The sequence below is a fragment of the Megalopta genalis genome, chromosome 3, assembly GCF_051020955.1.
Source record: "Megalopta genalis isolate 19385.01 chromosome 3, iyMegGena1_principal, whole genome shotgun sequence".
Classification (NCBI taxonomy): domain Eukaryota; kingdom Metazoa; phylum Arthropoda; class Insecta; order Hymenoptera; family Halictidae; genus Megalopta; species Megalopta genalis.
The window spans coordinates 3,032,970-3,280,224 of NC_135015.1; the positions used below are offsets into that span (position 1 = coordinate 3,032,970).

The following is a 247,255-nucleotide window of genomic DNA, read 5'->3' on the forward strand; positions in this document are numbered from 1 at the left end:
TCTTTTCAATCCTTCTACAAAGATTGCAACTCTCCTGGAAACAATCGTAAGTAGAATGCAGATTTTATGCAATCCTGACAAAATTGAATAAGTGGTGCACACTGAGCTGTGCAGAAGTTACATGAACTTAATAATATTTTTGCACTACGTTTGACTTATTACAATTATCAGAAGGAGAAACATATTTTTATTCGACTTCCGTTTCTCATTTCAATTAACCCAGAAAGTTACTAATCTGCATAAAGATCAGCAGACTAATACCAAGCGTTCTTAAGTAACTCTGAGAATCGATCCTAATCGCGTTAAACAATCAGAAGCGCGGCGATTATCTCCTCTCCAACGATGCAGGAAACGGTAATTCCGAAAGCGAAATGGAGCCCCATTAAATCGGTCACGGACAAAAGAATGATTCACTCGAACATCTCCTGCCAGCATCGATGTATTTTCTGTTAATTAATATCATGAAAAGTAAATTGTACATAAATGTGCGATCGCGAGTCGCATAATTCATTTCACGCGAACAAGAAGAAAAGTACGCAGCATGCGGAATCAATTCGAATCGGCGCGTTAATGTCCGCGATTCGTTTATTTTCGCGATTTCCATGAATAAACCGGTGCCGGAACCATCGCCGTTCTGTTCCAGGTCTCCCAGCACCTAAGGATCGTTACGTGGCCGACCGGTGTCCAGATAATACGGCAATCTGAAAATAAATAATCGAGCGCGTTTCCTCGCAGCTTACATAAATCTGCGACCGATTAAAAGCCGCGACTCTGGATGAAAAGATACGTAGTTCCATCCTTGGACGTGTTGGCTCATTGGGTCGGACAGGTTTTTGTCCGATGATAAGACGCTGTCGCTTTTTGTCTTCTTTATATTGGTTACAAGGAGGACTATTCTTTTTGCAACGCTGCCATGCATCTGGGATCGAGCCGTCGAAGAATCTCTTCTATCCGCCACCTTTGCTAGTCTAGTCTAACGAACTTTTTGGAGATGTATATTCTAATTTAGCGGATCAAATATTTTTTCCAAACAATAAACGGATTTTCACCCGGGCTACGAAATGTTCTTTTTTAAATCCCGAAATTTGTGTAGAGATAGCGAAATTTCAAGTTTTCTCGCAAATTGAAAAAATGTTTTTGGATGCGTTAGGATTTCTGTTATTGGTCTTAAAATATTTCTCTGATACCGTGATATATCTTTATAGAACTAAAGTCATTTTCAGGCTCCACAATATTTGTGTGAATCCCAAAATGTTTTCATAAATTTAAATATTTCTTGGCGTATCGATAAGTTGCTTTAAACGCTCTATAATTTTTTTGAGGCTCCAAAAATATTTCTCATAAATTTGGACACCTGACTGCAGGTCTAAGATAGGTTCCGTGACCTACGAAATTTTTTTATAGGATCCACAATTTTATTTAGGGATCCTAGTATTAATTTGCGCATCCTAAAATCGTTTTGTAAGTTTTGAAATGTTTTCCTGGCTTCTAGAATTTTTGTATTGATCTTCATATCTAGTTTTCTTGCACGTCTTAAAAATTGTTCTACAGATCTTGCAACTTTTTACTGCACCCTACATGTTTGTTCGAGGTGCTGATATTTTTCGACAAATCCTAAAATTATATCCTAAAATTCACGTTTCAAAATTACATTCATCAAGTGATAGTAGAACTAAAAAAATGAGTATGTTGAACACCGAAGCATGTTTTTAAGGTACTGAAGAAAGCTATTGGCAAGAAGACAGCCCCGTTCCAGATCGAAGGATAATCCTTGCCAAGGACCAACGGAAGCGGAACCAAATCGCGCATGAAAGTAGCGTTGCGCAACGTCGAAAGTTCCTGCGATTTTTTTTTCGACGAAACACTAATGAGTCGTTAACGCTGCGTCTGCAGGATTATTCCATAGGGGAGTGGTTCGACATTCCTTAGTGAATTAAGTAACCTTTATCGATCATGTTCCCGGCAAACTTTTCACGCGTGGACAACCCGGTTATCCCGTACCATCTTTTAAAATATGCTGTCAGAGCCCGACGATCGGAGGATCTTCGATTTCGTCATTGGCGGCGTAATGATCGTTGTTCCTTACATTTCTGCTAGAGTCGAGTAATAAGCGGAAACGTCGCAACTGGACAAACTTCAACGACGACGTCTCCGACTTTCTGAGAGGCCTGGCAGTGTTTACGATGACGCGGAATTATCTGCTTGTCAGTTGTGTCCTGCGGGGTTTTCGTAGACAAACGAAAAATTATCTGGGGGACGATGAATTCGTTAATTCGATTTTTATAGATGTCATTTGAAACGGAGATCGTGGAACATTTTTCAAAAATTTCCTCAAGATTTGTGTTTCGAAATTAAAATTCCTTGACTCTTAAAACATTAAAAGAGATTCTTACGCACTGTAGCAATTACTGAAAATTATTGAGTGATTAAGGCTAGATTATTACTTAATAATTATTAATAGACTACAAATGTTATGTAATCATGGTAGAAATGAATGGGTGAAATACAAAACTGTGAAGACAAAAGAACTTAAGGATACTGTTACAATATTTTCGACTCTAAAAATGATTAAAAGAAAATATTCGTTTTTCTTTCATTTATGTTGCTTCTAATTGACATAGAACATTTGTATTTTGCAGACAGATACACAGTGGAATTATTACATTTAAATTAATGTTCTAAATACGGCGATCCTGTGTAATATTTACTATGCTTGCTCATGTTTCTTTCATAGATCACTTCTTAAGAAACATTCCAAGATTTCTTGATTACATGAGCCATTTACTATACAGATTCTAGAAAACTTGTTCCATGATAACATTTTTTAAGAAAGATTCTAAAAAATCACATATGGTGAATCTTCCCGCACCTTCAAAACAAATCAACTTTTCTAATATCACTTCAAACGACTTAGCTCTTTACGTGATGTCAGAAGGATCAGTTCACCAATCGATGTACCCAGAGATCGTTTTAAAAATCGTCTTTGGCATCAAGGAAAAAATGGCTAAGTTGCCTGCCGCACAACTACGAACAGAATTTTTGTCCGGTTCTACCAGTCTTTCGGCAACAAAAATGTTCATGTCGTCATTAGATTGATCGCGACTGTTCCGTGATTAAGAAAATACAAGATACGATAATAAAAGCTGGTCATTCAACCCATGTCGAAGGACGCCAAGAAATTGAAATGTGTGTTTACAAAATAGTTCAAGGCGTTCGAACCGCGGTTCCGCTCGTCCATGTCTTGATGAGATTTCTGTCTCCGATTTCGATAAACTGTCGTCTCCCCGAACATAGTCATTTAGAAAACATTAGCGAGTTGCAAAACCCCTGGCAACAGCTCATGGAACTTCGAACGATACAAAACAATGCTCCTAATGTTACTAAATAGTTTGAAATAAACTGGACGTGAGGGACGGCGGCTATTGTAATATAAATTGAGTTTATCGTTGGGCAACGGTGAACGAGCACGGTCGTTGCCGTGGGAAAAACTTTCGACTGCGGTTACCAAATTTTCTATGGCGACAAGCTCGATCAGACGTGACGATTTCTTTGTCGCGGATTAGCGACGCGTGTCTCGCGCTCTGTTTTCTCTCAATTATTTCCGTCGCTTTGCAGTCGACTCTTTTGGAAGAAACTGGACAGAGAAACTTGACGAAGTTCGAATCACCGCGGAACACACGATTTTACATCGGGAGTGCAACACTTCCGCAGACACTATTTCTTTGATGCAAGGCATACATATTTGAAAGTAAATCTAATCAGTGTTGGGGTTATAGACTTCAATTAGTAACTTGTGTGTGTGTGTGTGTGTGTGTGTGTGTCGTTTATTGGGTTGGCAACTAATTGCCGATTTCAGTTATAGATGTCTCTCACTCCCATTTTTATGATATCCGTAAAAATGTAATTATAAAATTATTATTATTATTATTATGTTATTTTTTATTATCCGTGAATGTTAGCAACTGGACAAATTGAATGCAGCGGTCAAGGAAAAGCGACCAGAATTGGTCAATCGTAAAGGTGTCATTTTTCAGCAGGACAATGCTAGGCCGCACACGTCTTTGTCCACTCGGCAAAAATTGATGGATATTGCTTGGGAATTGATGTTACACCCACCATATAGCCCTGATCTCGCGCCATCGGATTACCACTTATTTCGATCCCTGGACAACTCCCTTCGTGGTAAAACTTTTAATGATGATGACGCTGTAAAATCTCACTTAACTCAGTTTTTGGCCGAAAAGGATCAGACTTTCTACGAGCGTGGAATTTTCAAGTTGTCAGAGAGGTGGCAAAAGGTCATCGAACAAAATGGAAAATACATTACAGATTAAACTTCATTCCAAGTAAAAAAAAAATTTTTATTTCATTGAACAAATCGGCAATTACTTAGTTGCCAACCCAATAGAATGCTTACGTTAATTTACAATGTGCTTCGTTCAGTGAACGTAATGCGGTACATTTAGAAACAGTTTGGAAAATTCTCTTCGATCATTACATGGCGGATTTTATGCATAGGACTTACTTTTTAAAAACTTGGTGTAAAACAGTATTTAGTCAGATTTTTACTATCTTTATGATGATACATCAGTTGACGAAGTAAAAGATTTGTTTCTAACTCCAGTATTCTAAAATGGCCACTAATGATTTGTTCTTCAAATTCGATAGAGAGAGATATTAGTAATAATTTAAACAATGTTTTTACCTTTTTTAGAATGTTATACAATTACTAATAAACTACAAAGTATCTTTATCAACTCTGTAAATTACTACAACTAGAGGAAGCACGCTAGAAACAGTCTCTGAAAGTGATCTTCGATGGCGAAGTTTCCGTTTATTTACTAAAAATCAGCGAACGAAAGCATCAACAAAAATTTAATAAGATGTTCGCTTTCTTCAGAATATCACGCAACCCCCACAAACAGGAGTTTGTAAATTACTATTTCCAAACGAAACACAGTAAAAGCAGTCTCCTAAAATAGTTCTCGCAGGTAAAGCTCGTATTTATTTTTTAAAACTTGGCACATTACGCTCTTCGAAAATTTTAACAACACATTCACCTTTATATCGCAGGACAACCCGTAACACACTAAAGAACATTTCCTAACCGCAATTTCTATAAATCATGTCACACGAGCCATGTAAAAATGTCTTCTAACGAGGATTATAAAACCGATACAATAAATCGAAATTCAATAAAAATTACGTAACTTTAGGAAGTCGCCATCCAGTTCCAGCATGTGAAATGGTTCGGCCTTGCATAACCGATCCTGGTCGAGTTAATCGTGGTTTGTCGTAAAGACAGTGGATTCTTTTTAATGGAAATTACCGCTGGAAAAGTACCGCGATCTCGATCGTTTATACAGCATTTAAGAAAACGGTAAACGATGAAGATAAGTTTTTACGAAGGCGCGTTAATTGTCGGTATCATTCGACGAGCAAGCTTTCACAGCTCGCGTCGAGTAAACAATTGGGCGATAATCTGGAACGAAAGTTCCGCGCTTCCAGGTGTGCACCGTGATGCAGATCGACGAGATCTGTTCGGGATCTTAATGGGATTTTCACTGAATGCGACAACACAGTGGCGAACGAAACTGGAAACGTTTCGCGGAGAAAGCACGTCCACTGTTATCGAGCTGAATCCGATTTACGGGTGCGATTCAAGGCGACCCGTTCGCAAATAATTGCACCCGAGTTTCGTTTTCGACTGCCTAATTAAGCGACGAGCTTCTATTGTAGTAAGTGCTGGTGGTTTTGCATGACGTTGATCTCGAGGTCTGACGAGGGACGATCCTAATCTACTGCATCTGAGGAACATAGTTTTCTGCCGTGGCTTTCTTCTGGTTAAATTAACGCGCCGTGTGAAAGCTTTTATCTTGTGTTTTGCTTCTCTTTGATCTGCACTTAACGTAGGCGATAATGCCTAAACGCTATACGAAAATTTTTAACAGTTTTTGTTGATAGTATGGTGAAGAGATTGTATTCATCTTACTTTACAGTTTTATTTTGTGCAGAATATAAAGTAATTTAGAGTGATCTAGTTTTCTTGACGATGGATATTAAAAAACACTGTAAAACATAGTTTGCATATCTTCAAGAATGCCTCTTGTTTGTTTATTCGTAGACCAGCTAAACTGGATTTATTTTGATCTGAATTGTTTACGTGACTCGAAGACTTATCAGTGACCTGTAAGTATTGCATACAGCGGTAAATTTTTACTGAATAATTAAGGATATTTTAGGAAACTTTGTACAAAGGTAAGAATTAGTTGCATATAAGAACACATTTTTTCTATTTACAAATAAAATTATATAATAAAATTATCGTATATGTTGCTTTATTTTTATCCATTTACTGTAATATAATATAATTTTTTTAGAAAAAATTTACTGACTTGTGAATTTTAATGATCTACCTTACAATGAAATTTAAGGACCTAATGAATTTAAATATAAATCTGACGAAATATTTGTAATAAGTAAAGAAATTTTCTTTGGGCGAAATATGACCCGGCATTGGCTTTCGTCCGACCACTGAATCTTTAGTCGTTCCACGGTTATTACCTATTTGAGAGTTTTAATGGCTGACATCATGTTAAAAATATTTAATAATATATAAAGGGTGATAAAGAGTGTAATTGTGATATCTTTTATCTTGATACCTGTCGAATTTTAGCAGTGATTTGAACATTAGCATAATATAAAATAATCTAAAGTAATTTGCAACCTTTTCTTGTCAGTAAAAGAATCTTATGTTAATACTTTAATATCTTAAGTAAAGAATTGATATTGTCCATAAGCATGAATTCTGTAAATGTCCCATAGAAATGTAACTTTCATTTTAAGTATCATTTCGAATGGAATCGATCATTCAAAAGTGTAAAGTACAAAGTTAACATAAAACGTCGTCGACGTGATATGCGGAAAGAATGATCAACTTTCATAGTGCGTGAACGCCTTTATATAGATTTTTTAAATCGTTCGTATTAGAGTGGGGCACGAGGCAACCAGTTCCACGATTAAATACATCGGTGAAAAGAAAAGAATTTGATACACTCGATACTTGTGTCCAACATGAAGTAACAGCAACGTTTCGCGTTTCTAGTGACATAATAATTGATGTACGTTTCTTGTAGGAATCAACTGTGCGTTCCTTAATAAAAGATACACAGATAGATTGCCATAACGAAAGATTTTATAAATTTCCTTTTCCTGACAATATATTAATAGCATCGTCTAATTGAATGAAAAAATTCTTAAGTCATTATGGTTTTGCGTTCTGTTAATGATGAAATCTGTAATAAAAGTAAATAATTGTGCTTTCTTATGTGAAACATTGAAACTGTACATTTACTTTAATCTTAATTACAATGACCACAAAATATGGTCATAGAACTATATCTTTTACAATTTCGAAAACTGCAATGTTTCATTTTAGACATCTACAAATACTCTCTTACTATTTATTCTATAGACCTTAAGTAATCATAATTTCTTACCCAACAATTTAGAAAATCTATGATTGAAATGAATAACTGTATTCCCTTAGAAGTTCTATAAGTTGCTGAACATGATAAAAAATTTGTTCAGACAGAATACGTGTACATAAATTCATTGTCTAGTCTCACTAATCTTCTATCGATCTTCTACCAAATATCACTTTTCAACAATTTAGAATACTTACAAATGAACGAAAATTGTACTTTCCTTAGGTTTTCAAAATACATTCAGACGTAACACGTTTTACTATTAGCAAGATTCACTACTCGCTTACGAAATCTATAACTAGTATGTGGATCATTTCACAAAATAAAAATGGTCTAACTTAATTACGATAAACAGAAGTAAAATAAAAACAGTCTAACTCAATTACAACGAACAGAAATAAAATGAAAATGGTCTAACTCAATTGGAACAAACAGAAAATGGAAATGGTCTGACACAATTACAATAAACAGAGGTAAAATGAAAATGGTCTAACTCAAATACAGTAAATAGAAGTAAAATAAAAATGGTCTAACTCGTGTACAACAAACAGAAGTGAAATAGAAATAGTCTGACTCAATTACAACAAAGAGAAGTAAAATTAAAGTGTTACACTTCCTTCAATCATCGCAACAAGTAACTAGTATAATAAAGTAGTCAATATTCGTAATAAATTACAAAGACCTCTTCACATAAATTTTCCAGGGCACGACGGAAAGTTGCTCATAGCGTTTTTCCGATTCCCACCACGTGCTCCCGATTATGTCACTCAAGAACATTCAACGGAATTCTGTCATTCTCATGAAAACGAATTCCGTGAGGAATCTTTAACTCACCTGTCTAGGATCCATCGCGTCCCGAGAATAAGGATCGACGGTAATTGTCGTGATCCTCCTAGACGCTTCCGCTCCGTTCATCTTCACGGCCGGAACGAGGATCTATGTATCGTCGACGATCCCTCTCTCGAGGATCGAGTAAGAGAAAGAGAAAGAGGAGACGAGAGGACGGAGGGCTTAAGTGTAGCGTGGAGGTGGCGCCAGGCCCCTCCTTCTAATAAAAGCCGCTCACTAAGCTCCGTTACACAGACAGTCACAGAAAACCCGACGAGAGCAGGAGCCGCCGAGAGCTCCTTTTAGGTCCTCTTTTTCCGAAGTGGTTTCGAAAAAGTTAATCGAGTGACGGATTTGATAAACGGTGTGTGGTGAGTTCTCGGACCAAGGAAAACAGACCCGCGAGTGTCCCAGTGACACGGGAAGATCGGGACGCACGTGGCTTCCGGTGACCAGTGGGGAAACTGTCGACCACCCTCTAGAAAAATCTCGAAATATTGCAACAGTTGTCCGAAACGATTTTTTCTTCTTTTTAGAACAGTTTTGAATATGAATTCAATCGATCGAACAGGGAAAATCGGTTGAGAGGTTTGGGATCGACATGCTAGTGACGTTTGCGAAATTGTAATACCCTAAATGAATTCTACCTAGATCGAACTGGAAAGTTCTTCTCTAAGAACTTTTAGATCATTGTAATGTGTTAAATCATTTATTTTAGTTGATTGATAGTTTTACTGGCTATAGAAATCATTCAATGAGTTGACGATCACCGATGACCATCGGGTAGGTTTCAGTTGATATGGATTTCTATCTATTTCAACGATTATAGTAAACACGTTACATGTCAAGTTCAATATTCTATCATCGTTTTCTCAAAATGGCGTGGATGATAGTCTGTCAAAATATATTTGTCTATGAATGTGTTGAAAACAGCACACCTTTTCAATATTATATCATTCAAAACAAGTAATTAACTGTTTACGAGTCAGAATTTCTCTTTGACATTTGTCATACACGTGCTATATTGCAACTGTTTTAATATCACGAAACATATTTCTTACTGAAAACTCAATTTCGACATTAATGGTTCTAGTCGTAAAAATGTCTTGCTTCTGTAAGGTTTTTCCTACAAAGAATTTCTTTCTAGTGTAATCATTAATAAATTTCCATTTCTAAAAAGCCCATAAAATTACAATCAACGTTTCAGAAGTGATTTAAAAATATGCTAATCGAAGCAGGCGATCCTAAACTCTCGAAGATCAGCATGCAGAATAATGTTGAGTAAAGTATGCTCTTTTTTTGAAAATGAAGTGAAACGTGTTCAAATGGCCCCCGGTGATGGAATTTTTACTGACCAGTTATCAAGGATCCTGGACACGAGTTTTTCGAAGGTTGGCCCGGCCGTTTCCCACGTGCAAGGTGTTTGCACATACATGCTCCTCGAGTTCCTGTTCGTCGCTAGTGTGGCTCGCGTGAGCCAAGATTCTCAGTGAAAATGATCGGTGTAGTGGTTCTCGGCCAAGAACGACGGGCTCGAGGAGAAAATCGAAACTCGCGTGGCGGTCTCGTGCCCGAGGAAAATCCGTTATTTTTTCCATCGCGCCCATTGACACCTGGACACCCGTCCGAGGACGCACGTGTCCATTTCTTTAGTCGACCATTGTTCGTTGTGTCGTCATCGGTACCGAAACGGAGTCCGATTCTTTTTCTGCTTCCCTCGGGGAGAAAGGTTTGACAGCTGCGACGGTCCTCTCCTTTCTCCGTTGGATATGAAAAGTGTAGCTAATTTTCTGCCGCTGTCGCTGCATGACCTCGAAAGTAACTTGTGATAGTTTTCGGTCGGTTGCCGCTGTTAGTATCTCTCTGGAAAGCTTGAGAAAATCCTCTCGCCACACGAGGGAGTCAAATCTAGTTAAATTGTATCTTGTTTTTTTCCGTCCTCTATGTATTTTATCCGACGGATGTGCGTTATTTGAAGTCCGATTTCCGCAGCCGGTGACGAGCAATTAATTGAAATTGCTAATGGCCGACCTCCAGCAGACGATCTTGCACCATCAACGGTTTGGGAACGCGCGTGGTGAATCTATATTGGCTATAGCTGTGTCGCCACCATTGTATTCCAGCTACTGCAATTATAGACCCGTTTCGGCGGTCGGTCGTTCTGTAATGCTACTTAAATTTCTAGATTGCTCTGTGCAGTGCGTCAGGAAAACTAATATGATGTTCACAGACGTTCGGGGGCTCATTGAATATTTAGCAGCTGAGAGAAAATCGCAATCGCTTCCTCAATTCACGAATTTTAGAAAAATCCTATCCTCTAGAATAAGCTTTGCCAGCCACATGGAATAATTAGAATATGATAATAAATTATCAGATATAATAACATTCTTGGTTGAACGTACGTTCAGCTAATTTCAACAAAATCTAACTTCCGGAACATAGATAAAACCGATTCAGAAGACATCCAATCTATTTTTCTCGAGGAATCAGTTAAATAAATTCTTAGCTAGATTAAATAAATCTAGAAATGATCCTTTTTGTTTGCAAGACAGCGAAATTCTTATTTCAAAAAAGTCTTCTGAAAAAATTTCTAGGCTAAACAATTTCTCTTTACTTTCAAGAAATTCGCTTTACTTAAAAATTCTTTGACCAAAGATCTCTGAGCTGGTCAGAGTTTAACTAAATCCTTTTAAAGAATTTCAAACAGGAAATCTCCAAGGAGAGTACAGATTAAACAAATCTAAAACCCGGCTTTTGAAAGATTGCTTTTGTAAGCAGAATTTTCGAATATTTCAAAGCGTAATCTTTCTCAAGTTTCGCATACGTAATAGATAATGTCAGGTCGATAGTAAAAAAGCGACAGTACATCGTTTGCGGAGAATCTTCGGCGTACAAGATGCCAGCGGCATTCTTGACTTTCATTCGGTCGAAAGTGATAGTTTCGAACGTATCCATGCTCGAGAAAGGAGAGCCATTGCTCGATCCCCTCCTGAAGATCGCCGCAGCTCCCTCGCACTCTTGTCTTTGTCTCCGGGATCCTTCTGACCGGTTTCCGGTCCATCCTGAAGCATAGTAACTCACAGGAACCGTACCTTTCTCTTCCTCGACCCTTTTCAAATTTCCTCACCGACGAACAGACACTGACTCTATTGTCTCTCTTGCAGATACGCTCTTCGAGGCAACATGAAGTCGACGTTCATCATCCTGGCAGCGCTCTGCGTGGCTCTGGTCAGCTCGCATCCGCTTGAACAAGATCGCCTTCGGTCCGAGGTAAGAGGACAGGAAAACATGTTGTCTTCGACTCCTGCCTGCTTCTATTCTTTAGAGTTTTTGAAATTAACGAAAATTGCACGCACAGTTCGGAACTGGGACATGTGCGAACCGACCAACAATTAAACGCGTGCGTGTTTGTTCTGGAGTTAGGCTTTTGTCGTTGGCAGAAGTGTATTGTGGCGATATTAGGTCCCCTCTGACCGCAGCACGCGTCGTTTATTACTCGACGGTCTTCAAGTTTTATACTCGTTTTGACCTAGAAACAGTGTTGTTTCTCGGCTGAGGGAGTTTGATCTTACATAGTTACGTTTTCCTGAGAGTTCATGTTTTTCTTATGATACAAGAGGTGTCAGATTGATCAGCATAGCTCACGTAGGAAATTAATATCTATATCGATTCATTCATTCGCTTGCATACTATGTAATTATCAACTGAAATCCTAGCAGTACTGCGATAATTCGTACAAGAACAAACAAGCTAATTTGAATTGCTTGGTACGTCCATTGATAAAGACTGCTTTAGAAAGTGAAAAGGAATGTTTGATCTGCGCTCGATGGTACTATAATCTTCGTTGGATTTCCTGGAAATCGTATGAGTTATTCAAGTACAAACTTCTCCGTTCGCATCGTCATATTAAAAATATCAAAAATACCCAGAAGAGATCAAATGCATGCTATAAATTACTGAGCCATAATCTTAAGTGGGATCTTCCTTCAAACTCAGAATCATAATTTTATTACAATACAAAACTATTCAGAGAATGTAAACCACAATCTTAAGCTAAATCTTCTTCAAACTTCGCAGAAGAGTCTCGTACAACTAAAATCGGTTCGTCTTGAAAAAGAGAAACATTAGTGCTAGCAATTAATTCCGAATAACAAATTAAAACCAATCTAGTAACATATCTCGAGGAAGATCGCTCTACGCGGCGTGCTAATAAATCACAATTTATAAATGAGGTTATTTATAAGCTTCACTTATTCATTTATCTATAACCGCAAATAATTTCTTCAATTTCTACGACCCATCCTTTCAATTCTCTATATTCAACTCTTGCGAGACTAAAACGCATGCATACAATATCCTTTATGAATCTCTTGTTCAACAAGGTTGATTCACTCGGAAGCAGAATATTGCATAACGATCCCGTTACGATCGCTTTCTCTGTGTCACTGGGCCGTCATTATCGAAAAATCTGATATCACCGTTCAGGGGAACCCCGAAATCGGAGAAAGTGCGGTTGGGCGATCACGAAATTCGCCGCCGAGGGACCACCCGTTAATTGCCAATGGAAGGAAGGAGAATCGGTTGCGGCAGTCCTCTTCTGTATTTCGACGGCTAAAACAGTCGTAGATCGTTTGACCAAGGCGATCGGATCGATTCGATGACTGGAGATGATATTTCCCTTCCGATCGATCTCGGGAAACCATCGCGGCCGAAGGAAGCTCGCAATTATTCTCACCAACATGGCTGCTTAATGTACGTTTTATGACGCTAACCGTGTTTCCTGCTTAATGACAAGCGTTTGCTCTCAGCGTGGCTTATCCAGTCGTCTTTCGAATTCGGCGAATCATTGAGTCATAGACGACCTTCCTGCGAGATCATCACTGGAAGTGCTTATAGAATACACATTATGTATTGTGTCTGCACTTAGGTGGCTTAAAGGAAAATTGCTCCTTCGCAAACGTCATTATACGGTAAAATACATGTATGATAAAGATATCGTTATTATGCAGTTCCTATGTCTTGCGCTAAATTCAGGCACTTTTTAATATGAACACATATCTCCAATCTAATTACAGAAGCGTTAGATTAAAATTGTTAGTTACGATAAATTAGAGTGTATCTATTCAAACAGGTATGTGAAACTCTCTTGATATTCCGCAAGATAACTGTGTATAATTTTTCAATAGACTCTGACAATGGTCGACTTATTGAAAATTTATTTATTCATAGGAATTTTCTGTTTAATGATATTCAATGCCTATATCGTAGTTACTTTTGTATAATTAACGACTTGTAAGACATGAAGACGTCGTTTCATATGTTTTGTTTTTCAATTTTCAAAAGTAAGCTATTGTAGGAAATAGATAAGACATATTTGCGTATCTTGCTAAATGTTCACACTGAACATTTGTACCTTTAAAAATGCATAAAACTCTGAGTAGTGTACAGAAAAAGACGTCTTCGTTATTAATTGCCTTCGAAGAAGGCATTTTTCTTGACGAATAAATCTATTTTCAATTGTTCTATGGGGAATCTTTGACTACATAACTTTCTTAATATCGAAGGCAGTTACGGGGAAAAAACTGTTTCAACAGAAGAAAGAGGAATGTCGTTCCAGAATCACAGTTTGGAAACTTTCTCGCGGTCGTAAATGATTCATGACGCCTGCTCACCCCGTGGCCCACGATTGCATCCATTGTCTCGCCGATTAGTCGGCTAACGAGCACTACCAATCGCGTGCGACCGGCTAATCGACCGACGAATTAACGTATAACGTTGCGTAAAGCGGAAGGTCATCCGCGGAACCGTAAGCGCGTCACGCACGAAAGTTTCGCGGTTACAGAGAACGGAAAGGTTTATTTTTCTCTTTTTCTTTCTTGTCATAGTGGGAAAAGGTTAGGCAAGAGTGGCCTGGCCAGGTAGAGCTCGTCGTTTCGCGACCGATGAAATACACGGTCCAACGAAAAGACGGTACGGTCGAGCCGGCTGGCTCTCTTCTTCGGCCCCGACACTTTCACTGGCCGCGAACACTCGCTTCAGCTACACCGGACACTTTCTTCGCTCGATCGATGCCCAATGGAAAGCGCGTGCGTGAGCGTGCACGCGTGTTCCAACCTCTCTCTGATCTGTGATTCTTGGGGCACGCCGTGGACGCCAGTGGTTCCCAAGCTTCCTATCCTCGAACTCTTTTCATCACCATTTTTCTTCATTGCTGAAGTCATATATCCTATCCTCTACTTTAAAAGCAGTTCTGTGCGATTTCGGGGTCAACTAAATCAGCAGTGGATGAGAAAGCTTGACTCATGTCAGAAATTAGTACAATCTTTCTCACTTCCTCGATCGAAACGGAATATTCTTTGTTTTAAGAGTAATTATATCTCTCTGCTATTGACTTGCTCTTCTTAGGCTCCTGACGAAAGGATAATCATAATTTTATCCCGATTACTGAAGCAACATACACTATTTTACGACGAAGCATCCTCTTCTATACTTCATTTTTGAAGCAGTTGTCTTTTTGTGTGATTTTAGGGAAATGCTAAATCTGGAATTCATCCAAAAGTTTCCTCTTTTCGAGAACACTTAATCAACAGTCTTTTTCTTATACTTCCAAGTTGGAAATGATTAAAGTTTCTCTTACTTGCTGGATCAAGGAGCAATATTCTTTATTTCAGGAGTAATTAGTTCTGTCTATTTTCGTTGGAACACTGTAGACGGCAGAAGCTTCCTCTTCTTACGCTCCCATACCGAACGTAATTATAATTCTATCTATTGGCCGGATCGACAAGCAACGGTTTAATTTGTCCACAAAATTTTCACATAATAATAATAATAATAATAAATAATAGTAATAATAATAGAATAATAATAAAAATGAAAATAAAAACAGTATGATTACAATACAGAAAACAAATTAAATTTCCTAGCTTCTGATAACATTGATTTTTTAATTTATTTTGCATTATTCCTTTCATATTTTCCAAGTTAGCAAATATAACAAACGCGCAAATATTTGGGATCATGTGGCGATCATCAAAAATTAGTTTCGCTTGCGCCCGCTGTGTCATAGTCATCGGAGAGTTCAACGCATGGGTACAGTGACACAGTATCCTAGGAGACTTCAATGCATGGTAAAGCGCGTCTTCACCCTCTGATCTCGATCGAATTCACTCTGTTCATTAATTACCGCCATAAATCATTCTGCCTGATCAACGATACATAGAGAAAGGTTTTCGCAAGTTAGTTGGCTCTCGAAAGCGCTTAGAAACGTTTCCGGTACCATCCGTAACAGACTGATTACCGTAGAATCGATTATTCGAAAGTCCCGATATACGATGGGATAATTTCACCGGCGATGAAAACACAACGAATCGAAAAGAGACTGCTAGCATAACTGTAACACACATGCCTGAAGGTATCGTAACAGCTGGTCGAACGTGATTTCAGGGAAAGTGAACCATGCTAACCGGGTTGAGCAAGACGCTAGAAGGTCCAAGACCGTCCCTGTTACAATTAATTCGCCGAAGGTTTTACGCGTTTTTCGTTCGGTTTTTAATTGCAGCGCGGGCTTAATCGACTCTCGCGTCGTCCGGGCAAATAACGTAACAATCCATAGTCTGTTATAGTAAACTGTAGCGGCACTAATGCGGCGCTCGTCTAATAATACGCAATCCTGACGTTTAACTCGGTAGCTCCGTTCGAGTTATTGTTGTGTGCGCAACGGTGGAGTTTCGCCGTTTCGCAGGACGGATTTCCCGTCGCCGTAAGCTTTCGTCTTCGAGCACGTGTTCTCCTGATAGTTACGCATAATTCGAAAATTGCCGCCCGTAAATCGGCGAACGGAGTCGCGGGAATTATGCAACACCGTTCAGTTAACACGTCTCGCGTACACTTTCAACGAGGTTTCCGGCTAACGAGGCTCGAACACTTCCTCGTTGCTGATTAGACGAAACTCGAATTCCTCTCGAGTCGATCACTATGAAATTTACATAGCTCGGGGAGGTACAGAATTCTATTAACTCGAGAAGGTACAGGATTCTATATTAACTCGAGAAGTCAAGATTTCGGAGAAACGGTTCGAAGTGGAAAAGCAGATTGCAGGGACAAAGGGAAACTGTTTTCAGGCACTCGATCGGCTGATGATCGTCGAAGCCGACAACGAGGCCGCACTAAGGAGCAAAAGGACGATCGGTATCCTGCGGGAACTCTTCCCCGAAATCTCTCAGGTGAGCCACTGCTGAACCATCACGCAGTGAAATCCTGCTGACGACCAGGATCATTAGAGCCCCGCTACCTTGTGGATCCCATAGATAAACACGGTGGTTGAACAGCTTAAACAGTGGTTTATGCGATTGTCAGTTGTACGCGTCTACGATACTCCATGCATTTTAAATGTTTGGGAAAAAGAAACGAGGAATTTTGCACAGTTTTAAAATACGTGTAGTTAATACTGCGAAGTACGGCTGTTCCTTACAATTTATTATCTACTACGAATTCGAGATAACGTCGGTGTCCTTGAATAAAAATGTAAATCGTAGAGAACTATTTTGACACAGTAGCCTTGCAGAAAATATTTTTCATATCTTCGCAATCGTGGGTAAAATAAAATTGACAATAACTTTAAGTCACTTTGAAATATAACAATGATTTAAAAGTACTTTACTTCGTACTTGCTTATATCTTTCCTATTTTGTCTGATGAATTACTCTCAATATTCTAGAAATATCCTGAAAATGTCCAGAATCTACTTCTCTGTCTCAAATATGTAAGAACCGCGAGTTGTAGACTTTTCCAATTGACAGCACGCATTTGCTGACACCGAAGATTGACAATTCCGTCTGGGATCCTCGATCCTTCGAAAATCCCGCATTGTCGGTCGATCCAATTACCCGCAAGAGGACTGTGGGCGTCCTCGAGATTGTATCGCGGAGGGAAACACGTAGAAAAAATGGTAGATTAATTAACGCTGGCATTTGCAGACAATCGAAACAAGTTCGTTGTTCCTTGGAAATTCGTGGTTTAAGCGGAAACGGTATATAGAGATTCCACCTGATACGGCTTCCAGCTAGAGATTCAATCGATTAATAAGTATGAATGAGCCTCCGAGTTAGCGTGCACAAAATACAGAAATGTAGCGATGGCCGAGGAGAAATTGTTCACACCGAATTGGCATTCTTCCCAAGAAAGCTGCGCGTTCGATACGAAATGCATTCGGGATTTACTTCGTTGCGTACCTGGCTTGGGCAAACGATAATAATAATAATTCGACGGTATATCGTACGCACAAGTAATCTGTACACTGACGTCCGTTCGGACGCTCATGGCTTCTCTGGAAAATCTGAAACGTATGGTTAGCTTTAATATCGCGTTGACTACAAAGTAGTATCAGGATTTCCGGCGGGAAATTGATGCAAATGGTTCTAATCGCTAGATTCCGTGATCTTAGTAATGCGACGACCACTTGTACACTGCAACATTTTTTTTAATAGATTGAAGGACTCGGAAGATAAAAATTTCCTGCAGAAATTCCTGCAGAATTCCAAATTGCAGGAGTTTTTATAGTGTCACATACAATTTTTATCATAAATGCATACAATTCGCAGTCTAATCCGGCTATAGCAAAATTGAACAATCTGGTTAATCCGACATCAACCAGCAATTCATTAATGATCACTGTACTCAAAAGAAAAACAGTAAAATTTGTGGGGCCAGATCAATATTAACAGGTAACAAAAAAACGTCGCGCCTCAGTTAAAGAATGAACCTCGAACTAGAGAATAATACAGGGCAACACTCATTTTGGAGACAGAAATTTTAGACCTGTTTTTAAGTATATTTGGCACGATGAATCTGAAATTGCTATTCATTATTATGAATCAGCTTCAATTAACGAGATTAGTAGATTGACTGCATTATTTTACATGGAGAACATGTCGTTTAAATGATTTTCACGAATAAGTTTTGCTTGACGCAAATATTCAGTGCATAATTTGCGCGCATTATGAGGCACACGCCATAACTTATCTTGATTTTGAATTTGGTTATTAAAGGGACGAAAATTCTCATTCTTAAATCTTCTTTCATAGTTTATTAATTACAAATGTAGCAAACTGTATCGAGAATACTTACAACAGTGTTTAAATTTATCAGAAGTCACACAAATTTGAACGAATCAAGACGGTAAATATTTTGTGTGTGTACTATACATATATTCGAATAATAGAAGAGCTAGAAAATAAAGATAGCGCAAAAACTATAGTTGATACGTGATACAAATAAATGCTAAAGATTGCTTACTTTACATCTTACAATTCATTCATGTAATGTTAATAATAATAAAGAGGTTATATCGAGCCCCAAAGACAGACGTCGGTGCACAGTTGCTGTGCAGGATTGAGGATACAATCTCGACCAAAACAACCCGAAAGAACAGTCATCCAACACACGATCCTCGCATCGATCGTTCGTCGTTCATTCCTCGGGTGCCCCAGCACTATCTGAGTCACTCAGATTCCATCGAACAACCTTCTGCCACGAAGGCTGACAACGAAATCACTTGCGTCGTTCTCTAAAAAAACACACTCATTGTCAGTCCCACGAAAATCCACTTGAGTGTCAGAAGCACCGACGATTCGTTGAACGAAACGGAGAACATGATGAACCGATAGAGAACCGACAGTCCTTCACACATCCTCAGCCTTGTGAAGAGACGAACCGAACTGAGTCGGCGCTGCAAGTTCCTAGCCAGCTAAAGGCTGTTGTTTTCTAGATGATCGAAAACAAGGTGAACGCGATAGTCGCCGAGGTGATTCGCGTGGTCGGGCCGACCTTGCTGCAGAATTTCCTCGGGAATAGCCAGTCGTCTGCTGGCGGTGGGACCGGGTCGGGCGTCGGAACGACGGTAACCGTTTCGTCGCCCTTCGGAGACGACGATGACGAGGACTCCGGGTTCAAGTCGACCAGCTCGAACGGCTCTAAGGTCTCGATCGCGTTGCCGACCTTCCCGCCGGACGAGGACGAGGACAACGAGACTTGGAATGACTCGTCGACCACCGAACCGAGCACCGTTACCACGACCGCCGCCAACGCTGATGTCAGCCCGCTGGCGTGACCTTGTCACGGCCAGCTCGGTAAAACGTTGGAGGTCAATGAACCCGATCGGGAGTTACGGACTGACGAGGATAGTCACCGCGCAATCGGGACTGCTGCGGCAGCTAGACTCTCCTGTGTTACCAACCACTTCTTCTTCTTCTTCTATTGTCTGCTAACTCAACTGCCTTTTCTCTGTTTGTTATGTTTTATCTCTCGTGCATCCGCGTTGTCTTTCTTTGTCTTCTTTCGCTGTGTGTACACGCTCATTGTCGTTACGACAGGAAACTTTTGTCGAGCTGACAGTTTCTTTCGTCGATCATCGAACTCCAAAGCACTTCTTGCTTTCGATTCATTTCAAGCTTCAGTGAAGACGATCTTTCACTGAGACCGCGGTCGGTCTCAGAACGATGGAGGACGTCGATGACCTTTGCTGCGAACCAGACGTCGACGATCCTCGTCTTCCAGCTTTCTCATTGATCATTGATTCTCTGTCCCTCATTCTTTGACACATCTTGTTGGCTTCTTCTTTTGTGCGTTCGGCGATCCATTAGTCATCTTTTATCGTTACGATCGATGGACGAACATTCGGAACATCGTTGAGTCGAAACTATTCGCACGGGGCTCGACAGGAGGTGGATACTTTTGAATTTGTGCTGATCGATGAGCGGAACTTGCCATCGATTCGAGTTTAGTGATTACTGAATACAATGCACCTATATATAAATTTGCTTTGGCAATCCTGAAGATACCCTGACGACTCGTTGCCGTGAGATTCCCAACGAACTTGAATTTCAGACCTGGATTCCTGACAAATTAAGCTAAACAAAAGAGAGAATAGCAAGAGTACCTGTGTTCGATACTTTGAACCGATGCTAAAGCGATCTTGCAAGGATTTCATTGCATAGACATTTATTTTAGAGAAATCAATGAAATAGTATCGAGATCGTTTTTATGTACGGATTTCGCATTCAACAAAGAACCATACATTTAAATTTTCTCGTTGTTGTTTCACGATCGATATGAAGCATCGAATGCATATACAACTCGTGCTATGCTATATTTACGCGCATTTGCTGCAATATTAGCACGATTTACACCAACGTCAAATGCGTGTAAATCGAGCACAGCGTAACACTGTTTAGCAGGGTTTGTCAGCGAATCCGGAATTGGGAATCGTGCGCTAATCCATTAAATTCAGTAGAGCTTTAATTTGTCAACTAATATAATCGCCGATGCGTTTCCCGATCATGAGACATCGCGAGAACACGCGTCGCCATGCACCATCTAATCCGCGTGTTCCGCTCGATCGCCATCAAATCGTAGAAACGCTCGAACACGTTTTGCGAGCGTTATCCCGACAAATTGCGAGTGGAAACCGCTTGCTATGAATGCGGAGCAAATTGTGAATTGATTACTCCCCGAGGTGCTTGCACGAAGACGTCGTAAATCGTGGTACAAATTTAGGGAGAAACTCCAACGTTCACAGTTAAAACAGATACCAATAGGAAAGTAACGAAGTCAGCAGACTTCGTTTTCTACAAAAGTGCCTTCCAAAGCCGATCGAGCACGTGTACCTTTGATAATATGATCCAATAAAGTTGAATTTCACTTACTGCCATAAATATTTCTGTGCGTAAACAGACGTTATTTTAGTCTTTCTTGATAGCCTGCAGAAATTATAGAAGATGACATTTGCTAAGAGACGATGAAAGCTATTTACTTTCAGTATTCATACACCTTGACCTTTCGATCTTAATCACACTAAATGAATTTCTCTGATTTCATGAAATGTTTAAGATGACCGATTCTAAAGCGTAAAGTTGCTTGACAGTCAAAATGTTAAAACGAGAAAGAGTAGATTTCGAAATTGCAGACAATTTCGTTCTTACTTGGGACCAGGAAGTTCTTGATTTGTACCATGATCTTCTTGTGACGTTCTTCGAAGTGGAACAGTTTTGCTGGCGATCGATCGGTAGTGATTTGGCAGCAAGTTCGAGGAGATCGATCGTGGAACTTCTGTTCGCAGGACGTAAACCCGGAGGCGGAGGACAGGGCGAACGAGGTGGCAGCAGAGTCGCAGAACAATGAGGTCAAAGTGCAATTCGCGGACGAACAGCCTAGCGACACGGCGCCGTTGACACCGTTGGACGAGGTGGAAACTGAAGACGACGAGAACAGGAACAAGAGATTCCTGAACTTCGGGTTCGGCGGGTCCGGCAGTTCCGGCAGCGGAGCCGGCTCCGGCAACTTCCTCTTCGACATAATCAGGGTGAGTTTTCCGTGACCGTGGAAAACCCTCGATTCTCGAATGTTGACGAAGATTGAGTGAAAAGTGGAGAAATTTTCTCTAAAATTTATAGACGAACAAGAAAAATTACATAAATAGGAATCAAACAAGCTGTGTTACCACTTCCGTAATTTCATACTTGAAGCAGAAGTAATTCATGCAGCAGGAAATGTTGCAATCAAGCAGAGTGTATTCCTAGTTTCACAATTTCACATTTTATATCTGAATCTTATAAAAGTATTTGGAATCTTCGTGCTTAAACCTAGGTCCATTTTACTCGGTTCTCCAGCTTCTGCTCATAAACTGACTTACAGTTTGCCATTTTCTGAGTTGATTGACGCAGTGAAATGCTTAGTCTGAGATTGTTCAGAAAAATTTTTTAAAAACTCATGAGTGGACCCGAGTTTTTAACACATATACGACAAAATTGTCGCCGGTCCAGTGCACAGTTCAACTCACGTTCGTCCCCTCGGCCTGAGAAAAAAGAAAATGAAACGAACGATAGTGAAACTGCAACAAAGATCGGTGCCGCGCGACTAAACCGGTAGATTGTTTAATATTCAAGTAAAAGGCTGGCACGGCGGCGACAAGGGCGCTTATTCTAGACACCGGTGAAAGTCTTGGACCGAATTTCCGAGCTGTGTCGATTGTTGTTTCAAGGTTCTTGACCTAACCACGACCCGACCTCGCAGACAATTATCGACCGCCGACGCGACTATATTAATTTCCTTATTAAGCAACAGGACAGGTCTACGGAATAATGCTACACCACCGAAGGCTTCGAATCTTCCACTGGTTGCTAGTAAGATTGCTTTTGCAATAAACATTTAATTTTCTAGTCTGAAAACTTCTGGGCTTGTGGAGTCGTCGAGTTGTCCGAGGATTTGTTCCACTTTCGACGACAGGCGACACTCTTAATTGCCATCGGATTAACGATGGTAACAACGGGAGAGTCACCCTAGAAAGTAATCGGGACAACGCGGAACGCGTTTGGAGTCCAGTTTCCACAATAATAACGCGAAGATTATTAAGAGATTTCTCTTGTTTTATTCAGTGAACGGGTTGACCGGATAAAGTGCACGGCATTCATTGTCCAGGAACGTTCACTGCAGCTGCACGCCCAGCCAAAGCAGTTGACTAGTCGATTCGACCCGAAACTGGTCCACGGATGCCTTCCTTTTATGGGGCCAGAAATCTACCGTGCGTTTTCTTAACGTCACTGGTCTCGATGATTCGATCTCCACTTTAAATCTTCCATACACTCGATTTCATTCAATGAATCTCTATAGAATTCCGGAAACACGTTTCTAAATTACTTCTGTCAACTTTTTCATGCAATTATCTGAATACGTAAGTCATCCCGAATTCATTCTCTAATTTCTTGGATATGCAACGATGCTCCAGTCGACGATGAATTGAAACGAGCGTAATATTAATTATCTTGGTCCAGGAACATCGTACAAAAATGAAACAAACTTTCAATTCCGTATACGTCTTTCTATATCCATCCTTACATGAATGATGTGATGTGGTAAGTGCAAATCTATCTTTCATTATTGACCAAGTTGTTGGCAGTTGTTTAGAATGGTTTTCCATAAAGAGGATGAACTTTCAGTCGAAATTATAGCTGTGACTTTTCAGTCAAAATTACAGCTATCGCTTTTCACAGAAGAAAGACCGTGCTCCCTTCTTGAAGAGAATTCGTAGCTAATATTAATTTCCTCGATCCTTTAAAGTTTATAATCTAAACAAAGTATAGCAAGGATATACTGGTATCATTTTATAATAGTTTTGAACGAAACAAAACTGTATCTATAGTAGTAATTTTCTTTCCAAACTTGATCGAATTTTAATCAAATCCTGGGTCCTCCATTTCCATTTAAGAAGGACAGCGATGCAACAAATCCACAAAGAGGATATTCATTCCCCTCTCGCTCTCGATCCTCTGAGCAAAACATAGCATGAAGAAACATCTGTTCACAATTGCGATTAAGGATAACTATATACGGGAAAGCTATTGCTTCCAAAACATTGAATATCCGCAAACCCTGAGTCCTCCACTTTTCACTCAAGAAAGACATCGATGCAAAAGATCCTTGAAAGAGGACGTACAAGCGCATTTCTCTAAACGGAAGGTAGTACGAAGGAGTAGGATGCGAAAGGGGACCAACGAAAGCGACATGGTAGTGTCCATCCACTAAAGACTTTCAGCCGCTTTTCAGGAGACCGTTTTCAGACTGGACGGGGGCGAGCAGCGACCTCTAACCCGAACCGAACAAAAGTCAATGAAAAAGCAAAACACACACTCAGTCAGGCCTACTACCCGAGGAGCGGATCAGTAAACGAAAGTTCTCGTCTCTGTTCTCGTTTAGCAAGCGGCCGACGGGGCGGCAAGAGCGGCGGGCACGGTGTACCGCGTGGTGGCAGGTACGCAGAGCCTAGGGCTCGGCTTAAGCGCCTCCCGGGACTTGGGCCCGGCTCCCCAAGATGCCGCCCCTGCTGCCGCTCCAGCTGGTTCCTCGGCCACCACGGGATCCTCGAGCAACAACGCGTCAGCAGCCGGCAACCTACCACCGGTACGCCAATCCTTCCGAGCAGAGCCGAACGGACACTGCCGACTGCACTTATCTCCTGGTGAACGGGACCGGAAGAGGCTCCTCTGATCCTGCGGTCCTCGGCGCAGATTCTCCTCTCCAGCCGATGATCGCTGGGATCGGGCCTCGATCCGAATCTTCGTTTATTCTGGCTTCTTTCACTCTCTCTCTCTCTCTTTCTCTCTTTTACTCTTCTTCTGTCTTTCTCTCATGGTTTCTGCTTCCTTTCACTGACACATGGTCTTCCGGTTGCGAACACTTCTTTCGAAGTCCTTTCCTGCAAGTGTTTGATCAAAATTAAGCATCCGCAGCGTCGCCTGTAATGTTGTCAGGGAAGGGTGGATAATAGTTTGCCTTTGCTTCCAAAGACCACTTGTACGTCTCTGAATAAAAGTATTTTCTTGTCGTGCGTCGAGCACAGCTTTCCATTGTAGCGTCGCGCAAGAGGGGCTGGTCGAAATGTTAAAAGATTATGCAAAATTAGTACATTTTTCTCTTTGAAGTCTGCGACAACTTTTGAAAGTTGATCCTCATTTTTGGCACAGGGTGTTCTCTGTAGCGTCCAACGAGAGACTGATACAAATGCCAGGAGATCGTGTACACTTAGCTAGTGTTTTGCTTTGAGGTCGATTACAGTTTTTCTGGGTAGTATTTGATCGAGATTATCCTTGGTCCTGGGATCGGCACAGTGTTTCCTTTGTAGCGTCGCATGAAGAGGGTCTTAATCGAGGGATTTAATCAAAATTGACGACTGCCTCGGGCTAGATACTGTGACTCCTCCGTAGCGTTGCGCAAACAGAAAGATATAAATGTGATGGTGTTGCGGAAATAAAGCTCCTCCTTTTTACTGAAGGTCTTTATTTAAATTTTTTCTCTTTTTCTCTCGAACTTTGCACAGTGTCCCTTCCTGTCGTCGCGTAAGGTAGTGAACGTTACGGAGTCGTAGAAGCTAATTTGCTCTTGCTATCAGTAATTATGTCAACATAAGTCGGAAAATCCAGTGAATAGTATGCGACGATGAAGGCGTAAGTAAATGCGACGCTACGTAGGAATGATCGCGGTTTGTTGCCTCGAAATGAAGTAATTCGCATTAAACAAACCATGGGCCTCGTTTCGAGTAGCTCGATACACCGGCATACGGAGTATAACAGCTGCACTCGGTTGTGTTTGATTTGCACGTCGTCTTCCTCGCACATGATTGACACCACGCACGTCCTTTCATTTACATTTCCTCCTTCTGTTTGTTTAACTACGACCACGCGAACACGTCTTCCTCTGTTTCTCTGTGTTTCTTGTTGCCTGATACCTTTATTTCTATTTTCTCTTTTTGCATTGTTCTTCATTTTTCTTCTTCATGTTCTCTTCGTTCTCCTTCGCTTTAATTGTGCATGAACTGCGCGCCAGGTTCTCTACGCTTTGGTTGTCTGCGAATGCGAGTTCACTGAAGGAACTCTTGAAAAACTCTTGAAACGAATGAAATGATTTCAGGAGAGCCTGGCGCGCGGTTACTGCGGCGTCTAAGTTCTTGATTCCGTGGTCCTAGTGTGCGCCAGGTTTCGTGATCCAGTGTTTTGTCACTAATCTGCCTTCGTGTGTTCTTGACGAGTCACTGAAAAGTCACTGTTAATGATACGTATTCATATGATACCTATTGTTAGAATAGAGTAATTTGAATAATTGCTGATAGAGTGTCAAGATTAATCACATGTCGAATGATGGCGATAAGTTTCAAGGCAACGTGTTAACACATCAAATATACAGAATTAACACTAAACCTACCGCGGTCAAAGTGATCGCTTTCTTATTTTGCAATTTTGCAAAGTTCCGAGACTCTTTTATGGAAAACGCTTGAATAACTTATATTATTGGAGCAAGTTTTATAATAAAAACTTTACAAATCCTAAATAAATTCGGTCTTCTCACTTTTGTGAAGCAGTACATGCCAGTTAGTACTACTGCTTGGTAGGTTTAGTATTAAAGCAACGTGTCACTGTCTCTATTGACGCTCAAAAATATTTGCACAGCAGTTCAATGTTTCGTAATTTCTGCTTCAGAATCTGTCCTCAGTCGTTGTCGATGTTAATTCTAAGTATACAGAATCTCGTCGATTCACATCCTTTTTGCTGGAAACAGCAAATTGTTTATGAAAAGAACGATCAAATAATTTACCATCATCGTTTCGTTGAAATGAATCGAATGAATTGAAACAATATATTGAAGCTATGTTGACTACTTTATATTCGGCGCATACATTTGTGCTATCAATGCATAAAATCTGCAGCGTATTCATGACTATTTCGAGTTCATGTTTCATTCAGTGTAAGGCCCTGATTGACATTATCGAACGAAAGTATTTCAGGACATCGACGTTTCGCAAAAGCATTCGATGGACGACGGTTTAAAAAATTCAAGTGACAAGAACAGTGTGTTATCTTCCAGTGACTCGTCACGAAGTCATGAAATACCGATCATCAATCCACTAACAGTCCAGCCGGTAAATACTAACCAGACTCCATGGCGCGACAAGTATGCAGCAGCCCCTTAAACCAGTGTCACTGAATCCGACTCACCCTTTTCCAATCGTTCCACCCGGCCAACGGTCCCGATGCGACACCGACAACCACCGGCTAAATGCAACCAACTTTCGGCTGACGAAGCAACTTGGACATCCCGGCCGATTCGACTCGGAAATCTCAGGGCAGCCATTGATCGATTGCCGATTCTCTCGTTGTTGTGATCTCGTACTCGTCCATTGCACCGTATTTCTTAGCGACGTAGCTGTGTAGTTTTGACTCGTTGCTGTTGGAACGCACCGAACGATGCCGTGCCGGCGCACGATTCGGCTCCTAACAATCTTCTAATCGTCACGGAAATTGCAATAATCTCGTTGGTATCCGAGACCTCAATTTTTCTAAGCATTTATTCTGGAGCCGAATCGTCAGCGATCGCGCAGGAAACTTTCGTAGCAAATTGACGTACGTTTGCGGCACCAGCTGTGCCCAAAACCAGTCCATGACGACCCGATTTAGGCGAGGTAGGTATGCTAAAGCGTGCGTCATGCTGCCGTAACTTTCACAGTAATGTATCGTATCTTTGGGTCCTGGTAAATGTATATCTAGTTTTGATGCACCTGTAGGCTGTCCATACTCCGACAGTGACCCTAGAAACTTCTGTACCCGAGTATGAACGATCGATACCAATTCCCACTGCTATGAAGTCTTCTGATATCAGTGGCAATTGTTCGAGCAAGTATGGGCAGCCTAGAATTACCACGAAACAATGTCACGAGCCGAAGGAGCGCACGTAAGGATCGTAGCAGCAAGATCGATGGATCGTAGCCGCAAGTAGGATTCAGGATGCAATAGCACCGTAGTGTCGGGAGCGCTGGAGCCTGGACGTGGAGCTGCTACACACTCTGCAACACTGTTCTCTGTTCCCCGTTTTCAAAACGACCGTTGCCGAGAACAAGCGATGTAGAGCACGCGTGTTCACGGAACGGATCGATGAGACGACTGTGTTTTCTCGATCACCTGCACCTGAACGGCGTCGGCACTAACCAGGGAACTCTGATTTTTTCCAGCTGGTGGCCGGAAGCGGAAGCGCAGCCAGCGGCGGCGGAACTGTGGCCGGAAAAGTTGAAGACGCGCCCGAAGCGGTCCCAGGACCAGTCACCAGGCTCTTCGTCATCGCCAACAGGGGGATATCGAACCTCATTCAGGATCTCATCCTCGTGAGTACTCTTTTAAAACTCAGCGATAATGTTTACATTGGAAAGTTGAGGTTTGAGGTACTGCTGGCCAAAGTGACAATCGCAAGATCATAGTTTGCTAAAATGTATGATATTAATTTTAGACTATGATTTCATTATTTTATTATTTATATGCTGAATGTTCTGTATTTTAGTTTGATCGATACTATATATTTGCTGCATTCTCAATGTTTCAGTTCGTTTGATAGTATATTTCCATTGTTTTCATATTTTTGTGTTGTGTCTCTAATATTTTATTATTTTATTTAGAGTATATTTTCCACATTCAACTATATTTTAAGTCTACTTCTTGATCTGAAATTGTTTCTATTCCATAGTTTTGGTACTTTACTACTTCTGTACCATATTTCTAATCTTTTACTCTATCACCGTATCATATTTTTTGCATTTTACTACATGTCTATCACATTTTTAACATTCGATTTTTCTCAATAGACGTACATATTACCTTTACTAAACTTGTTCCAAGTTCAATAAAGCAACTAAAATTTAATTAAGTTTCATTTAATAATTATGAAAACTGTTGGTCAAACAAGTGATAATACCACACGTGCTAATACTAAGTAACGAAGCTGTTAAAACACAATGAATCTTACGCATTTACTCTCGTATCGTTTCCACTATTACACTATGCACATTCATGCACTCGTAGCATTGTTTGTAACCCATTTTCTCTCGTATTTCTATTCTAATCAGTTAGAAAATTTCTATTGTATTTCCACTCTATTGATCTTTATAGCCAGTCAAGACAATTTTTCCTTTTCTGACCTGCTTCTTCTAAACGCCACAATGTGAAGGGAAATTTGCATAGCCAACAGCAACCTATTCATTATCTGAAATAACTCCAGTTTGCCAGCACAAATACCTTTGTGCTTTTTTCTTTAGTAATTTCAATGTTTATCGATGCAGCGAAAACGTATAATCATTACTTTTTTTTTCAAACTCGAACACGATAATACTGATCTACAAATCACTGACCTGTACGCGTTTGGAGATCTATCAGTGGTTATGTGGTTATATCAGTGGTTTCAAAAAGAATTTTGAAAAAAATTGATTTAAGTGAAAAAACTAACAAAATCGTGATTGCTTCCTTGAAATGATTTGACAAACCGATGATTTGAAATCAGCGTATCAAAATCTACGAGAAAAATAATATATAACGTATCATTAAAAAATCCAACTGTACATGGTATTGGATAAATCACAATTTTGTTGGAATATTTTAAGTTTAATATAGATTTTCCAGGTTAAAAGATATTCACACCGCGTTCTCTCTATTTTTCGCTTCTCCTGCAACATGTCAACTTCAACGCAAAAAGATCGTCGCTTTATCTCATTAGCATCAAAAGCTCTTTAATTTCGACACAATTTCGTCATTTTGCCACACTGTGCGGCAGCCAACGGTTACGCATTACAAAGAATTCAAGGCACTCAGAAATATATGTATAGATTTGCCATTTCGTAAACCGGTTTCTTACGAAATACAAACAGATTCAGCGGGAACCCATGCGAAACTGTGTTGCGAGTCAAATTTCGACCCGTTGGCACGGAGAACAAGTAGACCCAGAACAACGGAAGAGAAATTCGATTACTCTGATCGTCTAAAGAAACAGTTTAGATCAACAGCCTGCTGATTCGAGCACGCAGGTGAAACTCTCATCCAGAAGCGTAAAAAACCGCCGGAAGGGTCTACGCGAGGGTGGTCGCAGTGGTCGATCGTTGCGTCGACAATCCACTTTGCGTAACGATCCCGGGCGGATCGAGAACTCGATTATTTTCATCGCGGCAGGTCGCACGAATTCCGCAGCTAGAAATCGATTATGCGAGCGGGGGGCGACGCGGGTCACCGGAAAAACGATTCGTTTCGTTACGACACGCCGGAAAGCGGGACCGGCGATCACTTTCCACGCGGATTTTCCCCACAGCCGGCGTGACGAGCCCGAGAACAAAATGGCATTAAGTCAGCTCGCATCATCCGAGCAGCGTAATCGCGTGATTGAGAGGAACGCTCGGCTTCCGTCTCTTCTCCCTGCTTTTCCAGGATAAGCTCCGAAAACGTATCCGTTTTTTTTTTCGTTTGCATAATCGATCTGAAAGTAAAATCGTGTTGCGCTGTTCGGATCATAAATCTAGTATTCGTAATGGCGATTGGAGTGACTGCTGCGATCTAAGATGAGGGTTGCACCTGGTCCGGGTCAAGAAGGTGTGAGTAATAATCGTTACGTCGAGTTTATTGCACGGTTTAAGTCATCGGTTGCTGGAAAATGCAGTAACTTAATTATAGTGCTGAAGATTTTGCAATTTAGACTGGCTCTGATGATGTGCGAACACGTTTTTCACGTTCCTTCACAATCTAGTAGAACTTCACTAAAATATTTAATGATGCTTTCATTAATTGTGCCTAATTTTTATTCAATTCAATGGACTTTAAGTCTCAGAGACTGGGATTCATTTTTATTGAAATTTTGAGGAGTAAATTCGATAATTGATGTGACAACTATAGTTCGTAGGTTATTTGAAAAACTTGTATGAGTTACAGATGATGAAGTATTACCAAAATGTCGATAAAATTAAATGCAACGATATCCATGATTTAGAAAAAATAGCACATTGCATAAAGTTTAATAAAATGCGATGTGATTTTGTATCAGATTTAAGATGTTACGAAACGCTTAATCAACTGAACTAACTCCTATTTGGCTCAGCAGACTGTGAAACTTGCACAACAATAACATTTACTAATATTAATTTTTAATTATTTATTAATAGAATTCAATAAAAAAGTGATTTCTAATTTAGATCTTAGTGGAATCTGAATTCAACTAGTTACCTTTCATTTTCTGGTCCAGAAAATTATACCGTTTGAACGTTTACAGTCGTTCCGTTTTGAACGCGACTGTAACTACGCCCGATCCAATTTGTTGCAGTAAATTAGTTGTGGAGCCAGGCAACACAGTGGAACTTTCCTAAGTATCTTAGGCGGAGCAGTAACTTCGAAAGTCCTCGAGATAAAATCTACCCACTCGATATTCAATATTTCAAACATAACCATTAAATCTCCACGAATTCGCGATATTCCTCACCAAAGTTTCTTCTAGAACGAGGAGATCGGGAGAATTTACGACTATAGCCATGATCGGCAAATTTAGATAAGCCTAGAAAAGCCGAGAAGGTACGTCCATCGAGATTCGTGGTAAACCGAGAAGCCGAGAAAGTATTCGACCCGATGAATTATGCTTTTCGTCGACCTATGGTCCTCTGGAAATCGCGCTAGCGAAGGTAAAGGAATTTATAATCGCAACAGGTCGTTAAAAGTGGGGGAATTCGTCGCCGATCGGGTGCTTACTCGCATGGAACCGGTTAGGCGAGAGGGAACTTGACGATTTCGTCAGAGATCCGCGAAATCGGATTCAAATTCGTCGGTCAGATCGAGATTTTGCCGAAAGTCGCGTGGCCGAGTCGCGTTTGTCGTTCCAGATATATAAAACCGGCCAGATTACGCAAGCGGCCCCCGTCTGGATCGATGGAAAGCAAAAATGTAAGCGACTTTCTCTATGAAATAGCTCGTCCATTTGCCGGCTGACTTATGCAAGCATCAGCTACCTGCCACCTGGCACGCGATACTGCCAGGAGCACCACTTAGGTCAGCCTCCTCTGCCATGAAATCTATAAAAGTCTTCGATCGATCCTTGAAATTCAATGGTTTCGAGGCTGTTTAGATCGCACCTAAAAACTTTTAACAGCGAGTGTCTGCTCCCGCGGTTATAACTTCGATATACTCGCTGAACGCGTTTGCTGCATTCACTGAACGAGTACAGGGTGATTCAGATTAGCTGTTCAAGGTTCGTTTATATTAAACGGCAATAATATCATTCATCAGTTCTTTACAGAATTTTGTTAATATAGATAAAGACAGTTAAACTGGAATGTACGATTTAGGAATGTAGTTCTTTGCGTTGATTTATAAATATTTTCTTCTTTAGTTTATTCCTTTTTTGAGTCAACTTGTTACTGATTTCAAGACTACGTTCCTTTTTAATCAATGTCTATTAGTATCGTGGATTAAAGCTAAATTACAGGAAATTAGAAGGCGTTAAATATGTATGTGCGATTACTAGACTGCGGATATTTATGGAAAAGAAACATTTTCGAGGACGATTGTAGAAAACAGAAACGAAATAGAAATAAATTATTACTTCTAATGATCTCGATATGTTAAAAATAGTGTAAAAATATTATTGAACTTTTTCCACGTCTTCAAAATTTCATATTTCAACTCTTCATTTTTGCCACCAATGCATGAAATCAGTGTAGTGATTACAGTACGATTTTCTATTTTACATGGAGACAACCTTATCTAAAGTCGTAAGTAAATAATTACGTTGCATTCGATAGAACGCACTTACGTGTTAATTGAAAGTTCGTGGTACTGAAGGAAAAGGATCTTTACGTAAATGAATTCAAACAAAAATTCTTTACGCGACGTAGAACTCTGTCAAGCTTCGACTAAAATAGGAAAAGAAAAATATTTTATGTAACCATTCTGTATCGATCTCTTTGCGAGTTACGCTAAACATTCATAAACGATGCCGGATCCTAGGCATCGATATCAATTTATCAGATTATTCTCCATCACTGGCGGTACATATTTTCATAAAAAAATCACACAGCGATTTAAATACGTAATGTCCTAAAATTGACTTACTTACTTTACTTACTTTACTTTCTTAGAGATTCTATGGCGAGGATTCTGAATAAGATGCTTGTATCAGAGGCATTAATGAACCGATTGAAAAGTGCAAGGCCTCCGAACTTGAAGTCAGGTCTAGAGACAATGAAATAATTAGCATTGCCGCCGCATAAACAGTTCGGTAGCAGTTCACGCTTCGCTCTCGCGCGTACTGTGAGCTCTCAATGAAAGCGAGACCGATCGCTAAAAGCAGAACCCGCGGAATTGCGTTTCTGGTTCCGAGGGCGTTGATCGCAAAGCCGTCACAACACTCGCAATTATTCCACGACACAGAACACAACGTCAACGAACGTTGTCCCCGATGTAATTATTGCGTTGTTCGCGATTCAGCCGATCGTTTAAATATCTAACTGATCGATCTAAACGTCCGCGATCGCTGCTCGGCTGTGACCAGATTATTCCGCGACTTTCGTCCGGACTCCAAACTACAATTGCTTCGAGGAAACCTGGACAAAGGATAATGCGAAGCACTTGCGCAAAAATTCCGCCAATTGCCTCGATAACATTTGAGCCGTTTATTTTGAAAGTGGCATAAGTTACTTTACCGTAATGAAAAGTGGTGATTTTTTAATGTTTATACGAAATTATTTATACTGAGAAAAATATCAGTATCCTGAGATAACAAATACAAGTAAATCTTCTCGAAAGTTAGCATCCATATTTTTAAACGTGTTAAAACGCAAACCCTTAAATATATCGACTTAAAAACAAAGTGACTTATGCCACTTTCAAAATAAACGGCTCATTTGTTCTCGAGTTTGTTAACACGTTGATTGCCATATTACCGTCTCAAAAATCTCTGACAGTCGAAGTAATTTAGTTTTCGAAACAAAAATTATATGTTACTATTTAGCACAGTGCTCGTCTGTTTAACCATTTCAGAACTTGTATATTTTAGTGAAATTCGATTTACATAACTAGGTTGACATGAAAGTTAATTTTTACGAATTATGTTATACAAATATGATGGACGAAACCTCAGGCACTATAATTTCTTTTACAGATACGTTGAGTAGCTTTGTCGTTACTAAATTCCCACACGTAAAAAGGAAAATATTTATGTCTATATTAATTGCAATCGCCAAATGTGTCGGCGACAGAAATATTTAATTGCATTTATATCTAACCTCTTAGCTGTGAATTACGAGCACACTCGTCATGGTAAAATTACAATATTTGTCTTACGACTAATATATTCGTCTTACTATTTCAATTAAATTTTTCATGGAATATACTCATAAATGTCAGACTTTCAAAAGAACTTGCTGATGGAAACTGTAGATAATGTGACTGATAAAATATGAACAAAGATCTAAAAAATTGTTCAAAATACTAAAGAAGTGGATGATATTTATCTTCAATGGATTATATCCTAAATCTCCGCAACGAGAGTCTGGCACATTGTCACGGTGCAAAGTGGTTAAAAATGATGGAAGTGGAGGCAAATATATTCGCAGATCATCTTGTATAGTACTAGCAAACTAAGAACGCTAAGACGAGACTCATACGAGCGATCACGGAGGCTAATCCCGCTCATTATGCGTAACGTTCGCGCGGTAAGAAGCGGGCATCGGCTGGAAAGCGTTCACGCTTCGCGCATCGCGGGGAATTCCTCTCCGTTTCCTCCCGTGGCCACTAGCGATGCTAAAAATCGGCGAATTCCGTTACAGACTCCGGGTCCGAGGCGAAATGATTGCCGTCGATCGGGCCACGTCGATCGGCGATCGTTTTTTCAACCGAGGCGATGACGGTGAAACCTCGGTCGCGCGGATAAGAAGAGTCGAAAGTGGCCGGCGCTCGCGGTCTCTATCGAAAGCGTTGCAAAATTTCTTCGCGCGGGAAACAGCGGTCTTTTTTTCCTGGAAGAACAGAGAAAAACAGCCGAACATTTCTAAGGAATCCGAACGTGGAACACCTTTCGCTCGTTTGTGATCGCCAGACCTCTCTGCGGAATTGTGGCGTTCTGCAGTCCTGCTGCACATTGGCTCGCAAGCAAAATTTTCGTGGACACTTCCGGAAGATGCAAAATGAAACATAGCCGCGATAACTGCCTATATTATGTTATAAATTGCAGACAATGTAGAAATCGTGTAAGGCTATGTTTTAATTATATGTCGTATAGCGATAAATCTAACCGACCGATCAACACGACAAACAAGAAACGAGGGATGATCTATGATCGTCACGCAACATCCATTTGGATGCGACCATAAGATGTGTTTTGTTTGTTTCTTATGGCGTTGGTCGGTCAGTAGTACGACAACGATTTTGTCGTTATGTGACATCTAATTAGGACATAGTGTAATAACTGGTTGCAATTATGTTCTTACCTTCGAAAGATGCAAGGAGAGAGTCTTTTTAGGGATTAGTTATAGTTTGAAGGATTTATTGAGGAATACCAGGTTTAACTGAAACAAGAAAAATGTCTATTATAGTATCTATTTTAACTGAAGTAGATTGTATAGAATAATTGGAAGTTTATCAAAATTGTCTATATGCAATGGTTGCTTGGAATGCTACAAAGTTGCATCAAATCGCAATGCTAATTTCCTTGGACATTTTCGTCCACACACAAGTGGTGGTAGATTATCTTATAGTTTACAGAGAATGAGGAAGAGTGTAGTAGTTGTTATACTTCTTACCTTCTAAAGATATAAAGGTAAATTTTAGTCATTTATAAAAGAATCTGTGTGGTTTGGAGGATTTATTGAGAAACACCTGTTTTAATAAAATAAATAACCATAATAATGGTACTTATCTTATTATGGCTTTAATTTAAGTAGATTGTGTGGCAATCGTAGAGCAGAATTCTGTGTTGGAAACATACTTTTCTAGTTCATGATGCTGTTCACAGATCTGTTTTCAACGTTCAGAAATTCCATCCACTGAGGCATGTCTTTTACATAGAAGACTGATTAAATTATATGTTTGCACATTTATCATATTTCTCCCATGATATTCCAAAAATCGTGGCTGACAAAAACCGACGGGAACATCTCTTAGTATTTGCAAATTTATGAATGTTGTAATCACTTTCACAGTTTCAAGCAAACGTACGTCCATCATAGTACCAGTCACAGAAAAAGGAACATTTCACTTCAATCCTAAAAGTATCTATCAGTTTCTTAACAGTTTCTAAACAGCAGGGTCAGAAATAGTATCTCAATCTAAGATAATCTCTTGCGACAAATTCTGCAGCTATTCCAAACACGAAATTGCTCTGACTGGAACGGCCTGCCTATTCTAGACAGCCCTAGCTGAGTTAGTTAGGGCTTTAAGTTAACCTTTAATAGACTCAAGAACTGACGAACATTTTGTCCCTCCAGCGCCTGGCAGCAACGAGCGAGCGTATCGTCAACTTCAAGGCGAGACTGATCACCTCGATCATCTAGAACTCGGTGCGGAAGGACTAGGGTGAGGAAGTGCAAAACAAGATTCAAGATGGCCTGCTGTGGTGGGGCCACGTGGGAGCCATAAACCGAGCCGTGATCGTCGCAGGAACCACGGGTACGACGTTGGCAACGTGACTGACATAATCAGCGTGCTGCCCCCTTGTCCCCGAGGTCCTAAGTGTCTCGTCGATGGTCGACTCGTCATCGTGATGCGAAACCTCGCGACTTCAAGTTCGATATCACGCAAGACCGCGACCCTGTCCTCTCTCGTTCTCTCCCTTCCTCCTCAACCTCTCCTCCTTCTATGTCGTCCTTCACCTTTTAGTCGTCCTCCAACGTGAAACTTTCTTCATCTTTCTTCTTCCGCACTCCACCCTTTCTCTCACTCTATCCTCGTGGTCCCTAGTTCTTCACAATTATACATATAGCGTTTAAATAAGCTCTGAGATTCGACGACCGCCGCAAGAATTCTCGCGCGATTGCGTCCTGTAATGTGCGTTCAGACTGTCGACACACATTGTCAATGATTCAAGGATTTAACATTGTTCCTCGGACGATATACAGGATGCTTCACGTAACGACCCTCTTTAGTTTCTTTTGTAAATTATCGCTTCTTAATGTATGCAATTTGTAATTTGCAAATGGCATTTTTCAACGTTTCGCTCGGAATCGTCCTTGATTTTTTTTCTTTCTATTAGGTGACCTATTATAGGTGTGACACCCTGTATATTGTCAGTGTAAACGATATATTTTCAAGTCAAACAGAACTTTGAATTTAAGGAAAAAAAATGACAAATATTTTTTATTCAAACAAGTGGCTTCGAGCATGTGGCAACCGCGACTGTTCTTGACGAAACGCATTCTAGTAATCCAATTTTTTCGCGTCTTACCAGGAATCGATAAATTTGGATCTTCTTGCATACTTTTGTTTACAGCAGCAATATTCGCTTCAGTTCGCACATTCCGATGACGTGCTGGTGTTGTTGCATCATGCAGAGAGAATGTGATACGAAATCTAACCACAGTTCGACGGATGGCTTGCTCTACGACCGGTTTTCAAAGCAAATTCGGATAATACTTGACCCATCCTGAAGCGCGAGTCTATTCATGACTATTCTCCAGACTAAACTGAACATAAATATCGCCAAGAGCAATCAGAAGGACAACTCGAAGCTAAAAATTAACGATTATGGGCAAAATTGTCAGATAAGAACACAATTACTGTTGAAAGGATACATGTTACTGTAAGCAAGAGATTTTCCTCAAGGTCACAATTCTCATCATTTTTCAATTATTTCTCACTTATAATGTTGTCTGAATACGTCGAATCTATTCTGCAAATGTTTACCAATGTTGTATATGTACCGTGATGTATTGTAATATGTATCGATTGTTTTTGCACGCAATGGTGAGCGATGGAACATCGAAAATGTATGTTGTTGGTCTGAACGTTGCTGAACGGAAAGTTAGGATAAACGCAGGTCGCATCCTGTTTTGTCGGTGCTGAAATTCGTCGGATCGCGTCAAGCCAAGAAGAAACTCGAGCGGACTTGTACATAGCTACTCCCGGAACGCAACAGTGCCAAGCATTGATTGTTTCAACCCCCTTCCTTGTATTAGCAGCTCTGCCTCCTTGTCTGTTGCTTCTATAAGGGTTGCTAAGAGCGCCGACTGCGGTGCACTCGGAAATTTCGACGAATCCTGACATTCTGGAAGCGTGAATCGGAAATCTGCGACCAATTGTGAGTACCGGAAGCGTGAATCGGATATTTGCGACTACTCTTAACGCTGAAACTAGATTAGAGAATCCATTGTCCTGGAACTGTTGCAAATGCACGTCGACTCATATATTTGCTTGCTGAAATCTATTTAGTTATCTGAGTGAAATTGCAAATTTTATTTGAACAGATTGTGAAACTTCGTAAAAGAACATAAATTGCAGAGTTAAATTTTGTTAAAATAATTACTTGTTTCGTTTGTTTAAATCCTGCGGATATTAATGAAATTCGAATATTTTGTAATCCTTTGCAAAGGATATTTGCAAAATATATTGTGACAATAATTAATTTTCAAAGCTGAAGAAAGTTAATTACAGCTAGATATTGAGTCGAGTGAAGTTAATTGGCAAACAGTTGTCACACAGGAATTTTCATTTTCTATTGTGTAATACTTCAAAAGATGTGAACAAACATGTAAGTCAAAATTATCGAACAAATTGTTTGTCAAGTCTAGCGTTAAGGGTCGTACTAAAGACCCAGAAATTTTGGTGTGTCATTAATTGTTCATCGTATTCGACTCGAGTCGAGAACGAGCCCATTCTCTTTTCGATTTTTCCCTGTTCAGGAAAGCGCGATAAGAGAACATACTCGTTCGGCACAGGTGCGTTCGTTGATCCTCGAATTGAACGCATAATCTATCGAACATAAATCGTCCCTGTTATTTTGTAGTGTAAATAAATAAATCTTATTGTCATAAAACGGAACCCCTCTTTCTATCCCCTAACCGTAACGTTCGTCACCACATCTCCGCACAAAGGATATCTTCCTACAAATTGCTTATTACTCAAGTTGGTTGCATTCAATGCAAATGTAAATAGACAGGCGACACACGAGATTCATTAATTACGCTTCGAACTAGATTGGTATCGATTAGACTTTCGCAAGGAGATCTTCCTCTCTTAATTGTTTATTAATCGATACAAATATAAATAGTCGACAAAGGTTTCTGCATCAACAACGTCGATTTTAAGATCTATGACCGCTATTTAGCAAAAATACGCTCGAGCAATGATTCCCGCGGTAAATTACTCTTCGGATCAACATTTCTTCGAAACCCAAACGCGATTGGTAGTATTGTCGATGGGATTCATACGATTATCAAGCGTCTGTCAGGTTTCAAGTCGCCGTGGACAACTATAGTTTAGACAACTTAATTCTATCAATTGCTCTCTGATTGGAACAACGAATCGTTCCAACGCGGTTTGGCTGCTTAACTCTAATCACTTTAACGACTGTATTCAATTCGTGTAAGGGTCATCATATTTACCGTTAGGCCAACGAAATTGAGACACATTACTTCGATTAGGCTTTTCGTTACGTATTGTCCTTGGTGGCGGTGTTCGCGGATGAAGAGTCTTTGCTCGACAATCCTCGGACTTCCTTGAAGACGATATGTTCGTCTTCGCAGGAAGCCCATCGGTGTAGCTAGGGTGGCGAGATCAACGGTGGCTGTTCCTCAGGAACACCGACGTACACTGAATCGCCTAATCGCACGCTGCCGGGTCGACCTCTTATGCCTAAGTGAAATCCCATTATTGGACTCTCGCCGAAGAGACGACGAAGTTCGGGGTCCACTGCCTGCCTGTAACTGGAAGGTAAATAGTACTACGTCAGTCTCATTGTTCCACTAGTTCTCAAAGTTGTGCAGACGTCTGGGGATTTGTGCGATATATTACTGACAGAGTGGGATCTCGAAAATTGGATGATTGAGATAATTGGTGAATTTGGATCAACTTAGGTTGGACTGGTAATTAGGTTGAATCAGCAACTAGGTAAAACTTAACTTACAGGTTATAGTGAATTAGTACCACCAGTGAGTATTTTATATTAAACCATGCTCAATGCATACTGGTAAATGCGTGCAGGTATCTTTTTTCCTGGTGATGTATAATGGTTCAACCTAGATGTTAGTCTAAATTAGGCTCGTCTGTTATATATGCTTCTGACGATTTCGTGGCCAGCTTCAGATTTAGATCCTTATTTATAAATCTTTTTAGGATATCATAATCTATGTTATATTTAATGTCGACGATTAACTTACGGAGGTCATGAAAAAATATTTCAAACATTAGGTAAGAATGATTCTAATTGTAGATCTACTAATGTTTGGGAATACAAGTGATAGATGTATTGAATTTCAGTGCTATTGAAGTACTAATTGTGTCAATATATATATACTATATGTGTTAATATAAAAGTAGAGCTGGGGTATGTATAATGTTCTGCTTTGAAAATAATGACTGTCGCAAAAGTACAAAAAGGATCATGAAGGGAAAGGCAAAAGAAAGATGAAGAAAATTAAGGACAATTTGCAAAGCTTGTTAAGTTTGATGACATACGATTTTAGGGTTTTCAGTGGCTCCACGTTAGGACACTTCGTCCCGGTTTCTGGACTGACGGTGGTCAGTATACACCTGGTGCATGGCATCAGGTTCTTGAAGACCACGTTGCCTATCTTTATCCAGCGCCAGCCATCCTCTTCGTAAGGTAACGCTCCTTTCACGACGAAATTAGGACGAAACTGGTCTGGATTCACCGCTTCTTCCAATCGGGTGTTCAAGTCTGCCACTGATGCCTCGTTCATAAGACAGTAGCTCGATTCGTCTGGATAAGCTCCCTGATCGAAAAGAAAACATAATTAAATTCCCTAACTGTTAAAATATTGAAAGTTGTGTTGGTTATATATGGGTGTTGGTTATACTAGGTTTTGAAATTCATTTTTATTGTAATATATTGAAAAAATTGAAAATTATTAAGATTTTTAGAATGCAACAGAATTAAACTAATACTTCCTATAGTAAATTTTAACTTTCTAATTTTTGTTGAATTAACTAAATGATTTTGATATTGTAGGAATTTTTGGAGTTGATAATCAGCGTTTAACGTGTTAATTACGAATAGGCAGCGGATCATTATAAACTTATAGCATCTGTGCATCTTTAAGCTACGAGAAGACATGTGCATCGACAAAAGTAAAATAATCTAGTAGGCCTAGTGTCTCAATCTTTTGAGACTTGAGACTTGAGATATTTTAAATAAAATTATTGAGCTTCTACTATCTACAGTTCTTGCTGCTCTTGCTAGCTAAGGTGTTAAACACAATAGAAAACTCACAGGATCGTCAGAAGTAAAGCCAAACTTCTTGGACTTTTCCCGAAGACTCCGTTTCGGCTCAGACAAGGGATAGTAAACCAGTCTGAAACCTGTGTCTTCCAGAAGAAGGAATCTCGATAGCCACCTGGCTGCTTCTTCGCCGCAGTCGCAAGCTGCGACAGGTTGTCCCCAAACGGCCACCCGGAAGCTCTTGCCTTGAATCCGCGACAAGTCGATGGACATCGACATCATCCCAGGTGCTGAGAGCGTCAAGACTGACCCAGACACGCTTGGTGACACCTTTAGAAATGACAAATCATTGAAATTTTACACGAAAAAATAAAATGGAAGTAAGATACTATTTGCAAATCGCTTTAGAAATGGAATATTAAAATATTTATGAGTTATGAGTAGACTTCGAATCTTTCTGCATTTATGATAAAAGTGGATATGTCAAACATAAAATAGTCAAAACTTTGCGAAAAGTTTAACGATACCATTATATGTATTTTTTGTAATCTATTAAAATTAATAAAAGAAGAAATTTTCATGTTGTATAAAAATCTGCAGTCTAGTTATAAGAAACAGTTCAGTAATTGTTAGATTGCAAATCCCCATGTAAAATAAAAAAAATGTGTCTATAAATTGCAAGCCATTGGAATCAAATAAAAATTTATTTTTCTCTTTCATAGCATTAATAAGTTGTAAATAATGCGTCGGTATTCGTAAATTCCTTTGATCTTTCTACCGATAAATTTATCTCTTAACACAGGTTTTCCTTTCCAAAAAAGTAATTTACAACTAATTATTTATCTATCATCTTGTTTTACCATTAATTCCATGCCAGGATGTATACTAACAAAGAAGTTGGGAACCCGGAAATTCAAAAAAATATGAAACTCCGTGTACAAGTAGAGTAAATTATCCATAAAATTTAATTTTTAATCATCCATAACCTATTTACCGTTCGCATCATAATTCACTTTTAAGGGGTGATTTCAACCCTTAAGGATCGAAACACATAGGCTATACTCACGTCGTGCTTCAACGTAGCAGACCAACAATATTAGTCGGACGGCACACATGCGACGTGCTTCAACGTCAAGATATTCTTTCATTTGCTTTACATTAGAGCGTTCATGGTACGACACAAGCGCCGCTGATAGATGAGAGAATATCTTGACGTTGAAGCATGACCGAGCCTGGCAAATGTGTTTCGACCCTGAAGAGAATGAAAAATTATTGTAAAACGGTGTCAAAGATCAAAAGCGGTCGTTAGCGATCGATAGTTGCGGCAGTACGGCAACTAGTAAGAGGGGGATGTAAACACAAAGGTTATATCTTGTCACATGAGGACTACATATGTATATGTGTAATATCTTATTGGACTAATTTTCTCATAAAATGCGGTATATTAGAGTGTGTTTGAATATTTTGAAATAATTTACAAGAGATACATATTTTGCATGCACGCTATGTAATCATCTAATTACAGTCGCTTACTGACAACCTGCTGTCCTCGACTAGGTCCCCTTTTAGTGCCGAACGAAAAACAGGCGTCTATGGGAAGATCACCGGACGAATTTGACGAATTTACTATGGTTTAGGAAAAAGTCCATAAAAACCAAACTAAGCAGTGTATAGGGGAAGAGTGGGAGAGTATATATATATAATGTAATGGCGATTGTATTTCAATACTTATTGAAAATTATATGAATAACAGCAATATAGACAATAATAAAAAGCATAGAAACAAGGTTCTCTTTTACAAACTATATTTTCACTAATCAGCGTTTTATCAATTTTATGTAGGTCACGTGGTATAAAATATAAGTACTTCATTTTCAGTAATTTTTAATAAACAAAAATACAAACTGTATTTTTATCAAAACGTTGATGGTTTTCGAACACTGACTGCTCTTTATAAGGGTCAATAAAAACTGAAAGAAAAATCTTAGTCTCGCCGTTCGATACACGGCGTGTCACTTGAGCTGTCTGATAACTATTATAAACATCGTAAAGATTGCGATTACGGTCCCAAGAAACTATGTATTCCGTATCGAGGGATATTCCGTGTTCCGTTTCTACCTTATCGCTCCGACATATATGTATAGAGCCTCGGCACTGATCAGCATAAGATATAACAAAAAAATCTAATAAACATTTTTCTTTCAATTGTGTTGCATCGAATTTGAAGTATTTTAACGTTTTATAAAGTTATTTTGAGATACAGATCTCTTGTGATGCGTATAATAAGACGTCAACGCGTGCGCAACGATATATCGTCGTTGGCACTTTCCGCTAGTGTACCAAACGACGATATATCGTTGTTCGACACTAAAAGGGTTAAATATGCTTGGTTTAAAAGCGGATGATTAGAAATGTATCTTGGGGTCTTTGAAAATCCTGTGGACTTTTGTTATTTTAAAAATCAGAATGTGTTTGCGGAACCTTCGCTTTTGTAAGATGTTCGTAGTGCGGCGAGTATGTCTGTTTTGAACATTTTTATGATTAGTCTCAGTACTGTTCTACTTATAATGTGTCAAAGGTTTGACACAATCAGCAAATACATGTTTGTTTTAAACATTTCCTATAGAGGCGAATTCAAGAAATATCCGACGTATATTCAAAAATACTTGAAAAATTCTGCTAAACAGAAACAATACAACAAACAAAATTATTATAATAGTATGGAACAAAATGTTGAAATGGCAAAAAGATTAAGTGCGCCCTTACTACCCTCAACCCCTCGTATATGTATTATAAGTTATTTTCAATAATCACGCAAATTCTAATATATCGTGTGTTATCAATAAAACATGTCTGTTTATGCTATCATTACGAACTGTACACGTCATCAATTAATTTATCGAATTTCATATTGCAGTATGAAATTTATATAATTAATAATGTAAGTTATCCGTTGCGAAACCATTCTTATAATAAAAATGTGATACCGAAAGCATATTAACCTAGATTTATAAAAAATGAATTTTAAGGGGTGGTGGAGGAGATAACTCAAAAAGTATTGATTTTTTTTTAATTTTTACACATTCTTGTAGACATAGAAATAACATCCAACTTTTGTTTAAACTTTTTCTCAATATCTCGCACCGTTCTCGAGATATTCGACGAAACAGATATTTTTCCATTGTCTTTAGGGGGTGAAGACGCCCCTTAAAAGTGAATTATGGCACGAACGGAGAATAGGTATGTATTATGAATGACTTACTCTACTTGTACACGGAGTTTCATATTTTTTAAATTTCCAAGTATCCAAACTTCCGGTGAGGTAAGTTTATAATCAATCATGAATGATGCATTGTGTTGAAATTTCACTCGCATGAAAGCATCGTTTGGGATCAAACGATTTTTAATGATCGTAAAAATTTCGTTCGATGAATCGGGATGAAAAACGAATGCTCGTCTCGAGGCAAGAAGACGCTGCGGAATTAATGATTACCGTTCTATTCCGGTAGTTAATTCTGCGAGTTTTCACGACGATGGAACGGTTCGTTAATTCCGATTATAAAAGTCCGCCGTTTCCTGAATGGAACTACTTTGGCCCCATGAAGGAACCCTGTATGATCAAAATATGGCTTTCGGGATTGCTACTGCTGGAACTCAACAATCCATGAACACAATCAAACACGATTATCTTGGATCAGTCCCTTTCTGATTTGCTCGGCCGCTATCACGGTAATTATTTGTGTCTTTTAACGTGATTTTCGTCTAAAAAGGGAATCTTTTAATTAATTGTTCATTAACTTGAAGGCAATAATCATCTTCTGACGTTGTATTAATGTTCATTGTAAAATATTTTTTTTACATTGTAAAACCATTAGTCCCTTCGAATAAAGAGATCGTATGATGTAAAAGATTTTATCAGGCTATCAATAAGATTAGAGTTTAGCTATTAGAGTTTATCAATCCCTGGTAACCGTGCTTCGAAGAATCTCGCGCGAAAGGATTCTTAAATGATCCCTGGTTTCCATAGAAAATGACTCGTATCAATTACTTTACCACTTTGTAACACAATTAGCTCTTAATCAACGTCTCTTATGTGCATCCGTTAAACCTCATCGCACATTATGCGTCCGACACGGCGTATTAAAATAGAATTTCATTAGTACATCCAGACACATCAAATCTCAATTTACCAAACATTAGATAGGCTAACTTCCTCTCATTAACCTTCGTACACCGGGCAAAAAATTATTACGTACAAATATGGATTGCATCAGATTCGAAGTTAAAACTTGGGAAAAACAATCGTATAAGTCAGTGTGTTCTTTTCGTAAATGATATAATACAATAAATAACAGAACTTAGATCCCTATACAAATTCCCATAAATTACTTTCTACAGTTCGAAATTAAAAGGGAAAATTGTTTCAATTACTACCAAATTTTTGATTTGAAAAATACTATAGAAATGTTATTAATCATAATTAGTGTGCGGATTTTTACGCAAAAAATGAGAATTGTCTACATAAGTTGCAAGAAATACAAACTAAATAACAAGTTCTTTTTGTCTCTAATAATTTTAATAGATCAAGAATAGTACATTGACACTTTCTAATTATTTTAATCTGTCTACTATTTTCAATTGCAACTGTAACATCCGCATTATTTATGAAAACGTTTGCCTGTATGTCACAAATTTGAGAACGTAATGAATGTTCGGAGACTTGCAGTCTATCTACTACCAATAAATAAACTATGAATTTTATGTATTTATGTTAAAGACTGCGAGAATCTCTTAGAATAGGAGACAGCCTGAAAGAATTCAGGGACATCGATGTATTTTTAGCTTATATAATTCTTAAAAGAAGAAATCAGTTTTTAGTCAATTCGTATTTTTAGAAATTAATAAACGAATTATTTTGTACGAAGATCCACGGTCCAGCTATCAGCAACGAATAGACTGCAGAAATTATGCACTTACGTTAAAAGTTAAAGTTGTTAAGGACTTATTAAATTACTAAATGCGAGAAACTTTCATTTTGCAAAAAATCAGTTTCTCTGACTCAATTACAGTTGATTGTAACGACAATCTAAGAAAGATCATTAGGATAACAGGAAGCGCCTTACCAGGACCATTCTCGGCCACTGCCTGGCAGTGACGAAGTGTCCATTCAGGTCGATGACCATCAAGGTTCTATCCCTCATCCAACCAGACTTCAGACCCAGTTTCGTGCACTCCATAGTGTTCAATCGCACAGGTCCTAGCGATTTAATCGGAAACGCGATCAGATCGCTGAGTTCGCCGACTTTCCTCCATTGCGTAGGTGGCCTATCCTTTTGGCTCTTGGTCTTCCACCACCACCAAATGAAGACGACCACCGTCCCGGCACCAACAGCAACGGCCGACATATACGTCAGCCGCATTCTGTCTGCTCGTGAAACGTTCACCGATTAATTCTCAACGGTCAAGCGACCATGTGAAACGATCCGCCGCGAAACCATTCAGTTAGAATTACGACCGTGCGCCGAGATAAAACGCGCTCGCATTGATAACGGCCGTATCTGAATTTAGAATCCGTCGTAATAGAACCGTTCAACCGCTCGGAAGGTATAGCAGTAATGTAACCCAAAACGAGCAACATAATCTCAAGGCAAAACCTTTAATTTATCGGTATTGCACCGGTATTTTTCGACAGTACCTTGAAAACCGTTATAATTTAGAATAGTTGGCATACCTTATATGTAATACATACATGCAAGATGTGTGAGCGATCGGTACTTCTACGGTCGTTAGGCTTCGACAAGAACTAACGAAATATTCTATTTTTTCTTGCGACTGAAATTATGCAATATACTTTATTATACTAAAATATATATATTTTCCTACGAGAATATGTTATTATATCAATAGGTTTGTAGTTAAGATTCGTATTACTTAAAATCTATCACCTTATTAACATTTGTTATGTCACTAAAAAGATAACCGAAATAACACCTACATTTATTTCGAGTTTTGTCGTACAGTAGCTCACGAAAGTATTCGAACACCTTTTAAAGAGCAATAATTTCTTTAAAACTTAATGAAGTGACTCAATTTTGTTTTCTAGATGATAGTGGAACTAATCCACGAGACAATAACTGAAATGCTTTTTCTTAATCTTGCTCTTATTTGAAATGACAAAAAAGGTAAAGAAAACTCTCGTTTTTTAACTTTTTATCTGAGCCTGTAATAAAAATTCAAAAAATGCCTTTCGTATATCTCGGTAACTTATATGCATCCTGAAAATTGTATCGAAATTGCTTCACGTTGTTATGAGTTACAAATAATTAAAGATCGCTAAAAACGCAATTTTATCCCGATTTTTGATACTTTTGACCAAAAGCTATAAGAAATCTGCAGTTTTTTAAATCTTTTCAACGCCTGTAGCTTGACTCTGGATTAACCGACTTCGATAAAATTTTCAGCATGCACATGAGTTCCCGAGATCTTGGAAAGGTAGTTTCCAAATGTTTGTTATAAGCTCAGATAAAAAAAGTTAAAGAACGAGATTTTTTTACTATATTTGTCATTCCAAGTATAAGAGCAAAATTAAGAAAATGCATTTCAGTTATTGTCTCATGGATTATCTCTCTCATCTCTCTATCATCTAAAAAAAATTCAAGTCATTTAGTACAGTTTGAAAAAAGCTATTGCGTTTTAAAAGGTGTTCGAATACTTTCGTGAACTACTGTATGTTGATTTCGGTATTCACAATAGGGATGACCATAAAAGATCGATCTTTCAAAGATATTCATATATTTCGATACTGTAACGATTTCGTTATTATATCGGTTTCGATATAATCTTATTAGTGTAACACCGGTATCAAAATCACAGTATTAAGTGTCTGTTTCAAAACAGTACTGATACAATTTCTGATTACACAAGTTATGCTGAATCATTGGACTACTTGAGGCTTGAAATAGTTCTCTTAAGTGCGACGAGTTTACATGTGTCCTTCCCTTATCTTGACAGGTCACCGTGAAGCGAGGATTACTGCTCTGATTCTCATGTTTCTGTTGATTTAAGATTACAGCATCCCAACTTATCAAAATTATTGTATTTCAGATATCCTATTTTACAATCGTGGAGATATTCTAAAGAAGTTTTTGTGAGCAATGAATGGATGTATCTATATATTTCCACGTTTTTTGTAGTTTAAATTGTATCATATCACTCTAATTATGGTCTTGTTATCTTTGCCTTGACTCACTGATCTGTGGAAATACTTCTACACGACGCAACACGTTGTCACGTATTCTCTGAACATTGCAGCCAATATTATGAAACATCATTCTTCCTAACTTTTTAGTATCAGAATGATACAAGATCAATCAAATAAGAAGGTAAATTACAAATTTTATTTGCAGACTAAACGAAATAACAAATCGATATGCAGAAAAGGTTGAGTATGGTGGTTAAAGATCAAATGCTACAGCGACACTAATATAATATGTACATACATCTATCACGCGATCACTCCTGTTCCATATTATAATAGCCGACAAAAAGTCGTAACTGATCGACTAGATCATTAATCCCAGTAAATGACGTTGCGGTAGATTTATTCTCCTAAGATATCACTTGGGCCTATTTCGATCCATGATTACAAACGCCCCACTTAATACTCAATTTTCCAACAGCCAGTACAATACAAATATAAAAATTGATGAGCTAGTAGAATAAAGATAAAGAGACGATAAACTCAAGACGATTACTCAATTTTTCTATTCATATTTTCAACGCAAATGCCTACAAGGTCAAAACCGCTATAAATGCAAAACAAATTGCAGTTGAACTATTAGACTAAATGAAAAGACCGAACATGTTTGTAAATAGGTAGAACAAAGATTGATATAAAGAACTTAGATGAAAAAGTATGAAAAATGTCTTCCAACTGTTGAAAAATACAGAATTGTGCCAATAGTGTCACTTTATTCCACGACACTTGCTAATCGTTTCGGATAATTCCAAGAGGGCTAATATTGCGGTGAAAACGAAACAGTGGAAATGAGAGATGCTTGTTTAATTTCTTTCTTTCATCGTACAACAGCTCGCATAGGCAGCGAGAGACGTTAACAGACGAACGCGCGCAAACACGAGACCGACCAATCTGCAATGCAAATCGCCGGTGAAGCGGCTGGTCGAGGAACAAAGACAAAAAGAGACCCCCGGCTGGAATCCTTGTTCCTGAACGTTGCACATCAGGCTTTCGTCACTACCTAAACCTTCGCCGACCAGAGCGTGAACGGTTTTTACGTCTGCGTTTCACGAATCGGGATGAATAGACGCTAACGTTTCTGACTCAGGAAATCTGATAATAGTCAATCATCGTTCTAGATGATCGTCATCGTCGTTAGATACAGTTTCTAAACCGTTAAGGAGCATTTCTTTATCATTTGGCCCACGAAGCACCAGCAGCTATTTCATGTTGCTTCATAAAGATAAAAATTACATATTTATCCAGATTTTTAGTAATTTTTATTATTATATATAAATATTATTATTATTGTTGTTGTTATATAAATTAGTATCGCTAATTTTTGGCTGAAAAATTGTCAATATTTGATTTTTTTTCGCGGTTTTATCATGAACAAGATTTAATTGTTACATGTTTAATGACTTCGTTTGTGTGATTCAATGAGCGTAACACAAGATATACAGTGGGTATAGAAAATATTCGTACATTTTCTGAAACAGAATAAGCTTTTTATAATTGGACCACGCGGTCTAAAGTTTTTTTGGGATGATAGGATTAGTTTACTAGACAATGACTAAAAAATTATTTTCAAAAATTGTAACTTGTTGGCACAATAAAAGAATTTAAAAAATGACGTTTTTCTAACTATTTAACTGAGCCTATAACGAAAATTTAAAAAATGCATTTTATAATTCTCGGTAATCTATATGCATGCTGAAAATTTCATCGAAATCGGTTAACCTTGTCGTGAGTTGTAAGTAATTAAAGATCGCGAAAAACGCAGTTTTTCATGAATTTCAACCAAAAGCAAGTAATTTTTACATCTTTCAGTGGCTGTAGCTTGACTATGCGTCGACCGATTTTGATGAAATTTTCATCATGCATATAAGTTACCGAGATCTACAAAATACATTTTTTAAATTTTCGTTATAGGCTCAGGTAAAAAAGTTGAAGAAACATAATTTTTTAATTCTTTTATCATGACAATAAATTGAAATTTTTGAAAATAATGTTTTAGCCCTTGTTTAGTAAACTAATCACTCTAACATCCCCCCAAATATTTAGACCGTTTTGCCCAAATTAATTATAATAAATATATATTATATAATTATAATAAAGTTATTAGGTTTTAGGAGCTGTACGAATACTTTCTACGCTCACTGTAAGATATCTGATCGTAATCCATGTATATTTCGCTTCTTGATATGATGAGTGTCATATGGGTCATCGTCATTACACGGTGAGATAGAAATATCTAAAAATACAAGACGCGGTAGTGAAGAATATTGTATTTGTTACTACTAGAAAGTAGTGTTGGATTAGAATGTTCGAATTCGATGGGTCGTTTTTACGACAGGAAAATTGTTCGAATGATGTAGATTAGTCGCCGGTAATTGAACGATCGACAGCAGATGGTCGGTTTTATATAACCGAACCGGATCAAGCTGAAATAACGTTATTACCAATAATTGGAACTGGTAGCGACATCCTTTCGTCTCGCTAGAAATCGCAACGTGAATAGCGTAACGGAATACCGAGACACGTTAGGACAACTTGCACAATTTGTTCGTGCTAAAATGTCCCCTATCGACGACACCGCCGTGGGAAAGTAGGCTAGATAAGTGCGTGCGCTTTCGAAAATGCGCACAGGACGCTGCATTTCCGTCGATCGTGCCTCAAATTTTCTCGCTATAGAGCCGGACTTCTAGACAATATGTAATTAACACTTCTCCTGCAGGAAGTCTATTAAATTCTATTCTAAATGGATAGTCTCACAAATGATGGAAATATCTATAAAATCTAGGAATTTAAGAAATTATTATAGATATTGAAAAATTAGTAAAGTTGAGGAGTAATTTCTAATATATGAGATGTTAATGTTTCTTTACAATCGAAGTCTGCTTTTTAACATCATCGCACTTACAGCCCGCCAGCAACTGAAACGTGACTGAACACGTGATCACTCATGATCATTTTTATTCCTCCTGATAGTCGTGCACTTTTAAACTCTCCTAAAACATTCTGATAAGAATTGATAACTGTAAGATGTTTTCCAGACGCATACAAATATTGCTTACTATAAACTACACACATTTTATATGCAAAAGTATTTGATTGTGATTGTTCTTCTAACCTTGGACCAGGCGCGCGGTCTACCATTGTAGACCATACATATTTGCTGTGTCACAGTTTTTCTATGGATCTTTTTTAGCGCACACTTCCTAATAACTGTTAAACAGATTCCACTGTCGAGGGCGTCGTGTGTTTACGTAAATACTGATGGTCTATAACCACACGACAGAACATGCGCGGTAAAAGCGACGCGCCTGGTTAAGGATTAACCTCCTATTGATGTTCTTACTGTTTTAAAATTTTCTAAATCTATTTACTAGTAATCGAAAATTTGAAAATGTTTCTTATACAGGATGAGTCCAAAACTGTGGTGCAACCTACCAGAGGATGATTGTACATGCTTTTGCATGTAACCACCCTGGCCCATTAAAAGTATATCCAATACTTATGAATACCATATTTGAAACTTGTTTAGTACACACAGTTATCCACTCTTACTTTTGTTTAATTGGTGTACTTTTAAGTTCATTTACCGTTATTTATTAAGAACTGCTGATTGGAAAATGTATTTTCCATACAAAAACATGTCTTATACTTTTAAATATCGCACTTGAATTTCATCTACCAGAGAACATATTTTACACGAAGAAACTAAACAAATCAGAAGCATTACATATACTTATAAATAAACATAAATGAATAATGTACGGAAAGATTGGTCAAATGAATTCAAAGCTAAAAGTATTTGCAAAAGTTTTCTAATTTACCTTTTTTTCCACAGAAAACAATTCTCCAATCAATAATATACAATAAGTAATTATAGAAATCTAGGTACATATTTCCCGACACTACAGCCTCTGTCTCGTATCCTCAACATCCGCAAATGTACTTATCAACAAAAGTTAAGAAGCAGGTGTATATTCTTGGTTATTTTACTTTTTGTAATCTTTTCATTTTTATTTCATCTTTGTATTTTCATTTATTTGTATTATTTCTTCTATTTATCGCATGCACTGAATAAAACAATATCGCAATATAAACAATGTGTTATAAGCTTCATTATAAAACGTATATTTAATTTAACAAGACGTATATTTATTAAAATATCAAATTTTACTCAAATGTTATAGTCGTGTAAAGTTTCTTATGTTGGTACGTGTAAATAAAACCAAGTATTTACTGATATATAAGTTGACCACAGATTTACTGATATCCTGTTCGCCTTCTGTAATCAACACAGGCATATGATCTGCCAATGTTACATCCAAACCAAAGATGCTACAACACCTATTCAAGTCCAAGGACACGTGGCTACTACAATTCTGTTTTCTAAAGAAAGTTCTTCCTAGTTTCGTATGTATATACTTTCTAAAATTCGAATAGGGCTATAGAAGTCAGCTTACAGAATTCTAATACGCAACCAAGGGTGCATTGTTCTCTTCGCCGGTATCGATTCGCGTTTTTCCTCGGTGCGTGTCGCGGAAAGGGGAATCGTTCGGGGGGGGGGGGGAAGGGCTCGATGTGACAGAACAGACCTTCCCCGTGGAATCAATACCACGGGCGTCGCTCCCCGGGCCGCGAACAACAGCGCAAATCATTCTAACGAGGATGCTGGGACGCCAGCTCCAGCCAGCTCCTCGCGTCAATTAAACTCGCCGTAACGATTGTGTCAACTTCCACATGGAAAAAAATCCCTCCGTTTATTAACGATTCAATGCTACCTCCCATCTGCTGACGAACAACGCCATTTTCCACCATCGATGCCACAAACGAGATCTTTTCATTCAGTAACACGCACATTCTACAATCGATACCATAAATACAATCCTTCTATCTGTCAGGAACGAACACCAATTTTCTACAATCGATACTACAAGTAAAATCCTTTTACTTGGTAACAAACAATCTCATTTTGATGGCACAAACGAGATCTTTCATTTTGCTGACAAAAAACATCATTTTTTAAAATTGATAGCAAAACGGAATCTTACGTTTTCGCTGACGAAGCTATTTTCTACAACCGATGTTATAAACATGATTTTTCTATTTGTTAATTAATAGCATTATATCCTGCAATCGTCACGGACATGCAATGTTTTAAAAGGACTCTAGTAAATTGCAGACTTTAAGCGCCGAAACTGAATAAGTGGACTGAACACACTAGTTGGTAAACGAGACACTGAGTAGGTCAGAAGAATTTGACTCACTAAAATTATGAAGGGAAGAAATGAATCTCTACTAAATAAATGAAGAAAATGTTAATCTTACAGGAAGATTCACACAAGACCAGAATCTGGTTGTCACAAGAATTCCGTGAAAGACGAGTTCACAATAGTTAACCCGCGTGTGCGTCACATGTGGCTACACCGGTCCGCAAAGTAGGATGGAAGAAGCAGAATCGCAATTAATGATTTGCATCGGCTGAACACGCGATTTAAAAAATGAGGCGCGGTTGGTAGTCCAGATCATTTGACACACTTACCGAATACATGGATCAATTAAACAGTAAAGTTAAATGGTTTCGCAGCGGCTCCGGAGCTAGAATGCAGCCGGTTATCGATTCATGAGGCGATTATGATACTCACCCATGGCCAAGGCCGCAGACGAGTCGGACGCGAAGAGAATCGGAAAGGCGTGCAGTTGCCGGTCGACGACGAGCAGAGACTGATCTAGGTGATCCAGGCTTCGGCTGGATCACGCAACCGCTTCTGTTGCTCGCGAGGAAGGCACCGTTATCTATACATACGCGCTTACGTTCTGCTACCTGCTCCCTCCCTTCGTGTAGTAAGAACTGTCGGTGCACTCACGGCAGCGCGACCACGTGTGAGCACGTGTGGGGAGCCATCGAACTGCACACAACTCCCAAATCCCAAACATCGTTGCCGTGCATACCTTCAAATGTCACGTGACTCCATCCGTGATGTCATGGATGAGCAATTCATCAGAGTGGGGGTAGAGGGCAGCGTAGTCGACCGATGCGACGTAACCAATCACGAACGTGAGAGCATCCCTGGCAACCCTGCTGCCCTCTACCCCTACTCTGCTGATCTGCTCATCCATGACATCACGGATGGAGTTCAGTAACATTGAAGGGAAAACACGGCAACGGTGCCCCAAAACCTGAAAACTGCTATGGACTGGCCTCTCTTCGACGTGCGCACCCTATTCGAACTATAGCACAGCGCGCCATTCAAAGGATCCCCGTGGTATAGTATGTATACCGTAAATTTATGGTCGTTTTATGGCAGAGCTGTAAAGTACCGCAGGTCTCATTCATAAGAAAGAATTTGCTCGAACACATTCGAATTTGGATAATGGGATCTTACTCTACGGTCTCATCCATATGTGGATAACGGCATTATTTACTCAGATTTGAAAATTAGTATTTACGCTAATCTGTTATGACTTTCTAATATTGTTAAGATCCGCAAAACTTAAGGATGTTGAAAAAATAATTGATTTCATAGAATTTTACCTCGTGATTTTAATTTAACTCAATAAAATACATACAGTTAATTTCATATAGTGTTAAAATAGGCTTTCCAGCGACCGAACTGTGTCTAAAAGGAACTCGATAATTTTCTTTGAAATAATAATTTAAAAACAACTGGTTACACATTATATTAATCTAAATAAGTTGATGTATTATGGATGAGATTATTGTAGTTTCTGAACAATTTGTTAAGAAATTCGTAACTGTCGGTATTCGATTTTAATAAACTATTAAAAAACTGTCAGTAGATATAGTGTTAAGTTATTATTTAAGTTAACTTATTTATTATATATCTACAAGAAGTATCTTAAAAAATCCGTTTTAAAAGATTGTTCCAACTCAAGTCTGATTAACCCTAATTGAATCGGTTTCTTGTATTTGTTTGACAATTGCACCTAAATCGGGGGGTGTCTCGAAAGTTTATTGACTTCTTAAGTAATATACCATGCGTGTCAATGAACTATAAGGGGAACGACGATGTAACAATGAAGATGTAGCGATTGGCAATCTAGTTGACAATGACGTAATTATGTTGCATGATAATTATATACTTCATACGTGTTTTCCGTCAAGTTTGTGAATCTAGTTTTTCATTGTTTGAACGAGAAAAATGAGAGTAACTTGCTCAGAACTGTAGATGAATAATTGTGTTTCGAAAAAGGTGTAGGAAGTTTTTGCGTTTGTAGAATACGAAAACAAGGACGTAGATCGTGATTAGTCATTACGTAAACAAATTAGTCATTAAAAGTATGCCTGCCAAGAATAAATATAACCATCTTATTAGACAAAAATATTAACAAAATGTAGGAAAGACTTAAATTTATATCGTCGTATTATTTAGAAAAAGAATAATTAAGCAGTTGCTTTACTATTTTCAAATATGTAGGATTTCAAAGACGAATTTTCAAATAGTGCGCTGTTGGTTACTGCGCATGCCTGTGTTGGGAATGATCACCGTGGCAGGGAGTGTGAGTGATCAACTGTCAGCTTAGACTCAGCCTCAGTAGTCAGTGACAGTTACACGAAGTTATATATACTGATATACATAACAATCATCGTTCGTAGCAAGGAGTGTTTTGATTTTCGAAAACGGTCTTTTACTTATGTAGTGACAGTGCTTTTATTGATCACTGCTTTCACAGTTGATATTTTATAAGGAAAGACAACGCTAATTATTAAAAACATTGTCAACGTCGTCAAAAAGTGGTTGATCACACCTTCGTTTGCGTCATCTAATTTTGCGGGGGTAAATCCTATCAATTGTTTACCGTTTAATTTTATAATTCAAATCTTCATTTATCTATCACATTTTGTTATTTTATTTAATCGAATAACGATTTTAGAGCATGTCTAATAAGATTCCTATAAAGAGTCAGTCTTTTGAGGTTAGAAACTACTACGTTTATGAATCACCAGTGTAAGCAACACGTTCCTCTTTAATCATCGCCTTTGTTTAGAAGCTGCTACAGTCTCTAAGTAGTTTTATTAGTTAATAACAAATTTTTTATTCTTCTTCGGTAATGTTTAAATATTTCAAAGGAAGTGTCTTGTTTTGAATATTACTCAGCACAATAACAGATAACAAAATCGAATTACAATTGAATGTTATCATTCAATGGTTGTGGGTTCATGACTCCTAACCTGTTGATTGAAAATATGAAGCCGTGAAGTTAAAAATATTGTTTACCTCTGTTACAGCTTTCATCATGCCTATTTTATACAGTGTAGTAGCTCGAGGACCAGTCGTACTGGCAAAGTTTGCTGCTTGTGAAGGAAACTTTGAAGAGGTCACAGAGAAAATCCTTGCAAAAATACCGCCAGAAAATGATAAGTTAACGTATACTCAAGGGCCTTACCTATTCCATTATATCTCTGAAAACAATATTATCTACTTGTGCATTACAGATGGAGTAAGTAAACATAGAATCCATCATAATTATTTTGGAATACTCGCTGAAGATTCAACCACAATATCTCCATTTTTCCAGGATTTTCAAAAATCGAGAGCATTTCTGTTTCTTACCGAAGTTAAGAGAAGATTTTTGGCTGTTTATGGGGATGGAGCACAAACTGCAGTGGCATACTCAATGAACACAGACTTCAGCAGAATTTTAGCCAACGAAATGGTAAATAGAAACTCCTGTCCTTTTGCACTCATATATCTAACCTTTGCACATTCATACATCTAACCTTTGACATTAATTTTCTTTGTCCAGAAATATTATAGGGAGTCCAATCATGAGATCGACGTGATATCAAAAGTTCATGGAGAACTGGATGAATTAAAAGACATAATGGTACAGAATATTGATAGTGTCGCCATGCGCGGAGAGCGGCTAGAACTACTTGTAGACAAGACGGATCGTTTAACTGACAATGTAAGTAACATTCTAGTTTTATTCTTTGTAAAAGGGGCTCCAATGAGGATGTTATCAACATTCATTTTTCCAGTCGGTTACCTTCAGAAAAACCAGCAGGAACCTGGCACGCTCGTTGTTCTGGAAGAACGTTAAAATATACGTAATCATTGGCGCGATTGTTGTTGTAAGTAATCTTGTTAGCTCAATAGAAACCGGCTCTGATGAATATTAACGATTTTGTGATGATTGCAGGTCGCCATTTATGTTATTGTATCTATATCTTGTGGTGGGTTGGCTTGGCAGAAGTGTGTAGGAAAGTAATTGAAACAACCAACACACAGACAATTAATTATCACTGAAGATTCCTATCGACACAGCGTATTGATCTGTCGATACATCGATACAATGTTTTTGTGTGAATCGAGGGGGACGGGGGCACGGGAAAATATCCTCGTTTTACATTGTGTATATAATAAACTGAAGGAACAAGGTTCGAACCTGCAATACTAGATGAAACACGAATTAGGAGAATTATATATATATATAACGCTTATATTATTTTTATTATATTATCAAGAAGATATATCGGTATCGTTTCTATAACTCTATAAGCGATAAGTATAAGTTTCATGTCGCCTATGTATATTGTATCATATAAATGCGTTCCGCGAACGAATAAAATCAATGCTACACGACTGGACAGCTCCATTGTGCATCTTCGGAAAACTTTTCCGGTTGCAACAAGTGAAGGTCACGACTGTACGAAGATCGCACTGCTTTTTGGACTATGGAATGTCCGGACAGACTGGGAACCGTATTTCTGGGCGTGGCTCCTATAACCGGGACAGAACCACAGCAGAAATTTATCGAGTACACAGTCTCTTCCGGTCCATTAAGTGCATCAGATTTTTTCCACGCGGAAGCGTACGGTGCCCACGCTATGTTTTCAACGTAGTGGAGGCTGGCGCATACTCCGACACATTTTTCTTCACCAAATGGCCTGTGACTAGAGGAAAGACACCCCCGGGCAAGCTCGATTCAAATGCATCGCGGAGGTACAGTGTTTCATTATATTTTCTATGTAAGGATTTGTTCATAGATGTCATAAAAAGGGAGAAAGGTATGTTTGGTTCACAATATTTATATTCTTGGGAGATATTTATAGCCATTTATGCATAAATAGATGTGTAAAAATATTTTTTTCCAGTAACTATGAAATTAAAAATCTGAAGTAAGTTATTCTCATCCGATTCGCCGAATTTAAAAGAAGTTACTTTTTAATTCCAAGAAATAGTGAATTGAAATTTGTTTGAAAAGTTGTAAACGCAGCAGGGCTAATTCGAAATTACTTAAATGACTAACCAAGGCTATTTAGTATGAATTCGACTTGGCCTAGGGGTAGTGTTTCAGATCAAAGGGCAAAGGAAACCAGTGAAAGTCTCCCGAATTTCAACCCTTAACGTGAAACAAAGAGGTAAACCGAGATCTGCGTTGGTTATCGGATATCTTGAGCAACACATTGGGGAACACATTGAAGTGCTAATTAACTAAATTTTAATTTTCGTTAAAAATTAGAAACACCAGTATTTTTAAGCTGTTGGTATTTGTATAGGCGGGATGTAAACAATTCGTAAAGTTTAAATCATGATTTTTTTTCTCATGAGTTACATTTTATATTATTAGAGAATATTATCCCCTAACTTTGATTGTTACTGAAGAGTCTGTACAACTTCTTTAAGAATGCCAAATTTTCGATTTATCTATATTTTATATTCGATTATATTATATTATCTATATATATGTAGGTGTCCAATCCTATGTATTTAGGGGCTGATTTTACTTCTTCAGTATGAAAATTAACAGTTAGTATTTATGTGTGAAATATTTTTGCAAGAACTAAATTTTTTTCACAGTTTACTCCAAATTTCTATTATTTGATCATTCTGTTATATTTAATAATTTTCAAGACGTTTGTTAAGAATTCGGGCTCCAATTCCCGAAGTAGAAGACTGCTTTCATTCCTCCACTACAAATATGAGTAACTATAGGTCTACACGTTAAATAGTTTTATTAAAAGCTTTTTTATTTCCACATTCTTCTAATAATAATTTTCAAGATATTCGTCGAAGTAGAATACCACCCCCAACTTTAAATATTGTTTCGTGTTGACGTGTGAAATGTTCTCATAATAAGTACGTTTTAGCACCACATTCAATAAATTAGGGATATGATTTTATTTTCACCCTTCTACTTCCAACAATCTCCAAGATACTTTCTGAAATATGTTTCCACCCCATATCGCAGATCTGCTCTACAGTGTGGCATATTCTTCGAAGTAGAATTCCAACCCCTAATTTAACGACTATTTCTACCCGTTCAACAGGAATCGAGGCTTGAAATATTTTCGGTAAAAGCACATCTGAGCCCAACGTCACCTAAATTAGCGATATAGTATCATCTTTAGCATCCAATGTCCAACAATCTCCAAGTATTTTTTCGAAAAAGATTTCCATCCCATATCTCAGATCCATTTCCACGACTCCTACATAAACATTACCAGCAGAAATCCATATTTAAATCTCAAATAAATTTTGCAAACCGGTATCTGCACGAAGTTTCCCCATAATCCTGACTCGATGGGATCTCGTTCCCTTTAAAGGGCGTTCTGTACGTACGTTCCTGGGGGTGGCTTCGGTCGCAGGCGCTGTGGTCGCGCCGCCCGGGCCGGGCCGGGCTATCGCAGCAGCCCGGCGCGTCTGCTTCAGCCAGGATGTCGATGGCTCGCGTGGCGCGCCCTTCGGGGGGTGCCGAAGTGATTCCGGTGGCTCGTCTCGGTGGCTCGCCACGATTGATCGCGCGTCGTCGTCGTCCCTGAACCCGGCTCGAAAACACTTTCCATTGCAAGGTCGCTCAACAAGTTCCGGCCGTGTAGGCGGCCGGCCGACGATCGGGGCGGCCGCTATAAAGAGAAACAGAGATAAAGAGGGAGAGAGAGGGAGAGGCAGCTCGAGAGGGAAAGAGAGAGAGATTAATCGAAACACAACGCAGGAGGAACGAACGGCCGTACGAGCCCCTTCCGCGTTCGCGGGCGAGAGTTCGCACGCGCGCGACAGCCCGAGGAAAAAAAGGCCCGGAGCGGCCCGAAGCGTGGTGGATGCTCGCCGCCGCGTGCACTCGTGCGGTGTGCAGCCGAATGCACTGTGTGCTGGTGGATGCACTGGCTGCTGTCTGCCGGGCTCCCGCGTGAACCCTCTTCAAGGCACGCACACGGCGTGCGCTGCCAATCGCTATCGTCCTCGGTAGTCGCAGTCGGACACAGAGGTCGGAGGTTACTTGTGTTCGCGCGTTCCCAGAGAGTAGTGGGTGGCCGACGGTTTCGGTTTTGGTGGTAAAGTGGCCTGGTCAGCGGCCGGGCATGGGACCGCGGAGGTTCCGTATGCCGGACACGAGGTGACGCGGGTCCGCTGCCGGCCGCCGCGATCGGATGTCCGCCGAGCGGGAGGGTAGGAGGGACCTAGAGCCGGTGGATGAAAGTGAAAACGAATTGGGGGATGAGCCGAGGATACGCTGCGTGGAGAACGGACGCCGGTAAGAGACCCCATCGCTACCGATTACCATTGTGTCGTCCCTCCGTTTCCATCGTTCCACCTTCATCGGATAAAAATGGAAAATCGTGCAAGCTAGAAAATTGGGGTTGACTGCATTTCACGGTATGCGAAATTCGCGGGTTGCGAATGTTGTGGTCGGAGTTGCGCCGGTGAATGAAAGTGACAATAATTTCGAGGATGCTTCTTATTATTGCCATTCTGTCATCTCTCTGCTGTTAGATCTGCCATTCGCTTAGAATGCGGATCAGGAAAAAGTCGAGAATCGCGCGAGCCTAGAAATTAGGGTAGACTGCATTTCTCGTTGCGATACCGGGTACCGAATGCCGTGACGCGAATCGTGCCGCGGTTGTTGTGCATATCGTCGTGCCTTAATTCCCCGGGTTAATTGCTGTTTCCACGATCTCGCCCTTCTGGCCGGCGAACCGGCGAGTGGCTAGGTATGCCCCGGTCTCTCTCGTGTCCAGATAAAGTATTCAAAACTGGCTATCGACGTAGAAAGCCAATGAACTACCGGCGTGCATGAACCCCGATGGGAAACGCCGGACTTTCCCGGCACGCGATACCTGACGGGAAATCGTTGCTGCGGATCGCCGGGAAAAGCGTGAGGCTATATCACCTAGCCGGGCTAGATTGCACCGCCGAGAGTCCTGGAATAGAATCATCCTATCGATTTAACCACCAGGTTGGCCATTTAGATTGTTGACGATATGATGGATCGCTGACAGTGGTTACGTTGTGGGGTTGTGAGACTTCCGGGTGTGCATTATGAAAATCCCGCGCACCCGATGGTGGGAATTGTCTTGGGATCGTTTTGCGATCAGTTCTCGTGGCGTAGCAAGTGAACTTTTTTTTTATCGAAAGTTTTAGGGGATGGCGAAGCAAGGTTTGGGCGCAATTTTCATTTTTGAGAACTGTTCTTGGCGCAGTCACGCATTTTCAAATGTTAGGAGAACTGAATCGTTTTGTTAAAGTCTTCGGGGGCGGTAGAGTAATTTGGCTCGGATGTTTGGCTGGAGACACGATTCCTAATTTATGGTTCATTAGTATATACAGGCAATCCTTGAATTGTGTCGTGAAAAGTTCGTCTAGCACATGCAAAAAGTGTGACATGAAAATTATCATTCTGAACATTTTTATAAGATTTTGTACAATTCACGGTAATGAATTCTAAGTTGTTCGTGGAATCAGTTAACTACATATTTGAGTCAAGGGTTGTTTCTCTTTCAGATAAGTGGCTAGATTGACCCTATGTTTATAATTAATTCTCACGATTGATAAAACTGAGAATGCTTCTCTTTTTCGAGTTGCATGAATAGATTGCAATGTATTATTATTCGTAATTCATTCACATGATAACAGTGCTAGTATTTCTGTTTTACGTTTTAAATGACTAGATTGGATCTAATCTATAATTCATGGTCGATTAGTGGATTGTGGATCTTTGTGCAGAATGAAAATGTTTCTGCACCAAGTGCCGGAAATATACGAAATATACAAAAATATGTTACTTCTGTTAATAATCCGTTTGCTGATTCCGTCGTGAATGCAATAAAATCCGCAGTATAATGATTAGTACGGTCAATATTGTTAATATAATACTAATATTTCTCTTTTCCAAGATACGTGGTTTTGTTGAATCTAAATTAGATATCATGGTAGATTGCACCAATTTACAATTCAGATTCAGTGCGATCAATAATGCTGTTAATATTTCTCTTTTCCAAGATGTCCGGTTAGATCAACTTTATGTAATAATTAATAACTAGTTGAATGAATGATACTCGATGGTGCAGTCGAAAACCTGATCTACAATTTTCAACCCTTTTTTAGTTACCAAAACATAAGCATCTTTCTGCGCATGCAAATCCATCACTCTCAATTGTCCATAACATCCTTACAACCAAAAAATAGATAGAAAATATGTGACTGCTACAAAAGCTCTCCAGTTAACGTGCAACCATCCAGACGCGATATCGCCGGAATAATTGATGCAGAATTCCGTCGGAATAATTGAAAAGTTGCACAAAAAACATCGGTATCGGATCTCCCGTTGCATTTTTCACGCGATGAGAAGGGACAAAGTGTTCGCAGGAACGAGAACGAGAGAAAGAGAAGGGGAACGATAGCCATGGGGACGAACCCACGAAATATTTCCGACTTGGTTCAGGCCCTGCAAAGGATACAGACCGTCTTACCCCACGTTATCTCTCCCACGCCCCGTAGAATTGCCGTAATGTGCACGGGGTGCTATTTGATGGAGAAATATTCGATGCCACGTACGAGAGCCATAAAACGTCCCTGCCACGGAAGGGTCCTAGGCGAAATGGCGTTCTGAAGCTAGTCCGTACAGGAAGAATGTTCATTGACGCTCGGTTCTCAAGATGTTGTAGCTGGAAACAGCATTTTGGTTCCGTGACTTCGAAGACGAACATTCTGCGAAGGACACGCCACCCCTTAGCTTTGTTAGGCCCCTCGAATTTTATGCAAAATATTCGCTAACTTTCTATAGAATGCACTAATCCTCGCGTAAATTGCCTTTGGGGACAAGCCTGTTCTCATCTCTCTCTTTTATTTATTCGACCTGCTATGTCTGGAGAATCTGTTAGCTCATCTCATTTCGTATCGGCGGTGTTCTGTATTTAATTTTGACTTTGATAATCGTATTCACGAGAAATTTATTTGTAAAGCATTACATCAGTTCTAAATGTGAATTAAACTTCTGAGGATGAACGTAAATAGAAGGGATCAAATAAGCGGTAGACGTCTACCAGGAATTGTAATACCGCGTGGATACATTCACAAACAACCGATAGCTCGTGGAATCGTTCGACGGACTAAATCGTGGGCAAATTGCGAAAGAATTTGGTCCGGGAGACAAAAGAGATTTCGCGGTGGAATCGGCGGCGTTCCAGAGAACATAACGAAACGGTCGAAGGGATATCCAATAATGGTTCCGGGGGTTCGTCTGCGGCTCAAGTTTAGCCGATGGGTAGGACAGAATTCCGGGCGCATCGAAGTTCGTATTGTATCCAGGGAAAGGTTGTTTCAGCGGGGAGGCTCGCTCGTTGTAATAGATCCGGTGCAAGCTCGCTTTTAGACGACATATCTTGTTACGGGGCGAACGAGACGCTTCTTCAAGTCCTCCGAAGACTTCGAGACAACGGGGATATAAGCCGTTAAGTGCATAAGTCTTGTCTCACTCGGAGAGTCGCGACGTCTCCTTTCGCGGTTGTTCTCTCTCCCCCCTCCCTCTTTCTCTCTTTCTCTCTCGAACATCGTCGGTGGCTGCGAGGTTTAATTAAGTCGCGTGAAAGAAGATCGTTCACGCGAACGAGATTTTTCCGCGTGTTCGATCCCGTGGGGAGCCGCGAGAACCGGCTGAGAGACGTCTCCTAGTTTTAATTAAAGTCACCCCGACACCGGGAGTCGCGTCTACGGCAATTAACTCGAAGACAAACGGGTCGGCCGATTGAATTTCCTAGCTTTAGTAATTAATTTCGACGTAACGGAATCGCGCCTCCGCCCGATAATCTTGCCGACTGGCGTTCTACCTGCGGAGGAACGCTGCCAGAAAGTTTCTGCCCTTTGCCAGTGACCTGGGCAAAGTCGTAAATCTGCTGAAGGGAAACGGAATGGTCGGCCCGGGGTTTCCCTAAACATTAATTATTAATTAATCTATCGACCGAGCCCTTTCTTCTGCTGTGAATTTCAATGCTGCTTTTGCCTTAATGATCTTTAAATCAGTTCTTTAGTGGCATTTTTACTTTGAATATTGTTTGCCCATATTGTTGGCATTCAATAAATATCGAAACATGTAAGTATGAGTAAGTGCCCCTCTAATTTCATTCTGCCTTATTATTTTATAGTTTATATTCTTATAGTTGTAAGGACAATGGTACCTTACAGTACATTTAAAGCATGAAGAATTAAAACAAAAATAATTTGCAAAGACTTCATCTTTGCTTCGTGATTATTTCTGTACATAGTCCTTGAAGTTACTGCATCGTTAATAAATTGTTAAAACAAAGGGGGATTTTATATTCATTGCAATTTTACAGGAAAGGTTAACAGTGCCTCCTACTATTGCATACTGATTCAAAACAAATTAGTAGAATTCCTTTTTAACAGTGTCAACGGAAATATTGGCAAAAATTGACGTCAAAAATTTTCTAGTGAAAATGCAGACAAAGACATTTTTATTTTTACACAATGTGGCTAGGTACGATTGATTAATTAATTCAATGGCCATTATTTTTAACGCTGTATCCATATGTTGTTATTTAATTTTGTTTCAGAAATCAATGATTAGCAGCCAAACATTTCGTAATTTTTCTTCATGCATGCATTCTTCAGTCTACGCGGTGTAAATGAACAAGTCGTTGTGAGTTATCTACGAATCTCCTTGAAGATAATGTTTATTATTAGAAGCTTATCACACACACACAATAGACCAATATATGTAGAGAATTTCAATTTACGAATTAACACTAAACGCACCATCATGGTTCAAATGACTGTTTTCCAATTTGCTATCTTAGGATTATTGAGGAAACAAAGATGCTTTTATGGAAAATGATTGACTAAATTTCTTTATTCAAGTATGTGTTATAAAAAAATTTCACAAAGGTTAAATGTATCCAACTTTGTGTTAAGAAGCAGTTATTATTTTGCAGCTTAAAAGACTAAGTTTCTCTAAAATGATTATTTACAGAAAAGTACATGTTAAGAATCTCTTGATACAGTTTAATTAAATAGAAAGCAACCGATTTTTCTGTTCCCAGAAACAAATCACACCAATTACGATCACAAAAACTCAGTAGTCGAAGCAAAAGCTAGAAACAACCCGAACTTAAAACCAACCGAGGTTTTCCAAATTCAGTGTTCGCGAAGGAGCGCAAGCAATATTTTATGCATGTTTGCAACCCGAGATCCGTTCTTTCAGCGAACTTACGACTCCGCAGCTTCTCGGTGCTCGCCGCCGTTTCCCGAAGTCATTAACAATGCACCGTCGGCGGTGAATCGAGCCCTAAAGAAGCGTCGAACCCGCGGGGGTGGTTGACACCCCCGTTGGAATCGGCACGCGGCTCGTTGACTCCGTACGCGGCAGGACTGACATCCTTGTTTGCGAGCGAAACTAGCACGGCTAGCAGCAGAGGGTGCAGGGGGGTAAAATTTTAATTCGAGCGGAAGTTTGATATTCAGAGATTCCGGAGTCGGCATTCACTGTCTCACGTACGACCACTCGGCGACTCGCCTTTCAACCGGGGCATTTTTGTTTCGCGCCGACGACCAAGGAACTCTTGTTCTTCTCTAGCCTGCAGTTCTTCTATCTCTTGTTTCTCTCTCGCCTGGCCGTTCTCTCGCGGGAGGAACAGAGACGAGAAAGAGAGAGAACGATAGAACGAGACGACGATCTGTCATTCAAGGACGATTCTTTCAGCCTGCAAACTCGGTGGATTGTGTGTGCAGGGCCACCCTCTTTAGAATTCCCCGACCGTGGAGCAAGAAGCTCGTAAAAGACAAAAGGGGGTTGGTAGCATCGCAGGGGAAGCGTTGGGGAAGGCGAAGCGCGAGCCAGAGAGAGCAGAGGAACCGAGGGAGACAGCCAGGGAACAGAGAAGAGGAACAGACAGATAAGAAAGATGGGAGAGAGCTCGCCGGATCTCAGCCTCCGGCTTCGCCGTGGCAGTTCCGACTCCAGGGACTCCTACTACATGGACTTCGCACAGGTACAAAACCGCCTAGCTACCTCCAGCTGTTCCTTCGTCCTCGATAATCCTCGATAGATGGCTACCGTCATAGTTGCCCGCACGAAATATAATATTAACTGGCGACTACGACCCCACGCCGATGCCTCTCGTCGGAACGAACTTTCCGTTAGGATCATCCCGAGGATGATCCCGAGATAACCCGATGGAAGAACCACCAGACAAATGAGTCGACCTTCTTTCTTCTTGCTGGGTAGTTTAAAGGGCGCCAAGAAATGCTTGCTAGATATTTTATGTGCAAGGTAGAACCCCTGTCGGGCCGCAGAAGTTTGTTAATGGACCGCCTTCTTCGCATAACCTTGCCAATTATCTGGCGAATTTATTGCTGCGCGGCTTTCACGGATTTAATCTTGTTTGTCTTTAGCTAACTTCTTATTCTACATAAATTATAAAAGATGAGGAGGTATGATTTTAAATTGATACTTAGACTGATGACTACATGAGATTCACTGAATTTTTTATTGATTGGAAGTTATCGAGCCTTATTCTGCACCTTTAATGAATTTCTTCCTGTACATATAGAGAAACGAATCATTCAAGAATAGATAAATATGATTTTAAATTGACACATTAGACTGAAGAATAGTTAGTTTAATGTTTAACGAATCTATGAGGTATACTGAATTTTTCGTTGGCCAAAGTTATCAATAAATATTGTGCGTCTTTAATTAAGTACTTTAGTTAATATAAGATTTTAAATTGATATCTCAGTCTGGTGAATGATAATCAATTTATTACTTGGAAAATGTATAAATTCTGCCCTATTTCATCTTAGAATATCCCATTGGGGCAATTCTAAAAAATTCGACAAGATGTTGCTAGCGTACCTTCAGGTATATAGTTCAAGGCCACAGTACCACGTATTAAAAACAAATTCAGGAAACTTCAAATTTGCAATTATTACGCATCGTTATAGAATATGAAAGGTAAAACTCCAGAATATCATTGGAGAATTAACCCTAGAACGACCCTTTCTATTTTTCGGTATGAGTAACATTGTGTGGTTGCGGTCGACCTAAAATATAAAATCTTAATAATTAAAATATTATTTATTATTTTCAAAATATAATATATGTATAATATATATATATTATATTATACTCATATATATATTGTAGGTTATATAATATATAATCTGAATATTATATATATTTATTATATATATATATATATATATATATATATATATAAATAATATAATATAATATATATATATATATACATATATTATATTTTGAAAATAATAAATAATATTTTAATTATTAAGATTTTATTGTAGGTTATATAATATATAATCTGAATATTTTAGTATTTATTTAGACGTTTGCAGAGAAGTTTTGCGAGGTCGCCGGCAATCTCAGGGGGTCGTTCTAAAGTTAAGAATACTCTTGTTTCAGAATTTATGATTTTGCGGAAGAATTGATTTTTATTTAGCACGTCTTTTTTGGCATCGGAGCAGATATTGATCTTGCATGGAGACGAACCAGGTGGTAAACGTAAAACGTTACGGTAATTTTGACTGACAAGTTCGTTCGATTTCTAGGGTATCGACTCGGACATCGAGGAGGTGACGCGTCCAGGAGACAACAACTCGGATCCGATGATGGACAACCTCGAGGAGAACGGGAACGATCTTCCGCCTCCGATCGAGGACATCACGACGATCCCGGAAGAGGCGTCCGAGGAGCTGCGAGAGGAGGAGGAGGCCGCGGCCATGGAGGCGGCCCTTCGAACACCCGAGGGTCCCATAATTAACACTGAAGCGGAGAAACCGGCGCTGCAGCACCCCACGTCCCAGCTCTCCACGCTCGCGCCGCAAGAGTGAGTACGCAGAAATCCTCTGGAACGAAATTGCTAGTGCGCCACCGTACGAGACCGTCGTTACGGGGGTAATTTAATCCAAACCGACGCAAGAGGCTTCGGTTTTAATTGCAATCCCAGTTTCTTTTCCCTTTGCCGTTATCTCGAACTCCCAGAGGCCTCGTTTCGGCTATCTGGAAACGCGAATTAGTTTAGCCTCGCGGCCCGGGGGGAGATCTCAGACAAGTAATGATTCTCCAATTTGGAAACACCATCAGACTTTCCGGCGTTGGTCGTCAGGTTATAGAAGCAGAAGGCTCGCGTTTTAACCCTCTAACTGTGAGCATAGTACTGGTCCCTTATCGCTATCACCGGCAATCTCATTAATTAGGACCGTGAATTCCTCTTTGTCCTTCGTCTAATTGTGGGAGGCAAACGGTGCGAAGGTCAGAAAAGCAGCTTTAAAAGTGCAATGTAAGATCCTCTCGGTGTCAGACTTTGGATAGACAAATTCATAAAATATTTTTGGTCCTACTAAACATTCTAATTTCTTTTGAGAATGGTGACTAATATTACAGCGCAACCTTGATTATCCGACTTAAATAGAATGATATAAATGCTCCGATAAGAAAACAGTTATTTATTTACACTGCCAAATTTAATCTTCCTTGAGTCATAGAGTAAATCGTTTTCTATACGAGTTGCCAACTACATGTGAAACGTATTTAGACAATAGAGAATTTTGGCATTGCAGGTTTGCATAATTTAGGTTCTATCGTACAATTATAATTCGATTTATGCTCTTGAATTGTCTACCAAAGAATTTTCCTCTTAGAATTTGCATTCGTTATTGATTTGCTTCGGGGCACAATAAATCTTCGTGAATTGTTCTACTGGTTGGAGGAATGTATTTTATTGGTAGCAGAAGTTCGGAAGAAGTTCTGCAATAACTCGAGTATTAATTTTTGCGGAAACCGTCGAAAACTTAATTAAAACGGAGCCTCAATCTGGTAAAGAAAATTGCTCCTTGAGAATATAAGAGCTAATGTACAGCTTCAACACGGAGGCTTCTCCTTCTTTACTTTCTTTAAGGGCGGTTTCGTGTGCTTCGAAACTTCAGGTTGCGCTGAATGAAAATCAACCGAGCCTTGTGTTCTGAGTTACGTGACCGGAGTGCTGTGGCTCATGCAAATTTTTAATTGCGTCGACTGCTTTTCGCAGAATCGAGTTATTGGAAACATAATTCGTCTGTTACAGAACGACACTTGCAATTTGCATATTTCACTATTTACTAATTTACGTGATCGATCCAATATTCTTCAAAATGTGGATTTCAAAAAGGATTTCATACTTCCTGTATATATTTAATGTTATGACGATTAGAAATCTAACAAATTAGGCATGAACACACGAAGAAGCAGCTCATAAATATTAGGTCTACCGGAAAGTTCTGTCCGTTTTTGAATTGAAATATAACACAATTTTCATACATTTAATAATATTTATTGTAGAATATACTTTCCATCGTTACTTATGACTTCTTGCCAGCGTGATGGCAACTTGTAAAGGCCATTTTTAAAAAATGATTTATTTTTAGAGGCGAAGGACTCAACTAGTGCTTGGTTGACATCAGCTTCAGTTTTGAATTTTTTTTTTCTGTAAAAAGTTTTGCAAAGAGAGAAACAAGTGATAATCGGAGAGTGCTAGGTCTGGGGAGTATGGTGGATGCGACAGAATTTCCCAGCCTAGTTCTGCGATTTTCTGACGAGTCGCCAAAGCAGCATGTGGTCTGGCATTATCATCGGTAGCCATGTTTTCACGATCGCGTCTCACTTAATAATGACATGAGACATCTTTGTTTCAGTTTATTTAGGAGAGTACACGTGTGTAAATGCAAATCAACATGTGCATATGGATTGAAACTTGAAGTAACACTATCGGACAGAACTTTCCGGTAGAAATCCGGTAAAAATCTATCGAATTAAACATGAACGCATAAAAAAGTTGTTGAGAAATCTCCTTCTAAGTAATCATTGTGAAAGAAAAGATAAAAATGTGGTGTTACTGGAGTATACCTGTTGGTTCACAATTGAAACCTTTATGCTCATTGAAAAATACATTGAAAAACCTCTAACTGTGAAATAATTTTTGCTAGAATCGATTTTAACTCAACATTTCGGCAACATCATTTAGCTACTAATCTGCCACTGATTAACTTCAATTAGGAGTTGAATAAAAATAGAGAGATCAATCGATTCAGATGATACATTTGAATCTCTTAGCTATGAATGATGAGTATACTAGTCATAGTTATTTCCATTAGTCATGGAAAAGTTACAATTTTTGTGGACTTATTGATAGAAACTGCACATAGTGTAACTGATAAAATATGTACAAGTTTGGTCTAAAAAATATTGCTTAATACTGCTATCAGTGGAATCAGTTTTCCTGAGTGTTAATACATCTTTGGGGAAAATCATCTCCAGAGACGAAAGGCCATGTCTAAGAGAAGCCTTAAAGAGGGCTTCACACCTGAGCCGTGTGGTTTTCGATTATTCAGCGTTCCATGGCCAGAGGGAGCGTCTTAAGTTCTCAATTGACTGAAAAAAGTCGCGGATAGAAAGCGTTTAAGGTTCAGAGGTCGTAATGAAGGAGTTGGGGACTGACGCGGCGGTGTTTAACATCGGTCTCGCCGAGTCGGGCGTTCCTTCCGCCTCGCGTTTCTTGGCAGCGACATTCTCGGCAGCGTTAACGAATCCTCGTCTCGTTCAAACGCGGCTGGGAAAAAATGGCAGCGGTCTGGGTTAAGTAGGTGAACGAAATAAAGCCGTGAAATTACAACGCCGTCGTAGTCGTCGGGGGCGGGTTGGATTACGAAGCGAAAAGGGGAGAAAATTCTTCCAGCGCGCGATACGTCGGGAATCGCGCGTAATTGCGCCGCGAGAACTCGCGAGAGGATTGCACGAGCGTGTCGCAACAGTCGATCGCGTTATTAACATGATCAGGCGGCAGGAAGTCCGAATTACACCTTCGGCAGCCGGATCGGACGTAAGGGAAACGGGCGATTTTTGAAATCGTTCTCGATCTAGACCACCACCCTAATTGCGATCGCATTCCCTGTGGATTCAATCGGCTTCAATCTAGAGATCAAGTGCGGGAATTACGAAGAATCGCGAGAAACGATGCATTGATGTTCTTAACTTCCTTGCGTTACGATTTTTTTCACAGCTACGTTGATTAGCACTTCTTTGTTGTTAACATTAGTTTTACCGATCTTTTGTATGTACCGGTGTTTACCATACTAATACTGGAATCATTAACATCATTGGCACTATTTTTACCGGTCTTTCGTATAACTCTTATCAAATTGATTTTAAGACATTATAGGTAAAGTTGAAAAGTTGGTTGTAGAAAAATGGTTCAAACAAAATAATTTTAAATTAAGATTTTGAGAAGTATCTTTTGAACCCTTTGGAAATAGTGTTAATAAATTTTTAAACGAGAAAGGAAATTTATATTTCTTGTATGTTTGTACCTACATGCAGTTAGTAGCTGATGTTCGAAGTTTGAATAATGGCTCTGATATGTTATAGTGTAAGAGCTTGATGGATTTTGTGTAACAGCTGTAGAATGAAATGATTTTTATGAGTCTCTTTGCTGAAAAACTATAGATAATACAAATGTATAAACGTATTCATAGCAACACTAATAATGTGTACTAGTTAGTGGATCTTTATGTGAAATATAAATCTTGAAAATCAAGTGGAAGAAAGAAAAATTAAGTAAGAATGTGTTTCTCTTTTTAAATGATTTTAGTGAAATGAATCCGATCGCATAATATTTTTAAATTCTTCATATATCTTGACAGTTTTGTGTTCTATCATACTAACTATTGAGGGTTAAGGACTTTTCTCTTAACAAAACATTATTTTTCAATAGTTTTACTGTCAGTTCATGAAAAAGTACAAATTGCACAGTTATTAGACTTTATACTTCTTACGACTACTTCAGGTAATTTTTATTTCGCATAGACATTCACACATTAATTATTAATTATTACCACGTCCTTACTCTCTTGACCTTACGATTGCGTTTCGAGATTGAATATTCATATTAGAAAACTAACTGGCATTGTCGATAAATCATTGAACAGGCACAGTGCCAAAGGAAGACTTCGGAGGTCTCATCATGCAAAAATCATCTGACCAAAGATCAAACGTGCCCTTCAACATCAAATAGGCCAAGATGCAAAATCATGACCGTCGATTTCAAACCTGTTCCACACATTTGTCTCGCACTTGTTAAGCGGCTATTAGCGTACAATCATAACGCAAGTAAGTGTCGTTTATGCATTCCTTTGACTCCATAGTGAATGAAATAAGCTGGGCGCGTTCGGCCTTCAGAGTCCGCGTATTTAGTCATCGTAATGACAAAACCACGATTGTCGCATAATTGTGCTGTCGTTGGAATAGGTTTCTCACGAGTCAGACATATGATTGTAAACAGCAAAATACAATGCAGTGGAACCTCGATTATCCGGATTTAGAAGAGTAACATGAATGCTTGGGTAATTAAATGATTACTTAGTTACAACGCCATACTTTATCTTCATTTATTTGTACAGTAAATCGTTTTGGATATGGGTTATACTACCTGGATACTCGATGGTTTATTGTACTAACAATAAAATATTGATAAGTGTGACAACGAGAGGTCGATTCCAGCGAAAGTACAATCATACCATAACTGTTGTAAGATTTAACCCTTAGCACTCCGAACCATTCTGGACGTTGGCTATCAGCAACTCAGCACCACTTTTCGGCAAAAACGGGCATTTACAGACCCTCGTATTATTTAGTATGGTTTTGGAACTAACTAACATATTATAATGATATTGGACTTATATGAATTGGCTGAAATCGAGAAATTTGCAAAAAAATCAATATTTTATTTTTTATAATTTTGTTTTGTTGTTGTAATCGCTATCTATGCGAACTCTTTCTCTCGTCGCCTTGTTGCTTGGACGATATCACTATCACTGCTATCAAAACGATAGACTAACTGTAGAAGAAAACCTTCTACAGTTAGAGTCTTTCTAACATATCTGTATAAACGTCTATCTGGAGCTCATCTTCACTACTGTTTGTGTCATGAGACTCATTCGTGTTTGAACGTTTTGCCATTGTTCTAATAAAAAATATGAATAAATACATAGATTGAAAATGTCTAATTGTTATTACTAACTCACAAGATGATATTTGCCAAAAAAACTTTTACCAAACAATTTATTTACCAAGAGAAGAATCATTTTTCCGATTTTCTCACTCGTTAGATCTATCTATACTGCTCGACGCTTCAAACCAGACAGTTCAGCTTTGAAAATCTTTTCCTCCAGATTTTTTGATTATAAATCTCACTATACAGTGCGTGCTATGTTCGGATACCGATCTTTCTTCTACAAACTTGCCTTATCGCTCTTTTCAAGTGGCGCCTTTGAAGTGCTCGGACCGTCGTGAGCACGCCTCTCGCGTTCTCGTCAAAACCCGCTGACATTTCTTGTACATATCTTAGTGATTTTACTATATTTTGATTTGATTTCTTGTGCGCTGAAATAACTGCTAGAATTACGATGTCCCACGAGAGGGGACAGCGGAGTGCAAAGGGTTAAAAGTGGTCAGCTAAAAAATAACTAAGGTAAAAAAGAACCTAAAACTAGGTTCATGTTGAAAGCGTTGGAACACCATTGTTTTATGTAAAACTAGTATACTCTTCGAAGCCAAAAAAATACACTGAAACAAAGAAGGAAATTCCCGAGCCTAAAATGAGCCGTTTATTTTGAAACTGGCATAAGTCACTTTACCGTAATGAAAAGTGGTGATTCTTTATTTATACTGAGAAAAATATCAGTATCCTGAGATAACAAATACAAGTAAATCTTCTCGAAAGTTAGTATCCATATTTTTAAACGTGTTAAAACGTAAACTCGTAAATATATCGACTTAAAAACAAAGTGACTTATGCCACTTTCCAAATTATACGGCTCAAATATTCAACCAAAATCGCTTCGAATCCAAATAATTGGTACACACATCTATACGAAAAGTAATTTAAGTCATCAACAACCCTCTATACCAGAATTAACAAACTATCAAGTCGAAATGATATCGAAACCGCACCAATTGTCGCAAAAAAGCACGTTTCTCAACTCTCTGAATGTTTGTATCCTTTTGAGATTGATGTATACTCATTCTTATTATAAATGCATAAAATCCGTAGTTTAGTACTGACTGATCGGTGTGGTCGGGAAGCGGCGCGCTCGCGTCGGCGCCTAGACCTTGAAAAAATCGTCGAAACGGAGTATAATGGCACGAAGTTCTCGTCACCGGTTGTTTTTGTTTTGTCGTATCCGAGGCGAGTCAGCGAAGGCTCCCGCCGTGTTCGCGTCCGCGTCAATTATTCCTCGCTTTGTACTCCGTGCGTAACGTCAGGATGTAAATTACGGCTTCCCCTAAACGGCCACGTTTCTCCTCGTCTCTTCATTCGAATGACCACCGCCACTATTCACAGCTACGGGACATTAGTCACTGTCCACGATTAACGCGCATCCCTCGGCTCGGCTCTCCCGTATCCAGCAGGGCGACCGACGATGGTGGTTTGTACACCGGCGACGATTGAACTTGATCGTGAAAAATCGTTTCGCAACCGTCTCCACTTTGCTCCATCAATTTCCACTCTGGTTCTCGAGCGTCCCGAATCACTGCTGCCATATATACACGCAAACACAGACACATGCGATCGAGTATGCAGCTAGGCGAAATCTCGTTTCGTTGGTGACGGATGGCCGTCTAACGGAACGCTTTTATTTGCACAAACCGCAGTCGTCTCTGTCGGTACCTGAACCTTGACTGGTATAGCTGTTATTCCTTCAGCTGTCGATTATATTGTACAAGGCACCACGAAGTTAATCAATTAGGCTGGAGATTAATTGGAGGCGTGACCGCGCTGTCCTGGGCTATTCGCTGGTGACGCGGATATGTTTGCGGGCTGCAATTATGGAGAAATTGAGTTTGATTACGTGCGGTTGGTCACCCGATGACAGCGGCACAATTTAACTTTAGAAACCAATGATACCGAAGTCGTGTCGATATAATCCTGCGATGACAATCGAAATTTTGTACGATTTTTTACTTGGTTTTTTAAAGTGGTCATACTTTCTTCTGACGCGTTTTCTGTCTTCTTTTTACATTAATAAGCACGATATTCAATTATAGCTTTTCTTATGCTCTTGCTCGGCTCAATTACATTTTCATTTGTGTAATAAAATCGATATTGCGATTGCGTAACATTGTTCATTGTTCCTTGTTCAATCAGTTATTCATACATTCATCTTTCTAAAACAAGGTTCTACATTCGAAGAAGTCGCTAGTATTCGATTCCTCGTTTCCTGAACTTATTTCGTATTTATAGTCGAATTGGAAACTATAACAGGATTAAAGTGTCGAAGCCAGTTAGAACATCCTGTACAATTTGCATTTATAATGCATCTACATAGCTGCACTACAATAAATACAATGTAATTATGACTAGTTTATGGTTGTTCATACAGAATAAGGATTGCATCAGTTCGGAGAAATGAGCGTTAAAATTTCTTTCTCCTCTCAACAATCTTAACGTTCGTTAATTCCTCTGATTTCATATCACATTTTAATCAGTTTATTTGCTTCTCTTCTTCTTTTCTTCTTTTTATCAGTTTTATTGCTTCCTAGCATAAGTGGATCTAGAAGTTATTATTTCAAATACCATCCTCTCTCTCCGTATCGCTTCCCAACGTATGCAATACATTTTACATTTAATTTTTATAAATAAATATCGCATTCATTTTATAAACAGTATATTTTAGTGAGTAGTTGTCACAAAATCGGATGCCTGCAGTTAAGGGTTAAAATCTGCAATCTACGATCTACAGAAAAATTATCCTGTCTCGCATCTATACTCGTCATCGTCGTTACTACGTATCGTACGTAATGAACCAATTAGCAAAAGACACTAGCGCAGACATTGATCTTCAACGATCTTCCTGTCTCGGTCCACCAACGAATGTTGCACCACGAGCAGACGGTCCGCCCAGTAACGATCACTATAGACCCTAGGGGGATGAATTTGGCACGGATCTCGAATATCGCATCTATATTATCGACGAGAGCACGACTGCAGCCCTTTCATCCCTATCCTTATCTTCGATATCGGTTCAGCGGCCCTCGAAGCCAAGATAAGGATCTCCTCACGCGAGATCTTTTGTAAACGAATTCACACCTCGCCGGATAGCGAAAGAAGGGGGAGGCTACCTTGCGCCCTCCTCGCTTTCCAAGGATCGGTTTGCTTTAAAGGACACGGGCTGGAGGTTGCCTCTCTGATCGAATCTGCATGTAAATCGACGGAACAGGCCCCCCGGTCCCCGTGTTGTCCGGACGGAGAGCACGGTGCATCGGGGGTTCCGGTGAAACGGGGAAGTCGGAGAGATGGGTAGAGAGAGAGTGAGTGTGTGCGAGAGAAAGAGGGGAGAGGGAGAGGATGAGAGAGGGTCTCTCTGGATAAGGCACGGAAGCGGGAGAGACGCGCACGAAGGTCGTCCGTTCGTCGTAACGAAGTGACAGGTCAATATTAACTTCGGCGCCGTTGGCCGCTCGTGCGTTCACGAATTCACGTTCGATATCCGCCGGAAGTAATCGAGTTCGCCAGGGTGGGCCCCACGAATCCAGAGATCGATGGAGATTGATGTTCGCGGGACGATTAATCGCGTTGATTCCGAGTCTCGCCGAGGAGCGAGGAAATAACCGGTTGAAGCGGGTACAAGGCGGAACCGCCGCTATGTCCGCGGCCAATCAATCGACGATCGCGTATTGGCGGGGCCCTGCCAGATCGACAAACCAATTCGCGCGGGGATCCGAGCAATTTCCGAGAAATCGCTCGATATTTTACACGCTGTTTCGTTGCCTTCGTATTCGCAATTAGTATCAACGTTGCGTGTCAATTTGGAAGGACAAGCTGCATCGTTGCATGTCAATCTGGAAGGACAAGCTACATCGTTGCATATACGCTGCGGAGCATAACTACTAGAACTTTCAAGACTTTCTGATACTTATCAACCACATAAAATAGTTCCAAATGAAATATGAATGAATTTTGTACTGTATGAATTGAATTCACCTGGACCGTCAAGATTGCATTCCTTAACACGTTCCGTGCCACGTGTACCATCGATGGTACACGCTTGCATGTTTACTTAGTGAACTGAACAAATTGTTTACAAGAAATTTAGAACCGAAGAATCAATTTCCACCGCAAGAATGGGCGTTGATAAGTTTTTGTTACGTTGTTATGTGTACGAGAATTAATAATTGCACGTAATACATCAAGTTTTAGTAAAATATCAAAGTGTGAAGATTCGAGTAAAAAAAGCTCGGCACGGAACGTGTTAATATCAGAAATGGTTATGAACACAATTATGACACTCAAGAATGATACACATAGCATCGAGAATAATTTCTATCACGTACAAATGTTCATCGAATCATTGATATTGATTAGCAGAACGGTTCGCCGAACCAATCGTAGTACCCGCCGCTGGTCTGGAGCGAACAGATTTGAAACAATTGTTGTAGTTCGGGAAGAAATAGAGTCAAATCTTGATAAAAATATTCACGCGAGAATTTGGACACCGTTTTCAGGGGTAAACCGACCGAGAATTTCCAAAGTACTAAACATATTTTCTCCAAAGAACTAGACTACGTTTAAAAGATTTTAACGCTCAGCAGACGAGGATTTTTCGAAGTACTAAAAATATTATCTTAAGAAAATTACATCATCTGTCAAAGACTTGCATAATGCTAAAAGTGAGAAATAGATCCTGATTTCTTATTATGTACACATTTAAATTTTATTAACAATGGAAAAAGTGAACAATATCTTCTGATCATTTGTAATTAGTTTATGTCAAGGTTATGTTTATTATTATTATAAATTAATTTTCGGCTTTTTTCCCTGAAATGTGTGTTTATTTAGGGATAATCAAATTACTTTGTAAGCACCAATATATCTCTACCATTTTTGAGACAGTTGATGAAAAGAGATCAAAAGGGTCGTGATTTCGTAACAATGTTAAAATTAAAATATCTCCTTAACTAATAGTTTCTCGATATTAATAGGTTAATACTTTTTTACGAAGAATATTAAACTTCATTGATTGGTGCAGAAAGAAATATAATTTTCATTTAGAAAAAATATTTACGACCTTCATATCTCTTTTACGCATCCACCTACAAAAAAACTCATAACATCAAAATGTGCCTTTCTCGAAACCATTCAACTTTATACGTAAACATTCTTTATTACGTATAATTATAATGATCAAAATCAAGGTATTAATATCTGGTGAACCACCCTATATGTTTGTAACTTCTGTGATAATATACAGTGTCTCCCATTAATATTCGGATACTTTTCAAAACGCAGTAACTGTTTTAGAACTAGGCTAAAAGACTTGCATTTTTTTTAAATGATACAGCGACCGTACCTAGAATGCTTTTTTAAAATCTTGCTATTACTTAGAATGGCAAAAGAAAAGAAAAAACTTACGTTTTTTAAACTTTTTTATCCGAGCCTGTAACGAAAATTTAAGAGAAACAACGAGTTTTTCGGTAAGTTATATGCATGTTAAAAATTTCACCGAAATCGGTCGACCTTAGTATGAGCTGTAAACAATTAAAGATCGCAAAAATTGTAGTTTTTTCCTGATTTTTGACGCGCTTTCGACCAACAAGTGTGAGAAATTTGCAATTTTTACAATCTTTTAACGCTTGTAATTTGACTTTTCGTTAACCGATTTCGATGAAATTTTCAGCATGCATATTATTTACCGATATCTACAACACGCATTTTTTAAATTTTCGTTACAAGCTCAGGTGACAAAGTTAAAAAATGAGAGTCTTTTATTTCGTTTTGTCAACTCAAGTAATAGCAAAATTGTAACAAAGTAGTTTAGCTATGGTCCAGTATACTAGTCCCTCTATCATCTAAAAAAAATTCAAATCGTCAATTCCAGTTGAGAAAACATTACTGCGTTTTAAAAAGTGTCCGAATATTAATTGGAGTCACTGTATATAGTACCAATGCCACATTCATCCGCAAATGGTTAAGTGTGACAATGAATAAATGTTTAATCCGACGTTGAATCAATTCGACGTATGATCAGCTGGAAGGAACCGTGATGCGAGGACATGGGGCCTTGGAGGGTTAAAATCTCCGGTCCTTCCGCGAGTGTTACGCCACTGGCAGTCTGATTCGGGTAACGAGCTCGCTATCAAACCGCCGCGTATCCGCAGACGATACGGTGGCGCGGAGGGGTGTCGGATCGAGGAGGTGAGGAGAGGAAAGAACGAACGAGCAAAATGGACGGTCGGAGAGTGTTGCTGGAGAGATAGACAGAGCCGGGGCCCTCAGTTTCTAATGCGGGGTCCGTGAGTGTGTCGTGACACGAGCCTCAGGGCCGTGACTCCTGTGCTGAACCTTTTTGTGCGCGGCCGCGTATACACCTGTTAATCGTTCCATCGAATTCGGCTGCCGGTTCCGCCAAGGTCACGGATATGCTCATCAAGGAGACCTCCCTCAGGTACCACGATCCACCCACGGCCGCGGATCGATCAGGCTTCTGTCCTTGTCCTCGGCTCCATCCTCGTCTTCGTCTTCGCCCTCGTCTCTGCTCGTCGGGAATCCCGGAATCGTGCACGCACACCATCTGCGATTCCATGGTGCCCCAAGGACCGGCCGACGTCGCGACGCCACGCTGGGCGTCTCCGTATGCCTCGCGTGCTTTTCCTCAGGGAATTTCTGATCGGCTCGCGCCGGATGTATGAACGCGTTCTTGAAATTTCCCGGCTCTCGCATCCGCTTCCACGCGAATAGAATTCTTTCGACGTTCTGCCGACAGAATTTCCAACGAGAGTTTCCTCCTTCTCTCTCTCTCTCTCTCTCTCTCTCTCTCTCTCTCTCTATCGGTCTCTCTTGGTTAGGTTATTTATTGATGATCCAGCCGGTGCGGTATTCGTGTACGAAGATAGATTTTCGCAAATATTTGGCCGCTAGTTTTGATTTAATATCTGGTAACTTGGTTTGGGGAACCTAGTCTTTTGGAATGCACCAAAATGTTTTATAGGTGTTGAGCAGGGATTGAAAAGGCTCTGAAAAGAGTTGTGTCAAACTGTTATCTATTCGTTTCGAGCGGAACAGTTAAGAAGAAGTAACAAAAAATCAGAAATGCTACAAGGTATGTATATCGGTTTTGACTTAAATTGGTTTCGCTTCCGGTTCTATAAGCGTTATTTTTCGGTTCTGGGTTCCAACCCAGTTTGGAATTCCATTTCGGTTATAAAAATAAATACACTGTGTTTCCTTTAGTTATTAAACGTGTGGATTCCTATATTCAAGTCGAAAATTCGTACGATATGCAACACTTTGTATTACAAGCTGCTACGGCCACCGGGTGTTTTTATCTACTACACAAAACTGAAATCCAGAATAGAAAACTAACAATTATATACAATATACCAAATAACTGATATAATTTCAGTTCAGCAGAACCGTAACCGAAAGCAATATAAACTAAAATTGATATACCTTGTGATAATTATGAAACTTCATCGGTTCTCCATAATTGTTTCAAAAACCGAAACCGATATCATAACTGCTTTCGACCCCTGGTGTTCAGCATTTCCTTTTGGAAGTAATTGTTCTGATTTAATTAGTAATAGCGATTTTGTATGGTGAACTACTCTTTATGAACACTATTTTTACTGGAAGGGTCTGCAGACATCTTACTAAATTTTAATTTCACACTATCTGTACCAAAATAAAAAAGATACCGTTTAATTCTAGTTTGAAATTATTACAATTACTTTTGCTCAATTGACTGCAACGTTTCCTACAATTATTATAAAATTAAGATAAAGTAATAGAATAAAAATTTTAATGTTCGTTTGAAGAATAATTTCAGTGTTAACTGTTTCACTCCCCCACTGCGCGATTGCGCTTCCCCCGATCAGTTTGTAAAAGCCCATAAATCCGTAAAATCAAAAACTTTGTTCGCCGGTGTAAATAATATCGCAGTTGACCGCAGGAATCAACAAACATTTCCGTTGCCAACAAACCCCCAATTCAAATACACATATATCAGGGATCGGCATCGATTGGCGCCGGCCGACAATTAACGCTCGCATCGGCGTTAACAAAATTCGCGGTCACGAAGCGGACCCTCGAGGCTCGGCAAGAGCAGGAGCGAGCGGGCACTCGACCCGCGGCGAAACGTCGAAAGCATAATCCCCGGCAGGGATCGCGGCTGCTGTAATAATCGGGGAAAACTCTCCCTTTCCCGTGGAAGGGCTGGGAAAAAGGGAAAAAAACGTTTACAGAGTATTTAGATGGTTCGGCGGAAGAACGATTAAAAGAGAGCCGTTGCGAGTTCGAGTGCCGGGTAAGAAGCGACCGAAGATCTACCTAGAGTAGATTCCTGAGGGGTATCGCCCCTCCTGAGGACGCCTCTGCGGGGGTGGTGAACAGGCGCAGCCACCGAAACAGGGGTGAGCTGGTCCGGGAGTCCTTGAGCCACGGATACACTCGTCCCACAATGAGGGAACGGCACTCAGCCACTGAATCAACCCCTCAGTGCCCACTCGCGCCCTTCCACGCGAGCATCCCTCTCGTCCGGCAACACCCTCTCGCGCTCCTCTGCTTCTCCAACACTACGTGATTATTTCAAAAAGCTCGAAGCCAAGAGATGAGCTCCTCACCCCTCTCGTCCTCCTCCTCTAGCCAGCCGGCTCACCCCTTCGACCGTTTTCCATCCCTCTCACTCTATACAGGGTGTTCGGCTACCGATGACAAATATTTTTACCTTTAGCCAGCGAGGTCCGTTTGCAGAGGCTTTTAATTCGATTATCAAAATCACTTTCATACATCCCTCTGTATCTGGTTTTATTCGTTAGGCATTCGTGTGATTAATTTATTGTACTATTCGTTTATCTTTGCTTATGGTCGTTTTGTATGTACAATGACTGTGTATGCAGCTCAGAGTGCTGTCGATTTGATGATAATCTTTTTTATGCAGTATTTCTTAGTATGATACAGTACGTAGAATACTAATGATAGAGAAGAAGTATGCGATTGTTGTTATATTAACACCTTACTCTATAAGATGTAGTCACGCATAAGTGATGAAGATTTCAGAAAGAATCTACTAAGTGCGTGTGTATATATATTATATAAATCGATATGAAATTAATTCTATTTTTATGTTATCGATGTTTAACCACTACAGAAAATATAAACAAAATCTACATGGTGTTTCACTTAAAAGCGGCCATAGAATTATTTTGTCCAGCTGCAAATTATAGTCGTACATATATCTCATAATTCGATTCTGGAACAAGCATTGCATCATTTTGAATTCTAACAGGCATTCTCAAGTAACAAATTGCGCAACTAGAAAATTAGGTGACCTATCTTAGAACACTCTGTATGCAAATGTATCATTTAATGAATGATAAAGGACTGAAAGTGTTAGTTATTCTAACTGTAGAAAGAATCGTGAGATTATAACAATTCTCGCCTCAATCTTCCAATTCACTTGCAAAGCGTTTTCTCAAAGGACACCCAGTAGATCCTCTCGTTCCTCTTTCACAGTGCGTGCGCTGTGAACCCTCGCAGCCCTTCTATCTCGTCGAAAGGACGAAACTTATCCACGTCCCTCTCACCGCCTACTATCAGCCGCGTAGGGGTAGGTCGCTTTACGCAGCAGCTCGTTTACCTTCTTAAACGCGCGGAACAACCACCGCCCGATTTCTGATATATATTTAGACGCCAGCCGGATCAGTCCTCCCTCTGGATGGCTGCCTTTCAACGGGGATGATCGCGGGATAGTTACTTTCACGCATATTTCGTCGACGGTACTTGAGCCGAGGCTTTTAGAATATTAGACAGGGAAAGATCTTTGTCTCTCTCTCTCTCTTTCTCCCCTTTTTTCTTTTTGCATCTCTCTCTCTCTCTCTCTCTCTCTCTCTCTTTTTATCTTTTTCTCGTGGTGAATCTCAACCCCTACCTTATGTATGCAAAGAATGAGGTGCTTGACCTTGTTCGTGACAATTGGTTTGGTTACTGTCGTTTGCAAGCTGCGATGAGTACTTGTCTTGTAACTCCGAGCAAACCGAACTGTTGCATTGTTAGGAGCTTTGAAGATCCTTCTGGATTACTTATCAGTGTTGTCGGAAAAATGGAGCGTTAGCGATGATATAGGAAAGACCATTTTTTGTTAATGAGGTGGTTTTGCTCGAAATTGTATTGGTAGTTGATCTGATTTTATGATAGTTTGTGTCTAGTGAAGAATTGAGACAGTAGTTGGAAAGTGTGAATTTAATTTCGGGAGTGCAAGTGTACATGATTCATTGACAGATTCATGTTAATGACTTGAAAATGGAATTCGATTTTTGTAGCCTTCTTTACAAAATTTTACTTATTTTGCAAGTTCTGTCAAAAGTGAAAAACTCGCGATAAGAAGGAACAAGGTACTCAAGCATAAATTAAAATTTCGATAACGAAACATTAAATAAATAGAAAGTCAAACACGTTTCACTTTCTGAGATATGTACCTATGATGTAATATTTATTGAAACTAAGGGCGTTCGTGTCCCACAGGGTGCCTGATTCCCCATAAAACGCAAACGAGCATTGATTTCCCCTAAGAAAATGGCCTCGTAAAAACTTTTACACGTCGCACTAAAATAGAAAGACCTATCTGCTCGGTACATGTATTTTATTCCTTTCATTGCAATCCCGACGCTGCAGGCAGTAAATTTTCCGCGGAAAACCCTTTTCCATCGAACGTCGAAGGTAACATTCTCACCCTCGCAGAGCTCGAAGCTAGCTAGAGGCAGCCGCTTCGTGGTAAATTGGAAATTTCGCGCCGATAGGTCGACGCAATATCGCGGCGAAATAATTTACGTTGCTCATGATATTCGACGACGATGGTTTTGGAATAAGTTGTCGCCGTAAATTCCGCGGGGTTTCCATGGGGATTTTCAGGCGCATAAGCAGCGAATCTCTCCTGGCCACGTGTGAGAAACTGGCCGGCCGTATTTCGCCGACTGTCAGATTAGAGGGACGGGCTCTGGATTATCATTAGATAAACGGCCGCCGTTGGAAAGTCGCTTTAATGACGCTCCACGAAACCGTTCGCGCGATAGTGGGCCTCTTCCTGCAGCCAGTGTCAATGTGACAAGTGTATCAAACACGTTACGGCAACGCGTTGACCTTAAATTAGAAGCTCCCCTCCGGGTCTACACCGAAACTTCGACAACGACAGGAGGGCGTTGCGAAATTGAACGTTGATCTTGCTGAAGTCTCGTTTGCAAATGAAGAATCGCCAAGATCCCCGTTTTGCTAGTACCGGAAATTGTAGTATGAGAAAAACTCACTAGTCAACGCGAACTGTGTTAGACGTTCTTCTCTGTGTGGAAATTTTAAAATACGCTTTCTGGTGGATGTAGTGAACGCTGTCGCGACATTTTATTATTGTTTATTGACACAATGGGAGACCAGAATAGTGTTTATGGAAGCATGGAAAATAGTGAAACAATAATAGGTATTTAATCCTGTGGGTAACTCCACGAAAATTATAATTTGCTGCAAACGTGTAAATAAATACTAAAACATTAAAGTTTTACTTCCCCTGCTAACTTATGCTGTACTTTATGAAGGGACAAAGGAAAATGTTCTTTTACAAAGAGTTGAGTTTTTAGACTCTTTTATATTTTGTGTGTGTGTGTGTGTGTGTGTGTGTGTGTGTGTGTGTGTGTGTGTGTGTGTGTGTGTGTGTGTGTGTGAAAATAATAAATAATACTTTCATTCTTAGGATTTTATTTTGAGTCGCCCACAACTTTACAATGTTACTTATGTCGAAAAATAGGAGGGGTTGTTGTAGGATTAAAAGCAGTAGATGAGGGAATCTTTGTCATAAAGGATTACAACAATCAAAGAATTACACAATTAATCGATGTAAGATTTAGGACGCAGCAGGTTTAATAGATCATCGCATCCATTTTCACTTTTAGAGATTGTCCTGCAGAGAAAGTAAAGCTCCTAAACTAAATAATTTTCTATAGCAAAAATAAAATATCTCATTATAATACAGACAATTTTCGCAAAACAAACACGAGTGTTTACTGCAATGTAACTTGATTAGTAGAAACCGTAATTATTAAATAGTTTCCTATCAAGTTTGATTTATTTCATGAATTATTATAGCATGAATTATTAAATTTTCACTCGAATGTTCACAAATTATTAAGTGAAGCAGAACATAGTTTGCGTCCTGAACTCGCATGCATCGATAGCAATCATTAACACTTCGGTTCCTTCCTCTGATTAACGAGAGCCCAAAAAGAGCACGCGAAACACTATCAACATACCCCCATTAAAAGTTTCTTAATTGCTCTCCAAGCGGGTCTACCGCGCTGCAAGCTCTTCGCGTTCAATTAACGCGCGATGTTGAAGTTGGTAAAATGGCCCGCATTGGTGACACACTTTGCATTCACCATTTCCCAGGTAAAACTGCGCGAGAAGTCGAGCTGTCCATTCTACCTGAAAAGTAACGGAAACCCTCCAGAAATTAACTCTTCCGCTCTCTTCCGACGAATGGTCAGAGAAAGATGGCGTCCGAGCTGCTTAATCGAGGAAATTAAAAAAGTTACGCCCTCTAATTACTCGCAACTCGTGGTTTCACCGAGTAATTAATAGAAACCTTACGAAAGAAATATTTCTCGCGGTTAATTGCGACCCGTAACGATGCTGGACGGTTTTCTGATAAAATCGCACAACTTTTAATGGAGTTTAGATACGGTGGCGAAACTTGTTTTAAATGGAAGCCAAAATGTTGCAGAGTAAGGGAAAAATATACAGTGAAAAGTCGGAGAATATGTTTTCATATTGAAAAGTTTTTATTTTATTCTTCAATATTTTGTATGTTATGCTCTATACAGATTCACATCATTCAAATCTGACAATTAGACTGCATATTCTTGTATCAATTGCAAGAAATGAAAGCTAAATGCACTTATTTTTTATTTAATACACTAGAAAAATCTTCTTAGTTTTTTCTTAGATTCTCCTTAGAATCTTCTTAGATTTTTCTAGTGTCCCTACAGTTTTTTATTTCATTTACTGATTTTTGTCATAAATGCATAAAATCCATTATCTATTCACAAAGAAAGTGTGCCTTCTTTCTCCAAGAAGAAAGGAATGAATGTAGCGTCATTATGGATATGTTAAAGAAAATAGCTGAACAACTGCCTAAATGACGCCGAACATTGCAATCTGTACTATTATTTAGTGTCAACACTAGATCTACCACTGTCGAATCACCGATTTCTTGTTTCACAATTAAAACTACAAATATAGTACAAACACTAGAAATAGAAATGATTAAATCAATTTCCTTATTCAAGAACTCATTATTACAAATTCTGTATAAACTCGGTTTTCCCATTTTCATGAAGCTGCGTGTAGTCACTCACGTTAAGTGTTTGATGGATTCGGGCTTAATCCTATCAAAAGTTCCGCTGCTTTTTCGCAAAAATGGGCAACGATCGCAGAGCGCCGTAGAACGGTAAACTTTTCCGGACCATTTGTCGCCGCGATTTAACGAGGCAACGACAGGCAGTTTCACGGCTGCGAAACTTGCTACAGCTCACCGGTTGAAGCGTATCTCCGATGGGCGAGCCGCCAGCGGAAACTCTGTTAAACGAATTACGAGGACCGCGGACTCGGTCCGACGCGAGCCGGCTCCGCGCGTTCTGCTTCTTCTTCTTTTTTACTTTGGACGCGTGTGGGAACTCGAAGAATCCGATTGACGGAAACAGGGGGAGCGATTAAATCTGAGTCGCCCGGGGCGGTCCTGGGGTCCTCATTTAATTAGCGCTGCTCGAACACCGGGAACGTTCTACCGGCTCCCGATTGAATCGCGTCGAGTCCAATCGTGTAATGGACTCGTTGAGATACCGAGAAGGTAACCGTGGCGATTGAAATTTAAGGAACTGTTGTGATTCAAAGGAATAGACTTTTAATTCTTAATGCTAAGTGTAGAGAATTAATGAGGTGGAGGAGTTTAGAGAACGTAGGCGGTTGCTTCGTCTTTCCTTCTTTTATAATTGATTTCTTCTCCTGAGATAAGACACGAAGATGCAGGAGGTTTTGTAAAAAATATTTGATGTCAGGAGCACTCGATTTATTAGTAGAATGAAATTAAATCTATTGTATTAAAGGTTTCCTTAGGTTGAAAGTACTCTCAGCAGAAATTACGTTCTAGTGCATTTATTTTTCGAAAAAAGGAACACAGTTCGCCATTGATTGTCTTACAACGTAGAGCTTAAATAGACGTCCATTATAATGATAAATATATCTCCTTTGAAAGTTTATGTCATCTATGAGCGTATAAAATTCCATAAGATAGTAATTATTAGTAATAATGTATTTTTTCGACGGATGCACTCTGCATTTGGGAACGTGCCGACGATAGTAATTATGCGAATGTGAATTGTCACGAGACTGCAACGTAATCAAATTTCATTTCGATGCCACTGGTTTCGGTGAGATAAAACTGACATGAAATTGTATGAAATTCAACCGAAGTTGGTTTTATTTGTTGAATGGATTGGGGGAAAGGGGGATTGCAGGTTATGAATGCGTAAAAGTAGATCCGCAGTCTACCAACGACTGTATAATTATCAACTCATCCGTACTAAGCAGTTGAACGCGCGTGCAAATGGTTCTGAATGCAAATGGTTCAATCAAGAGCGCATAAATCTAGCTAACTATCTCAGGAAGCATTCCTCCAACCCATGGTACTCGTTAACTCCAAACTTTCCAGCTCCCTATGTTCCAACGACAAAGAACTTGGAAGATACGGTCGTCTCTGGGAGTAAATTAACGCCGCCATTAAGTTTCTGAATGCACAGGAACAATTGCTGCTTCTAAGTAGACGAGCAATCCAAACTCGATCGTTGAATTACCAAAACTAGACCTAGACGAAAACTTCTAGGAAAATTGTTGTCGATTGGGTTGCTACGTTCTATAGCATAACGTACAATAGAATATATATTACTTCATACTTACAGTGTATTTTATGTTTATGTATTTATCAGAATCCTCAACACAGTCAAAACTAAAGGAAAGTTTAATATTTAAGTAAATTTAATAGAAAATTAAAATACATAATGCTGAATATTTCAATTTTCTATTAAATTTATTTATTTAAATTTATTTATATATACAGGGTGCCCCAGGTTTTAATGTTCAAACTTTGTTAGTGTATTCTATGGCACAAAGTAAGAAAAAAATGTTATGTAAACATAGGTCATATAGAGCTTTATTAAGAAGTTATAACAAAAATTCAGAATAGGAATAGTAATCATCTTGCTGTTACTGCGAGCATTGGCCTGAATAGATCAGCACATACCGTGTGTTTATGTAAGCTGTGTTTATTAATACATTTCAAAATGTCTACCGTTGTTGACAATACATGATTGACATCGATCGAAGATTCTTTTTATTTTTTATTTTTTTTTTTTTTAGTTAATTACTATATATAATATATATATATAATATAGGTTGTCAATATTTTTAGTGTCTCATGTCCCCTCCGACCATCTGTATTTTCCTTACTGGATATTGGTCCAAAAGTCTGGAAATGAGCGTAATTGATTAATGCAATTTCCAGCGCAGTTTTACATTTCGAGGATAAGTGACCATTACTACGTAACCAAAAATAATGAAACGATTATACACAAGTGCGCCACCAGCTTAGCAAGTAGACACATTTGAAGGAGTAAAGTGAATCTGAACGAGTCAAAGGTTAAAGCGACGAAGCGATTGCTAAGAGATAAACACTTCCGATCTGTTCAACTGTATTTTTTCTGGAAACATAGTGACCCTATAAATAATGTTATGCAACCGCGAGGATCAACGGAAGCGAAGGAGCTGGTGGTGGTTGTCGCGTGGTTGACAGGGGGAACGACAGAGAAAGTGTATCGCTTTATTGACGTAGTTCAGGTACCCCTGGCATCGCGGCCCGTAATTATCTCGGTAATTGAGCCGCCGATACCGACGACGAATCGATCGGCCAAGGACAGGATAGGAATAATGAGGAAACGCGGTTCTCTCTGGTTGCAGCTGGCCAGGACTGCCGGCCGCGCTGCCGTCGCCGGCTTCGCCGTCCGCGGTGATCGTCTCGCCGGAAACGCTGTCTAGACACAGCAGCAGCTCACCCTCCCACACCCATCATCGGCAACCCCAGTTCGCCCTGGCCTTGCCATGCTCCTCACAGCCGATTTCCGCGGTCTGCTACCCGGTCCCGACCTTCCTCGATGCCGCCGACGACCGGAAGTGGAAGAAGCTCGGATGGTAAGTGAGCCAAACATTTTTCTATTGCTTTTTTCCTCCTCTCTCTACCTCTCTCTTTTTTCTCATTCTTTTTCCATCTCTTTCTTTTTCTATCGTTTGTTCTCGTTGCAATCGGATCCTCCAGGCATCTAGAAATTCCATTTATTTGCTTGATCAGCCTCGAATCTGCTGATCGTCGTCTGATAACAATTTAGGGGTTCGGAGTACCCGCGCTTCTTCTGTCTCTCTGTTTCTATGTCCCTGTCTATCCTCTGTTCTGGATAAAATCGGGTTCTCCAGACACCTAGGAATCTCGTTTCTTTCCCTGATCAGCCCCGAATTCACCGACCCTTATCTAATGATAATTTAGGGGATTGGAATACCTGCGCCTGTTCTGTCTGTGTCTCTTCGTGTCTTTATAGTTCTGTGTTTCTTTGGCTCTGTTTAGCCTCTGTTCTGTGTTCGATCGGGTTCCCCGGACATCTGGGAATCCCGTATCTTTCATACACCAGCCTCGAATCTTCTCATCATCGTCTGATAGCAATTTAGGGCGTTGGAGTACCTGCGCCGTTTCCGATTGGGGCACAGGCGTTAAAATGGGTTACGTAGACGTAAATTAACGACGTCCGTGACCTGTAGCGAGGGGTACCCAATGAATTTCAAACTACTACTAGTATTCGAACGATTACCGGTGCGAGGCGGTGCGGACAAGATTCGTCGTTGCCGGATTTCGGTATCGACCATGACGCGATTCATTTGCTTCCATTTTACGGGCTCGATTTTATTCGATCTCTTAACCCTCGAAAGACGAATGGTTTTTTTTGCCTCATAATAAAGTTTGTGCCGGAAACTAGTGTCCTGTTGCTCGCGGATCAAAATGACCCTGCATTCGGCGTACATGGGTTGATTTTAAAATTGTGACAAACTATTTTGGTTCTTGAACTTGGCCATTTTAGATGTTGTACCGATGTTGTGTGATGATAGTTACGCTGAGTGATCGATAATCCTTGGTGTAAACAAGATACAGAGATTCTTTCAGAAGCTTCAGTTGATACCGTATAATTTTGTACGTACTTTGAGTACACGTGTACCAAATGTCCTGTCTGTATCGTGATTTAATTTCTGCTTGGACTGTCATTATTCTTTGATTCGTTTATTAACTACAGTAATAAAGTAAAAATTCATTTTATATGATTTATATTTGTGTATAGACGTACGAAATCAAAAAATGCGATATTGCAAGCAAATAGTGAGTGGAATTTACATGAAAGGCAAACTTTGGTGTTGCTCCTATTCAGAAGAGCAAACACGACTGTAAATGATCCAAACAAGAGGTCTTTTGGGTCAAAACTTACGCTTGGTGCACGTGCACCTGATGTGCACCCAACGATGCACGTTCACTTGTACTTAACAATCACTTGTATGATGAAACACGTGCGTGTGTACCTGACAATCCTTCGATTGCACCATGAGTTCACGTAATACTCGATAAATGCCCTAATCTCTTTCGATTTTTTAATACAACCTAATAAACTTATATTACCTTTTGTTTAAGTAATCATCATAAATCGTATCTTTTAATCAGTAATGGGACCGGTAAGATTAATTAACTTAGACATTTCTTGTGACTGTGGTAAATTTGCAGATTTAGTATGCAAATTTTATGCTGCTCGTTTCTGAAAAAAACCAGAACATTTAATTTTTATTTGATCGCGTTGTAATTTTAAAAAGATATGTAATTTGTTTAATCGAATTCAAATTGAAGATCAGTGAAGTTTCATCCGTGAATCATTCATGTAACGATTTCTGAAACGAACAAATGCCATTCGGTTGGTCGTAGATCAGCGTTCAAGAACCAATCATCCATCAAAGAAACAACATTACTGCATCAATCAAAATTCAGCAACTCATAAAGGTACTACATACGGCCGCCAAGGGATAATCCTCTCGCAACTTACGTTGCCGTGCATTATCTTGTGCAGTGGATCATTGGCCACAGATTCACCGAGCCGTCAATTGAGTTTAAAAGCCGCGGTTGTCGTTTGATAATGATCAGCTTAATAATGATCGTCCGAGATTCCATCTTGACTCGTTTCCATTCCACGCGAATTAACAAGAAGGGGGGAATATGTGCCGGTGTCACCACGGAAATTTCACGTGATCCTCCGGGTTATCCTGAGCGACGTCTGCGCCGCAATTACCGGTACTTTATGAATCAAACACACGCGCGCGCACGGCCGACCGTATGCGATTACCCGTAATTGAGCCAATTCTTACGGGGGTGGGTGTATTTGCGGCCAATGGTATCTGCACCGAGGCTTCGTTCGGGGAACCGTGTCGTTTAACTTTTTCATTTGAGAACAAACCGTTTCCATCCACCATACCTGCCTCGACGAATTAACATTCCGGCCTGTCCATTAACGCTTCGTACATCGGAGATCTGCCCGTGAGCTTCAATCTTATTTCCACACTGAACATGATTTCATTGATCTCACAATTCAACGGAACACACACAACGGAACTTATAACTTATATAATATATAATCTTTCAAACACTTTCGTTTTTACTCCTTGCATCCTGAAATGGTTCATATTGGTTGAAATTCTCTATATTGCAAATTGAAAGACAATTTGATCCGACATTTAGTTTGCTCGATCTCTGACGGAATTGATTTTCTTGCTGTAGATTCAATAGCTACAAGAATCCTAGACAATTGTAAGGTTATTGGAAAATTAGTTGAAATTTTCTACACCGTAAGTTTTATTATATCTTCATTTTCGTTTCATCCTGGCACGTTTAACTCAATGGTTGTGTCTTCTTCAACGTCCACGGGAATCCTAGAAAATTCAAACAATTTTTTAAACGGAACAGAAGCAGATAAGCTAAAGCTTCCCATAGTTCATTTACCTTTCTTGCTGCAAAATACATCGCTGCAAAACTTGCCTCATTTAATGTACGATTGAAAAAATGAATACTTCGATCAGCAATGTAACATATCGAGAGTCTGGAATACTCCGAACCTTCCTGCATATTTTCAATTCCACATTTTCGTTATGAATGCATGAAATCCGGATTCTATCGATTCACGTTTCCAACCCCTAAATTCCAAAGAAACCTAAGCTCATATCTGAATTCTGAAGCTTGTTCATGAAAAAAGACTTTCGAAAGACAGTTGAGCTGTAACCAGTGGCTAAATCAGCATGTCGCTCGATGCTCGTTCATTGAACGTTGACACCGGAAACCGCGGTGAGACGCTCGAGGACGTAACTCACAACAGGTAGGCGCCGGAAATAGTCCCATTTCCTTATCGAAGGAGTCGAACCCTATCCCCTTCTGTTCCGAGTAAAAGACAGAAACACCTCGTTCAGGCATAATTTCCGCTTGTTTCGGCAGCGACGCCCTGGCGACGACGTTCAGCGCCCTGTACGGAAAGCTGCTGGTCGTCATGGGAATCGCCTTTCCCATGGCGGAAGTAATATCCACCTACATCCCGCCGTCGTTCTACGAGGGGTTCTACCTGTACCTGTACTTCGGCAGCATGATCTTCCTCGTCTACACGTACGCCACGCTGCTACGAGACACGAAACCGAAGTCAAGTAAGTTGATCATGATTCTTTACATACACTGCTCCCTTTCTTTTCGTTTTCGCCGGGTGCTACTCGCCAAGCCGATCCGTGTGAAATTTCTCCTTGAATTAACGGGTTGGATAGCTCTGCCGCGTGTTGTTTTACTAGCCTTTGTGTACAGACCAGCAATGCTTTCACTTATGGCATTCTACGCGGGCTTTTCCGATCTCTGAGAACGACTACGTTCTCCCGTGATCGTTCCCCTCTTTTCTTACGCTCTCACTGCGCTGTCGACATTGATTATAGGCTGACAATGCTGTTAACAGAACCGCTGGTCATTAACTGCTGTGGCTAATGGAAAATAAGAATTTTGTACGTTGATTGCAATAAACAGGGATTAAATGAAAATTTATTTTCGTTCTTAACATGTTTAATAATTGGGAAATAGTTCGACAGCATTGTTGAATTTTTGTTTCTGCATTTACCGTTTTGTATTCAACCTACTCACTTTTGTTTCCTCGAGTACAATGTTCGTTAAACATTAATTGGAATGATTTCATAGTAGTGAAAGTCCATGCAAGTTTATTTTTAAGAGGACTTTCAAAATGGTGGTGAATTTTGAAGATTTTTACGTTTAATTTAACTTATCTCTTGTATCTTACACAGAGTTTGCTAAGTACTAAAGATTTTCCCACCTGAGATTATTGTCTTTCAGTAAAATGAAAATTGCATACTTTAAATTTGTGCAAAGCTGCACGTTGTTCCGAAGTTTCAAGCTGTCGATATCCCCTTGTGAGCTACATCTTAATCAATTTTTCAATAGGCGCCACGATTTAAATCGACTCGCGTAATATTATTCATTAATTTTTTAACGAATTATTACTTAAAAGAAGACTTCAAGGATCCATTGTAGCACTCTAAAAAAAGTACCACTACAATTTCATTTTGTATTGCAAATATCTGTACCGATGCACATTATACAATTAACAGTGTAAATTTGAATAAAGTCGTTTCAACAGCCTACTTGAAGACTGTATAACCACAAGTAACATTCACAATATTCACAACAATTCTGTCTGTCATCAAACCAAAATTAAAAACGTGTGTCAGCATCCTCGAGAAAGTTTCGAAAAATGTGTCTAGCACCCACGCTTCGTCCATCAATAGCCTCACTGAATTTCACATCGCGATCACCAAGCCGAACGTCCCAAAATGAAAACTTCACGCCAACATTGTGAAACTTCTCACGACTACCCATTAACGCCGTCTTAGAGTTATAATCCTCCACGGAACACTGACTTCAACAACAGATTAGCACCGCGTAGATTTGAAATTCTACATCTAATCCGAATCCTTGCCTGGCACATCGAGCTGAAAGAATCGCTCAGCGGAAATCAGCTTTGCACAGATTCCCGAAAGCTCGCTAGCTCCTCGATCCACTTTCGGCGACGACGAGCGGGGCCCTGATAAAGTCGCATTAATCTTAACCGGCCGATTACCATAAATTTGCATGAGAAGAGAAGCAAAAGGACGTGTGCGATCTGGACTCGTCGAGATCGTCGAGCGGCGCCGGCGGCGATAGCGACGCGGCCGACGTCGCCTGTCCTCACATCACCGCCGTTAGGCCAGCGCAACATTATGGCAGCTTCTACCTGAGAATGGGAGCCGTTGCCTTCGGGATCGGCTCGATGATCTACTCTGGGCTCGAGTTCGGACAGTACTTTGAGCTCGAGCAGAACACCAAGTGCCACAACATTATGCTGGCCCTGACGCCCGCGACCAGGATGGCGTTCATCTTCATTCAGATGTACTTTATATTTCTGAACAACGAGGTGAGATGATAGATTACTACGAGTAGAACTTCGATTGGGTCGTTTCTGGTGATTATTTGGTTACTGGGATCTGTCTAAAGAGTTGTGTGGATGAAAGCTTCTGGAAAGTGGGGATAGCAACCCTCGAGGGTTGCCAAGGACTGTCTTCATAAAAAATTAAACAAGAGTTAAGACGCAAAGGTTGAATTAAATTTTTCCCTTACGAGAATGTGTATAATTACGAAATGTTAGACTAGGGAACTTTTATTTTAATATGCATGACGTGACCTTTTGGTGGAGAAGGACATTTGAAAAGAGGGGTAGCAACTTTTTCAAATTTTAAGAAGTTAATATGGCAGCCGATATATTAAAAATTTACACAAAATTAGAAAAACAGGGTGACAGATTTTATACGCAATAAAAATGAAAAATGTCAGATGAGCAACTGTTAGCAATATTAGCAATATTAGAGTTATTATTTGAATTCAGTACGATTCCTGGACAAATTTTAAAGAATGGATATAGCAACTATTATGAAACGATTTGAGAAAGTAATGGTTTTTAATGAAACATGTATGTATAGTATACCCATCATAAATAGCAGATAGACTTTGATGTGCAATTTTGATACTGCACTTGAGATGAGCATTTGGCAACGAAGAGGCTCTTACATTATCAAATCAGTATTATTGAACATGAAAAACCAATTTTGTAATTAGGGACCCCTTTGATCTGTCATAATTTCCCAAATAGCTGCAAGAGCGCCGATGTCGAAAGGGTGCTTCCAACCCCTAATTTGGCTGTCCAAAGCCATAATAAATACTTATGCAATATTTTAATGTTCGTGATACAGGTTTACGAATCCATAATGCTTTAACATAGTAGAAGGGTACTTGAATACTGAAGCTTGTAATTGAAATAGAATTAAACGATAGTATTCTATAAGACTCGGCAAAATTTTTGATCAATACTAAAAGGATGATTGAATAACAGCTCTCGTAATTTGAATACAAGCAACTCGGAGACTCCTAAAGAGACTGTTCTAAATAATACTAATTACTAATAAATAATAATACTCTCGTAACTTAAATAGAAACCAACGACACTGCTTTATAAATCCTTAAACCCTTGAATCCTTAAAAAATTCTTCCCTGAAATAGTAAAAGGCTGATTGACTAGCAAATTTTCTAATTTAAATAAAATCGATTGATACTGCTTCAAATAATAATTCTTGAACTTTAAATAAAATCGGAACGCTTTATAAATTTCTCAAAAATTCTCTTTCAATAATAATCGAATGAATTAATAACAACTTCCGCAATTTAAACAGCACCCGAAAACATATTTATAACCGCTGCAGAGCATACCGAATTAAACTGAGATTCGTGCTGGTTTCGATTCTGAAATCGATAAAAGGGTTTCGTTCTACTTTTACGATGACGAGCATAATTAACTTCATACTTATCAAATAAAACATTTTTTGTATTCCTTTTTTTTTACTTCGTTTATCTTTTAATAACAAAATTTAATAACCGGCACCACTGTCCAATGAGATTTTTCGATTCGTCAGAACTGTTTTAGCCAGATCCGTTACATAACAATTTGAAACAGTTATTGTCAGAACCTTTTCAATCCCCGGTTTCGTCGACTGGGTCAATCCAGGGAGGGGGATCGTCAGAGCCGCGAAGATGATCGATAATCGCGAGAGGTCTGTTTCATTTTCGCAGAAAACAGCGAGTTCTCTCGGTTCACAGTGCAATTTTTCGCCGAGCGACTGCGCGAGGACTCCCTCGAAATCGCGAAGGGGAGCCACTCGTCTTCCAGTAGGTGAAGGGTCTAAAAATAACGAGAAAAAGATAGAGAGAGAAAACGAGAGTTCGCCGATGTTGTAGAAATCGGTTCGCGTAACGCGTTGCCTAACGAAAGAGCGAAAGCGTTGATGCAAACCGAGAGAAAAGAGCCTTTCCGCCGAGAGGTTAATGAAGCGGAAGGGTGAACAACCCTGAAACTAATGCTGGAACGCGAGCAGAGTCCGGTGCTTTACTTCCTAGCCGCTTTGCTCTTTTCCTTTGCCCCGGACAGATGAATATCTCGCGCCGTCCTCGACCGCTTTTGATTAAAACTTCTCGAGAGAGCCTCTTCGATCGAGGACGCCGATCGTTCAACGTTTAACGACCCGACCTGACCCGACGTTTCGCGGCCAACAGACTCACGGGAGAATCAAATTATTCCTCGGCTGCGCTAGCTGTCGGTCCCAGAGTGCACTGGGAATTTTGTCCCTTGATCCGTGGCAAACGCTGCCTGTCGTTTGGAAGAACTAGTCCAGACAGCGAAGACTATCGATAGTTTCAATCGCAAAGGTTTCCATTCCTTCTTATACGGAATCCTTGATTCGTTTGAGACTTCTTTTGGACTTCGGAGATTGAATTGTAGGTTCATTGACCTTTTTCTAAATCTTTTCATCATTCGAAAGATATAAAATATTGTAGAACATTTTTAAATTTATAATTATCCGAGAGAAGTTCGAAGATCAGAACCTTTCAATTTTAAACGATTCTTTAGGATTATCAATTTGTAGGATTGTTTATATTTTATCGACTGTCTTAAAAATTTCATTGAAAGTAGACTGAATATTTCCTTCTACAGTTGTTCTAAATGGAATCATAAATGTATAAAATCTGCAGTCCAGTGATAGTCTGTCCCTGCGCTATTTAAATGTAATAATCGCGAAAATTTCTTTAAGGCACAAAGCTTTACAGAAATTGATGCACTTATCTATTTTCTGAAACCTATTCTCGTCTGCTTTTAAAGAAGCAGAAAAAAGATCTAAAGACTTCCTGCTTCGCGACTTCAAAAGGGAACTTCAGTAATCCGAGACTCCCTCTTTGAAGTTCCCTGCGTTCATAGAGGATGACGGTGACAATAATGGATCTTAAAAGACAGTTTCCTTCGACAGCAAATGAAAGTTTATCGTCATCGGGTGATCGCGCGTTTCGGACTGATGCACATGATCGGCACGAATCTGTCCGTCTGGCTGAATGTCCTGGTCCAGGAAACAAAACACGAGATACTGACGTTTTACAACCCGGAGAACGGCTCGTTGAGAATCTCCCACAGATTAGGTACGGTTCGTAACGCCCACGCAGACTGCGACTAAAGTTCGGCATGACTGGTTGATTCTTAGAGCTATTGCATCCGGCCCTTAGACAGAACTCCTAACAAACGTTTTCCTGATTAAAAGTCGTCATTTTTTTCAATTCAGTCGCCAGTAAATTGTTCGTTTATATATTTGTCGGAATTTATAATTTTGCATATTTATTGAAATAAATTGTCAGCTTCGATCAAATTTACTGAATCAAAAGTCAAATGACATTGTGCATGAAACTTGAATTTGCCGAAGCTGTTGCATGCGATCCCAAGGCGTCGTGTGTAACAAACTTTTACCTGAGTAAACATCATTGTAAACATCATTTTATAAATTCAATTGACAATAAATTGTCGGCGCGCTGCTAGCGGACATTTTAGCTTTGCATGTTGACTGAGAGCTGAATGAAGCTGTGAATGAAACTTTAAATTTCAAAAGCTAATGCATGTAATTTTCTGGATTCCACTAACAATAAATTGTTTGCGTATCATTAGCAGCAATTGTAGCTCCGCGTTTTTACTAAAAATCAAATCTAATTAGGTGGGAAGGGTAATCTCCATTTCGGCGGTCATGTGTACTACCATCATGGCGGTCAGGTGAGGATCCCAAGGGGACTGAAGGGACCCCATCACATGTTCGAGTGCAGGAGAACCAACATAATGGGGTCGTTGGTCCAAGATGCCAGCCCGTTCCTCTTCCCCTGCACGATCGAATATAGCCTAATCTGCGCTGCCATTCTGTATGTGATGTGGAAGAACATTTCCAAGGCAGGGTTTACGCAGCCGATGGTGCCGCCAGGGTCTAGGCATCATGCGCACGCTTACAGGTAGTTTAAACTGCCCTAATTTACTCCAGCAAACGTTACGGTTGTTCTAAACACTACTCCAAAATTCGTTGTCTTTACTTTTAATTTCAAGTTCTCGATTTTCTTTCCTACATCGTCAACGCCACTTCTCTTGTCACAAAATGATTATTATTTTCACTACTTGAATTAGATTGGCGTCTTATTCTTGAAGCTACCTTTCTTCATTCTTCTGCATGATTTTATTTGCATTAACTGGAGAAGTACATTTCAATTAAGAATAGGGAGTGCAAATGTTTCGTTCCTATCTTTGGAAGTTTATATTATAATTTGAATCGCGTTGGTCCGTCGTGTCTCCATTTCCATTACTTCGATTGGTAATCTTCAAGCTATTTTTCTCCTTTAACTTGTATTGTTGCATGTGTCCTATTGGTATCTGGGTCCAAAACATTCTCTCCAAACTCATCAAACACCAAAAACCGCTTCCAAAAGCTGCCAACAATTTCTCGAGGCTAACGCTGTCTATCTCCTCAGGAGATCGCCACACCACTACAGCGTGGACTGCGCCAGAGCGCACAAGGGTCTCTTCGTGGGCATCCTGATCCTGGTGCTAACAATCATCTCCCTGATTCTGTTCTTCGTGCTAATCTCTCGACCGGAATTAGTGGGATTCGCTGTAACCGAAGTGAACATCTGCGAGCTGACGTTGTACGGGATGTCGACGATGGCGACGCTGATAGGGATGTTCCAGATGCGAAAGCTACGGTACGACGGCAGCAGAAACCTGGAACTGGACAACATCCTCCTGGTTGCGGCCCAAACAGGGATGTTCATCTATTCCACGTTCACGATCATCGGCGCGCAGTTCACGTTGGCCAAGCACACGGTGTTAGTATTAGTGACTGCTTTGGCTAGTGTTCTGCAGACTACATTCCAGACGATCTTCATTTTGGACGCTTCAAGAAGATCGGTAGCAACCGCGAAGCAGATCCGGAAGAAGCCTGGCAGAGAGATCGTGACGTTCTTGTTGGTGACCAATCTGGCAATGTGGGCGATCAACACACTGGAGAAGTCGCGTGCAGAATCGCATCCGGTGCAGTTGCACTTCTACGGTCTGTGGGCCTGGACGATCATCACGCACGTATCCATGCCACTGGCGATCTTCTACAGGTTCCACAGTACCGTCTGCCTCTGCGAGGTCTGGAAACGGGCGTATAAGGTCAAACCGACCTACATGTGACGCAAGGGGTCGCGCGACATCGTGTGCAACGCCGAGGCTCCTCAGAGACCGACCACCTTGCCGGCCAGGCTGGACGCTATTGTCGAGAACGACCCCGTTTACTTCATGTAAGCGGAGGTGTCATCCGATCGGCGAATCCTCGGCTCGTCCAGGATTCCAGGAGACACCGCAATCCAGTTAAATACGTTGCGCGTGGTTTGGGCGCTCTAGGAGAGCAGCTTCAGCTACCGTTAAGGGATGGGCACTAACCTGAGATGCTCCAGCTGCATTGGAACTCGATCGTCATCGCATAGGGGTGATTCTTAGATCGTCCAATGTTCCAAAAGACAACTCAGAGTGTTTGGATGTGTCGTACGCGTTTCAAACGCTTCCGGAGAGGAGCTCTATCAACCGTTAAGGGGTGAGAGCCACCCTGAGGTGCTCTAGGTAGATTATCGTGATCGATGGACGATTCTTAGGTGGGCCAGGGTTCCAGGAGACATTTTAGAATGTTTAAATGTGTCATGCGTGTTTTAGACGCTTTTATAAGAGGAGATCTAGCTATTGTTAGGGGATGCTAGACATCCCGAGTTGCACTAGCTCGTTTGGAACTCGATTCTTGTCATCGACGAAAGATGTTCAGGCGGTCCACGGTCCCAGAAGATATCTAAGATCGTTTGAATGTGACATACATGTTTTAGACGTTCTAGGAGAGGAACTCCAGCTACCCTTAGTGGGTAAAAGCCAGCCTGACTGCTCTAGTTACTTTGGAACTTGCTCACCATCATCTGAGGATGATTTCTAGGTTGTCCAAGATTCCAAATGACACCTGAGATCGTTCGAAAGCGTCACGTACGCTTCAGACTTTCCTAGAAAAGAGCTCTAGCTCCTGTTAGGATGACGACAGCCTATCCCACGTTATTCTAGGCAGTTCGGATCAGGTTTTTCGTCAGCAATGGACGACTCTAAATTCGTCCAGGATTCCAGGAATAATCACGAAGCGCTCAAAAGTGTCTCACACATTTAGATACTTTTGGAGAGGAATTCGAACATCCTTTTAGAGGATGGCGGCCTCTCCTACGTTACTCTAGGTAGTTCGGAACTTGTTTTAAGGTGTTTTATCGTTGGAAAAACGGAAGTTTCGAGAGATCGGTTTCCGGTTCTGATGATGAAGGTAGAGATTGTCCAGCGAATCGATCCTGCGGTGTATATAGATCGTCGAGATTCGGGACTCGTCTGGGCGGTCGATATTGGACGCGCGCAAGGAGGCACAATCGACGACGCACAATTTTTGTAACCGCGGTTAGGCGTAGCCGGCTAGACGCTTAGTATCGTCGAAGCAACAAGTCGTGTTCCTTCGATTTCCTCGGGAACAATTGAATGACGGTCTCCCGGCGATCGAGACAAGCAGACTCGACGTCAGCCTCGATCGCAGCGTAAGACTCAGAGCCTGTTCTCGGTCCAGGCAGCCAGAAAACAAAACGATTCCGTTTTCACGATCTGTCCTTCGATGTAACTCGAATACTCTCAACGGACATCCGTCTTCCACGTAGTACAAACTACAACTTAAATAGCGTCTCTCTCGCGTCCAGGTTAGATAGGTTTCGATGGAGGATCGATGGATAATCGACCGAGGGAGGCGGACCGTCTTCGACAGTGCCTGGCTGGCCACCAATAGAACTATATTGTTGCGCGTTCTCGTTAAAATCTTCCTTAGCTGTGCACCGATCATCGAGAAAATGTTAGAGGCGATAGATCCTAGTGCGATCTATCATAGTTTGATAGTAAAAATCGAAATTCCAAGGCTGGGGAAAATAGCGTCCAGCGAACGTCCATGCATCCGTCGAGGCAGCCGCAGCTTAGAGGTCCGTCTCTCTCGATTCTGCGTCGTAACGTCCAGCAATCTAATCGCCCTTCTGTCATCGGGAAAACTCTCTGAATTAAATCATATCTAAGTCACATGATTTAAGTAGCTGGACGTTAACTGCGAGTACGCATCGCGAAATTTGTTTTAAAAGAAACCGCGAATCGATGCGCCTAGTAATATCGCCACTTCTGCAGTCCAGTGATTTTTATCCGAGAAGAATTCAGTCCCAAAATCAAACTAGATCGTCCTAGGATTGTGAGAAAGATAATGGTGCATCGTTTCGTACACCCACAGACCCGTGATCATAGAAATCAAATAGAAAGGGCTGCGATGGAATTATTAAAGGGTTCGTGGAATTGGGATTTGTTTGGTATTGATCGATAGATTGTTATACAATTTCTGTTTTCTGACTGAACATTGATTATGCTAATACAAAGATTTTTAATGTGATCATAATTTATTCATATTTTTAGTAAATGAAACATAAAACAGTGATCACTTTAGATGTGTTCATAGACATCGTTATTCTATTTTCAAGCTAGTAAATTTTATAGAAGAAGATTTTATACTTCTTGGCTTTCTTTCAATTCTAAAATTTCTTGAAATAATTACTCGTATTCAAATGTACAATAATGATTGCACTAATATTTTTTAAAGCAAACTTATCAGAATGATTGTACCATCTTCGAATTACATCCTCACAATTATTTGTGATCGAGAAATCGTTCGATCAACAAGCTATTGGATTTGGTCAAAATTGCTTTCACTCTTATACTTTGTCTCGTTAAATCCTTGTCTTATAAGGAACGATTGACAATTCCAATGCAGTCTGGGTAGGAGAAAAATAGAAACGAGCGAGAACGTGCGAGAGATGAGGGGCTAACGTTCGAAGGAGGAACAGAGTACAACGGCGAATCATATCATTAAGCCTTAATCCGTCGAATGCGCTGTCCAAGCTCTGATGATTTCAAGCTGGCGAAACAGAATGATGAGAAACGAGAAAACGAAGACAGATGGAGGGATCAAAGTCAATCGAGACGACCAGCTCGAGCGCGTTTCTTTTCTTTTCTACTCAAAAAAAAGAGAAAAACAGACAGTCCCTAGGGAAGTTTTCGGGGGTGTGAAAGGGCGGAGCCGATCCGTATTGTGCGAGTCGAAAGCTCGCGAGAATGATTCAAAATGAGCGTGTGCCTGTGTGTCCTTTGTTCCGCGGTTGTTTTTTCGAGACGATTGCATGATTGTATGCGTGAGTGTCCCGCGGGAGAAACGAGCCAGACCAGAGAACGTTCCCTCTGTTCTCGTCTCGGTAGAGAGACACTTTTGTTCTAGTTAATCGCGTGTTTCGTGCTAGACGCTTATTCACGGTGCGTGATCGATAATCGGATCGATCGTTCGCTACTTTTTTTTGTAATATATAATATAGAGACTTCGAGGCGGCTGTAAATACGTGAAAGAATTTTAGATCGATAAGGCGGAGAAGCAGAAAAACAGATGGATCCTCTCGGTGTTTAGAGCTAGTTGTGTCGACATGTTTCTTCCTATATTATATATAATATATACACATATATATACAAATATAAATATATTTATTATTGCGTTGTTCTATTCTAATATTTATTGTATTTATCAGATATAGGATTTACAAGCGACACGTTACGTTTATTGATCGGGGCTCGTGTCGAGATCCTTAGCCCTCACTATCACTTTCTGTCGTCTGCCACCTCTGCCACCTTCTCTCTCTGTTCTCCTTCGACCTTGAGAAAATGAAGGGCATCTCTGGAAAATCCCACGAACCAACTCGAACACTTGTAACCAAATTAGAGTTGATCTAATAATTGTAAGATCTTCGATTTTATTGTTCATTAAAAGCCATCTCGACCCTCTGATGGTACCATGCGATCTCTCGCGACTCCAGTAACATTTTCTGCATACTGATATATTGGACTATAGTCTTAACTTGTTTACTCAAAAATGTTAGTTTCTTAGTGAAGATCCAAGTGTGAATCCGAGGATTCGTGGTACCATTTCAGGGTTAAATAAAATTGCAGAGCACACACGTATTTTAAAGAAAGATAACGTGCTAGTGTATCGAAACTAAAGTTTCCTACATACACTTCGTAAAGACTGAATCTTAATAAAATTGTATTTTTACTATTCTTCCAGCAAGCAGTGATAAATATCGTATTTTATTGGATCTCTGATATTAATATTAGATGTAGAAATAGAAAGATCCGCAGATCGATGAGGATATTGCCATTTTTAAATTCTGAATGTCTATATAATGTTCTGACAGAGTGTCCAAAGTAGAATAGTAATTGTCTCGATGAAGATGTTTCGCGTGATTTACGCTACGGCGAAGTTTGTGGGGGTTTCTCTGAAGGTTTCTGTTGGTTCGTCGGACGCTCTGATTTTCGCATTTCAATTTTCCCGACGTAATGACGCATTTAATGATCTCGCCACGAGTCTTAGCCGAAATTGAAAGCGAACACGAGATAGAAAACACACGAGGTAAGTCACGATGTGCGCGGCTCGGGTTCGCGAGCCGAACGGACGTGCACACGACGCATTACCACCTTTCTACGTCACGTCTCTGAACTGTACTTTTTCTATGTCCGCATACGCTAGTTCCTACGCAATGTTTGTACTCTTATACCCTTTGTACTATTTGTACCTTACAAATCGCAATACACTCGTCCGCAATAACTGCACGCCTTCGTTATTCCGACCAGACGTTCATTAACTGTCCATCGTATTGGATACCTAATCTACGAGAATCAATTTATTAGAGTGTTATTGTTATTCTGAATCAGTCATCTCCACTACTTTCTCCAATACTATTGTTTCAATTCAATGTTTGCTCTACGCCGACAAATGGGGCTCGCTCGTTAACGTGGTGTTTCATATCCCAGCCTGATTTTTTATTGTTCTGAGCACTAAGGAGATCTGGACAAATTCTGAGACACTCATTGTAATCTTTAATTTAATCTGAGATTTATATTTTAGATTAGATTAAATGTTTAATCGTTTCTGCAATAAAAATATAAATTCGAGAGAAAGTTATGAGGTTGGTTAAAAAGTATTCAGATGCTAATAAATATGTAGGTGTGTTATTAACTGTACCATAGACATTTTGGCAATTGATTGTAGATGGATGCTTCTTCCAGAATTCAAAATTAATTCTTGTGATAAATCAGAGAACCAAATAACAATACTTTAACAAAAGGAGATGCATGGGAAAATAAATCGAGGAAGTAGACAAATTTCATTTCTGAATTTTCTATACATATTTGCTAACTTTTTTAAATCCATTTATGGCTGCTATTCGTTGATTCGTTGGAGTATAAATAGCAATATTAGCAGACTGCAGACGTCGAAAAAAGAATGAGAAGAGAGATCGCGAATTGAGGGAAACAAATTTCCCAACTCCGCCTCGTTGGAGGAACTAACAGCGCCGATGCGAACCGCTTGCAGCTCTAATATCCCGATATCGATGTATGCACACACTGCAATCCGCGCCATAAAACCCAGAAGTCGGTGCGTGAATCGCATCATGTTTTAGTGTATGTAGGCCAGGCGAACATCAAAAGAGAGGCAGATGGACGTTCGATTCCACCGCTGGAACTCCAATTCAAACTCTGAGTAATGAATGCGAGACCCAGAAATATAATTTCCCGTCGTTCTCGGCAATTAGAAAATGATTATACTGCGGAACATTCTGCATCTACACCGCAGGAAAGAGTCAACAAAAATTCCATTCAATTCCCTGCAATTTCTGTAGATCTTACGTGGACATTTCGTACTCTAGCATTAATAACTTTCTACATGAATTTTTATTTCAAGGGCGCCAATTATTTCGCGATGTTTCCATGTAAAATTAATACTTGAAATGCTGAAGTAAACTCAAATAGGAATAGTTGGATTTCTGATGGCCCAGAGAGAATATTAATTTGTATAATCTGGATACTTTAGATGCATACACAGTAAATTCCCTCAAATTGTCCCTCAGCTTGTGAAAAAAATGGACAATTTGGGAAGTGGAGATACGATTATGCGAGTCCCGCGGCTCGATTTTATAATTGATGACAATCGGCAACAAGAGTGCCGATGAACTTCTACGTTCACGTCAATTAAATTGAAATATTATTTTCTGCGTATAAATATCATATTATATTATAAATATAATTAGTCCAAAATAAATAACACATTTCTACAACAATAAGTGAATAATCACAGTAAACATATAATATTTTGTAGGGAAATGGATGGCAATGAAGTGCATGAATGAATTACGAACTTTTATAATTAGTATGTGAACACTTGTTGTAGACATAAAATTTCTTACCCTGGTGAGGAATAAATGAATAGAAAAAGCTTTGAATAAATCTTTACATTTCAGTGATTACTATGACCAAAGCATTCGCTCTTTCACGATTTCGCAGTATAGTAATTGATGCACCAGCATTTCCAAGTTCTCGCAATGAATGAAACCGACTTGACACAAACTCGTACGACAAAACACGGTCACAGCGATCGCTCGCTGCGACCTAAATACCTACGATTCCGGTCTGAGTCGTGTCCGTGATCTCTTGATGTTGAGGTAGGCCTGTCGCGAAGTCCACGGTCACTCGACCAGCGAAACCCAAATCGAATCAAACAGAAGGGAGATGAATTCACGACTTTCTCCTAGATGATTGAACCCGTACCAACGTCTCTCTCTCTCTTTTTCTCTCTCCCTCTCTCTCTCTCTCCCCTCTCTCTTGTTCTCATTCCTCTTAGAGCAGCACAGTTTCTGAGGGAAGCGGTTTTCGCTTTTATTTGAGAGATTCATTAATCTCGAGAAGATGAGTGCGGTCTCACGGAAAAGAGAACACTGACACAGTCTCAATGACTTTTATAAGTTTTCGATTTTTCTTATTCTAGACTGGTTGGCTTTTACGTAACTGATTGAAGCTCGTGGGCATCGATAACTTTGGTGGGCTTATGTAATATCTGTAGATCTCTTGAAAGTACTTGAGGGATCTTAGATGGAAGATTCAGGAGGTTGTTTGAATTGTTTGGACATTTTCATCAACTTTTAATTGATGTACTATTTTTTTCAGCATTTGATACTTGTAATTGATCTATTATTCTTTTCAGCATTTGATACTTACAATTGATTTATTATTCTTTTAAGGAGATTGTTCTCGGTAATTGACCTATCATTTTTTCGATATATGAAAATAAGATAAAATTGAGTTGTAGAATAATACGAGGTTAAGAATTATTTGGAAGGTTAAAAATAGTAGTCAGTGACCGCTCGAAAGGTTAACCGGAAGTTCAAGCCGCAGCTAGCCTCTGTGCATACACTTCCGCTCATAAGAATTATGGTACTTGTCGCATGCGAAGTAGTTTTGCAAAATTAAGAGCTTAAGAATGTTCCTTGACATAATTCTTACACTAGGTGTACGGAAAGTCACTCTGCTATGGTGGTAACAGTGTGTGAGTACTAAGGGAATGCGACGATATTTCTACATGATATTTCAGATTAAACAATGGATAACATGTCGTGGGATGGCAATGGATTATCGTCGACTTTTCATCAACAATTAATTTAAACTGTACTTCATCATTTAAAATGGTCCATGAATTCTCTTAAACTCGTTTAGGATCTATTCATGTTTTATAACTTTTTTTTTAATATAACTTTTTTCAAGGATGCCGCGTCATGGCAATTGAGGATGTATTTTCAGAATGCAACGTGTAATTCGAAGGGTTATAGGATTTCTAGAATTCTGTGATTTTAAAGGTCAATGAATTGAAAAGTACAGTTTTCAAGGTCATACACAATTCTAAAAGGATCTTAAACGATTCCTTGTTGGTGGTATTCCACTATTCAAGATCATGGAAATAAAAGGACCACAATTCCAAAGCGGTTCCAAAACGGTTTTGTTGAATGAGCACAATATTCAATAAATAATGCAAAATTGAAATGTCAAGTAGTTACTATTGTTCACAAGGGCAACAATTAAGGGTCTTGACAATACAAAGGTTCACCACACCAAGGTAGACGAAAATACACCATTTCAAAGATTTCACAAATTCAGAGATATACATTGCGATACAATATTTTATTCATTCCTTGGGAATGCAAAGATCAAAAGTTTTTAAGGATTCTGAACAAACACAGAACTACCATTCTGTAGTCATGAGGCATACATCACTTTAAAGACGTTCAGAATCTAGAAAAATACAAGTAGACATAATAACAAAATTCTTTAGGAATGCAGAGGACAACATTTCTTAAGGGCTGTTGAGAATGCAAAATAATGCAATAACAAGGTCCCGAGAGATGCATGGTCAATAATTCTCGAGGACTTTGACGAAGCACAGCGATTTAGAAGCATTAACATACCAAGAAGCTTCCAAGGAACTGTGTGATGCAAAAAGTCTTCGGTTGGTTACGGTTTCGTGGTCTTCGACGCACGAAATATGCCGACAAAAGCAGATCAAGACAAAGTATCCAAGGACAGTGGCCCTAGCTGGGACACTAGCGTCTCATTCACATGCGAATAGTTCGAACACGGATTTCCACAACAACAGTCGCTCGCGACGCAACGAATACGTCCGGAAATAATCGTGACATCTACTCGGTTCGCCGTCACAGGTGCCCGACGACGTCTCCAATTAATTCCTCGCTAATCACGTTCGTTTGTCGCGTGCAAGTACTAAAATCACCAAGGTCGTCCACCGAGGAGAGACGCTCGTTAACATGCACGCATTGGTGCATCCTCCGCGCACTTCGAACGCGACTCGTATCTGTGTTACGTGCCCGGCTTAGCTGTCTTAATCCTAGAGCACACTTAATCGTCGGCGAGGTAAGTAATCACATTTTACGCTAATCCGGTGCGTTTTATCGCCGCATAATAAAGATGCTTCATAATTTCGAGATATCTGTTATTAGTTTTTCTTCGATGATGGATAAGTCGATTTCTGTCAACTCCCGGCTCTAATTCGCTCTAATTATGCGATCGATGAAGATGTTAGGCGGAACGCGTGCACGTCTGACATACGAGACCGCTTGCATGCCTGCATCAAAGTCTCGTGATGCAACTGTGCCGCGTAACGCAGTGGAGAATGGTGCCGCGTTGTTCCCATCGAATTGCGAATTCCGCGATGCAATTAATTAGTAAGACTGTAACGTATTATAGTGAAACTGCTAGGTGATTTCTGTTACACTGGACAGTTTGTGAGATTATTGATGAAGTGAGCTAATGCAGCCTGCAACAGCATCGAAATTACATCAATTACACTTTTATTGTTGCTATCTTCGATGTTATTTTTCTTCTGCTGTCAATGTTCATCTTTCAATTGAGTCGTTTATTTTGAAAGTGGCTTAAGTCACTTTACCGTAATGAAAAGTGGTGATTTTTGAATGTTTATACGAAATTATTTATACTGAGAAAAATATCAGTATCCTGAGATAACAAATACAAGTAAATCTTCTCGAAAGTTAGCATCCATATTTTTAAACGTGTTTAAACGCAAACCCTTAAATATATCGACTTAAAAACAAAGTGACTTATGCCACTTTCAAAATAAACGGCTCAATTATTTCAAAGAATAAGACAGTAGTGTCACGAAAACATCTATCTTCCTACTTAAAATTTTTGCTTGAAATAATTTCTGTCAAGGTCCTGATTACTTTCACACTGTTATATCGTTACATGGATTATACAACTTTTCGTTCATATTGAAGAATGAATATCTGTGCCGATCCAATTTTATCAACGAAATACAAAAGATTCAAGCGAACAATCGCTTTCCTTTTAAATCATTCCTTCATCGGACGAATTACGATTTAGTAACAATGAACGCGTCGAGCTCTTGAAGCAGAATAGGAGGATTTATTTGAAAGAAGTAAAAAATATTTCGCGATAACACGCAACGTTTTCCGTTTAACCCTAGAAAGATAACCATATGACAACGTCCGTAAAAGATAACCATACGCTTCAGAGGCGCATGCTTTTCTAAGGCGTCAATTTTATACTAACAATGGATATTTATTTAAGTTAATCTAGTCATTTTAAAGGTTTGGCATTATTGTAAAAATAAAATGCATTTATATTATATTTTTTTATATTTTAAGTAATTTTAAACTTAAATCACTAGACCTCTATGAAAAATTAACAAAAATCAACAGTCTTCGCAGGCGCCTCTGCGACGTAGGTTATCTTTCTCGGGTTAAGGAATGATATAACGAGGCTGGCCGGGGTTGAAATTCGAACTCGCAGAATCCTGGCTCGAATGCAACGCGCTTTTATCGAGCGAGAAGAGTTGCACAAGAGAGCGTGCGAACAGAACGATCCTTTATATGTCCGTAATAATGTTCGCTCGCAGGTGGATCGGCGTGGGTGTGTATCCGTTCTCCTTGTTCATTCGTCGCTCCTCGTTCGCCGCTTCAGCTTTGTTTCCCTGCCTTTTACTCGCGACGCGGTAAATTTGTTTGGATGGGATTACTTTCCTTGAGCAATTCCGTTGGTATTTTGTTTCAATTGCTTTCGGGCCAACTGGGAACGCCGAACGAGTAGCACAATAGAGAATAGCGCTCGCATAATCGGAAACTTAATTTAATTATGCCTCGCGGCTGGGATTTGGATTTTCGGGATCACTGTCTCGCGTGAGATCGTGTCCGGGAGAATAGAAGAATAGAGAACGTCATTTTAATAGAATCTCTTCGTGAATAAATTCTTCGGAACTAGTTAGAGATAAATTGATAAGATAAATTGAGCTATTAATTGGTTGCACTTTGTGCAGCTGAGATGAAGTGAAATTAAAAAAGAAGATCGATGAAGAAGGATGCAAAAGTTAAGAAAAATAGTATTCTCGTGCGACAGAATTCTACACTTTTTTTATTATCGATCTGAAGGTAAACAATTTTGAACTTCTTTACTAAACGCATATGAAAAATGTGTTTCTCGATCTGAAATCAATAAATTGAAACACATGCTAGTATAGGAGATATAAATTGTGTGATTGAAAAGTATTCGAGTGACTCTAACAAAATATTACCTGTACAGTGGCCCATAAAAGTGTCCGTACCCCTTTTTAAATGCAGTAACTTTCTCAAAACTGAAGTAAATGACTTGAATTTTTTTTAGATAATAGAGGGACTAGTCTACTAGACGATTACTCAAAAGCTTTTTTTAAAATTTTGCTATTACTTGGAATGAAAAGAAAAAATTAAAAACCCCCGTTTTTTAACTTTTTTATCTGAGCCTATAACGAAAATTTAAAAAATGCCTTTTGTAGATCTCGGTGAACCCAAAATCGAGCTGCAGGCGTCGAAGGATTTCAAAAACTACAGATTTGCTATAGTTTTTGGTGAAAATCGTAATGAAATTGCGATTTTTGCGATCTTTAATTTGTTGTAACTCACAACAACGTGAACCGATTTCGATAAAATTCTCAACATGCATCTACGAAAGATATTTTTTTAATTTTCGTTATAGGCTCAGATAAAAAAAATGAAAAAACGAGAGATCTTTATTCTTTCGTCATTTCAAGTAATAGCAAAGTTTAAAAAAAAATCATTTCAGTCATCGTCTAATAGATTAATCCCTCTATCGTCTAAAAAAAATTTCGAGTCATTTAGTTCAGTTTTAAAATAGTTATTGTGTTTTAAAAAGTGTACGAATACTTTCATGGGTCACTGTAAGTGCCCAAATTTTAACACGAGCTGGCGACTAAACACACAGGGAACAGTAATTAAGGGAACCTTGAAAGGTGATTTTGTACTTACCATGCTATTAGAGATGCATTATTAAGAAGCTCACGGAAATATTGCACGTTTCTCCACTTTAATTTATGGATTCATAGGTAGTGAACGCTAAGTAATGCACGTGCAGGTCTCATAAAGGTTATACTCTTAATTATGTCCATTTTATCCGGAGTTTCGTTTGCCTAGCAAATTTTTATGCGCAGCAAAATGAATTCTATAATTATACAGGTCATCTGGCATGCTCTTGCCAGTAGCTTAACTGTTTTGGAATAATAAACAAGTATGAAATAGTGTAATTGAAACAGCATAGTATTTCTTGAAATTTTTACATCATACTTAAAGCGAAAATAAGCATAAAAACATTTATCTTTCTTTATAAGTCATTCCTGTCTTCTGACACGTTACATACCATTAGACAGAGGATTCATTAGACATTTTTTACCTAAATTGTACAAAATAGTAATTAAATAAAAATATATTTCATCTCTTAATAATTTTAATAAATCGAAAATAATATAGTAACATTCTTAAATGTTCTGTATTCACCTGTGAACATATAGTGAAATAACTGTAGGAAGAGCAAACTTAGCTCATGGATCTCATCATTTTCTTCATCTTTTCTGTCGTTATGCAATTCGAAGATGACGAACGGACGCCTTGGGAAATAAGTTATCGGTACCATATACCACTCCTCAAGAATTAATATGAAAAATCCCATAACAGCTCCGATACGAACACATGTGCAGGTCGACGGAAGCTTATGAATTAAACGAACGAGAAAATTTTCAATAATAACGACACTCCCGACGAGACACCTAAATTGCCCACGAGACCACTGTAAATTATCGTGGAAAGGTTCCGAAGATATCGGAGGAGGATCCGGGGAATAGATTAAAAATAAATTCAGAGTTAAGATGCCGGGGGATAATTGTTTCTTGCAGTATACGCGGAGTGTCTAGTTAAGCGTGAGAGAGGATACCCTCGCATAAGCGAGCCAAACAGCCTCGACGGTGGTGGCTGATCGTTCGTGAGCCGGTCCCCGTAATTAAGGGCTAAATTCAACCCTCGTGGGCGTTGTCAGGCACCCGACGCTCCACCGAGGGTGTACTTTAGTCGTGAAACTTGCCGTAATACGCTCTCGTATCCATCGTTACCGGGCCACGTTTAAATCGTAATTGGAAAAAATCAATATGGGGGAAAGAATATCTCGCCCCACGTCACCGAAAATCTGGCTACCGTGTTCGCGATGAAAAGAATCGATTCTATGCGATGGGGAACCCCTGTTCTCGGGCCACAGGGTGTATCAAAATTCTGTTTCACTTCATAGTGTAACATAACCTGGATTATTCAAGTCTTTGGTATTTGAATTTACCGTTATCCAAGCACATTGTATGCAACACTGTTTATTATAAAAATTTATTGTAATAAAATGCTGTATTTTCCGGACGTTTATGTTTTGCTTCATCAGTTTGGGTAACCGAGGTTCTACTGTATTTTTAAGCTTTTGCTTTCAGATAAAAATTGTGTCATTTGTATTCTGCTACAATTTTAGAGTATTCTTTAACTCGTTTTAAGTATTTAAATAATTAATTCGATCTGGAAAAGTCCTTTAACTCTAGTACGCTCAAAGTGTTGGAAGGTTTATGGTCTGTTTAAGGGAGAGTCATTTTGTAACCATGTAAAAAATAGTGCTATAAATATTATTTTTTCTGTATATATATTTATTTATAGGTATATTTATTTAGACAACACTGTTAAATAATACTTTTATAACGTATGTAACTTTAATACGTACCATTTAGGTACGTGCAAAAATAAAATATAACAAAATTATAAAAGAACATTGTTAGAACAAAAATACATATTTAAAATTCTGTGAATACGTTTTGATTCTCTCTTAAGTATGCAAGGGTAATAAAGTTCTAATCTGAATTTATTTTAATTGGAGGGACATACTATCGACGTTAATAGAGACATATTTACCATGACTATATAATTTTCTTTCTGCTGGAAGTGGATAAATTATTTTATCCTGTCAATCCTCAAAGGAGACAGCTTCTATCAGATTTTTAAGGTTGCACGATAAAATGCATGAAACATGGAGATTACGAAAGGATCAGTAAACATCCGAGCAATGAATAAAGTTTGTGACATGTAGATGGTGTTTGCCCAAGATAATTACGATTCAGGAGATTTTTCAGCTGACTTTGCACTCGTGACTTATCTGCTCTGTGTTTTAAACTATACTGCTTTTTCGTATTCGGAGAACCTAAATGACAAATCGTCACTGCAAACGATGCTTGCCTATATCAACACTATCATTACTATTGTTCAGTATACTGAATGATGTACAGCAATTTCTCTTAGACGTATGGACACATTTTCTTGAGATTCTATAAATTACAAGTACACGTTGCTCATAAATAGCATCTCCACCTTATGAAAACAATAAACAATTCTTGAGATACGAATTCTACAAGAGCTTGAACATTAATAAAATAAACATTAGGCAGCCAAAAATCGTCAGAACAATACTGCAGAAGAAATTTGCTGTTTTTGTCCAACTCTCACATCAGCCTTCTATTAACGTTAAACTTACTGAGCCCTAAAAGCTTGTATTTATTTAGACCAATCGTCATTTTCATTCTAATTTATGCGTCGCTTAAGAAATTTATTCGACCATTTTCTATGGATGGATTTTTATAATTTCAGCAACTTTCAAACAAACAATGTGAAATCAAACAATTCGATCAACTCGATAGGTTTAATGCTGAATCTAATACACATGTTTTTTCGGCACCTTAACATCGGTACCCTCATCGAACCCAACATATTAGCTAACACGTCAAGCGTCGATTATCGATTACAAAATCTCCGAAAATATCAGTGATCGAAATAATACAACCAAAGCTAATTAAAATTTACCATAGGATTACTTTATCTGTTTGATATTTTAAAAATCCTAATAACACTGAGTTCGTTCAATAGACCACGATAAAAATGAATTTCAGAACCTAGTTAAAAATTAGTGTCACCGATATGTGACGGACGCTGCACTCAACCACATTAAAACCCAGAAAATCAAACTCCGAATGCACCATCAAAAACAAAGCTCACAGCGACCGAAACTCTCGAAAATCCATCCAGAGGAAGACTCGCATCCCCAAATCGTCGTCCCGGCAACTTCATCTTTAAAACCCTACGTATTCTCTGCCCCGAGGGATCGGAACCATTCCCTCGAATTCTGGAGCGTAGAAGTGGAATGATCCTTCGTCGCAGGAATTAAAAGGGAGCCAGCCGGTGCTCGTCCTCAAGGTTCCCCGTAGCACCGATTAAGCTTGTGCTCGGTGCACTCGAGCCGACCCTCGGCTTGCATCGAGGAAGATAAAGCGATGAACATCGCGGGCGGACATCGGCAAAGACAAAGGCTGTCGACTCTGCATCGAGGAGCGGACGGATTCGACTCGCCACAAAGTCACGGCGTGGGTGGAGGAAGAGGAGGAAGAGGATAGCAAGCCGGCTCGTGCATCGTCAGGGACAGGCGAGCGTCACACGCTGGAAAAGCGGGCATCGCGAGGGCCAAGGTATTGATCGAGCTTCCCCATCGTGCATGGGGGTGGCTTCGCGCGCGCGGCACCAGCAACCCCCATAGCCGGCGCGTCGCCATTATGGGGCTGCGCTGCACGGGGACGGAGCGGCGACGGCAAACGCGGCCGAACTTCTCGAGCCACGGACCGTAACAGGCCGCGTCGGGGGAGTCTTTTTCCTCTCGAGGGTGACGAGGACGGTGTCGGACGCCTGGGGGTGACAGAGACCGAGACTATCGACGACAGTGTCACCGACGGAAAGCGAAAATACTCGGCGGAGAACAAACCGAAGGAGAGACGAAGCAAGAAAGAGCCTAGAGGGACGAATCCGGAGAGAGTGGGAGAGGGAGAGAGAGAGAGAGAAAGAGAGAAAGAGAGAGAGGTGACGAGCAGAGTCGCGTGGCGTACCGGGCAGAAAGGTCTGCGTGGTTCGCGGCGGAGCTTCCGGGCAGAGCGCAAGCTCCGAACGCCTTGTTTACATTCGTCGAACGCCGCAGAGGAAGCACGTTGCTCTCGAGGAAAATAATCGAGTAGATACGGTGACGGTGGCACAACCATATTCGATTCACGGATAACGAATAGCTGACTTCTCTTTCTCTGTGTCTGTGTCTCGCCGTCCGGTAGAGAGGAACAAGAACTGGCCCCGGGAAACCCGATAGGACCCCGTCTCGCAATCCATGGCGTTCCTCGGGCGCATCGCTTAATGGACGGGTGAGTACGCTTCGCGCGTAAGTGCGCGTCGAGTGCCGTTTTTCGGTTGTCGTCCCCCTTGGCCGGGACCGTCGCTTCCACCCGCGAGAGCTTCGTCGAGGAAAGGACACCTCTTTGTGGTGTTGATGTTGATGTTGTCATCGTTGTGCATGCCGACCGGACGAGAATGAATTTTAAACGGTTCGCGAGCATGGTGGGAAGTGGGGGCCGTTTTCGGTGGAAGTTCGCTTTGTGAGGTTTGGGAGGGTTTGCTGGTTTTTATGCATGTTGATGCGTAATGGACAATGCTGGTGAGATCATTTTAAACGATTCTTGATGAGCAGAAGACTAGGGTCGTCGAGAATTAAAAACGCTAGGTGGGGGATGAACAGGTTTTCAGTAAAAGTGGTCTTTGCGCCCGCAGGGTTGCGCGAGGAGGCTTTGCAAATAATTTTGAATTGTTCCTAGGGAGGGAGCTAAGAATTCAAGAATTGAGATCCTTACATTGGGAATAGATAACTTGTTTCTTCAAGGAAGGGTGGTCTTTGGGTCCTTGAAGATGTGGATGAACTGCGACTCTGCATGCAAAGTAAAGGCGTTGAAATCATTTTAAATTGTTCTTTGAGAGGAAGAATGCTAGGACCTGGAGAATTGAGCTTTTCAAGCGATGAAGAAGGCGTTTCTTGAGAAAAGGATGTCCTTTGGGGATTGTGGGGGATTTACGACTCTTACGGATCTGCATTTGAAGCGAAGGCTTTGAAATAATTTTAATTACTTCTTTCATGGAGGGAGGAAACTAAGCATGTCAAGGATTTGCATTTATCGGTTGAAGAATAAACAATTCATTTATTCAGGGAAGATTCTTTGTATGCGTGGAAATTGTGGATGGATAATCACAATTACATGCGAAGTGAACTTAGAAAAATAATTTTAAACGGTTCGTAGTGAACAGAGAAAGTTAGAACTTGAGGAAAAAATACTTTTTGTGTCAATGAGGGTTGTGGTTTGTGGCTTACTAAACTAAGTTTATTAAGGCTTGAGTTTCTCAGGTATAGAATAAATAATTCATAGCTTAAAGGAATAATACCACCGTAGATACTGTCGATGGTCATGAAGTGTGCAAATGAATTAACGCTGTTGCATGCGAACTAAACTTGTTGAAATAATTTTTAATGACGTTGTGCGTCGAAAGGGAGCTTCGAATGAAAGAACTGACTTCCTCTAGGGAGACCTAAACAATTTTTTCTCCGAGAAAGAGATTAAATAACCTTGAAAAATAACTTCGAAGCCATGGGATTATAAGAAGTTCAAACGCGCGCGATTCTCGACGGAACAAACTGAAGATCTTTATAAAATTCTTGTGACACATTTTATCAATTGTAAGAAAAAATGTGCATTGACAGAAATGAATTCCGTTTCCATTTTATTCTTGACAATTTTTTAAACGGTGAAGGAAATGCTCTTTAGGCGAAACTCGTTGAATTAATATGAAAAGAGACTTTACACAAAAATTTGTAGTCTGTCAATGAAGAGGGAGAGCATGGTGCGTGGTGCCCCCCTAGCATGAGGAATAAGATATTTATTCTCCGAGGAAAGAACTGACCTTTGTGTCCTTGACGTGCGGTTTTCCACAAAATAGTGAAAGACCTTTCTTGCTCAAAGAACTAAAAATTCGTGTTCGAATATTTTCCCGCGCTGCGATCGAACGGCGCGCGGATGTGATGTTCGAAAAAACAAAACTTATCGACAGAAACACGCGAATCATTACAATTTTTAATGAAATAGTCTAGTACGGAAGAATCGGAGAAATTAAACCTTCGCTTTATGAGAACGTTTCGAATAGACTTCACTTGGGTTTTCTGTTAACTATCGAAATTTCACTATTTGCAAGCTTTTACACGTATTCAATAGCAACTCGACGATTTAACATTAATCTTAAATCAACGAAAACTATTTTATTTTCCGTTTCAAGTCTCTGAATCAATCCTTAGTCAGTCACGTGGTATTTGTAAAAGTCTATTATACTTTCGTTTATGGCAGTATGTCACCAACAGAAAAATTAATCCACGGATTCTAATAAAGTTAACTTAGTCTGCTTACTTTCAACTAGAAAGTCTAAAAAACCGCTTGACCGATTCAGGGTAAAATCACGAGGCGAGGAGAGAGGAGCTCGAGCGTTTTATGGCGGACGCGATCATGGCCAATTACAGAGTTCATAGTCTGGCCATGGTTCGATCTGGCCGTGGTTCGGTCTCGCGGTATATCGGCATTGGCTCGCGCGATAAACAACGGAGCCGATGCTCGGCTCGCTGTTCGATCGAACATGCCGGCAAGGCTCTCTAACTCGCGACGCTTTCGCGGTCAACGACTTTTCAGCAAAACAATTTCCACGCGAGCTTTATCGATCAGACGCGAGCGGGTTCGCTCGAGCCGGTCGCGTGTAACGAACGCATCAGGTACAACGGCATACGTAACAGCCGGGATAATAACGTCGGAGGTCGAGCTATTTACCCGCGCAACATCGTCCGATTACAGGATAACCGTTCCGCTAATCGATACACGAATGTGACAGACGGATCGTCGTTAATTAGCGTCTGCTATCCCGGCGATTCGATTGCTCTGCATCCCGACGCGCACTTTCACCCGGCCAACTCCAGCGCGCTCGATTTTTATCTTATTCGACTGTCAATAATGCCATTGAAAGGATTTTTTCGTTTTTTGAAGGATTGAAGGTAGAATGTGTTTATGGAAATTACTGTTGCAAAATAGTTGTTGCAAATCTACTGAGGAAGGGTAAATGTACCAATTACTGTGGTATCATGCTTCGATCCTACTTTAATTATTTTAATATTTCTCTTAATTCATTTGAATCATTTATTTATTTCTCCTAATCTAGTTTGAAGCTGTTTCAAACTTCTTTTTCTTCTTCAATTCTTCTTTTTCTTTTTATTTCTTAAAACCTCTATTCTTTCAAGTTTTTCTTCTTGTTTTTGAAGCTTTTCGTCCTCTTTTGTAGGTATATATAACAATAATGTTAATAGCAATTATTAACTTAGATTTGATGTATATATAATTCTTCACAGTTGTATCGAATCGAATTGAATGGAATCGTATCCTATTCTATGCTTTTCTTTTACTCAAATTATTCCCCCAAAAATTATGTAAATGTTTACAAAATTCGATGGAGGATAAATATATTTTATACAACTAGTATAATCTCTATTTAGCTATTTCCGTCATATGGCGCTTTGCATTATTGTTATATAGGTTTCCTCATTTTATCAGATTTATGTAAATAGACTAATAAAATTATTAGAAAGACTAATTAAATCATTGGAACAATTGTAGAGAGTCAAACATATGAAAACTGTTTTCATTAAATACAGTTTCAATTTAGAAAAAACACCGTGCAATGAACTCACTCCTTCTGTCAGGCATTTTGTCGTATTTATAGCACAGTACAAATTCCATTCCAACTACGGGGAAGTTCTTATTTAACCATGTTTTGCTGATTAACAGACGCTATAAATACTTGAACATTCACTCCACAGTTTAATTGTGACTGTGTTTTTCCTAAATGGGAAGAAACTTACGAGTATTGTTTTATCTCGTCGTTTCACCGTGAACCTCTTCTCCTTTTACATTTCCCCTTTGCCATTGTATTACACGTGGCGTTACTAAACGTCTCCCTTTTATTCGTTCTCCTCGATTCTTTACTTTCTCCGCTTTTATCACTTTGTCTTCATAAAATCCTATTTATCCTTTGTCATCCACATACTCCCATCATATAAACAGGTTTTAATTATAAATATATTTTATTTCTCGTGTTCCACATATTTCCCCTATTATGTTTATAAACTTCTCCTGAACAATGCTTATAAACAGTGACATATTTTAACATTCGGGAGAATACTGCTACAGTGGCCCACAAAAGTGTTCACACACCTTTATAAAACGCAATAACTTTTTTAAAGAATTTTTTTCAGATGATAGCGGGACTAGTCTACCAGACGATGACCGAAATGCTTTTTGTAAATTTTGCTATTACTTGGAATGACAAAAAGAATAAAAAAACTTTCGTTTTTAATTTTTTTATCTGAGCTTATAACGGGAATATAAAAAATGCCTCTCGTAGATCTCGCTAACTTATCGAAATCAGTTGACGTTGTTATGAGTTATAATAAATTAAAGATGGCAAAAATCGCAGTTTTATCACGATTTTGACCAAGAACTGGAAGAAATCTGCAGTTTCTTAAATATTTCAACGTTTGCAGCTCGACTCTGAGTCAACCGATTTCGATAAAATTTTCTGGACGCATATAAGTTACCGAGATCTACGAGAGACATTTTCTAAATTTTTGTTATAGGCTCGGATAAAAAAGTTAGAAAACGTGAGATCTTTATTTTTTTTGTCATTTCAAGTAATAGTAAAATCTAAAAAAAAATCATTTCAGTCATCGTCTAGTACACTAGTCCGTCTAACACCGAAAAAAATTCAAGTCACTTAGTTCAGTTTCAAAAAAGTTATTGCGTTTTAGAAGGTGCATGAACACTTTTGTAACCTACTGTATGTCAATTCAACATGTAACCTACTGAGCATTGTGTGGAAGTAATAGACGTGTGTTGCTTTATAAGAATGAAAAAACTGAATTTATTGAAACTCTTTTGGTCAACCTTTTGCTATGATGTATGCTTGAACTATACAATTCATTGAATCTTCTCACATAATAGAGCATTCATAATTTCAATAATTTTGAACTAAGAAGTGGAAAACCGGTGATTTTTACTGTTTCGATAGATATAGTGTTATAAACTGTGCGCGTTATGGTTTTCTGGCAAAACTAATATATGAATTTATAATTTTATTTAATTGTATTAAATTTTGAATTTATACATGTCGCAAGAGTAATCCGTAGCTTGTTTTTTTTTGCCCAAGCGTATTTAATTATAGTCCGTACCGTAATTTTGTTTTTTGCTCAGTTTCTTATTTTATATTGTTGTTGTTCCCGACCTCGGCGGACACCAAAATTATGAAAAACCGATGAAAAGCAATTTTAGCGTTCGCTTTTCGTGTTCCAATCGGCTCGGTGGCGTTCAAATATTTTCCGCGGAAGGCCCAGCCTCCGAAAGTAAACATTTGCTCGGGTTCGCCGGCTCGATCGGCGCTCGCGGGGACGCATCGTCGAGGCGACCGTAATCGATACCCTCCAATTAACATGTTGCTCAAATTAAAAGCACTTCGGGTCGCGTGCGAGCCAAACGGGGGCACCGCGAATCCCAAACTTATTGACCGACCGCTATTTACTTCGCCGCGAGCCAAAAATCGAGTCAAGGTCTGGGCAAATAAAAATCACTGACTCGATCGAGTGCACCGGAGTACATGCACCCACATAAAACACTTCCACGGGGTATCCTAAATGCAACCGTTTCAAATATCTGCAATTTAAGTGTTGTCAAGCCACGAATAACCCGCCTAGTTAGCTCCGCGATTACCTCAAAATTCGTCGGTTCAACTGTAAAAAATTTAGTCAAATGCAAAGATTATTTCTGTTAGGATTGTCAAGAAGGAACCTTTAAGGTTCATTCAATGGAAAATACGAAAATTAACTTCTCTACACGCGAAACTGTTTTCGTGTTTACTGCAAAACAATTTCTCTGACGCACGCGCGCGTATAACATTGTATACATATAAATTGCATATTATACATATACAGTTCGGTCCTGTGTCACATACAACAGTTAGGCTTTTAATAGTGTTTCAAATATGAACAAATTTGATAATGTGAACATTATTTTGGAACGTTTTGTAACAACTCTTTTAATGGTGTCTCAGCGGCATTTCACACTCGTAGTGTGAAGGGTTACTCATTTTTTATTGTGTTCTGCATGCCCGTAATTACTTTTCAACTGTATTTAAACTGTATTATACATTTTTAATATCAATTTTTTCGATGTCAAATTTTTAGACAATGTCATACGAATGTGATTCAATTGTCATTAAAGTGATAAAATCTTTGAAACACAAGCGTCATGGATTCGCTAGCAGTACAATCTCTTGAAATATTTGCTACACAAAATGTAACACCCTATATACCGGGTGGCTGGGTTCATCGGGCCGTGGCATTGAACCGTCAGGGGAGACCGTGCCAGAGAGGGATGAAAATGAGAAATGGTAAGGGATGCTCGACCTCCGCGAGCTCACGCACCCTTCCTCCTTTGTTTCATTCTTCTTCGGTGAAGCGATCGCAAAATGTCGCTGTACAAAAGCTGGAATCAATCTTTTTCTTGAAATTATATGGTCTGCTGTTTTCGACTTGTGATTGGCTTGCTCTTTCAAAAATTATTCAAGAGTGAATTGAAGGAAGAAAATCATCAGCTTTTGTCTCATGAGAAGGATGACCTCGTGGGATTTGCTGTGAAAAGTATTATCGGATGCACGAAGATATTTCCATAAAATTATATACATTGTATAACAATGTACGATTCTTTCTCAAACTCATCTTGATCGATTTATCTTTACACACTCGCAGTGGTAAATTTGTTTAACCCTTAAATGCATGACTTTTTGTTTTGAATTTTAAAAAATCGTTTTTTATAGAAATGTAGTCATAGGTTACGCAAAAAATAAATAGAAAAGTTTAGGTAATAATATTGAGTATTTATTTTGAAAAAAAGTTGTATGTAGACTTTCGGTAACAATATGCGTTTATTACGAAAATTATTGTAGACGTAAACAAATGGTCATGTATTTATATTATCTATTAGTATAGGAATTTTCGCATTATTTATAAATGAAATGCAGCAAAGCAATTGCGATTTTTGTTGTGACACAAAGCAACCTTGCATTTGATGCACTCAGTCCGTGAAACTCGAAAAAAGAAAATATCTCTCCAAGTAGCGCAGCACGTTGAAGGTTATCACCCACCACATTCAAATGTCAAAAAACATACAACTTACTCGCCAAAAGTAATGTCAAGTCTTTTATTTCACACATGGTCTATTGTCTACTGTTATCAACGTGTGTTCGTAAACGCACATACTCAGGTTTTTGAATAAAATTAAGTGGAACTGGAATGTAGACAATTGGCAACAATATGCATTTAAGGGTTAAAATCCTTATTTACCCGAGTTCTTTATATTAGAGCACGACGTAGTTACATTTTGTACTGTTTAATTACAAATTATAAATACAAAGTTTCGAAGTCTCCAACTTTTAGAAAAGTCTATACAATTCTGCTCGTATTCATTTCTCTTGGAATATGAATGAGTTATTCAAAATGAGTTTGTTCAATATTTCTAAAGTGTAGCATCAAACACAAAGTGTGTCAAATTTGCTTATCAAATAATAACTTTACAATTTAACGTTCCGCCAATCTAGAGAACAAAATTGCAACTAGAAGACCAATAACAAAATTTAATAGGAACACTAAAAGACGAACTGTTCCTGTCGCTAATGACTCGATGCGACGTAAAACCCGAAATTAAAAAAATATTTCAACCGTCAGAATGCATTTCTGCTCAATGTTTACCAAAAACAAAACAATAAAAGTAGAAACCAAAGATGCATAAAATTTTTTGATTGATATTCCAATGTACAGAAGCAATTACCTTTTACAATAAAATTACTACGGTATCAGAGAAAAATCTCTGGAGTTCACAGAAAGATCTTTCGAAAAAGTATGATCCGAATCAATCGCACATATTTCCAGTAATCCTTTTTCAAACTTACAGATCATTACACAAATATTTTCTTAAGTATATCGGATCCCATAATTTCACAACCAATGTTCTATACTGTTGCAAAGGGTATAGCTCGGTGGTTCAGTGTCAGTGAACGTGTTCGATAAGTCCCATCGATCCCCGTGGACAGTGTTTTGCCCTGTTCTTGGTGTTTCTTTGGTAGGTTGCGTGGCAAAAAGTGCTCCGCGTCGTCGTTGTCGTCCAAACATCAAAGAACTTCTTCGCGCAGGAGAATTCTTTGCAGCGTTCGAGATAAAAGCGAGGCGCGACGAATTTCTAGGGCGAGAACTCTGGGGAAGGGAGAAAGAGCGAGTTTTGTCCTCGACGTGAAACGCGAACGTAAATTCTCGGGGCGAAATCGTCGCAACGTAACGAGCAGAGACACCGGCCTCGTTGACGAGACTAATAAAGCACCATAAAACATCGCGAACGGATACTTTGTCAGACTACAATGGGCCCGACAATTAGTGGCTTGGCTGAACAGGGTCGCGTCGCATCCACGTGCTATCTTGGAAGAACATACTTCGCCTAAAGAATTGTTACGGACTCAACACTGAATATAACATGCATTAAAAGCGACTGCAACGATTAAAATAGTAATACTGAATTTTCTTCTATTCTGTGCGATCTTTATTATAAATTGAGCAAAGGAAATTGGACTTGTACAATTTTTATAACTTTAATAACTGTAGAAGAAAAAGTATGAAACCGGCTATTTGACTGGCGCACAGTGAAGTATTAGATCGAATTAGTATTATTTTTCTTTATTTATGTACTTGTGTAGCGTTATTCTGCAATGAAAGTAAGTTAAAATACCATAAATAAGTTAGTACAATAAACTCTCCCTAATTGACGCTCAGATTGGGCACAAAAATGAACAATTTGAGAAGAGGAAATATGATTATTCGAGCCTTGCAGCTCGTTTTTATAATTATTGACAATCGGTAACTACAACAACGAGCCGCAATGCTCGATTAATCGTATCTCCTCTTCCAAAATTGTCCATTTTCGTGTACAATCCGAGCGGCAATTAGGGAGATTTTTGCCAGCGAAATCATGCAAATACACCACTGTGTGGCGCAGGTACGTTTAGTATTGAAGTTTTACAAATAGATCGAGCTTCTATTGAATTTGCCTCGATAAGAAACCTATCCTGGAAAAAACGGAGATCCATTTCCGATCATCTACCCATCCATTGTTCTGGACGCCGAATCTTCCGGTTGTTTTGGACACAGTCTATTCAAGCGATCGGCAACCTGAATTTCGATCGTCGTGAGACAACAGAAATCGTTCTGTTTTCCGAAATCCGTGGACGTCGGGTGGATGCACGGTTCTCGAGGAGCAGGCAAACCGGAAACGAGTTGAAAATACGGGGCGATTAGGCTGGTGGAAAATTGCATTGGCCGCGGGGGAAACGACACGAAGCGACGACGCGAGCCGAGGGGAGGCAAACGACGTCGAAGAGAAAGGAGAGACCCAGGTATCGGGCTTGGCAGTCATAAAACCACGATTATTCGCGTGCGAGAGGCCAATCGTGGCGCGAGTGTCTGCCTCGTGATCGCGAACTCCGGCGAACCACGGTTCACGGTGACGAACCGACGGGAAGTTCACTGAAAATCGCCGATCCGGAAAGAAATGCAGATCGCAGACGATCGATCACGATACCCCCAATGGAACGCCATTTGAATCCGCGACTGCGGTCGGCTGCGGTAACTGGGACGCGTGTCTTCTGCCTGAGGAATTTTTAATCTACTTTGCTAGTGTCTGGAAACTTGACTGTTCATTATGGAGGTAAGAGGCTAATTTTAGCTACTATCGGCGAGTCAAGAATTTACGGCGGGAGTTCTGTAGTTAGACTGATCCTCGTTTGAGGAGATTATGGCGGTTGGAGTCAGACATATGTAGTCAGAAATGTTGGAGGAAGCTGCGTGGTTATGGCTGTGGCTGTGGGTGCTTCCTTCGGTGATCTTTTTTATCTTTGTGACTGGCAGTGTTGTAAATTAATGGTGTATTTTAAAGTTTCGCGTTATTTAGAGATTGGGTATGCCTCGTGTTGTTCTTCTCTTAAGTGTGATATTATTTATGTTTCACATATAAATGAACACGAATCTCTACACAAGAACGCTTATTGTTCACATTTTTGTTTATTTTTCTGGATAGACCGCCTTCTAACAATTCGATTTTTTAAATTGATTATTCAAATGACACATAAACGAACGTGTGATTAATCTCTCAACTCCTCACTTTATATTTTATTCTGTACCCAAGCTAAAAATAACCATTATTAGCACATTGGCTATCACGCCAGTCATTTACGACAATATTTTTAAACTAATTATAAGGTAGAAAAAACTGAATTCTATGAGAACGTGAACGAGATACGGAAATACTTTAACCGAATAATTTTTCATTTGCTTGTTCTTTCACAATGCTGCAATCAACGTATCAATAATTTCTCAGCAGCAAAATAAATAAACCATTCATCCCCGGTGTACGCACACATTCAAGCTCGCTGTCTACAATATTCAGCATCGACCAAAAGTCTGCGCAACCGTCGAACTCGACGATACAAAGCAAGGGGTTAAATCCACCCTACACAGCTCGAAATCCCGCGAAACCACCCCCTGTTTCTGGATCCCTTCTCCGCAAGATCGATCCGACTTTCCCTACCAGCGCACCGAATCGCAGCCTCCCGAATCAGTCGGATATAATCGCGGTGCAGGTTCGTGAAGTTCGATTTCCTCGCGATTGTTTGGCTTCGCCCGCGGTCTGGTGAAAGTTCGCGCGTGTACACGCGGCTCGGCCTCGAACGGACCGTGTCTAACGAGGTATAAAATGACGGTAATGGATCCGCGATGGTGTTTTTTCTGCGTCGCGAGACGACGACGACGATCGCCGCCGATCAGATAACGTCTCCCGTTTCATTCGGTTCTCCAGGATCGAGCTCGATCGCGCTCGATCGACGGACCGTCGCACGCCCGGACGTAATGGCCGACGAAATCTCGTCGACGGTTTGTTCGCAATCGCACGTCATCCCGACGACCCAGTTTTCTCCCTGGGAACATGCTTTCCTCTCTTTCTCTTTCTCTCTCTCTCTCTTTTGTCTCTATGTATCTCTCTTCTTCTCTTTTCCTCTCGTTCGCTCTGTTTGCTACTTTTTTCCTCTTCCCTGAAACCGCACCGCTGGCTGGAATGCCTGAAAATACCGGGGAACGCGGAAAGCGGATAATATCGGACGGGAAGAACAATGCCCGCTGTAATCATCGTAATTGCTGCGATTATTATCATCCAAGCGTGATACCGACGCGGCATCGTGCTCACCGGAGCCTCGGCCACGCTTCGACCGTCGACGTTCGACTGCGAATTTACGAGCGATGCAACAGCCGTTACAACGATCGTAAAGAACGTCGAAAGTGGACCCAAGAAAATAGAAAACGCTGATGCACCATAGAACGGAATGCTCGATGGACTTTCATGCGAGCGATCGGTCAATAGAGAGGGAAACTTCCCGAGCACTTTATGGACAGAAGGGATTTTGCCGCTTGTAACCTTCGAGGGGATTACATTTTTTATTTTTCGGATTACGGGAATTCTTCGGGATGGTTTGAGGAAAGGATTTGCTATGTTGCAATCTTGCTTGATCGCGGTTCATGGAGGACGTAGGCAGTGGTTTAAATATAATATTTTGTGTTTGGGGAATGTGCCTAAAAACGAAATTTTTGTTTCTTTTAATTGTTATAATCAAAGCTGTTTCTGAATTTTAGTAATTATATTTTGGTAACAGCAAGTGCTTCACCGATTTTTTCAAACGTTGGTCAGCTCTCGTTAGCAATTATGAGTGAGTTATGATAATTGGACACAACTCGTGAAACAATAATAAATCTGCCGTAATGGCGGTACACTTGAACAAAAGCAACGACTATTAAAATCGGTAACAAGAGCTGGTCGAAAAAGTAATAAAGGTCGCTCAGCATTAATTATAAACTATACAAATTAACAATTTTAATATTGATCGCTGTTACTTTGCCAACAATAGTGACTGCTATCGACCTTTATTTTGTACTACTGAACAAGAAAGATGCATGTTTGAATTTGTTAACAAAAATTACAAAAAATTCAACGTTAAATCGTTGAATGGTTTGTCAAATCATCGTCAAACGGGAACAATTAACGAGAAAATCGATTTTGAAGATACACGTGCCACTAAAAGGAAATTGGCTGGCGTGTCTGATCATAACCTACCGCATCTTCTTCTTGTAAAAATAGAGTACGCGTACGTGAGCCTAAGAGTACGTCGATATCCACCACTAAAACTCGTTGTAGACACCCACAATTCATGTAACAAGTAGCGCTGTGCGCAATAAATTTTTCTTTCGATTCATTATTGTTTAGGTGACTGTAAGTTATTCGTTACCTGAATTACGAAAAATAGATGATAACGAGGTTCGATAATAAATGAGGGCGCACCTTAAACGCCGACATACGTCACTTCCCAGTCACTTTCGAGCCTCAGAAATCAATATTTTCGTAACATTCGTCATTTCACTGTCATTGCAATCGGCCACTCGTGGGTTTCAATAATAAATACATTGATCAAAATAGCTAAAAAATGGAAACCTTTTACGTTGCGAGCATTGCAACGTTATATTCTGAAAATGTAACATTTAGACTTAGATCATGACAAATGTATGAGGGCTGGCGGAAGGTTTCAAATAAAAATTCTTCCGCATGCAATTTATTATCAACTTGTTATCACCGTTAACACTTATTTTCACAGTCAAAATACCCGCAATATGTAATCCTTAGTTATCTATTATACAGGGTGCCCAGGTTTTAATGTTCAAACTTTGTCAGTGTATTCTATGGCACAAAGTAAGAACAAAATATTATGTGAACATAGGTCATATAGAGCTTTATTAAGAAGTTATAACAAAAATTCAGAATAGGAATAGTAATCAACTTGCTGTTACTGCGAGCATTGGCTTGAATAGATCAGCACATGCCGTGTGTTTATGTAAGCTTTGTTTATTAATACATTTCAAAATGTCTACCGTTGTTGACAATACATGATTGATATCGATCGAAGATCGAATTTATGACCGTGCGAACTTCGTTTCTATTCTCTTTCATTTCATTGAACGCATTATTAATCCTATTCTGAATTTTTGTTATAACTTCTTAATAAAGCTCTATATGACCTATGTTTACATAACATTTGTTTCTTACTTTGTGCCATAGAATATACTGACAAAGTTTGAACATTAAAACCTGGGACACCCTGTATATTTTTTTCGCATAACGTTAATCGACTAGCAAGTGTACAAAAAATGGGGATCTGAACGGTTTCGCGATATTTTGTCAAGAATGATTAAAAATTGGTAAATGACAAATATAGATTGGTATTCGATTATACGCGACAAGAGTGAAAATAATCCTATTAAAAATGGCCGTGAATAAAATTGCAGAACAAACGGGTGTACAAAAGCCAATGACGGGGAATGATCGATGATCGGTATCCCTATAAACGCGATTGAGAAAATTCTGCATTAAACTGCGAAGTATACAGGGTGTCCCAAAAATGTAAGCCCTCGGAAGATTCCTGAGATCGTTTACCAGTCCGTATTTTTTGTTAATAACTCATTAACAAAGCCGCGGAGAAGATTTCCGTTGAGGAAAAAATCACTTCAAATTCAGGAATCACACCTCATTCAAAGGTTTACAAGCTTTTTGGGACACCCTGAAGAAAGGCGATGATTGAGAATGATCGTCGATCGGTTTCGGTGCGATCGTCGCAGGAGGTCGCGGTCTCTCGTGGCAGCTCTCGGCAGGAGGGTTGTTCTCGGGTTCGGGTCGATGGACGGTACGTGGGCGTCGCGACGCCGGCGCCGGTAGGAAGCTCACAGGTGGTCGCCATGCAGTCTGGCCGTGTTTCGTGTCGAGTGCCGCGGCAGCACCTCGTCGTGCCGCTTTTTCGAGGTCCACGACCGACCGACCGTGCGGGCCGGCCGGCCCGAATCGATCCGTCTCCGCCTCCGCCGCCCACGCCGCCTCCACAGCCTCGGCTGCTTCCGGCTTCCGATTGTTGTGACGCCGCGTGCCGCCCCGGTGAAGCCGGTGAAGCCGGGAACCTTGGCTCCAGGCAGCCCCATCGTTGTCCTCCACGACGACGCCAGGATTTCTCTAGCACCGTAAGCCTCTCCCTCGTTCGACCTTAGACAAGCTTCTCGGCGTTGACCCCTCGCCCTGCTCTCCCGGCTCTCTCACCCTAGACGCTTTATTATCGCGAGGATACCTTGGGACAACGTGCTCTTGATCCTGTCGTATAGGGGCTTGCTGTCCCCTATCTTCTGCGATCTTACGATCCGATAAGCAGACGCTTTCAGAGGACCTTCGAGGTCCTCGGCTGGATTTTTGAGGATATGGAGATTAATTCGATTCGGTTCAAGAAAGGATACGCTCCTGTGCGGGATGCTGCGACCTAACCTAACCTGGCATGAATCTCTGTACCTTCTGTATATTCTGTGTGATTGAGGATGAGAATTTTCTGTCGGTATTTTTCAATCGTCGGGAGTTTTGTGTAGGATAATTGGAGGATTAGTTGTGGAAGGAATACGTCAGTGATGTATCTTTCTTGTGAAGACTGTAGTTGAATCGTAGACGAGATTCGTTGAATGATTGATTGGTGTTTCTTATGGGTGACTTAACATTTTTAATTTTCCCACTTGCTTCAGTGTCTGAGTCGTAGCAAAAATATTGCAGATCGATGAAGGTGCTGAAAAAGTTTGTATAATGTGCTGGGAGGGTTACTTGTATATACTATATACAGTATGCATTTGATTATCCCACTGATACCTATATGTAAGCCTCAAAAGTCCATGAGAATGGTGCGAAAAATTTCTGTGTAATGTGACGGAAACGTTGCTCAATCAAAAGATTGAAAAACCAGCTTCGTTGTCCTGAATTAATTAAATATTCATTGATACCTATATCTGAATCTCGGTCAGAAAAATCTCAGAAGATGAAAATAAGGATGCTGAGAATTTTTGTATAATGCAACAGGAAGGTTAATTCCACAGATCACGGCTTAATCCAGTAATGGAATCACCAATTTCCTTGCTCAGAGCTATAAATATTCAATCATCCCATTGATGTATCTGTTTAAATAGAAGAATACGAATCAATCGGGTTGCCAAGAACGCTTTTCGTGCAATATCTCCTCAGTTAATCGTTAAACTGAATTTAAAACGATGAATTTTTACGCTTGGAGAGTCATGTAGCTGAAACAAGGATTAATAATGTGGGGCAGGGGACATTGTTGAGCATAGTTTTCGGCAGTGCCGACCGAGCAATAGTATCGACCAGATTTGGTAGCACGGGCGGAGCCGGCGCGATGACCCGGGTGTGTTTTCGGCTACGAAACTCTCGTACTATCTATACAACTCGTCCTCGTGAGTCCTGCCCATTGAGACCTTTTCCTACGATACGTGTTGCTCCGATGACATCATCGGCCGGCTCCTGTGCATGTGCTCGTACTCGAGAGTGAACGAACTCCGTGCTCCTTAACATTGTATGAGACCTACCTTGAATTATCAACGAAAAAGTGGGGCCGTGAACAATCCTTGGACTAGACCTACTATTCTATTTTCTGTTGCATTCGTTTGGTAGCTCGTATTGCATTTAGCTAATTTGCTGGGTTGGCCCGCTCTGGGAACTCGATGACCGCCATTTTGAAATTTGGAGGCTGGTGCAATTGAGCGCGGATGCTGCTTGAGATCGTGACGAATCTAAGAAATAGAATCATTGTGATTGGAAATGAATTCTAACGCTTCTGAAATTAGGATGCATCTAGATAACAGAGAGAGAGAGAGAGAGAGAGAGAGAGAGAGAGAGAGAGAGCTGAAGCAACCATCGATGTGAATATCATTTATAATGTTTCTGAAATTAGGGTGAATCTAAACAGTTGATCCAGATGGAATTGAAGTGGTTGTGATTTAGGTAGATTTGGAAAGTAGGATTTTTGTTAAAAATAAAAATTGTCTACATTGATCATAAGGTACAGAAGCCCTATAAATATTTCTTCCTTTCTTTTTTTATTTTATTCAATTGAAAATAATGCAACAGTATTTTTATATGTTTTTAGGATTTTGCATTTGATCTATTCACTTTTGTCATGAATGCATAAAATCCACAGAGTCTAGTTTATAATGTGCAATTCTGAGGATTACTACATATAAACCTGTGAACAATTGAAAAATTCTTTAATTGACTCTATCAAGATCAACCCAGCCAAAACATTTAAAACGAATCAAGTCTGGCAACCAGTATCTCCAAATTCAGAAATTTCTCAAACAAACACGATAATCGATCAGGATAAAAAAGCCTTTCACTTTCCTAATATCTCAATGAACTTCCCTAGAGTCAAGAAACCCTCGGACAAATATAATCAATCTTCTTAAAAATCTCTCTGCATCTTCCTCAAATCTGGACCAATCGCTTCGAACGCATCCGCAGTTAAAAAATTCGTGAACGTAGACAAGATGACGAAACGTACTTCGCAGAGGGTAAATCGAGCATCGGTCCTCGGCAGATTTCGAGCAGGTTTTTAATTCGTTTTTAGATAAACTGTTACCCGTTTATTGGCCAGCTTCGGGAACAAGGCTGGCAGCTGGGGTGGGATTTCAATAAACGTCGATACTCGACGAGCGGAGTTAAAAGCTCATCGGCGAACCGCAGGACTGCCGGCCACTGTTTCATAGCAGGGCGTGCTTCATTTTTAATTACATGCCCACTTTGTTCCACTCGAGGACTCGGGCGGTCGCAAGTTCTCGCGCCAAGCGTTGAGAGCCCAAAGAGCGCAGAAAGAGAGAAAGAGAGAGAGAGAGAGAAAGAGAAAGAGAAAAAGAGAGAGCGCAGCGCAGCGCGCTTGTTCGCCAGTTGTTCGCGGCGTCGGCCGAGATTGAACAACGAACTCGCGATTCGTTACCACCCGCGCAATATACCCGGGGATTAAAACGAGAAGCGGTGACAAGAGAGAAACAAACCTGCCGCGAATGGATTCGCGACTGACACATTTTGCACGGCCCTGTCCGAGTACAAATTTAATGAGTGTTCCGAACTGGGTTGCCGCCTGTCCGCGCGAAACGATGAAACTCTTGCACGATTTTATCCGACGAGTTTTCTCGTTATCGTGGAAAAAACTGCGATAATGGAGTTGCACATTGAATAATATCATCTTGCGGCGGGGATGTTACGGTAACTTGTGGTCTTCGATGGTTGTATTGCTACGGTAGTTCACGCATTTGCTCGTGGTCTTTTTTGGGATGTCATTACGTGCAAACATAGATTTATGTGTATTTTTGCGGAAAATATTTTTAGACGATACCTACGTTGCTCATTTTTATTAGATTTTGTTCCATTATTCCTGGAATATCTTTTAATGATAAGATTTTTATGCGATCTCTAATAGTTTCACTATGTTTTGAATATTTCTTTGGGTTTTTGAAATGTGATCATTTCTGTGTGATAGTAATTAATTCTTTATGTGTTATTCATTTCTTGGAGACGGTTAATCTGATGTTTGAACTTTCGCAGATTTCTGTTATGAAGAATTATAGGAGTTAATTTTTTAATGCTTTTCTGCTAACAATTGCTCTTTTTATAAAAGCTAGATACATTTTTTACTCATTTCCTAGATTTATAAATTTCAAGTTGACTTGATTAGGTTGCTTAGAAGAAAAATGAGATTTGAAGAAATAATACAAATGGGGTATCTGAATATAAGAAATGTGTTTCAAAAAAAAAATAAATGAAAGGAAAGAATAGATTGCCCGAAAATTGAGAAAATATTTGGAGAATGAATAGACATCGTTTACAAATTGAAAAACTATTTGAAGAAACAGTAAACATCCCTCAAAATTAAGAAAATAATTTCGTAAATCATAGATGTCACTAAAAGTTGAAGAAGTGTCTCAAGAAGCATGAGTCCTCCCCCTAAAAATTAGAAAAATGATTGGGAACGAAGAAGCTAGAACCTATCTAAAAATTAGAGTGATATTAAAAAGAATAAATATTGCCAAAAATTGAAATAATAAATACTAGAAACCCTCAGAATTATGAAAAATATTCAAATAAATAGTAGACGTCCGTAAAAATTTTGAAGGATATCATAAAAGAGTAGGCAGCGCTGGAAATAAAAAATAACATTTAAATAAAGTGTAAACTATTCTAAATCTTGAGGAAAATATTTTAAGAAAGTGTAGAGGTGTCGCTAAAAATTGCGACCTCTTTTAAAAAAAAAGTAAAAATTTGAATAGAAAGTAGACAGGGTCGGAAACGTTCAAGAAAGAGCAGGCACCGCTAAAACCGGAGAAACCGTAGGAAAAGGGGATTTCAATGAAATCATCGATTCCAAATAAAGATAGTGTTTACCGTGGTTTGCGTTCGTGTTCTTCAAGCGAGATCTCGGTTTCCTCGTCGCCAGCTTCCGCGATCCGTATGAAAAAGTGAGGGCGACAAGCCGGCTAGGTAACCACAGGCGCAGTCAGCTCCGAACTGTGTCACGACGAAGTAAATGGCGGCGGGTATTCGCGGTATAAAGCAACACTCGGCAGCATTAAAATCGCCCGCTTGGTGGTCTATCCGTGTTGGGGTAACGACCTACGCGAGCTCTCGTCGATTCATTATAAATCGACGGATGGTTCTGTGAATCCAATAGCCTGTGGAAGAGCCGGTTCAAGCGGGGAAAGAGCTTATTCCGGGGCAACGATCTTCGACGGAATCCTCGCGAGTCGCTGAATCTCCATCGGAGCGAGAGACCTGGCTTCGTGTCGATTTGCAAAATTGAATCGAGTTGTCCCTGTTTCCTGGCATCGCTAAACGAAGAGGAAAGAGGGAGAGAGCGATCGAGCGCGCGCGCGCGACCGAGAGAAAGACAAAAAGTGAAAGAAGAAAAGCAGAAAGTGCTCGAGCCACGAGACAAAACATTGAAAGAAATCGCGGCGAACCGGAACGCGGAAGAATATTAATAAAAACGAGGGAAAAGAGCGAGCCTCGACTCGGGCTGGAGAGGCTTCGGGGGTCGCAAACATTTCAAATGCTAATTCCGGGATGGCTGCCGCCGGATAGGGACAGGAAAAGAAGAAGAAGAAATTAATTAGGCAAGGGGGAAACGACCGGCAGCGATTCCACGAGAATTCTTTGGCCGAACGGGGATACGGTAATTGGCGACGTTTCCAGAATTTCAACGGCGGTACAATAATCGGCGGATCGAGGCTTCGACAATGCTGTCTCGATGCCTGCCTCACAATCGGGAATCTATTAGCCTGCGTTCGTCGATCGATCGATAGCTTCTTGTCGGATAGAGGGCTCTGCCAGCTAGCTGAGGTCCAGCACAGCTGCTGCCGCTGCCGAACCGCTTCCGGTTTCCATGCTGGTCCGAGAAAAGACGGTGACCGAAATAACATGAAAGCCGCGATGAAAGGAACCCCCGTAATCGGACGCAACCGGAATCTTTCAGCGAACCACGCGCTGACAATTAAACGCGTTCATGCTGCGCCCTGGTATGCTCCTCATTAGGCTGCGATCTAGAGGGGCCAGATTATTGGGACGCTTCGGGGACACCGAAGGTGACATTAGAAACACCGTGAGGTTTTGTGGCTGGGCGAAGAGGTGATAGAATCTAGGGATTTAGGGTATGATCTAGGATCTGCGTTGAAGGCATTCGAATTTGGATAGGGGATTTTCTTTCATTTTAGATGGAGATGTTTTGGGATCTAGTTGGCGAGAAGGAAAAACTGGTTTTAGCTAATTTGAAAATGGAAAATTCGTGTAGAAACCAGCGATTTATATGGGTGCACAAAATGGTTATTGCACTAATTATACAGAAGTAGTTTGAGAAATTTCGCAATGCGTGTAAAACTAACGTGAAAATCTGTTGGATACCTTTGCAGATAATTCACTTGTAGATCAGCTTTAAATTGATGCGTCCTTGAACAACAAGATGACTATACCGTTTCATTATGAAACAGCGTGATTACAGTGCAAGGTTCAGTAAACGAACCTAAACGTCAGTCGCACAGTGGTTTATGCATTTGAAGAGTAGAGTGTCTATGATGTGAAGCTTCATTATTGCAGTGAAAATTGACTAGCCAACTCGCGAATCAGCCTCGCAGTCATCTATAAACTGGAATAAAACGGTGTCCGGATTGTTTCAATCTAAAACAGTCTATCACAGTGAAAATTTGCTAGAACCAACTTCAGGACAAGCGACGCAGTGATCTATAAGCTTGAACGAAAAGGTGTCGGGAAAATTTAATCGTAAAACAGTGACATCTACGATCTCCATGTAATTCAGTGATTCTAAGAAACAGTGCGACCCGTTCACCGAACTTCTAAACGAAGAAACGAGACCCTGAAACAAACACGCGTGTGAACCGTGCCGTGCCCACCTTACCCAATCTCTGAAAGACCGCAGAGGTGGGAGCACTGATCCAGAGCGAGGGATCGAGAGCGGCGCCTAGCGGTCTCTATCGCTGGATGCATATCCGCGTGAAAGAAGGAAAACGAAAGTAGCGGGAAGAGAGAGAGAGAGAGAGAGAGAGAGAGAGGAGAAAAGTCGCGGCAGCGAAACTGATAACCATCTCGCACGCGAATTGTTCGTAGGTCTGAAAGGCGACACGGGAGCAAATTAAGTTCGCTATCCAGGTTCCATTAGCGGTGGTGGCTCGTGGATCGATATAAACGTAGGAGTAGGAGCGAAGGAAGAGGAGAGGTAGAGGAGAGAAAGAGGAAGAGGAAGAGAAGGGAAACGAAGGGACAGGTGGGGGGGGGGCGGCAGAATATGCTGACAAGGCGAGATCTGCAATAGCGATCGGTGAATCGCGCGGAATGGCCGGCACAGCAGCGGGCCGGACGGGCTCGGAGCGGGCTGTAAGCGGGCTTGAAGCGGGCTCGAAGCGGCGCCGGTGCTCGGTATTATCGGCGTCGACGCCGTCGTGGGGCTCACGAGCGAGCAAGCGTCGTTCGGCGGCAGGTACGAGGGTAGGGGGAAGCAAGGTAGCGTGGGAAGAGGCAGGTAGGGGGTACGATGGCAAAAGGCAGAAATAATTCCACATTTGCCGAGCTGGCTCGCACGTGTCACACGCCTCAGGCCCGCACACGTGCGCGCACGCGTCCCTTCTTCTTCTTCTCGGCCTGTTCGCGCGACACGTGAATAGACGAACGACGAACCGGGACGGCCCAAAACCGGAACAAGGGGAGCAGTGGGAGGCGTTGAGAGAAAGAGAAAGGGAGAGAGAGAGAGAGAGAGAGAGAGAGAGAGAGAAAAGGGAGCTGTAGGGAGAAAGAGAGAGAATCGCGAAGAAGGTAGTAGCCGACAAGGAGAAGTGGTGGCAGCCACCGGCACCGCGGCGTGGCAGAGGGTGGCGGAGAGTGTGCATCGCCGCGAACTGTTGAAAAGGGGGAGAGAAAAAAATAGGAGGGAGAGCGAACCGGGAAGGATGCAGTGTGATAGTCGGCTCCAGGATCGTGATTAAAGCCTGTGACGCCGACCAGCCACGCGGATTTTCCTCCGAAATATATAGCCGGGCGATGTGCAAGAATAGGAGGCAAGCAGCCAGGCTCGCGAGCAACGCGTCTCTCCAGAGACCGAATGGAACGTGAGCTCGCAGTGAGCACCGCGACGCCGCGGCGTCACCCGGACCCGCGTTCGGATAGGTCAGTTATCGCGGAACAAACTAGCTGCCGGCGGGTTCGCGTTAGAATCCTGTATCAGCCTTTCTCGCACACAGGTAACCAAGGATTTCTCAGGTTCTTACTTTCTGTGTTTTCGTCCTCCTCGCAATCCTATCCCACCTTCCTTCTCTATTTCCCTCTCTCTCTCTCTCTCTTTCTTTCTTTCACTGTCTCTCACTATCTTTCTCTTTGTTTATCTATTTTCTTGATATACTGTCTCTTTGTTGGTCGTATTTGCAGCTCTACTGATCCGTAGTTGACACCCACTCACACTCCCCGTTAATGTTTGTCCTTTCTTTAGAGTATTCGCTTACCTGTTGTACCCAGCTCCGACCGAGATTCTCTCGCGCTGTTGTTGTGAATATCGAGTTACAAAGTGCTTCTGCTAGTTAATCACGGAGGGAGTCGATAACTGGATTAGGCCTTGCGCTGTTTTAATTGTGGGAGTTGATGGCAGCCTGGTGATCCGACGTGATTTCCACTCCCGAATAAATTATTTGAAAAACTAGTTTGAAACGTCGAAATATTTTTAAATCTGTTTGCGAAGTTCTTGAAACAAGACACAAATAGTCCAGGGGGTGTTAGAACTATTAATTGTGAAGTAATCAGTACTTTGTTGGCTGCTCATGTTTCTAATTATTAGCAACACGTTTATGAAACGTCTGTGGGGACATAGTGTCCATAAATTGCAGAGTGATAAAGCCTCGGTTGCAGGAGAAATCAACACTGTTGAGCATTCGTGTTTCCTATCCATGACAAAATAATTCCAAAATAGTTGTACAAGGAAACAGTGTTCGAAAAACATCATAGAAATTGATATATAATTGTGAGATATAATGCTCATCGATAGAAAGCTTTATTTAATACACAGTACTTAAAAGTCATTTTAAATGTAGATCTCAGAAATTCATCATTTTCATCTTTTGGTAGAGTATTTAAAAAATTATAACAACAAGTACATAATTCTAAAATCGCCCAATGAATAGTAATTGCGAAATAATAATAATATTGCGAAATAAATTTATACTTTGATAAATCATATAAAAAGTTCGTACGAAAATACCTACTGCTTAAAATATATTTGAATGGTGTCACATAAAGTGTGACCATTTCAGAAAGTCTTCCAAACAGTCTCAGTCTTCAAAGAACGTTTCAGATGCTGTCAAACCATTAATAACAAAATAAACCAACATCCTATTTATCGTCTATAAATCATTTTAAAACATCTTTCACGCGGAGTCTTCCTTAATCCATTACCCTAAAATATCGTGTCGGTCTCGTTACGAAGATTTGGAACACGATCTACTAAATATGGATGTTATTCGCGACTTTTAAATAGAAATGAAACTCTACCCTCCTACGGCTAATATTTAAACATTCAAGTAATAATTGAGAAACATGAGATATAAATGATCTGTCTCGCGTATGAAATTATTAGTTGCAAACAAGTGTTGATTAAGGTAACTATGAAAGAAATCCTAGTGCAAGGGGTTAAAAGACGTCTTAGACGTGGTCAAATTGTAGTGAAATGAATGAACACCAGTAGATTGTTTTAGCATCTTACAACCATACACAGTCCTTACAGAACATCACAGAGATCATCAATCTATTTATAGTGAAATAAACGATCACCCTGTAGAACATTCTGGTTCGCAATCTGCAGCGATTCGTTCCCAAAGTCTCGCATGGAAATTCAGTCCTCAAAGAACCCGGAGTGTAAACCTAGCAAAGCCATTTCGAAAATTCTCCCAAAGAGCCCCATGGATCCCCGTAAGCCTCTTAATTGTAAGATAAACGTTCATCCTGTTGACATTTCGCGTTTTCAACGGGCCCCGGAGCTCCGGCAGAGAGATTAATCCAGTAATCGCTTCCGCCGGCTAACAAAGTGCTTCCGAAACCGTAGGCTAGGGGTGACTCGGTATACCGTGGAAGAACCACCTTAACTCCCCTAATTGCGAGACAAATCGCGGCGTCCTGTTGATCGCGCGCCCGTATCGCCCCCTCCCCGCGATTCCGTGGTACCGGTCCTGCACTTGTTGAATCCACCCTCGCGCGACTCGCCGCGTTTCGGCGCGGTTCGTGCTTTCCACCCCCGGTCTCCTCGAACAGTTTCCGATTGATCGTGTTTTTCCTGCGTCAGATCATCGTCTTTTTGCGAACCCCTCTCGCTCGATGCGTGTTTTCGCGTTAAAAATAGTGGCCGAGTTCTCCCTTTGTCGACGCTCCCTTGATGCTCCCTTGTCACTCCCTTTGTCCCATTCGCAAGACGTTACTTCGTCGTCGCTTGCCACCCCATCGTCTCCGGTTGTCCCTGTTCTTCTCCGAGAGAAACTCAGAATCGCGAGATAGGTCAGTAACTACACGACGCTCGCCTTCGAGCCCTTTGGCTTCGTCTTCGTTCTCTCTTCCCTTTCGACTGCAATTTCCTGCGCCGCAAGGGGAGATTTCATGACCGTTGCCGTGGCAACCAGAAATAGAGAACGCGAGCGACCCTTGCCACAGGGAAACAGAGGATTGTCTACTCTCCCAGCTACGAAATGCGCAGGTGTGCGCATTATTCCAGCCGAAACTCTGTTCTCTCACGCCATCGCGAGTCGTCCGCGGGAACGACGGATAACGGCACTTAGCGGCACCTTTCGCGTTCGAAATCCCTGCGTGCATCGGTAGACCATAGACACCACTTCGTGTAGGCAAATCCTTGAAGGATTTGTAAATTGCGAGCTTCGATCGTACTCAATGCGGTTTCATATTTCATTCATGGCTCTCGTTGCAAAGAACATTGAATTTTTATTAAAGGGCCTACCCATTGTTGTTTATTAAAGGACCTACAATTCGAACGAACTTGCTAAATGTATTTAATTCATCTCCATTTTATTTGTCATTCATTGGCCACCGGTCGCAGAGAATACCGAATTTTTATTTCATTGCTGTTTTTTGGAAGACGTTCAGTTCATACAAGCTTGTAAAATGTTCTTTGTATTTAATGCACCTCCATTTTCTTTGTCGTTCATTGGCATCGGTTGTTGGAAATAATGAACTTCACTTTCGATTTTGTCTCCTCGGAGATGTACTTTTGCATGCATTTCTAAATGTACTTCATCCTTAGAAAGATGTAGTCGGTTTCAATAGATTGCCGATATTTGTGCACTTGTGGCATAAACGAATTTTTAAAATACTGGCGGAAGCATCCATTCAGAACAGATAGTACAAAATTAATTTTATATTCATCACAGGGAATTTTTCAAAGATTTTCTACATTTTGATGTTTACAAATTGGAATTTACATAAGGATTTGTTTCTCTAGCGTAGTCACTAAAACACTTGGTCTTGTTTGCAAAAACAAGAAAAAACTTATGCGCAACTATAGGTAAAAAGTATTGAACGAATAAATCATAAGATTAAAATTTCTATACATGGAGACCGTGGTTGTACGAATTGTATGAAAGTAATTAAACCCATACAGAGAATTTTAATAATTAAAAGCAAAGTATTACGTACGCACTAAGCCCGGCGTAGACAATTACGAATGAAAATGCAAAAACTAGTATTAAGAAAGATTAAAATCTCCATTAACTATTTTGTTTGAACATTTTATAGTTCTAAGGATTTTTAAATTACCACTGAATCCTGGATTTCTAAGCAAAACGTTCGCAATTGCCAATTAAATCACAAACATTAAACGAAATCTCTTACACATTTTGTCTTGCTAGGCTTTTCAAAAATATGAACATCGCATGAATCTTTATGTACCATTTTTCTGTGTATACGAAGTTTTACGAGACGACTACGTTCCCCGTCTTTGTGCAACCCGCATTTAATGAAACGTTGTTCGCGAGTAATTGCGTGTAAAAAACGAGAAAGCGTCCGTCGCAAATTAGCGTTGCGTTTGATATTCAGGACCGCCGCGAATCCGGAGCACGGCGACGAAATCGGCGCGTTCTTGCACGGAGCCGACACGTTTCGGCGAAACGGCGTTAAATCCGCTCCGCGGAGGTTTCAGAAGCAGAAACGGTCGCAAATCGCTCGGAAAATAAGGCGCGCACGTGAAGCGGTTTTAAAGCCGTGGCTCGTAACCGTAATTTATTCCGAGGCAGCCCGCAAACATTTACACGTGGCCAACGTTGATGAACCGTCAGCCTTCTCGCCGATTGTTCCTTCCGAAGAGAGAGAAATAGAGACATGGAGAGACAGAGAAAAAGAAAGAGAGAGAGAGAGAGAGAGCTCAGCCCGATTTTTCCGTCGACGTTGCGTCCTCCGTGAAACGTAATACGTTATTAACAAAGACTTCGCCGTTTCCGTCTAAAAATAAAACCCGCCTCGCGTTTCCAGCTGCCATGAGCGAGAACCGCGGCTTTCAGAGACGCGGCGAAACTTCCGTCGACGAAGGAAACGCGAATTTATTAAACGACAGCTATTGTGTCATTTCGCACGGCTATCTTGCAGCTTCTTGCGATTGTCTGCGCCCAGGTTGCAGGGATTTTGCGCGTGTTGCATGATTTATGGTTGCATGGCCGTCAGAAGGTCACAGTTTATTACAGAAAATTCGGTCAGATTCTGTTGGTAACTGTTAGTGAAGGGTGGCTGTGTGTCCAATGCTTATTCAGTCTTACAGAAAGTAATGAGACTCGAAGTAGTTTCGAAAAATGTTTAATAGTTTAGTATTAGACAATGTTTAATAGAAGTCGGTACGATCTTAGATCTTGTTTTGTCTGTGAAAACGATTATAGAAATTGATTCAGTACGCTGTTGATTTTTGTGCATTTATAGATAGGTTCGGTATGGCATTTACTTCAACATTAACAAATTATTGTCGATGATGGTAGTATTTGAAAATTAGAACAGTACTACAATCTCTATCGGTTGTATTTTCTTTTCAATGTAATCACTGATCAAGGAAAGGCTAATTGCCTAATTAAAATTTCTCGAAATCGGTAGACAAGAATGCAGATTTCTATCAACATCCTTGGCCTGCTAATCATGAATCGTAAACAGATTTAGGAACTGTCGGGAAACCTTGTTACCGTCTTTCATCGTCCAATTCTCGAAGCTCCCAGATTGCTCCATTAATAAAGTATGAGTCCGTGAACTGCAGCATCTTTTCGCTGCCCTCGGTATCAGATTTACAAATCAGGCCGCTAAAACAGTCGATAATATTCATACACTCGTATAAAAATAAACTGCACCTATTTTCATCGACCGATTCCAAATTCTGCGATCGACGAACCAGTCTCGAAAAAGAAAGAAACTTTAGAGAATGACGGTACTTGTGGAAACTCGTCGGCTGCTCCAATTTAAACAGCAATGATTCCGCGCCAGAAAACACTATTTACCAAGGAAGCAGTCCCACGCTGGATTATTTATTATTTGCGTTGGTGTCATCGGTTCCCCCGCAACGTTATAAATAACCGTAGCCGTTTACTTCACGCGCAACGGCGCTCGATGATCGATAATTCTTCCCTTGTGGCTACGTTGCCGCAACAAACGTACGGTAAATATAGAACAATGGGAATTTGAGGTGCGTTGGCTCCGTTACGCTGCTATTTAAAACACATCCGTTGTTTTCTTCGGATTCTGATCCGACCCCCTTGCGTTTTTAGCTCGTTGAATCATTTTGAGACTCTACGTCCTAAACGGTATTTTCTCAAAGATGATGCGAGGCATTCGAACGAATCCCAAGGCAAATAATCGGTACAAGTTAACGGCATACGTTATATTTTTTCCAAAATATTCGACGCGGCCAAATATTTTTTAAATTTATAAATGCTGATGACAGCCATTTTCTGGAAAACTGCATAACATGTTCGAATGAATCCAACCAGAAATAGTAAAGGTGCATCAGCTCTACTTATACTTTTTTTTCTAAACGTCAAGATTGTCCGAATTCTGTCGTTAATACGATTTTCGGTACACTACTTAAAAATGAAGATAACATCCCTTTGATACACCCTGTGTTCGAATCGAAAGATAGTAGACACTCTGCGCCGCGTATTTTTTTGGTTCTACAAAAACACCGCAAACATTGTCGACTTTTGGAATCGAGTATTCATTGACGAACGACCCAATTAACCACGCGATGCCCAATGACAAACGACACCCCTCCACGGAAACGAGATAACCGGGAAATCTGATTCGTCGAACGGCTCGTTACCGGCAAAAACGTACAACAAGTCGTTCTTACGTAAACCCTCCTCTACTCCCGCTAATTACTCGCGCGCTGCGTCGGGGAGTGACCCATTTAGCCATTTAGCCTCGCGTTCGAGAATCGATCCTCGCATCTCTTGCATCCATCTCGCTAGTGTGCTCGGTATGCCCATGAAACGGCGATCCCGAGCAATGGGCCAGTGATGAAAAATTTATTCCGGAATCGATCCCACTTCCCTCTATTTGCCGCGCGCGGCTTTCATTCGGCTTCCCCAGCGACCCAATTCTATAATACGTTTCATTGGACGTTTATTACCGGCGGAATTAAATATTAAACGATTCCGGAACTGCCTTATTTTAACACATCCCGTTCCTTTAATTATTTTGTAGTTTCTCCGATTTTTTTCTACCTACCTTTGACGCCTTTTACAGTGCTTCTTCTTGTCGGAAATGATCTTTTAATCAAGGTTTTTAATGTAGGCTGATAAAATGCTTTGTATTCTTGTCGTTGGCCCGATATTCTGTAATTAGCGCCATCGATTCATACAGTTTTTATGATTGTTAAAGTTCGGTTTTAAAAATGCATCAGTCTTCTGACGATCTTGTGCCAGATTTATCCTTCGACCTCTTCAAATTTACGACAGTAGTATACGTATGTGTTTAATAATAAGACGTTCTTCCAATTCAATTTTCGAGTTAATTATCCAGGGTACTGGGATACGTGAAATTATTTAGTATGCAAGATTATTTCTATTTGTCAGCCGAAAATTTTCCAAAGAAATTTCGATTATTTTGCTAAAGATTCCAATACTATCACGCTGTGAAAAATGTTTATTTGTCGGTCTGAGACTTTCCAAATCTGGACAGCCTTGTCAAATGTTCCATTCTCGTGTAACACTGTAAAAAATTTGTATTGCTGAATCTAAATAATTTCACACAGATTTGAACAGCTTCGAATTGATCTCAAAAATCGTAGTATACAAATACAAATCAAATATTTTAATTCTAATAGATCTTGATATAATTGAGTTAAAAAAAAATAAAACAAAGCGTTTATGACGTTGACAAATAGATGGGAGAGACGTTTGTTTTATGTCTAGAGCGGGAGGTTTTCTGTTGTGACACCTTTGTTTATTTTCCTGTCGCTCAACTTAATTCTCCAAGGAGATACAGTCGCGCGCGTAGTCAGATAAACCTTGTCGAAGATTCATCAACGGTCCCCAGGGATGTCTGCCTTGCAGTTCAATGTCAATCAATCGATCGGTAACGGCGCGAGGAGTCGATCTGGACAGTAGTTTTTGCCTCCCGCTGTCGTAGAAGACAGACACCTGACGCATTTAGCTCGTAGGCCGCATTCAGACGTCAGGGTAAACGTGTTTAGTCTGCGAACGGAACACGTGTATCGGTCAATCGAGGCACATCACGGACCCATTATGGATCGTCGCGTGATGCAATAGCAGCACCTCGACGATAGTCTCGGTATTTCGCGGAAAAGTCGTAGACAGTCGATCAACCCTCGCATGAATATGCGATCAATCTCTGTCGTTAACTTGGTCAATGGCTATGTACGGCGCTCTCGTTAAGCCGTCATAACATTCAACAGTGCCGTTATTTCTGGACGAAAAAGAATTCTCCAAATATGGAGAAATATGTCTGAAAAATTTCAGACTTTCGGAAACTTTAATTTTCGTTATAAAAATTCCGAAAGCCACGTAAACACCAAGAGATATGCAGACAATTGATAGAAAAATTATCTCTTGTAAGAACAAAAGTAAATATTTCGTGTATAAAAAATTTGTTTAGATTACTTATAGATTGATAAATGAGTCCACGAAATTTGAAAAATCGTGTAAATCTTGGTTCCGCTTAAAAATAATTCTGAATATACATAGTATTCTCTGCAAACACCAAAAGAAGAGGCTGGTTCCAGAAAAATCATTCCCCGTAAGGTTAAACACAAGGTTTTGCGTTCACGAAAAATCATTTATATTTTTTGAAGATTGCTAAACGTATCCACAAAGTTTACAATTAATTCTCTTGTCGTAAACGCGTTCAAATTTTAAACACTGAACAGATCCAAGAAAAAACGTTTCCCGCTAAAATAAATTCAAATGTCGTCACACCAAGCTTCTCCAATCATAAAGTACAATGTTAAAACTGCTAGTAAGACACTAAAAATAAAAACCAGAAGAATACGCAAGAAACTAACGCTAAAAATATAAATTCAAGTTCAAGCATCGCTGTACTAGCTTACACATTGTATCGTAAGCAACAAGACCGCACGATAGCCGGCAATTTAAAAATCCCGAGCTCGAGCCACGTCTGTAACAACTATATCTATTAGATCGTATCAGCCCTTCCTTAGGCGTATCTGAAATTAGCTGCCACCCGGTATATCCAGCGAATCAAAACGATTAAGTCGCTATCGCAGACACGTCAGCCGGCCGTTCTTGGAAAAGAAAAAACCACGCTAGGATCCCGATAGACTGGCAACTATCCCAACCTGGATTCTCGATCCGCGTCATTACAAATATTTCCTGTTGCGATCGCAGTGATCGCGATCGCGCCCGAAGTCCCGGTTCGATCGAGTTTCTGTCCCGGTCGCGTCGATCGAGAGCGCCGGCTCGATAAAAACGGCTTCTCGAACAGGCTTCGTCCTCTTCGTCTTCGGCTTCTCGTTCGCTTTCCCGTCTTGTCAGATTCCGCGAAGCGTGTCGCGAGCCGCGCAAAGATGAATACACGTGACTAGCGGCCCGGTACCGCCATGTTTGGCGATCTCTGCTATGGGGAGAGAGCGAGTCCGAGATGTTCGGACTTCCCCTTGATCCAGTGTCGATCGGATCGCGTTTACGTCGCCGCTCCTCGGCAAGATCGGTTACCGCGAGATCCAGAAAATCGGGCCTCGCTCGATCATCCGCTCCGATGGACGAAGACATGTCCAGTAAGTTAACACCGCGAACTCTGAACCCTTTCGCGCCCTTGTTGGGGCTGATATCGATTCCTCGAATCACGAGTGCTCGCAGACGCCGGAAGTGAAGTGAAGTCAACCCTTTACTCGATAACACCCCTGCCGATCGCAATGATTAGCAGCGTTTCCGAAGTGTCGGGAAGTGACTTGGGAAAGTTTTATCTGAAGTGAAGGATGTTATGACTTTTAGATGATGATGTCTAGACTTGATGTCTAGTCATCTTCCCGCAATTGCTTTTATTATTTTAATCTTCTATGAACCGAGTTTTTTTTTAAATTGATATAGAAAATTCATGTATTTCGAAATTAGCAAATAGTATCCATCTTTATGTAAATTAATAACGAATTCACGATTTTAAAAACTATGAATTTGACGTGTGAAACATGAGTTAAAAATCATGAGGTATAACGTCCTTGATTACGAAGGAGAAATAACAGAATAAGAAGCAAGATTTAGTGTGTAACTTCAACGTTACATTAAGGGTTGACGCGTTGACTGCCACGTCGTCATATATGAGTGACACCATTGTTTAATTCAGATTCAGAAACTTTTCAAGTCTTCAAATATTCCAGAACATTAGACTTTATTCGATTTTATACAGGAAGATGCAAGAAGTATTCACTTCAATTAATTGTAACTTTCCGATTACAGTTTCCTTGAACAAGATATTTTGAAGTTGTGTAATTTTTGGGGGCTCTAATTTGGCTGTCAACGCCAAACGTTAATCTTCATATGTTCTTATTGTTAAATTCGCACAACTTTCGCTGATTCTGACTAAATAAGGATATCCTACGCATAGTCTAATTAGTTATGAGCGATGAAAATAAACTTATTTCATATTTATCTCACTTTATTTTAGTTTTCCATTATGAAAAAAGAAAATCTCAGAGCTAATTGTTCATCCTTCTATGAGAATCATATTTTTAATGAAGATTAAAATGATGAAAGTGTAGTTTTATCACTGATACATTTCAAATTTCACTTGCGTTCGCAAGAAAAATTATATGCGACTTATTACGATCATCACACTTTATTAAAAGTATTACGTTCTTTAGCAATATTTATGAAATTAAAACAATTCTCTTAAGAAATAGGGGGTTCCAGTACGTAGAATAATAGTGACTGGATTGCAGTTTTAACGAACGTCCAGCTTCAGAACGCTTTTACGAAAAGAGTGTAGCATACAGTTCGCTTGTAGTCAACCCCTTATGGGACTTACGTTTTAAAACATGAGAGAAAGTTCTGTTCCTCTGGGCATTATTAATTAGAGTCCCGGAAAGATCAATTATCCAGTTTCTGTATTTGGAAAAATTTGTAGTAACAAGTGACAGTTTCTATACCACTGTCACCATTATTTGTTAAACACTATTTTTACAACGCTACGATACTGTGACCTTTATGCACCATGTGCACTTTATGAAATTAAAACAGTTTAAGATTAGTGTTCAATAAACAATAAACAGACTGCGATGCCCTCTGTCGTCATGGGGCTTCGCGTGAACGCCCAACCGCCTGTCAAAATAAGTAGGAGAGATTTAATTTTACACATTTTTAATTACTTCTTGAACCTTGCAGTTGATACACAAATTTACTATTTCGCACAAAGATCTGCGGTCTACTAACAAAAATATATTTTTGCAACATTCATATATTAAATCTCTGGAATAAAATATGTCTGTCGTACAAAAATCTTGATAAAATTTAACATTTGCTGCATATGCCTTTCACCACTGATTCACTGAAACCAGTATCGAAGAGCATATAATTTCATTCCACTACAGTTCCTCTGAAGAAAATGCTACACTGCTTCAAGCCCTGAAATGATTAAATCATGCCCATAGTTCAATCAGAGACCATTGCCCCAGTTTTCCAGAAAATCCGAAGAAAAACTGGTCGATGAGTACGAAGACGAAATGAGCTGGAAGGGGTGTGGCTGTACAGTGTTCACAGCGGAAAAACTAGTGTTCGCGAAGATAGGGGAGGGATCAAGAGAGGGAAAGAGAGTGAAAGAGGATCGTGTTGAAGAAGAACCATGGCGTTCAGCGCAGGGACGGGTTCGATGAAACTTAACGACGCGAAAAGATTGTAATCCCGTGGGGGGTGGGCGCACGGGAGGCTTCCTCCGTTGTTCGATTCGATTTTCCAGAACGCGGTGACCAAGAGCATCGGAGCTGGCTACTCGATTTCGAGAGAATCGATCTCGTTGAATCTCGGCGGAAGGGGACGAATCGACCGTCGTTCGATGCATTATTCACGTACTCTGATTAGTCTTATCATTCGCGAAAGATTGCCGCGCGGTGTGCTCCTCCCTTTCTTTTTTCGCCGATCAACTTTCGGACGATCTCGTTCCCGGTGAATAATCCTTTAAAACTAGAATCAAAACTGTGTTCATCAAGCTGGAACCGTGATTATCATGCTCCATCATTTTTCAATATCATTAATTAAAAACTATATTTCTGTTTTGCTTCGTTTTTAGAATTTCGTGCTATTTGTATAATAGATCAACTCTTTCATCTGCGACTTTAAACTCAACACCTTTTTTCGTTTCTTTAATATTGATTTGTATATCAAACACTACTGTGCATCATACTCTGCACTCATACATTCCTTAAAATGTAAGTACACCCACTTGTGATATATACACATTTCGTAAAATAATTGATCTCTTTCGGTTTGCATTGTGAGATGCGTTTCTTTAGAATGTGAAACTATATAGATGAAGCACAATTTAGTGATTTAACACTTGAAGCAAAAATAAGTGATAGGCTTATGTGTGAAGTAGAGCATGAGAAATAATTAAAACAACATTGTTTATCCACTCCTTTTCACTAGCGTATTGCATTATAACTGTAAAATAATTAATTTTTTAGCTTCCTATGAACAATTTGACACTGTCCCTTAAATTATGAATTTAAAAGAATGTTAATAAATTTCGCAGAATTTTTTTAATATTACAATATACACGATTGACGAATTATTGATAAAGTATTATTATAGAATGTGTGTCTGTGTGTTCGAAGCTATAATGTATTGTAAAATGTGGGCTAAAAATCATCTTGTTGATTTTGAGTAAGCGTGATTTCGCAGGCCCACATTAGGAAGCTAGAATAGGACCCTACGGGGTAAATTATGCCCGTTTCTGGATCGATTCGAGCTGATCGATTTCCTGCTTCGCAGATCGACCGAGAATCCACGAGTCTGAAGAGATGCAGCGGTGTCCGTATCTCCACGAGATGAAGGAGCGCTTGCTCTCGCAGCCGACACCGACTGACGGCCTGGACATGGAACGACTCGATGGCACTCCTGTGAAGGAGGCCAATCTGCACAACGATTATCCGGCACACACGAATCCAGGAGTGATTCCTGACCCCCCGGAAATGCCTCCGGACTCGCTGATCGGCACAGTCGTCAAGGTATGATCTCAAGGACCTCTGAAAGATTCAGGACTCCCAGATGCGGTGGCGAAACTGTGCTCGATGTTCGCGAATGTTAATCGAAACTCCACGCGAAAAGGCGCCAACCTTTCCGGAAGATACAATAGTCGTAAATGGTAGATTCTTATTAATTATTCACTTATTCACTTCTATTTATTGTGAAGTGGTAATGATACCGGTGATGATGAAAGTATTGACCGGAGATAAGTGGTGAAATTGGGTCATCAACTCTAGAGAGACTGTGGTTTCAAATGAACATTGACGGAGTCAGTTAATTTTAGTAATAATATTGTAGATGCATAATTGAACCATATAATATATAATAATAATAATATATATATATATATAATATTATTATATTTACATAATATATAATAATAATAATAATATATATATATATTATTATTATATATAATATATATATATATATATATAATATTCAATTTTGGCACAAAATTTTCATCACGAGTCAGACTCGTGAAAGTAGTGCAAGGGGTTAATGATTTTGTAGATATTTTTCTTCATCGAGGTACAGAATTAAATCAGACCCAAACCATTGTTCATGGGCAATTGAGGCCATTAATAAAGTTGTAAATATTTCTGTTGCTTAGTACGGTGAGAAATTTAGAGTTTAGATACTTTTGAATCCACTGTACATTTTCTAACACAGTATTTATTAAAGTAAAAGATATTTTTCAGAATATCGTTCATAAAAAGATTTAAACGAAAAGAAATAATTATCCGAAAGTATTTTAGACAAGGCAAACGTATTTTTAATTATCGGTAACCAGACATTGATTCATAGAGTCGTAAATAAATTGTGAATCCTTATCCATTCATGATGAGTTAACATAAAATTATTAATTAACATAAAATAATCTTGGACATATTCATATCCACACACCAAGATCGTTTATTCAAACAGTAAGCAACTATTGTCCTCCACGAACCAGTTTTGGAAATCTAGAATAAGTATTTCAAATATTTCAAATATTTCAAATATTTTAATCACAAAGATTGTGATTACATATGTCTTTGCATGTAAACAATACAAAATAGCTCTAAAAGTTAAAAAGGGTACCATGGTCCGTCTAGCTCCCAGACTTTCAACAGCCGCAGGGTTCGATTCAGCAGTCAGCTTCATAAAGAACCCATAGAAACTTCGCAACACCCCATAAAGTCCGCGCGACGACCTTCGGGTACAGTTTCACCACCCTCCGAGCTTATTCGTCTACTAGCAAGAACTATGCGGCACCCTTGACACCGCGAGCATGCCGAATTTATGAAAATTGGTGTTGGACACTTGGCCAGTGACCCTCGTAAACTTCGTCTACAAAGAAGCCCAGCAACTTTTCCCTGTTAAGCTAACCCCCGTCCCTAAAACTTTCGGTGTCTCGCGACAACCTCTTAGTAACAACGACGGGACGATAGAGGAGGTGGAGGTAGAATCGATTAGCTTACCGAGCCAACCGAATATTTTTCCTGCTGAATGACTTCCTCCCTCGTGGAACGGATAGAGCTATCCGCGGATGTCAGGATAAATGGTGGGACTTTTTGCCTGCGGCCGCAGCCAATATTCCAAGTGGCCGACGCCAACAATTTTTCTCTCCGTACGGCCGCCATAGTGAGACGAATGGGCGTTCTAGCTGGGAAAAAATTCATAGATCATTCCGTGTTGTTTGGCATAAATTTTAATGTTGGGGGACAGCTGGCGAAGTTTAGGCTGTGCTTAAATTAGACCTAACTTCAAGTCCTAGTCCATTGATGTTACTATCAAAATTGCAGACAATTTCTCCAAGACGCATGGCTAAATCAGATTCAAGACTTCAAATTCTAATTCATTGATACTGTTACGGTTTCTTCATTTATTTATAAATACTAGAACTACGAAGCTCTTAACGGGACTAATGTTATATTGATTTATAATAACGGCAAGATCGGATTTATTTAAACTTTGCGCGATTCCTGACATAAAGATGTTTATGTAAACATTTCTCCTAGATATATTTTTGTAATATCAGGTACTGTAAAAGAAAAAATTAAAAACCAGTCATTTTGACCGATTTGTTAATTCTAGTGTTAAATAATATAAGAATTTCAACTAAATCATTTATTATTAAAATTGCAAATATTTATTTTCTCCGAAATACATGGCTGAATCAGATTGAAGGCAAAACTCATGGTGAATTGATAGTATTCATTACTCGAAGCAAGGTTCATAATCAGTTCCTACCAATAGTAAGGATACAAGAATTTTGTTTAGACTAGTTTCCTTTATCTTAGAAGTAGAAGCAAGTCTTTTGGAAAGATAGTGGCGTTAAAAGTTATTTTATATGTTAACTCTTTACACTGTTTAAAAATAACTCTGTCGTTTACAACAATACGATAATATGCCTAATTAAGATAAGACATTTTTATTGGGTTGGCAACTAAGTAATTGCCGATTTTAGTTATAGATGTCTCTCACCCCCATTTTTATGATATCCGTAAATGTTATATTATAAAATTATTATTATTATTATTATTATTATTATTATGTTATTTTTTATTATCCGTGAATGTTAGCAACTGGACAAATTGAATGCAGCGGTCAAGGAAAAGCGACCAGAATTGGTCAATCGTAAATGTGTCATTTTCCACCAGGATAATGCTAGGCGTCTTTGTCCACTCAGCAAAAATTGATGAATATTGGTTGGGAATTGATGTTACACCCACCATATACTCCTGATCTCGCGCCATCGGATTACCACTTATTTCGATCCCTGGACAACTCCCTTCGTGGTAAAACTTTTAATGATGATGACGCTGTAAAATCTCACTTAATTCAGTTTTTGGCCAAAAAGGATCAGACTTTCCACGAGCGTGGAATTTTCAAGTTATCAGAGAGATGGCGAAAGGTCATCGAACAAAATGGAAAATACATTACAGATTAAACTTCATTCCAAGTAAAAAAAAATTTTTTATTTCATTGAACAAATCGGCAATTACTTAGTTGCCAACCCAATACTTCATAGAGGTCAGATTTGAGATAGAACGTGGTTCTCAAGATTAAGTTATTTTAAATTTCATGACCGTCAACGTTTTCGTTTGATCTATGAAGTATCTTTATTACTGCCAAAGATAATAAAAAGAGAGATTCAGCTTTATATAATCGACAGACCTCCAAATAACCTTGAAAAGATTTTTGCAGCAAATGCGGTGTTTAGTCCTTTCATATGCGTATAAAAAAAGAATATTACGGAATGAATACAGAACAATGCCAGTCAATTATTTAAACATTTAAGTACTTAACACTAAACCTACCGCGGTTAAAGTGACCGCTTTCTTATTTTGCAATTCTGAAAAGTTCCGAGACTCTTTCGTGGAAAACGCTTGAATAAGTTATATTACTGGAGCAAGTTTTATAATAAAAACTTGACAAATTTTAAATAAATTCGGTCTTCTCACTTTTGTGAAGCAGTATATGCCAGTTAGTATTACTACTTGGTAGGTTTAGTGTTAAATATTTTTATAACTTCACCACCAAATTAGCTCCCGAATTACGGATGCTGGGTACATTTTGACCTAGACCTACAGACGTCATCAAAATTACAAGTTTTCAGATGAAAAACTTGTTACGAGTGTAATACTTGTTACATTCGTATGAAATCTAATAAAAAGATCAAGGATTGATCTTAAAGGACAATCCTTAAAAAAATGTAAAGAACAATTAATTGATGAGTATGCTAATACGTTGGCACATCATTTTGAAAACAAAGTCCAATAAAGAAAGTCAACATTTTTCAAAACCGGGCCTAAAATTATGTAAGATGAAGTTGATGCGTAAAAATTTAAGCGATGTTAACCACGGCATGCGAGAATTAATGCGTTGATAGATTTATTGGAAAACAACTCCCATAATGTTCACGCGTTTTCCTCTATGGTAATGTGCGTGAAGTCTGAAAGCCCTAATTTATCGGTTCCAGCTGAATTCTGACGGATACGGGTCGCACACGTCGCCGGCCCACGCGAGGCAGCCCTTGGTGCCTCAAAATTCGAGCAACCCGCCCCTCTGCCTCACCCCCACGCACACCAGCCCCGGCTCTGGCACGCTGCCAAAGAACGCCAAGTGAGTACATTCTTACGAGCGGATTCTTAAGATCCTCGGACAATTCCGCGCCGCGATAATTGCGTTTACGACTGCGTTCCTCGTGGCCGCAATCGCGGCGCGTAACGACCTAACGTGGCACGCATAAACGACACGTGGCTCCTTTGTCTCGCGCGATCACGTTCCCGCCGGGTAAAAATAGAGATTGCGGATGTTTTTGAAATACAGAGGTGACTCGGGATGATGTAAGTATCCGCAGAACGATGTTGGAGAATTAATGGGGCTCCGAAGATGGGTGCAACTGGTGAAATTGGACTGTTTTGTGTTTTATGCAAACTGTCGTCCTTGTAGATCGAGATTGGGACAAGAGAAGTTTGGGTTGAATATTGTTGCATGTGAAAATCATTTGTGCAAAGTAATGAAAACGTGGTTTATGTTACATGGATATTATTTAATTTTAATTTTGTTCACGCGTGGAAAACAATTGTGCGAAATAAATAATATCATGTGGTAGGATGAAATGAAGCTAGAAGAAAAAAAGAACAAAGACAATTTTTGTACGCATTTTGAGAACAATGAGAAAGAATTAATAGTATTCCGAAGAGTGACTAATCGGTGGAATTAGTCTCTATTGACATCTATGCTAATTAACATCCGTGTAAATTGCATTTGCGAAATGTGGAGCTGATTGAATTTCATTTCCCATGGAGAATCGAATCAAATTTTGATTTAATTCACATCACACTTCTGTAAAATTTAATTCAACTTACCCTTCTATCTTTACAAATGGAAATAAAACATTTTATTAAAAAATGTTTTTAATAAATTGTGCCAATAAAAAAATTTGATTAATTTATGAGCATACTAAAATGATATTAATTTGAGAGAATAAAACATTCTACTGATAAAGTTGAATAGATAATACAAGACAGCAGGCTAAAATATCGCTTAAAAGTAAGGTTGAAACAAATGGAAAGAAATAGCTGGTTCTGACAATGAGATACGACAGCATAAAGATCTACGGTTTCAATGCGAGAACGTAATGCTACATGGCATAATTAATTGAAACAGCAAAATAGAACTTTTTGTATCATACTTTATTTTCAAGGAGATTGAATTTGTACTCCAACAGGGAGCACGTACCATTGAATCGGACTTGGCTCGCGTGTCTGTTCATTGCTTGCCGTTTCTGCTTACACTATTCTCGGATACACCGGTGTATCCGATTAATGTATCAGATCACTTTTCCAAGTCAATTTCCTCGAAAGCTGAATTGTGTACACCAGAAGTTGCTGTAATAATATTCCTCTGTCCTCAGAACTGGTCTCATAACTTGTGCTCTCACTTTGCGAATTATATCTCGCTATAACCAAACAATCCTCAACTACCAGCGAAACTAGAATTCTCGAACAGCGACAACAGTCTCAAACGCCGGGTTAAATAAACAAATAAATTGTCGTCTACAGGAAAAGTCTGAATGTTCGCAAGCCATCTTTAGCGGCAGCGGTGCAATCACCCGTACGTAAATACCAACTTCGAAGCTTACAACTTTCTTTTGAAGTTCGAACGGCGTGTGCAAGAGAAACTTGGGGCCATAACAGACACGCAACTCTCGCATGTTCGCCGACTGTGGCCCCGGTTAAATATACTTCGCATTCGGAGCGTGTATTAGGCGGTCGTTTCGCCGGCACGTGGTCACCGCGTTATCGTTACGCGAACCTCGAAGAGCTTCCGCTATCGCAGAACGGTTCCTGGTAGGCTTTCAAGCGAAAATAGCCGACGTGATCGCTGGACCGCGCCGGGTTTCGAGGATTTTACGATTTGCCGGCTGACAGGGCTACATCTCATTATACACTGGCAACCATGAGTATCTAGACACCTCGCAACTCCACGTGAGTTAGGGGCTTTTTGCTTAAGACATTGCAACTGCCAGAAATCAAAGCTTCTGTAACCTTACATTATTTATAAGTAAGACTGGCAGGATAGATAGTTTTGAGAATTTCACGATCGTTGTAGCTAGATTCATTGAGATCATTAAGCCGAATTTTTTACGTATTTACAAATCTACTTCTTTGACATCAATGTTGATCTGGTCAATATACACTTTTCATTCCCAAGTACATTGTGTTACGGATGAATACGTTATAATTAGACTGCGATAATTCATGCAAAATAATTATAAGAAACAGAAAATAAGTAACAATAAATTGTTTCTTTCAATAATTTTTCAAAGGTGAAAGAACACAATGTAACAATATTGTTAAATTCTTCTGATGTCTTCACAACTTTATATTTCGGTTACGCATTTATGCCATAAATTTAGAAAAATCGCTATCTAATTATGATGCACCTAGTGTAAATTACATATATAATTTTAGTGCTCATGTACAGTGGCACCTCGATTACCCGAGCCTCGAATACCTAAACCCTTTAATATTATAAATGTATCACAGGTAAACAGTTCAATCTGTGTCGATCTCTATGCAACACGATTCATTGTACAGATCAATAAGACTTGATATCCCCCAATTAGTTTGGATCATCGAGACTATACATATACCTACTGTAGTCCAGCTTCTACATTGTCCTCTACAAAGACCATCTTCAATCAATTAACTATATGTATACCAACGGAAGTTGCACTGCTGTCTGTGGTATCACAATTCCTACATAGAACATTTATCTACGTTTGCAGTGTTTTCAACAGGCAGTCATTAACACTAAACCTACCGCGGTCAAAGTGACCGCTTTCTTATTTTGCAATTCTGCAAAGTTCCGAGACTCTTCCGTGGAAAACGCTTGAATAAGTTATATTATTGGGGCAAGTTTTATAATGAAAACTTTACAAACACCAAATAAATTCGGCCTTCTCACTTTTGTGAAGCAGTACATGCCAGTGGTAGGTTTAGTGTTAACGAAAAATCCGCAAAACTACCTAAATGTTTCGAGATTCGTGATAGGCTGCGTAGGTGGCGATGCGTCTGCGTGCCGTTTATTTCGGGAGCCGAAGACTTTATCGACGTTCGCGAACGGAAACGGCTGTCGAACTTGACGATTGCCGGCAGCATGTGGATTTATTGCCAACCGACACACGATAGATAATTAATGGGATTTCGTTCGAGGGGAATCGCTCGGATTCGAACGACGGTCGAATAATTGAGACGCCTAGAGACCCGGCGGCCGAACCGTATTATTAATTAGTATCGTCGCGAGACGCGTCCTGGGCGAACCTGTCGTCGGGATCGCTCGATGCACACTTGTTCCGCGCAGCCTGTTGACTGCTTGATGAGTAGGATGACGCGATTAAACGCCTCCCACGCGATCACACTGGTTTCTTCGGGTTAATCAGTGTCCCCTGGACGCTTCTCCTGGGACCGATTGGTGCTCCACATAAATTATGAACTGTTGTTATCAGCTCTGTGCAACATTTAAAAGATCTAATTTCTTAGACTTGTTTCCACTTGATTTTTTAAAGGAAAAATTGGCTGATGAAGACGATTTTAACATCAAGTAATACGGAAACTTGATGATTAACACTAAACGTACCGAGATTTGAAAGCGACTAGTATGTGTTGCCTTTTAAAAATTTTAAGATTGAATTTATTTAAGTATTTCATAATTTTAATATTACTATATGACCTGAATAAAGGAAATATATTCCAAACTTCCACTGGAAGCTGATTTATAATTTCAGTAATTGTATAATATGAAATCGGTCTCTCGACCGACAGTGGTACGTTTAACGATAAAGATTATTTATAGAAAATTCAAAGAAAAATTTGTTTTCTTTATATGAATACAGCGGTAAAAATTGTTGAACATTTAAATGAATACATCTTATTTTATTTTTCTTAAAGTGGTGTGAAATAATCGTGTTTAGCAATCCATGGATCTAGTGTCGAGGGGTTAAAAATAGTCGTGCATCATGTTATTGGAATATTAGACATTCTTGTTAAAATAAAAGATAAAAAACAATAAAATTATAAATCTCGTCGTTTACTAGGGTGTAATAAGTTAAGGACGTAAAAATTATTTTAGAGAAGAACTAATACTTAAAAAATGTCTAAATAAACATACGCATTGCTAAATACTTGATGAACCAGTCTAATAGTTCTAACACTATAACAAGTGGTCTTTACTGCGCCCTAACGATCATTTGTAATAATTTGCTCGCAATCCCGTTCAGGATGATCTCTCGTTCTAGTTCTCGTTCCGGGTCAAAAGGCTTTCGAAAGAGCCCCTTAATTTTTCTTTGAAGCTCTGGCGAAGGACGTTTGAGACGACGAGGTCAACTCGGTTAGTGCAGCATCTGTATTCCGAGCGGCTGTTTCTATTTTCCCCGGTGGAGACGAGAGTGTTGCTCAGCAATATTTGAAGACAGCCGTCGGATCCATGACACCGTCCCGATTTCAGCGATCCTTTTAAAGAAATCCGAGGTTCTTCAGTGCCTTTCTTGCTCGCGGGAACATGGCGCGGTGCTTGCCTTTTTCGGGCCGAGACGTTGCGATCGCCGCGGGCTACTCGTTTCAAGATGTCGTGAATATTAACACCTTATCGTCGACGTGATAACATTGATTTCTTACTACTAACATTGAAAGAAGAAACACCACTGAAACTGAACAGAATACGGTGTCACTCATAATAGAAAACGATGTTCAATTTGACACTGTGCCGTCATCTGTAAATAAGGTGTCAACACGAATAAATCTTGATTCAATGAACAAAATTTTACGAGTAATGGTCCATGTATTCGTCGAGCTGCCATGCGTCATTCAAAATCAATCCAAGTTTTCGCATTAATCACTGGACACAATGAATGGAAATCGTGGCCGTAGTTTCATAATTGCGAAAAGCTGTTCTACATCCTGCAATACGAATCAAGATAAAATTTCAAACAGCTCGGGCAGTTTCAGGCGCATCGAATTTCAAAATTTTAGAAAATAACTGTACGTGGACATGCAATAATTTCAGTCGTAGTTTGAAATAATTATTCTTCCTTATTATTATTTCCAAGCTGAGAGATTATATTCATACGTATAATCAAAAGTTCATCTATATTTTAAGATAACCGTTGAAACCTCTCGATCCTCGAAACTAATTTCACGAGGGATGATCCAATTTCGCTTGATCCCGTAATTCGACCAATTCTGTCGTATTTATAATGTTAAGTATATTTTAAATTTAGCTATATTTGTAAGAACAAAGAATATTATGGCAACGGACACAGAATATGACTGAATTTTGATTCAAAGATCATATGACGGTTAACTGTATGCTTGAAGCTGTTTCCATTCACTGATCAGAGTGAAATAAAATATCAATCGATTCTTCAAAGCTACCTGGTCAAAATAACTATTAACCCTTTGCACTCGAGTGGTGACTCTGAGGCACCACTAAAATTGTTAGTTCGCGTTCCAAAATAATTTTTATATTAACAAAACATAAATTTAAAAAATTGTTGAAAGTGTAATTGTCATCACAAGTCATCGCAAGACTCAATTTCATATGCATAAAATGCACTTTGTCATATAAAATGGAAATACCATAAGTCAGAAAAATTGTTTTAGATTCACGGTTAAAATGGCTTCGAGTGCAAAGGGTTAATTATAATTAATTATAATAACTATAATTCAACTATTTGCCTTTAGAGTTCCAGTTGGAACACAGTATATTCGTTGCAATTGTCAGTTGCAATTCTGCACATGCAGAAACATATGAAAGGAAAAATATCGAATTGAATATTTAGAGGGACATTAAATTTGAATAATATAACTAGATCCGAGTATCGCCTCGGTGTTTCAGTTGAGATTGAAAAGTAGGGTGTACAATTTCGAGCGCGTCCGTCCGGCCAGAGGGAAGGAAGGGCTGAAGTTTGGGAACCGATCCCTTCCCTCGTCCCGGGTTTTAGTTCTGGAGACGCGGAATCGCGGCAGCACTGCCAGCGGGACTCGAAATCAATACTCGGTGTGCGTGAGTCTGGCCTGTCGCAATCCTTGCAACGCGATATTACAGCACGCAGAAAAATGCTTGGAGCACCTAGACGAGTATTGCGCCGTATCGGTGACCCGATCCAGATCATCGTCAGGGAACGCGATCGCAACTCGTTCTGCGTTTGTCCACCTGGCGATGTCCTCCGCAACACCTGACCACCCTCTACGCAACACGCCTCCTAACAGAAGACCAGGAATGTGAAAACCAGCAAACTTCTCGAGAAATCGCGTGACGCGTTTCATCGCGATAATCCTCACGCGATCGTTAGAAGACCGATCGCCGGAATTGATCGAGGGGATGCTTTTTGAGGATGATCGAGGCTGCTCTTTTCTACGATGCGGGAAAGAGACAGTAGTAAAAAATAAAGTATGAGAGGTCAGGGAACTATGATCGAGAGCAACGCGGCAGATTCGGTGGACGATTGCCAAGCATCTCGATCATCGTGCTGCCAAACGGTCACCGACCTGCCCACGGAAAAACAACCCTGGGGATCCATTACCATACGTGCGTCCACATCGATTTGTACACGGGGACAAGGGGGCGAACCCTGCCTGCCTCCCAGAAGACCCTTTTGTACGTCTAAACTGTGGATGTGGGTTCATCCGCTTGATGTTTCGATGTTGAGCTAATAGACGCCAGCAAAAGATTGTCAGGAGATGCAGTAGGCAATTTTTTTGTCCATCTCGGTAAAGATTTTAGCAAACATGCATGATCAAGATCTCAATCTCAAAGACAATAAAAAATTGTACAAGATTAAAGATCTTAGCAAAACGAATGAAGAACGTAAACAATAAAAGACTGAACAAGATCAAGGGATTTTAGCAAAACGAATGAAGAACAGAGAGAATCTTTTCGTGTAACTTTTTCTCCATTTGCTATTTCGATGTTCGAGATCTTGGTCTGATAGACACCAAGAGATGCTACAAGATTTAGAAATCATAGCAATACGAGTGCAGAGCGGTTGAAGAACGTGTACAATCTTTTCGTGCATCTGAATAGCGTGCATCATCTGCTCCATTTGCTGTTTCAATGCTTAAGATCTAAACTTGCACAGGGATTGCACAGGGAGTTGAGACAGAAGATTGCATAACTTCAAGAGGTCTCAACAATTCAAATGACAGATTATTGAGGTTCTCAGACAATCTTCTTCTGCATTGTGCATTTTAATGAAGTAGAAATAAAAGAACAGTTGAGTTTCTTGCTATTCACTGTGGCGATTTTAAGACACTAGAGTTGTTAGCCGCGAATAGCCGAGTATCATGAAAAGCATATAACAAAGAGTCTCTTTTATCAAGTATGTAGCTAATTAGTAAAGAACAATTTAAATCGCTGCTGCTTACTTTTAAAATACTAAAGACATAGGACTCGATAGGCACCAACAGATAATAGAGAACACAGTTTTGAGGATAACTTCGGTGGTTTTTTATGTACCATTGTGGTGCAAACAATTTAGAGCTGGCAAACACCAGAAACTACCATGAAAACGACGGACAACTAAGGCCTCTGCTCTGCACAATGTCTCTACAAAAGATCCTTTAAACATCGACAGACAACGAAGGAGTCTTAAAAGAAGCATAAAGGACCAGGTGCCTACTTACTATTGCAACACGGAGTACGTAGCAGATAACAGGAGGATCCTGAAAGAAGAATGAAGAACAAGGTGTCTCACTCTTGCTCACTATTACAACACATGGTATGATACGAGAAGGATCTTGAAAGAAGAATGAGGGAAAGGTGTCTCTACCTACTATTACAGAGTGTGTAGCAGATAATGGAAGGTCCTGAAGATGAACTGCTGAGACACCTATTCCATTCACCATCGATGTAGCCAACTAGAATAGCAAGAAAATACCCTAAAAGGAACCGAAGAACAATCGAGCTGCTCCTATGGCAACGCAAAGGCTGTCCAAAGATGTTGAACATGTGGTACGCACTTTCTACAAGGTTCTGCGGTATCATTGGCGAACACATAGTATTCGGCGGAAGGAAATACAACAACCCCAGACCGATCGCAATCGTAATCAAGGGTCGTTTCTAGTCAGCCGACTCGAAAAGGGTTGTGCACGCTTTGCTCGAGAATTTTGTGGTAGGGTAAGGTTACTGACCTCGAGTTGCCAGCGTTATCGAGCGGGTCAGTGGGTCGCAGAACCACAGAGCATATCAGCCCCTCCCCCACCTCCGTTCGACGCCCACCACCGGCCAGGTCTCCCACCCCTCGGTGTTCCGGATCCTCCCGTGGGAACGCGGCCGAATGTGCGCGCGAGACGCTTCCCGTTGCCCGAACTTCCAGGGAACACTCCCGCGAGGAGCCTTCTCCACTTGATAGAATTAAAAAGTTCTGGGAATCGAGCCATGGGCCGACGATTCCGAGCTTCGAACCGCTCCGGATGACTTTGGTACCGGTCCGGAGGCGATTAGATCATCTTCCGTATCTCTCCGAGGCTGACTGTCAATCAAAGTACACATGATATCCTATCTTTCATGATCCGATTTGTCAATTTAATTGATTTTTTTGCGCTGAATCTGAGCCTGCAATATGGTTCCTCTTTATGCGCGTCTCTTTAGGAGGAAATTTCTGATTTTTATTGACTTTTGGGAATCAAATTAGAGTTATGGGTACTTAATTTTCAAGAATTTGGTCATTTCTATAGATTTTTGTGCACCAAAGTTCCTGGGAAAGGTTCTTTTCAATTTTAGAAAAACAGTTGTAAAAACATTGCAGAGGTGACCTATTTAATAAAAAGCACAGGAAGAAATTATTATTTTGTGTAATCAATTGTTTGAGAGAAATTTAATATTGGAGAAAGTTGTAAAATTTCTAGATATTGTGAAAACATCCAATTAACACTTTGACTGATAATCTAATTCATAATCCAACAACCTTCTTTCTATCTGATAGAATAAAAATTGAAGATTTCAAGCAAATCTATTAAATGTTAAAATTTAAAGAAAAATGTGAATATACTGAAATGTTCTATGGATAGTTAGAAAAGAGAAAAAGAATGCGAAGGTTGCTCCACAGTGACTCTGGAAGGTCTTAATGAACTTGCCTTGTTAGTTCAGAAAGAATAGTTGAAAATAAATACTTGTACGCGTTTCCTCTCTATAGCCCATTTCTATAGCCGATTTAAAAACTATGATCGTAGTCAGTACATATAAGCAAGGAACGTGGATATCGGTGAGAAAGGTTTGAGTATTTAAATACGAGTACGTATCTATTAAGTGAAGTTCCAATTTACTAATGTATTTGCTCGAGAAACGTTGAACGAAACGGTTCCACGGTTTTGGTCTACCCTGTATATTTTACTCCAGTTTCCCAGCCTCGGTTTTTTGGGTCAGGTTTTAAAACAGCCTCCAGGCTCCAGCTCGCTTTTATGCCATATTGTATGCGCTCTGTACTCGTAATGTTTACGGGCTATTATTGTCTATAATAGACGGCGTAACAATAGTACTTATGCTGCAGATTTTCATGCATTTGCAAGTCAACAAGACAGAAATCTTACTACAATCGAGCAGAAATTAAATATTCTTGGTATATTTTGTCGAGGCAATGATTAACTTTTAAGTCGAATAAAAAGTTGTTTGTCATCATGAATAGTTGAGCCGTTTATTTTGAAAGTGACATAAGTCACTTTGTTTGCGTTTTAACACGTTTAAAAATATGGATGCTAACTTTTGAGAAGATTTACTTGTATTTGTTATCTCAGGATACTGATATTTTTCTCAGTGTAAATAATTTCGTATAAACATTAAAAAATCACCACTTTTCATTACGGTAAAGTGACTTATGCCACTTTCAAAATAAACGGCTCAGTTGTTTTTTATCATTTCTAGTTACTGAATAATTTCGTCGAAAATTGTTCTGTATACTTGCGACACTGTTAAGGGTACGCCACGGTTTGTAATTATAAAGCTCACGACTTCTTACCCCAATCTTCTCGTTCGCCAGAAGCGAAGCTAAACCTACGTCAACAAAGGGCTGACCCTAGTACAGAGCAGAGGCAGAGTGTGCTCGAAGAAAGTCAAGAAACATTGGCGTAGGAGATCGTAGTTAACTCGACTGTTTATCAACACGTTCAAGGAGACGTTTTTCTCTACTTTCTCCTTATCACAAAATAAAATCCGCATCGAAATAATGCCAATTTATTCGTTTCGCAGAAGTTCAGTGGCTACAGTTTCAATGATCTTAGTAACTTGTTAAAAATAATTCAATAATAGACCGCATATTTTATGCGCTTGTAGAAAAGAATTATTAAAAATTCAAAGGGAATTTTCTAGAATTATCTAAGAAAGAAACAAAAGTCTTCTCGACATTCCGCGCAGAAAATGTTTATCCCCATAAAAATCCGCAGTATACTTACCGAGAATGACTGATATATACATTAACTGCAGCTGCGAGCGAGAAGTCCAAAACTTTTCAATCAATTTGAAGGGCTCATTCGAATGGACCCTTCCGATTAATTTGAAGCATTGCCACCGGCTGGCGCACATTGGCGAAACCATGCGCGATATGGGACCAGTTAAAAGTGATTTCACGGTCCTAGGAGTGTGCCAAATCCGGCTCAGCGAATTCGACGAGTCCATTGACCAAGTAGGAGAGCGGGGTTCCTCGGGGAAATTGATTGCGTAACGCTGGCGGCGTGGAATTCGTGATAGCACACGCGTTCGTCGTGAAGAATCCACGGTGAGACGAAAGGCTAGAAGCTAGAGACGTAGCAGGACGTGTGGTTAGGCGAAAGGGTGCTTCACCGATTCCCGGTAACTGCACCCCAGCTCGGTGACAGACCCGGTACAAAGGCAGGTGAACGCATCGATGTCTTCAGCATCCGCCACGTCTGGATCGACGGGAATAGATACCGAACGATGTTTAAATAACCCGGCACACGGTGGTTTATAAATGGAAAGAGGACGTTACCTGAATATTTATTCACCGTTTATTATCGAGGTAGTCTGAATGAGCGGCGGAGGACGGCCAAGAACGAGTCTAGCGAGCAATTCATCGGCTTCCGCCGCCGTGGTTCCCTCTGATCAGAAAAATATAGGACAAAGACACTCCTGGGAGAGGAACGCGACGGAAACCGAAACGTTCGAGGAGTTGGAACGGACTCGAGGACTTGGCAAGCAGGCTACGCCGTTCAGCTAGACTACGGGGAAAGAAATTGTACACTTGAAACGCGGACTCCAGCCTGAACGTTACAGTGCCTACTTACTAGGAGGATTGAACACTGGTTGAATGGCCTCGAAACTTTTGCCAGAAACTTGTTACGAACTGTATGCTCTCTTTGGGATCCTTGCTCCTTCCTTGTGTTTTACCGTCTGACGCCGTCTATTCTGGTAGGCTGTAAAGATAGGCACTCTACAAATTATCGTGCAATATTAAAGAGGAGGTTCATCTTGAGAGAAAATCATTGATGAGATCTGATCTATTATATGTAGAGTACGATCTTTCATCTTCAGTTCGAGCCCTCAAAAATTTACGAAATTCCTATGTAACACATTTTGAAATTAATTTGAAGTGACCCTTCAAAATCTAATGGTTTTCGTTGGAATTATTCCTCGATTTTTCGACATGAATTCGTTTTTTCTCTTTCTAAACGAAGTTGAACCTTTTATGAAGCGTAGTTTTGCAGCTTTAATTCGAGACCTCGGAAATTCAGAAATTCTCGCGGGAACACATTTCATAATTCGTCTGAAATAACTCCGCAATTTGCAATCATTTTTGACGAAGTTATCGATCGGAATTTCTTCATTTTTCGATATGAATTGCAACTTTTTTCAATCGAAATTAACATTATCATAAAGTACGATTTATCCAGCTTCGAAATTTTAGCCCTCGAAATTTTAAAAGTTCCCTCAAGAACACATTTAACAATTCAATTGAAGCAACATCTCAGAACGTAACACTTTTTGTCTGAGATACTCATCGGAGATTCTTAATTTTTCGGCATAAATTCAAATTGTCTTTTGAACATACGTGTTTTGATAGTCGACACAATTGAACCATTATAATAAACCTTTATTTACTATTTTCTTAATACGTAATTTTAGTGCGTTGATACTAATACGATAGAATTTTTCTAATTCTTTAAACTTGTTAACTGACTTCCTTTCGATCTACAAAATTTCTTCATCGATACATAAAATCCGCAGACTACAGTGAATAAAGAACATTGTTTTCTCTAAAAGCATTATCGAACGACTCAACCTGTGAGAATTAATTGATGTCCACCCAATTAGATGCTATACGATCAATGCCTTCCAGCATGCTGAAGATCAACAACTACAGCCAGCTCACGCAGCTAAACTTGCGAGTCGAAACCACCTAAGAATCGAGAACGCGCATCGAAGAAGATTCGCGGGTTCGGAAGCGTGAAAACTCGGTAGCCGCAGATCCATCTCCTGAAATCAGCGGAAGACGTTGTAGAGTCAAGACTCGGATTAAATCGAGTCCTCTCGTAGATCGTGAGACCGTCGAACGACAATCGGGAGCGCGGGGTGCGACAAGAGGTGAGGCGGGGACATCGGAGGGTTGTCGAGCCTCCCCGCGGTTACGACGGAAATTAAAAGGTAGGGAAACGGGGACACGTAGGGTACGACTAGAAAAAATTCATGACGCGACGCGAGAGAGATTCCGATAGGACAAAGGGGGTCCCGGTCGAGGTAGACCAGCGGAGAGGAATCATAGTGGAGGATTCTCGTTGGACCTCGACGTTGTGCTAGAGACCACAGCCGGTGGATGCTGAAGAGGGGTCGCGGGAGAGCGAGAAAGAGGCGGAGGGAGAAAGAGGAAAAGAGAGAGGGGGCTAGGAAGAGGGTGGAAGAAGGACCGCGCGCGAAAGGGGTGAAAAAGACAGGCAACGACGCGCGACGCCGGGAGAAGGATTCAGAGGAGAGAGGCAAGACAGCCAGAAAGAGAGTGGGAGAGAGAGAGAGAGAGAGAGAGAGAGAAAGGGGGCCGGAAGTGGGAAAAGGACGGTCGGAGAGAGCACGACGATGAGACGATATAGAGTGAAAGCCCCGTGCGGCCGTAGTGCGCTTGTGCAAGAAGCTGCCGCTGCCCGGGAAGAGACCTCCCGGCCAGCCTCAGTCTCCGGGATGCTGGGGGCGGCGATCGTGATTCTACCCCCATTTCACCGTGCTCCGATAACATAGTCCATCTCGCTCGGCTGCTGTCGGTATATCCGTCGGTCGGCTCGTGTTCAGGTTCCTCGCGGATTAACCCTAGTCGCCTGTGCGCCTACGGCCTCCATAAGGTAGACACCCTTTCGGTGTCCTTTCTCCCTCTCTCTCTTCTTTCTCTGTCCCCAACGGTGGTTCTACCGTTCCGTCTGCCCCCCGTTCCCCTTCCCTGTCAGGCTCCTATTGCTCTCTCTCGCCGACCTTCCATCCTCTATCCCTTCTCCGTCTCTACGCTTCACACCCTTTTCCGCCGAACCCTGGGTGCAGTCACCGCGAGAACCTTCAGCCAACCACCTCTCCAGCAGGTGAGCTTCCTTGGTCGTGCACCGGTCTGTGGCTCTATCGTTCAGTCGGTCGGTTCGGTCGTCGCCTCGACGGTCGTCGGGCTGTGCATCGCACTCCGTTAGTGATCGTGGCAGTCGCCACCGCCGCCGCCGCCGCCGCCGCCGCCGTCACCGACGTCGACCGCGACGTCGGTCAACGGAGCGAGAGTGCTCTCGATCCTCCCAGGGCTCAGGTTCGGTCGTGTGCACGGGATTTTCCATTTGCTCGCTCGACCAAGTGCGCGGGATCACAGAGAGAGAGGAGCTTTGGGGCTGGCCCGGCCTCGGTCCTCCCGTCCTTCTTTCCTGATCGCGGCTCTCTTCTCTTGCTCTTGCTCTTGCTCTTGCGCTCGCTCTTCTCTTGGTCTTCTCTTGCTCCCTGCTCGACGACATGCCAGCCCTTCGTCTTGCCGCGATAGCGGGCCCGACGCTCGACTCCCGCGATGTTCAACGCTGAATCTTCCCTCTTCTGCTTCAGCTCAATGAGTCAATGATTCATCAGGTACTTTCCGTCTCGTGGCAGGTATCGTGTGTAAATAATCGTCAGTCGTATCACTCCCGCGGGAGACGTTCGTGATCGGAGTAGTAAGATCGAATTGCAGCCTCCCTCCTCTGATCCTGCTCATTGAATCACTCCTGTCTCGCGCCGGAATTTCTCTCTCTCTCTCTCTCTCTCTCTCTCTCTCGCTGTATATAGTGAAATGCTGGATGTTATTGCCTAGTGCGCGACTCTGTTCAAAGGCATTCCCGTCCGAAATAGTTCAATGATCCTCACGAGTTAGATTTCACCTCCCCCTTTCCAGCCCAGTTCGATAAACCAGTGGCGCGATGCTACTTTCCTGTTCTCGTGCTAGGTAACGATGCGCAGATTGTCGCAAAAATTCAGTTCAAGTAGCTCAACGGTCCTTGTCGCTAAACTGCAGCCTCCATCTTTTGATCCAGTTCTGCAAGCCATGGTGGCTCGATGCTAGTTTACTGTCCCGTTCTAAAGATTCGCAGATGCTCATGAATATTCCATTGAGATAGCCTGGTGATCTTTGTCACCGCAGCCTCCATCTTCTGGTCCAGTTCCCGAAGTCAAAGTGGCTCCATGCTACTTCACAGTCCCGTTCTAGATAAAGCTTCGTGGAGCATAAATATTCAATTGAGCCAGTTCGATGGTCTTTGTCCCTAAACTGCGACTTTCATTTAATGGTCCAGTTCCGTGAACTACTGTGGTTTTATGATACTTTAGCATCCCGATATATTTAGCTAAGTTTGCACAGAGATGGTTCTAAACATTCGATCAGAATAGTTCAACAATCTTTGTCATTGAACGTCAGCCTCTTTCTGGTGTATATCGTGGAGGTGGTCTGCTAAAAGTCCTCCGTTCTGAATTAGATACGGATTCTTACAGTTCGTACCCTATCAGGTTATCCCTGTGGATGATAGTTCACATTTTTAGCTGCGACATATCCCTATTGGAAGGTATCTCGTACAGTCGGAAGAGTCTAAGATCGTAGAAATCTTTCTATCTAGGGACTCACCGAGCAAGTCCCATTACCATCCCAATAATCTTCGACATCGTGAAAGCGTCGTCGCGCAGAAGGAGTTGCGCTCGGCGCGTACTCCTCTCCGTGGGAAAAATCCGAGGGGACTTTCGCGCAGGCGTGATCCGCGGAATCGAATAAACAGAGAGCAACAATTCGGGAGAGAGTTTTGACTCGCGCCTCCTGCCCTCCTTTTCGGAAATGGTGTCTCGGAGTCCGCTGGCCGAGCAAGATCATCCGCGCGTCGCTCTTCCATCGACTATCCTCTTACCTCTGATAATCTCGGTATCGGCAAGTAGCGGGTAACAGTGTAGCAGTGTAACGGGTGTAGCAGCAGGGAGGGAGGATCGAGCTCGGGTTCGCTGGGTAGTTTACGTGGGATCGTCTGGGTCCGCTCTAGGCGTTCGCCAAAATGGCGGCGATGGCGTAATCGAAGCTCGGTCGTCGTGCGTTCGCAGTTGTCGTGTCCATCTCGGGAGGACTCTCCTTCGTATCGAAGCGGACTCCGGGTGACGTTCGCCGATTCTATCTCGGGGCCAGGGCCGGTCGTAAGCGGCTATGGATCCAACGATGGTGGGTGGCGGTGATTGTAAAGTCGCCACCGTGGAGGTCGAGGCGGCCGCGGCGGACAACACGGCAACGCTCCCGGTGACCAGGCCGCTGAATCCGCAGAGCTCGTCACCGAACGCGCAGGACAACGCCGAGAAGAACAACGCCGCGAACAAAGAGATGGAGCTGAAGAACGTGCGGTCCACCCCAGCGAAAAAGTAAGATCCCGGCCGTAGTAGTCGATCCCGCACCAGGACCCCCATCATCCTCTTGATCCCACATCGGAATTCTGTCAGCATCTTAGCCGAAGTTGGGGTAACCAAATGCTAAGCAAGCAGCTGAAAGCTAACTGATTTAGTTCGCCGATTTTCGTTTGCTCTCGTCAGGCGTCCTCGAGGCCACTCGCGACACTCCGACACGCTATTAGGCAAACGTTACGCTTTCCTCGCGGCAATTATACCGGAGCCTGAACCGGAGTAGGTCAAGAACCCACTTGACCGGCAGCTACTGCTACGTAATGCGCGCGCTAACGAACGGCGGCTAGTATTAAAGCAAGCGTAGCGTCGGACTTTTCGCCTTTTGTCTACGCTGAAGCACAATCGCGCGGGCGCGCGCGCGCACGCGGCTCATTTCGCCTGTAATTAACGCGGATTGCCGCGATGTCGCGGGGTAATTAGGCCGTCGAATGAACCGATTCCCCACCTCTAGCCCTCTCTACTAGCTGCTACGTTGCATCGCTGGGAGAACCGTTCCAAAAGTATCCAGTTGTTCCGCGGAACGGCGACGGGAACGGATATCGATTCCGGAATTCCGATAGCGCCGCGGCGAATACTGGGCCGAGCGTCGCGCGGCGTCCCGACGTCTCTTGCGGCGGAAAAGCCAGCCGGATGCTAGCGTCCGACGCATCCACCCGATCCCCGAATCGCCGGACGGTTTAATGATTTTCAGTCCACAGCACGATTCGAACTCACTCTACCCACAAAATCGACTCTGTCGGTCGCCGCGAACGTTTTGTGCGAGTCTGAAGCTATTGTCTCAGCATTGACGGGATGAAATAAACGTCTCGGGGAACGGAATGGATGCGTGTCATTATCTTAGGACGTAAAAGGAGAGGAGAACGATTTGCAATAAGGCTAGAAGGAAAAACGCCGCAAGTCTCAATTTCAAAAAGATCCGGTTATGCATTAACTGAACTGTTACATATAGGATATGAAATAGATTTACGTATTTATCAGAATGAAATCACGAAAAGAGATTCGATAAGCTCACAAAAATTATGCTATTTGAAGCACTGCTAATACCAAGCATCAGTGATCAGAACTTTAAGCGACAATATCTCAACAGTGAAAACATGTGACATGCGGCTTTCTTCCTTGCAACTATAAAATTCTCGGACGGGGTTATGATGACGGGCAACGCTGCTTTGAAGAGCGTTGCGAGTTGATGCTAAAATCAAGATTCTTTCTTGCAACGGTAGAATAAAATGTACGTGGTTTCTTGGATATACACAGGTTTCAGGAGATGTTTTTAAAATCAATGTTTGTTTAAACGTATACAGATTGTTAGATGTATGAACGTTTTAAGATGGAAAGTCGAGTATCGATTTTTAAGAATAAATTCGTTACAGTTGAAATCAACGAGAACTTTTATTATTCTGCTAAGGGTTATTTACAAAATCGAATTCAGTCAATCCTTTTTTACTATTGAATATTACAATATATGTAATATCACTTTTACTTTACACTTTAATTTACACGGAAATTGTTTTCTCATCCCGATCCCTAAACAATACAAAACTTCTACAACAACTATAAAAAATCGTTTTTACAGACCGAGTGTCTCTACATAGTAGTTTATGCGGCGAACGAATGGACGAACGCATGGAATGATTGAATGATTGAATGATTCCTGATTTTTTCTGTTGCCTAAAAGTGTTCTTAGAAATACAAGTCCGTTGCAAGCAAGTCCGTGTTTGTGCAACAGCACAAACAACGTAACATGTACCCTCACTGTATCAATTCTTCTTTTGCAACTACACTTCCGAGAAAATTCGCCATTCACACCCCATCAGACAAACCCCTAAAGAATCCACTCACCCAAACAAACAACAATCCACATAAACCAGCCCGTACAATCCCATAAAACCAGGCTCTACAGCAAACATAGAATTTCCGCGTGAGGCTCCCGACTTCCTAGAGAACCACCATAGCTCGCAATAAGCGTCCCCGCAGGGTGTGCGCGGGCGTAGCACCGTGGATAAAAAAAAATAATAGAAACGGGGCTGGAGGGTGGCTCTTTTCTCGTAAAATCTCTATCCGACGGGCCATCCATAGAATATATCGTCTTCGCTAGACGGCCCTTTCCACTCGGCGGGCTTTTATGTCCGTTGCGGAGGGGCGGCGTAAGGGTGGTGCGCGGGGATGGCACGCCGAGGGGGATGGTTTCGTCTGCGTTTCTATTCGCGACGCACTTCGTTAGCTGTCGCGGTGGCTGTGAAGCGTCTTGCGTCTAGTGTGCATTATACGCAGCCCCGAGTTTATGCACTCGCGCACGTACGCATCACCCACCACCACCAGCAGCCGTAACCGTAACCGTAACCAGCACTGCCGGCAACCCCGGAGCCGAGAGAGCTGAAAGGAATAACTAACCGACCGAGGTTGCGGCCACGAACCTATGGGACTCGTTCCCGAGAAAGAGTCGAGGAAATGGAGCGCGAACGCGTTGTTTCGTGTCGAGAAGGGACACAGGTCTATCTTCGATATATCGAGCGGCCGCACCGAGCATTAACCCTGGCGACACACCACCTTTTTCCACGGGGGGGCTGATGAACAAGCGAGCTGAGCTGAGCCGAGCCGTGCCGAGCCGAGCGTGAAACGCGGCGGGGGGCACACCGTCTACCGATCTCTTGTCATTCGGCTCCCTCGTCTTGGCTTACGGCCGCAACTTTTTTTCGAGAAATTTCATCGAGGCCTTCTCGAGAAACTGGATTTAAAACTATACCGCTGAGATATGGCGTTTAGAATATCCGTTCGCTCGCGAGTTACTTCGTTCGGTATCGCTCTTCGGTGTCGGCCTTTGTGCATTCGTTGCGCGCGTGAAACAAAGAGCGCGTAAGTTATTATTACGGTAGACGATGTTTTAGACAATTAGAGAAATTTTCCTCGTGTCTGATTTTTTTGAAGTACCTTTTTTTTAAAGTGCAGTCTACAATAAGATTGTAATTTAACAAACATATTTTGTGAAATACAAAAGAGAGCATGCATTGTTGAAATTATCTTCATTATGGGTAATATGTAAACTGATTAAAGTAACTTTTCTTTTGTTCAGATTTTAGCGGAATGACTTGTAATATACTACATCATTGGTGACATAGTATAATAATAGTTCCAGCCTATATTAAAGATTGTATACTCTAGGAGTGTGTACATTCAGCAAAATACACTAAACGAAGCACACGAAAAATAATGTTTAGCACAAACAATGTTTTGATTTATGGAAACAATTTTCCTCTTGCTCTGATTTTTGCGAATTATCTTGCAAAAACGACGACAGTCTTTTCGTACAGAGAGTACACAGAAAGTTCTACACCAAAATATTTTTAGGATATTTTGTTATATATTTCGTTATGTTTAATATTTATATATATTATATATTTTGATTAAAACATGTTTTATTTTTTTCTTATTTACGTTTTATAGTCTCGTTAATTTGTATGGTCATGTGAGCGACTTGATACATTTATATTTACATTCTTTAAAAGATTCTATATCGTGTTACATGCAATCAATACGCATAATGTTTTCTAATTTTAAATATGGTATAAATTTTGATTTCTTTGAAAAATGAAATCGTGTTATTTACGTATATTTTCTTGCGAGATCATTACCTCATTCATATTTCTTTTAACCTCAAATTTACCCAATTTCGTTTGGATGGTAGCAGTCAGATAAGATACGTTTTAACCCTTAAATGCATGATTTTTTGTTTTGAATTTTAAAAGATCGTTTTTTATAGGAATGTAGTCATAGGTTACGTAAAAAATAAATAAAAAAATCTAGGCAATAATATTGAGTATTTATTTTGAGAAAAAGTTGTACGTAGACTTTTGGCAACGATATGCGTTTATTACTAAAATTATTGTAGACGTAAACAAACGGTCATGTATTTATATTATCTATTAGAATAGGAATTTTCACATTATTTATAAATGAAATGCAGCAAAGCAATTGCGATTTTTGTTGCGACACAAAGCAACCTTGCATTCGATGCACTCGGTCCGTGAAAATCCTTTGCAACCTGGAAGTTATCACCCACCACATTCAAATGTCAAAAAACATATAACTTACTCGCCAAAAGTAATGTCAAGTCTTTTATTTCACACATGGTCTATTGTCTATTGTTATCAACGTGTGTTCGTAAACGCGCGTACTCAGGTTTTTGAATAAAATTCAGTGGAACTGGACTGTAGACAATTGGCAACAATATGCATTTAAGGGTTAAGCTAAGATTTCGGTTACATACAAAACACATAGGAACAGTTTCCTTTAAAGCAAAAGTGTGTTAATTTTGTGTAACCAATGTTCTGCTCATTTTCCGTTATTTCGTAGGACAACATTTTCGTCGACAGAGAATTTTACTTTCGTAAATAATTGCGAAATCCCTGAAACAAAATATTTTCATAATTGCGTGGGAGAATCTGCAAGCGAAATAAAATAAATAAAAAATTATACAGAGATATAATGGAGCAAAGAAGCCGAGTGATCCCGTCTTCCCCAGTTAACAAGTTAAGGGGCTTCTTTATTTGGCGAGTTAAAGATATGAAACTGTTGAATGACCGTGTATACAGGGTGTCCCATTGATCACGGTGCGAGTGAAAGCCGCGGACGATTCTGGCAGAAATCTATTGAAAACGTTGATAGAAATGTGTTTTTCGTAGAGGCCCGGTTTTCCGGATAACCCAATTTGAATGTGTGTCGAGAAGTCGTGTCATTTAACTCGGTTGACGCGGCTGTTCATTAATTACCGTTTCTACTTTAATTTACAAGTGCGGTCGTTCTCGAGAACGAAGCTTTGCGATGAAATTTTGCGAACATCTACAGTTTTAAACCAGCTATTTTTCAACGTTCCATCGACCGTATGATCTTCCAGATGCGTCTTGTATTCGAATGAGTTTGTTTTTGCTCTCTTCTAGTTTAAGTACAGATTCACAAATTCTTTATTGTAATAAGAATTAAAATCAGATTTATAGACATTTTAGAAGCTCACCGTAACTACATGGAGATGGACATTATACAGGATGTCCCAGGTTTTAATGTTCAAACTTTATCAGTGTATTCTATGGCACAAAGTGGTTATATAGAGCTTTATTAAGAAGTTATAACAAAAATTCAGAATAGGTATAGTAATCAACTTGCTGTTACTGCGAGCATTGGCTTGAATAGATCAGCACATGCCGTGTGTTTATGCAAGCTGTGTTTATTACTACATTTCGAAATGTCTACCGTTGTTGACAATACATGATTGACATCGATCGAAGATCGAATTTATGACCGTGCGAATTTTGTTTCTATTCTCTTTTATTTCATTGAACGCATTATTAATCCTATTCTGAATAGGACTGTTGTTATAACTTCTCAGTAAAGCTCTATATGACCTATGTTTACATAACATTTTTTTCTTGCTATGTGCCATAGAAAGAAATAAAGAAATATTGACTTGAATAAGAGATATTGACAGATGAGGATTTAAATAGATCCAAGCACCTAGGGTAGATTCATCAGAAAAAGCAATTTTCTATTTTCTCTGGCCATTTAGTCCTGACAACAGAGAACTATAGACCGAAACAATAAATAGAACCGACTGAAGTGAAACGATCTCGACGCGGTTCTAATTTTCCTGCGGATCGATCTCTCGGTAGGGCGAGGAGAAATAGACCTCGTTACGGACGCGAGAAGATCGAACGCGGGATAATGGCGCGAACCAGTTTTCCCGGGGATTTGTAAATTATTAATATCGACCGAGTGCGCGAGACATTACAGTTGTACACGCCTGGTGTATGCGGACGGCCGAGCGATACCTTCTCGAATTACACAGTCGCAGTCGCAATTGCATTAACACGGGCTGAAAGCGAAGCGGGACAAGACAGTATCGCGGGCCTCGCGAGCCTGGCCGCACATACCTCGCCGCATATTCGCGAACACAAGCTCCTGCGAAAACAATCCGCGAACCCGCGCGAACCACGTTCGCGCCGAAAATAACGCGAAAACGTGCTCGGTGAAACGCTCCGTTCAGCTACCGAAATCGCCGGACTGAAACAACATTTCGCATAAATATTAACGCGTGCTTCGAGGAGACGCAAATACGCATGATCGCATATGCAAACCGAAAGTCTATCGATCCTTCGCATCTTTTGACGAATATTTAAAGATTATGGATAAGAGCTCGTTGTAAGGGAGGAGAATTCTGCGTTCGCCGTTAGGTGAAATTATTGCGGCGCTTATGTTATGGCGACAGAAAATATTCATACTTTCGAAAATGTCAATTTGTTTTTATTTAAAAATTGATGAAAATATAAAGATTCTTTCAGAATTTATTGAATGAAGTTTTTCATTTAAATATAATATTGTAATGAAAGTGGTATAATATCTAAATGGATTCAGTGCTTGTAAAGTGGTACGTGCCATTCACTCATTAGAAAATTGTTCGGTGTTTTGACAAATTCTGTTCAATGCTTCATGTACGAGTCGAATATGATAACTTTAAAAGAAAAAACAGTTAAGTGATTTCATATAAGGGCATTAGAAAGAGTTGAATTATTTTATTTATTTCCCGAAGTGATTAAATTTCAGTACCTCGTTACAAGAATGGTCAAATTGATTTATTTCCCTTGTCATTTAACTTGGTTCATTATTAGAAGCCTGACACAAGGGTGATCAAATTACAGGGACGCATGTATGATACCTAAAGTGATATATTTTTAGTGTCTAGATACGAGGGTGGTATTGTTTCATTACTGCTTAGAGTGATTCAGTTTTAGTGTCTAATTACACAGGTAGTAAAATTGTTTGAATTCTACCTCTTCTTGCTTAAGGAAACAATCTTTCTTACCCGAATGCAAGTACGATGAAATTGCAAGAATATATCCATTTATATCTTGTTCCAAAGATAATAAACTCACTCGGAGTATTCCACTTGTCACCTAAAGTGTCTCTAGTGTCTTATTATAAAGACAGTAAAATTGCTTGGACTATTTCACCTGTATATTACATAATGACCCATTTCTAGTGACTCTAAACAAAGATAAGAAAATTACAAACTTACGGTTCTTGACCCTTCGCGCTCGAAGCCATTTTAACTGTAAATCTAAATTAACTTTTCTGACTTATAGTATTTCCATTTTATACGACAAAGTCCATTTTATGCATATGAAATTGAGTCTTGTGACTCATACAACAGTTAGACTTTTAACAATTTTTTATATCTAAACTTTGATCATGTAAAACTTATCTTGAAACGTGGTGTAACAATTTTAGTGGTGCGTCGGATTCACCACTCGAGTGCAAAGGGTTAAGTTTCACCGAATTGTCTTTCACCACAGAAACAACCGAATAATTTTGCCCCAAAAAACCCTAACAACTAAAAATTCTTCGTTAAAATAAAAACCAAGGCACACAATGCAGCTACCAAACATTCCTGTAGCAGAGTTATTGACATTTGGGAGCCTGCTAAGCAGTAAATAAAGCGTGAAAACGAGTTTCCGCGCGGCAGGATCGCGAATCGCGTGTCGCATCGCGGTTAAAACCGCCGGAGGGGAAGAATGCGCGGTGATTGGACGGGCAGGGGTGAAATTCGACGAGAGAACACACGGATGAGGCGAGGGTGAGTCGAGAGGGCCAGGTACAGAGCGAAAGACCAGCGACGGAAAGTAGGTACTTCAAAAATATCGACCGGCAGAGCCGGAGAGAGGTTTCTGCCTCGGAGTCTGTGCCATCACCCGGCCCGGTGTGTTTCCACTTCTCGCCGCTTTACTTCTCCAGAAGTGCAGGAAAAAAAGGCCATATCGGCTCTCTCGCTGGCTGCTGCACCTTTTTTCTCTTCGTATCGTCGCCGTGGTAACATCCCCGAAACCTCTTTTTCCCCACCCACGATCCCAGACCCCGCGGAATTTCGTTTGGCGTTCCTTAACGTCGTTTCGCCCGGTGTCTCCGTAGGAAATTCCACTCCGGCGAAAGAAGTCTCGAACTTTTCCCGTTAATCCTGGAAAATCGCCCTGGACAGACGAAACTAGTAAAAGCAGATAACTGCGGATCTGGCTGTTAGCCTGCTGCTGGATGGATAAGCGATAAAGACGAGGGGTGAATCGGAATTCGAACGATTAATCAGAAGTTCTTAGTCTTTTGTACTAAGCAAAAAATGTGTATCCGTCAGTTTTTTCATCGAGGTTTATTTAGCTGCGTCGAATTTGCCAAAAATCAAATTATATACTATTTACATATAACATAAAACGAAACAACGAAAGAACAAGAAACGCGCCGCATCACCTATTTTTCCATTCATCTGCTTCTTAAAGCTAAAACAAACAAAAGAAAACATGGTCAACAAATATGTAAAACTGGGCAAAATCTGGATTTAGTGCTGTTGCTGTATCGTTTTGAAATGTACATTCTTTAGAGACATGTAATAGAAGAATAGTAAATATACACTAGAGAAAAGACGAATTTAGTATCGATTTATTTTTGTATTGATCGTGATGCTTCTATTTTGTATATTTCTATTATTCAATGTAAAAGATCAAACTGGCTGAGACGTATAATAGAAATGTATCTAAGGAACCCAAAAGGAAATACAAACATATTATACGTTCATGTGATGCTTTTACACCGTATGTTTTTCATGGGTTCGTTCTCTGTAATGAATCGATAATAATTGCACTGACAGTTGCATTTTAGTTGTAACATGTACAACGAATTTTCATATTGAATGAAGGGTAACAGGTAAAGTAAAGAATACTTTCAAGAACACGTTCTAGTGCATGCACATGTTGATATTAACTTTAACTAAAACGTAAAACTAGTAGGTTAACACGTTCCGTGCCACGTGTACCATCCATGGTACACGCTTGCATGTTTACTTAGTGAACTGAACAAATTGTTTACAAGAAATTTAGAACCGAAGAATCAATTTCCACCGCAAGAATGGGCGTTGATAAGTTTTTGTTATGTTGTTATGTGTACGAGAATTAATAATTGCACGTAATACATCAAGTTTTGGTAAAATATCAAAGTGTGAAGATTCGAGTAAAAAAAGCTCGGCACGGAACGTGTTAAAGATCACATTGTTCCGAATAATTGCTTCCTGTTCAAACTCGCGCATGTCTAACGCCCGCATTAATCGCGAGTAAACAAAAGAAGTACCCATATACATAGTTTCGCCCGGTAAAATGAACAGGCAACACAGCAACAACAATCGCACTCCATCCTCATTCACAATTTCCCGCCAGTCTCGTGAACTGCGATGCAAAGGATATTTATAAGAACGCACAGCAAAAATACATGATCCAGTGAATGAACAATAATAACACAGTCCCTGCCCACGTCCTCCACGAACGACGTAAAAAGAACAAAATCGCGCAAAGTCGCGCAGCTCGTCTGTAAACAATGGCCGATCGAGTCGACCGACACAGTGACCGCGAAATTGCTGGAAAGGACGCATGCAAAGCAGGAAGTCGAAATGCCAGCGGTGACTGGCAGCTAAATATTGTAAAATTGATTTCAGCGAGCCGCTGCACACGATCATGATCGCGATAATCGAAGGGCAGAAGGTAGCACTCGGGGAAAAAACTGCCCGACAAGAGTGTACCGGCTCGTGCGGAACACAATGAAGTCTGCGCGCCAGCCCCTGAAATGCCAGCAGCGTGACAAAGGATGGTTAAGCCCTTCTTGACGAAGATGCGCCGTGCGTGCGTCGCCCTTTCCCCCGGCAGGCGTCGCGACGCCGCCGAGTCGATTTCCGGACGGGAAAACAGATTTTTCGCTCGGCTTTCGTTTGTTCGCGAAACGGAGAACGCGTATCGGATCGACTTGGCGCGCGCGCGATTAATTGCCGGTGTGGCTAGGCGCGTCGCGACGCGTTCCCCTACGTCGGGGATTATCGATTTCGCGACCTAACCTTTAACGAGGAAACCGACGCGGCGCCAAGCGTCGGTGCCATCCGAGACACCGGAGCGTTAACGATCCTCGCGCGGCGTCGCGCGCGAGGATACGTCCGCGCGATTGCGACCCGCGATCCAGCTTGATCGAGGGCTTCGGAAAATCAAGGAGTGCGTCTCGAACAACGGGAGTGAAAATAGCGCGCGATCCGGCGCTGCGCCGCGACAGTCGCCAGTCGACGCTCGTGAATAATCGAAGCGCGGTCTCCTCTAGCCGGCAAGTTGAACGAACCATTCAAACCGGCGCGATAGAAACTGCCGTGACAGTTTTGGTGTCACGCGATGCAATAGGAACCTGTTTCTGTGGTCAGTGAGAATCCGATTTGGCTGGATCATGGAGGTGGAGATCGTGCCGTTCATGGAGAACAACGCGAACGGGGGTGGGAACGTGATGAGGCACGGGAGCAGGGTGCAAATCGTGCGGAAGTCACGGTGAGGAGTCCGATGATCCTGATAACGATAGTTCTAGTTTGCGGAGCTGTTCGATGCTATGGAATATTGTGACTAAATATTAGGAAGAATTATTGTTCCTTCGATTTTTTTAATACGAATTGTTTCGAGGTATTTTTTCTCGATGCTTTTGTTGTGTCAGTTGTACCGATCGAAATTATTAAACAGCAGCTTCAGTTGTTTGTCAAAGATTGAGTATGACGTTTTTGAAATACTGAGACCAAAATGTGGAATATAGACGTGGGATAGTGCGGCGGATAGACACGGTGCAGTTGTGTAAGGAAGAAGAAACCAGAAAGTGGACGAATAATCTGATCACGGATATAGTGGTTAATAGACTGTGGATCTTTATGAAAAATAAAAATCGGCTGTATCAAATACAAGAAACATTAGCGACATAGAAGTTTCTCTTTTTATGAATGCACGAAATCCATAATCTAACAATGAACAAGCTATGAAAATTACTTTACCGAATGAAACACAAGCGCGTGCCTTGCGATTTGATCATCAATTGTAGGATAGAGAAGTAAAAATGCATTTTTTTCTTTCAATAATTTCACTAAATTGTAACATACCAATACTCGTAAGTTTTCTTGACGTTTCTCACTTCGCTTACGCAATTTTGCGCGTCAAAAATAAAACTCATACTAATCAGAAATAATCAAGAGAGATCGTACAAGGGTTAAAAGGAAAATACACAAACGGGAGTTCAAAGGAATAGTTACGTGCCAAAAGAAAACACGGGAACAAAAGTTCGAAAGTATAGATAGATGGTAAAGAAAATACAGAAACAGAAGTTGAAAAGTGTCGTTAGATGCTAAAGAAAATACAGAAAGAGAACTTCAAAAGAATAGTTTGTTTCTCCCTACTGTCGCGTGCTGCAAGCTCGCAGTGAATATAGATAGTATAAAAATTTAAAGTGATAAAACAAAGATGGCTTGAAGGAGGATATTACGGCGGTGCGTGACCCGTTGAACCGAGGTCGAGGTTCACGCGCGAGTTACCGTTCTTTTACCGCTTCCAGGACGTCGCTGTTCATTATCATGAGCTTCATCTATGCGAAGCTGCTGGTAGTGGTGTGCATCGCTTACGTGATCAGCGAGGTGGTCACTCACAAGCTGCCTCTCTACTACTACGAAGGATTCTTCACGTACCTATACGGAGTTAGCATCCTGTTCCTGCTCTACGTGTTCTGCTTCCTGCTGCAAGAGAGCGCTTGGTGTGCTAGGGGTAGCGACACCCCACCTCCGCCACCGAGACCGCCGAAACCTATCAAAGAACCAAAAGAGAAGAACAAGAAGAAGGATAAGAAAGACAAGGAGCAGAAGACTCCAAAGACCAAGAAGGAATACCAGGTTTGTTTCGTATTTTTGTATTTTTCTTGGACGAGGTACTTTGCATTGCTATCGTCTGTACCCTAGTCTAAGACATCGAATAGGCGACAATCCAGGTCTCATTTTTAGATCCCGAGAAGGTTTAGGTCTCGACAGCTTGATCTATTTTAAAGATCTATTTCAAAGTGGTCGAACCACTTTGTTATCTCAAAAAGAAAAGCATTTGCTGCCTTACTAGCCGTGTAGGCTAACTTATATTAGGTCTACCGGAAAGTTCTGCCGGTTTTTGAATTGAAATATAACACAATTTTCATACATTTAATAAAATAATACTTTCCATCGTTACTTATGACTTCTTGCCAGCGTGATGGCAACTTGTAAATGCCATTTTTAAAGAATGATTTATTTTTAGAGGCGAAGAACTCAACCAGTGCTTAGTTGACATCAGCTTCAGTTTTGAATTTTTTTTCCTGTAAAAAGTTTTGCAAAGAGATGGTGGATGTGACAGAATTTCCCAGCCTAGCCGTGCGATTTTCTGACGAGTCGCCAAAGCAGCATGTGGTCTGGCATTATCATCGGTAGCCATGTTTTCACGATCGCGTCTCACTTAATAATGACATGAGACATCTCTGTTTCAGTTTAATTAGGAGAGTACATGTGTGTAAATGCAATGATAAAGAGAGATAGTCATATATGCCTCAAATCAACATGTGCATATGGATTGAAACTTGAAGTGACACTATCGGACAGAACTTTCCGGTAGACCTAATAAATTATAAATTAGGTGCGATCTAGTTATGTGATTTAAAAAAACACAGGTATTTGCTAGCATAAAAAAACTACTATAGAAATCATATCTTGGATTCAGTCCACAAGTCGGTTCAAACTGGAAGTTGCGTGTCCGAGCAAATTCCATTAGAAAAGATTCCGAAGACCGATGTTATTGGTTCAAGGATCAGTCAAGCAGAGCCCTATCTGAGGGCCACTGATCGCGACGAGTGTGGCCTCGATGGAAAAAGATTTTTAATCGTGGAAACCGGGTACCGAATCGCAGTATCTCGTCCACGGGTCATGAATTTCGAGAGGCGGGCTGTCCGTGAAGTGTATTTCGGTCGTTCGCTACGAATATCGAGCCGATGATGCGATTTTAAGAGAGTCACTTTCGGTGCTGACATAAGTGGGTTAGCCTGTCGGAGATCGAGCGTCGAGCAGGAGGCACGTGCTGCCGTTCCCCCCATTCATTATCACGTGGGTCCACTTGAGAACTGAACATTCGGCAGTTTCGCGCTCATTAAAGGCCCGCGCAGCCTTTTCGGGTATCGTCAGTCATTTCGGGATTAGTTCGACACGCGAATTTCCATGAGCCTCGAATGGAAGCTTAACGAGACAAGTCTGAGATAGGGAATAATGATTCAGGATGCGGCGGATGTTGAAGCTGGAGTTGCTACGCGCGCGCTGAGGAAGCGGAAGACGTCGCAGAACGATCAGAGCCATGGAAGTTTCTTCCTTCGAATCGGAGCAATCGGTGAGACATCGTATAATTTTTGTTTCCCGGTTTCGTGTACTGGAACAGAGTTTCGTATTTTCGTGCCTGTTCCCCGCAGCTTTCGGATTGGGGACCATGGTGTACAACGGTCTGGAGTTCGGCACTTTCTTTGAGGTGCCACCCACGTCCCCGTGCTATCAGATCCTCCAGGGCGTGAACCCGCTACTCCAGATGATCTTCACTTTCATGCAAATGTATTTCATCTTCATGAACTCGAGGGTAGGTACTTGACCCCTGAAGAGAGCAACCACTAGCTAGACGGGAAGACTCCTAAGCATCTGACCGTTCGTTTTCCCAGCTGAACATCCACCGCTTCAAAGTGATCGCGCGTTTCGGCTTGATGCATGTCGTCGCCACCAACCTGTGCGTCTGGATTCGTACACTCGTGCTCGAGAGCATCAAAGAGATCACCAAGCATCATCAGAAAATGGGACAGTTCGAGGCCGGAATTCTTGGTTTGTACCGCTCCCGCTATTTTCAAAACATATCTCTTGAAACAACGTCTTTGAAAAGTCTTTATATAACTGCACAATAGTCTTGAGAACGCTTGAGTCAGCGATATAAGTAGAATTGGTGTGCAGTGGTCAGACGCTGCAACTAACATTACATTTTCTGAATAGCCTGTGATATTGTACATTGACATTTCATATTCTTCTGGTGACTGAGACCTGCATTCGCACACATATTTGTTTACAGGTTGTTCAAAAAATCGTGGCATATCCGGCAAGGGGATGATCCTACATGCAAAAATTAATCGAAAAATAAGAATAGCACTTTTTCATTTAAGACTCCATTCTCGAGAAAACTGAGTTGAAAGATGCGTTAAGTTCGCATGGCTTGTAAAATGACGAGAAGTAGAATTGGTATGTCATAACCAGACGTGCCAGTTGATTCCTATTCAGTAGTATTACTTTAAATGAAAAAATGTTATTCCTCTTTCTCGACTTATTTTTGCATATAGAATCGTCAACTTACAGGTTATATCACAATTTTCCGAACACCTTGTATGTTTAAAACTTCAAGCGTAGTATTTCAATTGACTTATATAATATACTCGATCATATCTCCAATCTGCATGAAAAATTTCGTTCATAGTATTAACCCTTTGTTAAGTCTTGTTTATTGAATTTGTTTCTTGGTATCAAAAAGGCACAAGACAAAAATATTAACATGCTAGACAAACACAGCTTTTTAGAAACCCAAAAATGTATAAGTGTCAAATGAAGATTACAAGAATGAAAATTGCCACAACAACAGAAATAGAGCAGCAGAAACAATCGAGTGTCTCTCATGTCACAATTTCCCCATTCAATTACTATCACACGTATTAGAAAATGAAGCGAACAGGTCACTGTATCTTTTTGTGTAGCAAGTAGCAGACAACAATTCTTTCTATAGTTCCTAAATCAATGTGACAGTCATACCCCTCAGGACTTTTTAGAATACTTCGCAGAGTCTGGAACATCCTATTTAATACCTTTTCACTACTTGTTCGATACCTTACTTAAATATTGAAAATTTCCAGAGAGCATCAAGCAGCACTCGATGCGAAATGCAGGCGCCATCTTAGGCACTGCACCTCGAGACGTTGCGTTCTTGCGCGAGGCATCATTGACCGCGACCAGAGCGTCGACCTCAGCTGCATCGACGGTCGCCAGCACGACCGTTGCTCCATTAGGTCGTGTGATGAGAACGACGGCGAGGGCGGTCGCCAGGGCCGTCACCACACCGACGACCACCACCACAACCGGTTGGAACCCTCCGCCTTCAACGATGGCTTCCACCTCGGCCCCTCTGCCTAATTTGACGACCACCGCCGCGACCACCTTGTCCACTCTCTTGACGACGCTCACGCCGAAAACTACCACCGAAGAAAGGACCACTACCACCACTACTACCACCACCACTGCCAGTACTACGACCACCTCGACGTCCACTACAACCCCATCGACTACTTTCTCCTTCCTTTCGGATTTGCTTGATGCACCAGCAGACAGCAAAGAACAGGTAAAGGATACATATGTGTACTTGGTTCTCAACGAGTCAGTTATTTTCACTTGAAAACCCGCTGGTGGAGACGGCTTGCTACATGCTCCTTGCCTTTGTTCTTTAGACAGCGAAGCTCGGTGATTTACCGTAGACAAAGAATCCAAGTTAATCGCTAGAGAAATCATTAGAACGAGTAAAGTCGTTTGAGATATAGTTCGTCATGATTCCAGCTATGAGTGTAGCCATATTTAATATTCATATAAGGATATTCTTAAAGCTGTTCTAAAGTTTTAGTAACTCGCAAAAGGCCTTGCTATTTCGTTATAATGGTTACAAGCGAACGTGCTGAACAATTCACACAAAGTAGCAATATTTTCCTGAAACAACGGTGGACATAATTTATGAAAAATTAAAGGCGGCGCCTTCGAACATCTTACAAAATCAATAAATATTTTAGGAATACGACACATAGATCTATCATCGTTCTTCCGCAGGTTCACCAGATCTTCAACGCGAACAATCACACGAACAGCAGCGAGTACTGGAGCTCGAACTTTGGAATGATCGCGGAAGCGTTGACGGACGAGGAAATGGCATCCAACTCGTGCGGTCGCGTAAACATCATGGGAACCATCGTTCAGGACGCTGAGCCTTACCTGTTTCCCTTCATAATCGAGTACAGTCTGGTCGGAGCTGCAGTGATTTATGTGATGTGGAAGCATATTGGCCGGCATCCTCGTTGGCCTCATCAGGTGGAGGCTGATCTCGAACGCCGCCTCGAGGCTATGTTGTCCCGAAGAGCCGTCGCTTTGGCCCACGCAGGTAATTGCCGGTTTCTATCTGTAGTTTATCATCGTTTAGAGCAGATCCTATAATACCCCGAGTCTCTTAGTCAACGCGGGCTTCGTCGGAAATTGCTGCAGATGCAAAAAAGAAAGACATCTGTTCGAAAGTATCCGGATGCGTTAATCGTTTATTTGGTTCTGGATTTTAAACTTTTGGATTTGTGAGAATGACAATGTAATTGTTTTCAATTGACAATTATTATGGTCTTAGTTAATGTCAACTTTAATATGTCAGATTTAATTGATACCTCAGATATTAACCCTTAGCGGATCAAAAGTATTTTAACCCTTTGCACTCGGATGTCCCCTCTCGTGGGACATTAAAGTTTATTAGTGATTACGGGCAATTGAGTTATTTCAGCGCAACTTTTCGAGACATGCATGTTTTCCTGATGTTTTCTCTTGAAATGGCACAAGAAATCCAATCAAAATGTAGTAAAATTACTAAGATATATACAAGAAATGTCAGCGAGTTTTGACGAGAACGTGAGAGGCGTGCTCACGACGGTCCGAGCACTTCAGGTCGGTATGCGAACATAGCACGCACTGTATAGTGAGATTTATAATCATAAAATCTGGAGGAAAAAATTTTCAAAGCTGAACTCAGTCTGGTTTGAAGCGTCGAGCGGTACAGATAGAGCTAACGAGTGAGAAAATCGGAAAAGTGATTCTTCTCTTGGTAAATAAATTGTTTGGTAAAAGTTTCTTTGATAAATATCATCTTGTGAGTTAGTAATAATAATTAGAAATTTTCAACCTATGTATTTATTCATATTTTTTATTAGAACAATGGCAAAACGTTCAAACACGAATGAGGTTCATAACACAAATAGTAATGAAGATGAGCTCCAGATAGACGTTTATACAGATATGTTAGAAAAACTAACTATGTAGAAGGTTTTCTTCTACAGTTAGTCTATTGTTTTGATAGCAGTGATAGTGATATCGTCCAAGCAACAAGGCGACGAGAGAAAGAGTTCGCATAGATAGCGATTACAACAACAAAACAAAATTATAAAACAAACAATAACAAAACTATAAAAAATAAAATATTGATTTTTTTGCAAATTTCTCGATTTCAGCCAATTCATATAAGTCTAATATCATTGTAATATGTTAGTTAGTTCCAAAACCATACTAAATAATACGAGGGTCTGTAAATGCCCGTTTCTGCCGAAAAGTGGCGCTGAGTAACTGGTAGCCAACGTCCAGAATGCTTCGGAGTGCTAAGGGTTAAGTTTGCATACCGCCAAGTCCAAGCTATTTTTCATACGAAGAGAAATTATGTACTGCGGATTTGTATATCAAATATTGAAGAAGGAATATTTAATTCTTGATAAAAATTCATTGATATATTTTTAAAAAAATCACCGTGTCTATTCTTCCAAAGTTTCCTGCCAGATTTTACGGCTTTATTAATTTCTGTCGCATATATGGCGGTACTGGGCCGTTAAGGGTTAAAAAGCTAAATCGGGATGGAAGGATTGACAGATTTTGTCTACATTGTTTGATTTGGTTTGATTCGAGGTTTGTGGACGATCGATCACGACTTTCGATGCATCGAAATAATTTTGTTAAAATTTCAATTATATGTATATATGTATACAGGGTGTTCGGAAAATCGTAGTATAACCTGCAAGGGGATGATTCTACATGCAAAAATAAGTCGAGAAAAACGAATAACATTTTCTCATTTAAGGTTCCGTTTTTGAAAAAAAATTAGATTGAAAAAGTAATACTATTGAATAGGAATCAACCGGGCACGTCTGGTTATGACATACCAATTCTACTTGTCGTCATTTTACAAGCCATGCGAACTTAACGCATCTTTCAACTCAGTTTTCTCGAGAATGGAGTCTTGAATGAAAAAATGCTATTCTTATTATTCGATTTATTTTTGCATGTAGGATTATCCCCTTGCCGGATGTACCACGATTTATCGAACACCCTGTATATCAGAAGTTAAAGTATCCTTAATAATTCTTCAAGCCTTAATTTGAGTCCTCGATCGTTGAAAAATCTTTACGGAGAATACATGGAGAAATGAATTTGTTCGAAAATCGTTTCTGAAGTGGAACAAATCCGCAGAATTGAGTGGAAGTAATGAATTCGCAGGTAGAAATTAATTATTGAACGAATGGATTGCAGCAGTTTCCGACGAACTTGCGTCTCATTCCATCCGATCACTCCCCTGCACACCATCGGGGCTACGCCTGATCCGCGCGAATTCCCTCCGAGGTAGCCCCGTTCGCATTAGTCGAGACCTCCCACTAAAGCCTCCTCTGAACGCGTATAAACTAGGTCACACAAGGGTGGACTGTGTAGGAGCGAGCAAAGGACTATTCTTCGGCCTGCTGCTGCTGGTCGGTTCTCTGATCTGCTTGATTCTCTTCTTCGTGCTGATCCATCACCCAGACTTCGGTCTGATCGCGATATACCTGGCGGACGTGTCGCACTGCGTGCTGATGGTGCTCTCGATCATCGCCATAATCGTCGGGTTCATACGCGTGCAGAGCTTGAAGTTCAAGGCGGAGGAGCAGAGCGACTTGAACGACATCCTGCTGCGCGTCTCCGGCTTCGGGCTGTTCATCTACGCGGTGTTCAGCGTGATCGCCGGTTCACTGGCGGCGTTCACGCACGAGCCGAATCTGCTGGTGATGCTGACCGGCCTACTATCGGTGGCCCACGTGATCCTGCAGATGCTGTTCATCGCGGACGTGTCCCGCAGGAGGGTCCACCTGCCAGAGCACGACCGCAGTAAGCCCGGTCGGCAGGTGGTCACCTTCCTGCTGATTTGCAACCTGACCATGTGGGTGATCTACACGTTCGAGTCGCAGAAGGTGATGGCGAACCCGGTCCAGCTCGACTTCTACGGGTTCCTGGCCTGGGCCATCGTGCAGAGGGTCACCCTGCCGCTCTGCATCTTCCACAGGTTCCACAGCGCGGTCACGTTCGCGGAGATCTGGAAGACCAGCTACAAGGCGCGCCTCGAGTAAACGGGAACTCGCGTCCTTCGTCGGGATCCACGGCCCGGAGCGATCGCGAGTACAATGATCCCCTCGCAGGGGACTGAACATTCCAACAACCCTCTGCTCGAGTCGAGGGCGCGGTCGTCGATCGGGACGCGGTACGTAGACGCAGGCTTTCGAGTCGGAACGGATTCTTCGGGTCCCGGATCGACGACGCAGCGGATCAGTCGCAGGCTCGCCGAAGAAACGGGGATCTTGATGAACCGGGTGTCCACCCTCGGACCACCTTATCCTCTTTCCAGTAGCGATCACGCGGTTGCTCGACGAGAGGGAACTTATGTACTCGTCTGTACTCCGCGTCCTCCAGGCCGGACAAGCCGCATGGGACCGCCAGGAGCCCTTTTGTTTTTCTCTGTTTGTCGGAACACACGTTCAACAGGTTTGGTTCTCGGTTGTTCTCCTTGCTTAAAAGCAGCTTGACACGTTGCTTCCTTGATCGGCGAGTGAAACGAGGAACGCCAGGACATGCTGTCGACGGCGTGGACATCGAGACTTCACACGCCAGGAAGCGCGAAGACCAAAACAAAGACACGGACGAGCAGACCTGCTACCAATTCTCTGCAACGGAACCAGGGCCCATTTCCTTTTTCATCGCGTTTCAAACGTTTCACGATCTCTATAATACTGCCGCCAAATTTTCTACTTTTATATATTACATACGTACCCCCCGCCCCATCATGCATCGAGAACATCGGGGCAGCGGAGGTTCGCTCTTCGGATCGGTCCCCGCAATGAGAACACGGGGATCGGTTGCGATTCCGGATATCGATGGAGGACGAAGAGCGAATGAGCGCCTCGAGGAATCACCTCATTAGGAAACAAGTACGTTCTTCGTTAGCACAGTCTGCGATAGCTGTAGAGCAAGAAACAAAGCGTTCGAGAGGAAATCGCAAGAGAGGGGTGCGGAACGAAGCTGAGGAGGCTCGATGCAGGAGCAGGGTGTCAGTTTCGCTGCGATTCGCGCATTCTTTAAATGCAATTTGGCAGGATATGTCTCGAAAACGTGCGAGAGAGAATTAAACGGGTTAATTTTTCTATTTAATTATCGATTGGTCAAGTACGATGTAAAGTGCGAAAGAAACGCGAAACTGTTTATCAATGTGTACATTCGTGAGCTTTCTCGAGGGAGAGAATCTAACGTTCTAGTTTATTTGCATTGCTTTTTGGATTTTCTTTGTACGAAAGGTAAAGATTCTTTTATAAAGAGCTACCGTTTGCTTCATACTTCTCACTACATTAAAAAGATTATGTTACTAGAAGACGCATGGATATGTCGAATAATCAAATGCACTTCAAACTACGTTTACAAGATCTCAACACTCTTCTTGTTTCGTATTCTTTCTTGATGGTTTATTGTTGATAAAAATATCACACTAGTGCAACAAAGTATGCAAATATAGACTAGCAAAGTGTGATCTAGTTCCTACGCTTCTCTTTTCATTTAGCATCATGTTAGTGGAAGAAGTATGGATAGAGGAAACGATTAAATGCACATCAACTTTAAGCATCTAGAAGAAGTTAGCTCTTCTTGTTTCTCATTCCTTGGTGCTTGACTTTACACTGATGAACGTTAAAAGCACAAATATTTGAACCTCTTAATTAACGCATTGAGATGGTAGAGAAGACCCTTGGCTATCAGTTCAAAGGTTTAAATAAATGTAAATTTGTTTTCTCCAATGTTTGCCACGTTTTCGAGAGTGCATCCGCTGGTGCATCATCGGAGCAGATTCTTGGTCTCGCGGATAATCTCTTTCGTTCTGACGGAGAGGATCTAGCAAGATCCGAATGAAGGATCATGGGGAGAGATCGCGAGAGAGTTGTTACATTGTTCCGGCGTTCTTTCTCGTCGCGTGCTGCCAGAGTACAAAATCGTTTCTAAACTTTTAGAATCTTTTATCGACACACTGTCGCGACATTCGCGAATTGCGCGTGTAGAGAAAAGACGTACGGTGAAAGAAAGGAAGCTGAAGGAAGACGAATGAAGGTCGAGAGACGCGACGAGGAAAGAAGGTGCGAACGAGAGGGACGAATGATGGTTAACGTGCAGCGAGTTCGAGCGCGGATCGTTCTGTACAGAGAGGGTAGATCGCAGTTTCTTTTTCTCTGGATTTTCTTTTCCTTTCTTTTCATTCTCTTTTCGTAAACGTTCCCCAAGGAGACATGCTCGAGGATGTTCGGTGACGGAGAAGAGAAGGCGAGAGGACCGCGAATGAAGCGTAGATTTTAATGATCGCAGGCGGCGTTTCAAGATGGTGGACGGCCGGCGGAAACAAGTGAACGGAAACGAACAAAAGCGGAATGAACAAACAAACAAACAAAAAATAAATGTCGATAGCCGGTCGCACACATGGTAGAGAATAATCTCATACACGCATTTGTCACACGCATACATAAATACATACATTACGTGCGTACGTACACGGACACCCATTTCACGAGAGATAATTATTAATTACCATTATCGATTAGCGTTTAAGCCTATCTCGGAGAAACACACACAAAGAGAGAGAGAGAGACAGAGGAACGGATAGGTGGACCTTTCGCATTTACACTTCGCTATGGATATCGTGCGTAGATCGTTGAGAACAAGTGAAAAATAATAGTAATAATAATAAAATAATAATTAAAAAAAACGTGTTTTACATAGTGATTATACATGGTGAGAATCCCTCCACGATGGGAGAGAACCACACACACACACATACACCCCCACTGGAAATCATATGTTTCCTCCCCCCACCGGGAAAAAGAAAATCGAGCGTACGTACCTAGTTAACCGAAGTCGAAATATTTTAATTCTTAGACGTCTGTATAGGTGAGAGAATAAAAGAGAGAAAGAGAGCGCGCGCGAACGAGAGAGAAAGAGAAAGGGGGGTCGAAGGGGGCGGGGAACAGGAAACAAAGAGGGACGAAGTTTGCGAAACTGATTATACATAAAGATAAAAGAAAACTATACATAATTGTAACCCGAGACGACATTATTGACGAAGAGAGGCGACAAGAGAGAGAGAGAGAGAGAGGGAGAGAGAGAGAGAGAGAAAGAGAGAGAGATGCATCAAGATATAAATATAAATAAATTAATATAAATATATATATAAATATATATAGATAGATATATATATATTATATATAAATATATAAATATAAATATAAATAAGATTACGGAGATCTTTTATTAATTTTGATGTGCGCGAAGAAACTGTGCGGAAACGAGTGACGAATGCGTGCGAATATGTAAATAACGATGCACAGAATAATTATTGTTCAGCGGAGTGTTTGTGAGAAGCGAGGAACGATCGTGTCGCGAGTTCTGTTTTCGAGGGGGTGACGATCGAAGGGGGGTGCGACCGCTTCCCTGATAGTGTGATCCAACGCTTTTATTCGGCACCTCGTTCCGTGATCAACCAAAACTGCCAATATCTCCGATACCGGTCGATCGTGCACACCCCTTCGCCTCCGATTCCCTCGTTTCGATTTCGTCGTGCTCGAAACGAATCGTTCGTTCGCACGAGAACTTCCTTGCGTCCGGACGACGTTTTCCGCCCTTCCACCGTGTTTATCCAATCACTGCATTCGCACCTCTTTTGTAACACTGTGTATCGGAAGTAATTAGACAGTTGAAGGATTCGTCAATCCACTTTATGAAATACAGAATGAGGTACAAATATTTCTTCTTATAGAGATATCGTCTGAATGCGACAAAAATACTGTTAATTTTTTAGAACATTGTAAAACAAGAATATTACTCATTTTTGTTATTGTATACGTTCTCTTGTATTTTACATATAAAGACCTGCAGCTTCACAATTGCATTCCAATACGTAAGAGACAGACTTAATTGAGGGCCCACGTCGCACAAAGAAATTCAAATGTTGTGTCGAATGATTAGAAAATCGATCAGACTGTAGTAATACAAGGGTAGACAAAGGAGCTATCGGGGCTTTCATTGAGGCGAAATCATAATTAACAAGGCACTGCCACACAGGACCAACAGAAACCAAACGGAGAAGGGTTGCGGCCGAGCGAGAGAGAAAGAGGAGGAGAGGACAAATCGCGCGCTAACACGACGAGGGAGACAACCACCTTGGTGATTTTTGGAAGAACGGTAGTGCTAGAGAAAGAGAGAGAGAGAGAGAGAGCGAAAGAGAGAGAGAGAGAGAGAGAGAGCGTAATGAAAGATAATTAGTACCCTTCCAAGTGTGGTCGCGAAAGAGTACGTGTGCATCCGCGTGCGTGCGCGAGAGCCTGAGGAACGATGCGGTTGCGGACGTGGTTCGTTTTTATTCGGCAAACAACGTCTTTGTATACTCTGCCAGTGTTCTAGTGAACAGCAGGATCATGGTTCTTGTATATGTACATCAGTATCTCGATAGTAGCCGTAAGCCTAACCAATGGGTCGCGAATTTGCCCGCGAAGAGGACTGGAGATTCGCGTCGAATTTGCACGTGAAATGAAATTTTGCGTGGGTAAATTTCGGTGAACGGTTTTGAAAATTCAAGAGAGATCGAATGGCGAAGCTAGAACGCGGGAACGTTCGCAAGATTATGCGAGCGGAGAGGCTTCAAAAGAGGGCAAATCCGCGACGCATCGTCATTTAACATTACGTAGTGAGTTTTCGATGTCTTCGAGCATAATTACAGTTTGTACACATCACACAATACGCGCGCACAACCGACGTATCCACGTCAAACGGCTCGGTCAGACTGACACGGTATTTCAAACAAGGTGAACGACAGTGGGTGATACGATGGCCCCGCATAAGTTGTTCAGCGGGGTCCGCAGGATTCGGGACGAAGGTCAGGACGATGCAGGACACAAGGATAAAACTCTCTACAAATTTACATGTTGTCGTGTAAGCAGTTCTTTCAAAGTCGAGTAGCGACGATACGAAACCGTAAAGCTCGTAAATTCGCTCATCCATCGATTCCCATTTTGATTGTATAACGTTAAACACGCCGTTTCATTGTAATCCGTTAAGGCGGCAACGCCACGCTGTCGCCGTCATTTGTAACGATATACGATTATATTGGTTAATAAAAGTTATCTAGATGTACACGCCTCTCTCGTTGATCTATCGATCCAGTTTTTAGATTCTAAGATCCCAGTTAACCTATACCTTAGAGTTAGATTAAATTTGAGTCAATTTTATTTGTTCAACCGATCGATCGGGTAATTTTTTATTAAAATTAAATTTTTAGTATGATATCCTAATCATTTTCAAATTGCAATCATTCTATATAAATGTACATTCGCCTAACTTTCCTACGATAATACACCCTACAATAGATCTTGAGATTGAGACATTTTTCTCCGAGATAGCGAACGGGATTTTTCATTTTCCAAAATTATTTCGAATTTCTTTTCACTTTTACGATTGGAAAACTCGAAAGAAATCCCTAGTAGGATATAATACATATAATAATTCTGCGCATATTTGAATCGTAATTAATTAGATATATCAGAAAGAAGAGGCTCACGTCCGGGTTTCAAAATGACAATACAGTAGCTTATAAATTGCGAAGATCTGACATAGTGAGTTCCACGTTAGCAGAAGAGTTTCGAGTCCAAGGGTTCTGCGTTAGCAGAGTTTTGAACCCAAGGCTTCCACGATAGCAGAGTTTCGAACCCAGAACTTTCACGTTAGCAGAGTTCCGAACCCAGGACTTCTACGTTAGCAGAGTTTCGAACTCAGGGCTACCATGTTAGCAGAGTTTCGAACCCAGGGCTTCCATGTTAGCAGAATTTCGAACCTAGTTATTAAACATTACTATGGTTTCGAAACACATGGTCCGTAGAGATCATCATATCACAGACGAGGTATAGGAGTAGACTGGACATCCAATGCATTATTCTGTCACCCTAAAATGGGAAGAGAAGATGTCAGATGTCCCATTGCCAATCCTATTAGAGTTGTTCAAATACTCGCAAAATACGAGTCGGATATTACACAGCTCGAATGATCGATCCCAATCAAGACTCGAAAGATTGAGAGACCGGATGTAAGAGAGCGACTCGAATGTAAGCGAGTAATTCGAGTTAAATTCATCGTAAAACGACTAGCGAAAAGCTGTTTTCAACAATTGGAAATGTTGTAATCGAGAGATCAAAGTTATTACGTAATAACACACGTAGAGAAATCAGTTGTTTTTAACCGAAAATTTAAACACTTAACATTTAACACATTTTAACACATTTAACACATTTAACATTAACAAACATATTTCTCTTTTCTGGTATATTAATTTCGTTTAATGTTATAAGTTATTAAGTTAAATGAAATAGACAACTTCGCAAAGTAAACTTCAACAGAAATAAAACAATCTAAAACTAGGGCTACATTCAAAATAAAACGACACGTTTTTGAATCCCAGCATTTTAAGAAATTCTGAACATTTTCGGGAAACCCGAACATTCTTGGGGATTCCGAACATTTTCGGAAAACATTAACATTCTCAGGAATCCCGAAAATCATTCCTGTTCCCGTCCCGACTCGTTCTCGCACACCTTTATTTACAGCACATTTTTTAATTTTAAAGCCGCAAATTCATACGGCGCATACATTCAATCCATGAAAATGGTACGTATAAAATACAGGATGTACCAAAATTATTGTACCAGCGAGAAATGAGGGGTACCTGAGGTCATTTGAACATGATTCTCCGAATCATCGAGGCGAATTTTCTAACTGGAAATTCAGAAAACATTGCGCAATCGATATATATCACACATCTACAATTATAACGAAATATTATTTTATAAATATCGAAACTTTATTTTGCAAAGTAGAGATTACAACATACATATTACAATGTTACATCTTCATTCGCATTTAAACCGTTTATTTGGAAAAAATAGGAAAGGGAGAAATATTGAACGAGGAAAAATAGTTTTTTGGAATAATAAATAGACGAATGGATCAATAAATATTTCTATCTTCCGATGTAATATAGAATTTGACAAGTAAACATTTTCGAACATGTTAGTTACATTTGGATATTATGTAGTTAAATATATTTGAAATGGTATTTTCATATGTATGACTATTATTTATTGAATTCTGTATCACATGAGGATATATAATGTTGTTTCTCTTTCTCTCTGTTCTATTTATTATTTTAAAAAATCTATTTTTCTCCAGCTCTGCTTCACAGCCATTAGCTCGGTGTAATTATAGATTTCGAATCTGTTATAGAACGATCGAGGTTTCTTTCGATTTATAACCGACTGGAAATAGAAAATTACATCGATTGCCCGAGTCTCACCACGTGGAGGTTGCTGTGACTGGAGACCCGAAAGGAAGTCAGGACGAAACCAGAATCCGTTATGACCTCTTTCCTTACAACAACAAGTTTTACTTATTAAATAAATGACTTAATAAATAATGACTTAATAACTAAAGGCTTAACAATTACCCCTTAATAAATAACGACTTAATAATTAGCCTTTAATAAATAACGACTTAATAATTACCCCTTAATAACTACCGCTTAATAACGCCTTAATAACTACCCCTTAATAAGTAACGACTTAATAAATATCACCTTAACAACTACCCCTTAATAACTAACGCCTTAAAAACTAACGCCTAAATAGGTAAGTAATCTTCCAGCACGTTGAATTAGAACGTCATCTCTGAATGATATCTCTCAATGAAAATCCAACAAGACTCATATTCCTTCGGTTAAATTGGGTGGCATCCTTCTATCATCATCATCATCATCATTTCCATTTTATTTCCATTTCATTTTTAAAAATCTGAAACAGACTAACTCACTATTAAGAAGATTACTTAATAAGTAATCTTCCAGCACGTTGAATTAGGCGTCATCTCTGGATGATATCCCTCAATGAAAATGCAACAAGACTCATATTCCTTCGTTTAAATTGGGTGGCATCCTTCTATCATCATCATCATCATCATCATTTCCATTTCATTTCTAAAAAAATCTGAAACAGACTAAACTTACTATTGGATTATTTTCTCTCTTTTGAATACTCAGAAGTTTTTCCTTCTAGCATATAAGTTACAAAAACGAATCGACGCCGAGAGTCTCGCCAGAGTACCATTAGATAAACAATGATTTCATATGTATATAGAACAGAGTGCTCTTTGTCTTTAGGTGACGTTTTTGGTTTCGTCTTTGTGAATAGTCTTCAGTCTCCTGGAGCAATCAGGAGAGTAAAGACGGTCCTTCCTCGTACATCAAATTAATAAACTAAAAGGGATAAGTTTAATTCACTGCGTTTTACTTTTATTTATCTACCCATTTCCAATACTTACTATCGTTGGGATTAATATCAATACCTTTCTAAAAATGCCCTTTCACAAAAATTATGTGATATATCTGAAAGAAGTTCCTCTGAAATTTTAAAGGTTATCAATACGTACCATTATCAAACAACTTTATTGTCGTTTGAAAACATTTGTTCTGAAAATATTTGTCCTGGAAAAATTAAATATTTATTAAGAAATAGGTTTGTTCAAACCGCACACTGGTTTTCAATCCGCTTGACGAGTAAGTGTGGTTCATCCTCGCAATTAGTATCAATAACTTTCCATAAATGTCCTTCCACAAATTATGCCATATACCTATATGAGGTATCCCTTCTATTAGGTAAAAGAATCTCCTTTGAAATCCTAAAAATCATCGTTACGTATCCATCGTCAAAAAATCTCGCTATCATTTGAAAATATTTCTCGTGAAAATATTAAATATTTATTAAGAAATAAATTCTTTCAAACCTCACACACCGATTTTGAATCCGCCAGGCCTGTAAGTAAGGCTTCCTCCTATGACCCGTCAACATTGTGCGTGTTAACCTTGACAGATCAAGGAAAGTATGTTATAACTCTGGAACATAAAGCAAAAAGTGCAATCACAATGGATAAACGGTGGTCCACTCGATATATATTTGCAAAAACAAACGCGCGAGTGGACCGTGCTTGCGCAACGCTATTTTAAGGAACATACGTAGCAAACGCGATCAGTGCATTATGTATCGCGACGCTAATTTATATCTCATTGAAAGTGTAGAACTCCCGTGCACTTTCATTTTTCTGTGCGCAACGCTAAATGGAAACCGTGGCTCTAAATGCAAACCGTAACTCTAAATGGAAACGCGATGAACCGTTGCGTATTTACAGCGGATCATCCGCTCTGCATACTTTAATAATTGCGATTCCATATTCTAATATGATCGAATTTCGTTACGATGCCGAAGGAATTACAATTAAATTTCGCATGCAGAGAGGAGATCGGAGACAAAGGGACAAAGAATCGCGACGCTAATCTACAAGATTCAGAGTTTCTCGATAGCAACGCGCGAGCAGTGCATCGATAATCTCGACGTTAATTTACTCGATTCGAAGTCGAAAACTCCCGCGTGCACTTTATGATCTATTTCCACGCAACGCTACAAGACAATCCTTGGAACGGCTACTCGCAGCGTGGCATTTATTCGCAACTTTAACCCTTTGGCCTATAACCACGAGTCTGACTCGTGGTGAAAAATTTGTGCCATAAGCGAAAACCACGAGTCTGACTCGTGGTGAAAAATTTGTGCCATAAGCGAAAACCACGAGTCTGACTCGTGGTAAAGAATTTGTGCCATAAACGAAAGCCACGAGTCAGACTCGTGATAAAGAATTTGTGCAAATTTGTGCAAAAATAAATTATTTTTGTCAACTGATCAATTGATTATGATTGCACCCTAGACGTCTTAAAATTACTATTTGTACCTAAACATTGTTTATTATTTCGCAATTCCTTTCGTTGCACTGAAATATATATGTCATGAAAGGTACACATTTTGCGCCAGTTCAGGTACACGGCTGAACAGTTGAATGGCACGGCGCGCGACCGATTTTCTTGTTTACTATAGCTCGCGCAATTGGCAGATATCGTGTAGGCCAAGGGGTTAATGCAACGCGCTGACAATTTTCGCAACGCTAAGACAACGCGTGGAAGGATCCTCGCAACGCTATTATTTCGTGATAGCCTAGCGACAGGGTCTGTCCCCAGCCCCTTGGAATCCACCCCGGATTCCTACGATACGCACCATCCACCCGCCTGAACGTCTCAACGCCAGGACGGATGCGCCCTTTCGTTCGGGACGATGGTTCCAGCACGCGGAATAAAAAATTCTACGTGCCGGCCGCCCCGAATATAGACCGAGGTCTAGTAACGCTGTCTTTTTTACACAGAGATGGTGTTTCACGGCCTTATGCTGCGAGGCCCCGCACACCTCCGGCTACCTCCTTGAGCAAAAACGCTTTTTCACAATCGCCACGCTAACTGAAACCGTTCTCTCACTTCGTCGTCTCGCGACTCTAAAAAAACAAACATCGCGACACATCTCCGCCACACTGCGGAGAGTTGCAGCTGCAGCATGGACTCTGAAAGACGAACGAAGCTAATTGGTAAACGCGATCGCGTTCGACGCAACGCTAACTTTGAAATCCATTCAGAAGTGACAAATGTCGCGATAATTCGTTTCGAGACGCTACGATGCAAAAAATCGCGATGTGCCCATCTGAGCTGTTGTTGGGACCCGAGGTCCATTGTTGCAGCTGCGGCATGGGCGTCTGAAATGTCGAAGGGCAAGCTACTGCAACGCGATTTTGTTTGGACGCGACGCTAATGCAATGAACAGAAATGCAAAAGATTGAATTTTTGTGGAAGCAATGTTTTTGAAAAATTTATAGGAAACGATATAGGAAACGATTAATTCGCAAAGCTGTATTGCAAGATATTGGTAATTGATAATTTACAGAAAAATCGCGATTAATTCGCAACGTTATATTCGAAGCTATTTGTAATTGATAATTTAGAGAAAAATTTCGATCAGTTCGCAACGTTAAACTCGAAGCTGTTGTACTCGAAAATTCAGAGAAAAATCGCGATCAGTTCACAACGTTATACTCGAAGTTATTGTACTCGAAAATTCAGAGAAAAATCGCGATCAGTTCACAACGTTATACTCGAAGCTACTGTACTCGAAAATTCTACTGTACTCGCAACGTTATACTCGAACGAATTGTACCCGAAACTTCGAAGAAAAATTGCGACTATACGCAACGCTAACTTCAATTTCTATTCGAAATGGACCAAAGCAACGCGTAATCATTTCGCAACGCTATGACAAGTCGCGGACGTGCCCATCTGCGTTGATCGTTGGGGCGGCAAGGCCCCCCTGCCCATGATTCAATACTACTATATTACCCCTTACAACAAACGAGTGCAGTGACAAAGTGGCAACGACAATAAATTGGCCTCTCTCGACGGTTTGTCGGAGAGGCTTCTTCGGCGTTCACAGCCTCTTCTTTTCTTCGGCGATTCGCCCGATGAACCTGGAACCTTACACGTGCTCCGCAGCTAGTAGAAGACCGACGAGTTCCGAGACAAAGTGACAAAGTCTCGGAAAAAGCCGATAATCCTGCTGGTGCAATGGAGCCGGTATCGTTTCGTTTCGAAAGCCCTGATCCCGCGCGTACACGTCCGCGACCGCGGAAGCTAAGAGAATCCTCGAAGCATTGATTTCGAGCCGTTATCGAGCGTCGTGCACCGTTCGAATGGATCTCGAATCAACTCCTTCGAGCCCTACCGGTGGCCGACTATCGTTCGAATCGTGGCCTACCCGTAAAGAGACGACAGCCGGCCCCCGGCGCTGCCTAATAAAATTCACACACACTCGATTAAGGCAAGTTACCTATCCTACCTAGCGCTATATTTAAAAAAGAATGGCAAAGCAGTCGCACCAACACTCGCTCCACGGTTCTCACTCGTACGTTGAGGGCTTTAACCTGCGGAGAACGCCCCGGGACGCCTCTGACACCCCAACATGATTCTTTCAATCCATTTTAAGGTACATGGTTAGTGCCTGAAATCGACTGACAATGGTAGCGATCATTGCGATTTCATTGAGTTTTAATTAAAAGTTGCATTTTCTCCGACGAGACTCTCCAATCACAATTAGCGATGCTAGTTGTTCCAGGATAAATACCGTTTCGGGTAGAGTACAGTTTTTCATGACTCTTGCACGCTTTTATCGAGCCGTTTCGACCGACAAGGATAAAAAAACTAGCATTCTGTGTGTACATATTGTTGCGAATTACCGCACTTCTCTCGCGTCGCGGCATTTTATTTACAGTAGAGTACATAAACTATAATACAACTAAATTCAATTATGTTAGAGATCTTTGAATTAGATGGTGTTGATCGCTCGACGGTCCGATCCCGACTTGATTTGCACAAGTCGCCGTAACAATATTACCATACAGATCCGCGTTGCACGACACAGATCGGTATGGAATATGTTTGATTATAACTAATTCCGAGCAACGAGCATGGAACCTCGGATCTCTGAAAATTCTATCTAAAAAAAATGTCAGTTCCTCGGGCTAAGGTTGTTATTGAAAATTATTGAATTTATTGAATATATTTATGTGATAATTATTGAAAAATTATTTATTGAAAAGTGACTATGATGTTCAATATTAATTTCGTAACAGTAATTTAAAAATATGTTCAAATATATATTTTAAGTTCACGCTTCGTGACTTGTTCAATACTTCGAACGCGGCTCGAGTCCGTCCCGACCTTCTGTCAAAGCCTCGTGCTGCGAACTCTCTCGCGGACTCTCTCTCTCTCTCGCGCCGTCACCTCTCATTGGCCAGTGTTTTTCGTTAATAATTCGTAAACAAAGCCGCAGATTGCATTTTCGCAAAGGAAAATGTTACTTAGAATGACCTCAGCTACCCCACATTTCCGTATTGCGAGACATTTTTGGGACACCCTGTATATAAATAACTAATAACAGATATTACAAAAATTTCAATTAATGTCCTTAATAAATGAAAGATTTTCCTGTTTATCTAAAAAGCTTATTTAATCTAGTAGTTTCACAAAATTTAAAAATGTTAGGATTGTTGGATTAAATATTGTGACTTCGATAATATTTGTCGATAACAATAAAGTTTGCATATTACATTAGCACAATACTTTTATTATTACATGTGTGATATTGAGAAGCAGTAGTATATAAGAAAATGCAGTTATTTAACGTTTTCTATGATAGATTGATTTTCATCGTCGGAGAACCCGAAAAGAGACAGCAGTGTGAACACTTGCGGGTACCATAAATTACTATTCCCGCGAAACTAATGCGACTTTCACTTAAGAAATTTAAATTCTCTCTCCTTTTTTACACTTAAAGTGAGACTACGTTTTCTTTCATCACATACTCTGAAAAACACCATCGTACGTTACAATTAAAAGAAAACTTCGATATTATTAATAGGCTCGAAGGTAGCTTGTCTCATTTTCAATCAAATATTTAGAAACAGTTTTAACATGTGTTGGGATTATGGAATGGAAAAATGAATATGATTCTAATTCTTTTCTTAAAAGGACTTTATTTTATTCCTTTATTGAGAGAAGGTATATGGGCGAAAACGATCGAGCGACCAAACTCTACTGAGAGTCCGGTAAGAAAAAAACGCTTCTTTTATACCCTTCTTGGGTTCGTCTTATCCACCAATCAGAGACGTTTTATTTGTCGCGTTTCACATTGTATACGTGACGCTGGGACCCCCAAACAGTCAGGGTACGATGTATATCTAATGGTACCGGTGATGATGTATCGCGGTATCTACTATATACAGTTTACATCACCGTCGTTGCCCGCTGACGGAACCGGCGAAAATGTAAACCGATATCTTAGTATCTTAGTACTAAGTAAACTATAGATTAATTTTTGTTCGAGGCTAAAATTTCAACAACATGTTTTTCGAATTATATATTCAAATTCATATGGTTAGCGGCGTCAGTCCCCTGACACTGGACTTCTCGTTTGACCGGTGTCAGTTTCCAGAAACTGACAGCAAACTTTTCGTTTTGACGGCATCGGCTCATGGAACCGACAATATCAAGATTCAAAAATAATGCCGGCCTGCCGCCTTAACGAAAAGCCCAGCAAAATCGACTCCACGCTTAACGTGTTAATAATTTAAAAAAAATACCACACGATGGCTATTGAGAGAAAGTTAGAAATATTCTAATATAATGCATACAGTCAGTCCCATAAGTATTCGTACCCTCATTGCTTATAAGAGAAGTTTGTTGAAATCAAGGGATGCAAGTAAGATTTTGCAATAAACTTTTTATTATAAATGAACACGTATATAAAATTTTGTTTATACCAAATGATAACAAAATTGATTAACTAATAACAAAAACATACTGATTCTTCTCCTCATAGTACGTAATAACAGTCCACAAAAGTATTTGTACCCCAGTATAGATTTTTTTTACCTTGTATTAATTTTCTAATATTTAGTGGGTTCACCTTTATGCCTTGTTACATCGTTTAATCGATTTGGCATACTTTCTACCAGTCTTACAGTGATATTTGGTTCAACACTATTCCAAACTTACAAAATTTTTTCTTTTAGCATTTGTTTATTGGAAATTTCATGCTCGCGTAGTCTTTTATCTATTTCTGCCCATAAATTTTCTATAGGATTTGTATCTGGACTCTAAGGAGATGTATGTAAAAAATGTGGAACGTGGTAAAATATCCATTCACGAACAATCTGATCAGTATGCTTCGAGTCGTCGTCGTGTTGGAAATAGTAGTCATTTTGCAGACCCAGTGTAATCACACTTGAGTGCAGATATTCTTCGAGTATATTTTTATACTTTATCTTATCCATAGTTCCATCGATAAAGACAAGCTTGCCCACTCCGGATGCTGCCATGCAGCCCCACACCATCACGGAGCTTCCGCCGTGCTTTACAGCCGATTGCACATTTCTTAATTCTAGTTCTTCATTAGGTTTTCTCCAAACATTTCCTCTACCGTCACATCCAAAAATATTAAATTTCGACTCATCTGAGAAAATAACTTTTTTCCAAAAGGTATTACTTTGATTTCTGTACTCTTTCACAAATGCTAATCTCTTTATTCTGTTAATTTTACTAATAAAGGCCTTCTTTCTCGGTGTTCGACCATGAAAATTTTCACTTCTCAATATTCTTCGACAACTTTCAGCACAAACCTTCTTATTGATCATGTCGTTACACATTGCAGCTAACTTAGGCGGACTAATTCGGCCTAATTCGAGGATTTTGTTGCATTTCACATGCAATAATATTTCTTTCTCGAACGGTTAAAATCTTTGGTCTTTCAGTATGTTCGTTATTTAACAAACTATCACTTGTTTTTATCCGTTTAATGATGAATTGGATAGTCGATTTACTTCTGCCAATTATTTTTGCTATCTCAACATAACTTTTGCTTTCTTGGTGTAATCTAAAAATTATTTGACGCTCTCCTAGAGCAGCCTCGGACTTCTTTCGACTCATTTCTGATTATTAATGTTATTCTGACAAAATTTCGAACTAGACTAGTTTGTTAACGTTTACTCAACCGACTGTGAACTGCGGAAATTATTTGCGATGTGAAATGACTTTGTAAACAAAACAAAATCGATTCTGCTAAGAATGGTACAAATGCTTTTGTGGACTGTTATTACGTACAATGCAGAGTAAAATCAATATATTTTTCTTATTAGTTAATCAATTTTGTTATAATCTGGTACAAATAAACTTTGTACATGTGTTCATTTATAGGAAAAAATTTATTGCAAAATCTTACTAGCATCGTTTGATTTCAACAAATTTTTCTCATAAGCAATGAGGGTACGAATACTTACGGAACTGTGACTGTACATAAGGTTTTATTTATTACGTAAATGTAACTTCTAAAATCGGTATTCTTTTCCCACAACAGTGTCTCGAGCTAGGCGAGGCCTTGCCAGTGTATACAGGAGAAGAAGCTACGCATTGGGTTGAAGCAAGCGACGCATGCGCCGGAATTCCGTATAGCGGCGTGGCGCTGTTTAGAATTACGATGTTCACCCAAAAGAATGCCATCGAACGAAAAAAAAAAAAATAAAATTTGAACTTTAGACTGAATTATCAGCTGTATGCTTTGTCTCTGCCCACTCCTGGATGCGCAGGCACCCCTTGTCCATCAATAAGCGGTGATCCAGGAGCGAGCAGCGGCGAAAGTTCTCGCGAGACGCATTTCAGCGAGTCGCGACGACGGCCGCCGCAAACACTCTCGAATGGAGAACCTGTTAGAGATCGAGCGTCATGCTGGTAACTCCGCCTCCCCGTGGCCCCCGCTGGAAACATTCTCCCGGCGGCTCGACCCCCCTCAGGGCCGAGCCGCCGGGAGAATGGCTAAGTGAGTTACCCCCCTTGCGGGACGATCTTCCCTTCCGATGAACCGGTCAACGGAGAGGAAGGGGTTTTTCCTAGCACGACGTCCGCAGTTTCCGGATGCGGACCTCTCTCTTCGCAGTGGTTTCAGCTGTTTTAACACCGACCGGCATAAGCAAACTCTGCTTCGCCCGGTCAGAGCCGGCCTCGGCCCCGTTGTTCAAAATTGTAGACATTAGATGTATGCTTTGTCTCGAAGATTCGTGGAAGTGAAAAAAAAATCGAGCGGGGTAGCCATGAAAAAGCAAGATTTCTCCTACCGCACCTCATACCCCAAAATCGTTCGTAATACGAACTCATCCATCGCATTTTCGGCTACATACTTTGCTTCGACGATTCGTCGAGCTGGAAAGTTTGGAACTCGCACGGCAACATTGTATATTGATTTTGACAGCCGACAACACTGTCAAATGGAAACGAAATTTCTGTGCTGCAGTCTTATGTAGTTCACTAGCTGACTGTTCTACTTAGGCAGAAGGCGCGGGAAAACCTCTCGTTTTTAGCGATGTCGGTATTTCAGAACATGTGACACGGAACCCCATATACTGTACAGTCCACTCTGATATCTCGTCTGTGCTGATTTCACATCTGTGCCTGTACCCACTGCGAACACATCTGTTCACGATTCAGGCGAACAACGTTAGATGGCGCAGCAAGACCTGTTGCCGGCGCTACGATACCCTTCCTTGCGACTCCTAGAAAGCCTCCCCCAACGAAAGGTCGCTTGTCTAACACCCTGATGACCGAAAAATTGCACTCCATCTTAAAAAGATTCGCCTCACGGATGCATCAAAAACGCACCCACGGCGGATAATAAAGTAAAGTAACCTCGAATAAACGACCGAACATGCCGAGTAAAAACGCGTTTTCCAAGAAATTGACCGGGCCCGCGAACGACGGCCGCCGTTGAGAATCGGGCCAGGAAATAACGGGCCCGACGTAGCAGGAAACGCAGGCACCGGATCGAACAAGAGAGCGAGCTGTAAAATAGCAGTCGCCGGTGAAAGAAAACAAAAGAGAAAGCCCCGGTGGGAATACGTATGCGCGATGCGTGGCCGTATCAGCGACAGAAGAAGACGAGGAGGAACAAACTGTCGAGGAAGAAGAAGAAGAAGACGAGGCGAACCGTTCGAGTTAAAGAGAGAGGCTGGTCGTGAACAACCGGTAAACAATTAGTCGCGCCGTATGGCGATGAATCATTATTAAAGACGATGACGGGTCGGCTGTCCCCGACTGTCTCGTTGTCCCGGTGATTCGAGCCGGTGCTCGCCGGGGCTGGCTCTCTGTGTTAGCATGCGACATTAATTTGCGTAAGGTGTGTTTTCGGGTGCTAGCTGAAAGCCAGCGGATGTGGGTGCGCGACAGAAAAAGGAGATGACGAGTCAGAAGCCACTGAGGAAGAGCGCAGCCAGAGCCGGCTCTCATTTGCCTTTCAATGCCGACTGGCTCCCTTCTTCTCATTGTGCCAACGACAAGACCATTGTCGTGCCACCGTACACACCGTGTATTACCTACCTGCTCGACCGTGTTCCTGCCAGCGTGGGTGGCAGCCGGCCACGGCAGACGCCGGCCGGCCAGCCAGGAACCTTGTTCTCGGTTGCACCATTTTCGGCGACGATTCTCACGAAAATTATCGGCCACTTTGGTAACCACTTCCGCTTGGTACCGACTCCGAAAGAATTCGAATTTCAGTTACAGTTGACTCCGAAGGTCCTTTCACGCTATGCATGCTTGGTATTGCTAGACGACAGGAGCATAGACAAACGTTAATCATCCGTTCTTCAATATCTCGTTACTTTCCGCGATCGTAGCGCGCACGAAACAAATGTTTAGAATAACCTGGTATAAGACAGAAGGAGCTGACAAGCTACCAGTTTCTCGGACCAATTTTTACTTCTTCACCGTGAGATCAGTCGGCATCTGCATCCTCCAGTTCCACAGCGTTCTGCGGCTGAAAAACGGGCGAACTAATAACACAAGGGAGAACGCGTCGAGTTTCCACGCCAGATAAGATTAGCAAACCGTAAACTCGCGCAACGTTTCTTCCTAGCGAACGGATCCGTACGCTTTACGACGCGATAATCTCTGCATTAGTGTTAATTGCATCGCTTCGAGGAACGCGAGCACCGGGGATCAATTTGAAGTAATCGCCGGTTGAGAGATTCAAAAGAAATCGGCGGAGAAATCTTCGGTTTTTTTGAAAAACTGTAACGGTGCCCACTGGGGAACGGCATTATGCTCGAAACACTGCCAGTTAACTTTCGCAGTTCTTGAGTAATTTCAATGGCAGCGTGCAATTCGGTGGTTGAATGGCGTGCGGAGTAATAAGGCATCCTATTGGAAGAATTGGCTGGGTTTCGACCGACCTTCGGACGTTTCCTTTGACGGCGAGGCAAACGGACAGACTCGTGAAATTTCAAAAGCCGTGGAATTCGCTGAGGAGGGAGTTTCGGCGCGAATGAGAGAGGGGGAGGACGAGGAGGAGAAGAAACATGGTTGTGGGAAAACATTGACAGTGGCGAGAGACACGCACGCAGCACGAAGAAAGAAGGAAAAACGAGAATCCAGGTAATTACCGAGACCGAGAGTCACGGTTAATTTTTATTATTTCAAGCGCGTGCACAGGCCGCGCGCATCGCACAAGTCATCATTTGCGTCACCGCGTCATTATCCGATTTTAATCCGCGCGGCTTAAAATTTCGCAGCCGATCGCGTAACCACTCGAGAATCCCGAGACACCCGAGACCGATTGTCCGATCGCTGAAATGGTAATTACCGCGCGCGGAGGAGAAAAATGAACTACGACGAGCGAGAAGCTCGCTGCGACAATACGCGAGGATCGCCGCTTTTGTTCGCGAGATAAACAGTGGCATTATCTGGCTGCGACAATCAGGAACAATTCATTTTCATGTTCTCGCTGAATCCTTCGGGAAGCGGATGGTTTTCAGGAATGTTAAATGGAAACGTAGCCTCGGTCTAGGTTCGTTGATTCGACCAGCTTCGTACGAGTGCTTTATTGTGAAGGCGTCACTGCGAAATTCCATGGTGTCGTTTCGAAATCTGCAATTTAAGCACCGGTGTTAGAAAACGGTAGAATTATTATAGGTACGTGCTTTTTTACTTGTCATCAACACTAAATTTACCAAGCAGAGAAAGGTGATTTTGGTAAATGTTCCTTTATAAAAGTGAGCAGATTTAATTGTTTTTAATTTCACACTGTGCTCGTGTGTTTTAGAATCATGAAGCATCGTTAAAATTTAAACCTGCAGTCTAGTGTAAATTCATATGCAGTAAATTCTCCCTAATTGTCGCTCAGATTGTGCAGAAAAATGGACAATTTGGGAAGAGGAGATACGATTATTCGAGCCTTGCGACTCGTTTTTATAGTTACCGATTGTCAACAACTATGAAAACGGACCGCAAGGCTCGAATAATCGTATCTCCTCTTCCTAAATTGGCCATTTTTCTGCATAATCTGAGCGTCAATTAGAGAAAATTTACTGTGGTCTAAAAAGCATAAGCTCTAAGAGAGCATGAGCTCTAACCTAAAAGAGCATAATTCCGTGCTTTCTACACATAGTTTCGAAACAACGTTGAATGCCAATGAAAAAGTTCGTCGTTTCAGAGTCAGTCGTCTACAAACTTAACAAGATCCATTTAAATTCGACAGTTCGACAAATAAACTGCTTAGCAAGATATTTACTTTCGTCTATTAACAAGAGAATGTTCTTCTTTTAAGTTATACGAGGAAACATCTCGAATGAACTCGTAGCCAAGAAAGCATAGTTCCTGAGCGTAAGGGGTTAAACGAGAGGGCGTGTCAACGTTTCACCTGGAGGCGCAAATGGCTCCACCGTTATCTCCTTGTCGACAAAACGGGCCTGGCCCCAGCCTAGAAAGAAACCAAAACCCCGTAAAAAGCGCTTCCTCATATATTCGGGGGCCGAGAACGGTGGCAGTTGGCGGTTTTCCACTCGAGAAGTAACGTAATAATCCGTATAATGGCCTTTGAGCGGCGACGGACGGCGGTTTCGTTCCTCTTTTTTTCAGTGGAGACACGCATGCGGCCCATCTTCAACCGACTCTCAAGTGTATTTTCAGCAATAGCAATACACCCGTCCCTTAATTGACGCGAGACTTTTTTTATGCGTGGCCCTTTTTTATACGGTAAATTATAACACTATTTAAGCGATATATTTATACGCGGTCTGAATTTACGCAACCGGTAAATCGATGTAAAGCTCTTGAATTAGCCAAAAAATTGGAGAGTGCTATTGTTGCCATCATTGAATACGCTAAACAACATGTACAAGAATGATCATAAATTTTCTATTTTAGATATGCAGTAGAACCTAGGTTACCCGAACTTATGACGAGAACATGAATAGTTTTAGATGAAATCCTCGTTGATTTTATAATAAAAAAATATTGCATATGGATCGCTTTAGATTGAGCTATTTACACGTTGTAAAATGTGTTTCGATAACAGCAAAATAGCGGTTCACTGTACTATCGTTGTACTACTTGCTGTACTGTATTATAATTTAATCTACAAAATGCATTGTTTTAATTTTCGTTATAGGCTCAGATAAAAAGGTTAAAAAAAGCGAGTTTCTTACTTTTCTTTCCATTCTAACCAACTGCAATTTAAAAAACGATTTTGCAAACATTGCCAAGTTGCCACTCAGTCATCTCAAGAAACCACAAATCGTTTCGTTCACTTTTTAAAAAGTTATCTTGTCCTAGAAGATGTCCGAACATTAATGTGACCTTCTTTACCTTTACGCCCAGTATCAACGGCTGATAGACGCGACTGGAGGGTGCCAAAAGGTTGCAGGTCGTCGCGGTTTTCGGAGACCGTGGCCCATCGGTGGCCCGGGGATCACCGAAGCGTGGCGTGGGCCCGCTGCTCTGTTTGTACCGCTTAAGCTAATGAGCCACAGATGGCGATATATCGCGCTCGGGCTGTTTTGTACGCGCGGCTATAAGGTGGGCGAGGGAGAGATAGATCGGCTCGCGATAGCCGAATCGTAGTCGCAAGGTGGCTGAAAAGTCGAGCGAAAGGGGTTGGCTGGCCTTCTTCGCCTCCGCTCGATCTCTATCTCGGCCAGCCGGTCGTATACGCGGCTACCGCGTCCGATCCTATCTGCCGATATGCACCCTCCTCTTAACCCGGTGTACGACGAACCTGCGCCGCCGCTAAATGCACAAGCCAGTCTTTTAGGTGGCCGCGACCCGCACATCTGCCCCGCCGACTTTTGCACTGCTTGCTTGTCTTGTCTGCATGCCGGCCCGCGGGCCACCGATTCGCGGAGATCGTCACGCTTTTGCAAAAAGACACGGCTACCGATCCCTAAGTACATCCCCCGTCCCTTCGCTACCCCCTTTCTCATCCCTCTAGCGCAAGAATTTCTTCGATGGAATCTCTTGAATTCTTATCCTGTTAACCGGGCACGACGATATATTTCGTCATATCAGGAAGACAACTTCAACAATGGACATGACGATGTTCTTCGTCATGGAAATTGTTAAAAGTAATGTGTGCAGCCTGTTATATTTTACGTCGTTTTTACCCATTAATACCTAGAGTGACCATATAGTAATATTTGAAATTTGCACAATTTAGTTTCAAACACCATTATAACGTTGGAAATAAATTCTACTTCTCTATTGAAAATATCTAACCGTCAAAGAAAAGGTTGGCACGCAATAAATATGTATCTTCTTTTTCGTATAGGAATTTATTAGAATACATGAGTTTTTATATTTTTGTTGTTGTCATTCCAAGCAATAGCAAAATTAAGAAAAAGCATCCCCGTTATGGTTTAGTAGACTGGTCCCTCTATCATCTAAAAACAAAAATTCGAATCGTTTAGCCCCGTTCTAAAAAAGTTATTGAGTTTTAAAAGTTGTCCGAACAATAATGGGATTCACTGTATCACCATTAATGTTCGGACAACTTTTAAAACTCAATAACTTTTTCAGAACGAGGCTAAACGATTCGAATTTTTTTTTTAGATTCTTTTAAAACGCAATAATTTTGTTACACTTTTGCTTGTATATACTTTTCAGGGCCACCCTGTATATGCATGTATTAATTATTAGTGTATATATTAGAGTATAACATTAACACTATATTAGTACTAATAAATATTGATTCAATTAATATTTAGGGCTAAATAATAATTAAGTATAAATTAGTGTATAATATTAATAATACATTAGTACTAATGTATTTTATTAATTGTAATATACGTCTATATATATAATTAGGACAGGCTATACGAAGAACTAGAAATTGAAATCCTCATCTAGACAACTACAATATTCACCAAAGAATATTTAGGAACGTGAGATCCCATGGGACAAACACTGGTTGATCTGTTCCTATAAATTTTTTCAGAGGACTCATTAACCTGGATCTGTAAACTGTAAAAGTTTTTGCACATCTGCCATCGGTACCCTTCACCTGAGCCGCGTCCCAGGCTCATATGGTACTCACAGTGGGTCGTGCAAGACATCGCGGATCGACCGCGGCAGAGATTGAATCTACAGAGCAGATTGCACTCGTCAAGGGCGACACGAAGTCAATTGTCGGTAAAGGTGCATAAAAGTGCAGCTGCAATCAAACTACCGAAGAGTCCTTGAAATCATGGTTTTCTTTGTCAGCCTGATACAAGCCGGAGACCATCCACTTTCCAAAAGGAAACAGTTGCACTTTGTCGGCCTGCTGATAAACGCAATAAACGTGTGGCGTACTCTTCCTACTTCCATGCACTGCAAATGGCTCGACTGCACCTTGCCCTTATGCAAGACTGTGCGCACGTTGCATCCGTTATGATTTCCCGATGAATTATCTTTCATACGACGATGCAGTCTAGTCAATAAAAATATTTTGCCAAATAAAATATTGAAGGGAATATTTGGTATTAGTGGTTTGCATACGTACCGATTGGTAACGCGTTGTGCAAGTGCAATGGCGGAAGTGCGAGTAGCTTGCATCGTTGAAACACTAACCATACCATTAAGGGTCAAATGACCGGTTTCACAATTTTTATTCTACAATTAATGAAATTGTAAAGATACTTTCACCAGAAATCATTAAATAAATTTCTTCAATAGGGTAAATATATAAATATAAATATATTAATATAAATATAAATATTTGTTAATAGGTTCAATAAATTAATACATAGTTGCAAAAAATCTCAGTAAATTTAATCTTGTAACCTTTATAAGACAAAACATACACTTTTGAACGAAACGACACTGCAACAACACTGCACGTGATTGAAGAAAATCGCAGGTTTTTACGACTTCCGACTACAACTGTTATAAATCTAATGAATCTTACGTCTTTCAGGAATGTATACAATCGAATGTAGACAAAGTACAAGATATTTTTTTCTAAATCTTCAATCCATATAAAAATCAATCTGTAATATTTCCCTCAGGATTTCGATCAATAGTTCATTTCATTCGCAGTTAATTAAACCGATCCCGCTAACTTCTGAACAAGACTAAATTCGTTTGCTTGAATGTGAACTCTTCCAAGAAAAAAAATGCCAAATCTGTTTGATGTAGTTTGATAAAGTTTCAAAAAGAAATTATACAAAACTTGATAATTGGACAATTTGGAAACTAACATAAATTAAGAAATAAAATAGTTATTTATTGAAGAAAACAACATTTTCTCGAGTGCAGCTAAGAACGATCTACAGTAAGTTCTCCCTAATTGATGCTCAGATTGTACACAAAAATGAACAGTTTGGGAAGGGGAAATACGATTATTCGAGCTTTGCAGCTCGTTTTTATAGTTACCGATTGTCAACAATCATAAAAACGAGCCGCAAGGTTCAAATAATCGCGTATCTCCTCTTCTCACATTGTTCATTTCGTGCACAATCTGAGAGTCAATTAGGCAGAATTTAAACAATAAAACCCAGTTTTTATTTTATTAATTTATTAATTTAATCTTTAACATCTCCTTCAGAATCTCAACTACTAGCAACGTTCTCAAAAAATCTATACTGGTCCCTCTGACTTCTCAACAACACGAAGCTCGTTCGCTGAAATTTAAAGAAAGTTGATCCGTTTGAACGACAGTGCGGACGTTAATGACGGCCGCAATAAATCAGAGCGAGCGAAGGAAAGTCGAAGGCCGATCATTAAGCGGAGGTATCCGGAGGATGGCCGGGTGTCGGCGAAAATCGGGCATGTGGTCCCGCTGAAATGTTTTTAAAACGGGAGCAGCGTGAAGGGGACAGCCGCGATTTCACGCCGCGGCCGTGATCCGCGATTTCACGGCAGCTGCTCCCGTCTTCGGCTTCGGCTCCGGCCGGAAGCGGCGTACGCGCGCCAAACCGCGCCGCGTCGCGCCGTACGAACCTTCTTGCATAATGTGAAATCGGGGACACCCGAGCGTTTGTCTTCGCAAAGGAGAAGGCGGGTAGGATCGCGCGGGTATCCGCGAGCGAGCAGCCGGCACCGTCGACGCGGAAACCGAACCCTGGAACAATGCGTCCGCCGTCAATCGAATAAAACGATATGGAGCGTGTACCGCCTGCGATCGACCGATAACGAGGCCTCTCCTGCTACTTGTTTGCACTCCTTTGGAAAGTGGGAAGAGCTTCCGCCAGGGGCGGAACACGCGCATCCTTAATTACCTCGGGGATCTGCCGATAAAAGGATAATAGGCAGACGCGACGGTATGTCTATTTCCTCCTACTGCGTTCATCGGCGCGACGCCATGCTTGTCTGCGGTCAATTTTCCATTGGCTGTTGCCGGGAATTGTACAAAACATCACTTCTGAATGCTAGATCTTCCAAAAAATTCGTTTGACACGTGGTCGACGCTCTGGAAAGGATAAATGAACGATTGAAGCATTCAGCAGACTCGTTCAACAGATACAATGATTAGAACTTCTTTGTCGTTTATTATTGGGTTATTCGAAAGGTAATTCCATTTCTTCGAAAAAATTCCTTTTTGCAAGGGTGTTAAAATAGCACTTGATCCAGTGTCTTGCTAATAAAAAAACCTCTTTTATTTTCTCGCGAGGGACGAACGTTCGCGAACAAATCCGAAACGAATTTATAACAAAAGAACACAATTTTCTTTCAATTTTCAAAGACATGAATGACATTCATATTTAATAAATTTTGTTTAATATCTTCATAACAAGTTTGATACGATATCGTATTGCAAACGTTTAAAAATTCTTTAGTTTATCCTTAACATGTGGAAGTAGAAAAATACAATACACATTTTATACAAGAACAAATCAAGAGAAAGAAATATGAAAAACCAGAATTCGTAAAAATACATAGATTTTTGTTTCGTTTAGAATAATCTTCAGGAAGTACGATTTCGAGAAACGTAAAATGACCATCGGCGCGTGAAGATTACAACGTTTCCATCGTGCTGGCGAGACCCGAATCGCTTGGCAGCACTAGACGCGAAGTGTAATTTCGTCCCGTTTCTTCGGCTCCCACGGAATAGTAATTATGCTATCGAGACATCTCGAAAATTGCCCTCGACTCGGTTCCTCGGTTAGGTTGTTCGTTTACGCGAACCACGACTCGTTAGCGTGAGTACTCTTGGCGAACGGTCCTCCGGTTCTCAGGGGAAGCTACCAAAGGAAACGATGGATTACCGGCGTTTAGAAGCGTTGATCTAATAGGGGAACGTGTTCGAGTATTACGCGAAACCATTTTGATGAAACTCGTGCAGGAAATGGTGCCTGGAAAAATGTTTGACACTTGTGATTGATCGTTCATGTTGACAGGGCGACAACTGGCCCTAAAGATGAGGGTTGAATATTAATACGAAATACAGTAAATTCTCCCCAATTGTCCCTCAGCTTGTAAACAAATATGGACAATTTGGAAAGAGGAAATACGATTATAGAATGTACGATCGACGACTATGAAAACGAGTCACAAGGCTCGAATAATTTTCTTCCCAAATTGTCCATTTTTGTTTACAAGCTGAGGGACAATTGAAGGGAATTCACTGTACTTTCGCAATATTTTCTAAAGTCTTTATTCGTTATTTATTTATGCTGATAGCAGCCACCATGGCTTCGGCAGAAAGCAAAGACCGACGGTGTACTGTTAGTCTGCGCAACGGTTTCTCGACAACTTCTTCCTTTTACTATTAAGTCGGGGTTGTTCAACGAGGCAGTTCTTCTTCGCGCACATTTACGTTCCATTAAACGTACGCTTTACATATAAAAATAAACGCTATGAATAATTACACAACATTCTCAACAACACCCTTAATCGTTTGAATCCCAGGGGTCATTGAAAAAACACGGTCGAAAAATGCCGAACACCGCGATAGCACTTGTCTTAGTATGCGTACTATTAGTTCATAAATATTTCAAGTTTTGTTCACTAAAAATTATTGAGAAGATAACAATGAAATACAAAATGCCTTGGTTGTATCATTTACATTAACACGTTGACTGCCACGCGTATTTACAACAAAATCTCTTACAGGCCACCCGTGCCGCTATAGGGAGCGTGCGCTGTTAATTCATATCTGTTTCTGTTCCTGCATGAACAGTTGGAATCTTTGCCGAATACCGAATGGTATAACTTAAAATCTCTGCCCTTATTTTTTTTCAATAATGAAAAGAGATCGGATTGCCCGGAAGGAGAAGCATAAATAAAATTACATCGTCAGATTCTGATTTGGATACTGATAAATATAATCTTAGTGATAATGAATGTTATGAAGATACTATTGACGAGATTTTACGAGGAATTGGTCATGGAAGAAGAAAGAAATGTTGATGATACCGAGGAAGCTACAGTTCAAATAAAAGATACGAAATGGACCGATCAGAGGCACGAGCATATCTGAAAAAACAAACTTTTTGTCCAAGCTGTCCTGATCAACCTCAACTTTGCAGAGAATGTTTTAATGTTATACACTGCGAATAATTTTTTTAATAAACCATTTTTATAAGAATTCAATAGTTTCATTACCCCCTGTAGAATATTTGTCGAAATATTTTCGGAAATCCTTTGGAAGTAGTCAAATCAGCGTCACCCAAAGTACGGGTGACGTGGCCTGATGAGAACTTTTGCTGTCACCCGAATACGGGTGAAGCGGCAGTCAACGTGTTAAGAAAAAGCAAAATAAAGTTGCGCGCGCTATTTCGACAGTGTATGAGTACACCGTCAGTTATTCATAGCGTTCAAATATCCTGGAACTTTTCGACACAAACGGCGCGTTCGCACTATTCAGGATTCAAACGGTTAAATTGCATCACCAGAGGAGAATATCACTAATAAAGTGGACAACCTTTCCTCTGTTAAGAATTAGATTTACCGAAGTAAAAATGTTTTTAAACCATAATAGAAGCAATCACACTTAGCTCAACCTATGCTTGATTTGGACACTACGTGGTCAAAGAAGAACATTATCGAATAAAATAGGTAGCCTCATCACTATTTAAAACTAGATACAGTAATTTCTCCCTAATTCGCGTTCAGATTGCGCACAAAAATGGACAATTTGGAAAGAGGAGATACGATTAATTTTTAAATTGTCATTCTTTTGTTAAGATTATAATTGTTTTGTCTTCAGCTTTAAGTTACATGTTTAAATTACTATAGAAACAAATTCCGTGTAGTTTTGTTTACAATGGATAGTTTTCTGTCAATTTTAACATGGAGTGCAAAAACGAACATTTTCGACACATTTTCCTGTTTTATTTTCATACAGACAAGAAAGCGGCCGAGGCTCACAAAGAGCTATGAAGTTTATGAAGAGATATGTGAAGTATATGGCGTCGATTGCTTAACAGGACACACGTGTTAGAATTGGTTCAAAAAATTTCGTTCTAAAGATTTTTCACTTAAAGATGACTAACGTTCTGGTCGACCTTCTAAAGTTGATGATGCAATCAAAGCCATAATTGAATCGAAATGTCATATAACTATACGAGAGATTGCAAAAGGATTAAATGTATCGCACACAACAATTGAATATAACATAAAATGTTTTGGACTTTTTAAGAAGCTCAATGTTTGGACTTCGCATGAATTGAAAGAAATTCACTTAACAGAACGAATCAGTATTTGCGATACGCATTTTAAACATAATACAATCGACCCTTTTTTGAAATGAATTATCACTGGTGATGAAAAATGAATCGTTTACAATAACATTAATCGAAAAAGGTCATAGTCCAAGCGTGATGAACCAGCATAAACCATGTCGAAAGCTGAATTGCATCAGAGAAAGATCATGCTGTCAATTTGATGGGACTATAAAGGTGTTGTGTATTTTGAGCTGCTTCCAAGCAGCCGGACGATCAACTCAGATGTTTACTGCCAACAAGTTATGAAATTGGAGGAAGCAATCAAAGTGAAAATACCAGAATTGGCAAATCGCAAAGGAATCGTGTTCCACCACGACAATGCGAAGCCTCACACATCTTTAGCAACACGTACAAAATTATTGGAGCTTGGTTGAGAAGTGATGTCGCATCCTCCATATAGCTCCGACCTTGCGCCATCGGATTATCATTTATTTCGAAGTTTACAAAACTTTTTAAATGGCAAAAATTTCAATAATAACGATAGCCTCGAATCGTACTTGATTGAGTTTATTACTGATAAGGACCAGAAGTTTTATAAGCGCGGAATTATGAAGTTACAAAAAAGATGGCAAAGGATTATCGAACAGAATGCAAAATATTTGACTGATTAAAGTTCATTTCTTGTATAGAAAAAATTGAGCTTTATTTCACCGAGTGTAATAGGTGTGTGTAAGTACCGAAATTACTTTCCTGCCAACCTAATAAAATTCTTTGCCCAGCCCAAACTCAATTTAAGCCTCCATAAATCCTATCCCTAAAATTCTTCCTCCTGCCAGGATTCTCGGTCTAATCATCAGTGCCGTGCAATCAGATTACGTTCCGCGATCTCAGCTCTCAGCACGATGACGTCCCGCCGATCTCCGAATTCCTAAAATCTGGCTGGTTGATTCGCCTCGCAAGAAAACTCGGCAAACGAGGTAGTTATCGCCGCGGCTAATCGCCCTTTCCGCGAAAATCTGGCCGTTAACGAGAGTAACGATTTTCCGCGGCCGCGCTTCTTGGAAGTGGCGGCCAGCGTATTTCACTGGTGACGGGCCGCGCGTTTAAAATCCGCGCGGCGCTGCTCCGCTCCGAGACCCCGGAACGACCATAAATCGGTGGCGTAACGGCGGCTATATTATCGCGAAAATTACGTGCAAAGCGAGCGGCGCGGCCACGGGCCGACTTGGAATCAGCTTGGCCAACAACCACCGGGAATTTCCACGGCACAGCGATTCCATGTCGGCGCCGGCGTCGTAGGGGCGGTATCAAGGGACGTCGACGTCTAGGACGACCGACGCTGGGCAACCATCCTAAATCCTCGAGAGATGCTTTCTTTTTTTGCGCTCGCCGCACGAAAGCAAAGCGACCCGCCGCATAAAATAGACTGTCGAGGAGCAAAATGCACTTATTTGCGGAGGTTGCAACCACCTACCGCGAGTCGTACTTATGTTAAATTATAGGTAGACACACACGCGCGCCGGCCATTAGTTCTCACGAGGCTGCACGGTTAATCTCGCCCCCCCCCCCCCCATTGTCAGACTGTACTACACCTCGGGGATAATCGACGGGGGTAGCGAATGGGGAAAATGGTTGGTCAGCCATTCTTGATCGATTTACCCCATAGCACCTAAGCGAGGATCTTTAGAAGTTTGTCATAGGAGAGTTAACGATTCGATTTGAATTGCTTGGAGTTATCGCTGTATCTATTACAAGCTTTGTACTAGCTGGGTTTTTTAGAGCTGATCTACCTTTGTACTCGAAACTATTTTAAAACTAAAACCAAAATAGTTTTTCTGACTTACAATTTGTATCAAATTAAGCTTTTACACTTAAACATTTACACTTTCAACAATTTGTTTTAGAACATAAACAAGTTCAAGAAAATATTGAGCTCTGTGTAGAAATTTTTGAAACTTTTTCATAGAGGACTTATTGTTGTGTAACTAGAGACTTTATGCTCTAATGCAGGGGTGTCAAACTCAAAAGCTAACTCAGGCCAAATAAACAATGCTTAGGTGGGCCGCAAAAAATTGTTCATAGAAACAAATATTTTTATTCTGACTAGTACATTGTAATAAACATATATAAAGTGAAATTATTGTTTACGTCCTGACACTTGACATCAAAAATGTTCATCTTGGGCCGCATGCGGCCCGCGGGCCGCAAGTTTGACACCCCTGCTCTAAAGGAACATAATATATATAATATATTATATATATAACATATATAATATATATATATATATAACTGTTTTCTAGATTACAATCTGAAACAAAATTCCTCGACTATGTCACTCGATATACAATTCTCTTTACTCATGGCTACAATTGCTATAGCTGGTAATAGATTTATTAAGGAGTATTAAAATATTAACACTATCCTCGGTAGGTAAGATAATAATGCCAAACTCTTAGACAATCTAGGGGTGATGAGTAAGTAAAATGGGGTCAGCTATTCCACCATTGCTAATCGATTTACTTCTTCAGGAATTGGCAGAGAAAGTTCATTATTTTTGTTTAAACTTACTTAACAATTGTCGGTTGCTTGACAATGATGGCTGATGGTAAGGAAAACGATGGGTTAATTCTTGGAATATGGTGAGTACGTTCAGAGCAAAGAAAGGATGAAATGTTATTTGTTTACTTGACTGTGAATTTTATGCAATTGCATGAAATATGTCCGTCCAAGATTCTCTAAAACACAGTACAATAAAACGAGACAGTTTTTTTCAGAGAAGTGAAATAGGCACAGTAGTGCATTTAGCCGAACAAACTTATTTTCCAAATTGCATTTTTTGCAGCAGATGGAAATTTATCGTCTGTGTAAAGAATTGAGATATTCAATTATTTGTACGTATTACTATAAATACAGATATATAACAAACGTTAGAAACTGAGGATGTGTCAATTATTTTATTCTTTTATTTTGTTTATTTTTTAATGAAAAAAGGAGCAGCAATTAGTCACGCCACAGTAACCGAGTCCACTATCCTACCGAGGAAGAGAAAATTCTACAGTTGAATTTTTTTATAACATGTTTTGACACACTGATTTCAAATCTGATAGCAAAAATCTACAACGTTAGGATTTTGAAAAAAAAATCAATGCGTTATCGCATTATTTTAATGAAAATATCTTGATTTCGTTAATATTTCACTTAAATCGACTTCTTTTTCAAAATCCTGAAGTGGTAGATAAATTTTGCAATGGACTTTGAAATCAGCTTGCCAAAATCTACGGGATGACATGTCATAACACATCGAACTATACAATTGCAAGTGTAGCATAAATTTTCAAGGTTAAGAAGTGTTATACTACATTCTCTATATTTATCCCTCATTCTGCAAAATTCTTTGATTTTTAGACAATTTCGTCACTTTGCTACACTGTATGCCTCAAAGCATATTTGAGGTCATAAAAAACAATAGGTCATCAACTAAATATTAAGATTCCTTCGCAATTAATTTATTTCTAATTGCATTTACGATAATTTTGTAAACACAAATGCACAGATATTAAGTGAATCTATATTTATTTCCCAAAAAGTTTCCAAATTTTTCTATTATCGATATAATAACCGTATTATTTAAAATTCTATTATTTATATAATTATGTATATCACTAAATGCATTGTAACGAATCACCTACTAATAACAGAAGACAGAAATGTTACGTAAAACACGTTGTTATATCACAAAAATGAGATAAATCTATCTTCATTTCGGCCACTCTAGTTCGGTTTCGCGCGCCCACAGCGAACAATTGGTCGTCGCGACGAGCTCCGCGGTCTCCGCTCGAGTTCCGTCCATCATCGATCTCCTTCTCACGGTTTCTCCTGGCGACAGGGTTCTGACGAACGAAGGAAACGCGACCGATGCACCGAGAGATGCAGCGTTGTACCGCGCTCGAACAAGAAAGAGAGAGGATGTGATAGGAGAAGGAGCGAGTAACGGGAGATCGCGCGGAAATCGAGGGAGACGAACGGGGAGCCAGAGTAAAGAATCGAAAGAAGTTATGAAAATAAGGCGAAGCCGGAAGGGGGCGGATGATAAGCGCATGCGACGATCGACACGCAACACAAGCGCTCTAATTTTAGATCTTGTCACTCTGACGCCAGCTGGTGGGACCCTCCCCGCCTATTACACGCGTTTACGCACACTTACGCGACGCAACTCGCTTGCTACTCGCTTCCACTCGCTTCCACTCGCTTCCATTCGATTCCATTCGCTTGCTATTCGCCGCTCCGTGCCGCGTCGATCTGCTTTTGTTTCCCGACGAGCCGCGAGCCAAGCGCGACTGCGCAACTACCCTCGCACGAGCATATGTCGCGCCTCATGGCAACCGTAATCGTCCTCGACGAATTTTTCTTTCGTCCGGTGTCGCTAGTTTTCTTAACACGCCCCGAATGACATGCGTTTCGCCTACTGCGTTCTGAAAGATCCGATGGAATGTGCCGACACTCTGCTCTGCTGCCAGAACTTCACCCCTCACTTTTCCTCGATTTCACCCTCGCTCACATTGTTTTCTTCTCTTCAGTGGTAAATACGATTAACGAGGCAGGAATTGTGTGATCGTTGAACGTCGACGTACAGTTTGATGACTACATTTTACGGCGAAGTTACAATCTCACCCCTTCTGATTTCATTCGCATCAATCCCCTATGAAACTATATTCGCTTTAACTGGTAAACATGATTGGCGATGGAGGAGTTTCGTGTTCGATGCGGGTGAGAGTCGAGCTTGATGACTACATTTGATCACTACAATATGATTATTTCATCCCTTGACACTTTCTTTCCGCACTAGCACTATTGAGCATGTTTTTTAAGTAGGAAACACGCTTGGCGAAATATTCGCAAACTATTTTGTATTCGTAGTAAGCCAACGTCTATTTTGATGATTTCATGTTATAGAAATGTGGAAATTACATCCCCTGCGATTTATTCTACAACTACTCTCATCGAGAAATTACCGCGACACTCCGTTTGCAAGCTTCCACGTGACAGAAATAATAAACGCAGCTACTACCGAATCACAGTTCGCATAAGATTCCATAAAGTGATAATTATTCAATTAATAAAATTGAGACTGGAATCATAAAATGTATCATAGCAATCACTCCTTTCATCCTTCTGCATCCTACATCGTGTATAATTCGCTTCGCTGAAATCTATCAGAATAAAAATTAATTCTAAAATCTGCTTTATATTAATACGATTATTAATACGTATGAACTTAATGTATAAAAAGAAATGATTGATATTACCAGATCCCTAGGCGAAACTAGATTACAATTTCCCTACAATATTCTTAACATCGGAATTCTATATTCAGAGAAGTGATAGACCATTTATTCAGTTAGAGCTAGCGCACAGATGCTATAAGTGCTCTTCATTATTCAGGCATACATTTTTGAAACACTACTCACCGCATTTCCCTGTGATGCGGGATGATAACTGTATCTCCAATTAAAGTAATTTTTTCTCTATTACTACGTTCTCGGAGATCAAAAGTGTAGGAGTAAAGTGGCGCGTATGTATTCTAAACCCGCAGTTCCGCTATCTTTATACTACAGTCTGACGCAATCTAACACTGTTTCACTGATCTAGACTAACGCAGAACACATTACATTTATAGCAGATACACTCCGACATCGAGGTTACTATTGTCTGTCTATACAAGACACATAAAATCATAATAACTTGCTTAACACTTTATCGACCGCTAGCCTATTTATCGGCTTTTCGATTGCCAATGTTTATCGATCGCTAGCCTATTAATCGGCTTTTCGATTGCCAATGCTTATCGACCGATAGCCTATTAATCGACTTTTAGCTATCGACGGTTTTCGCTTCTTTACTGTTTTGTTAGTAGCTGACCTCCTGTATGCTGACCTCCCCATATCCTTATGAATTATAATTATAATAATAATTATTATTTATTATTATTTTTAAAGGAATAAGCACAACACAATGAATAGCGAAAATTTAGCCGGTACTGGGAGCAAATGCGCGCGCGACTAAGCCAGTCCTTACTGAGTGGCAGCCTCAACCACGACCGGACGATAAAGTGTTAATAATGTAAAAGTAGAAAAGGCAAGATTTACCTATTGCAACCTTGTCGCTGTAGCTCATAGATGTTAACACAGTCTGGCCTACTAAACTCTTTGCAGTCCAAAGTGTTTCCCTCTATTTAATTAATAATTTGCTGTGAGAATGTACATGTATAATTCAGTCATATATCTACATGTGATTTTAGATCCTATTTAAAACAGTTTAGAAATGCCACAATTGCTCCCACGTGTTGTGTAATTGCAGCATTCTTTATGTGTGTGAGCTTAATGTAAATCAGCATAATAGGAAACTATTTGTAGAAAAGTCACCGTCAATGTAATAAAACTGTAATTAATTTTTTAAGTTGTTTGGTTGGTCACGAGTACTAACTTCGGTTTCGTAAAATGTGATTAAAGAAATTTAAAAAAAAGATTGTGAGAAATATGATATCTATTTAAATCCAAACTTCAATTTTACTTAAAATAGGTGTGAAAGCGTCTCTTCTTCTTCTTTCTATAGTCAATAACTTCCAGATTATGATGAATGTGGACTGAACATTTTGTACCAATTTCCAAAGACTCACATTAGAAGATTGCGCGAAACAATTGTTTTCGTTTACTAAAAGAAACGGGATTCCCCTTTAAGAAAAATTTGTCAGTTATTCTTGATTCGAAGTCGCAAGTTTCATTGAAATAGGGCGATTCGCAACGATAATCGAAGACTGCTGAAACGTTCGACTGGCAGTCCATAAACCGAAGCAAAACGCTTGATTCACAGTCGAACGTCAGTTTATCGACGCAATAGGCCCGGCGAACGAGCTGCTTTCCCGGATGCAGGACACGGAAGATTGAATCCGCGTGATCCGCTTGACAGCCGGCTCGTTACTCGCGAACAAAAGGAAAAGCCGCGAGACTGTCCGAAGCGTCAGGCTTCCAGCGAGATTGCTCGCCACGGTAGTTATGCCGCTGATAAGCCTGACGTTGGATAATTTCTGTAATTTGCCCGGTGGGGGCATGGGAGACGTGCGTTTCCTCCGAGCCGTTTCTCCGCCATTTCAACACGCCGATAATCTTTGAACGCCGGGTCCATTTTGACCCGATAACTACTGGATGGAGTCATCTACGCTTTAGACCAGGGATGTCAAACTCGCGGCCCGAGATGAACATTTTTGCGGCCCAGTCGATATATCCGACGCAAAGTAAAAATAAAATAGAAATGTGAATTAGAAATTTTGAAAGGAGTCTCGGCCAATAAAATTTCTCCCGAAACAGGAAAGATAGTATCAGAGAAGAGATGTCAAAATAAAAAACAAATAAAAATATTTGTTTCTATGAACATTGATATTTTTTTTGCGGCCCACCTAAAGTTAAGCATTGTTTATTTGACCCAAGTTAGCTTTTGAGTTTGACACCCCTGCTTTAGACATTTATCCTGCTTTAACCGCGAAAGCCGCGTAAATGACCCTTGCGTAGAATATGATTATTTAGACTTCCCCGAATGCAACGATGTATTTTTTTTTAGCATTATAGATATTTTAATACGTTTAAATAATTTGTAGAGAAAGTACCTTCGACGCACCGTCGAAATTTTTCGTTACATTTTTATATCCAAAGTCAGTAATTGTGGAGCGATCAATTTTCTTATTGTTTACCGAGAATGCACTTTTACCTTGTCTAGTTTCAGCATGTTCAGAGAATTTAGTTTTATGTAAAGATCAACTGACGCGACGCTGCAACCAGGGCGTACAATCGCAAGAATTCGATCGGCTAGATCTAATAAGCGAACATTACCTCCATGTCCACGCTTACTGACTAGTTGTACAGGTTTCTCGTCGCGGCGGGCATCGATAAGTCGTCTGCATCTACTACACGTCGACGGTGAATCAGCAGATTATGGTGATCTGACCGTCGCGTAGGTATGTTCTGACCTCTTCCAGCAACGTTATCTGTAATGTCACGAATGTTTACTACCTGTTTGATCGCATGTTGTGGCGGAGTGCTCTTGTGGAAAATGCACGGACCGTTTAACTCTAATGACTTCGTAATGTGCACGAAAAAATTGACGTTTGTCCGTACCTTGAAACGTATGGAATTCTGTTGGTATTTTTGATGCGTTCATCGAACAAGTGGAAAATCGTGAAGACTGCTTATAATGTGTACAAGAAAATTAACTTGAAATCTACTTAATTCGATACCGTATTTTTTGTGCGTTACTGAAACATATAAAAACTCATGCAAACTTGTGTAGTTCGATTATGCGACACATCCGTATAGGATCTTTCCGTTTACTCAACTACGTAGTTCACGAGACAATCGATCTCGTTTCTCGGTTTCAACGAAAACTTAATATTAATAATCTTTTCAAACTAATTCTTACTAAGATTGAATCGAAGAGATTTTTGATAGAGAAGGACAAATGGTTGGGTGGCAAATCGTGTATTTTAACTCTTTCGATCCGGTAACAGAGTCTTCAAGAGACCACCTTATTTTATCGACAGTGACGAAGCCGCGTATGTTACTAGTGGAACAGGGGTGGGTATTTCGAGCTCAAGTGGCCGCAAACATTCTTTAGTGAAATATCGGTAAAACTCCCTTACCGTGCAGCGAGTGATCGCACTCCGAGGGTTAACCCTTTCGGTACGAGCGCGTTGTCCGCCGTGATACTCCCACTGTACGAGGTGCCGCGCCGAAAATGCGCACATAACGCAGGGTCGGTCCACTTTCGTACGAAGATTTTCTTAAGCGTTAAGTAATGACTGTGCTTAATCCGTTTCTAAATCTTCCTTTAAATGTTTCCTGTAAACATTCTGTAAAGGGCCTACAATATGTTGAAATCTATGAACAAGTTTCGAAGAAAAATGTAACCTGAAATTTTTTAAATCAATTCAGATCAAACGACAATTATACCTGTAGCTGTTTTTTCGGAATCCTTGTAAGGAAAGACTTTATCCGTTTGAGTCCTAGGGGGATTATTCAGAAAACACGGTCGAAAAATGCCAAACAGCGTGATAGCGCTGCTTGGGACTCAAACGGTTATTAGAATAGTTTCTAATATGTCAGAAATATGGCTTACATGGATGCCAGATGTATTCGGCACTCGTCCATATTGGTCATCAAATGGATGCCGGATATATCCGGCGCTCGGTCACACAGGTGACCAGATGGATGCCGGATATATCCGGCGCTCGTACCGAAAGAGTTAAACGCGTTCCACGAGACATTGGTCCGAGGAATGATTTATGGTAGCGTTCCCTCTCTACTGTCTCATTTTATGAACAGCTACTTAATTTGATCTTCATCTGCAAATTCCAAATTGTTATCATTATTAATATTATTCATAGCATTATTAATCAGATTCCTACAATTTAAATGTTCATCGAGAACTAATTACGCATACAAATTATTCCGGGATCCCAGAAACGAATTCCCAGGAAAAATGTCACGGACGCGTGTAGTTGAAAAATAACAAATACCGTACGTACCGTTAACCTGGAAGCCATTTGGAAACCATTGAAATGACACTGCACGGTCTTCGAAAGAGGTTGTGCTTTATTGCTTATAAATACTTGCACTGCTTCCCGGACCTCCTAATTTGCCGGGGTGACTATCGGGCAGGAATCGATTACGCATGACGGTTACGGCGGCGATCGTTTGGCCGTTTCTCCTAATTCTTAGCCGACCAAATGGATACCGGCTTTCTGTAATTGTCATTCTTCGGTGAAGCATGTTCCCTGAGCGACACCGGCGCTGTTGCGCCGCGTATCCGGCGATTGGACAGCCGCGCTTTTCGCCTCGAAAGTTCGTGTGCGAGTTGCGCGATCGGTTCCGTACGGCGCGGTTCGGCGCAAAGCTATAATCAGTTTTTCGAAGGAGCTCGGCTTTCCCTCGCGATGGCTTCGCTCGTCACATCAACCGACTACCGATCGCGGACTGTCGAATAGAATAACTTCTTTAATATTGGACCAAACAACTTGAATTTTTTTCTGATGTTAGACTTTACTAATCGACCAGATAATGAGAAACAAAAATGTTGCAAAAATTGCATTTGGTTGGAATGATAAAAAATTAAGAATGATGTACATACAACTTTTTTATCCGAGCCTGTAATGAGAATTTAAAAAAATGCGTTTCACAGATCTCGGCAACTTAAAATGTATGCTGAAAGTTCCATCGAAATTAAGTTAACGTTAAAATTTTCGTTACACGCACAAACAAAACCGTTGGGAAAGCATGATGTTTTTAATTTTTTATCATTCAAACCAATTGCAATTTTTACAAGATTCTTTATATACGCACATTGTCTAGTAAACTAGATCAGTCTTCAATATAGCAAGTAGCAAATGCTTTAATTGAAAAGATCCTTACACAATTTTCCATTCTCATATCTTCTTTGATAAGGATCAAAATTAGAAATCAGAACTCTACAAATTTGCGTCGTCAACTAAAGGATCCCCCGTCGTAAAAATACAGTCAAAATGTCATTAGTTCTTGTTAATTCACCTGTAGCCTAGTAACGACACGGTGTCTTTTGCTAAAAGGTCCTGTAGAAATTCATCAGCCACGATTAGACCAAATCGGATCGTATCGATTTTCTCAGATACCTCGGACCACCGGAGATTCGCAGCAGAAAATTCATCGGCAGAACAGTCAGCTGGGAGGTTTTCCGTGATGTCTGCAACGATATCTGGGATCTTTTGCCTACACGCAACGATGCTCCGGACGGATATTGTGTCTCGGGTGCCCGGGCAAGAATCGCGTAAAATAATCGCGCGTACTCGGCCCAGATCCGGCGCGTCGAATTTATCGATCTGTCGATCTCCGCATAATGAGCTAATCGGATGTTATATTGTTGCCGTGGGCCGTGCTGCACGGGAGCCCCAGGGCGAATTAACAGCTGAGAAAACCGCTGCTTGTCGCGGGGGCGCGAGCGAGACCGCGCGATCCACGGAAAAAGAATGAGAGCATCCGAACCGAACGGGGCGATCCTTTTGCATGAAGGAGGCAAAACCTCCTTCGGACAGGGGGGAGGGACGTACGGGGCAGTGGGGAGAGATGGAAGGGCGGTGGAACCGGGCAAGGTGGAACAATGAGAGGAAGTGAAGGTCCAACGAGTGCGGCTTCTTTCCATTCCCGATTGCCATGGAACTTAACCGAAGATATCATCCGTCCCTCCATTCTCTCATCAACGTGCGCCGTTAGCTGTACATCCCAGCCGAGATATATCTGCAGGCACAGGTACGATACCACTCGCTCGTCGGCTATTATCTCGATCGGCTTGACCTAGCCTATGCATCGCGGTGCCATTCTAAATTACCGGCTTCTCGTTCTTTTGCCGGAGAGCTGCTCTTCTTGCCGCTTCCTCCCGGCACCCTTTCTCTCGACCGACTCGCGTCTACCTGTTCAGCCACACACGTATGCACCTCTGCTTTCCCGGAACACACGACCGGCTTCCATCTATCAAACACTCAACGCTCGTGCTGCCGATTCGCTGCGAACCGTTTGGCTGGCGAGAAAAGAACACCTGCGGCCAACTAATTCGATTGCCCGACTACCCTTTCTGCGAATTCCTATTTTGATTCATCAAAATCATAAGAAATTTTATGCTTATCGTATGTCACTTACGGATGCAAGTGTGAACGTTTACGTGCATGAAAAACAACAGTCTAGCTGATCGAGGTAAGCGAATGGCTACTTTAGCTTTCGTCTTTTGAAAAAGCGTGCATAAGAGATGAGTAGATTGAAGATTTTTATTTTACGATTTTAAGATTTTAAAGATTTTTATATCACAATTTTATTCGGAAAAATCGTGAGAAATTTAAGCCATTTACTATTCCAAAACAGCACAAATCAGCCAATGTCATCTTCTTTGCTTCATTTCCAATTTTGTCGATGTTTCGATGAGGATTATTTATACGTATGTCAGAGATAAAATTTTTGCACTGCTTTAAACTGTATTAAATAGGTTTGAAGAATAAAAAAATAGTCACCTAGTCATATAGTGCTACAGAGTGGACTTGTGCTGTTTTGGAATTCATGCCTTGAATTCCTCGTGGTATGAACACAATAGGAACGTTGCTGACGAATGCCAAAGTATGAACGTTTAAATGCATGCCTTCAGGATCAGTTAGGTATGATCGAAGTAAGTGGATAGCTACTACTGCTTGAAGTTTCTTCTTCTGGAAGGCAGCGTATAAGTAACAAGTAGACTGAAAATGCATATGGAAAATCATGGAAAAGAGGATGCAAGTAGAACATTTTTGTGAAGAACAAGATGTTGAAGCAATTAGAAGCCCTGATTCTGTTTTGTAGCCATCGGATAGGTCAGTCAACTGTCTTCAATAGTGGTTTTCCTCTTTTTAAAAAATGCCTTCCATGTATGAATTGTAAAAATGCATACTTAAGCTTGCAGTAAACTTTTGAAAACTGAATCTTAGAAGTGCAACAACTCAACTTACATAGCAGCGATTGGTGACCAATCGATGATCAATAATGATCAATTTTGCTTTCAAATGTTAAAAACACAGTGACGTGATGAAAGGATTACCAAAATCTTAAAGTAATTGCATCTCCACCCACAAAGCGATAATTATTATAATTATCTCCACCCTCAAAGCTGCTCCCTTATTATTAACCCCTTAACGCACAGTTTTTTTGAAAAAAACCAGCCAAAAAAAATCAATTTTTTTTTATGTAAAAAAACACAATTTAGAACATTGTCTTGGCAAAAAAATTAAAAAAAATACAAAAATAGAAGTAGATAAGCAATATCCAACCAAATCCACATCCTCAAAGGTTTCCATTTGTTACCGCCCCTGATTCAACTTTTCTTTTGATGGAGAATTTTGATATACTGCGCTTTTTTGTTCCATGGAAAAAGGCTATATTTTATACTTGAATAAATAAGTGTTATAGCTTGCAATCCCATGTAAATGATAAATATCAATAAAACGATTTTTTTTCTTTGCTTTCACATTGTTATTTTCAATTCTCGATTATATTCGAGTGTGAAAGATTATAGCAGCATAAAATACAACGTCGCTCGAATTATCTCGAGTGTGCACAGTTTGGCCTGTTTAGCGCGCTCGAATTAACTCGAGCGTACAAGTTAAGGGGTTAATCAGCAGATTGTACGCATTGTCGACAGAAATTATAATGAAACTAGTACTTCATGAAAGGGTCCATTACGTTCGATGAAAAATCGTAATTGTGAACATAGGCATCGATGTAAATAGCTGTACATCCTAAACCCACAGACCTAACAATTGCCCAAAAAATCGTCTACTTATCGGAACCTCCTCGCACAAAAACAGCCCTAATAGACGGCTGCAACAACCCGTTTCTTCGGCAACCCATCCGTTCCGATCGGATCGAAGATTCCGGCCGAGGAAAAAGTCACCATCTACGATCCAGCTATCTCGCTAACGAAGTACAGACTGCTCTAATCGTCCGCGGTTCCCTAATTCCTTTCGAGGAACCTATCGGACCAGTCTCAACCATGCCCAAGAAAAAGCGGTGGTCGCTGGATGCGAGGGTCCGTGCGTCGTGACGCGTGTTCCTCGGCGAAGATCGTGGCGAAAAAGGTTGGCAACAGCGATACAAGGCCCGATTAGCTTATTATACGGCGATCGACCCGATAATTTCGGTCGTGCCGAGGATCTACGCAGCTGGTCCTGTCCGCGGTTCCGCGATAAGGGGACTCTCGTAATGTGCGATCGCGATCTCCGGCACCTTCGAGGCCCGAGACCGGCCCGACGTTCCCCGTGAACATCTGGCCGCGGTTTCGACGCTTACCAAGCGACGACCGCAAGCATTCCGGTGCCGCGTGCGCCCGGTAGGCAGCCAATTCGGCAGGTGATATCGGCTTCCCGCCCCCAGGCCCGGAAGCGAAGGTGGAGAGAGATTCTGGCCGGCCCGATACGCATCCTCGGCTTGTTATGATTTATCGGGAGCACCGGTTAACCCTCCCTCCGAGCACCGTTAAACGGGCGCCCTTCAATCTGGCCCCTTCGAGGCAGGGCCCTCTCGATCCAGAAAGAAAGACCCATAACTTCTCCTGCTTCGAACCGGGTTATTAGAGCCGGTGTCCTGACGCGTGTACACGTCCGCTAGAAACACGATGTTCCAAACATCACGATCAGTCTTGCCCCAGCGAAACGAGATCGCAGGTTTTCTGCGCCGGACATCTGCGAGGGGTGGTGCAATGCTGCATTTACTTTCTTAATGCTGAACCTGCCAGGTCAAAATGACCGGTTTCTTATTTTACGCTTCTACACACTTTAGAGACTCTTCATGGAAAACGCTTCAATACATTACATTGTCGTATATCTTTCCTACTTTCGGGACCAAATTATCATCTTGTCTCCGAGGCAAGGGTCGTACCAAATTATTAATCCTCCGCTGTCATATTGAGCCAAAATATCCCACATTCTTTTTCGGAAAAGTGATATTGTCATGCGAAGAATAAAATTAACAAGTCAGTTTAATATATGTACTTGAAAGAGAGAAAGAAAGAGAGAGAGAGAGAGATCGAGCTCTAATAAAGGAAACGATATTGTAGAATGATTTAATTTAGAGCTGTAGCTACCTAACTTCTATTACGCGAATATCCATATCCTATTGATTAATTCGTATAACCGACGCGGTGTTACTGCTACATTTTCCGTAAAGGCGTTTTTGCATGACGTAGTAACGGATCGAAAGGTTAAAATTATTCAGATCGAGGAACGGTTGATCCGCACGAAGCTAGCCTAAACGATCGAACGCCCTAACTGATCTTGCCGGCAGCGATGAGAAGGAAGTCGCGAGGCTTAGGATTAGCCAGAAGGGAGGAAGCAATGGCGGAGGTCGTTTCCTGGGATTATCTCGAGACCGTAATCCTCGCGGACGGATGAGGAAAGCAATTTCGTTTTGAGTAGGTTCCTCGCGATCTTGAGGCAAGAAACGACCATCTCGAAAAGCGGAACGGAAAACTGGGTTATCGATCGGTCGAATTAACATAGACCTGCGAGAGAGACCTTTCTCTCTCTCTCTCTCTCTCTCACACACACAGTCTCTCAATGTTACTCTCATACTCTCTTACTCTCTTTCTCTCTCTCTCTCTCTCTCTCTCTCTCTCTCTCTCTCTCTCAATGTTACTCTCATATTCTCTTTCTCCCTCTCTCTGTCTCTCCCTCTCCTCCCTCTCTGTCTGTCTCTCTCTCTCTCTCTCTCTCTCTCTCTCTCTCTCCCTCTCTCTTTCTCGCCGACGAAGATTTTTCATTCTGGAAGCGGACGCGTTACGTTATGTGGCGCACGCGCTCGTCTAGCCACGCATTAGCCAACTTGCAATTCACTCGATTAAATTTTTATCCGCGTTTACGCGCGTGCGAGTTTTTCTCGTCCCTCTGTGCCGGCTAATTGCGCTGTTTACCGTGCGAGCTGCACGCGAGCTACACAGTTGCATAAATAATGAGCAAGGATGAAAATTCGAGCCCTGATACGCGAGTCACGCTAGCAAATCGATCTCGGTGAAACTGGAGTGAAACTACATAACCGAACAGAAAAAAAAAATATCTGGAACTTTATATAAGTACACTATGTAGGAGCATGCAGAAGCATAGTCTATATACTCTGATAATGGTTTTTGAAGTAGTTTTATCTTAATCTTTGTATTCGCCGAGATATTGTTCAGTGTTTTCTAATGAATATATTGTACGATTCTGACAATAATAGGGCAATTAATAACCCTTGTATTATAACAACGGGTCAGCCCCGTAATAAAGATTTCACACATAATCTGTTGAATATGAACGTCACACACTTCTTCTAAATCGAAACAAGATTTGATGCAAGAAATTAAAATTGTCTCGCAATATTTGAGCAATTATTATGGACGAAGAAGAGCTAATTAACGTAGCTATGAAAGACACCGTAGTGCAAACGGTTGAATCGATATTTACATGCATCACACTCATCGTTTCTCTGTTGTCGAAATTCACACCGGACGATGGTGAAATAACGAAAGCAGCAAAAATATTAATTTTTGTCACCCACGTGTTGGTGAAATGGTAGATTGGAAGATGCAATTTTTTTTATCCTTCCAGAATCCATTTTAGTCTAATTCAACCAGCAATCATTCAGTAACTATGTGGTGGATCTTCGCACAAAATAAAGACTGCCAACCTCGATTTCAACAAACAGAAATACAAAATGTTCATTCTTAACACTTAGCCAACCGAATGGGGAGATCTCCCCGTTTTAAATTCAGTCGATTGACGACCGAATGGATGATTAATGAAAAGTTAAAACTGATTGCTTAATTTTATTAAGATTTGCATGAAGTACGAATGCCATATAAGTTTACTTCGTAATTTTTGTTTAATAGAATGAAATATTTTAATTTTAAGAAAATTTTTGAGGTCTCTAGAGCGGCCGCGAAAGTGTTCATAGTGTTAATAAACTGAGAAAACCGTAACAGCATTATTGCTTTGTATACCGCTACTTTGATCATAAACGCGTAAAACTCTCAGTCGATAAACGCTACAAAATTTCATACAAAATTTCGACGACAATAATTCACCCAGAAATTCATCTCAAACATTCCCCCCCCCCCTAAAAAAAAAACACGAAGATTGCCACAGATTCATCTCGACGCAGCGAAAGATGGAGAGAATCGCGTAGGAGACGGCACGCACACCGAGGGCAATTGGTTAATTATATCTGGACCGATGCGCCATCCCATTACGTTATTATACTGTTTACCGATGTCTTAATCCGCGCCGCGGGGCATTTGCATGCATAGCAGCCGCAGCCTCGCCGGTCTTTTAATCCGTTGAACAGAAGGATCCTCGTGCGGCGACCTAAGCGTACCCGTCGGCCGTAATTAAATTTCACAGACCCGTTCTTCGATCGTCGACAGAGGGTAAAGATCGAACAAGAGGAGAGATCCAGCAACAGCATCGGCAACACGAGCCTCTGGGTAGATCCAGCAATCTGCACGGCTGCCCGGCCGTAATCCATTTCGCGTCACGGTGATCAAGCTACAAGGCTCGCGCGGATAATTGTTTCCAGAAAGTTGCATGCAACCGGCCGTTTTTCGAGCATCCCAGGGACTCACGCACGGAAAAGGTAGCAACGGTGGCGCCCATGTCGAGAATCGATGAATTAAAGGCTGATGGCCCGCGGGAGGACGAGCACCGAGGAATCCCGGCGTGACGGCCCACCTGTTTTGTCCACCCGTTCGCTCGTCCATCCGTCTGTGGCCCGGTTGCGCCCCAGTTGGCACAGGTGTTCCGTCGGCTCTCTCCTTCGCTCCTCTCTCCCCCCTCGCCGTCTCCCCCACCGTCGGTTTTTGTTTCGAACACCGTTCCCCCCTCGGGTACCCTCGACTATTCATTACGGAGCGCCACCGGGACCGAGAGTGTCGGCCGGGAGGACGGACCCGGTGAAAATGACGGATAGCCAACAAGTTAAGGACCGACAGTTACTCGGTTAGATGGATAAGACCGAGCGGCCGCCTAGGTCGATCCGAAGATCGATGTTCCAACGCTCGTAAGGGTAGCAATGGCCAGTCAGAACTCTCGAATGAATAGTTAGATCGTAACGGTGGTGGTTTATCGAAGAACGGAGCGTTACTTGTGATAGATCACATGCTGATTAATGAGGATGAGGTAGGTCATCGAGCTTTTTCGGTTTATGGCTCATGAGGGTGGCAATAGCTAGAACTCTTAGGTGCAACGTTATGTTGTCGGTTCATCAGGGAGTTGCGCGTCCCGTTACTTGCGATGGATCATGTTTGTATGTTGATTAATCAGAATTCGTTGGAACACTGCGAGCTTTCAGCTGGCTGCTCATTAGTACAGCACTAGCGAGCTAGAATTCTGCTAACTTGTCACCTAAATGTAAGTAGATGTCGCGACAATGTCAGTTTATGTGGAAGCATCGCATTGTGTCACTTATGATGGACCATACGCTAATTAATACGTCATAAATGCCATGGCGATCACAGGTGGCCGATGACCGGCGACACAAGATTGCTAGAAACATAATTCGAGTCAATTTCAATGCTTTAAAATTTGTCGATTATAAACTGGCGCGAAACCCCAGTAAAATAGATACATAGGGTGTCCCAGGTTTTAATGTTCAAACTTTGTTAGTATATTCTATGGCACAAAGTAAGAAAAAAATGTTATGTAAACATAGGTCATATAGAGCTTTATTAAGAAGTTATAACAAAAATTCAGAATAGGAATAGTAATCAACTTGCTGTTACTACGAGCATTGGCTTGAATAAATCAGCACATGCCGTGTGTTCATGTAAGCTGTGTTTATTAATACATTTCGGAATGTATTAATAACCGTTGTTGACAATACATGATTGACATCGATCGAAGATTTTTTTTTATTTTTTATTTTTTTTTTTTTTAGTTGATTACTATTCCTATTCTGAATTTTTGTTATAATTTCTTAATAAAGCTCTACATGACCTATGTTTACATAACATTCTTTTCTTACTTTGTGCCATAGAATATACTGACAAAGTTTGAACATTAAAACCTGGGACACCCTGTGTAATAACAAATAACAAATTCATGGTTACCAGATTGGCAAGCTTTGTAACATTAGTGTGACATTAAACGTGTTAATGAGAATGAGGTAGGACAGTGAAGCTTCTCGATTTATGGCTCGTAAGGGTAGTACTAGTAACTTAGAACTCTGCTGACTTGTCATCAAAATGACTTCGTACGTGGAGATCGTGACAGTGCTAGTTTATGTAGAAGCATCACATTGTACTGCTCGGGACAGATCGTATGGATATGCTGATCAACGAGGATTCGTTGGGACACTGCGGTTTTTCAGCCGCAGAGCACACGCACTCGGAGGAAACAGATGGATGTGATGAGGATTGCGTATACTCGTCATAAGAGACAGGAGACCGTCTGCGACCGAGCATCTGTTCCACGAGGAGCTGGTGTTGCGGTGCATTGTATGCAGACGCATCGCGATCTAGAAAGTCGAGACGGGCGAAGGATTGATCGGGAACCGATTGATCTTCTAGCTCAAGGAAGTATTCTTCTTTTAAAGAAGGTAAAATCGCCGATCGATTTTGCATGATTTTTTGTAAAAGGAAGATTTTCTCTACAAGATCACATTCAAACAAATGAATCGAATTTGTGAAGTTTCCGATGGAAAGAAGTAACTTCAGTTTCTCAGCGTGTAAAATTTTTATTCGGAAAAAAGAGTGATTTTTGCGTAAAATTTTCATTTTAATCAATTTTCAGAGTCGAGTAGCACCATCCTTTTGGATCTTTTTAAACCGAGTTTAGGTTCGTGCGACACCTAGTGCTACAACAAAACAAACTCGTTTTAAGTTTTATTCTAGAACGACGTGAAAAAATGCTAGACTGGCAGATACATGAAGAACAAAATTCAGTATTTCAGTAAACGTTCATAAGATGTAACGAAACAGATTGACATATCTTCAAATATCAAGGAATATGTGTGGAAAGTGACGAGACATTTCATTAATGTTGTGCGTTATAGAAAAAGTGCCGAAAATCATCCTTATTTAACGGTATACTTGAAGCTCTCCCTTAAAAACGGCTGCAGCCTAAAATCGTCAGAAATACGTACGGTGCGCAAAGGTTGAATGGAGGGTGTTATCTTATCGGAAGAACAATCGATCGGACATGAAGCATATGCAGAAAGGGAAATTTGGGAAGAATCGAGGCTCATTTCCCATTCCGCTCGGCTCGCAGTTCCGCGGTGCGGATTTCTTTGAAATCGGCGATCGCGCGGCAGCGCCGAGGGCCAGCAGCGGCAGAAGAAGAAGAATCGACTGCAGCAGGGAGAATTTATCGCGGCGTCTGCCACACGATCGCATCTGTCCCCCTTTAGCCAGTCTTTATTACATCGCAAGAACATAAGAAGTCTCTCCACGGATATTAGCTCGGCCGTATCTCTTCTTCACGGTGCGCACACGCATGCCGAAAGAACAGCGGGCCTCGTGTCACGGTGCTGCTCGCACGCACACGCTCGCTCCTGGCCATCCGTCAGCTTCCCTACGCGCGGAGGACACGCGTGCGTCGGTGCGTGCACCGCCCGAAACCACCGACGCGGACGTTTTACACGGTTGTTCCATCGGCGAGCCCGAAATCTAATTGATTCTTTCGATTAACCATCGAACACCTGTTGGATCGCTACTCGGTTGTAGTCGCAGTGTAGACTACGAATTGTTCTGCATTTATAGCAAATGTGAACGAAGCCGATGTAATACAAGTACCGTTTGTTTTGTACTTGTTTCGAGATCAATGCTGATCAATGATAGATGACTTTAGAAGACGAGTAACACGCCTAAACTAAAATTTTATTCTGTACGAAGGCTGCCCGCAATTATGTGTGCGAACATATTTCACTCCTCAGAGAAATGAGAAGAAAAATTATAACTTTGCGGGAGAGAAAATCGTAGCCACGTTTCTTTTTCATTTTTAATTTAAATTTCATTCGGCTGCAAACGGCATCTCCGAAAAAAATTTACAAAGTTCTTGTATTTCATCAAACTTGGCAATTTCCCATACGACAAACATGGCCTCGCATTTGCAGGTTTGCCGTGGTCAGGGTGCATCAACCTTAAAATCCAGAACCTTATCTTAAAATAGAGGTTTGAAGCTTCAATTTATAAAGAACAAGTCAGCATCCAAGAATGATTTTTCGCGGAATTATAGTCAGTCGAAGTTGGCTACTTTTTATACAAAAATGTTCTATTCTACAATTATTTGAGCAGTATATAAAAGGTTGACAATGAACAGAACACGGAGAGTGCAACGTATTGATTAGATTCTTAAAAAATTCGGCAAGATCTACGAAGAAGAAGAAGAAGAAAAATGATTTCTGTCGAGGAAATCATGAAGGATCGGTGTCTGTTCGGCGTCCAAAGAAAATTAAGCGATCGACAACACCTGTGTCGGTTCTTGCCAAGGTAAAACGCTTTCTTGAGGCCCCTTCTTGACGGGTGTCTTCCTGTCCCCGAATCTAACAGGGACCGTTTACGTAGGTGCCCGCGTATCGATCAAAGAGAAAGAAGGGAGGACAGGAGGACGGGCCCAAGGGAGGGGGCATTACTATGCCGGTCTACGAGCTGTTTAAAGGGTTGCACGGGGCCAGAGAGGCCCGATAGATCCGCGGTGATAAGCCGGGTAGCCCGGACCCGCCGAAATTCATATTCATGAGCCCTTATTATATGGTATTAGATATGCGCACAGGTGGTTGCCTCGGCTAGCCAACGTTAGGATACGGTCTCGTTTAATATGTAACACCTAAGCGGCCGAAGCTGCGGCTGCTGCTGCTTCTGTATCCGCTGATGGATCCGTGAACGGCTCAGCCGCTCGTGCGTCATTATTAGCTGACAACGGCGCCTTCCAATTATTTAGGCGCGCGTCAGCCGCGTCGACGATTCTAACAATAGGCCTCGAAAGGATTACGAACCAGCGGAATGCTGCCGCTTGTTGATCCGATAGATACCCTAATCCGGGGAGGATCTGCTGGCGCACATGTCGGCTTGGTTCTTCCACTTCTTTCGATCGTTTCGAACTACCTATTTTGTTTCAGACTAGAGATAACCCTTTAGACTCGAACCTCTGTTTTACGTACTTCTGAGTTATTCGCATTTAAATTTTAACGTTGCATTACTCGTATTTGAATTATTACCTTACGTTCATTTGTGTCTAATAAGACGCAAAGGCGTTAGCTGTGTTAAGTAGATCGCGTATTTTAGATGTATATGACTAAATCGAGCGAGCACAATTTGAAACAATAGATAGATTTAAAGTATTTAAGCATTGTTGAACATTATTTTCAACTCGTTGAATTTATTCAAGAAAGAAACGAATTTCTGTGCGACTTCTGTTTGATGCAATTCACGAAGATAATTTTTACTTTGCATAAAGATCCGCTGTCTAGTGGCAAGCATCAATTTTACTTGTGGAGATAAAACTATCTTCTTATTTGCTTCGAAGGGCAGCTTCGTCAGTTACCTCTGAACTGCAGATTCTTACGCACTTATCAGTTGTGAAACGCGGGGAACGTACATATTGATAAAAATGGATTGCATTGTTCACTACAATGACGTGTAAGATGTGTTTTACCTAAAGATTTTCATAAAATAAGTCACGAAAATTGTAACACGAAGACGATTGAGAAAAGGATCGCGATGATCGTCGGAGACGGATCTTTCGATGGGTGTAGCGGAGGAGAAACACGCGATAATCGTCAGCAGCGTGCGAACAGCGTTGCGTTTCGCGACGTGCGGTTTCCCCGGTTTTCGAAATCGGTTTCATCGTCGGCCCCATCCGGTGTCGGGCGTGGTAGAACAGCAGCGGGATCGGCACTCGCTTGCGACGTCTTTCGAGGCCCGTTTCCATGATCGCGAGGGAAAGCGATGCAACGGAAGGGCGGGCGGACCTATTTTTTTTTCACTGGCTCTCTCTTCTTTTTCTTTTTCTTCTCCGTGTAACCGGAATGAAAGCGGCGCCGTTATTATTTCCTTTGTCCCTCTCGTGTTCCGGTGGTCCGTAGCCTTTAATCTTCGCGTGCACTCCGCGACACGCAGTCGCCGCAGCCGGACACTTTCAATCCTGGGAATCCGCCGAAAATTCAACCGTCGAAAATCAACCGGGACCGTCCTCCTATCCTTTGTTGCACGTACCCGATCCAAATGGTCCCCGAGAGAAACTGGGTTAACGGGCGAAACTGCGGCCGAAACTCGGTCGCGTGTCTCCTCTCGTTGATAATAGCAATGCTGACGCACGTGCGCTCCTGCGTGCACCAAATTCACATGCAGCGATCCTTCTGAGAATTCTTTGACGACTTTAGGCGGCATCGGATGGGCTGAATCTAGTAGGGGAGGCCAATTTTGGTTGTAACATTTTGACTTTGAATTAATCAAAATAATAAATAAAATAATCAAAAACTATTGGATTTACAACGACGATTCTGATATGAGCATGTTACCTACTTATTTGATATTACTGCAACACGGCTATTATGTTATACATCTTGGCATATCCAAGATATTAATAAAAAAATACGAAGTGAGAAGAATGTTACAACCGTCCCCGACTCTGGGTCGATTGTGACACAGCTTGGGACCAATAGTAACATACATTTAATTTCTAGAAATCGAAACCTTCACTCGAAAATATAATAATGTCTAATACCATGTCTTTTTCTCATTATTCAATATCACAGTTATTGGACCCAGCATTGGTCCCATTTCTTTTTTAGTTTGTTTTTGCTGTAAGGTGCCTGGCGCACAAGCAATGATATTTTTTATTTTCTTCCCCCTTTTCTCTTGATTTTTGCATATATTTTTCCTTCAGCATCGTTACCGATTAAAATTTTAAACTTTAGTGCGAGTCAGTATTTTTTGAAGGAAGTCCTAATTAGAGATTCAAGATAATAAGGAAAGATATATTTGCTGAAAAAAGCATATCACAATTTTAAAGCAGCAAGAAAACTTAACTGATCGGATAGGGGAGACCGGAGCTAGAAGTTCCGGGGGTAAGTTGTTCCGGTGGTAATATATTTCAAATAAAAAAGAATTGCGTTACGCTTTCAATTGTTTTGGAAGCGTGGACCGATCATGCCACGCCGTCAACCATTTTAGTAGCATCCGCTCAGCGAATTGTGTAGTTCTAGATGAGATAGTTGTCACATACCAGGTATGTAAATATTTCGCAGTCACTATTTTTTTGTTTCATTTAATTATTTAATGTCAATAACATCTATTGTTCTGTTCTTATAAATCAAATAACATTTAATAATATGCTGTAATAGCATTTATTAGAATATTTGAAAATATAAATAAAATATTTTTATGCATTGCCACACCTGTCAATTGGGGCTAGTTGTTCCTGTGACTCGGGGCATATTGTTATCGCAAATGTACAATGTAATTGTTACTTCAAATGTATAAACAGTTCCTGTTGTGCTGCGATGCATATTTTAAATCACGGCCCAGGAAAGAATGGATTTACGCAAGATCTGGTCTAATACCAAAAGTATAAATAAAGTAAATGTTGCATTATATATTTGTCCAAACTGTGATCCTGACGAGTCGTTTGACGATATCTAATTTTTTTTCGTCTAAAAGGTTATTTCTATTAGATTTAAGTAAAGTTATTTCTAAATTATCATAATATTAGATTATTATTTTTTATTTTACTACATTAATGTTTGTACCAAAGATAGTATATTTTTTCTGTTAATCCGAAGTTAATAAACAAATTTTATTAATAAAATTGTGCTTTATTTCATCAGAGAATGAAATATCTCTATTAGAAAGTAACATTGATTTCTTGATAACAACTTACCCCAGAGCGCTAACAACTGCCCCACGACGGGGTAAGAAGGCCCATTTGAGTTGACCACAGAAAAAACGAGTTTCTATGAAAAACTTATTGCAATATATTAAATTTGAGTTGACAATCTTAAAATAGAATATATTTAACAATAAATTAGTCAGAAACGAAAAAAGTAACTGCATTGTTTCTTAGTCAATATTTATGTTTTCTTAAAATCGGAACTTCCTTACACAGATGTCTATTTCATGCCTGCTCATGTGTGTTAATATCTATCACATAGTTTGAGATATTTAACGTGTTATTACCACCCCGACGAAGCGAAGTCGGTCTCTCCTAACCATTGTGCGGACATATTCGATTCTAAAACATTTACATTTCAATGCCAAATTCTATTTAAATATAATAATTATTAATTATTTTCAATCTTATATCTAGAATTTGTTGGAGCTCAAGGATGCGAATGACACTTTGTGATTCAATATTTTCAATATGTTTATAGTTTTGTTTCTTTTGATCACAGATCTACCTTCATATTTTTGCCATCCAAGTATACCAGAGACGAGTTTACAAATAATTTATTAAATATATTTCTGTATATTTTTATTCTGTATATTATTATTATTAGTAAATATTGTTATTTACCACTGGTTCATATTTAATTTGCAACATAATTTTGCATTTTATTTGATGCTTTACCACATCGCGAATAAACAAGTTTCCGAGTTGCTGATAGGCGATCTGCGAAAATTCTCCGAATGCAAAAGATATACTGCAATTTGTTTTGGTTGCATAGTAAGCTAGAACAGCCGGAAAATTGTTTGATGCAGATGCTGTCAATTCCTTGTTTCAATGGAGAATTTACTTATTTAATGTTCCAATCGCAGACAATACGTTTTTAATTCACCCTTGTAGATGCCATTATTGACGAATAAGTAAAACATTTATATTGTGATAGTTTTAATCCTCGCCGTACCACGTCTGGGATTTTTCGGATCCAGAGCTCGAGGCTTATCTTGACCCTTTGACATTTGATGCCGTCTGCCGTTCATTAGAACAACGACAATAAATACAGAAAAAAATATAGCAGATATATAATTACTATGTAAAAATAAAGTACGGTGAGATAATAGTAATAATAATAGTAATAATAAAATAACAATGATGATAACAACAAAATTTTAGTTCAAAATGTTTGTATACGTAAGATCATGGGTCCGTCTAGACCCAAACGTGGGGCTGCGCGTGAACTCCCAACCGCCGGTACTGGGAGGGTTAAAATACATAAAAATTGTGTGAATGCTATAAGACTGAATTATAACAGTATTCAAGTATCTTTGATCGAATAATTCCATTTAAGAAAAACGGAAATAGACACTTAGTTTTTAAACCAACCACAAAATAGTTTATATATGTATACAGGGTCGACAATTCTTTATGAACGATCTATATTCTCGTGTCAAATGAAAATGCTTCGATCATCGAGTAAATGCGATAAAGGAGGAACAGGTTCACATGTGACGATCGTGATCATTAATTGAACAACGACATCGTTAAATCTTCGCGAATTTCCGACACAATTATTTCGCGCGGCGGAAGAAAGCAGGAGCAGTTTCGTATGTAAACGACAGGAGTGGGTGTTTGCCACAGTAAGTACCAGGTCAACGATAAAAGTTTCGCGCAAACTTCCTGGGAAAAGGCGTAGACACGCTCCGCGCACCGGTTACACGCTAATTACCCCGATCGTAATGCAGTCGGGTCGCGGAACAGGCAAGAACAAAGAAGGAAGAAGCACCGCGACAGGAGAATTAATTCCCGAATATCGCGGGTCTCATGCAAATACGCGCGATTCACGCTCTCTTAGCTACGAACAGCGACGTATTTACTACACCGCGGACGGTTGACTTATGCGAGGGCCGCAATTAGCCGCGCCCCTCGCGACCGCCGCAAATTACTTACGGCCGTAGCCGACGAGTAAAACTATCGGCCTCCTGATCGCATAATTCTGCACAGAAAACCCGGCATAGTCCTTGCCCCACCTTCCTCCGTAGTCCTTCAACCATCTATGGAATAATATTAAATTTTTTATCGACGCCATTAGCCGTTATTCACGTCGCCCGACCTCAATCCTATTTTCTCTGAACACGAAATTTTCAATATCCGTGAAAAATACTGCAACTTTTTGTAAATCGAAACCCGCTCTCTTCATGAAAACGAATAGATTTTTATAGATAGATAGAGAATTGATCGGAATACCTTAGTCGAGCACAAAATTTTATACTATTTTGTGATTAAAAAACTACCTACGAAACTCTAATTGAATTAACAAAAGACAAGAAAAATAGTTTGACAGGCGCAACGTTATCCTGTGTTTTTAATCTTCAAAACGAAGACGCAATATTTTCGTTCAAACGGTTACTGATTGAAAACACTTTGATGAGAGACAAACGTTTTGATTTGACGTTAACGTTGTGGGATTGGTAAACCACCAAAATCGGTTATATGAAAGAGAAGTATTTTGAGGGGCGCAACAGTATACTGTGTCTTCAAACTTCAAAATAGGATCACGTTCCCTTCATCGAAACGGTTAGATAGATTGAAAGATTTTGATCGAAGACAAAAGGTCAATTTTATTGTTTTTACTTTGATGCTTTTGTCTATTAAATTAGCCAAGTCAGTCAAATTAATGGTGAATACTTGCAACGTTATACTAAATCTATAATCTTCAAAACAAAGACGAACTACCATCGTTGAAATGATCAGGCTGATTAAAAGACTTCGATGATGGATAAAACTCCGATTATATTATATTCCACGAGCAAATAGATGCACATAGGACGTTCGTAGAACCGGGATAAAAATCGATGTAACGAAGTGGGAGAAGTTGGGGTCTAGACAAGTTTCCTGCGAATTCCCGTTCGCACAAAGTACGATGGGGTATTTTTAGGTACAAGAAATAAATCCTCTAGATGTGGTTTATGATAAAAAAAGAAGAGTCAAAGCAGTCGATCCCCCACTGTTACTTTCACTGAAATATTTAGACGTGTAGAACTGCCCTGACACGTCGCACAAGTATCGAGTGACATACTCGATGTACATCTACGTATCCGTTAAGTTCAAAAAGGCATAGAGTCGAAGAACGAAGAACTAGCTAACATGAACGACAACAATACCTTGATACACTCGATGCTAGAATGATTAAAACCAAGTTACACATTGAACTGAAGAACAACGTCGCAATAGTATTTACTAATAGCAATATTTAAAAAAAAAAGGCATCATTAAACCTTCACAACCTCTGCTGCTTCAAGAGCAACAAAACGCGCGCACAGCTTTTTTGAAAATAAAAATCTCTTTCACTTCAACAAGTCATCGAGATCAGTTAAAAAGCGCATGTACACAGCTGCGTCATTATAGTAAGCCGTAGAATCACAGGATAAACAAAGAATTTATAACACCGTAAGAATCAACCCTTCGCAATAAAAATGACGACTGACAATTGGCGCCAACGAAAATGTCTTTTAAAAAAGGGCCTCACCTTACACGTTTCAAGACCGAGAAAAAGAGTGCTCGACGGAGGGACCGGTCGCTAAATTCCTCGGATTGAGGGACCAGGGTCGACATTGCAGCTCTGCGGCCTCCAGGAAAAGGATCTCTCGCGAGAAGCCGTTGCAGTAGGCGCGAGAGCCGATAGCGTGCCGGTCGCAGCGGGACGCGGTAACGCTAGCCAATTGCGAGCCACTGCACCCCTCCACGCCGACTCGCCGAGGGACCGCCCACCGAGGCCACGCCCTCGGCCGCAGGTCTTTCAGCCTCTGCTGAAACTGCCCCGACGAGTGGCGAGAGAATCGGCGACCGACGCAGCCCCCCGGGACCCAGTAAAATCAATAGACCAATGGCTACTGGGACGCGTGCGTAGTTGACGCGAATGACGGACATTGCCTCTTTCTCTTAGGTTCCACTCCACCGAGAATGGAAGGGAGCCGAGCGGGGTGGCTGGGAAGTTACCCCCTCGAACTACGGGGGCGTATATACCGATAGGAACGAGCGAGGGGCAGTTTCGAGCGCGGATACGTGCGAGCAGCAATTTAGCCGAATCATTCCTGTCGCATGATTTATCACCGTCGCCCGTTCCACCGTAATAGTAGTAATAGCGGCGCTCGTGGACGGACTTTCCGCCGGCGCGGCCGAACCACGAGCATGCAAAGTGTCCATGATAAATCTTTGTTACCGCCGTGCGTGGGTGGGCCCCGGCTTCCCTCGCCCTCGGTAATCGTCGCGATATATATATATAGCTATATATATTTTTTCTTTTTTCTTTTTTCTTTACTCTCTCCCTTCGTTTCCTCTGGTTCCCTCCCTCTTGATCTTTTAGGCCGCTAAAGGATATGGCGCGCAGGTCGCGTGGCGCATTGCGTGAAAAAGGAACGCGTCCTTAATTGAATTAGTCACGAGCCTTCGGACTCGCGATTTTCCACGCTGACTCGCGTGATTTCGGCCGCGGTTTTGTGCTCGTAAAAGATGATCGATGAGCCGGCCAATGTTCCTCGGGATTCGCAGGCGGGCCTGGGTCGAGTAAGACCCAAGTGGAAAGCATTAACCTTCAGATTGCTGGCACGGTGCCATATCGAATCACTAACATTGTATCGTATTTTATAGTCCTTTTTCATCTGACTCTATTTGTGAGATAACATATTTAGAAAACCTAATGTGTTGTTAGATGGTGTAGACTACATCATAAATAATTTTTCTCACAAATCGAGTCAGATGAAAGAGAACTACATATTTGACGAAATACGATACCGTATTAGCGATTTCATGTGGCATCATGCCGGCAGTCTAAAGGTTAAGAATATATCTACAATTACTAAAAAAATTGAGCGTACACCTTTTAAAACGCAATAACATTTTTAAAACCCAACTAAGTGACTTGAATTTTTTTAGATGATAGAGGGACTAGTCTATTAGACAATGACTTTTCAAAATTTTGCTATTACTTGGGACGACAAAAAAAATTTTTTAATCTCTTGTTTTTTAACTTTTTTATCTGAGCCTATAACAAAAATTTTAAAAATGCCTTTCGTTGATCTCGGTACCTTATATGCGTGTTGAAAATT

At 40.6% G+C, this 247,255-nt stretch overlaps 5 protein-coding genes and 1 long non-coding RNA gene across 23 annotated transcripts; 4 read left to right on the plus strand and 2 right to left on the minus strand.

The window, feature by feature from the left end:
• Positions 1 to 8,558: 8,558 nt before the first annotated feature.
• LOC117227032 (uncharacterized) lies at positions 8,559 to 38,677 on the plus strand. 6 transcript variants are annotated; one of them, XM_033481925.2, is made up of 7 exons: positions 8,559 to 8,686; positions 11,480 to 11,585; positions 16,436 to 16,537; positions 21,430 to 21,672; positions 24,063 to 24,266; positions 27,865 to 28,014; positions 36,130 to 38,677. In XM_033481925.2, the coding sequence occupies exons 2-7, from the start codon at positions 11,499 to 11,501 to the stop codon at positions 36,193 to 36,195; spliced, it is 852 nt and encodes a 283-aa protein (XP_033337816.1). In that variant the 5' UTR covers positions 8,559 to 8,686; positions 11,480 to 11,498; the 3' UTR covers positions 36,196 to 38,677. The 6 variants fall into 6 exon arrangements, with proteins under 6 accessions (XP_033337816.1, XP_033337824.1, XP_076375670.1 ...); XM_033481933.2 differs by having other exon boundaries at positions 8,559 to 8,679; XM_033481943.2 differs by lacking the exon at positions 8,559 to 8,686 and adding an exon at positions 8,716 to 10,044.
• A 187-nt stretch (positions 38,678 to 38,864) lies between these two features.
• LOC117227025 (Mitochondrial amidoxime reducing component) lies at positions 38,865 to 54,162 on the minus strand. Its single transcript, XM_033481912.2, has 5 exons — positions 53,931 to 54,162; positions 46,160 to 46,461; positions 41,088 to 41,366; positions 40,313 to 40,590; positions 38,865 to 39,561 (listed from the first exon to the last, which is right to left on the minus strand). The coding sequence occupies exons 1-5, from the start codon at positions 53,932 to 53,934 to the stop codon at positions 39,399 to 39,401; spliced, it is 1,026 nt and encodes a 341-aa protein (XP_033337803.2). The 5' UTR covers positions 53,935 to 54,162; the 3' UTR covers positions 38,865 to 39,398.
• A 241-nt stretch (positions 54,163 to 54,403) lies between these two features.
• Vamp7 (vesicle-associated membrane protein 7) lies at positions 54,404 to 57,893 on the plus strand. Of its 2 annotated transcripts, none has more exons than XM_033481997.2 (6): positions 54,404 to 54,556; positions 56,537 to 56,748; positions 56,827 to 56,964; positions 57,055 to 57,216; positions 57,290 to 57,382; positions 57,451 to 57,893. In XM_033481997.2, exons 2-6 carry the CDS (start codon positions 56,545 to 56,547, stop codon positions 57,517 to 57,519), a joined length of 666 nt encoding a protein of 221 aa, XP_033337888.1. In that variant the 5' UTR covers positions 54,404 to 54,556; positions 56,537 to 56,544; the 3' UTR covers positions 57,520 to 57,893. The 2 variants fall into 2 exon arrangements, with proteins under 2 accessions (XP_033337888.1, XP_033337880.1); XM_033481989.2 differs by lacking the exon at positions 54,404 to 54,556 and adding an exon at positions 55,826 to 56,084.
• A 2,052-nt stretch (positions 57,894 to 59,945) lies between these two features.
• On the plus strand, positions 59,946 to 104,968 carry LOC117227007 (proton channel OtopLc). 5 transcript variants are annotated; one of them, XM_033481870.2, is made up of 9 exons: positions 59,950 to 60,786; positions 66,247 to 66,535; positions 68,118 to 68,395; positions 89,645 to 89,875; positions 93,249 to 93,451; positions 94,940 to 95,253; positions 98,189 to 98,354; positions 98,918 to 99,203; positions 99,672 to 104,968. In XM_033481870.2, exons 2-9 carry the CDS (start codon positions 66,449 to 66,451, stop codon positions 100,417 to 100,419), a joined length of 2,313 nt encoding a protein of 770 aa, XP_033337761.1. In that variant the 5' UTR covers positions 59,950 to 60,786; positions 66,247 to 66,448; the 3' UTR covers positions 100,420 to 104,968. The 5 variants fall into 5 exon arrangements, with proteins under 5 accessions (XP_033337793.1, XP_033337761.1, XP_033337743.1 ...); XM_033481852.2 differs by having other exon boundaries at positions 66,276 to 66,535; XM_033481880.2 differs by having other exon boundaries at positions 59,952 to 60,786; positions 66,276 to 66,535; positions 99,714 to 104,968.
• Positions 104,969 to 109,034: 4,066 nt separating this feature from the next.
• OtopLa (proton channel otopetrin-like a) lies at positions 109,035 to 194,425 on the plus strand. Of its 8 annotated transcripts, none has more exons than XM_076519561.1 (10): positions 109,035 to 109,119; positions 150,058 to 150,293; positions 154,280 to 154,422; positions 181,654 to 181,984; positions 183,380 to 183,488; positions 183,568 to 183,728; positions 183,808 to 183,964; positions 185,035 to 185,516; positions 185,993 to 186,320; positions 188,645 to 194,425. In XM_076519561.1, exons 2-10 carry the CDS (start codon positions 150,087 to 150,089, stop codon positions 189,337 to 189,339), a joined length of 2,613 nt encoding a protein of 870 aa, XP_076375676.1. In that variant the 5' UTR covers positions 109,035 to 109,119; positions 150,058 to 150,086; the 3' UTR covers positions 189,340 to 194,425. The 8 variants fall into 8 exon arrangements, with proteins under 8 accessions (XP_076375676.1, XP_076375674.1, XP_076375675.1 ...); XM_076519559.1 differs by lacking the exon at positions 109,035 to 109,119 and adding an exon at positions 116,038 to 116,320; XM_076519560.1 differs by lacking the exon at positions 109,035 to 109,119 and adding an exon at positions 125,564 to 125,830.
• Positions 194,426 to 221,211: 26,786 nt separating this feature from the next.
• On the minus strand, positions 221,212 to 227,727 carry LOC143259250 (uncharacterized). Its single transcript, XR_013033064.1, has 4 exons — positions 227,286 to 227,727; positions 226,401 to 227,102; positions 225,880 to 226,016; positions 221,212 to 225,749 (listed from the first exon to the last, which is right to left on the minus strand). It is a non-coding gene; the product is annotated as an uncharacterized LOC143259250 (long non-coding RNA).
• Positions 227,728 to 247,255: the final 19,528 nt, after the last annotated feature.

Excerpts from the sequence above, each read along its gene's own strand:
- LOC117227025 (XM_033481912.2), bottom strand. Across the intron at positions 40,591-41,087 it reads GCTTTACTTCTGACGATCCT|GGAGCTTATCCAGACGAATC; the intron begins GTGAGTTTTCTA and ends CTTTTCGATCAG. Across the intron at positions 39,562-40,312 it reads CCACTGAAAACCCTAAAATC|TTACAGGCAGGCAGTGGACC; the intron begins GTATGTCATCAA and ends TTTACCTTCCAG.
- LOC117227032 (XM_033481925.2), top strand. The coding sequence starts at position 11,499 with ATGAAGTCGACGTTCATCATCCTGGCAGCGCTCTGCGTGGCTCTGGTC. Across the intron at positions 11,586-16,435 it reads AAGATCGCCTTCGGTCCGAG|GCACTCGATCGGCTGATGAT; the intron begins GTAAGAGGACAG and ends AACTGTTTTCAG. Across the intron at positions 21,673-24,062 it reads TCCTCTTCGACATAATCAGG|CAAGCGGCCGACGGGGCGGC; the intron begins GTGAGTTTTCCG and ends GTTCTCGTTTAG.
- OtopLa (XM_076519556.1), top strand. The coding sequence starts at position 137,688 with ATGGAACGTGAGCTCGCAGTGAGCACCGCGACGCCGCGGCGTCACCCG. Across the intron at positions 185,517-185,992 it reads CAGCAGACAGCAAAGAACAG|GTTCACCAGATCTTCAACGC; the intron begins GTAAAGGATACA and ends GTTCTTCCGCAG. Across the intron at positions 186,321-188,644 it reads CGTCGCTTTGGCCCACGCAG|GTCACACAAGGGTGGACTGT; the intron begins GTAATTGCCGGT and ends CGTATAAACTAG.
- LOC117227007 (XM_033481870.2), top strand. The coding sequence starts at position 66,449 with ATGGGAGAGAGCTCGCCGGATCTCAGCCTCCGGCTTCGCCGTGGCAGT. Across the intron at positions 66,536-68,117 it reads ACTACATGGACTTCGCACAG|GGTATCGACTCGGACATCGA; the intron begins GTACAAAACCGC and ends TTCGATTTCTAG. Across the intron at positions 89,876-93,248 it reads AAGTGGAAGAAGCTCGGATG|CGACGCCCTGGCGACGACGT; the intron begins GTAAGTGAGCCA and ends TTGTTTCGGCAG.
- Vamp7 (XM_033481997.2), top strand. The coding sequence starts at position 56,545 with ATGCCTATTTTATACAGTGTAGTAGCTCGAGGACCAGTCGTACTGGCA. Across the intron at positions 57,217-57,289 it reads CGGATCGTTTAACTGACAAT|TCGGTTACCTTCAGAAAAAC; the intron begins GTAAGTAACATT and ends TCATTTTTCCAG. Across the intron at positions 57,383-57,450 it reads TCATTGGCGCGATTGTTGTT|GTCGCCATTTATGTTATTGT; the intron begins GTAAGTAATCTT and ends TGATGATTGCAG.